The sequence below is a fragment of the Thamnophis elegans genome, chromosome 4 (genome assembly GCF_009769535.1).
Source record: "Thamnophis elegans isolate rThaEle1 chromosome 4, rThaEle1.pri, whole genome shotgun sequence".
In the NCBI taxonomy this organism is placed as follows: Eukaryota; Metazoa; Chordata; class Lepidosauria; order Squamata; family Colubridae; genus Thamnophis; species Thamnophis elegans.
In genome coordinates this window covers 20,340,850-20,605,966 of record NC_045544.1, presented here as the reverse complement: position 1 = coordinate 20,605,966, position 265,117 = coordinate 20,340,850, and the positions used below count along the sequence as shown (strand labels likewise).

Here is a 265,117-nt window from a genome sequence, read left to right as displayed (position 1 = left end):
TTGTGTTACATTGGGGTTCCAAATTCTTTAAACCAGCCCTGGCAATAGTTTAACAGATGTCTTAATTGTCAGCATTGTTTTATCATAGGCATGAACATTTATTTCTATTTAAAACTGCACACCCTGCAAAGATGAAGCTACCAGGGGTGTAGAAATGCCAATAGTCTGCTGGCTGAAAATCAGGGTCAGAAAATAGTCATCATCTCGAGAAAATTCACCTCTAAGAATGGACAAATTACCCCAGAATGTTTGGATTGTCCCATGCTATGGAAAAACATGTTCTGGGACAGATGGCCTTGTCTAGTGCTTAGCTTATTTTCTCATTTGTGCTTTCATAGCATCACCCAATCAGTGATCCTGTATCAGTGTTTCTTAACCTTGGCAACTTAAAGACATTTGGACTTCAACTCCCAGGATTCTCCAGCCAGCCAAGTTGGCAGAGGAATTCTGGGAGTTAAAGCCATCAGGTCTTAAAGTTGCCAAGGTTGAGAAACACTGCAATCATTACTACAGAATGGTTTTATACTGACTCTGATGGTTAGAGTATAAGTATATCAATGTATAAACGGTGTCTGGACTCAGGAAGCAGAGATTTTTCTATATTTTAGGTCCCTAATCTTCTGAGTTCATAAGCCTCCATTGGTCAATGCCTCTTCAGAATCATTGCGAGACTGCTTCCTTCCCAAGGCTGGATCTCTGTCCATATGGCCAGTGACTCATTTCAGCCATTGACACAAATACATTTAAGCCAGGGGTGGATCCTTCAGCTATGCCTCTAAAGTTTTCTTCTGTACAGTCATTCTGCACAGATGCCTGAATGGCTGTTTGCCTCTTAGCACTGTTTATAAAGGTTGGGGAGGAGGCAAATTAAAAGGCAGCAAAAGGAATGGGGTAGATGAAAGTAGTTTGGAATATGGAGGCAAAGAGTCTTACCTGTCTCAACTAACCTTTTCTTTCTTATTTATAATCTTACTTTCTTACTGGTGCAGAACATTCCTTCAACCTGCATTGTGCGAGCTGCATTTCAAAAGAGGATTTGCATGTAATTGGACTTTATTGGAACCGCATACTGGCACTGAATAGCTTGCCTTTTGTCCTTAAGACCACTTTCATACTAAGATTTAATGAGATTTTGTATCAGCTGTAAGGCAGGATATACGTAAAATGTGTTTTTCCTCCTCTTCATCTTCTGAGATATGGATAAGCTTGCAAGTCCTGAATCCTCTCTTGAAAACAGCAAGCACATCCAAAAGCTTTCACTTAATCATAATTTGCCCTTTTCAGTCAAAACTTTGAGCTAGCTTTAGTGCAAACCATGATATTAAACTATGGTTTAAGATTGCTTGAATATCTCACTCCCCCATGCTGTGAAACATGTTTTCCAAACTGGATGAAACTGGAAATTATAGTTAATTGTAGGTTCCTTATTAAGCCAAGATCTTAGAGCAACATATCATTGACCTTCTGTTAGGAAAGATTAGTCTGATTAATACCTGGAATGGAAGCCACTAAGGTATTTTTTGGTGATAGACTAGATTAGGAAAGTAGGGAAAAATCCAAGAAGGCAATGGCAAAACATTTTTATTTTGTTGCCCAGAGAAACTCATGAATGTAACAGTACTTTTATGTTTTATTTTCATCAGGTGGAAATCATTGTCCCAGCAAGCACTCATAAATTACATAACATAAATTTTATCTTCAACTGGCATTCTAAAATACCTAAAAATGTGGGGTCCTTGGTGCTGTCTGAGCTTGGCTGTTTTCTTGCAAATGTTTCATTACCCAAACTAGCTAACAGCTTCAGTGCTAGCAAGGAGTGGCTTTTGCTCTCGTTTTATATTCAAACAAGCTAATAATGAACAGCCCAACCGAACATCTTCCAAAACCACTCCCACCAACACCGACAAGGCAAATCACTAGAGTATGAAATGAGAGCAAACCTCACTCCCACTAACACTGATCACGTTATCTAGTTCGGGTAATAAAATGTCTGGAAGGAAACAACCAAGCTGAGAGAGTAACAAGGACCCCTCGTTTCAACCCTAAGCTACAAATATTTTTTATTGGGTATAACATGTATTCCCCAATGTATGCAGATTCAGACATTTAGCATAACCAACATAATTTTTAGCCTTCATCTTCTAGCAGAGCTTCTCAAATTCCTAGTCAGAATCAGAGCTATTTTCAATTGGCTAATTTTGTTATGGGAAAACTGCAAGAGAGCCTGTTGAAAAAGTGAGTTAAGAGCTTGACACAAGCTGCTGAAAGAAGAACTTGAGGACCGAAGTGTTTCCTTGTTCCCTACGTGCAGGCTGACCAAGATTGCCAAAGAGAGGGAATTGAGGGATGGGGTGGGATACTGAGGGGTGTGTGGGAGGGGAAGAACAGAATTTCCTACTGCCACAAAGCAGATACACTTCTTTCCTCTGCTATCATGGGAATCCTACTATGACCCAGATTTCATCTATTTATATCTCTCTCATTTTATTATCTGTTTTCATCCTCCCCTTCACATCCAGCTGTCATTTCTACTAAACTACTATTGTCTAAGCCCTTTGGTTTTCATACAATGAGCTCAATAATCTATCATAAGCAATGGAAAATGAATATCGATGATCTTTTCCTTCTTGCTGCCTTGTTATTCTCTTCCTCCCCCCAAACATCCTTGCCATTTTGCATCTACTGATTCCTTTCCTCTTGAAATGGCTCTTCTCATGGGATATAGAGAATGAAGTGTTTTAGGTCCTTACCCTTTGAAGGATGTGTTGAAGGCCACCCTCCAAACAGGGAATCAAAATGAATGGTGATGGCACTAAAATAAAACATTATTTGCTGTTTTAAAACCAATGCAATGGGTTTGATGTGATAAACCAAATGAAAGGTGGGATATTCAATCCAGTGATGAGGAAGATTTGGATTTGTATCTTCTTTTCCATGATCGAGCAGAGGAGTATGAAAAGGAGATCCAATTTTCACTAAATTTCCGCCTCTCTGCAGCTGGCATTTTTTTGCAATCTTAAGATTCTCTCAATTCCCCACATAGATTTTTAGAGGATCCAAGAAGGTGATCCTCAAAAGTCACCTCCATCTTCTACTAGCAAGAGTAGAATCTTTGCTATATAGCTGAGCCACCTAATCCAGATTAATAGTGAACCATCAATGGAAAACTAGGAAAGTTCCAAGTACAATATGGGAATTGATATCACAAATGAAATCGATGGATGGATGGATGGATGGATGGATAGACAAACAGAGATATATAGATTTTAAAATTTTATCTTGTACAAACATGTACAAAATAACAGCATAAGTATAAACATGGACACGAAAAAGGGAAATGAGTACAAATAAATGGGGATAGTAGGACAGGGAGGGAGGGCACACAATGGTGTACTGATGCATGCCCCCTTTATGGACCTCGTAAGAATTCGGTGAGGTCCACGGTAGACAGTTTAATGTTGAAGCTGTGGGGTTAGAGAATGTAACAATGGAATCAGGTAGAGTATTCCAGGCATTGACTACCCTGTTGCTGAAGTCATATTTTCTGCAATCTGGTTTAGAGCAGTTTACCTTGAATTTGTATCTATTATTTGCCCAAGTATTATTAAGGGTGAAGTAGTCGTTGACCGGTAGGACGTTGTATCAGACAATTTTGTGTACTATGCTTAGGCCAGACTGTAGGCAGCATAGTTCCAGGTTGTCCAAGCCCAAAATTTCAAGCCTGGTGGCATAAGGAATTCTATTGCGAGCAGAGGAGTGCAGTACTCTTCTTGTGAAATACTTCTGGACCCACTCAATTGTATTAATGTCCGGTATACAGTGTGGAGCTGTATTCGAGAATTGCTCTGGCAAAGGTTTTGTATGCCCTAGTTAGCAGTACAATGTTATTGGAGAAGAAGCATCACGCAATTAGGTTAACAACTCTTAATGCCTTTTTGGCAATGCTGTTACAGTGAGTTCTGGGGCTTAGATCATTTGAGATGTGTACTCCTAGGTCCTTGACAGAGTGAGGTTTGTCTACGAGGTCATATCCGCCCAGCTTGTATTTGGGGCTTTGATTTTTGTTGTCAATGTGTAGGATAGAGCATTTGTTAGATGAGATTTGGAGTTGCCAATTGTGCGACCTTTCTGACACATAGTCAAAGTCGTTTTTTTGGGTAGTAGCATTATCAGTGGTGTTAAATACAGATAGATGATAAATAGATAGATAGATAGATAGATAGATAGATAGATAGATAGATAGATAGATAGATAGATAGATAGATAGACAGACAGACAGACAAAGAAGACAGACTCAAGAATTCAGCATCAGTGTTAACTATCTCTCAAAGTGGCCTGCAAAACTTGTAAACAAGTTAATAGCCATAGTATAATGAAACTTAGAACATGACTTTTATTGTGGGAGAGATGGGGATAAGCAGAGTTATGCAGAGTATCATTATTATTACTCTGCAAAACACATATTGGGTCTGAGTGGTGGGAAGGATTCAGATGTTCACCTCTGAGTTCATGTCCTGTACTGTCTAAAAATACGTATGCTTTCTACCTTTTAGGTAATTGGTGAGCAGCAACAGGAAAGATCTAGATTTAGATCAAGGCCATCCCGACGTAGGCTTTCAGGTCCATATAGCAAGAGGAACAATCTGGTAGTCAATTATAAAGTTTTTCTAGAGTTCCCCAGAGTGACCAGATTGTGTTTTCTTTGTCAGTCATGCTATTGACATAGCGTTTGCAAGTTATGAATTATGGTTGAGTACAGGAGTTCATAAATGGACTCAGTTATCCTTTCCCCAATCTTGAATAATGTCATTTTCATTAGGAAAAAAAAATCAAGATTTGATTGTTTTGCACATGCATCTCAGCAGCAGCAGTCCCAAATTGGATCCTTGATTCACAAACAAAATATTACAAATGCTCCTTTATACCTAGGATATGCCCAAATAACCACCTTGGGGAATTAATTATCTCCAGCTTATGAGGCTTGGTATGTTGTACACACTTAGTGCTGCCATGTCTGTCCTTGCTTGGGCTTCAATTACACTGGGGTTGATTCATAAACTCTGCTTTGGCTCTTGACTTGACATGTTGATTAAGTTTAAAGCATACATTCAGTTTTATGAAAGTTTCTAAAAATTGTGTTGCTGTTGTTGTTGTTCCTTTTGGTTTTATAGCCAGCCACAAAGACAGAGAAGAGAAACACATGGAGCAACACACAAGCAAGGCAGGTATGCAACTAAAATTGTGATAAACTGAAAATTGAAATTCTTATAGGTTCTTTCCTTTCTTATCCCCACATATAAAAAAGAAACTAGTAGAATGGTTTTGCTATTTTAAATTCTGGATTGGACAGTTTGATTGGAGGGAATGAGATGGGGTTTTTTAGGTGGCAATACTACGTGTGTTGTTTTATTAATTTCAAAACTTAGTAAATAATATTCCTGCAGCATCTGATGCGAGAGTTCCATTTCATTCTTCCTCTAAGACCTGGTCGGCCATTCTCAAACAAGAGAATGGGTCTGTGTCCTTCCAGATGTTGTTCTCCAACTCACATTAGTTGTTAATATTTGGAGGTTCCCAGTTTTCTAACCCCTTCATGGGATAATTTTGTTAGAATAAAAAAAATATGGATTGATTTCACAACTGTGCTAATTCAGGAGATGGAGAACTAACATATTGGGAAGCTCCTAGGCCCGTGATGGCAAACCTATGGCACACATGCGTGCACTGGCCAGCTGACTTCGGCCTTCTTTTGAGGCCATTTATCGTAAGGTGACCAGATTTTCAGATTGGAAAAGAGGGACACCCTTGACCGGGGGGGGGGGTGGGCTTGATTAAAAAAATTTTTTTTGTCAAAAGGTCACCCCAGGACACTGAAACCAGCATAAATACGAATCTGTTGCCAAACAAAATTTTGATCACGTGACCATGAGGATGCTGCAACGGTCGCTAAGTGTGAAAAATGGTCGCAATGGTCGCTAAGTGTGAAAAATGGTCGCAACGGTCGCTAAGTGTGAAAAATGGTCATCAGTCACTTTTTTCAATGCCATTGTAACTTTGGTCACTAAATGTTTTCCCCCTCCTCGAGACTCCTCACTTCTTCCTTCATTCCTCTTGCTGATCTACCTTCACCTTATCTGTCTTCTGCTCTTTCCCTCTCTTCCTTCCTTCCTCCCTCCTTCCATCCTCTTCTTTCCTCACTCACTCCCTTCCTCCTTTTTTCTCTTCCTTCCTCCTTCCATTCTTTATACGATATAAAATTCAATGAGGGTGAAACACACCAAATCTGGCAAAGCTGCCTTGCACCAACCTGGCCTGCCCATAGAATAGCAGCCACTTTGAGACACATAAACCTGGTCTGAACATATTGCATCACAAAGATTTGCAAAGACCACATTTGCAAAAAGGAACATTTCTTGTAGTAAATACATTTTATAAACAATTTAAAAGTAAAAATCCCCCCAAAATAATAAAAAAGGTATTCTATAAATAAAAGAAATCCTTAAAAACCATTGTTAAGTATTACACCAGCAATAATTTATACTGTCACCATTTCAAACTATCATCAGAAATACGAATCTGTTGCCAAACATCAACATTTTGATCGCGTAACCATGAGGATGCCACAACGGTCGCTAAGTGTGAAAATGGTCGCTAAGTGTGAAAAATGGTCATCAGTCACTTTTTTCAATGCCATTGTAATTTTGGTCACTAAACAGCCATGTTCCTGACTTAACAACCACCATGGTTCACTTAACGTGGCAATAAAAGGTCGCAAAATGAGGCAAAAATCATTTAACAAACGTCTCCCTTAGCAACAGAAATTGGGGGATCAATCCTGGTCGTAAGTCGAGGATTACCGGTAGCCAATTGCAAAAGGCAACTTTACTTGGAACAGGTGAGATTGTGCCCGGATCCCTTTCATGCCAACATCCCATCCTGTCCATGGGGAGAACTCCACAGGCGGACAAAAGCCCCAATCCCCTCTCAACCTCCAGCTGACTCTGCCATCCGCCATAACCACACATGCCCCTCAAAGGCAAAACTCAGGGGGCTGAATTCTACAGGGGGAGGAGTAAAGGGGGGATTTGAGGGGCAGCCCAAAGCACCATCTGTCTAAATTTGCATCAGGCAGGCAGTAACATTTTCATAGACCATGATCAGAGGAGCAGCTGATCCTATGGAGAGACTCCTCCTGCATTCAGTCCCAGGCCTACAAGTGGAAGTACCCTTCCTTCCTTCCTCCTTTCACCTTCCTTCCCTCCCTCCCTCCCTCCCTCCCTCCCTCCCTCCCTCCCTCCCTCCCTCCCTCCCTCTTTCTTCCTTCTAGCCTTCCTTCCTTTCCATTCTTTCTCCTTCCTTCCTTCCTCTTGCCTATCTGCCTTCTGTCTTTCTGCTCTTTAGATCTCTCTTCCTCCTTCCTTCCTCTTTCCATCCTTTCACCAAAAATCAGGATGTTTTATTAGCATCAGCATCATTCTGCTGAAAATGCCAGATTCTGTGGTACTTCTGGATGAGATTTAGAAAATTACAGAGACATGAGGAACCATTATATAATTTCACTTGGCAAAACTCTGATTAAAATAATAGCAACAAAATGTAAGGTTTTTTAATTTTAAAACTCTAGCAAAACATAGATTTATTTCCAGTTTAGTTAATTAATGCCATTATAAACAGGAATGCAATTGATTAAATAAAAATGACTTTTTCTTTTATTAAGAATACTTATTCTACACTAAACTAGAAAATATTTCATAGGCCCTTCAACAAGTTTGTTACAAATTTTCAGGATTGCATGCATTCTTGAAACTGATACCATGTAATGTTAAAAAGCAGATAGCTAACTAAGTACACTAAAAACCATGTTTAATTATTTGCTACTTGAAGCCAATAGCAATGATGAAGAAATTTCTGTCATCCTCAGTGACAATATTTTTAGGGCCAAAAAATAAAACTCTGTATATTGGATCTGTTGAATGGAGAAAGGCCTGCCCCCCCTCCCCCAAATGAGACACCTTCCATGATAATAGGAGAGGAGAGCCTGGAGACAGCAATCACAAGGCAGAACGTAGCTAAGAGAACGGAAACTTGCCTCTTGGAAGGAATGACCCGGTTTGGCTCCCACTTTCAACAATCGAACAGAGAAGCGAAGAGGCAGGACAGACGAAGCGGGAGCCAAGCCGGGCTAGAGTGTTGGGCTGAAGGAAGGAGGGATACACACACTCGTGTTCTCCCCCTTCCTCTCTCTCTCTCTCTCTCAAATGGCAAATCCGAGCCCGGTCCCATGCCTTCTCCCAACCCCCGCCCTGTTCTCTTAGCTCTCCTCTCCTATTATCGTGGAAGGCGTCTCATTGGGGAGGGGGAAGCAAGCCTTTTTCCATTTCAAGGAGCTGCCGCTCCTCCCCCCCACCTCTTAGAAGTCCAGCCAGCTGCCCGCCAAGCTCTCCGCGGAGACTCACCCAGAGTTTTCACCGCGATTTGCCTGGTGAGGGGAGGCGGCAGGTTGATGCAGACCAAATCCACAGTATAATAAATACAAGTATAATAAATACTTGTATTTATTATACTTGTATTTACTTCCTCCTCCTTCTCCTCGCTGCGATCTGGTTGCTTCCCTTCACATCTTTGGAACGGCTTGGCTCCTTTTTTTTTTTTTTTAGGGCGCCCCTCCGTTGGGAGGAGGTGGAGGATAGGCTCCAACTCTGCCCAGAGAAGGAGTCTGAGCGCTCCGGGGAAACGCGGCAAGCAAGCCAGCACTTCAAAGTCATGTTTCGCTGAATGACGGGCAAGTTCTAAACTGCCGGCATGACTTTGAAAGGGCTGGATTGCCTTCCGCGCGGGCCGAAGTGGAAGGCAAGCGGCAAGCCAGCCCTTCAAACTCATGCTGGCACTTTAGCGTGCCCCTCAGCTGCCATTCAGCGAAACATCTTTCGCTGAATTGCGGGCGAGTTCTAAACTGCCGGCATGACTTTGAAAGGGCTGGATTGCCTTCCGCGCGGGCCGAAGTGGAAGGCAAGCGGCAAGCCAGCCCTTCAAACTCATGCTGGCACTTTAGCGTGCCCCTCAGCTGCCATTCAGCGAAACATCTTTCGCTGAATTGCGGGCGAGTTCTAAACTGCCGGCATGACTTTGAAAGGGCTGGATTGCCTTCCGCGCGGGCCGAAGTGGAAGGCAAGCGGCAAGCCAGCCCTTCAAACTCATGCTGGCACTTTAGCGTGCCCCTCAGCCGCCATTCAGCGAAACATCCCTATCACGAACGGACGCCGCCCGCAGATAACTTTCCATAACTTTCCGGGCGGCGGGACCCCCGCACGACGTTCTGTGCGGGCGGCAGCCGCTGCGCCCATGCTCTCGGAGGCGGCGATCCCATTCACGAAGAGGCAGCTCCTCGTGGGCGCAGCGCCTGCCGCCCGCACAGAGTGAATTTAATTGGGATCGCCTGCGGCCGCGAGGACCCCTGCACAAATGGACTCCTCGCGGCCGCAGGCGATCCCAATTCACTCAGCCAGGGCGGGCAATTTCTGCACGAACGGACTACTCCTCGCGGCCGCAGGAGGACAGGGAGGAGGAGGGGGCAGCCGAGCCGCCCGCACAGAGTGAATTCAATTGGGATCGCCTGCGGCCGCGAGGACTCCTACACGAACAGAGTATTCCTCGCGGCCGCAGGCGATCCCAATTCACTCAGCCAGGGCGGGCAATTTCTGCACGAATTGCCCGCCCCGGCTGAGTGAATTGGGATCGCCTGCGGCCACGAGGAATACTCCGTTCGTGCAGAAATTGCCCACCCTGGCTGAGTGAATTCAATTGGGATCGCCTGCGGCCGCGAGAACTCCTCACGGCCGCAGGCGATCCCAATTCACTCAGCCGGGGCGGGCAATCAATTTCTGCACGAATGGACTACTCCTCGCGGCCGCAGGAGGACAGGGAGGAGGAGGGGGCAGCCGCCCGCACGCGGTTCAGGGGCTTCTGCCGGGCGGCAGGAGCCCCTGAACCGGCTGCGGGAGGCTGCAGCTGCCCCCACCCTCTCCTCCTGCCGCGGCGAGCGGAAAATTCGATTAGAATTAGATTACTCACCAGTCAGCGCAGCTGCAACCTCTTTCGTCTTTTGTAGAAAGGAAATGGAAACTCGCGCAAGCGTGCTGAAAATTTCCCATCCCAGCCAGCTCACTGATTGGCTGGAGTCCAGGCCAATCCAATCAGTGAGCGGGAGGCTGGGCTGGCTTAAATTTGTAGGTAGTAGGTAAAAGGCTAAAAGCACGCTTTTTTTGGCGCTCGCAGCTCCCGCCCATCAGCTGCTAGCTTGCTGGGCTGGCTCATCTGATAGAGAACAGAACGATGAGCCAGCCCAGCAAGCTAGCAGCTGATGGGCGGGAGTTGCCAGCGCCAAAAAAAGCGTGCCTTTTAAAAAGGCGGGCGGGACGTGGGAAAGTGCGTTGGAAAGCGGGTGTGTCCCGCCAAAAGCGGGACGTCTGGTCACCTTAATTTATCGCCCTATGGGCAAACAGGAAATTCAGGAACAGACTTCCGGTTTGCTTGTAGGGCTGGTTTTAGCCTTCCGGAGCCTTCAGGTATCACACACTGGCCACGCGCATGCCCAGTTTAGTAAAGGAAGGGGAGTTATCACATGATGCTGCCATGACAACACAAGTTTGATACCCCTGTTCTAAGTACTTGGAGTGCCCTCAGATACTTAGCTTTTGTAGTACTTGGCTACTATACTCCCAGTTCTGTTGAGTTCATAAAACATTCAAATCTTTTTTTTTTTTTTACTACAGTTGGATTTTATATTATGCAATAGTTCTTTAATAGTTTCCCATAATCAAATTGTTGCAAAATTACCTTAAAAAGTATTTACAAGTGCCACTGTAATGTTATTTGTTCCTGTCTCTCGAGTGCTATTGTTTGGTATCTCGTTTACCATGTTTTCATTTTTATCACTTACCCACATGTGGCTCCCACGTATTCAAGAATTATCTGATACACACAGTCTTTTCAGTGAACTCGGGGACTCTATCATAGAATCTGTAGAAAATCCTCATTTCTGAATATTTATGGATATTGTTCATCAGCATAAAAATGAAAAACGTATTCCTACCCTTCTGATATGTGCTGATTCCTTGGGGGCCCAACTCCTACACTAAGGAATAATTTGTTGTATTTGTTGTCTCCCTGCCATATAGCCCTATACTTAAACGAAGTCCCGATATCACCAAATCACCACTGATAAAGTCAGAACAACTTCTCAAAATAGATGACCATGACTTCAGCATGCGGCCAGGCTTTGGAGGTATGATGGAGGAGGTTCTCCAGATATTACATTTTTTCCTCCATTGCTTCTTGAAAAAACATTGCATTGGTTTTGCACAAAAATGAATAGGAAGAATCACTGTATTCTGTGAAATGTACAGTAAAGGTTTGTTTAAATAGGGGACAGCTTTTTCCTGATGTATTTTTTCAGATTGTAGGTGTTTTTCCAATCAATTTTGGAAGAGATTATTGTATCTTGAATGCATCCTTTTCCAACCTGGTGTCTTTGATATAAGTTTAAATTGCAGTCTTTAAGGGTGCAATGATTGCTATTAGTTGCAGGACAGACAGAAATGTTGTATTAGTTGTTTTGCTCACTGTACTGAGAAATTTACTAATGGAATTTCTGCCTGTTGTTAAGCTGCAAAAACTGGGTGGTATGAATATGAAGGTGGTATGGCAGGGATTTTGGGGAAATGTTTAACATCTACCTGAAGACATTGGGTGAGGCAATTTCCCAGCATGGTGTTAAAAATGATTAGTACACTACTAATAATTTTCAGGTTAGGACCAGTGGTGGGTTTCAAAAATTGTTTGAACCTATTCTGTGGGTGTGGCCTCCTTTATGGGAGTGGCTTGCCGCCCATATGACCGGATGGGAGTGGCTTGCCACCCATGTGACCGGATATGAAGATGCCGACGACACTTGTCAGAACCACCTTAAATTACCTCACACACAGCACTGGCATGCATAAGAATATGATGTAAACTTGTTTTTTAAAAGGCATCTTTGGTTTGCGTTAAAACAACTTCAACCCACGCAGTGTTCTGATTGCACCACAAATGCAGTAGTCATCCTTACCTTTCACAGAGATACTGAGTTTTATAAATATGAGCATGATAGTGTAGAATAATCATATGCAAGGACCAGTGGTGGGTTTCAAAAATTTTTGGAACCTCTTCTGTAGGTGTGGCCTGCTTTCCGGGTCCACTGGTGGAGCCTCTTCTAACCGGTTCAGTAGATTTGATGAACCGTTTCTACCGAATAGGTGCGAACTGGTAGGAACCCACCTCTGGTTAGGACCATTCATTCAGTGACTATTCAAAGTTATGACAGCACTGAATGAGAAGGACTTACGACCAGTCCTTAGAGTGCTGATCATTGAAATGTTCTGAGGTCATGGGTTCATGATCTAGGTGCTTGGTGCCCAGCTAATGATTACAACATCACAGTGAGCTGTCATGATTGCAATTTCTGACATTTCTTGCTGGTCCTTGCAAGCAAAATCAATGGGAAAGCAAGCAGTAAGTTTGAAGTTTTGGTCACATGAGGTCCTCATTTAAATTCACATGGAGTCCTCACTGAATAACAGCAACTGGGACTATTAGACCTGCCATCAACAAGCAACATGGTCATGTGACACTGTTATTTATGACATTGATTATCAACCTCAATTCCAGCCCTAATTGCTATTATTGAATGCTGATGATATTAAATTGTACTGAGGACATGCACGCACTCCTTAGCCAGACCTCTCAGGGAAAAAAGCTGCAGTAGTGTGAGTGATTTACAGGAACATCTTGTGATTTTTCCTTGCCAGCTTCCCCACTGACTTTGTGAAATCAGCAAGGAAGATCACAAATGGCCATTACCTGACTACGAAATACTGCAGCTGTCATAAGTGTCTTCCAGTAGCCAAGTATCTAGATTGTGATCTGTGGGCTGCTAGGAGACTGTGAGTTCTAGCCTCGCCTAAGACATGAAAGCCAGTTGAGTCATTTTGGGCCAGTCACTCTCTTTCAGCCCAATCTGTCTCACAGATCTATTGTTGTGGAGAAAATAGAAACAAAAGTATTATTTAATTATTATTTAAATAATAATAATTATTATTATTTATCTAAAGTACAAACAGTGGAATAAAATCTGGGATGAAATCAACTTACCTTTGCTATTGGTTCACAAATGTGACCATGTGCCTTCCACACATGCGTAGAGCGTAAAAAATGGAATGTGATGATGTCCGGGTGGGTGGGCGGAGTCTCCCACCACACCGCTACCAGTTCACCCGAACCGGATAGAACCTGCTGAATTTCACCACTGGATAAAATCCAATAAATAAAAGAATTTCAGAAATAATTGCTGAACAAGTGGTAGTTAATTAACAACTACCTGTCCTGTGGTATCTATTTTTGATGTTATTGCTTTTGGTTCCTAATTACGTTTTCCATCAAGAGTCTCAAACTGTGAGTGGAAGACCTTCAAAATTCTGTTAAAAAAAAAAAGGTGCTGCTTTTTTTTTCTTTTTGAATATCTATCCTAATGGTTGACATAAATATCCTCCATTGTTTATCCAGGCCCTTCAATTCCTGTTGGAGTTGATGTACAAGTTGAAAGTCTTGACAGCATTTCAGAGGTTGATATGGTAAGTATCCATTTTATGATTCAAAATGTAAATGGATAGTTAGAATATTATTCATTTTATTGTTTATGAATATATCCTGAGATTCCCTGGATTCTTAAGACATTTATAGAGATCAGCATTGTCTAGAGTACTCAAGGAGTTATTTTTGCACATTCATATGTACATTTACAAAAGTATTTCAGATAGGGTCTCCTGTATCATAAATTTATCCCAGTCCCATAAATGCTCATGAAATTCAATATAAAGTTAGCAATATTGGACCCAGAAGTATGCTCTTAGATGTTCCAGTATCACCCTAAAGCTTTATGCAATTCCCTAAAGTTTCATGCAATTGTAATTATTAATAGCAAAGAAGAGGTTAATTATTATAAACATGGCTGGATAATAGTTGTATCAACAATATTTAATTTTCAATAAATATAAATAGAATGGAATCCAACAGGTGTTGTTTGAACCTAATGCTTTTTGCAATGCCATTCAAATGCCTCTCATAAACATTGGCTGAACATGAACGTAATAGAAAATATTCATAAGTATTATACTCCTTTGAGCACATTTATAAACAGGGGAACTCCCACCAGAGCTTCCTAGGAGCTGCTAAGTGTCACTTAGGAGCGCTAATTCTGCTTCCATGCAGGGGATGTATTTATTGTAGGGTTAATGTAAGATAATGCAGATGTTGAAACTTGCATTATCAAAGTGGCTTCTGTTTTAGTTTTACTCATTTAATGATTTTTATGTTTTTTTTAAAATTACAAATAATTACCATTCAATCAAATATTTTAAGAGAATTTTTCTCATTTTAAGGTAGATGAGAATATTTAAAACTTTTTTTCTGTTTACTCCATTAATTGCTTAAACAGGTTTTTAGTATTTTTTAGTATTTGCCACATGTGATTAAATAATATTTAGGGGGGAAAAGGTAAGATTGGAAGTGAATATGTCTTTTTTCCATTTTTAAAAAAATCTTAATTAGGATTTCACCATGACGCTTTACCTGAGACACTACTGGAAAGATGAAAGATTGTCATTTCCAAGTACCAATAACCAAAGTATGACCTTTGATGGCAGACTTGTGAAAAAGATCTGGGTGCCTGACATGTTCTTTGTCCATTCAAAGCGTTCCTTTATCCATGACACAACAACAGATAATGTCATGCTTCGAGTACAACCAGATGGGCAAGTACTTTACAGCTTGAGGTAAGATGTGGTCATAATAATAATTGGTCAAAGAAGCAGAAGAAACAGTAGATCATATACTCAGCTCATGCAAGAAGATTAAACACATTGATAATAAACAATGACATAGTAGCAGTTGCCAAAATGATTCAGTGGAACATCTGTTAAAATTATCATCTGTCAGTAAAGAAAATTGGTGGGAACATTGTAGTTGAAAAGGTAAAAAATGAGCTAGTTAAAATAATGTAGGATTGCTGAATTCAAACTGATAAAATCTTGGTACATAACACACCAGATTTAACTATGGTTGAAAGGAAGAAAATGTAGATAATTGATGTATCAAGACCAGAAATAATAGAATAGAAGTCAAAGAACTGAGAAGATCATAAACTATCAAGATCTGAAAAGTGAAGCTCAACATTTATGGCATAAACCAGTAGTGGTGGTCCCAATGGTTACTGGCACATTGGATGCCATATCAAAATATCTTGGATATCATTTAGAAAATACGCTCATTGACAAAATTTCCATCCAATGATTACAAAAGGCCACATCTCTTGAATCGGCACATTTACTGCACTGATACATTACAACATCCTAGACTCTTGGGAAGAACTCAATGTATACAAAGACCAACATCAATTAAAGAAATGACGTGTGATTTCACATTCTTGTGTATATAATCATAATTTACACTTGTATGCTAACTGACTCTCAGTTACTGTTGATAGATTACAACAATCAAAAAATTATAATCAAATTAATTTATTAAAAATTATCATTCAAATTGCTGCTGTTATAAATTTAAAAATATTGATAAAATGGGATTTTATGCTGAAGGGGGTAAGAAGCAATTAACAATTATAATTAAAGGAAAACACTTAAATGTGGCTTGCTAACACAGCATGGAGCAAAATGCTTTAACATTTGACATATTGAAAGGTATTTGTGAACAATGGACTCAGAAGTTAATTTTAAGAATATCTACCATCATAGATAGAGTATGTGTAAATAAAGTTATGGAAAAGGATCGAGTTCTACTGGACAAGACTGAAATTTGAATTGGATTTAAAAAAGACTGGCTACAAAAATGTTCCAGAAAAAGACGATATACTGTACTAGCTGTATGAATGAAACTGGCTGATGTTTTAATACTTAAAAGGGACACACAAATAACAAACCAGAGGAGTGACTTGGATAATTTTCCTATATTGGATTTAGAAAGCAGGTCTGTTGAAGCATTGGAAGACTTTGTAAAAAGGAACAAAGGAAAAAGGAAATCAAATCAACTTATGGGACATTATTTGAAGGAACTAAGGATCAAGGTTGTTAAATATAAAGGGAAGGAATATAAAAGTGGTTTATTTGATCATAGTTAAAATTGATATTGTTATTTATGGCAACCATTAATGGACTTTTGCTGTCCAGGACTGGATGACAAGGTTTTAAGGATATGTTTATAGGTAAGAGATGAAATATTGGATGAGGAGTATTATGCCTTATGGGAAGATGATAAATTGTTAAATTATTTCTATTTGTTGTGATGAAGGGGAAGTTCTTTAAGTATTTCTTTTCTCCTTATATTCTCCCCCCCCCCATTTTTAATTCTTTTTTTCTTTTTTCTGCACTCTATCTTTTATTTTTATTCTTTGAATTTTTTGTAGTTTCTACTAGTTTTTATTTATATAATTATAATTCTTAATAAAAATTTTTTTAAAGAAAGTGCTATAGATGAGATCGCCTGACGGCATAGGGTGAGGTAGAGCTCTAGATCCCTCAGGCCAATCAAATGATGCTGTGTATGTTCTTTCTCAAGATGTGGTGGCTGTGGATTTCAAGGGCCCATGTTTTTCCATCCTTGGTTATGAACGATGTTGCAGTCTTATGAAGAGAATTGGATATGCAGTCCAGGGATCCTCCTGGACTCGTGACTCCTTTTTAAAGATTAATTAGTAGTTGTGGCTGGAAAGGCTTTTGCATTTTCTCTTTGTGAGCCAGTTGCTTCCTCTATTGGCCTTGTTCATGGTCACTCATACCTTAGCATGAATGTAATAATCTGAAGCAGATTATTACCATGTGTTCTAAATGTGGCTGCCTTTGAAGATCATCTGGTTCAAATGTGGTGCCACTGTGCATATTGGCACACCTCATCCATGTTACACCTCTGCCCTGTAAGCTGCATATCTTTACTCAGGAGCAAGTTCCATTACTTAATTTGAGTTTATTCAGTATTTATACTACTACTGTGGATATTGCAGTTCTGGGTGTACATCTTATTGAAAATAATGGAAATTACTATAACCAAGCATGAACAGAATGGCACTTATTATGCAGCACCCCATTAAAACTTGTTAAAAATGGAATGTGAATCTAACCTGTGTTACTCCTCTTTTCTTCTCCCATTTCTCATTTCAACACATTAAATATACTTACTGTGTTCTTAGGGTCACTGTAACAGCAATGTGTAACATGGATTTCAGTCGTTTTCCCCTTGACACGCAGACATGTTCTCTGGAAATTGAAAGCTGTAAGTAAACAAGTACTTAAAAACTACATATTGATTTCTTAAAACTGACTTCTAAGTAGGCTTGCATGCTATTTTCCCAAAGATGTTCTAATACTGTAATTGATGTTGTTTGCAGATTCAGTCTCCTTCTTCTTAGTCCCTAAGGATCTGTGTCTAGACTGAGTTAGCTATTTCACATAAAATTGACCAACTGTGGTAGCTTTCCAATGGTAGCTGTTCAATTTCAGTGGTAGCTGTGCAATTTCACATTTAGAAAATGTGTCCAGCTTTTTGTTATGCCGCTGTCAATGATATTGAAGGGGTATAACTTGTCCCTCATGATTAAGAGTGTTGACTGGACTACAATTGCATTGGGAAGAACTGCTAGCATATTCATAATAACAAAAACTAAATTATGATGTATATAAAACAGATTGAAAGTTGAAATATAAGACATTACTCTATGGGTACCAGGCTGCTGAGGACTGGATCAAGCTCTGTGCTGTATGTTACCTGGATTCATTGCCATAAATATTTCCTTCTTCTGTAGATGCTTATACTGAAGATGATCTCATGCTATACTGGAAGAATGGGAACGAATCCTTGAAAACAGATGATAGAATATCATTATCTCAGTTCCTTATACAAGAGTTCCACACCACCACCAAACTTGCTTTTTATAGCAGCACAGGTAGGTTTGCTTGGATCTCAGAGCATATTTCTTCATACTTTTACAATGGGAATTAATTTGTTTTCTTTCCTATGAAAGCTCAGCAGATAAATCCCAAACACAGGCTTGAATTGCACATCTCTATCTGCAGCGTTATAACCTGGTGTTCGTTGGATTCGTAACAGGGGGAGGAAGAAGTCCTGTCTGTCTGTTACGAATACATACACCACCTGACCTCTCTTTGGGATCTTCACCCTCTGGAGGTGTTCCCCTACCACCCCCCAGAAAGAGTGCCACCAGAGGTGGGTTCCTACTGGTTCAGACCGGTTCAGCCAAATAGGTAGTAACTTGGCGGTCTGGGTCACTGGAAACGATAGCAACCCAGGTCTGCCATGCCCCCGAACCAGTTCTCCTATGGCACCGCCATCTTGATTTTCGGTTCTGCAGAACAATATTCATTGGAGAAATGTATTTTTCCCTTTTTTTATCTTTTATGCATGCTCAGACATTTTTTGATGCAAATGCGCATGCGTGCCACATTTTTTCTGCGCTGAACCCCTCCCCCAAGTGCCATCTCTACTTAAACAGGCAGGTGTATGTTTGACACAACATTATACATATTTTAAAATTCATCAGGTATTAAATTTCAACCATAGATTATTTCATAAAAAATCTCTTTCAAGTTATAATTCAATGTAAATTTCAATCTTTACTCCACATATGCTTGCATTGATCAAGCATTATGTTATATCCAAAGTTTTTTTTTCATTTAATCATACATTCTTTGACGTAATAATCTTCTATATTCATTTTCGATAATACATCTTAGCAATAACATGGCCAGGGTTAGTATATAAATCCACTTCAACTTCAGATTATTCATTCATAAAATTCTTTTTTATCCAGTTTAAATCTGTCAACTGAGCATAAGCAAACTATTGTTAAATATAACCATCATTTTCCAGTTCTTTTCTGGAAAGATTTAATTTAGTATAGGTTCTATTTCAGAATAAGTCAATAAATCAGAATAGGTCAACTAAGTTTGTGTAACTATCACTTCTCTTCTAAGAAAGGTTTCTTGGGGTGATGTACATAGAGGAATTTTTGGAGTCAGTCTTATTTTATACCTAAAACGAGCCCTCAATATGGGGCATCTAGCAAAATTATCTTTAAAATCTATATTAACCTCAACTTTATCATACCATAAATAGCTGTACCACCCAAATTTCAAATCATGTTCTTCTAACTCCAGTAAACTCTTATTCCTCAGTCACCCAATACCAAACAACAAACAGCAAAATACAAATTCAAATCAGGTAATCCCACTTTATTTAGTGTCTTTGATTCTTGTTTTTAAATATATTTGACACTTGTTTTTTTTGCACGGCTGTGCAAAGTCCATACTTCCCAAAACTTTAAACATAAGTGTCCAATTCAAATTGTCAAAAGCTTTCTCTATATCTGCAAAAATCGAGGCCACTTGCTTCTCATTTTGCTGTAGAAAATGCTGTATTACATCCAATACATTTCTCATGTGATTTCTTAATTATCTTTTGGATAAAAATCTATATTGATCAGCATGAATGAAATCCTGTAAAAAAATTAGTTTATCAGCCAATATTATTGCGAATATTTAATAACCGTTATTCAGCAACTACATCAGTCTATAATTCTTCGTTGCGGTGAGACATTATCCTTCCTTTGGCAATATCAGTTCTTTCCAGGATTCTGGCATAGCAGATTCTTGCAAAATGGAATTCATCACACCATCACAGAGGTATAAAAGTTGATCATCAAAGCATTTATAATATGAGTTCACAAATTATCCAGACCTGGTGCTTTCTCACTTTTAATCTTTTTTTAATAGCTTTTGATGTTTCAAACTTTGTTCATAATTTGGTATTGGAGTCGTGAAAGTTTTGGTAGACTCTGTTTTTTCAATGAATATTCACATTATCTGTTAGTACTGTGATGGCGAACCTATGGCACACGTGCCACAGGTGACACCCAGAGCCCTCTCTGTGGGCAGATGAGCCGTTGCCGAGCTCAGCTCCACTGTGCATGCACTCGTGCCTCTCGGCAACAACTGATTTTCGGGTCCCTGCCATGCATGCACAGGGGATGGGGCACATGTGGGAGAATCACACACACATGAGTGGGGGGTCACGTGCACATGTGTAGGGGGAGGAGGGAATGTGGGGCGAGTATGTGGTGTTGCACTCCCATGGCCCATTTTTCCTCTCAGGAGGCTGCAGGGAGGTCTACTAGGCCCAAAACAGTGGGGGGGGGAATGCAGCACCCCCCAACCCACGACCCAATTTTGCTCCCAGGAGATTGCAGGGGGGGGGGCTACTAGGTCCAAAATGGGGTGGGGTGTGGGGTCACGGATGCATGCTCAGGGGTGTGTGGGGGGTGCGGGGGTCATGTTCACATGCACAGGGGGCGGGGTATGCGGGTGTGGTTGTGTGCACAACAACAAAATTTTAGCCATCACTGTTTTAGTACAATCTTGCCTTTCTGGATCTTTAATATTGTTTTCTTTTCTCTCTCCTTTCTCAATTCATATGCCAACCATTTCCCTGGTTTATCTGCAAATTCAAAGTTCTTCTATTTCATATAGTTTAGTTAGGACTCTATTTCTCTTAGAATTATTACAGATAATTGTGGAAGTAAGAATTTAATTTGATATAAATTAACAGAGTCTATTTGTACTTTCTGTAAATCCTCCTGTTTTTTAAAAAAATTCTTTTGTTTCTAGGGATTTCTTTGTTTAGTTTATGACTATATTGAATGAAATAATTTCTCATTACAGCTTCACTGGCATTCAAGACAATCATTACATCCAAATTATAATTTAAAAAATAATTTAACTTCTTTTTACAGTTTTCACAATTCTTTTCTTTTTTTGTAATAGTACTTCATTTAATCTCCATCTAAAATTTATAAATTTTTCTCTTGAATGTTAAGATTACTGGATTATGATCAGAAAAGCTTCTAGGAAAAATATCTACCATAACTATCTAATTAGCCAATTTTTTGAAACTCATATGATTTCAATTCTTGAAAAAGTTCTAGGCTTTTCTGAAAAAAAAAAAGGTATTATCTAGAGTTTCCATTCTTTTACTTTCAAGAATCTGTTTTTGCCAAATTGCCCATCAGGCCAAAAAAGGACTTTTGTAACATTATTTTACAGGTTTTACTAAGAAAGAATATTTAAGGTATATAATCTAAGAAGATTATGTGACTTAAATATTCACAAATAAAAGATTTCCTTGGCAAGATTAATGTTGCATTCAAGAATCGCTTTATAATTGTTCATCAGTTCATAAAAGTGGTGTGCTGAAAGATATAATAACTTGGTAAAATGACAACCCAGATTTTTGGGGGCAATATGCTGACTCTGTAAACCACTTAGAGTGCGCTGTAAAGCACTGTGAAGCGGTATATAATTCTGGGTGCTATTGCTGTTGTCTGAAGAAATGTTTCAGTCTTATGAATTCTAAAAATGTTCACAAAGAAAGGCTAGAGAGAAGAAGGAACAGAAGTCATTCTTGTACAAATAGAACTGTTAATGGAACTTAGTAGGAGTAGGGCATTTCTATTTGTCAAAATGTCACCTTCCACCTGTTCCAGTGTGAGTGAGGGTATTTTGACAGCAGGAAGTGTCAAACCAATCGCAACATTTGCTTCACAGAAATAGAGAATGTGGAGACTTTTTGTGTCTCTTTCATCATGATGGGAGAAATTAGGAAAGAAAAAACCCAGATCTATTTACAGCAGACTATTTGATTTCATTAAACTTGGGTAAACCTGTCTGTTTTGCTCAATTTTTAAAAAAATATCTAAACTGAATTCACAGGAATTCTAAATATTATTTGCATGTTTGCATTATTAAAGTGAAAAGTGCCCCTTTTTGGTGCTAATTCTAAAGCACAGTATTATGAAAATAAATACTGTAAGAGTTCCATGTTGTTTATGTAGTTATTAGCATTGGTTGTCTTCATTGTGATCTGGTTCTCCCTCTTCCTCTTGCAGGTTGGTACAACCGTCTCTTCATCAACTTCACATTAAGACGACATATCTTCTTCTTCTTGCTTCAGACCTATTTCCCTGCCACTCTGATGGTCATGTTGTCTTGGGTTTCTTTCTGGATAGACCGCCGTGCTGTGCCTGCAAGAGTTCCCTTAGGTAAGTCATGGAATCTATCTCTGCTTTATTTACAACAGCTACAATCTAGGACAGCGTGTATTGACAAGTAAACTCAGTTGTAATGTTTTTATTTCCTCTTCTTCCCCATAGGAACTCTTAGCTAGCTTATAGATAAAAAGCAGATGGGAGCTGATGACAGATAAATAGATGATAATGATGATAGATAGATAGATAGATAGATAGATAGATAGATAGATAGATAGATAGATAGATAGATAGATAGATAGATGTGTGTGTGTGTGTGTGTGTGTGTGAGAGAGAGAGAGAGAGAGAGAGAGAGAGAGAGAGAGAGAGAGAGAGAGAGACGGATACACAGTTGGACAGATAATCACAGGGACTAAAATTATGTAGAGGGAATTATAAATTAATTGTTATTTGAAAACAATACTAAGTCCAATGAGCTTTATCAGAGTTAAGTATGCTTTAGACTGCAAATGTGAGATTCCATTTCAACAATTATTTACTAAAAAATAAGTCTTGCTGTTTTCAACAATGTTACTTTCTCTACCAAAGTGTGTCTAGGATGGCAATCCTAGCCTGGTTCTGTGCCCCAAAAGAAGGATTAACTATCTTCAAGGGATCTATTCATCAGTCTGAAGGTGTATACAAACAGACTTTTAGTTTACCCTAAAAAGGGACAGAAACACAAATAAAGATGCCAGGTCATCAGTATAAATAAGACTAACTTATTTAAATCAAAATGTGCTTTCCTTTTTTAAAAAGCTTGCTCTTTCGTAAGTAAATGCATTATTTAAAAATGAGTATCTTCAATTGGAAATTGTAATGTCCTTAGGTATCACGACAGTACTGACCATGTCTACCATCATCACTGGTGTCAATGCCTCCATGCCTCGAGTTTCCTACATCAAAGCTGTGGACATTTACCTCTGGGTCAGTTTTGTGTTTGTCTTCCTCTCAGTATTAGAGTATGCTGCAGTGAATTACCTGACCACAGTGCAAGAAAGAAAAGAAAGGAAGCAATGCGAGAAGGTAAATGTTACTGTCGTAAGGAACTAGGGGGGAACAACTGAGACATTCATGTGAATCCTTGTTGCTCTCTGACCTTGGTTATTTCTTTGCAGACATTTCATTATCCAACTAGATAACATCATCAGTGCTAGAAGGGAGTGGAACTCTAGCACTGACGATATATCCTAGTCGGGTAATAAAACATCTGCAAGAAAACAACAATGCTCAGAGAGCACCAAAGACCCCACAATTCAACCCTAACCTTCAAATATTCTGTTACTTTGGTAAGATATTACTATAGAAGCATAAAATATTTTTAAATAATCTAAATATTTAAATTTAAAACAAAGAAATATATAATTATGGCAGGAACTGACCTTAACCAATAGATGTAGTTATGTCGATTTGAATGTCATTCCTTCTCTTTCCTCTGCAGTTTTCTGGTGCTTCTGCAATCCCACAGCCAAAGCAAATGACAGGGATGGAAGGCAGCTACAGTGATGGAGAAGTAAATGAATTAGGGCAATATGTGTCTGAAAATGGAGGCAAAGAAGACAGAATGATGGTCCAGTTGGGTCTTGGATCAGAAGGAAATTCAAATAGGAGGAAAATCCAGAGATATAGCAGCATGAGAATTGACACTCATGCCATTGACAAGTATTCCAGAATAATATTTCCAGGATCATACATTTTATTTAATTTGATATACTGGTCCATTTTTTCATAGTTATTTTTTCTGTAGCTATTTTTTATGTGCTTGCAACAATATCATGCATCAATTATCAAGTAAATTTGAAAGTGGAAACTGAATGTTCTTCGTTCTTCCTGATAAAGTTTGGTACTTAATATGAATATCACTTAAATAGCTCTCCTGTTCATTTTCTTGTGATTTCAATGGGAAATAGCAAAGAGAAGAGAAAAGCCTACCTTTTGCAAAGGGGATTCTTTGAACAGGGTTTGCATTTTAAAAGACTTGTACTAAATTACTAAAGGACAAAAGAAGGCAAGAAGATACTTTAAAGTTCTCCTCTGAAACTTCTGATTATGGAATTTTTATTTCAGCTACAGAAATGGACTATATTGTAATTTTTTTTTCAGTTGTAAATATATTATGTGCCATTAAGTCATTATTGATTCTTAACCACCATATAGGTACCAGGACGATCTATCTCCAATCTGGCCCATCAGATCTTCAAATAATGTACCCATTGCCAGTTTGAGTCTATTCACTTTGCTGCTGATTGTCCTCTTTTTCTCTGTCTTCTTACATTTCCCAAAATTATTAACCTTAAAATGTGAGCTTGGTGATTTTTTGTTTTCAATAGGAAGTTTGCACTGATTTGTTCTATGATCAATTTGTTTTCTGGCTACTCACCGTATTCTCAGAAGTCGTCTCCAACACCAAAGTTCAAAAGCATCGATATTATTATTTTTTAAATCATAAATTAAAAAACTCTTTGTAGATAAATTACAAATGTAGATACTCTACAGCTACTCTACAAGATTTAATAATCTTAAAAGAAGTGTAGATGTTAAGCTTGTATTTATTTTGCCTAGAATTTTCTGCCTTAGTAAAGAAAATATTTTTTGATACCTAAAAGTATTATGGCATGTTAGAAAAACATTTTATGAAGGCCATTTAATGAATTACCAATACTGCTGGTGCCTAAATTGAATGAGGTTTTTTTTTTGTTTAAATCAACGAATCTGACATTTTAAAGGAGACAGAGATATATATAAAAAAATGGCATCAGCTTTGTGGATTACTCTGATGCATCTTATGGGATTATTGTAAGCAGTATCACAGATGACATGTTCTACTTAATTGAATCCTTTTTTTTTACTACAATGCCCTATGGCAAGGGTGATGAACCTGTGACCATATAAATGCTGAACTACATTTCCCAACTTCCTCGAGGACTGGGATTGTTGGGATCCACTGGCACATGGAATGTCATAATTCCCTATTTCTGATTCCCAGAAATTTGTCAGCTTAACTATAGGTCATGAATATTTAAAACTCTGTAATAGAGTTATATATTCTGATTCCAGCAGAAGGGTTCCTTCTATGAATATGAGGTTTTTGAACAACAATGGAGGAAACAGCGATAGGGTGGCAGAGATCATTGTTGCACCGAACAACATTTTTCCAACTAAAGAAGCAGCTGTTTAATCTCCAAGCTTTCCATTGGATATATCACATGACCTTAAATATAAAGAAATATTGTTTACATGTTAATTAAAAATTAAGGTGATGAATTGAATTTTATGTAAGCATTAAAACAGAAGCTAGTATTTTCTTCTAACCAACTTTCAAATAAATAAAGGTTTTTATTCAGATATCACAATCCTTATGTTTCAAATCCAGGTGGGTTTTGAAACATTAAAAAACACTTTTGTTTTTGGTGTTTTTTTTTCTTTTTTGCTGGAAGACCTGTTAAAAGTTTAAGAAAGAGCAATAAGGTAATTAACACTTTGGAAGCGCTAGAGCCAAGCAGGTGAATGGCTCCCAATTTAGACTTAAATTTCACCTGTAGAAATGGCAGAAACATCATAAGGACATGAACATACGCAAAATGTCTATACATGTCTGCATAGACATTTAATAAAATAGATCCAGAAGATTTAACTTTCCGTTCAAGCTTTTAAGATTTCTATATTAGATGCAATCCTGTAAGAATCTTCAACCCTTCAGTGATAAGTAACGAATAATGAAACCTAGCAGATTTATGCAAAATTATTAATTGAAAATATAATGTTGTTGGCATAGAATTTTAATTATCTAAATGCAAAATTTCTATTTGTTTAATTTCCATAACACTGACTTGTACACATGGACCTGGCAGGTAAGTTTTAAAAAAACCAAAAATATTTGTATAAAGATCAGAATTTACTCTCTCACATTTCTTTTTCTACTAAGAGCTTTGCTTGTCTGAAACTTAGTTCCTATAAGCTTGGTACAAAAATTATATTTATTGCAGTCATTGCCATAATGTTTTAGTTGTCTCCAAAGGATATCTATATACTTCTGACACTGAAGATAAATCAAAATATAAACTAAATATACCAACAGAAGAGAATATTTTAGCTCAGGGTTGAATTGTGGAATCTGTATTACCATTTTCTTGCAGATGTTTCATTACCCAATGAAGAGTGAAAATGTATAGTTTTGCACTTTAATGTCTTTCATTAGCCTTTCAGACAAACAGAAATATGATGCTCAAATGAAACTGAATTAACACGACTTATCAGCAGGCTGAATGAATGTATGGTTCAAAGCAACTGAACCAATATTAAATAGGAATTAATTTCAGGAATACCATAGAAAACATTCCCCAAATCAGTGGAACTGCTTTATTTTAAAAACAAAGCAAATGGATTCAAATTGCCTGGGCTGTTTAAACCCATGGGAAACAAAGTCCAACATCTGGAATAAGAAACATTATTTTCCTGATTTAGTAGCAAGACCTGTTTATATTAACGTCAATGAAATTGTATTTTTCTGAGCAATAGATTTATTGGATGTTACCTGAAGTCATTGACACCTATACATTGTAGGAAAAAAAACAATTCAAGTCTTTAATAAAGAAATAATTTTTTAAAAAGCATCTCAAGGGATTGTAAAAAAAATTCCTAGTACACATGCTTTCTTATCTCCAGCAAATAAGTGAATTATGAGTCATCAAGTAATTTTTAATTCCTAGAAACCATATAGATTTTTATGCATAATTTTTATTGAAAAAAATTATACAGATAAAAGATATACATGAAAATATATATATAAAAGTTAAAAAGTGGAAAAAAAACAATAAAGAAAAAAAACTAAAGAGGCAACTTCTGAGTAGCAGTTACAAATAAAGTTATTATCCCTCTTCTATTTTTTTGGTCATCTTCTTCTCTTTCCCCCCACTTTTTTAGCATTAGAGTCTTCTCCACAGAGTTAGGTCTTCACGTAATAGGAACCAAGTATACCAATTTGAGCTTGAATCATAGAAAAAGTATTTTATTTCAGCACAAAAATGTTTTGTTTAGAGCATTCCAAAGAATTCAGAATTGCCCTGCCAATGGCAGACTAATAAGTCAGAGGGAATGATGCTTGTCCATCTTCATATATTTGTGAATTTTCTCTTTCTCTTACACACATATAGAATAACCATAAGAGGAATAACTGCTATAAATGTTTCCCAGGTTTGGGGATGTGGTGAAAAATGGTGGGCTTAGGTGCCTTTATATGCAAAATTCATTTCCAGATATTGCCTATCTCATCTCTTATATTTAACATACGGAGCAGCTTGTCCTCAGACACAGAGAGACATTTCATTTTCTGTGTTCAGAATTCTTTCTTACCTTGGCGAAAGAGAACAGACTACACTATATGGCCTATGTCTGGTTATCTGGCATAATAAATTACACTATTGAACATGTTTGCTTTCTTTATTGAAAGAATGAGTAGGATTCCCATGATTTTCACACTTTAACAATCAAAAGTCTGTCTTACCAATGAAGCAGCATATACAGCTTTGTTAGGAAACTCCATACTAATGCTCTCTATTTTCAAAGCTTTTTTTTCTGAAGCACATTGTAAAAATCTGGATAGCTGCTGTAGAACTCTACTTAAAAAATTACAATAGAACCACACACAGTGATAAAATGTCTCAGAATCAAAACGTACATTCTAAATTAAACTAGAATTAAAGAGTTTTGCAAATCATTTTTAATCAGATTTTTTTTATTGAGACAGATCCCTTTGGTCACACAACTAGACGACCATGATTAAGATTAATTTATCTGACCAAAATACTCAATTTCCAAGTACCACAAAGGAACCTTTCTGAAGCTACAAAAATATGTAACCCGAATAGTGGATTAATCATGTCTAGAGTAGAAAGACCTGTGTAGTGTTGTGGTTAAGATGCTGGATTAAGAGCAAAAGGTCCAAGGTTATTTAGCTTATCATTCTTTCTCAGCCAACCTCCCTCTAAGAATGTTCTGGGCGGAAATAGGACAGAGCATTACATACACTGACTTCAGCTCTCGGATAAAAAGAGGATATAATCAAATAAAGACTATACAAGCAATGAATGATACTAATTACCTCTCTCAGTAAGCCAAATTTGTTTACCTTTCTGCCTTACTATTATAAATGAAATACCATTAATTTAGTACTAGTGTCAGCAAAAAGACTGGATTATTATAATAATATCGCAAAGTCTTTCAGATAACCAAAGACATATTCTTTGAAGTCTGTGGATATAGTTGTAGCCTTAAATTAGCCAAGCTTTTTTTTTTTTTTACAAAGCAGTGAATATATTCAGTGGTGAAATTCAAAAAATTTACTACCAGTTCTATGGGCGTGGCTTGGTAGGTGTGGCAGGGGAAGGATATTGCAAAATCTCCATTCCCATCCCACTCTGGGACCAGAGGTGGTATTTGCCGGTTCTCCAAACTACTCAAAATTTCTACTACCAGTTCTCCAGAACCTGCTGAATTTCACCCCTGCATATATTGTAACAGGAGTTTCAATCAGGGGTGGGTTCCTGCCAGTTCTAACCTCTTCTATGGAAGAGGTTCCACAAATCTACTGTGCCGTTTAGAACCGGTTCCAGCCTCCTCTCCCCCCCCGCCCATCCGTCCATCATCAAATTAAGAGTGAGAGGAGGAATTTTGGGAGTTGAAGTCCACAAGTCTTAAAGCTGTCAAGTTTGAACACCCTTGGGTTTTTTTCTAAAGGGTTAGGGGTGCAAGGGTCTTGTAACTTGACAGCTTTAATTTTAACTGACAGCTTTAACTTGACATTTGCATGCTTCAAATGCCAGAGTTTCTGAGCCAACATTTTGGTTGCTAAGCAAGAGCATTGTTAAGTGAGTTTCACCACATTTTACAAGTTGGCCACGCCCACCCACTCACATGACTGCCAAGCCACTCCCACACAGTCACATGGCTGGCAAGCCACTCCCACAAAGCAGGCCACACCCACAGAAGAGGTTCTAAAATTTTTTGAAACCCACCACTGGTTTCAATTCAAAATCACAATTAATATTCAGCCTTGAGCAGCATTTATAGTATCCCCCACCTAACCAAGTAGTTAACTAAGAGTTAAGATGTCATTGTAGAATGATCTTATCAGTCCTCTAGGATAGGGTTAGGGTTATGACCAAAGCTATTGGTCATAAAAAAGCAGAGGCTATAACTTTAAAAATATTTTGTCTTTAAAGATAAATATATGCCTACATATTATTTGATATTCAGAAATTTTGGAAAATTCATATTATATCCTTTACAAAATATAGCTGGATTTTAAACAATTGGTATTAATTTTTTCATTAGGACAAACATGTTTTCCACACTAAACTTTTAAAATACCTTTCACACTTTAATTTTTTTTAAACTTTTGTTATATTTACTTATTCCTGATTTTATTGTTTGATTCTATAAAGAGCCATAGAATCCATTTGGATAATGTCTTTCTTCGTAAACAAACAACAGTTTAGTTTCTTTATCTGTGAACTGCTATCGCACTACATGCTCTTGAAATGAAAAATCCATAAACATAATTGTCAAAAGTTCCAGTTTCAATCAGTACTATTTTGCCTGGTCTACCTTCTTCTGCTGGAGCATCTAGAAGGCCGACCTAGCAAGAGAGTTGTGGGTCTTTTAGTTGTGGTTATTGTCAACCTTTTGATGAAAAACTAGCACAAGGATTTAAGAAATTAGTAAGAGGATCTTAAAAGCCTTGCAAGTTTCTTCTCCCTGTTTCATTTTATATTAAACAAAATTAAGACAGGATTATTTTGACTTTCTTTCTCTCCCTATATCTGGACTGTTGAATGTCTTATCCATATCCCTCCTGAATGGCTTGCTCCTTTCTTTCCCCCTTAACTTTCCCCCTCTTATATCAGCTCTAAATTCCTTTACAGGTATAGAGGTTCAGAACACACACACACACATACTGTGTATACCTCAATCAATCAATCAGTCAATCAATCAACCACATCATTGCAACCTTCCATCTTTAAAACTGATTGGGGATACAGTAAGAGCACAGATTAAACTTCAGGATGAGACCAGAAGCATTCCTGAGACCTTTAATTTATTCCAGTGGGGTAAAATAGTTATAAATATGTTTCAAAAAGAAAAAAAACATCCTATTGATTGCCCAAGGATTAGCTATAAAGTAAAACACTTGGTTTCAACTTGTTTTTTCCCTAAGTAGCCAATATCACCATCACCATCCATCAGGGAAATTTAACACATAAAATGGGTGGATGACTACAGATAGTCCTTGATTTACAACCATTCATTTAGTGACTGTTCCAAGTCCCAACGGCACTGAAAAAAGTGGCTTATGACCGTTGCACCATCACCGGGGTCACATGATCAACATTTGGATATTTATGTTATATATGCAATCTTCTGGGGTCATGTAATCACTTTTTGCAACCTTCTGACAAGCAATGTCATTCGGGAAGTCAGATTCATTTAACAACTTAATTGTTACTAACTTAATAACTGCAGCGATTCACTTAATAACTGTGGCGAGAAAGATTGTAAAATGGGGCAAAACTCACTTAAGCTGTCTCTGCAGCAGAAATTTTGGCCTCGATTATAGTTGTAAATCTAGGACTTATGTATACTTTTTGTTGAGCACCATTCTGCTTCTTTCTTCCATTTGGGTTACTTTAGAGACAATGAGTGCTGCTTGGTGAACGGACCCCCCCCCCAAAAAAAAGGGGGGGCAGTGGTGTATTAACCATTAAGCAGACTAAGCACGTGCTTAGGACACGGGGGGGGGGGCGGACCACAAAGTTGAGAAACAAACAAACAAAAAACAATGAGGATTTGTACAATATGTAGAAAGGAGGAGGGCAACAAGATTTGTCAGTGCTTAGGGCACCAGTGAGCCTTAATCCACCACTGGGGGAGAGTAAAGTGTGTGTGTGTGGTGCCATCAGTTCGTTATCTTATCCTTTTTTCACTTTTAGACAGAAGCACCTGTCCTTTAGGCTTAGTGTACAATAACTGAAGTGGCCGCCTGCTTAAACTGCAAGGCACGTCTGAATACTACAGGTGGCAGACAAAGCCTTCTTTTAGCACTGTAAGTGGTTAAAAAGCCAATGCTGTCCTATCCTACTGGATTTCAAGTCGGATATTCCAAGATACGTACCAACTAGGACTATTTGGGGCAGCGTCATGAAAGGAAAAAGGCGAACTCCAGGGCACAATCCGGGACGCCCGCAGAAGGCTCTCCGGGGCGCCCTTTCAAGCGCGGCGCCACAGCGCGCGTTCACTTCGGCGATCAGGTTGTAGCCGCAGGAATGCCCGATGGCAGGCAAAGCGTTTTACATACACCTGCTTCGTTTCGGCCGGGAGAGCAGGACACCCCGTCCCGCTTCCACTCCGCCCGGAAGGCCGTTTCTAATTTGTAGCTGCGCTACACCGACCGGGTGCCCGAAGAGGACAACGCGGGTAGGGCGGCGAAGAAGCCCATCAGGGAGGCTCGGAGCGCCTCGTAAGCCAGCTCCGAAGCTCCCTGCTTAGCTCTCAGGAGTCGATGTACTCGGTCACCCACCGCTTCCATTCGCCCAAATGCATCTCTATTCCTATTGTCTTCTCCCTTCACCTCAGACTCCCGCAGCTGCCATTTAAACAGTACAAGACAGCCATCTGTCAGAAACGGTGTAAGGTCTCCTGCTTGGGCGGGGTGGGTGGGACTAGATAATTTAACAAGGTCCCTTCCAACCCTGTTTATTCCATTCTACTCTAATTTTATTCTTGTCATACTTCTTATAGACTTATATACTGTAGGAGTCTGATTCGCTGTGTCCTTCCCGCCCTTCGCGAGATTCGCTGTGTCCTTCCCGCCCTACGCTCCTCACCTTACACTTCTTGGGAAACGTAATTTTTCTTAATGTTTATGGTGATACTTAATCATCCAGGTCAAGATTGTCCCAAATTTGCTTTTCTAAAAGGCAACTAGATTTTCTTGGGGGTTTTCCCCCTTGAAAACATTTCGCTTTTCATCCAGGAAGTTTCTTCAGTTCTGACAGCTATAGTGAGAACTGAAGAAGCTTTGTGGATAAAAAGTAAGAAAGTCAAGTTGCCTTTTGAAAAAGCGCCTTTGGGGTAATCTTTCTTTCTCTGCTACACTGCAGTTAATGCCTCACCCTGGAATGTAAAATGTCTTCTCTTCCCCTCCCTTTATATTTTTTCTACTCAGTTTATTTGTTCAATTCTCGCACACAGCTACCCTAAGTGCTTTCTCGCTGTAGGAAATATTTTTCAGGTAGGAGCAAATGTGTGTAGTATGGGAAGGTTCTATAGCACCTTGCAAGAATTTACTACATGGTTTAGTGAGGAGTGTCTCAAGATTTAATTTCAAATCATAATGTGTAGAAAGGATAGAAAATCTGGAAAATTTCACAGGGTAAAAGGTCATTTTCAGCAGAATCAAAATATAGGTTAAATGTAATGAGAGGGGAAGGAAAAATATGTGTAGATGTATACAAACATTTGAATATATATATATATATATATATATATATATATATATATATATATATATATATATATGTGTGTGTGTGTGTGTGTTTTTTATTTGTGCTGATAAATAAATAAAGGGAGACTAGTATAGATCTATTTCAAGCTATTTAGCTCTCATCAGCTAGCCATACCCTTACTGGGATTTGAACCTGGGCTATATGGTATACTAGGCACACTAGGCGGAGATCTTAGCCATTAGGCCACAGGCTCTTATCCGTTTATCAGCGAAGCCAGGGTGAAAGGTATCTATTAGATTTTTACAACCCCTGGTAAGCCCCAATTATGGGAGGAAGCTAACTGCTTCCATCATCTGTCCTTCGGCTCGTCACAAGAGTCCATCACGACAGAAACCCAATATTTTTACTGTTGCCTTTGTTATATTTGTGTTTTTTATTTGTGCTGATAAATAAATAAAGGGAGACTAGTATAGATCTATTTCAAGCTATTTAGCTCTCATCAGCTAGCCATACCCTTAGGGTATGAAGTATGAATAAAGTCTCCCTTTATTTATATAATGTATCCCTTTAGAAGTTTAAAAACTAAATTATGCTATATTAGAAACAGACTTTAGTAAGTCAAATATTCTTCCTATTTTATATTATTACTAATAGATGCTTTTACTACGTATTCAGATAGTTATGAGGTGCACAAGAAAAATTATGCAATTGATTAACTACTGCTCAACAAAATATGAATTGTGGGGTAGCATTTACAGAGCATTCTCTCATGTCTAATTCTTTTCAGGTGACAAGTTAATTCTCACTAACCGTCTTATCATTAGTCTAGGAAAAAATGTCCCTAGTGTGCAGTACTACTATTTTTTTTCCTGAAAAAGCAAAGTTGTTTCAAATGGTGGGTTAATCAAATCAAATGCTAGATATAACATGATAAAATTATTTTTTGTGCATGATAGAACTGACCAACTTGGACAAAGCAATGAAGTGTAACTTTAATACATTTATATACACTACTACAATATCACAGTTGTACAAATAATTTATGATTTCTCTTCCAAGAACAACTGTAGAAGATAAAAAGAAATTCCAGCATGTCAGATATAATAGAAAAATTCAAAAAGGCAACTCATTTTAAAGAATATCCTAATCTTGTCTGACAACAAACATTAGATTGTTTAGGTGTAAAATCTTCTAACATGCAATTTATAGTTTAACATGCAAAACTCTCAAATAGTTTTAGAGTTTTTAGCTACTATCTCTTCCTCCATTGCATATGAATATGTACATCTAAGAAAGTAGGCATATTGCTTCAATCATAAATCCACATAAATTACAGTTGATGAACTTGCTACAATATTTAGAATGTTAATTCAAAAGAGTGATATTTATTTTAAGTTGCGAAAATGTTAAAAACAAATTTACTGGATCAGTTGAAAAGTGAGTAAGCACTTGGTATTTATAGAAAAATTGCTTAGATAAGTAGGTGCAATGTGAAAGTGTTTGTATACTATATATGCATATAGATATTTAGATATAGATAGATGATAGAATGACAGACGATAGATATAATATCTATGAATAGGATTTCCTTCTGAGCAGGTATTCACAGAATTCTATTGTAAGGCTTGATTTAACACTATTATAGTTTTCCCTCCTTCTATTCAATCATGTCTTAATTTTTGGTGACTGGACAAATCCCTACAGTTTTCCTGACAAGGTTGTTTAGAAATAGTTTGTCATTTCATCTTTCCTAGGGCTAAGAAAAAGTGACTAAAGTCACCCAGCTGGCTTTATACCCAAGTTGGAAATAAAACTCTCAGTTTTTAACCTGATGCTTTAACCACTGCGCTAAACTGTTTCTTATTACAAATATTACAGAATACCAAATACAAAGGCTGACTGACAGTATCAATACAAAACAAACAGACCATGTGACTACTTACCAACTGGTGTTTCTAATCTAATTAATGGAATGGTTTTACAATATAGTAGTCTAGATTATCCTCAACAATTTAGATGGTGTTAGTATAATATGGGAATAATTAACCAATTTGTAAAATGGAAGAAAATTACTAATCAAATATCTAAAAATGTTGCCAATAAGCACAATATTTTGTATTACCTTGCATTCAGAAATAACTATCCCTTTAGAATAAAGAATCAATGCTTGATACTTAAAAAAAACAGAATTTTATAAGTGATCTTTTACAATAAATATTAATTTATTATAATTTAATGGAAAAACATGTATTTAAAAAAAGTTTTAATCATTTGTAGTACTCTTTCATAGGATATCCCCATGCAAGTGGAAACAGCAACATTTTCTTTTTTCTTGGTTACTCACTTTTCACCTGTTTATTTGCTTCTCACCATCAATACAAAAAATCATAGCATTATTCCAAATACTTTATCCATACCATTAGTGACTTGGTGAATGATTATTTCAAGATGGTAGCGACTATATTTCAGATTATCACTTTGCTCTCAAGCCAACATACTTCGAGGACTGATTATGATCTTCTGAAGGAGAGGAACTGTTTGATGCCCATATAAAATGATTTTGCTCAAAGTGTTCTGTAGCAGAAAAAGAAGCCTAAATCTTTAAACTGGAATAATCCCAAACTCTGTTTCTTTCCATGAAGAAGGAAGTGCTATTTTCCACACAAAGGAGCAGAGTCCCTAAATCAATTCTGCAATCTACTAATTTACTTTATACTGCACCCATAACATAAATTTTGGAATACAATTTTTTCCAGTGCTTAAATGAACAACTAAGGAAATGCAACAGAGGAAACTTTGTTTTTTTTCCCTTTTGAATATTTTGTAAAGCAAGGTAAACAAAAACCAAAAATACTGCTTTATATTGTGCTTTTATCTATAATATAGAGAGAATCACCCATTCTTGTTTAATTAGATACGTTCAAAAGATTTTTTTCCCCCTTGGATTCAAATTTAATTACTATGCCTGGTTACTTCTGCACTATACTGTGTAGTTCTTTGCGTATGATTTCAAAAAGGCACTTTTTGAACATGCAAATGTGCAAATGTACCACCTGCACACAACTCCTTAAAATGATAACATCATTTCCTAGGTCCACACAACTGACCCTCTGAGGCTACTTTCACACTACTCTTCACTCTAAAATATCATAATAGAATTGAATCTGAAGCATTTCAGAGTCCTATTATTTGAATAAATATTATACATTCTACTAAGACACTTGATTCAAATTGTGCAGAACAGGAGTATAGGAATGTATTTCAGGTATGAAATATCTAGTGATTAAAAATAGCCTTCCAGGAAAGTTGAGAGATTATGAAAACTAAGGTCAATTTATGAGAATGTGTTTAAGAGAACAGAAGTTATTTCTAATATTAAAAACACAAGCACATCCTTCGAACAATGCCTAACCTTTGGTATCCCCCTTTGCAAAAGTCATAATTCAATTACACATAACTTAATAAAGTATATTAATTTTCTTGATATGTTTATTTGTTAAGATTTTTACCTTGCCTTAATTTTTTTGGAAGTAACTCAAGGCAGAGAACATACCATATATTACTTCCTCCTCTTATTTTCCCCACAACAACAACCCTGTGAGGTGGGTTGGGCTGAGAGAAAGTGATTGTCCCAAGTCACCCAGTCAGTTTTCATGCTTAAGGTGAGACTAGAATTCACAATGTATTGCTTTCTAGACCAGCACCTTAACTACTATTCCAAGCTGGCTCTCCATATAAACAGCATGGCTCCCTGTGTTCCTTGACATTAAAACAATGGCTACAGAAATAACCGTATTCGGGTCTTTTCCCGTGTAAAATTGAGAGTATCTTGGCAACGTTTCGACAAGGGCCCACTCGCCAACTTCAGGCTGGTGCCTTCGGCTTCGTACTTGTGCAAGCAAAGCGTGATCAGAGCTGCCGTCTTTCTATAAATATTGGTGTGTGTGTGTGGAATGCTGGCTTTGTTGCTGTAAGTGGATTGGTTGGCTGTGTTGTAACATCTTGATTAGTTGATGGAGTTGATGTTTGGACGTTAGTCGGCTGTTTCGTAACATCCTGTGTGGCTGAGGTATTGGCTGTGTGCCTATTGTTCTTTTATGTTGTAACAACCTGGGTAATGGGCTGTGTGATGACATCCTGAACTCTATTGTAGTGATCTCCTGAGTCCTGTGCTGCAACCTCCTGGGGAGTTGGCTGCGTTGCAACATCCTGAGCCTTTGTGTTGTAACCTCCTCAGTTCTGTGATGTAATGTCCTGAGCAGATGGCTGAGGTGTAACATCCCGGGCTTTGGTTTGGCTCCGAGTTTGTGGTCTGGCCATGTGTTCTGTTCATAGCGTGTGTCATTTTACTTTGTGTGGGGGTCAGAGGGGAGTGCAGCAGTTGGTGATGCCGCCGTGGTTTGGCTTCTGGATGGTGGTTGCGTTTGGTCTATGGGATGGCTTTGGGTTTGAGTCGGGTGAGGGTGATTGGTGGTTGCGTCCTATGTTGTTCTGGGTCTGGTGTCAGTTTTCGTGGCTGGGACTTGTTTGTTGACTAGGGCGAGTTTCCAGATGTCTGGTAGGCGGGAGGTATCATCACGTTTATTCATGTTGTGGGGTGTTTCTCTATTTCGATGGCTTCCATAATTGTTCTCTGTTTGAAGTGTTCAGTTTTGGAGATTAATTTGGTTCTTTCAAAATCAATTTCATGTCCTGTTGCTTTAAGGTGCTGGAAGAGGGGGGAAGTTTTTTCTTCTTTTCTAACTGTGTTCTTGTGTTCTTCGATGCGTGCATTTATAGAAAGACGGCAGCTCCGATCATGCTTTGCTGGCACAAGCACGAAGCCGAAGGCACCAGCCTGAAGATGGCAAGTGGGACCTTGTCAAAATGTCGCCAAGATACTCTCAATCTTACATGGGAAAAGACCCGAATACGGCAAAACCTGCATACCTGTACCCGTGAAAATCTACGAAAACAAACTATATATATATATATATATATAAATCATGCTAGCACTTGCAACAGTTCAAAAGTCAAATGTACATTTTACGTTCAATCAGAATTACACCATGTAATTTTGTCTGAAATTAAGACAAATGACATAATTTTAGACAAAAAATACTATTTGAAAAAATACCTGGAGGTTTCAATATCTGTCCAATTATTAAAAATAATCCCTAGAAATAGATCAGTCCTGGACTTTCCATATAGTTTTTTTTTTACATGTTGTAATATGCGACATTACTTCAATGTGATGCACATTCTGCTCCATTACTATTATCTGGTCCTTTTGCATTCCCAGGAACATTCAGATGACCTTCTTCTTTCAGTTTTGTTAATCTGAAATCTTCTCTAATTTTTTCCAACACATCTGGCTTGAAAATAACATCCAAAGCAGTCATGGCTAACGCTTTAGCTGTTCTCAAAACATAGAACTGAGCTTCTTCCGATCCTAGGATAATCAGATCCACAAAAGATAGAAATTTCATTTCAGTACAGGAACTATGTAGTGTCATTTCAAATCTGAAGACATGTCTAAAAACACTTTCTTTTTTAAAAGATTGCAAGCTCAATTCTACTGGAAACAGAGTCTAGAGAACAGTCTTCTCTTACAGATGCAGATGTATCTACCAATGTAAAATCCACATTTTTCAACTAAAAATGTATTTATTAATACATTTGCATTGAGTTGTATCCAGTATTTGTGAAAGGAACTCCACTCACAGGATGCTCTGGCTTGCATGAATGGCCAGGAGATTTGGGACAAATGTACGCATCTACTTGAACCCTTTAGTTGGCAAAAACCATCTTTCTCAGGTTCTACCTTTGCTCCTCAACTTAGAAACCAAAATGTAACAAAGAGAATTGGCGTGGAAGTTTACCAATTCCACATACTCATTTTATGTAGTTTAGAACCAGCTCTTGTGAAGCCAACAGTGCTTTTGCCAAGAGACTGAGAAGAAAATTAATCATTGTTATGCATAGAATATAACTATCAGTGCTTATGCCAATGTAGTCTGGATATAGGAACTTAGCATCAAAATTAGGCATTTATCTCTATCCCTTCCTTTAACATCCTGAAATACTGGCCTCATTGGAGAAGAAGGCTGCAGAGGTTAGTAAAGAGGCCATGCTTTTTTTTGGTCTAGGAAGCCAATCATAGCTGGTTAGCTTCCTAGACCAAAAAATTGGTTTTTTTCCCCATGTTTTCTTGTAGAGATGTGCATCCTTGTTTGCTTTAGATCCAAATACTGCATACCTCTGGTACTTACCACCCATCTTGTTCTACCCCTCTCAAAAGGCACTAGCTGCTACAACAGAATAATGTGATCACTCAAACTTGACTCCATGTACATTTCCCCACATTATTATGAAAGAGGGTTTTTTTTTAATGTGAAAGATATACCCACTTTTAATTACTAACCTGCAGCTGTTGTATACTGCTCAGTATGGTTCAATGCATCAGAACCAATGTAAAAATAGGAGTGAATCCCAGGAACCACGTAACTAACATTTCCAAAGTCAGTAGAACCTAAACAGATAAAACATTTTTAGGTTTTGGAATATACCAAACAGTCTGTAAGGTGGAATGTTATTGTATGGGTTAGCAAATAAAGGATTATTAAAGGGTACATCAAATAAAAATCTTCAGTTCCCTTATAGATTCTCTTCCACACATTAAGTACTACGGTGGATTTTGTTATACGTGGAATGTTAGGATTACCAAGGTTTTGTCCCTCCATTTTAAGAACTTGAGAAACAGAAACAACAATATTGTCCTTATTAAAAATTGGCACTTCCAATCCCTCATTACTGAACGTATGGCCAGCCTATCATACAGTATAAGCAAACAGTGAAATTAAGTTTGATCATCTTGTCAATCAACATTAGGTAACACCTCCTTTGATAGAAAAAAACAGCTTCCAAATGTTTAGGATAACCAGTTATTTCTGCTTTTTATCTATTCGTTTCCCCCCCCCCCCCATTTTTGTTGGCTTTTTCTAGTTTAGGAATATCCTTGTCAGATCTCATTACAATCAGTGCATGTTTAAAAGGTCCCCACAGATTTTTGATAATACTGATGTCTTAGGACTATGTTTCTTGTAAAAATTTCATGGGAGGTTTCAGTGTATGTTTCAGTATTTCTGAAATATGCAACTACTTTCCAGCTTCTTTGCTAACTGTGGGATATTAGCTTTTAAGATATATACATATTTAGTTAAACCCATACTGCACAGTATTTTCTGGGTCACCAGCTACCATACATCCTCTAAGCAGAATAAAGCCGCACCCATGTTTAACAGATGCCAAAATGTTTCAAACTTATTGAGATTCTCTTTGGCATAATTTAGGAGATGACAAATGTGATGAGGCCAGAAAAATGGTATCTTTTGACAATTCTCCCATGCAGTTAATTGTTGTATAAATAATATACTTCAATGAATGAGGCAACTAGCCATGAGCTAACTAAACTTTGCAGCAGAAAGTTTGCTGTGATCTGTGGATTTTCTTTGGCAGATCTGACTAGTTCGAGAAACCAAGATTATTTTTGTATTTCAGACTTCAAGGTTCCATGTAACTTTATTTTTCACAGTTTAAATTGCCAGCTAAAAGAGTTTAAAGGGTTTTTGTCTTGTTTTTTTTAAGCCTTCTTTGCTTCATTAAAGTAAACTATCTTCATTTTCAAATACTCAAACAGCTGCTGAGGGACCTATAGTTGCTGAAAATAGAACAATAATCACCTGAGAGGTTAAATCAGTGATGGCGAACCTTTTTTGGCTCGCATGCCAAAAAAGGCAGGGGGAACGCAGGGGGGTCATGCGCAGGCGTGTTAGATCCATAATGCTTTGTGCACGACCCCAGTGCGCATGCAGGCACAACCAGCACTCCCCCCCCCGTTTTTGGCATGCTTTATTCACCCTCCCCAGGCTCCAGAGCCTTTATAGGAGCCTGGGGAGGGTGAAAACAGCCTCCCTTCCCTGAAGGCCCTCAAGAGGCTTCAGGAGCTTCCCTGAAGCCTCCGGTGCGCGAAAAACTGGCCCTATGGACAAACTGGAAGTTTGGGAACGGACTTCCACTTTGCTCGTAAGGCTGGTTTTAGCCCTCCGGAGCCTTCAGGGAACCCTCCTTGAAGGCGAAAAATGGCCTCAAAAGCTGACAGGGCAATGCCTCATGTGCCCTGACAAATGGCTCTGCATGCCACCTGTGGCATGTGTGCCATAAGGTTCGCCATCACGGGGTTAGATGGTCAATGTCCATTTTGAGCTTTAAAATTTATAATAAAAAAATATAAAATTAAATGGATGGATGCCAAAACTTTTATACTTGTCATGTTCACTTTTAAAAGATTTTGAATCTGAAAACAACTGCACATACCATATTTTTCGGAGTATAAGATGCACTGGAGTATAAGACGCACCAAGGTTTTGAAGAGGTAAATTTAAAAAAGTTTTTGTACTCTGCAGACCTCCCCAAAACACCTGTTTTTTGCAAAAACGGACTCTTTTTTTTGTCAAAAAAAGGGCATGCATAGCCTTTAGGATGGCTTATAGAGTGCTCCTGGGGGCTGGGATGGGGCAAAATTGAGCAAAAATGGCCTGTTTTTCACTCATTTCTTCCCTTCTCAGCCCCTAAAGGGTATGTACAGCCATTTTGGTGAAGGGGGTGGGGTTTCAGGAGGCAAAAAATGCTGTATTCAGTGTATAATATGCACCCAGATTTTCAGCCTCTTTTTTTAGGGAAAAGGTGCATCTTTTACTCCAAAAAATACGGTATATAGAAAGCAGAATCCAAATTTGCAAAAAGATATTGATGCTATTTACCCTACAGAGGTTTATATCTACTTCTGTTCACTTATGTATTCATAGTATAGTTCTATTTGACCAAAGGGCCATGTCTAAAGAAGTTATCTTCTTGAAGAATTGTTGGTGAAAGTGAAACAGGTGGCAAAATTAATTTATTTATTGGAGAAAAATCAACAATTATATTTACTAATAACTGGATGCTCCTTATGGACTTTTTGCTGAAATAAAAAAGAAAAATGAACTTGTGCTTTATGGCTTTGAATATTAGAAAAGATATTTTATGAAAAGAAAAAAAGTATGACGCAACTGTAGAGCCTAAAATATAAATGCATTTATAACCGCTGTGAGAAAGCTCAGGACTCATTTATATAAGGTTTTCCTTTCTTCTGATTTATTTCTTTTTCTATGTCCTTTCTTATTCACTATTCTTATTTTGTTTCTTTTCTAATATTTGTATTGTTTCAAAATTTGTTTAAAATTATTCAATAAAAATTATATTTAAAAAAGGGTTTTGAGGAGGAGCTGACGTCACGACGTGCAATCTTGGAGCTCCAAGATCGCAGTCGATACTTTTGCCGCTGTACAGTCCTTTGGGACCTAAACCGTCCCGAAGAGACGGTAACAGGGAAAGTACGTCTTGCTGATCTCAGGGACACCGCAAAATCCCTGATTGATCCAGGAGAATCTCTTTTTGCGGCGACAGAAGCGCAGCCATTGAAGCTGCTGAAACTGGGACAGCTCTGGAATGGGAGGAAAACGGAAAGAGAAAGTGTGTCCATCTGGTGAGGAAATTGTACTATTATAAGAGACTACCTCCAAAAAAATTAAAGCTAAATTAAATTTGAAAACAGAAGAGAACAAGCGGCGAAATTAAGCTACATTAGACAGTGTGTTATCCTTTTTTAAAAATTTTCTTTTACGGATGGAACTTTTGCAAATGTTTCCTATTCTTTAAATTGAATGGATTAGTTTTTCTTCTTCTACTTTTTATATTCTATTTTTTTTTATACCTATGGATTAAAATCTTTTGCCTTATTTTTATAATGCTGGATTGGATGGGGTTTTTTTTGCTCCATTTAAGAATTTTCTTTTCTTTAAGCCTGGAATATAAAGAAGATATAAAAGGAATATAAAGAAGGCTGTAATAACAGAGGGAAAGGAAGTAACACTGCCACTTGGAGGCTGCAGGCTTGGAAATATTGTTTTTTTTCTCTCTTTGATCATTTAACTTTGCATTTCAAGGTTCTTCAGCTTGTTTACAGAGAGTGATAGTGAATAGAGCATGGGTTGTTTATACAGGTGCTCTTCAGGAGCTTTATTGGCAGCTGGAGTGAAGTGAAAACAAAGCCTTGACTTATTTTTTATTTTATTTATTTTATTTTAATTTATTTGTATGCCGCCCTTTTCCCTAAAGGGACTCAGGGCAGCTCACAACTCAAAGGGAGGGAGAAACAAACAAAGTTACAAAAAACATAAAACCATACATAGTTAAAAAAGCACAACAATCATACCATTCGAAGTGGGGCAGTGAGTCTTTAGCCCCAGGCCTGTCGGAACAGCCAAGTTTTAAGGGCTGTGCAGAAGGCCTGGAGGGTGGTGAGGGTACGAATCGTCACGGGGAGTTCGTTCCAGAGGGTCGGAGCAGCCACAGAGAAGGCCCTCCTCCGGGTAGTCGCCAGTCGACACTGGCCGGCTGATGGAATTCCGAGGAGGCCTAGTCTGTGGGATCTAATTGGTCTAGTGGAGGTAATTGGCAGTAGGCGGTCTCTCAAGTACCCAGGTCCAATACCATGAAGGGCTTTGTAGGTGACAACTAGCACCTTGAAGCGTACCCGGAGATCAACAGGCAGCCAGTGCAGCTCGCGGAGGATAGGTGTTACGTGGGTGAACCAAGGCGCACCCACGATCGCTCGCGCGGCTGCATTCCGGACAAGCTGAAGTCGCCGAATACTCTTCAAGGGCAGCCCCATGTAGAGCACGTTGCAGTATTCCAGTCTAGAGGTCACAAGGGCACGAGTGACTGTTGTGAGAGCCTCCCGGTTCAGGTAGGGACGCAACTGGTGCACCAGGCGAACCTGGGCAAATGCCCCCCTGGTCACAGCTGACAAATGGTGTTCAGAAGGCAGCTGTGGGTCCAGGAGGACTCCCAAGTTGCGGACCCTATCTGAGGGGTGTACTGTTTGACCCCCCAGCCTGAGAGGTGGAACACTTGGCCAATTAGTAGGAGGGAAGCACAGCAGCCACTCGGTCTTATCTGGATTGAGTACAAGCTTGTTAACCCCCATCCAGTCCCTAACAGCCTCGAGGCCCTGGCACATCACGTCCATCGCTTCATTGAGTTGGCACGGGGCAGACAGATACAGCTGTGTATCGTCCGCATACTGGTGGTATTTTATCCCGTGCCGTCGAATGATCTCACCCAGCGGTTATAAATGAACTTGCTTTAAATTTAATAAAAAGTTTTGAATGCTAGAGTGGCAGTGTTTACAAGTTGAAAGAATGGCGCAACCTGAAAAAGAAACCTTAACATTGCAAAAGATTATGTTTGAAATTCAAAAATTGTTAGAAGTAACAGAGAAAATTGAGAAGAGATTGGAGTACATAGATCGTAGAACAGTAAATTTGATGGAAAAATTGAGGATGTTCATCAAATGAAGAAAGTGGAGGTCAGAATTCTACAAACTGAAGGAAAAAGTAAACAAAGAGACAAGAAAATTGTTGATACTGACAGTGAACTGAGCGTGATTGGAAATGGAAAGAGTGGAATATGGAAAGGATAGATGGACTGGAACTCTATCCCAGATTTCAAAGTATAGAATTTAGAATTTAGAATTTATTTGTTATTTATAGGCCGCCCTTTTCCCTGAGGGGACTCAGGGCGGCTTACAGTTCATGGGAAGGGGGGTGCAAGATAAAACATAAGACAGTGCGTAAATAAAAAAATAAAACAATAAAACACAACTTTCATTCAGCATTCGGGTGGGGCGGATTAGAATCTTATCCCCAGGCCTGACGGGATAGCCAGTTCTTAAGGGCTGTGCGGAAGGTCTGGACGGTGGTGAGGGTGCGAATCTCCATGGGGAGATCGTTCCAAAGGGTCGGAGCTGCTACTGAGAAGGCTCTCCTCCGCGTAGTCGCCAGTCGGCACTGACTGGCGGATGGAACTCGGAGGAGGCCTAATCTGTGCGATCTGATCGGTCGAAGGGAGGTAATCGGCAGGAGGCGGTCTCTCAAGTACTCAGATCCACTACCATGGAGAGATTTATGGATGGTAAGTAGCACCTTGAAGCGCACCCGGAGATCAACAGGTAGCCAGCGCAGCGAACCGCGGTGCACCCACAATCACTCGCGCGGCCGCATTGTGGACTAGCTGAAGTCGCCGGATGCTCTTCAAGGGCAGCCCCATGTAGAGCACATTGCAGTATTCCAGCCTAGAGATCACAAGGGCTCGAGTGACTGTTGTGAGGGCCTCCCGGTTCAGGTAGGGTCGCAACTGGCGCACCAGGCGAACCTGGGCAAACGCCCCCCTGGTCACAGCCGACAAATGATGGTCAAGAGTCAGCTGTGGGTGCAGGAGGACTCCCAAGTTGCGAACCCTATCTGAGGGGTGTAAAATTTGACCCCCCAGCCTGAGCGATGGAACACTGGCCAAATTATTGGGAGGGAAACACAACAGCCACTTGGTCTTGTCCGGGTTGAGTACCAGTTTGTTAGCTCTCATCCAGTTCTTAACGGCCTCAAGACCCCGGTTCATCACGTCCACCGCTTCATTGAGTTGGCACGGGGCGGACAGATACAACTGAGTGTCGTCCGTGTATTGGTGGTATTTTATCCCGTGCCTCCGAATGATCTCGCCCAGTGGTTTCATGTAGATGTTAAATAGTAGGGGGGATAAGACCGAACCCTGCGGCACCCCATATGTTAGGGGCCTCGGGGACGATCTTTGCCCCCCTACCAACACCGACTGCGACCTGTCCGAGAGGTAGGAGGAGAACCACTGCAAAACAGTGCCTCCCACCCCCACCTCCCGCAGTCGTCGCAGAAGGATACCATGGTCGATGGTATCGAAAGCCGCAGAGAGGTCGAGGAGAACCAGGATGGACGCATAGCCTCCATCCCTGGCTCTCCAGAGATCATCGGTCAATGCGACCAAAGCGGTTTCTGTGCTGTAACCAGGTCTGAAGCCGGACTGGAAGGTAACTAGCTTCCTCCAAGGACTGTTGGAGCTGGAAGGCCACCACCTTCTCAACAACCTTCCCAACAAAGGGGAGGTTGGAGACTGGACGGTAATTGTTGAAAACGGCTGGATCCAAGGATGGTTTCTTCAGGAGGGGTCTCACCACCGCCGCTTTAAGTGTGGCGGGGAAGTGCCCCTCCCGAAGGGAGGCAGTAACGACCGCCTGGATCCAGCCTCGTGTCACCACTGCTGTTGGCAACCAGCCAGGAGGGACACGGGTCCAGAATACAGGTGGAGGCACTCACAGCTCGTATGGCCTTGTCCACATCCCCAGAGGCAACATCCTGAAACTCAACCCAGAGATGGTCTGCCAAGTTATCCCCCTGTGTCTCGGCTGGATCTGCAAAGGTGGAGTCCAAGTCCGACCGAAACCGAGCAACTTTGTCCGCTAAGAACTGGACATAATCCTCAGCCTTACCCTGTAGGGGGTCCCCCATATCCCTCCTATTTAGGAGGGAGCAGGTTATCCTAAACAGGGCGGCTGGGCGGGACTCAGCGGACGCAACCAAGGTGGCAATATATGTTCTTTTTGCTGTCCTCAATGCCCTGATATATTCCTTGGTGCATGTTGTCAAAAGTGCTCGGTTCGATTCGGACTTATCGGACCTCCACAGGTGCTCTAGGCGTCTCCTCCGGCGCTTCTTCTCCCGGAGCTCCTCGGTGAACCAAGGATGCCTCCGGGATCTGCCGACCCGGAGGGGCCGTAGTGGCGCAATCCGGTCAAGGGAGTCCGATGCCGCTGAGTGCCAGGCGGCAACCAGAGTCTCCGCCGAACTGTGGGCGAGAGTATCAGGAATAACCCCAAGCTCCGTCTGGAACCTCAGAGGGTCCATAAGTCGCCTGGGGCGGAACCACCTGGTCGGTTCCTCCTCCCTACAGTGGGGGTTTGGCCTCCGGAAGTCAAGCCTCAGTAGGCAGTGGTCTGACCACGACAGGGGTATGATCTCATTACCCCTCAGACCAAGATCACAAATCCACTGGAATACGAAGAAGAAAAGAGAGAAGAATTGATGGAACTAAGGAAATTTTGTCAGAAGCACTAGTGATAACTACAGATAAGCTGATCGAAGAAGCAGATGGAGGGTTTCAAGCTTATACAAGATATGCAATAAGCAATAAGTTGCGAAGAGAAGTCCATACAAAACCTACTAAGGAGATAACCAGAATACTAATGCCACAAATGGCAAGAGACATAAGACTGCACTATTACTGGAAAGACACAGGTTGATGTAATGAAAGCTTATTATAAAAAAATTAAGTAAAATTTAGTTAAATTTAGAGCATTATGTATAAAATGAAGTGATAATGGATATAGTTAAATAACTGATTGATAATGATAATAATGGATATATGTATTGGTTTGATAAGAGGAAATTTGATATAAATTGCAAATGGTGACTACGAAAGGAGGTTTAGAAACTCTGTTATTAAATATAACCAATTTTTATTTAGAACATGTTATAAAGATGTAATGTTACTTGATGATATTGGGAAGAACTAATGGAATGCCATTATGTGGCTTTGCTTTAAATCTGGAATATTTTATATAAAAGGATGTAAAAACAATTATAGTCAAATGAAGGTTGAGGTATGATGATAGTAATATATATAAATATATTTGATTTAAAATATATTATATGATATGAATTGTAGGTGATGACTGTGGAAGGGATGCATAGAGGTTTTTGTAACAATCAACACACTTTCTACAACTTGTAATGGAAGATGGTTTTGTGTTTTTGTGTGTGTGTGTGTTTTGTCTGTTTGTGTTTATTCAAAAATAAAAAAAATATTTATATATTAAAAAATAAAAAGGGGTTATATACTTACCTGTTAACTCATTTAAATTGTCATCAGAAATGAAGTCTATGCCAAGCTTCTTGCCATTTTCTTTGTAAATTTTTTGTAGTGTCTTATTAGGAAGCACATTGTAGAAATCGGTTTCACTATCTTGTAATTCCACCTAGACATGAAAAAAAATATTTGGAAATATCAGGCCATAGGAAATAAAGAGCTTATTATTCAATCCTAGGCACATTTAACTCAGAAAACAACCCTAACATACTCAACAATAAAATTTAAATCTATACTTGAAATTAAACCATAGTTAATATAGTTGGATTGATACTATAATAAACATATAAAAACTTACTGCATTGTTTGTAATTGATTAGGACTAATCCACCCTTTTTATACTTATAGGGATAAAAATTCTCATTGTGAGAATTGTGGTTCCTTCCAAAATAGCACCGGCTCTGGAATGGCATAAAGCAGCCTCTGCTGCTCACAAAATGGCACCCACTCTGGGATGCAATGATGTGGTCTCTGTATAGGAAACCATGTGTCAAATTAGCTGTTTTTCTTTCCAAAAGTGATCTTCAGAGATTGCAGAAAGAAAATCAGCCAATTAGCCGCATGGTGCCATCACAGGAGGAGATACCATTTCGGAAGCAGCAGCAATTCTCAGATCACAAGAACTGCAGTCAAATTCAAAATTCTGCTTCCAGAATGGCACCATGTGGCTTCTGTATAGGAAGGACATGCACCATATTGGTTGGTTCTCCTTGGAAAAGGGGATCTTTAAGTGGAACAAGTGTGATGGGGAGAGGAGACCCAGTGATGTGGGACCCTGCCAGGTTGGAAGTAGGCCCTAGGGACCCAGTGGGGCAGGAAGGGGAGCAACATAGGTGGATGGGGCAGGGGCAGCATCCCTGCGGCCAGTCATAAGGATTGCCAAGTGCCTGAATTTTATTCATGTGATGATGGAAGCAATGCAGTGGCCATAATATGGGGTACAGGTTGTCAATCACATCATTCAGTGTCATCATAATTTTGAATGATCACTGAACAAATGTTCTAAGTCAAGTACTATCTGAATGTAGAATAATGGAAATTGTGGATATCAGTTAAATATCTGAGTTTGAGTTAATAATTTATGATTTTGCCAAAACAGATACAATTAATTATAGTAGTAGTTACAAAGCACTTTTTAGCCACCTCTTCCCTACATAGTACGGTAGTTTTGATCAGTATGTGAACTATTCACAAATACCATTATACAAAAGGCAAATTTTACATTGCACTGCTATTCTTTCAACTCAAATAATCCATGTTTTTAAAAAAACAGTTTATATTATTCTTCAGAAAAGTTATCCAGCAGTCTTACTTCACACCCAGTTGCTAGACCTGCAGCTTTAAAACAATTCTTTGCTTTCTCCTTTAAGGTAGAGAGTTCCCTTAAGGAAGGAGCACGCAAGTAAAATTCTAATTCAGTGTAAGAAGGGATGATATTAGGCTTCACGCCTCCATTCTTTATTATTCCTGCAATGAAGAAGAAATAGTTTGAAATTAGTTTGGCACTTAAGTTTTCTGAGGCTTATTGCAAAACTGCTAAACAGAAAAGTCCTAACTTGATCCAAGGCTCTCTGCTTTGCCAGTAGATTAATGACAACTTACACTGAAGACACTCTGGCACTAAAGAAAAGCAATGGAAATCTGAAAATCAAAATCAGGAGTTTCCACTTTCTGCTGTGTTCCTCTGTTGATTATTTGTTGCTCTTAAAATTGAAAAAAACACCGCTCATCCTATACCAAGCAGAGCCAAATAAGAAATCTCAAGCAAAATATATTTAGAGTATGTTAGGAAGAAATTAAGATAAAACCATTCTTTCGTATTTTAATCCTTAGGGCCTCAACTTTTGATTAAAACTGAGCAATTTAAAATGCCATATTTAGTTCAGCATTCATATCAATGCATTTTCAAATACATTTCTTTTTTTTCTGTTCAATATATATAATTATGCTATAAAGAAGAACAGTGCTAACATATTTTTGTATTGTACATTGTATTATCAGCCAAAACCTCTGAAGAACATCCATATTACACATCTACTGTAACCCCTGACTCTTTTCCAGTCCTAATCAGGTATGTACCATTGTGAAATGTGGTTTGTGTGTGTGTGTGTGTGTGTGTGTATGTGTATATATAGATTTGTTTTTATTTGCTTAATTCTAACATACAGTATATCACAGAATTGAGTACACTCCCTCACGTTTTGTAAATATTTAAGTATATCTTTTCATGTGACAACACTGAAGTAATGACACTTGGCTACAATGTAAAGTATATATGTAAATGTACTATCCCCTCAAAATAACAGGACACAGCCATTAATGTCACCACTGCTCCCCCCCCCGCCCCCAGCGCTTCTTAATTTCAAGGGCTAGGGCTTCTGCCCAACTGGGTATTGCATGAGAGAGTCCGAGCGAGTGTTGGGCCACACAAACATTTGCAGAGCACCAGAGTCAAGGAATGTAAGGTATGATGGTGGTGGCAGCCACGAGTCCTTTCTCTGCTCAGAAAGAGCTGGGGTGGAAACTCCACAGCCACTATGGAGAGATTTTAGAGGATCTGGATGGAGCATTGCAGCAATGTTCCCTCCAAAGCTATAAGGGTGATTTCATAGTGTTTCTGGTCATGTGCAGAGTAAGTTTCTCTAGGAGGACAGAAGGGATAATAATAGGATGAGGAGGTCTTCCTGAGCCCACATTTCTTGACTGGAGTGTCACCAATGGCATTTTCTCCCCAGGCTCAGCACCCCTTTGCACCTGCACTCTGTTCTGGATCCACCTGCCACCTGCATGGATGAGACCAGGTTGGCAGTCTCTAGTCACGCTCCACAGGACCAAATCACCTGCTCTGCTAAGAAGGCAAAGAAAGAAGCTAAAAGGTGGTTTAGCCACTGAATCAAATCAGCCCTCCCCAGATGTGCTACAAGAGGCAACCCTCCTCACCCACTCCTGGCCAACACATCTGGCAGGCTGGAAGGAAGAGACCCCAATCCTTTCTGTGTATTTTCCCATCTTGTATCCCCAAGAAAGTGAATCAGACAAGTGGGGGGAAAACCCACACAAGGCATTTTATTATCACAACAGGGTCTGTTAGTTAATTATTACAGTATTGTAAGTAATTAAATGATTGTCAGCACATTTGGTGTTGCTGACACAGGAGCTTATTTTCCTGATCTGCATCCCAATTGCCAATTGTTCTTTGCCTTGTGCATATTTCATTGGAGGAAAGAAATAAAGAATAACCCTGAAGGGGGCTTTCCACTGTCATATCCCCTGCTGCCACTGCCATTGCTTCCATGTCAATCTCCAGGCCATTGGGAGTTCAGATCATTTGGCCGGGGTGATGGTGGGTGAGAGGGAGGGAGCAAGTAGCAGCCAGGAGCTTCAGATTTACCTTTCAGAGTTATTCTTTACTTCTTTTCTCCAACAAAATATGGTCACCGTACCCACCGGGCACCAAAGAGAACGGAGCAAAGGACAATTGGCAACTTGGATGCAGCTCAGACAAATAAGCTGCTGTGTCAGCAAAAAACAAAATGAGTGGACAAAATAATTGGAGGAGGTTGGCTGGAATAATCTTTTATTAATTGTAATAGCAATTAACATTTGCAAAGCTTTCTTGGGCATACAAAATGGGAAAACACACAGAAAGGATTGGGACCTTGTTTCCTTCCAGCCTCCCAGATGCGTTGACTAGAGGTGCATGAGGAGGGTTGCCTCTCGCAGCACATCTGGGGATGGCTGATTTGATCAGGATTGGGCGGCCTATAAATCTTATTAATAAATAATAAATAAATAAATTTAGTGGCTCAACCACCCTTTGGCTTCTTCTTTTGCCTTCTTGGCAGAGCAGGTGGTCCTGTGGAGCTTAGAGACTGCCAACCTGGTCTCATCCTGGATAATTTAGTTTCATATATATAAAAATAAATATAAATAAATATATAAATACACACACACACACATATAAAAAGATCCCATGGTACAGATATTCATAGGATAGTTAAACTCAAGCTATCAGAAATATCTGAAAAGACCAAGTATGTATTTTTGAGTCCTTGGGTAAGCAGTACCTGCTTCCCAATGTTTGAGATTATAATTCCATAATCATAGATTATCCATCATATTAAGGTTTACATGATATAAAAGCATAAAGATTACTTTGAGCCACACGTTCCTGAAATTAATATACAAAAGCATCTTGCTTTGTCAGCAGCCCATTAAATGATGAAATATTTAGAACTGCTTTTGCCAGGATTATGAAATTTCCCCAGCAATATGAAAATAAAAGAATGGAACAGTCCCATACCCAAACTGTTCCATACTTAAGATAGTTATATAGTAACAAATACTGCTGTAGAAATATCCTGGGAAATTGCTCATTTGAAGAGAATGTAAAAACTAGAACAGTGAACAGTTAGTAGGCAATGCTGTGGACCAATTTCCATCACTATACCAATTTAAATTCCATTTAGATAATGCTTGCTGAGGAGATGTGTGCCGACTTCCTGAACATGTCCCTGCAGTTTTCTTGGCAACATTTTCAAAAGTGGTTTGCTACTATCTACTTCTTTAAGCTGTGAGAATGACTGGCCAAAGTAATCCAGCTAGTTTCCTGCATAAGGCAGCACTAAAACTCCTAGTTTTCTGATTTCTAGCCTAGTGCCTCTAATTACTACAACAGATTGAGTCTCTATATGTTGCTTAACATTTATATAATCATTCTCAATGCCATAACATGTTCATTTTAAAGACAGAAAGCTCCTTGAACTACAAACTGGCATACAGATGCCTTGTCTAGTTGAATGCTTTTCTTTTGATTTGTTTCAATGGTCAGAAGAAGCTAAATGCTTACTAGAAAGTTAATGTAATAAATACAACTTAAGCTTGGCTTCCTTTATTTTAAAATTATAGGAAAAATAATCTTCTATAGTCAGCCTAATAGCAACAATTCACCTCAACAACTCTATTATGATCAAGTTAACATAGTTCCAAAATGGACAGAAGAGGGGGGAAAAACCAGTATCAGCACAGATTTGCACCTGGAAAAAGAAAGTTTCATAGCAATATTTACAGATTTCCTCGAAGTCCCCTATCAACTTCCATGTAATTTTGAGGAGGTGGATCACCTGGGGGATAAAACACACCATCACTTACTCTCTCCTGTAGTGTTAGTGAACTGTACAAATTACTGTTTGAAGGGAGCAATATATACATTGAGGTAAATTTAAAGTAATGATTTCTGCCTAAGACTTCAAAAGCTATGTCATTGCAACTTAAGAGAGTATGAAATGAAACCTTCACAAAGCAGAAACTGGGTGGATGAAATACAGCAAAGAAACAATTATCCAGAAAAGGAGATACTTTGCCTCCCCCAATAAGTCACTAAATAAATGTTTTCTCTGGATCAAAATAGATGTCAAGACCCCTATGGAACACTTTTTAATCTACTATTTAAGATTTATTAATTCTCTTATTATATATGTTGCATTATTTTGAAAGGAAACCCCAACAACTGGAACTAAAATCCAAATATTTTATTAAACAGGATCGAATGGCATGGATATATGGTGATTAAAATAACCTAAGGACAATAATGGGAAAAACAAATTATTTATTTCTTTTACCAAGAATCTTTTGCTTTTTAGATAATTAGAGGTTTTTATATATATATTGTATTTAAGGAAACCATATGGATTTTGTTTAACTCAATTTTTCATTATTATTATTAAAAATGATACCAGCTTTAGGTATGCCATATATTGCACATAACAACTTTATTTTTAATGCAGCCACAATAATTATCTTTGGGATGCAAGATAATTCAGTTTCTTTCAAGAAATGTCCTTAAATTAAGCAGTTATAATAAAATTAATAATTTCACCATGATTATTTCTAAATGCATACATATGTATTTCCTTTATATGTCTAGAGAATGAATGCAAGTTCTTCCTTGGTCAAAGGTCATATTTAGTTTTGTAATATAACCAACTTCAGAATATAGGATTAAAGCTACTTTTTTATTTTATTTACATTTAATTAAAATTAAGTATACTAATTTTATACTCTGAAAATGTGGATTTAATGATTACGTAAAAGCTAATTTGATAGCATTAGCTGCTTCATATTTTCATATGAAAAGCAGTTCTTACCATTATGCATTTAATACCACATTGGAATAATTAAGACTAATAAACATAAGCAGCCGTTCATTTTGTATAACATTAACATGCCAGATAGAACACATTTGCTTAATCAGGGTCTGATATAACTTGCTGGACGTAAGAGTGAAGGAAGGTCTCACCATGTACTCTCCATGTCGGTTTCATTTGCTGTCTTAAAAGGGACAGATTGTTGTATGCAAGCACTGCAGCATCTAATGCATTTAGTCCTTCCCAAGGGTAAGCAGCAGCATGAGAAGTTTTTCCATAGTATTTCACAGTCACACTAGGAAATAAAAGCCATCACTTGTTTTTAAAAAGTTTTGAAGGAAAGAAAATCCCTTTGGGTTCATTTCACGAACATAATTTTAAGGAGACAAGTGCATGCTACATTGTATAGCATTACTTCAAAGCTCTACAAAGATCTGAAACAGCAAATCAACACAAGGTTATGAACGGAAGGTGATACAGAGTTTCCATAGTCAATGCTAATCTGTGGCACTGCAAAACATTATTAGATCTATAGTACATATATATTATTAGAGAACTTACATAGCACATAAAATTAAGCCTGGAGGAAATTAGTGAATTAGTACCCAAAACCTTTAGCAACACTTTGTAAAAAGAACATGTTAAACATGTATGAAGATAAAAACTTCCTGGAGTTTTATTAAAGGTTTATCTTCTCTACTTGCTTCTTTCTACAGTAGTTTTGCTTGTACCAAGGCAGGATTTGTTTAATCCGTGGTTTATTGTCCAGAGCCTATCTAAAAAATGAGCATAACAAATATGCCTTCTTTGGTCATTCCACTGTTCTTGGCAAATCCAGTACAAAGCAAACCCAAATAAAACTCATTTGCTCTTCCTAGGTCAAGAAAATGAACAAATCTCATTATATGCTAACCTAGAAATAATTTCTAGACAGGAAAAAATGTTTTACAGAACACAAACACATGCATTAGAAGTATAGTTATACAGATTAATTTATCTCAGTCATTGAAATAAAGAAATCTATCTGTCATAGAAGAGCTCCATAGAAGACCAAGTCATCTAAACCAATTACTAAGGCAAAATAAAGGGATAAGACAGCAGATGTTTCTTTTATGAAATGTACATGACTGGCAAATATATATTTTACTTCCTTTCCAAAGATAAAGTTGTATTTGACTTGAGCTTGACTATGGTTATGTCCCTGTAGTTCTTCTGGCAATGAAATGAAGGCTGTTTGCCACTGCTTTCCTACAGAATGTATTTTTCACCTCCCTCACTTGCAGCCATTCTTCTTCTTGGTGGTCTCTCATTTGAGCACTGAGTCAAATTCTAATCAGATTTTGTGAGATCAACCAATTGTCCAAATGTGGTCACCCATCTGTTTATTTTCAGATAAACATGTATCTGTTAAGGCTAGAAAAGTAATATACTAAAATGACAGCACCAACAATGAAAAATATGATAAAATTTAACATTTGACTAACAGGAACCGAATTACAAATGCAATCTTAAAAATAATGAGTGAAAAAATAGTATTTATAAAGAATTATGAAAAATTGTACCAAGAAACAGAATTCAGGAATGTTTGCAACCCTATTTTGCTAATTTAGAATTTATTGGCAAATATTTAAAACTTCTTAGAAACAGAAATCTTTCAGTAGCTGCACCTTCATTGTAGAATAATCTTCACTAAGACATTAGGTAGGTCTCAACTGTTACAGTCTCCAGATATTCTTGATGAATTATTCTGAGGGCTCTATGGTGAGTGATAAAATGCCCATATGGACTGGTTTATTTAAATTTTATATATTTAAGTTCCAATTGTGAAGGTTTTATATCAAATCTTTGTATTACTCCTTATTACAGTAAGCCAGTGTCTCATAATTACAGTGGGGGAAATATAATAAACAGCTGGTAATTATTGCTAATTTTACTTTATCACAAACTTTCTAAAAATCATAGCATGAATACATGAAGCTAACTATAATTGTAGTTTGTTTTTACTTTACATTCATGTTCTTTTCATCTTGTCTTCTGAATTTAGGAAAAATTACATTTAAAACAATGCTATTTTACTTATATATTTATAATTTAAAGTACTTAGCATGCTAGGGAATTCTGGTTCTACAAAGAATCATAAGCAAATGAATGTGCACTTCTTTCAAAACAGAGGAATTTTGGATTATATTTTTATTGACAACATTGAATATTATGCTTCACTTAATGCTAGATGCCTGCATTTATATTTTATTTGCAACTTGCACTCATATTTTATTTGCATACAAGTAACAACCAAGCACAACATATTTCTTAGCACAAATGCAAAATATGTGTGCATAGTTCATTGATGATATAATATGTGTGTCAGGGAGGATATGCCAGATCATTGAATGCTGGGAAAGATGAAAGGTAAGAGAAAAAAAAGGATGATCAGCAGCAAGGTGGATGAACTCAGTTACAGCAATGATGGGTACACTGAAGACCTGAAGACTTAAAGGTTCAGGTAAAGGACAAACCATGTAATGGGCCTTCATAAAAATGATGAGCACCAAAGCTCAAAGAGAAAAAAGCAGAATGTTTAAGATTATCAAAGATCTGTACATTTCGTAACTGTGCTACACATTAATTTTAAATTTAGAACTTTCAGTGTAAATTTTTTAAAATGATTTTCCCAAAATCATTTCCTAAATAAACTTTACAAACACAGCAGAAAACTTTTCCAGGACACAAAACAATTGTGTAGGTTTGTGCTGCATTGTCATCTTCTTAAATTTTCAGCATTGCCTCAATCAACCTTGCGAAAGACACTCCAGAACTTAATTTATTTAGATCATGCCTGGGTTTAATCTATTAGCATCAAAAAGAATGAAATGGGGCATTACGAACCAAAGATTCCATTTCTAGAACAAGTATTTGTTGATAAATTCAGCCTTTCAGTATCCATGAATCCTTATGCCTATTTATGCCTACAGATATATTTTTAATTAGAGTGAGCATGAAATGAAACACAGAAAACACGGGGAAAACACGGTAGTACTTTTGGTACTTTTTGCAATGTATTTTCTTGCCTACACACTACAACAATTAGTATTTAATAACTATAAAATGTTGATCAACTGTTACATTTTGAGAAAAAAATCTTCAACTTCTATGTTAACCACAGGAAATCATCACTGCAAGACTAAGTTATATCTAACAAAAGCATTGCTATTTGCTTCGTTTACGAAGTCCAAGAGAATATTAGACTATGAAAAACCACCAGTTTACATAAAAACACATCTATGTTATTACACAATTTTTTCTTCTTCTATTCAATAAAGTTCAATTCTTGGAAGTCTCCTAGACAAGTCCCTGCAGTTTTCTTTGCAAAGCTTTTCAAAAGTGGGTTGCCATTGCCTCCCTTTCAGGATTGAGAGAAAGTGACTAGCCCAAGAATAGCTGACTTTGTACCTAAAGCAGATTAAAACTCACTGTCTCCACATTTCTAGTCTGATGCTTTAACCACTGCACTAAATTATATCTCATTACACTATTATAGACATATGAAAACCTTGTGACTTTCAGAGCCATATAAAATAAGCCATGTTCATTTTAAAGAATAAAACTGAAGTGTGCATTGTTTTCACTGCACACGTTAATTGTTGTTTTAACCATTCACTTGTGTCCAACTATTAGCAATTTTATAGGGGAGGGTCAGACACAGCTTCTTTTAGTTGTTGGATGTTCATCTTTGTATCAGTTTTGGTATTATCAAGCCAACTTGTTCTTTGCTTGCCCCTTCTTCTTGTTCCACTAACCATTCCTAATATCATTGATTTCTCAATGATTCATGTCATTAATACCAGAGGTATTAGCAGAGGGCTAATTATTGTTTGAAGACTTTCAGAAGCATGTTGAAATATTAAAAGAAGAAAGCTCCACTATATCCAAGCTAAAACAATCCCAAAACTGATTTGGGGGTATAAGGAGAGGCATAAAGAAAAATAAAAATAAAAATAAATGTAAAATTAACATTGTTCCATATAAATTTGAGTTATGAGATATTGAATTCTGTATTATAGGTAAACATCAGATCCAATTTCCTGAACGGTTCTGTAATAAACGTCATAGCCCCATTAGAAACAAATTCTTTAGAGAATCATGTGAAGAGGTATTATGAAATAAGAACTGCATTAAATAATTCAAGTTTTTTAAATACACTCAGCCTTATCTACAGAACCAATTATAGTACAGCTACATGTCACAATACAGAAGGTAGTCATCTGAAAATACTGAAAAATACTGAAAACAATAACATGATAAAAGAGGAGAAAGATGTACTTGTTGCAACATCTATAACGATAAAGTTACATGAACTTTTAAAAAATGGTTGCTTAGTTTTTGACTACTGATAGCTACACATTCATAAAAAATTACAATGCAAAAATATTCAGATTAAATGACTGCATATTTCAGTTATATTTGATAACTGAATTCTCCTAATTTCCTACTATTTTACTTTAATTTTACATGTAATTTATTACCAAAGAAGTTACTGAAATGTCACAAAACAGAATGCCATTTGTGATAATATTTTCCTTACTTTTATCTCAATAGTGCCAAGTACGGTATATTACCAAGCAAATTTGAACCAATAAGCAACTATGGAGCATTGTAAATAAGCAGATAAGAAGGAAATTTCATAACACTGCTCTGGAATAACAAGAATGTGGGAGCCTTTAGTGTTTGCCAGATGTTTAGGTAATATATAGCTGTGGAGTTTATAGAAAATCAGCGGAAGTATCACCAGAAATGCCTGCAAGGTTGCATATATGTGTATTTATTTATTTGTACCAATTTATTTGTACCTATTTCCTGTGTCCTTATTCATGTTTATTCTTATTCCTGTTATCTTGTACATGAGTGACAAACTAACTAAATAAAATAAGATAAGTATGTGTCAAAAAAGTCAATATTGCAGGCATGCCCTTACAATTAAAGCCCTACCTCTTTGTACAACTGGTGGAACATACGAAGAGGTGAGGGATTCAACTGTGCAGTTATATCCATTATTTTATTTTAGTTTTTACCTCTCCACAACTACAGAAGCCCCTGTAACAAGGTAATGGCTGCTCCATTTTCTAGTTGTTTACATTGGCCAATACTACTGGGCCTACCCCCCAGTTACACTGCTTAAAAATGAGAAAACAAGAAAAAAATCAAAAACAATACAGGCAAGTTATTACAGGTATCCTCAATTTATGACAATTGGGATTGGAACTTGCTTTATCAAGCAATGCATTTGTTAAGTGAGTTGCCTCCAATTTTATGACGTTTTTGGCACACTTCTTAAGTGAATCCTAGTTCCCCCACTGATTTCGGTTGTTGGAAGTCCACTGGGAAGGTTGCAAATAGTGATCACTTGACCATGGGACCTGTAGCTGTTGTAAACACATGCCATTTGCCAAGTATCAAATTTTGATCATGTGACCACGTGGACTTTGACAGTTGTATGTGTGACGACTGGTTGTAAGTCATTTTTTTCACAGCTGTATTTTGGAACAGGCATTAAATGAGTAGTAATAAGTCAAGGAATACCTGGAATAACCATTTCTTGTAGAAGCAGTTTCTGAAAATGCTTAGTCCTGCATTTACTAAAACAACACAGAACCCTGGGTAAGGTATGGTTACAAGAAATTGTTGCTTTTGCTAATCATAGATGTTGTTCCTTTCTCTTTGGAGGATTAAAAAGTTTGGGCATTCTGCCTCCTTCAAATACTAAGAGAGCAACACTGAATACTGAAGTGAGTTATTGAAAATGGAGGCAACTGTTATTTCTGACCAATGCTGCTTCCCTAATATTGTAATGAGTACTAAGCAAAAGTAAGACCAAGGGCCATTTGAGTAGGACTCCTCAAATGTAGGACTACTGTAGGAGCAAGAATTCAGGAAAAGATGCTGTTGTTATAATTGTCAGTCAAAGGAACAAAAAATGTATTACCATTATCCTATCCATGCATTCATGTTAAAAATGGAAGTGGCTCTAAACCAATAAGAACTGAAACATTTTCCTCCCAAAGAGACCCTTTGGGATTTTATAAACCGAGGATAGAACCTCAACTTTTGCATAACACAGGCAAAATGAAGCAGAAGCTTATTGCTGAACTCCATAAATGTGTTGTAGTGTGTTGTTCACGAACTGACACAAAGGATGAAAAAGGATTCCAAGCAGCCTTCAGAATCTAAAAGGGGATCAAAAGGCACAGGACCCTTTTTCAGGCACTCTCAGCAAAGCTTCCCCATTCCTCCATACTCACTCATGTTCTGCAATATCAGGTAAATAAGGTGCATCTTCTTGAGAGGGATGAGCCATAAAAACAACATCTAGACCATCAAAAGCCCCAGCTTTAATTAAGTCTATTTTGCCTCCTCCGTCTTCTTCAGCAGGGGTACCCAGCACTGTGACCTAAAACGAGAAGGTGACAAGACATCAGGGTCTGGAAAAACAACAACAGAACATCGTGCCAGGGGAATCCTAGACAGAGAAAGCCTGTTTACAGGGATGCGTGTGCTCCTCTCTTCAACATAGCACTCAGACTGAAAATGTATAGCTTTCTACATAAAGATAAAGAAATTTACAAAACAACAACAGAGGGAAGGGAGATATGCTCAAAATTTAAAGTTAGCATTTTATAATCCCATGTGCTCCCTAGCATTAAAACCAAGGAGGGCTGCTAAGAGCACCAAGATGCCAACTCACTTAGACTGTGTTGTTTCACTGTGTCATATATGGGGATATATGCTTGCTTGCTTATTTATTTAATCAGTCAGTCACAGTGAGTCAGTCATGTTTATGTAGCGTATATTGAAGGCGGTAAACGAAATTGCATTTTAACGTCTGTCGATTAGATCATTTAAAGTGACAATAAAGTCATTCTGGGCTTCTCACCTTCACCGAGGGCGCCTGGCGAGGGAGGCCGGCGGGGCTCTGGCGAAGGCTTTCCAGAGCGCCCTTCAGGCCCAGCGCGGCGGCGGCTCCCACTTCGGCGATGAGGTTGTGTCCGCAGGCGTGCCCGATGGAGGGCAGGGCGTCGTACTCGCACAGGAAGCCCAGCCGAAGCGGCGGTGGCTGCGGGAGAGCCTGGCTGGCTTCGGCGGGAGAGCAGGACGCCCCGTCCCACTTCCAGTCTGCCCGGAAGGCCGTTTCTAACTTGTAACTGCGCTGCACCGACCAGGCGCCCGAAGAGGAGGAGACGGGCAGGCCGGCGAAGAAGCGCGTCAGGGCGGCGTGAGCCTGGTGCTCCTCGTAAGCCAGCTCCGGGTGGCTCCAGATCTCCCGGCTCAGCTCGCCCAGCCGCTGCGAAGACCCGTCGATGCATTCGGCCGCCCACCGCTTCCATTCGTCCAAGCGCATCTCCGAGGCGGACGACGCCTCCCCTGCTTCGTTGGGTCTCATTGCAATGGTCGGACAAAAGGAAGGAAGGAGCGGAGAAAATAAAGGAGCAGCAAAGGGACTGTTCTCAGCTTTCCGAGGAGACGAATAATAACAATAACAATAACGGTGCAGTTAATTAAAAAAATACGCCTGAAGAAGAACCAGCGCCCGCGAAACTCACCGAGCAGTCTGAAGTTCACGTTGCCCGAGAGGCATCTTATATATCCTCGTTTATTTCGCAACTCTTTCCCTGGAGCCTGCTGGGAATAGTAGTTTTTTAAAAAAAATTAATACTGTACAAGTATTTCTGAACTGGACCTCTGCCAGAATTGCGCCACCGGGTTGCTGAAGTATTGAAACCGTAAACAGTGTCAAAGAAAACATGATGTAACATTCTAAATGTGATGGATTGCAGCGTCATGCCTTTCAATCTATCTGTAGGGTTGCATTCTGACCGCTAGACTTGACACTGTCTTTCTATATATTTTTTCAAACGCAAAGGTGTAATTTAAAAACAAATTTCTGAGCTACAGCTTGTTCCATTGTAGCTTTACTAGTATTGTCAGAAATTTAAGCTACTTCTAGTTTTATAGAAGTAATTTAAGGACACGGCAAACGAAAAAAAAAATTCATATTCACGTTTTCCTGAAACGGATCAGATTTATCCGACAAATATTGAGGATATTTTTGCGCCCGCATATTGCGCCAGACAATTTGCATCTGTATTCTTGTACCGTGGGTGTGTAAAATTCTGTAACTTTCAATTGATTTACAAAAATACCACCTGTTAGGGTCACATAAGGATCCATTATATCATGTTTAATGCAGCTTAACAACATACGAATTGCTGAGAAGACTCCGCGGGAGCACACAACCCACCGCCTTTTTTTCAGTTTGGGCCGGGGCTGGGGCTTTCACGTCGTTTTCCCGACAGAACTACAAGTTCCATCATCCTTTGGGGGATTGGGTGGGGGGGCTCGTGACGTTTCGTCCGTTGCTAACCTGCGCTAACGGTTCCCTTCTTGCCACAAAATTGAATACATTTTGCTTCTGACTTGTGTGCTCGCTGGATTGATGTCCCACCCAGCCCCCCCCCCAACCGTTTGACTTTGGCACCGGGGAGTGTGGGGAGGATGAGCAGTCCAAGAAGGGCAGCGTTGGGGTAGGGTGGAGGGAGTCGTGGCGACGCGGAGTTCAACGCCAAACCGGATAGGGCAAAAGTCGCGGTTTAACTTGAAAAGGAGGCAGGGAGAAGCTGGCGGAGCAACGTTTAGTCGCAGATGAGACGGAATCTCGATTCGGGGCGGAGGGGGGGGGGGGGAAGCTTCCCGCGCGCAGCCGCAATTGGTTTCCTATCCTTTGCAAATAGCGTTTTAGCTGAGCGTCTGGTGCAGATGCTGATCTCGTCCAGTCTTTTAGAGCTTTAGTCTCATCACTCCCGCAGAGAGCTTGTGTCTTAGCGAGACTGAAACGAAAAAAAAAAAAAAAAAAACAAGTGCTTCTGAGCAGGAGGCCTGTTTCTAGGTATTTTGGTATTGCCATCACTAAAAAAAAATCAGCTTTGCTTGATGCCCACCTAATTTTGTCTTGACCAACAGCGCCTCTGATTATAACGAATTTCGTTTTGTTTACCTTCGTATAATCCTTTATCAGACCAAGCAATTTACAGAATTGGAAGTTTTTTTTAAAGATTTTTTTTATTTTTGAATAAACACAGACAAAACACACAAAAAAACTCAAAACACAGAACCTTCTTCCATTACAAATTGTAGAAAGTGTGTTGATTGGTTACAAAAACTTCTGAGCATCCCTTTCACAGTCATCACCTACAATTCATATCATATATATATTATATATATATATATATATATATATATATATATATATATTTTAGTGTCACAACCCCTGGTAAGCCCCAATTATGGGAGGAAGCTAACTGCTTCCAACATCTGTCAATCGGCTCGTCACAAGAGTCCATCACGACAGAAACCCAATATTTTTACTGTGACGAGCCGATGGACAGAGAATGGAAGTAGTGAACTTCCTCCCATATTTGGGCATACTGGGGGTTGTAACTCTAAATAGATACCTATCACCCTGGCTTAGCTGATAAGGAGTCGAACTCTGTGGCTTAATGGTTAACACATCTGCCTAAGATGCAATACAGCACAGGTTTGAATCCCAGTAAGGGTATGGCTAGCTGATGAGAGCTAAAGAGCTTGAAATAGATCTATACTAGTCTCCCTTTATTTATTTATCAGCACAAAACACACACACACACACACACACACAAACAAACATATATATGCATTATTATCATTATCAATGAGTTATTAACTACATCCATTATCACTTCATTTTATACATAATGCTCTAAATTTAACTAAATTTGAGTTAATTTTTTATTATAAGCTTTCATTACATCAACCTGTGTCGTTCTAGTAATAGTGCAGTCGTATGTCTTGCCATTTGTGGCATTAGTATTTTGGTTATTTCCTTAGTAAGTTTTGTATGGACTTCTCTTCGCAACTTATTGCTTATTGCATATCTTGTATAAGCTTGAAACCCTCCATCTGCTTCTTCAATCAGCTTATCTTTAGTTATCACTAGTGCTTCTGACAAAATTTCTCTCCTTAGTTCCATCAATTCTTCTCTCTCTTCTTCTTCTATACTTTGAAATCTGGGGTAGAGTTCCAGTCCATCTATCTCCCCTTTCCATATTTCACTCTTTCCATTTCCAACCACGCTCAGTTCACTGTATCAACAATTTTCTTGTCTCTTTGTTTATTTTTTCCTTCAGTTTTTAGAACTCTGACCTCCACTTTCTTCATTTGATGAACATCCTCAATTTACAAAAACTATATATGTATGTATGTATGTATGTATGTATGTATGTATGTATGTATGTATGTTTTCATAGATTTTCACGGGTACAGGTATGCAGGTTTTGGCGTATTTGGGTCTTTTCCCATGTAAGATTGAGACTATCTTGGCGACGTTTTGACCAGGTCCCGCTCACCATCTTCAGGCTGGTGCTTTCGTCTTCGTGCTTGTGTGAGCCAAGCATAATCGGAGCTGGCATCTTTCTATAAATATTGGTGGGGCTGTGTGGAATGCTGGCTTTGTTGCTGTAAGCGGGTTGGTTGGTTGTGTTGTTACATCTTGATTAGTTGATGGAATTGATGTATGCAGATTAGTCGGCTGTTTCGTAACATCCTGTGTGGCTGAGGTACTGGCTGTGTGCCTATTGTTCTTTTGTGTTTGTGTAATTATTCTTTTGTTGAAGTGTTCAGTTTTGGAGATTAATTTGGTTCTTTCAAAATTAATTTCATGTCCTGTTGCTTTAAGGTGCTGGAAGGGGGAGGAAGCTTTTTCTTCTTTTCTTACTGCGTTCTTGTGTTCTGTGATGCGTGCATTTATTCTCCTATTAGTTTGTCCAATGTATGTGGCTGGGTAGATTAAAGAAACCTTGATAGCTATCCAAAACAATGGATGCCCATTAGTCTTTTGTGTTGTAACAATCTGTCTAATGGGCTGTGTGATGACATCCTGAGCTCTAGTGTAGTGATATCCTGAGTCCTGTGCTGCAACCTCCTGAAGGGTTGGCTCCATTGTAACACCTGAGCCTTTGCGTTGTAACCTCCTGAGTTTTCTGATGTAATGTCCTGAGCAGATGGCTGTGATGTAACATCCCGGGCTTTGGTTTGGCTCTGAGTTTGCGCTCTGGCCATGTGTTCATGGCATGTGTCAGTTTGCTTTGTGTGGGGGTCCGAGGGGAGTGCAGCAGTTGGTGATGCCGCCGTGGTTTGGCTTCTGGATGGTGGTTGCATTTGGTCTATGGGGTGAGTTTGGGTTTGAGTCTGGTGAGGGTGATTGGTGGTTGCATCCTGTGTTGTTCTGGGTCCGGTGTCAGTTATCGTGGCTGGAACTCGTTTGTTGACTAGGGCTAGTTTCCAGATGTCTGATAGGCGGGAGGTATCGTCACGTTTATTCATGTTGTGGGGGTGTTTCTCTATTTTGATGGCTTCCATAATTATTCTTTTGTTGAAGTGTTCAGTTTTGGAGATTAATTTGGTTCCTTCAAAATCAATTTCATGTCTTGTTGCTTTAAGGTGCTGGAAAAGGGAGGACGCTTTTTCTTCTTTTCTGACTGCGTTCTTGTGTTCTGTGATGCATGCATTTATTCTCCTATTAGTTTGTCCAATGTATGTGGCTGGGCAGATTTTGCATGGTATTTCATAATCATATTTCAACAAAGCCAGCACTCCACACACCCACACCAATATTTATAGAAAGACGGCAGCTCCGATCACGCTTTGCTCGCATAAGCACGAAGCCAAAGGCACCAGCCTGAAGATGGCGGGTAGGACCTCATCGAAACATCGCCAAGATACTCTCAATCTTACACAGGAAAAGACCCGAATACGCCAAGACCTGCATGCATGTATGTATATATCACTGCAGTATTATACATAAGGAACCGGGGAACGAAATACATTACGTTTTAATCAAAGAAACTGCACTGTGGAGTGTTTTGTGCTCTCTAAGCTTGGTTGTTTTCTTGCAACATCATCAGTACATGTTTATAGCAACTTTTCTTTCTTGCACTCTCTTTCCCAGGCTGTGAATAAGTTAGCAAAAATTATAAGTCATAAGAATCCAATTGAGCCAATCACTGATACAGATGTTGGAAGAAAATAAAAGAATAGGAAATTGCATAGTGAGTCAAAAACTGAACATGAAAAAGGCACTGATAACTAAATATGAGGAAAAGATTAATAAAATTAAGCTGTAAGTATCTTATGTGATGGTACTCATCGTGGAAAAAGAGGCTGTCTATATGAATGTTTCATGTATTCACAAACTTGGTTGACATTACAATTCTTCAGCTTAATTTATCTTGTATTCTTGAAAACCATTAAAGATCTCTCCCCAATCTAATATCCCTTCAGTAGCAGAACACCAGTGTCCATGAGGCAAGGAATGATGAGAAGTTTAGTGTTCACACATCTGAGGAGGCACTGTCTAACACCTTTCTAGTTTCCTATTTTTACTATATTACCCAAGTGAACTAAAATAGAAGATACTTAATTATCTTTATTTTTTCAATTCCCATGGTACTTAGTTTTTGGTGGTTTGAATTAAGAGATTACTATAGAACAACCACCATAAGCAAGATTTTATAACACATTAAAAATTAATTTTGATTGTGCTTTTACAGAAAATAGCAGAAGATAGAATCAAATCAAACTACAAATGATTTTGGAGAGTGGTTTGGTAGAGCTTTGCTCCCAGAGCCAATCAATACCTGTTTAGTGAAACAAAAATGAATGAAGATTTCCCTGTTAGGATTTGTCCTTCTGTTTTTGGGAGAGAAATAGACATGTTTCAATTGCTGACTTTTTACTTTAGGAAGTTACAATTGGGAATGTTATCTCTTCATCCTTCTGCCACTAGAATTTTAATCCTTTAGCAGCAAGCTATCTTTGAATACATCAAAAATAGATTATAATTCGTATACAACTCCAGTTCTTTTGTATTATTCTATTACAAAATAAACAGCTGTAAAGATAGGTTAATACAGTTTTAATAAAATGTCACTTTCTTAATGTGATATAGCATTAAAACAATGAAATATCTCTCTAATACTGTTTAAAAATATTTAACAGCTTTACTAAAAACAACTCGGAAAAGAAATTTGATTGTGTAAAAAAGTAAATAATATAGTTGTCAAGACACCACTTTGTGGTGGTGTACAGCAAGAAATACCACTAGATGCTATTCAAAAACAAAAGAAGCAATTCATTGTTTTGCTATTGTGCTGCATTTGGGAGATGATGGCTCTGGCTATTACTAAGAGCCCCTTTATGAAGGAGATGGGTGGTTAAGAAGTTTGATAAATAAGGTAATAGCAAAAGAAGCTCAATGAGATATACCTACACAGTCATAGAAAGATGCTCTTGTGTAAATTTTCTATGGAGAGTGTTAGGTGTTTTCAAAAGCTGTGCAGCAAAAAAGAGTGCATAGCAGCCCTCTCTATCCAGATGTTTTGGATTTTAATATGTCCCAGCGAAGAGGTCACTGTTAAGGTAATATGCCAATTGCCCAAAAGATCTGCAAGTACCAAATTGTTTATTCTCCTCTCATTTTTTCTTCTATTTGTATAATGTACCATATTATTATATAATAAGAATTGTGGCCTTTGAACTATGGTGCTGGAAAAGACAAGGCAATCAAACCAGTTAGTCCTAGAGGAGATCAATCTTGACTGCTCTTTAGAAGGCCAGATCCTGAAGGTGAAACTCAAATTCTTTGGCCACCTAATGAAAAGGAAGATCTCACTGGAGAAGAGCCTAATGCTGTGAATGATTGAGGGCAAAAGAAGAAGGGGGAGACAGAGAATGATATGGCTGGATGGAGTCACTGAAGCAGTCGGTGTGAGCTTAAAAATGGACTCAGGGGGATGGCAGAGGACAGGAAGGCCTGGAGGAATATTGTCCATGGGGTTGCAATGGGTCGGACATGACTTCATGACTAACAACAACAATCACCACACTATGTTTTCGCTTTCTGTACTGGGTATGTTTCATATAGTATTTTTTTTCTATAGAAGGTATTGATCGTTGCTTTTTTAGAGTGGCACAGAAATATGTTTAATGAACAAGTAGGGACAAACATATTTTGTTTGAACTGGTTAAGGTGAAATATCTTTTGGAGGAGGAGAAGCCATAGTCACATGTTTTGACTATGTATCCAGCAGGAAGCTACTTGGACCTTATTAAAATAACACTTTTATACTTTTATTCTGTAAAAAAGGTATAGAAAATTTGGTAATACATATCAAATCAATTTTGAACGCAACCTAAACTGACATTTGTATTGTTTAACAATATATACGGTAGGTATCAGAAGCTAGAAGATACCATTTTATTGAAATGAACAAAATAAGGAACAATTCCACTCATATATGGTACTGGAAACAGATAATGTATTTTGATATATTTTTGTTTCATTCTGAATATGGTCAATTTTTGTGATTTTGAACACTGTAAACAAACTTCATCCTTTAATAAATTTGTTTGAATGTTAAGTTGATAAACAATAATGCATAAAGTAAAAATACTGTATATTTGCTCTTTATTCAAGATTTCCAGTAATCTTGGCATGTTTTTTATAAGACAAAATGTATAATATTTGCTGTGTTAAAACAATTAGTCTAAAATTGTGTATTCATCCCACATTCTGCAATCATTTCTAAAGTAGCAATTTACGTAGTCATCTAGCCATCACTGGGGCAATTGATCTCCTCTAAGGACAGACTGTTGGAAGGAGTTGGTGATGCTATAAAATATAAATGACCACCTTTCTGACTGTTGCATAACTCTTAAAGAGATAAAAGGTGTAAGAAAGGGTATTTTACAAAACAACCATTCTGCTTCTTTTCCTTTACAATTGCCAAATAAAGTTTTTGGCTTCTGAAAAATCAAAAGAATGAACACTTCTAGTTAATTGCCCATTAGGTAATTTTTGTTGCAGAGACTGAATCCTTCCAATATGAAAAGTGACATGTTTTATAGTCCTTTACTGCCACCTTATGTGATTTCTTGCCACTGCACATCAAACCAAAGGTTACAATATCACAATTTCCCCATCTTAATGAATAGCTTGAGGATAGATGGTTGCGGTGACAGAGAAAAGTACAGTATATATCATGTAGAAGATGGAACTACCATACGCCTTTTCTCAACCCTACGGCAAAATGCCATTGTATCTGTTCCTCTCTTCTCCATGTCTGTTAAAAATGCAGGAACATTGCCCGCTTTCATATAATATCCTAGGTCTAGGACATAGTTTTACAATAAAAATTGTTTAAGCACCACATCCACCACCCAGCATCAGGGCTGTCAGAGAATGCTCCATAGTCCTAGGAAATGGTGCAAGGGCTAGATTTTTCCTTTCCTGAATAATTATTTAAAATAAACTCTGAACACAGAGACCTAATGTTCCATATTGGGGATCTTCTGGTAACTCTAGCCTGTAAGTAGAGCGGAGAATGCTGTTCTAGGCCCCCAGTTGCTCCTGGTAAAAATCATTGTGGAACTGAGACTATGATGTGTTGGGGTGTGTGGGGGGGGGGGAATGGATAAACTGGCTGACACGGACTAGGGATTGCTGGATTCTGAAGCAGAAGCAATGTAAAGAGCCAGATTACCTAGCTGTTTGGTATGTTTGTCCTTTTGATATTGTATGGGGTTCTTTCTTACAGAATAAGAATTAGAGTTGATAAAGATATGAAGAAGATCAGAGGGAATTGATTTGTTGGGTGGCGTTGGGGGAGAAAATGATGTCATGGTAATGGGGTGGTGAGAATCTGGTGGGAGATAAGGGGCAGGTCACTCTAGCAGAAGATATGAACTTCTATGAGCTTATGGACTTCTAAATTCCATTTATTTATTAAATTTATATAGCCACATAGCTCACACATACCTATGAAGGTATGAACTTCTATGAAGTGACTTTTTATACCAATTCTGTACTGCAACCCTTTGGACTGTATCTCATTATCTAGTCATTGGTAACTTTGTTACTCTGGCCTCCAACTACTACCTGAAATAAGGTGCCTCTTCTCCAAAACCTTATTCTGGATGGGAGAATTGCTGCACAACTCAGCTGAGGTTGGAAGGAAAAACTGAAGATGGCTTGGATTGGATGGCGTCTGGATAATTGTTTTTGTTTCTAAGTTTTATGAGGTACGTCACCCAGAGTCATTGATGAAAAGGGCAGCTATAAAAATCAAATAAATAATTGTCATCCCTTCTGTAACAAGATCAATGCCACAAAGAAAAGGTTAGAGAGTCACTGATCATACTTGTGGATGATCTCTGACAAAGCTTGGGAAAGGATGATGTATTATTCTTAATTTTCCATTATTTCTCAGCATCAACCATAGTATCCTTCTAGACTGGCAAAAGAGGCTAGGAATGGGATGCATGGTATTGTAATTGTTCTAATGGTTCTAATCCCTCTGGGATTAGTTTCAGTCAATATTGGTGTAGGGGACTGGTCGAATTTAGGTTTGTGTAGTCCTACAGGACTTTACTATCTCCTTTCTCCTATTTAACATCTACATGAGGCTGCTGTGTAAGATATTCCAATCTATGGGATCAGATTTCCTCATAAGCTGACCACCGTATATTCAGCTGTGTGTATCTCCAACCCTGGGTGACCAAGTGATGCCATTCAGGATTTTTCTTAGTGTCTGGGGGACATGGGTACCTAACTGGAAAGAAATAAGCTTAATCTCAGCCCTGATGGTTATAAATTTGAAAGCCTATCAGATCTAGCAATACCCATTATTGATTATGGATGAAGTTGTATTATTGCAAATGGAAGTGGTGATTAAACGTATGCGTCCTCCTAGACTTGCAGCCTCTGCTCGAAGAGTAGATGGCAGCCATGGCTAGCATGGCCTTCCTTTGCAGTAATATATCTTATATGTCAACTACACTCATTTTGAATTGCAAGCTCCTAATTACTTCACTCATCATGTTTTAGTCACTTTTCACCTGGATTATTGCAACATGAACTATACATAGCAGCCCTTAAAAATCGCTCAGAAACTACATCTGGTTCAGAATGCAGTAGTGGGGTAGCTTTGTATGTATCTCAGTATGCTCAAGTAACTACTATTTGAGCTTCATTGGTAGGTTTCTGGAAGTAATTCAAGATGCTGGTTGTCATTTTCAAAGTCATTTATGGCACTGGGATGGGTTGTTAGATATCTTGTCTTCAGTTATTTATGTCCATCCACAAGATCTGGGCATGCTCTGGATCCTTTCAATTAAATGGTGCCAACTAATGGGATCTAGGAAGCATGCCTTTTGTGTTGTTGTTGTTGTTGTTGTCCCTCTTTAGGCTTCTTTCTATTCAGCCTCTAATATCAATGCTGTCAATATATTAATTTGTGCTTAAATTGGTCCTTGAGATTTATATAAACCTTACTTCAATGGCTTGAGGGCCACTAGAGTAAGGTTTATATAAATTGGAGTAAGGCCCAATTTAAGGTATTTAAAACATGGCCTCTTCTCCAGGCACTGTGCCATGAAATTAAATAAATCTGTTTTTAGGGGGTTATTGATGTAGATATTCTGGCATTCAAAGTCCACACTTCTTCAGATTGTCAAGGTTAAGAAATGTTTACTGTTATTTTAGCCCTTCCTTAACTGGGAAGTCTTGGTGACAATGACTTGGATCTTTATTATCATTTTAGACTATTGTGTGATAAGTGGAGCTGCCTTTAATGGATAATTTGGCATCTACAATTGGCAGAAAAAGGAGCAGCCAGACTTCTGAAAGGGGAAAGCCACTACTACTATAATACATTACTTTGGCTGCTTTAGTAGCTATCAAATAGGCTTCTATTTGCAGTAGCTTTAACTAAAAAGCCCTACACAGTTCAGTTTCATTCAAAGCTATCTGCTTCAGATGGATTCTGCCCATCCTATAGCATCACCTATAAAAGGGGTACTTTGAGTTTTTAATGCCTCGAGATGAAGGGGGATGTAGACTGAAAAGCAGTTTTCTCATACAGGAGGACTTAGTCTGGTACACCTTGCCACCAAGAATGCATTTGACCCTTTGCAAGGCAGGAAAGACCATTTCGTTTTGAAACTTATGATGGTGATGGCGGACTACCTTTAGTTGGGATTTTATCTTATGGGTTGGAGATAGTGCATAGTTTGAGGTTATGTCATTTATTGGACTTCTTAGTTTTAAAAAAAATGCTTGTAAACAGTTTAGGAATCTTGGGGAAGGGAGGTGTAATGCTAAATAAATAATAAACTTGCTCTTCTTGCATCCCTGCGGTTCTCTTTATTTCAACTGACGGATTGTTCTTCATTTCTATAACCTTCAACGTTGGAGAGTTCCTATTTATGATGCTGAATAAAATAAATTGAAGAGTTGAAGAGGAAGGAGGGAAAGGGATGTCTCTGGCTGCTACTAAAGATGCCAGAACTCGACTGAGAATTCAGCCTGATAGGTTTCCCAGCTGCATGAGACTCCGCGGTGGTTTCGAAGCCTTCGGCCCCCCGTTGGAAATCCAGTCGTTCTTCTCCCCCCAGTATCCCCACCCCAGTTCCCGGGACACAGCTCCGCGGTGTCTAGCGAGGCCGCGACCTGTAGGAGGAGACTTGCGCGGCCCTTTCTCTCTCCACCTCCGGCTCTCGCCATTGTTCCCGCCCCCTCGCCGACTCTTTCGGGCCTCTCTTCGCTGTGGCAGCCGCGGCGCAGCTCGCCGTCTCAGCCCCGGCCTTTCTGCCGCAGCCGAAGCCTCCTCCTCATCTTCCTCCATCTCCCCCGTCTCCAGCTCGCCTTGCTCGGCTCGCCGCTGGTCTGTTCCCGAAGGGGAGATCTCAGGCCTCCGACCGCCATGTCCCGCTATACGCGGCCTCCCAACACCTCGCTCTTCGTCAGGAACGTGGCGGACGCCACTAGGTGAGAGGAGATGGTGGAGGGAGGCGGGCCGGACTTATAAGGGAGCGGTGGGCCTTTTCGGAAGAACGGGGCAGCCATGTGGGCTCGGCCGGAGCGTGACGAGCAGCCCGGGTTAGGCATGCGGCGGGAAGAAAGCGTCACCATTTTCGAGGAGGTGGTGTTCATTTGTTTTAATTCCCCACCGACGTCTGTGCATTTAATACCTGCACCGAATATTAACCTACTGGGCGAAGCTTTGCTTCTCAAGGCCTCTGGGGCCTATCCCAAGGAGAACGTTGTTCATTTCCTTGCTATTTTTCCCCCAAAATGTTATTTATTGGGTGTTAAAAAAAATCGTAGAGTGCACAATGGAAAAAGCACGAGGGGAAAAAAAAGCCTCTCCATAGGATTAAGAAGTAAGAGGAGGATTTCTTCTCTTCCCTCCCTTCCAATGTCACGTCTCCCCCACGATTTGCTTTAAGGGGACGACGAATTGATTCCTATGAGGAAAACTTAACTTGCTTTTGTTATCACCATCGCAGTATATTTCTCTGGGGAAATCTAGCTGCATGCCCCAACACGTTGGTCCCAAGATTTGGGGAGATCTCCACAGATTTTTTGATACCTTTCCAGTATGCTTTCAGTGAAATGTAAGATTAGAATCAGGCCAAGGATATAATTCTGTGGATTCAATCTCACCTTCCTTTTCTTTTGATATTATTACCTCCAAGCCTGAGGTTTAATTGAAAGTCATATAACTTAATGATGCAAATGGGAATTAGGCTTCTGTAATTTTTTAAAATACAAGGTAGGTACTGTTAATTTTGAGATGGGCAGATTGTAATTTGGAAGTGGATTGTATTTGCTGCAATTCTCTCCTGTCTATGAAGAGGCAAAAACTTTGCATCCAGTTGTTTGTATAAGTTTCAGTTCTTGGTATGTTTTGAAAATAGCTTGCGGTCTTAGCTTCAATTAGATATAAAATGTTTACTGTGTTTCATCAGTATCCTATAGATTAATTTTCATTTTTAATTGATTTAAGTATGGTTCCCTGATTAAATTAACATTTAATCATTTCTAATATACATGGTAAAGATGCCCCCAAATTAAGTTTGGCTCCTGGTAATTGCATCCATGCAATTTTTTCAGCGGTATTATCAAAATTATTTGTAACTGCCTTCTGTTCGTGCCTGTGTGTGTGTATGTGTGTGTGAGAGAGAGTCATTCCCCATTCTAATCACCAACCCCCATATTTTCGAATTCTTTTTCACCCAAATATAATCAGGACTGTTTACCTCCTTAGATTTCTCATTTTAAAAATGAATATTGAAACATTTTTTCTTTCACATAAGAGACCTTTATCTAAAAGTTTTTATACCGTATTTATCGGCGTATAACACGCAGTTTTAAAACTAAAATTCCAAGCTTAAACCCTGCCTGCGTGTTATACGCCGATACTCCGGGTGGCAGAAGCCCGGGACCCAGTCAAATTCGCTGCGCAAGGTGAAACGGCCGGCAGCAGCCCTGCTCTCCTGCTGCGGCTTCTGTTTCAATAGGGAAGAAAACTTCCTTTCGCTTCCCGGGCTTCTGCCGCCCGGCAGAAGCCCCGGGACCCAGTCAAATTCGGGAAGCGAAAGGAAGTTTTCTTCCCTACTGAAACAGAAGCCGCAGCAGGAGAGCGAGGCCAGCGTCCGTTTCAGTCGCTTCCCTTCTCCGTCTTGATTGCTGGAAGCAGTAACAAACGGCGCGTCCGCTCCGCATCGCCCTGACAACCACCCCAGCCGGCGGCTGCCAGGCCTCGCTGGAGTCAATTGCAAAGCTGCGTTCAGCGCTTTGAGGACCTGAGGCATCTTGGGAAATGTAGTTCCCTATCAGAAAGAATGGAGTAGCTGCGAATTTGTAACAACATAATATAACTTGGTGCTTCGCAGGTTACGAAAATCTCGTTTGATTTGCACACTGTTTTTTAAAAGTTAGATAAAGAAATTATGCTGTGAAAGCGACTAGATAGCCCCCCTCCCCTTCCTGTGTGTGAGAAAGGGAAGGAGAGGAAGGAAGGAGGGAGGGGGGAGGAAAAGAAGAAGGGAGGGGGGGAGAAGATGGAAGGAGAAAAGATGGATGGAAGGAGAAAGAATGGAAGGAGAAGGAGGAAGATGGAAGAAGAAAGGAAGAAAAAGAAGAAGGGAGGGAGAAGGAAGGAGGTAGGAAGAAAAGGGGAAGAGAGGGAAAGAGCAGAAAGACAAAGAGGATGAAGTTGATAGGCAAGAGGAAGGGGGAAGGAAGGGAAAAAAGAGGGAGAGAGTGAAGATGAGGAAGAGGTTTTTGGTTTTCCAAAAAGCAGTGATTCTGATTATTAAGTTTTTTTGCTCAAAGAGGTGTTTTTTCATTTCATATTTGCCTTTTAAGAGGAGTTAATGTTATAATTCATGTTCTAATGTTATAAATTTTAATCCAACATTAAGTTCCGAGCTTCCAAGTCATTTATTTTTAATGAAAAAAATTTTTACTCAAATTTTTGTGTTAAAATGGGGGGTGCGTGTTATACGCCGGTGCGTGTTATACGCCGATAAATACGGTAGTTATCCTGTCTTCCTGGGACCTAAAAAGAGAACAGAATAAATAGATTGTACAACATTTGAATCCAAATTAGTCAGTCACCAGCCCCTTTAGAAGATGCAAACTTTTTCCTGGGCTTATTGGTAGATAAACTTAGGACAATAAGGGTTTCAAATTGAGAGATGGCTGTTTTCATTATTATTAAGCATATGATGAGAACATGACAGAAGAGAAGTAAACATACATATACACACAGTCCATGAAATTATATATAAAACTTCAATGCAGTATGGCAGTGGCTTCATAACTGGATGTCCAAATCAGCTATCCAGATTATTCCCTTTGGATTGGCTTCATGCAGGTCTTCTAGGAAATCAGAGAACACAGGTCTTGGGCAATCTTGCATAATATGTTTATAGATGGTGACAGGGCAGCCTATGTTACTGCTGTTTTTGAAAGCCTCTTGAATTCATATGTCTGTGATGGTGAACCATGCGTGCCACACGTGGGCAGGGAGGATTGAGTGGGCATGTATGCATACGTGCAATTTTGGTGTGCCATAAGAAAAAGGTTCACCATCACTGTCATATGTTATTTTCCTGCTGCTATGGCTTTTTTCAGGAGCTATCAAGAAATACTCCTAATTTGAAATTCAGATATCCTTATTCAAATTTAAATACTGCACACATCTGAGTATAAAACAATAAAACATAATATTATAAACAATATTATATGAATGGGACTAGAATGTGTTTGTATAGTTCTTTCCCCTATTGAACTACTACCCTCTTATCTTTCATTAACAGAAAACTGCATCCCTATAAAATCTGCTGTTACCATTGCTAAACCATATCTTGTATTTATAACCTCTGTTTCAACTCCTTATAGTTCCCAGACTTATCTCCAAGGTAATGAGTGATAAAACTGCCCATGATGATATCAGAGCAGGAGGAAAACATTCCTTTAGAGTTATAGCCAAGAGCAGTTTAAGTTTATCTTAACTCATGGATGAGATTACCCATCAGATCTGATAAAATAAAGATGCTTCCAGGCCATGTTTGTGTTATAGTTTAGGTACCAGTAGGGAAATAACCTTTGTTATTTATCTGGGAGTAGGAAACTTATCTGACAATTTTACTGACTTTGTTTTCATTGTAATGGATCTATAAATTATAGGTTGCCTACATACAAACAAAATGATGCTGTGGAAACTCCCACTGAGGGAAAAAGCAAGGATGTTGTTAGTGAGTTATTTTCCCTGCTGTTGATCTAGCACAGGGGTGTCAAACTCAATTTAGTTAAGGACTGCATCAGGGTTCTGTTTGACCTTGGGGTGGGCACAGTGGACGTGGCTAGTTCGATGCCACTTGTGTCAGGGGTGCTGAGGGATGGCCTGAGCGCTCTGCTAGCAAAAATGGGCTCTCGAGCTTCATTTTCGGTTGTGATGGGCTGCCCTCCCGAGATCCATTTTGACTGGCAGAGACACCACAGGCCGGTCCTTTGCTGTTTCCAGGGTGGCCCTGCGGACCAGATCTAAGCACCTTGTGGGCCAAATCCAGCCTTCGAGCATTGACACTCCTGATCTAGCAGGTTTCTTTCTGCAGCAAGAAAAGTGTGGAATGAAAAACAACAAGTACAGTGGATATGATCACTTTCATCACGGTATTATATCCCCTTTCTATCAGAATATTCCCCGAGGAGAGATACTCTCACAGTAATTTGGGATACAAGGCATCATATTCTGCATGTATAGGGCGGGGTTCTGCAATTTATCTTTCAAAAAAGGGTCAAATTCCTCATTTAATGGGAATTTCAGAATTAAACTATCTCTTTAAAGTGGAAAGAAGCAATTAATGATTGTCTTCTTCATCAAAAATATAGGGAGAATTCAATTTAGCTGACAGCTGTACAGGGGGAAATACTATTACTGTTTTACATCACAATACAATTGTAATGTAAATTGGCCCTTTTGCACCAGCAAAGGTACATAATCAAGAAATGCTCTATTGAAACAAACAGATTAATTTTGAATAAGGCAAATTGATTAGGATCATGGCTGTTAAACATTTAAAATTTGCTTGCTAAGATTCTAATATGGATCTGTACGACCATTCTTTTCACACATACCTCCTGTGTAGCTTGCTAATTATGTTTTTAAATATGTACTTTAATGCTAAGATACTCCATCTTTATTTATTGATTCTTATATTTAACACGCAATGCATCAAACAAACAACTGTTTATGCACTAACTGACCTATGCACACACTACTGTATTTTTTGGATTATAAGACGCACCCCCCCCCCCAAAAAAAGTGGGTGTAAATATCTGTGCATCTTATAGAGGGAATGTTGCCGAATCCCTACCCACTCCCTTTAGCATCTGTCTCCCAGCAATTTGCCTCCTTGTAGAAAACAGCTTGGTCAGCTTCAGCACAACCTGATTTATCATGAGCAGCTGATTGGAGTTTGGATCTGCCTCCTGGAGTACGACTGATCAGCTATTCCAGGCTGTGGGATCATCGCTGCCACCTATTGCTGCCTCCGTGCGGCCCATTTTTGGCCTCCACACATCCTGTTTTTGGCCCGTTCCAGGCAGCGGGGATTGCTGCCGCTGCCTGGAATGGGCCAAAAACAGGGGGTGCAGAGGCCAATAAGGGAATGTGGAGATGGCGATAGGTGGCGGTGGAGATGGGCAGAGGCGATCCTTGCGGCTTGGAACAGCTGATCAGCGATATTCCAGGAGGCAGATCCAACCGCCAATCAGCTATGTGTGCTAAATCAGGCTGTGCTAAAGCTGACCAGGCTTTGCTGCAAGGAGACAAATTCCTGGGAGGCAGATTTTATTCTTTTTAACGTTTTCTCCCCAAATGTTAGTGCATCTTATAGTCTGGAGCGTTTTATAGTCCGAAAAATACAGTGTGTGTGTGTGTGTGTGTGTGTGTATCAGAATGAGACTCATGTAAATTGGGATCAGTTTGTTTAACTCCAGGCTTGTAGGGATTTCCTTCAGTGTGTAGAGATAGCATTTACGATTTTTTTTTTAATGCAAAGGCTTTGTTCCAACCAGAGTGGAATTTCTTTTAATTTTTTTCTAGAGAAGTGAGACAATCCCCTTGTTTATAATAGGATTTTTGTTTATTTGCAATAACTAGCTGATTCATTATCTATGACAAGTATCCAAATAAGTTTTCTTTTAGCTAATGAATAAATGATTATATTGTCCAACCTAGAAATTTGTATACATTAGTTATTTAGTTGTATAATCAGAAATCATAGAAGCAAAAACAAAGAACCCAATTCCAGCAGTTAGCCCATGACTCCATTTGTACAACACAGATTTTGTGGATATGGAATTAATCATTTTCTGAGTTCATACCAAATGTTTATTAGACTTAATCAATTAGGTTAGATCAGCTCTGACCCCTCCCACACCAAGACTCAAAAAATAACAACTAAAGATCACACATTGTGCAAAATATTTCGATTTGTGTTATATCTTGTCCTTTAGGATCTCAACATAGCACATAATACATACAACATTTTCTGTACAGTATTCTCTCTTTCAATTTTGGGATGTGGGTTAGATTGAGCTGGATAACTAGTTTCTGAGGTGAGATTCTAAGATGAAGGTGAAAGTTTAACCTGGTTTTCCCTGTGCTAATCTAATACCTTAATATTTGTCTGGTACTGTACCTGTTATGTTTGTAACTAACCTAGTTAAGGTTACATTTATGCATAGTATAATGTATTGTAGAAATGCAATTTTAATTATTAATTAGTAATTAGCATAGGTCCTTCAATAAATGTGATATTTCTCTGATCCCTATTTATTCAGTTCTCTGTAGTGCATGATTATTTTTATGAGTTCTTGTAACCCTTTTCAAACTCATCACTACATCACATTTTTTACGTTGTAAAGAAGTTTTCATTTTCTCTTTCCTGAATCAGTTTAATTATAGACTTCATGTTCAGCTATAACTATATTTGTGAGAGAAAAAGGTGTGCTTTCACCTTCATAAGTCCTGGTATCTTCCAGGATAAATTATACTCTTTAGAGTTGAAAAGAGTACAGTTTATAATACCACTTTCAGGAAGGGAAACAAACTTTGCGATTTTCTTGTTTGTGGCCTTTTTGTCATGCATTTAGCTGCCTAAATTGTTTCACTATTCAAATAAAAAACACAAATATATTTTTTCCATTACTAGAAAAATAAATAAGAGAGGTCTTAAAGGTTCGTGTCTGTTTTTGCTTAACGTAATAGTCATATATTTGAAAGTACTCAATATTTGCCAGTTTTGATTTCCCCAAGTAGCCAAAGTAGCAGTTAAAGTTTACTACAAGAAATTTTAGGATTATTCAAAATATTTCTTCAATATTTTTAAATATAGAAAACATTTCATGGGTACCAGGTGCCATTATATAGATACACTCATGTTTTTTTGCCTTATTTCTAAAACACTTCAGGCCTGAGGATTTGCGCCGTGAATTTGGTCGATATGGCCCTGTAGTAGACGTATACATTCCGCTTGACTTCTACACAAGACGCCCACGAGGATTTGCTTATATACAATATCCTTTATTTCACTGTATTGTTATTGCGGTGCATTGTTGTTATTGCATCCTAACTTAATGTATTTATTTCTTTGTCTCAGAAAATGTAAAGCAGTCCACAGTGGCTGGCAAGCACCCCAAAGTTTGAATGAACCCGGTTAGATAGAGTCCAAGCAGGCAAGCCAAAAGACACCTTAAAGTTCAAGCTTCAAGGAATAAAGAGGGAGGGTGGAAAAAGATAAAAAGAAAACTGGAAGAGGGAAAGTCCTTTTTCAAGGAAAAAGACAAAGCCACAACACCAAGTTAAGGCTTCGGCTTTCCGACATTTGCACGAGTTCCAAAGTCAAAGCCAAGTCTGATTTGGTTGGTTCTACTGCCCTTGTCAAGTCCATCTAGCAAGCCCAAAAGAGTAACGGTCAAGATCAAGTGACATGGAGGTAACTGACAAAGTTTCCTTTTGTATCTTATCGCTCAAACTCTTAAATTTCAAGTCAAGAATTTGTTTGTTATAACTGTTCTAGTTTTAAATACTGTTTTCTTAATACAAAATAATTGTATACGAATATTTGTTGGTTTTTCTATTAATTTATTCCCTAACAAAATAGATATAAGTGCAATAGTGCTTGTTTTGATTATCTAGCACAATTTCTATATCATCAAAATTTATTTGTTGTAAAAGAATTTAAAAAACAGCAAAATGAAAAAGTCAGATGATTATGAAAATAAGTGGCAGAATAATATTGAACTATATTTTCAAATTTTAAACTGAGTTATCCATTAGATGCTAATGAAGACACTTATTGCAAGGTGCATAAAATAACTATATTTGCACCTATTCAAAGATGCACTAGAGATATAAGGGCTCAGTTATACAGAGAATTCCTTCATATCAGGACTTTTGGAATTCATATAAAAGAAGCAGATTTGTTACACAAAGATATGCCATTGAAATGAAATTAAGTTAGCTTGTGCAGGAATTTTGTATTTGCTTCAGTGGTCAAAGAATTTCAGATTTATTCAGTCTTGTCTTATTTTGTTTGTGACATTGAGATGCTTCATATTTTGAAGTACACCAGATACGCTTGTCTTCCATTGCTGCTTTTAACTAGTTTCAGAGGTTGATTTATTGCATTTGTTTACTTTTGGCCAATGTTATGTAAATCCACCTAGTACAGTCACTAAGCGCACCATGATTAAAACAATTATGTCTATGATGTGTGAGTATAGACAAAGTGTGAAGGGAGATTTACATTTCCAAACACAGTTGATCAGGATTTTGAAGTCCCACATAAAATATCCACCAACCTTTTAATAGATAATCTTTGCAAATAAAATCTATGTACTAACTTTTGCATGCCTGTGCAAAATTGGAATGATTATATGATAAGGTAATGATATCTTCTGCCTATTCTGGGACTCTGGTAGATGCTTGAACTTGATTATGCGCAAAGCCAGTAGTGTTTTAAAGCATTTAGTGAATACCTGAAAGTGAATTGTGGTCATTGGTCCTTTTTCCTGAATGGGGATGTGATCTTCCTTTCACACTTTACATATTTCTTAGCATATGCCTTGATGAAATGTTGTTATAATTAAGAGACCACATAGAATATGCAACAGTTAAGTTTTATGTAGAATATAAAAATAAGTTAATTTATTCTAAAAACATTTGAGTGTGTGGTCTATGCTATATGATACATTTTTTTGCTTTGTGCATGTTTAAAGTGTCCTTAACAGACAGTCATGTTTGAAGATGTTCGTGATGCAGAAGATGCTCTTTATAACCTCAATAGAAAGTGGGTATGTGGCCGGCAAATTGAAATACAGTTTGCACAAGGGGATCGCAAAAGTAAGTGAAAATAAACACATCACTTACTTATTCTGCAAATATTTATTTAAGAAAGTAGATTTTCATATTGCTTAGAATTACACAAGCCCAAAAATCATGACACTCACAATGTAGAGGGACGGTTTATTAAAATGTAAAAGTAATAGCATGCTAACAATGTGAGATAATCCTGTTTCTTTGCATTCGTTCAGTTTTTGTTTTAATTTCTAGCCCCAGGTCAGATGAAGTCAAAAGAACGTCGCCAGTGTTCTCCAATGGATTACAGAAGATCAAGAAGCCGTAGCCGAAGGAGGACACGTAGCCGAAGTTCATCATGGGGCTGGAGTAGAAGACACTCTGACAGCTTTAAAGAGTAAGTTAGTTTAAATATCAATTAGTATAAAAACAAATGCTACTTCATAAAGTGGGGCATGATTCAAAGATGGTAACCAATGACGGAAAGGAAATGCTGTTCAAAGTTATTTTGAAGTAGAATGGCATAGGAAAACAATAAACAAATGAATAATGATATCTGTTATATGTATAGGTTCAGTAAATCTGACTCCTTAAAAGTAATTTGAACACTAGGACTAGAAATTAGAGTTGATCCACAATGTAGAATTATCTACAAATGCTTATATTTTATAACTTGGAAGCACTGGTTTATCTTTGCTTTGCATGCTGTCTCTTAGTGGTTGTATTCTTGTTGCTGTTGCAAGGTACAAAATGTACACACAATATGTACAAAATACAATTCGGAATGTCTTTGGTTTCATTAGAAGGCTAAACAATGTAGGGATATTGTCTAAGGAAGATCCATTCACACTCACTTTCTGGGATTGTTTTAAATCCTTTTTAAAATGTCCTCAGTAGTTTCCTTAGTTTCAAAAAATAGCTGGGGACTTTGGGTATAAAGTCTGCCTAGAACTCACAATAAAGGAAACTTAGACAAATAAACTACAGTAATTCTTTGGATTAAGCACAGATCTAATACTGTGGATGATTTGCATGTCAAGACATAGACGGCATTCTTATAGTCAATCTAAGTCTCGCTCAAAATCTCTTCCAAGGCATTCTAGCTCACCAAGACGATCAATCACACCTCAAAGAAATTCTACCTCTCGAGGAAGATCACGGTCAAAATCAATGCAGAGATGTTCAAAATATGCTGAGAAATCGCCATCCAGCTCCCACCGAAGACGTTCTACTTCAAGGACAAAATCACGCTCACACCCAAAGCGCTCAGGTTCAGTTACCAGATCGCTGTCTAAATCTCCACGGAAACATGCCAATTCCAGTTCTCGCTCTAGAAGTTTCTATCAGAGAAATAGTAACCAGTCAGTATCTGAAGAAGATTAATGTGTTTTTCTAAGTTTTTTATGAGCACAAATTAAGAAAAAAATTTGTCCAAATGTACCTGAAATGTAAGATAATTGATTAATAAGAGGTCTTGCTATGTTCTCTTGGTCCATAATTTAATAAGCAGAACTCTTTAAAATTTGCTAGCATTACGTAAACATTTATTTAGCCGAAATTAGTTTCTTTTAACAATACAATTTGAACCTAGGCTGACTATTGGAATAAGCTAGCATTAAGCTCTGCTCTTAGATAAAATTTTCTTTTTGGGACAGAATTGTCTTTGGGCCTTTCTTCCAAACCTTTGGAACAGCAAGAAATTTATGCTACTGTAATTTTGTACTGGCTTAAGGGTGCACACAGGTCTGCCTGGTGCTTTGTAGTGGAGTTGGAAGGGAAAGTCTTTCTCTACCCATTTCTACTTACTTTAGTAGGTATTGCAGTACAGTTGTGTCAGTCTGCCAGAAATATGGAGATGCTGATGGATCAGATTTTCCATTCCACCTATGCAACTCATTCCCCTCCCCCTGAAATTTCCAAGCAAGATTTAAGAGGAGATGAGCATGCAGAAGTGAGTAAAAATCAAAGTAAAATTACGTGTAATTCAGTGCTTAAATGACAGATCTGTCCTTGGGATAAGATTAAGTGTTCCAATAATTTGGTTTTTTACATTGTTTATATTAATAATTTTGCTGCTGTTGCCCTTATTTTAATTGGCACTATTTGGTGTCTTTTTGGTGATACCAAAATTTTATTTGAGGACAACCATTCATGTATATTCTTATGACAAGTATGTTTTAAGAAACAAAAATTGATAGGCAGGCACTGCAACTCAAGTTGTAAAGCTTCTTTCAATTAAACCTTGTCTATGTTTCTCTAAAGCATGTTAACAGTGTAAATGGGGATACTTGTATAACATATGGAGATACATGTATGATATAAGGTAGTAGAAGTCTAACATTTGTCATTCTTAAGTTCATATTTAAAACTGATTAGATCTGGCAATTTTACTTTAGACTTATTTTAAAAGAAAGCAATACTCTGGAATTTTCTGGAATTAAAATTATGAATTTACATGAATGCGTTGTAACATTGCATTACATTAGATCTCACTTCTGTTATCAAATGGAGGTGAATTTCAGGAAATCATTATTTTCCCTTAAATGATAAAATATGGTTGAACATTGGCTTTCTAGATTGAATGTGGCATGTGAAAGGGTGTACAAGGACACCAGTGCAAATAAAGTGCTAGATCTTTGATCAATAATAAAATAATTTGCCTGCAAATAGAAAAAAGCTTGATAGTGAAATGCCAAGTCTAGATTTTTTATTCCTGGATGGGCTGCCTCTGCTGCAAAAGTTTAAAACAAAACATAAATTTCATAATGTGATTTACATTTGCAGACTGAACTCGTGCAGTTCATTTTCTCATTACATACTGCTATTTTGTAGAAACAGCTTTTGCTCTTATGCAGCAATCTTTTGCTCTGCAACATGAATAATGATCACATGATTAATTTGATTGAAATTAGTGCTTATGGAAAACAGGTTTTTTAAAAGGAAATAATTAGAAATATAAGATAATTTGAGGTTATTGTAATATAAGTTGTTAAGCACATGATTTCCATGTGTGGTTAAATGTTTTTGTGAAACTCTTAACGTTTGTTGTGTAAAATTTATCACATCTATATTTTCAAAATATCATTGTAGTAGGTGATCAGTATAGATGACACCAAGAAGCATTTTAAATTCTAAGCCTATAATATGATTTAACAGTTAAGTGACTCAGTATAAAGTCATTATTAGCGTGTTTAACTCAAGTAACAGAGGGTATTCTAATTTTTTTTATGTATTTTACAATATATGACACTTTGCATTGTGTAGTAATGTTTGGAAATTTACTATTTGTTTTTTAAATGTATGGTAACTGTGATGTCTGTTACATGGTACAAGCACTGCATTGTATTAAAATAATTGTAGCGGCAGTAAAACTACATTTCATGAGCAAGTGTTGAGAGTATCATTGTTATTTCATAACTTAAGATATTTCAATAAAATACATGCAGTTTTCATCTTTCTTTAAAAATGTGTTTGCTTTCAGAACCTTGTAAATTGCTTGGACTGACTTTTCTTTTGTATTGCAGGAACCATAACCAACACAGTTCTTATGGTCTCAGGTTGATTGAAAAGACTGGTGCCATATAGGGGAAATTCTGCAATGTTCTTCCTGTTGTGAGTGTTAGCTTTTGAAGATTAATGCTGTCATGAAGAGCAATTACACTAGAGACATTCCCCCAAGCTTTTTTGCATTGTCAGGAATGTTACAACCATTTCCTTTCTACATCTGCCTCTCTCCAACATGATGCATGGATGGAATGGAAATAACTCATTTTATTTCAGAACTCAACAGTCTGATACAGCAGACATGCACTTAGAATTAATTGAGTTCACAATCCTTATACAGTGGGGCAAAAAAGTATTTAGTCAGCCACCAATTGTGTAAGTTCTCCCACTTAAAAAGATGAGAGAGGCCTGTAATTGACATCATAGGTAGATCTCAACTATGAGAGACAAAATGAGAAAACAAATCCAGACAATCACATTGTCTGATTTGGAAAGAATTTATTTGCAAATTATGGTGGAAAATAAGTATTTGGTCACCTACAAACAAACAAGATTTCTGGCTCTCACAGACCTGTAACTTCTTCTTTAAGAGGCTCCTCTGTCCTCCACTCATTACCTGTATTAATGGCACCTGTTTGAACTTATTAGCAGTATAAAAGACACCTGTCCACAACCTCAAACAGTCACACTCCAAACTCCACTATGGTGAAGTCCAAAGAGCTATTGAAGGACACCAGAAACAAAATTGTAGACCTGCACCAGGCTGGGAAGACTGGACCTGCAATAGGCAAGCAGCTTGGTGTAAAGAAATCAACTGTGGGAGCAATAATTAGAAAATGGAAGTCATACAAGACCACTGATAATCTCCCTCGATCTGGGGCTCCACGCAAGATCTCACCCCGTGGGGCCAAAATGATCACAAGAACGGTGAGCAAAAATCCCAGAACCACAGGGGGACCTAGTGAATGACCTGCAGAGAGCTGGGACCAATGTAACAAAGGCTACCATCAGTAACACATGCCGCCATGGACTCAGATCCTGCAGTGCCAGACATGTCCCCCTGCTTAAGCCAGTACATGTCCGGGCCCGTCTGAAGTTTGCTAGAGAGCATTTGGATGATCCAGAAGAGGATTGGGAGAATGTCATATGGTCAGATGAAACCAAAGTAGAACTGTTTGGTAGAAACACAACTAGTTGTGTTTGGAGAAGAGTGCTGAGTTGCATCCAAAGAACACCATACCTACTGTGAAGCACGGGGATGGAAACATCATGCTTTGAGGCTGTTTCTCTGCAAAGGGAGTAGGACGACTGATCCGTGTACAGGAAAGAATGAATGGGGACATGTATCGTGAGATGTTGAGTGCAAACCTCATTCCATCAGCAAGGGCATTGAAGATGAAACGTGGCTGGGTCTTTCAACAGGACAATGATCCCAAACTCACTGCCCGGGCAACAAAGGAGTGGCTTCGTAAGAAGCATTTCAAGGTCCTGGAATGGCCTAGCCAGTCTCCAGACCTCAACCCCAAAGAAAACCTTTGGAGGGAGTTGAAAGTCCGTGTTGCCCAGCGACAGCCCCAAAACATCACTGCTCTAGAGGAGATCTGCATGGAGGAATGGGCCAACATACCAGCAACAGTGTGTTCCAACCTTGTGAAGACTTACAGACAACGTTTGACCTCTGTCATTGCCAACAAAGGATATATAACAAAGTATTGAGATGAACTTTTGATATTGACCAAATACTTATTTTCCACCATAATTTGCAAATAAATTCTTTCCAAATCAGACAATGTGATTGTCTGGATTTGTTTTCTCCTTTTGTCTCTCATAGTTGAGGTCTACCTATGATGTCAATTACAGGCCTCTCTCATCTTTTTAAGTGGGAGAACCTGCACAATTGGCTGACTAAATACTTTTTTGCCCCACTGTATGTGACCATAACCTCTGATTATCAGAGTTGTTTTATTTCAGCAGCATAATTTGGATTGGGAGTTATTTTGTTGCTGCTTGTTAAACAGGTGTAACTTTAAAAGTATGATCTACTAATTGTCAAACCAGAAGTCTGATAGCTTACTTGCTTCATCTATTATTGGTCAACTTTGGTCACTGAGATAGCACAAACTTGTACGTGCCTATTCTGAAGTAATCCCCAGTAATGTTATTGAGGGTTATGATCATTTATCACTAAATCAGAATGACATGCTGCTAAATCCAATTAAACCACTGTATGATTTGGTATGTACATATATATATACTACCCTCTCAGCTTTGTAAGATAGGAAGCATTCCCAGATAAACTAATTCTACTTTATTACATAATATTCCAAGCTTGAAAGTATGTTTTTCTTGGTTGCTTTTACAGCCCAGGAAATTAGGGAGAGGATACCTTCTGAGAGGTTTGCAGCATCCACACTCCTGTGGGCTAAGCTGCTTCTTATCTGACGGCTCATCTGGGTATGGCTCTTCCCCGTTTCCCAAGGTCATTCCCACTGATTAGACATTTAGAAAATTTTCAGAAATGTTTGTATTTCTGTTCATATAGTTTAAAATGAAATAGCATCAGCAAGAAATATGGCAATTCAGCACAATCTCCCAAGTTCATGGAAAGATGATTCTCTTGAGTTAAACAGATATTTCTCACTTTCGGTCTCATTTTGTAGCTATGTGCTTTTTTATGGGAAAGGGCAGGTCTTTGGAGAAGCCTCAAATTTCCTTAAGCCCTCTTAAAAAGGAAGCAAAAAGAAGTCCTCCCATATTTCTCCCTGCCCACTGTCTCTGGGACTCTAAATAGGGTGCTGGAAATAAGGTGACACCTGTGGATTACTCATCAACCAGCAAGACTATGGTTTATTTGTTAATTATGAATATATAAGTGTTCTGTAAACACAATTGTGTATGAAATCTGAGGCAACCAGTGGATATAGCTCCTGCATTCACCTGTATTTACTTTTAAACGTGACAATCTTTCTTTCCCTCATCATTGAAACAAATTGCAAAACAGGATTGCCAGATAAGTGGTATTTTATAACCCTGAGGACAGAGAAACAGCAGAAAGTCTGCATTATGCACTGTTTTTTTTAAAAAGCACTTCATCAGACAATGTTACAAAACTTTAATTTTTGCAATTACCTTACTATGTGTGTATACTAATTATTATAGGCAGGCCTGGGCAAAATTTTGATGATTTTTTAAAAAAAAGGAAGTCTATGATCCTAAGCAGAAATCCATGAACTTAAGCAGGTATTATCTTGATTCACACCAGCTCTTGAATTGAGAAAATCCTCAAAGCAAAGTTACGTGAGGGTAAGCTATAAAACAACATAAGCAATTTGCAGCTTGTGGGCAATTTGCAACCCTCAACCCTTTTCCTTTTTGAAACTTCTGGAGCACTTCTGATTACATACAAGATTATCTGTGACAGAATTGCCAAAAATAGCAGCATGGTTTTCCACTGTCATGAGATAAGCCTACAAAAATGGCCACGTATGCCTTGAAATAAGCTTGACACAATCAAAAACGCAAAGAAACTTGCAAAGTGTCTCCTGAAAGGCAAGGCTAGAGATAATAGGACAGCTGTAGCCAGGATTTTGTCCACCTCTTTTCCCATAGGTATCAGACTTCATTCCTAGACAGCAACCCTAATATGTGTAGATCTTTCTTCTAGGATTATGGATAACAACATTATCCTTCAAATCAGGCATGACTCAAATCATGCAGTCCATGCAATCTTCTAGGCAAATTTTCAGAAGTCAGTTGCCATTGCTTTCTTCTTAAGGATAAGGGAGACTGACTGGCTCACAATTGATATTTTTGCTTTTGTTTTTTCTATAAGTTTTTTATTTTTACTATATAAAGAAAGAGCAACAGTTTTAATGACTATATAAACTGTGTGTTGTCTGGTTACAGTTTGAGCAATCATCATAATGTTCATTAGTAGTGATCATATGACTGTTTTCTCGTAATATTAATAATTAATAATTTATAGTAATTCATATTAATAATAAACATATCATTATAAGTCAACATTAGTCCTTCTCTTACAATTTTAAATGCTCTAACTTCTTTTTTGTTAGTTAGCCATTGATAAAACGAATCCCATATTTCAAAATATTCTGTGTCCTCTTTAATTTCAAGTGTTAGTCTATCTATTTCTTTACATTCTAGTATTTTTTAAATTATCTTCTCACTTTTCCAATGTGGTGCAAATACAATTCTAGCCACTGTTAACACATGTAGCATTAGAGTATTAGATATGTAGTCCCTTTATTATATTTTTCTGGCATGATACCCAACAGAAATATTTCTGCTATTAGATCTGGTCCAATTCTCTTGATTCTTTATAAAAACCACATTTTAGCATCTTTCTCATATCTTGATTTTATTTGTACCTTCTAAATCCCTTGATTATTCAGTTCAGGTTTGCTTTTCAATTCTCCTTTCTCAATCAGAATATCTTATGATTTTTTCCATTTCAACTACATTTGGATGTATCAGTGTGTCCATTGTGGAGAGCCAGACTGGTATTTTCAAATAGTGTTTTTCCTTAATTTTTGCCCATCCTAAAAACAGAGCATTTCTAATATAGTGTCCTTGGAAATAAGGCATTTATGTATTTTGTTTTTCCTATACCATAGAAAGGCGTGCCATCCCACTTGCAAATCATGTCTCTCCAAAGCTAATAATCATCTGTTTCAAAGCTATCCATTCTTTTAGCCACATAAGTGCAGATGCCTGGTAATGTAACTCCCAATCTAGCAACCCAAAGCCTCTATTATTAGAGTCTTGTAACAGTTTCAGACTTATTCTTGCTTTTTTACCTTGCCAGATAATTTTTGATATTAATCTGTTTAATTCATCGAAGTATTTCTTTTCCAGCTTTATTGGAATTGTTTGGAACAGATGTAGTAATCTTGGAAAGTATTGATTTTAATGGTGACTATTCTTCCTGTCAGTGATAGCTGCAGATTTTTCCACTTTTCCAAGTCAAGGTTAATTTGCTGTATCAATTCAGCATAATTATCTTCTTTTATACTTGCACATCTTGTTGCTAAATGAATTCCCAGATATTTTACTTTCTTCCCTATCTGAATATCTGTCTTCTCCATTAACTGTTTTTTCTGTTTATCTGTGTGATTTTTGACTATAATATTTGTTTTCTCTTTGTTTACTTTTAATCCTGCAACTTCCCCATAGTCATTTATTTTCTTAATCAATTTGGGTCCAGTTTCTTGCGGTTCCTCTATGATAAATACCAGGTCATCTGCAAATGCCTGTAGTTTATATTTTTCTTTTTTTTTTAATCTCCATCCCTTTTTTTTCCTGTGTCTTGTCGAATATTTCTAATTAGCACTTCCAATGTTAAAATAAATAGTAAAGGGGACAATGGACATCCCTGTCTTCTGCCCTTTTTGATGTTAACATTCTCTGTTATGTTCCCGTTTACAATCACTTTTGCAGTCTGTTTAGTATATATTGCCTTAATCATATTAGTAATTTTTCACCAAATTCCATGTATTTTAATTGGAATATCATAAATTGCCAATTTACATTATCAAATACTTTCTGCACACCTAAAAAAGATCAAAACCGATTGTTTTTCAGGATGTGCTTCATAATATTCCAATGTATTCAAAATTATTCTTACGTTGTTTTTAATTTGTCTCTTAGGCGAAAATCCATTTTGATCTGGGTATATAAATTTGTTCAAAAATCTCCTTTCAGCTATTATTGATGCATAAATTTTATAATCCACAGTTAGAAGTGACATTGGTCTGTAATTTCTAATCTGCAATAAATCTGCATCTTCTTTTGGTATAAGAGTAATATTTGCTTCCATCCAGGATTTTGGTATCTTATCTTCTAGCAAGACTTCATTATAGACTTCCAGCATTGACGGTCCTAGGGTGTCTTGTAGTTGTTTGTAAAATTCTGCCAGTAGGTCATCTGATCTTGGTGTTTTATTGCTCTTCTGTCTCTTAATTGCCTCTGTTAGTTCAAACGTTGTTATCTTTTCATTTAACATAGTTCTTACTACTTCAAGTACTTTAGGCAGCCTGGCTTCTGTTAAATGTTGTTTTATCTTGTCCTCTGATAGTTCCTCTTGATCGTACAGATTTTCATAATAGTTCTGGATTATTTTCTTTTTGTTGTCATTTTGGTGCTAAAGCATCCCCTTCTCATCTACCAAACTTTGTATCTGTTTCTTTTCTTTCTCTTTTTTTAATTTATATGCCAGTCACCTCCCTGGTTTGTTAGCATTTTCAAAGAAATTTTGTTTTAGACTTTTAATTTTTTGTGTCAATTCCTCTTTTTCAATTAAACTCAATTTAATTTTTATTATTTCCATTTTATTTTTAAGGTTCTTTTTTTGTGATTCTGCAATTTCATAAGAATTCTTGGGATAATTTAGCCCATTTTTATTAATCGATAGTAAATCTATTTCTTCTTCCATTGTTTCACTTATAAATAGGTTTTTCCATTCTAGTTGCTCTTGTTTCTCTCTGCTCTTTAGCTCTTGCTCCTTCTTGTTCTACTAGTCTTTTTTTGTTTAGCTTCACTTTCTTGGTTTACTTGCGGTTTCTCCTGCCATTAATTCCTCTTGTCCTCTCTTCTATTTCCTCTCTTCTTTCTTGTTCCTCGTACAGGTTGAAATGTTAGCCAAGAATTCATATGCTTTATCTAGAGAATCCAATCTCTGTCTTTTGTCATTCCACATAACCAAAATTCCTTCAGGTATTGTCCATCGAAAATTTATCAACTGTCCTTTCAGAAATTGGTATTGCTTCCATGCTTCCATAAGGTCTCTTACTCTTCTGGGCACCTGTTTTAAAACCATGATCTCTCTTCCTTTATATTTCAATGGTTCATCTCTTACTTTTTAAATAATTTATGTTTTATTGGTTTTTTTTGATGAATCTCATATGCATCTCCCCTGGGAGTTTCTTCTTTCTTGCATAACTAGTTTATATTTAAACACTTCATCGAACTCAGCCAGAGAAACATTTATGACCTATTATGCCAATGTGAGGAATTGCCAGCTAAACTTAATATTCATTTAACTCTAATGAGTGAAATAGGAGGGAACAATTGTTATACATACAGGGCCTAAGCAGAAATTGCACTTTTCAGGCAGGACGATCGTTTACTTTTTATAAGCTGCTTAAGATCTGATTGTTCACCCAAGACTTCAGCTAGAATGGGCATCTTTAGTTGGCTATTGACTGCTTGACTTTTGGAGTTTGGTCCTGGTTGGCTGTCTCTCCCCCTCTTTTATCTGTAAACCACTCAGAGTTGCTATGGAGCAGGGGTGTCAAGCTTGATGCCATTCACTGCACGTGGCTGACTGGGTGGCCATGGCACTCCCAAAACTGCTGGCATGTTTCATTGTGGCACTGGGTAGACTGGGCTAAAGCCATGTTGGTCCAATGTTTCCTCTTTGCATTGGGTAGATCGGGCTAAAGCAATGTGGGCTGGCTACTTACATTTTCCAGGATGGCCCTGTGGGCCAGATCCAACCACATCGCAGGCCGGATTCGACTCCTGAGCCTTGTGTTTGACACCCCTGCTATAGAGCCTCAAAATTGAAACAGTTAAAATCCTCCTGAAGACATCTTCTGCATAGTGTACCATCCATATTCCCCTCACTCAGATATGGCAGATCATACTGGGGCAGCCCAAGGGAACAGATCAACTGACATTAGAGATAGTTACCGTACTCATACCATATGGTTTCATACTGGCTTGTCTACACCACACTGCTCTTTCAGTTTTGATGACGGGACATTTGCACTAGTAGTGAGCAGTATGGTCGTGATATTTTTACATTGTGGGCAGTGCTAGTACCTACTTGGGGAATTAAGAGATTCTTTCACTGAGTTCACAAAGGAGCTGTGCGGACAGGACTCAGCAGTGTGAGCCATATGGTGTGAGGCAGTTCCCTACATCACCAAAAGAGCAAGATGCTACAAGGGTCTGTCATTAGCAAGTTATGTCAGCCTTGCAATCCGGCTGACATAACTAGATTTGCTACAAGTAATTAAAAGGAGAAGCAAATCCAGCTTCATTGAACATGCTTGCCCTTGAAAGTATCTTTTGGACATGTGCCCGCCATTTTGCATGTACAAAAAGTTAATACCATCACCACAAAGGCCAAAACTACAGACCACAAAAACTCATACATAGAATTGATGTCATCGTGAAGGCAACATATATGAAATCTGATAGGCCTATAAGCAATATAAATATAATTTATGCTGTATGCCAAGGCCAAAATCACCCTGTTACAAACTATATATAGTCCAAACAGATACATGCCACATTCAGCAAGAATACAGAGCAGTTGCTCTATTAGAGTTTATAGGGGCAGTACAATTCTCTCTTAATTGTGGAAGTATTTTGACCCTTTAGTGTGTTGTAATGAACTATTGTAAGAACTATGTGTCCTGTACATTGTTGGCCTGCGTGAAAACATGCAGCTTTGAAATGCTATCCCATCTGTTATTTTTAAAGCCTTTTGAAGTTTCTACAGAACTTGTTGCTTTGGAAAGCATGGCCAGAACTGGATTTATCCAAACCATTTTCTTCTTCCCCCTGAAAATATCTGGAATGTGAAGGATGATTTCTACCCAAATGGGCTAAACTGTAATTCTATTTAACAAAGATCTTTGTTACATATTTAGCAAAATATAATTTTCATTGAGCCTAAATATAGCCACTAGATGCATGCAATGCTATTCAATCCAAAGGGTAAGGTACTTGTGTGGAGACATCAAGTAGCAGCTGTTGGCGGTTCCTGAAATGAAATGCATTTATTTCTGGGATTTTACAGCAGCCTGAGGCAGTCTTGGAAAAATAAAGGTTCTAAGGAATTTTGCCAGCTGCCACACAACTGTGTACCACAAAGCACTTTTCCTCTTCAAAGCATGGAACAATTCTAATAACTACAATGTTTATCTTGTATACTTTTGCAAAAAACATTAAAAGCAGTGCTAACTGTATTTCAGGGATGGAGTTAATGTGCTTTGTCTTTATTGTAGACAAAGTATGTAACCATACTTTGTAATATGACTTGGAAAGAATTATGTTTTGTATATTGTGCAATTATAGCGTGCAACTCATTGTTACAGAAACAGAACCCCTCATGTTTTGTCACATTCCCTTTCATCTGTTCTGTAAGTTTTACTTCTGGAAAATATAAACTGCTCCCAGAATGACACATTCTAGGTAAACGTGTTGTTTCTGAACCAGTTTGATAAGGAACAAGTAATGTATATACAGGCTGCAACTAATGTTGGAAATAATGCTGAAAAAAATACTTAATGAAGATCTGCTTGCTTGTTGAAAAGGATATGGTGGTTGTTCATGTTTCTTATGTCAAGGAACTAGCTTTTACTTCAAGAGTCTCCTATTAATTATACAGAAGAGTACTGTACATCCTTCCATATCCAAATTCAGCAAAATTAAATTTGCCGGAATAAATGTAAGTGCATATCTGCATATCTGAGTTATATATGCTTTGTATGGGCCTTGGCAATTATATCGTATGTGTGTGTACACACGCACACACATTCACATTGCAATATGCAGTTGCATTCAGTTGTGATTTTAATGACCAATTTTCTAGGTCATTATGACTATCACTGTTAAGGCTGTGGATATTGCATCAGTGTCCTATATGCAATCTTCATATAATGCAGTGAACTAATCATAAAAAGAAATACTGTATTGTAAAATACATTAGGTTTCTAATAATTGTAGCATTTAGAAAATGTAACCTGTATCACTGACAACACAAAAATGCTTAGCATTTGAAATTGCTTTCCAAGATTCAGCTAGACAGAAAACACATTAAAAACAACCACCAGGTAAGGGGGAGGCCAAATTATTTTATTTATTTATTTTTAAAACTAGCCAATCATTTCTGGCAGATAGCACTATTACCTAAGTTAGATAATTAAGTGCTAGATTTCAGGTGTTAATTAAATCCCAAAGTTTGTATGGAAGCTTGTATGGTGTAATCGAATTTAACTTCATATATTGTTTTCAAACAAATTCACATCTTTCTGAGAGCTTATTTTTCAATAAAACATTGTGTGCCACGGACTGTAAAATTTTTCAGTAGTGCAACAGTAATGTTTTCACATTTCGATTTGAAAATTAAGATTTTTTCCTTTGAAAAATCTCAATACCTTGTGCAAATGTTGACAGATCTTTCCATGTGTCAAACACACTTTAAAAAGATGTCCATTATTATGTACAAAAGCCATCTACCGCATGGGCAGTGTAAAATACATCCTTTCATAACAAAACTAAAATGTACCTCAAAATATCAATATACACATTACATGATATACATTATTTACATATCCATAAAAAATTAGAGTACAAGTTTCTTTTTTAAGACTAGTCAGTCCTTTGAACATCAAAATGTAACAAGGCTGGATTCAGATTGCTGGCATGTTCTTTGTCGGTATCCAGAAGCTATGCTTGAACTTTTAAGAGTGTCTTTAAATGGACTGCCATCATCTTCCTGTTTTTGTCAGAAAATTCAACAGTGCTCCCAACCCAGTGACTGGGAGGCTTTGGAAGGACACTGGGAGAAGGAGGATCACTAAATTTTGCCCCAGCATAATTTTCTTTTTGGTTAGCTTCTGTCACAAAAATAGATTTCTTTGCTTTAAAATTTTCTGTATTTTTCAAAGGCTTTTTCTCCTGCCTTTTAATGAGTTCAGATGATAACGATTCTTGCCAAAATGTATTTTCACACTTTTTTGTAGATGGGAATTTATTTAGTGGTATGTTACATTTACTTCTCTGTCTGTTACTCTTTGATTGGTCAGATAGATGCATATTGTGAATAGGCTGATTGTAAGGCAGCGGAATCTTCTCAGATTTTCCCATCCTGTTTTTGAATAACTGCAAAGATAGAAGATAATCTCATAAATATCTCTGACAATAATTTCTAATGTCTTAATATTAAATACACATCAGTTAATCCTTTATTCTATTACGTTATCTTATAGTTCCATATAAAAATAAAAGTTAGGCTCACCTAGCTATAAATTGCCTGTTTGCACTTCACAATTGTTGTCAAATTGTTTTATCCTTTTCCTTCATTTCCTGGCTTGCCTTCAGTTTGTAAACTAGATGTCAGGACCTGTCTCACTTTAGAGACAATAGTTTTGAGATAGCACTTGTCTAAAAATCATAATTAAAAATTAAAATGGAAATAAGCAGAATTCTAGCGATCGTAACACTAATCCTATACAGGTTATGCTTCAATCCAACTAATTTAAAGAGTTTGTTTTTAAGGCCAAAAAATAGAGGTTACCGTCTAAATGGCTGAGGAATGATGATGTATGAGAATCTTTATAGCCAATCAGACCACGGTTGTATCTTGTATATTCAATTAAGTTACTTTAAAACTGTAGATTAACAGAATAATGTAATTTTCCTCTAACTAGTCAAAGGTTCCCATTGAAATGACCGATTACAGTTCTGAGGATCTGACTAGGGATCTGAGGATTTCATATCTATAATACTGTTTCCTACTAAAATGTGTAATTCATAGAATACATTTTAAAAGAAATAATGTCCCTAAGTAAGAAACAGTGCCAGTTAAAACTAAGGTGCAAGTAGTCCTCAACTTACAACAGTTCATTTAGTGACAATTCAAAGTTACAACAGCACTGAAGGGACACAACCATTTTTCATTAGACTACTGCAGCACTCCCATGGTCACATGATCAAAATTCAGTCTCTTGGCAATTGACTCATATTTATGACGGTTGCGGTGTCACAGAGTTATCTGATCCCCTTTGGCGACCTTCTGACAACAGTCACTGAGAAAGCCAGATTCACATAATGGTGTTACTAATTTAACAGCTGCAATGGTTCACTGAAGAAGGGCTACAAGAAAAGTCATAAAACTCACTTAACAAATGTCTTGCTTAGGAACATACATTTTGGGCTCAATTGTCATAAATTGAGGACCACCTCTATCAACCATCCGATTATACTACATTGCATACGGCAAAGATTTCGGGAGAGGAAAAAATACGAAAATGAGTGGATTTTCCATAGGCAGTCCCTAAGGTCTGGGAGATACTGGGGGCGGGGTTGGGGGGGGGAAAGGGTCGAGCTTAAAAACATTTGAAGACAAGTTGCCTGCCAGGATGAAGCATAAGCCACAAGGACCCTTCTCTAACTACGTCTTCCAAGTCAAAGTCACTTCACCGGCAGGTTTGCTGGTTTATTCCTCTCGGAAGCATCACAATTAAAATAAGGCATACTCGTACGACATCCGATTTAAAATATATAATACAAGATTTAAGAGACGCTCAAATCGAACAGATCAAATTGGCAGGTAACAGCAATCCCCCCTCCCCCCGTTATCCTTTTCGGTAAACAAGCAGAGGGAGCGGCCATCCGCTCCCCGCCCCCACGGCGGGCACTGCGAAGCGAAACCAAATCAGCCTTTTCTCCGCCACGGAGGCGGCCCGCCTTCCCCCGTCGCCCATTGGGCAACGGTCTTGGCCGCCGCGTCGCCTCAGATCTGAGTCTGTTGCTGGGCGCAGGCTCGAAGCCGATTGGCGCGCGGCTTTCTACCTATCCGCGCCCGTGGAATATCCCTGCGGCGGCTGCCTTCACGCGCAGGCCATGTAACGGAAACTCGGCCCCGCCCGCCCAGCCCGGAGCGGACTCCGTGCGGCTCCTCCCTCCCTCCCTCCCTCCCTCTTAGAGAAAGAAGCTGCTTTTCGGCCCTGTGGTTCGCCTCACCTCTTTCCTGAAGGGCTTGTTTGTAACGACCGGGGTGGTTCTCGGCGAAGGCGCCGGAGCTTCCTCGCTGGAACGTCCCGTTTCTAATCCAGAGTCTGACGAAGCGGCGGGGACTTGGCAGCGGTTGCGCGTCCCTGGCGCGGCGTTCCTTCGTCCCAAGCCGGCGCGGTGTTGTTGAAGTTGCTGGTAGCAGCGGCAGTGTAAGAAGCCGCAGGGAGCACAACGGATCTTCCCTCTTCGTCGCCTGACTCTCTTCAGCGACGGTCTTGCGCTACCGTTTGGTCCTAGTCCCGGACAGCAGCCGGGTTGGGGGCTTTCGCTGTTGTAGTCTGCCCGCAGGAGTCGTTGAAAAAGGGACGTAGGAGATGAACGACGGTCCTCGGTACCGGTTGACACCCGGGCTAGAAAGGGCGAAGGCGCTGTGGTAGTCACCATAGTGAAAGCTTAGAATATATGCGCAGCAGCGCAGGAGCAGAGAGGAACAAGGGGGGTGGGCAAAAAAACCGGGGATGGAGGGATGGGACTGCTCAGCCTCGGTCGGAGCCGAGGCTGCGCTGGTCGAAGCGAGCAGATCCTCTCTCAGGAGAACATGGCGGGGGAGTGAAGCGAGAAACCCTAACGCCCTACTGTTGTTACTTCAAGAAGGACCGCCCTCTTCCGGTTGGCCGCCAATCAGAACAGAGCCGTAGCGGGAGCTTCTGCCTCCCGTCCCTATTGCCCAATCAGCAGAGAACTCACTCCTTTACGGCATCCGCGCCACCAATCCGGGCAGGCGTAAAGCTTGCAGGGAGGTGGGGCGCTGGAGGCTCCCCCCCCCCCCTTCTAAGAGTCATTTAAAGTTTTCTGTGGGCCGTAGGGGCTCGTCGCGGTGGGCGGGGAGTGTCCTTTGTCTAGCGACAGACCCTCCCTCTCAATTCGGTAGAGTTCTGAGTAAAGAAGCCTAGGATTGCGCCTGTTGGGCGGCGGCGTCCAATCAGGAGGACCGAACGGCGCTTAGCCCGCCTCTCTTATTTGTGTGACAGTAAATCCGGAAGGAGGAGGGGGAGGAGAGTGAGAAGTGGTCGCCTGCAGAGCGGGAGGTCCGAACGAACTCCGGCGGCCGGCAATGGCAGAGGAGGCGGCGGCTGCAGTAATGTTGGTGCCGCGAGGCCCGGAGGCTGCGGGGCTGCTAGAGGAACGCGATGGTGCCGTGCATCAGGAGGAGAGTCCTCCCCGCTTCGTGGCCACCGGCTTAGATAATCAGCAGGTCTGGCTGAGCCCTTGGAGGGGTCCCGCCTGCCAAATCCCAACTATCGATCCCAAGGCGCTGCAGGACTTGGCAAGTCTGGCCGTCCGGGTGGCGACGCAAGTAGAGGACCTGCTGCGAAACGTGCAAGGCGCCCTGCAGGCTCTGACGACTCTCAGCGTGGGCTGCATCCAGACCTACCGAGATGGAGTGGAGAATTTGGGAGACGCTGTAGACACAAGCATCCGCTCCATGTACACGCTCATGGCCCGCTGTGAGGAGCTGGATGTGGAGCTGCAGCCGGTACCGGCCCTGGCCAAATCCATCCGGGACATGAAGAGTGCGCTGGACAGATTGGAAGGCCTCTGCAAATAAATCTACTGGGCTGCTTTTCCTGCTGGCCTCTCGGACCTTGAGACTTGTCTCCAGCCAAGAATGCCTGTCTCTTAATAGATATTTCTTCAGAACCCGCTACTCGGTAAATCTCAGGATCCTTGCAAAGCTAACGGTTAACCAGCTCTGAGAAACTGGATGAAACTGGTTTGTCCGTTTAATAAACAACCAGTTCTTCCTCAGACTCTGCTCCCCCCTCTTGCAACAATGCCAGTAAAGACGAACCCATAGTCCCTTGCACATAAAGGTTTCTGTAAAAACCTCCTAAACATTTAATCTTGATAATAAATTTTATGTAATCTGCTCCATATATTTTTATTCAGAAATAATTGTTTGTGAAAATAAGAGATCATGCAAGATTTTAGGCTTGAATTGCCACACAATAGAATTTAATTCCTGAATAAATGTAAGTCGAACTGCAAACTGAATAAAACATGCTTCTTATTTGCAACTGTTTATGTAAGCATACATGACTTTCTTAACTAGATAATTTATAGACTCATTAAGGTAAATGTAACACAATGGACAATGTTAATATCTAAACTGTTTCACGAAGAATTGTTTATATGAGCAATATTAGCATTTATTTTAAACTAAAGATTAGTATTCATCTAAATTTCCACATAATTTTATATTGTTTTATAGGCTTATATTGGTTTAAATTTGAAAATACTGGAAATACTAAGGTGAAGCAACATCTAGTTTCAATATTCACAAATAGCCAAGCCACATTACTTAGACTAAAATTCCTGGAGGGCAATGATGTAATATTGAGAATGCAAAGTAAAACTGATCTGGGAATTTCCAGGGCTACAATCTGCCCTCATTTATGAACTGACTGAATGACGTTGCAGAAAGTCACTATATACAAATCCCAAGATAAGGCATAAAACATGATTTGTGTATATGCTGAAACTAAGCAGGCTGATGGCTAGTCAGTGTTTGAATATGTTGTATGCAGCATGTTGGTGAGCATTGGTTGGCTTTTGAGATCTACTTAGTTTTTCAGTAGAATCACAAAGCCCACCAGGCAGGAGAGTTAAGGAGGAAGTGCTTCTTAATATATATTTAGTTTGGGAATTTAATTTTATAACTAGAGATGGAATGAAATTATAAATCTTGTCATGAAATTCGAGCATAAATCTTGTCATGTATATAGTAATATTATTCTTCAGGTTTTCTTGATTTAGTCACTTTAAAATGGGAAAATACTTTAAAAAGCAATAAAGATTTATTAAGAACCTGCAAGTCATTGCTCATCATGTTAAAATGTATTACAGATTCTTTTCTAATTTCTGTACAGACCTGATATAAAGTGCCTTGATTTCTATAGGAAGATGAAATGTAAAGGTTAAATATTACTTTTTTGATTCTGCCTATAATTACTTTGATAATGTTGTGAATGTTAGAAGTGGCTTCATCTCTCTAGTAATCTCTTCTGATCTAGCATTTGCTCTCAGGTACCAGTAATGTATGAAGTATTAATTATTGACCTGTAAAACTATTAACAAAATAAATAATCTATATTGCTGATGTTTACCATTTAAAACATTAACAAAATGTGTTCTTGGGTTTTATTGCTGAAATCAAAAATCTATTCCATAGTATTCCCATTTAAAAAGAGTAATATTAATAAAAAGTCTCTCCTATCTGAATATAATATGTATAACTGCACTGTAGTCATTAGATTCAGAAGTTCAGCTCTTCTGTTTGAGAATGTCATTAATTTTCTAGTTGAAATCTATGATACTAAAGAAATGCATTTATGTAGCAATCTTCTATGTTAGTATATATCCCATTGATTTTTAAAAAAATACCATAGGATGAATGTGCAAAGGAACTAATTTTTTAATAATCAAGATACTACTATTCTCTAAAAATGTCAGAGGTTTGTGGCATCTTATGGATCAAATCTCCATTGTACAAGCTTTTGTACGGTCAGTTACATGGTAAATTATAGTAAATTTTGTTACTTTTCAAATCTTAAGCTTAAATGCTATAAAACAGAAGCATGGTACTGTAAGTTTACTGCAGAAATTCAATATACAGTAGTTGCTAATTTGGAAACAGCTGTTTTACTATTCTATTAGGGCTGTGATGGCGAACCTATGGCACGCCTGCTGGAAGTGGCACTCAGAACCATCTCTCTGGGCACCTGAGCCGTCACCCATTTCTCTTCCTGGTTCTGGCCAGCTGGTCTTCATGCACCGGAAGAGCAGCAGCCCAGTGTACATGCACGGCAGACACAGCTCTTCCACTTTCTGGTGCACATTTACATGCGAAGACCAGGTGGCCGGTGTACATGCGCGAGGCAGAAACAGAAAGATCATCTTCCTGGTACTTGCATGTGCACTGGGCGGCTGCTCCTCCAGTTTCTGGCCCATATATGCCCTGTCCACCTGGTCTTCGCACGCACTTGTGTACCAGAAACCGGTAGATCGGGTGGCCGGTGTGCATACGTGTGCCAGAACCTGGCAGACCATCTTCACGGTGTGCGCATGCACACTGGGTGGCTGCTCTTCCAGTTTCCAATGTGTGCATGTGTGTTGGCCAACTGGTCACACACGCATGCGTGCCAGAAACTGGAAGACCAGCTGGCCGATGTCCATGTGTGCCATAACCTGGAAGAACATCTTCCCAGTGCGTGCATGCGCACTGGGCGGCTGCTCTTCTGGTTTCCAGCATGCAGATGCATGCGATCCCATTTCAGCACTTTGTCCCGAAAAGATTCGCTAACACTTTATTAGGGCTTTATTGTACATAGTTGAAAGTTGAAAACATTATTAATAGGGTTTAGAATAAAACCTTTCATAATCATGCTTTTTTAATCTGTTTGGTATGTTTTTCAGATATCATTAATTATCTCTAACTTGGCCATTATCCTAATCCTATAGTTAGAAAGTACTTTGATTCTTTGTAGTTGTGTTTACCAAAGATACTAATCTCTTAAACAAAATTTCTGGAATCACTCAACATACCTAGTAAACTAGTATAAACTAATCATATGACCTTAGTTTGCACAACAGACTAAAATACAATATGGTTGGCTAGTTTGTGGTTCAATGTGTGTACTGTTTTTGAGTTATGCTCTGGCAATGGAGAGCATTTGAACAGGTGTCATAACATGCAGAAACATTTTTAAACAATAATCAAAGCAGTTTACGCTGTTGCAAAGCTGATGTGGAATGAAAATGGTTTCTAGGTATCCCCGCAGGCTATGCGTGCAACTGCTTTGCTTTTATGACTGCCAGGTGCAGCTTACAAAGCGGCCATCTGCATCTTGCAAAAACACTGCTGCTCTAATAATTCAAAAAGAGGTGCTTTGCTGATCATGCATGTGAAATACACAGCACTAGTTTATAGCTTTACCATCAGGGCTTTAGCTTGTCCAGCTTGATGAATAAAGTCCAAACCACCGCACAACCAAGAGCCATGTGTGCTAAGAGTGCTGAGAAATTCAAAACATCTGGAAAATGTAAAGTTCGTGAAGAATGGATCAAGATATATATTTTTTCATCCAAATAAATTAATGATTTATTTTTTAAAAACTATGCAATCGCTGTTGGGATTTTTGTTTTATAATATTTTATTAATAAAAATAAAAAGTAATCCCCCCCCCGAAATGTATGTATATGGGGTTTTTTTGCTTCAATTTTTTTAAATAGAAAAGATATGTTAAAAACTTCAAGTGTTTTAGGTTACATCCTTTCAGCAAAAATTAATATTTCTAAAAATGTTCTCATTGCATTATTGCAGATACAGTGAAATTGATGCTTTATTTTAAACATATTTGTTCCATTTTGGTAAGGAGCAATTGCATGTATTTTCAGTATTTAATATTTTCAGATGTTTATTTTCTTTTGAAATTTAACTCATGTGAGTTGGAGAAAGAAAATGGGCTTATAGTCAAAGGGCTTGCTATTCAATGTAAGAAAAACAAACATACAGCTCCAACAATTCAGTACTTTGCAGAATTGATTAATATAGTTCAGCTAGTGGTGACTAATGATAGATCAGCTAGTGGTGATTATACCATATATGTATAATCTGTAAATATCTGTCTTGTATGTTTTTCTTTTTTCAGCTATTTCTCTTTTGTAATTTTATAATTTTGCGTAGTTCTTTTCGTAAATAGTTAATTGAAAAGCCCCAAAAGATAAATAAAAAGTATGACTATATTTGATAAATTAGGAAATTTAATTTTAGTATAAATTATCTGTAGATGGAAACATTCTTTTTCTAACAAAATTGCTAGAATGACACAGAACAAACATAGTTTCCCCAACACATCAATCTCATTTTATTTTCCTTGCCCAAAGCACTTAAGCTTCAGTTCTGAAATAAATATGTTCTTTTGTGTTTATGGCAAAATCCTTGTTTACCTCTATTTCATGGTAGAAATAATGCAGCTCACGCAGTTATTTCTGCCTTAGGGTATAAAAATAATGCTGTTCTTTACGTTCTTCTATTGTAGTGGTGCGTGTAGAGGGAGGGGGATGGCAGATCATCCAGTGAAGGTTTTGGGTTTTGCTTTGCCAGAAAAATACCTTGGAAAGAAGAAATCAGGAAAAAGCTCACGGTTAAACAATCGTGTCCTTAAATGTATACAACTTTGTGTTTTTGGGAGCATATAATGAACTACTATGATAATTTTTTCATTTTTTTCCATCTTGGTTTGTTCCACAATCATCCCTTGTTTGACTCATTGCCAGATACAGTGCTTTCTCTCAACTGGAATCATTTGTATTGCCAACCTTTCTCCTTTTCCATTGGAAGTGCTGTGACCTATTTTCAAGACACCACTGCTCCTATGCTCAACAGCTCGCAATTATTCTCTTCCAGGCCAGAAAAGCCACTTATAAAAAAGCTGACATAGCTATTTCAGTGGTTTTGAATATTTAACTTGCCAGGGGCAAATTTGTGGTGGACAAAATGGCAACAGACTTTCTCTGCATTTTATGCAGTACTGAACATTGCAACTGAACCAGAAACAGGATGGAATGGCCCATTTCAGCCTTAAAGCTCACTGGGGGATTTTTAGAGCTAGTTGCTGTTGTCCAGTCTACTGTGCATTATGTAACAACTGTGAGATTGAAAATGTGAAATGTTATCCTGAGATTCATGAAACAATAATAGCATAATAAATTATTATTCAGGTGTTTCCTCAAGAGCAGGGCTGGCTAACTCCTGGCCCATGGGCTGGGTGCGTCATAATTGACCACGTCCATGCTTGGTTTAGTAAAGGGGGAAAAAAGTCCCGATACATCATGTGACACTGCTGTGACATGAATTTGACATTCCTGCTCTAGAACAGGTGTCAAACTAAAGGCCGGTGGGCTGGATCTGGCCAACAGAGTGCTTAGATCTGGCCCGCAGGGCTGCCCTGGAAACAGTGAAGGACCAGCCCGCAGTGCCTCTGTCAGCAAAAACGGAGCTTGTGAGGGGCGCGTGCGGCCTTCCTGAGCTCCATTTTTGCTGGCAGAGGGTTGCAGAAGGCTATCACAGCTGAACACGCAGCTCGCGAAGGCTACACACAGCCCTTCTGACCTCCGTTTTTGCTGACAGAGCGCTCGGGCCACCACAGGCGTCCCCAACATGAGTAAACACATGTCTGTCTGTCTCTGTGTAGCCTACTGCTAATTTTTGCAGCCACAAGCTTTAATCCGAAGCTGGGACTGAAGCAATACGAACTCAAATCTTTGGTATGGCTATAATGCTGCTGGTAGAAAGAAATTCCTCAAAAATCTAGAATTGTTTTTTATGAGCGAACGAGAGGGTAGGCTTTGTTGGCATTTTGAGGCTGTTTTTAACTATTTGACAAGCAAAAACATGTAGCAAACCTCAATTATGTAGCAAAAGCAGTTGGAAAAAAAATAACTGATCAAGGGTTTGTCTGCTACAAATTAAAGGCTGTTATAAGAGAACATTAAGCAGCTGCTGCCTAGACTTGCTCTTGAAAATTGTAAGCAGGGACGTGGATGACTCAGTCTCATGTGATGTGCAGAGAGAGGTGATGTAATGAGTGTGAAATACACATGATTCCCAGGAGAGCAACACACACGGACAGACAGACACAGGCACACACACACAGGGGCGCACGCTCACACATGGTGTGGCTAATGTTCCTTTTATTCATTGTGGACAAAAGGACAATAATGGCAACACTATGCCTACACCTTTCTTTGTTGTTAATCAATTCAAATTCTAACTTCCTATATTCACATAGCAAAAGGGAGATAATACAAATTTATAATGAAAATTATTGGTTCAAAGTGGAATAGAAAGATGTGATTTCCACCACTCCCTCTTCAATGTTGCTTTGTCCCATACTCTTCAACAGTAGCTATCTTTGAAACAACAATCAAAGTCTTTCCATTTTTAATATTGATGAATCGCACGAATGCTCTAGTTATTTTGTGGGAGGGAACTAAATGTTCTTTGGATTTAAGGATAGATTTTTCTGGACAAATGTACATGAAATATTGATGGGCTCTGACATAAATTAGATCTATGTAAAGCACTTAGGGATGAAAAAAATAGTACACATTTTCTTTCGGAGACCACAAAGTGGTACCACTTAATACATTCTGTTCAGTAACTGAGATTTGAGAATTAAGTATTGGATTGAGAAGCATCAGTTACTTCTGGATCTCTACATGTTTCTTTTGACCCATTTTCTGATAAGAAAATTTCACAGTAAAAGGTTCAAAATCTGTTCACTAAGGAGGATAGAATGGACACACCAATAAATGACATTTCTCATACCCTCTTGAAATTTCTGAAAGTCTGCTTTTTATTGTGGTCTTTGTGAATCAGCTCTTCGATGGCTGACTACGTGAAAACCACTTTTGGGAGGGGGGTAGATTATAAATTATCATATATCGTATATGATTTAGCTTAAGATTTATACCCTGACTTTACCCCAGTACTCAAGGTAGCTTACAAATAATTGCTACCTCAAATCAGGCTGAGAAATAGTGACTGGCTAGAGTCATTCAATGTGTTTCCATGACTGTTGTCCTAGTCCAATATCTCAATCAATGCGCATATATATCAATGCCCATGTACACCTTCCTTCCTTCCTTCCTTCCTCCCTCCCTCCCTCCCTCCCCTCCCCTCCCTTCCTATTATTCTATTTTTGATGATCTTCTGACAAATAGTTTTACAAGTTTTGCCTTGTTTCAAAAACTTACCAAAACTTTTGTTTTAACCAGAATAAATAACTTAGGCAGCATTATCTCTCAGCCTTTGTCTTGTATTTACCTTTTAATCTTACTTTCTCACCCAGAATTCATCTTTCTTAATGAAAATAGCTATATAACTATTCTGTTATTCTCAATATATTCATATTGAATGCTATGGTTTCCTATACATATATAAATAAATGTTTAGGATGCTATATCAAGAACATAGCAAGGTTATAAAAGTCTAAGAAATCCACTATTAGTAAGGTCAAATACAGTGGCATTTTATTTGTACAGGGTTTTTTTTAACGTTGAAGTTTTCGCTGAACAAGCGAGTGGGAAGTATTTGAAGCAATTGTACATTAACAGCCTGGAGTTTCCTGTTTGCGTTAGCATAAATGAGAAGTGACACTGCATTGCATGTGGATGATTACTGGCATTTACGTAGTACTGGGAGTTGGTTACAACATTCATGTGTCAGCAAAAGAGGGAGGAATTTTCTCTTGGCTTTACAGAAAATATGTGATAAGGCTTCAGAATACTGTTGAAACTTGAAACTAGCTTTGCTTAGAGCATATCCAGCCACAATTTATTTTAAAAAAAAGAAGAAGAAATAGGCAGGAAGATCCTGGATCAAAGTGACCTAGTTTCTGTCTCCAGTCAAAACACTATGAAACTTCTATATGACATGTTTTCTTTCACTAGGAGGAAATTCAAATGTTATTGTCCCTGTTTTTTTTCCCCTTCCCCATATTGGCACCATTCCACTGTTTTGTTGTTACACTGAGTAACAACAAAATGTGGCAATCAGAATTTGATTCCCCATTATGTGAATGGTCTTTTTTAAAAAAAATAACTGATCAAATTAATGGAGTGAATGTTGTTGGATTGCATTGAGACACTTTTTTTGCCACAGTTTATATGCACTCATATTTATTCTATTCTTTTACCTGAAATCAACAATTTTCTTCCCATAACTGCATCTTGTGTGTATTCTTTTGTAAATAGTTTTAAATTATTTTATTGGTGTGCAAGTTAAAGAGCACATCTCAAGCACCGTAACTCTGTGAACAATATTGTTTGTTCTGATATCTTCCCATAAAATTATTTTCCCTTTATGATCAGTAACGGATGGTGTCAGACTTGCATTAATTGGCTGTTTAATCTCTGCTCCTTGGTCAGACCCATATGTCACTACTCTGCTATTGTTTCTCGAAAGAGCTGAATTTGCTGGTAGTTTTCTATGAATTTTATAACAACACTGGACAGATCAGCTGGAAGTATCCTATGGCAGAGGTCATACTGATCCCCAGTCTGTGGATCAACATCGATCCACAGCATACCAGCAACCAGTCCGCACGAAAAAGGGAAGCCCCATCCATGGGGTACAGGCAGCACACAAAACCATGCCCCCCTCCAGTCTGTGGAAAAACTTTTCACCACAAAACCGGTCTCTGGTGCCCAAAAGGTTGGGCACTCTATGGGTTTTAACTTCATATCTGAAATAAGTAGAATGACACAGCCAACAATTCCTCTGTTGCTACCCCAGAGAAAATAGGGAATCTAGAAATGTGGGAAAAAAAATAGAGAAACCTAAACAAAACTGATGCTTGTGACCCCACTGCCTTTATGATTCCAAGCTGGGCTTTAGAAAACTCAGGTTATGACAGTATAGGTAGAAGGAGAAATCTCTTAATGACAGACTGTATGCAGTTAGAGGTTACTATATTGCTTAAATTGGTTTTTTTTTAAAAAACAACAACCAGCTGATGATGTGCTGAATAGGAGGGGCAGGAGAACCAGAGGAATCTACCAATTACATGGTTTATTAGGCCCTGCATAACAAAACCAAGCAAGCATTATTCAGTAGTGTGTCAGAGCAGATGCACTGTTGATAGGCTTTAGAGTTGGAACAGGAAATTCATGGTGATACAGTTTTCTACAGATTGAAAGATGGGTGGCTAACACTTCTACTCAGTAGGAAGGAAAAACCAAAATATAGGAAGGGGGAAACATGTGCTATTGGAGGAGGGTACTTAAACAAAATAATTGCCTAAACATTTCCATGAAATTTTGCTTAACAAACAAGCAGGCAATGTTCAGATGTCCACGAGAGACGGTCAAGTGGCCATCATGGTTGGAAGGCCCTGCTGACAGTCACAATAACTCATCACCTAGTCACCTTTAGCTTGAACTACTACAATTATTTTATGTGAAACTGCCTCTGAAGAGTACCTGGAAGCTTTAGCTGGTACAGAATGTAGCGGCATAGGCAGTTATGTGCACTCCTAGAAAAGAGCATGCTACAATTTTGCAAACTGCATTGGTTGCCAGTTTGCTTCTGATTCCAACTTGAAGTGCTAGTTTTGTTCTATAAAGCCCTTCATGGAATGGGACTAGATATCTGAAAGACTGTCTCTCCCTGGTTACATTATCCTGTCCCATTAGATGTCACAGAGAAGGCATGATGTTGATACCATCAGCTAGGGACTTACCGTATTTTCAGAGTATAAGACACACTGGAATATAAGATGCACAAAGACTTTTGAAGAAGCAATTTTAAAAAAAAAGTTTTTGCACTCTGCAGACCTCCCGAAAATGACCCCCCCCAAAGGGCATGAATAGCCTTTAGGACGCTTGTAGAGTGCTCCCCAGGCTGCAGGGGGAGGGGCAAAAATGAGCAAAAAACAATCCATTTTTACAAAAATGGGCCTTTTTATCAAAAAAGGGCACACACAGCCTTTAGGAGGCTTATAGAGTGTGCCTGGGGGCAAAACGAGCAATCATTTTTGCCCTCCCTAGCCCCCAGGAGTACTCGGGAAGCCTCCTAAAGGCTATACATGGCCATTTTTGCTAAGGGGGGAGGGGTTTCAGGAGGCAAGAAATACTGTATTCAATGTAGAAGACACACCCAGATTTTCACCCTATTTTTTGAGGGGAAAAGGTGTGTCTTATACTCCGAAAAATACGGTATATTTGGTGGGGCCTAGAAGATGTGCCTTCCCTCCTCTGGTGTTTGCCTTATAGAACATTCTCCTCCAGCCGTGAAGTGATATTAGCTTCATCCTTTTTGACCTTCTGGAAGGCCCTCAAGACCTGTTATGTTATCAGGCCCGAGGTTCCCAGGGCCACTGGAAGTTGAAGACCTGTTTGGGTCTCCACCTGGCATCTCCCCTTGATGCGGCTGTTGTGTAAGCTGGACCACTGGTTCCTAAGCCTGATTCCGGTGGAAGCTGTTGTCAGCTCAGTGGCCTACCAATTGCCTTTCCTGGCCTGGCTTCATGTCCACCTGGTTTTCCATCACTCCTTGTTGATAATTGGGGTGCCGGCCAGTACCCACTGGAAGTTGGTACTGCCACCTGTACCAACTGCTATGCTGGTGCAGCTGGAGTATGAGATATAGACTGACCGTATTATGGATTCCCATATCTGCTGGGGACATCTGCAATATATAGTAGACTGGAAGGGCTATGGCCCCGAGGACATATGTGGGAGGTCGCCAAGACCGTACCTGCTCCCTGGATAGTCTGCTGGTTCCACTGGCGGTACCTGAAAAAAACTGGTTCGTGGGGTCCCGGAGGGGACAGACTCTGCCAGGGGGAGGGAGATGGTCAGCTCTTAAATATGATAAGTAAACAAATAAATAGTGAGTGTTCTATTCTCATGATATGCTAAACTGCATCGTTATTAGTCATGGTTAATGGCCATAGGGATGAAGCATCCAGCAGAAAATATTTAGCAAACATTGTCACTCCACTATCTTGTGTTGCTTTTTAGCACTGGAGAAGGTTCAGCATGTCCTTTCTCCCTTTTTCAATTCACCAACTGAATGGCCCAAAGTGGTGGGATAGGGAGAGAAACACCCCACCTCTTTCTACTGTTTTGGGCTGTGATAGGTGGACACAACCTGCTGCAATGCATGAATGCTGCCCCCTCCACCATCGTGACCCGTCAAAACCGCGTTCCACAAAAGTGCGGTCGACGAAATTGCGTATGTGACGTCATCACAGCGCGACGAAAAAGATCGAAAAGTTGAAATAAAAATTAAATTACAGCAAGCCGATTCACATAAAGGTAAGCGTTAGGTTAAGGGTTAGGGTTAGGTTAAGGGTTAGGGTTAGGTTTAGAGTGTTAGCGTTACGTTTAGCGTTAGGTTAAGGGTTAGCGTTAGGTTTTTCGTTAGGTTAAGGGTTAGGTTAAGGGTTAGGTTTAGGGTTAGGTTTAGGGTTAGGTTAAGGGTTAGGTTTAGGGTTAGGTTTAGGGTTAGGTTTGGGGGGGTTAGGGTAAGGTTTTCACTTTATTTTTACATTTTTCGATCTTTTTCGTCGCGCTGTGATGACGTCACATACGCGCTTTCGTCGACCGCGATTTTGTCGTACGCGGTTTTGTGGTGGAACCCTCCACCATATACCTGCTTCCATGACAAACAATCCATTTGTTTACATCATTGGCTGCTGCACAAAAGGATACAAGCCCCTCTGCACAAATAAAACACCTGAAGGGGGGAAAAAGTAACTTTGAAACAGGCAGCCTCTCAGTCCATAAGAATTGACTATGGATTGGAAAAGGGCCTTTGAATTGAGAAGGCAAATGGCAGAAACAAATATTAGCATGTCAAGCCATGGGGTTGATCCCATGGACATTGTCATGCAGCACATAGCACATCTATTGCCTGCATGGAGTCAAGAGGTAATTGAGATAGTCTGTTATGTCTTATGTGCCAGAGCACATTATATCAGTTCTATCACGTGTAGGCTAATCACCTTCTCAATCTGCTTCTTTGGCAATTCTTTTTAATGGAAATTGTTGAAAAAGGGGTGGGACTCAAGACTGAGGCAGAAACGGCATTGGTTGCCTCTGGTGGGTGACAGTCTCAAGACCTGCTTGGAAAGTGCACCCTTCTTGGTTCTTTTATATTTCTAGAGCCCTTCAGTATTATTAAACAAAATATCCTGGAACTATTACAAGGGTTGGAAGTTGAGAGCTTCTGCTACTTCCTGAGTGGATAGTCCAGTTGATCGAAATAAGGGAGGAGAAGTCATCCAGTGGCTGCTCCAGTGATGGGTCGCCAATTTTTTTACTATTGGTTTGGGCGCATTCCCGCATGTGCTCCTGTGCGCGACCCGTCCAAACAGGTGGGTGGAGCGTCCCACTGCCACTGCTCCTGGTTTGGGCGATCTGGGCCGATTCCGGAGCAACCCACCTCTGGGCTGCTCACTTGAGTACATGAAGCTGCTGAGGGGAGGTAATCCATCAGTTTGGGATGCAGTATCACCAATGCACTGATGATCATCAATTACATATCCTTTTGACAGGACACAGAATGATTTTTAATTATGTTTCATAGTTTTAAAGTGACAACAGTCCAGGAGGATGCACTGTCTGTTTAAATAACTGCTTTATTGCATAATACAATATATTATAAAAAAATAAATAATAAGGTATTAGAGCAGTCGATGTCTGATTCTTAATATCTCACTCTTTCAGTTTTGCAATGTTTTTGGTGTGTAAATAGATGGAATTATATTGCCACCTAGTGAAATGTAGTGCAGTTGTAGATACACGCAAAAAAAAATTCACCAAAAATCTTTAGCATTCATCCTGTTCTTGCTGATAAAAAATAGAGGCCTACTGAAATCTTAAAATGCTGCTAATAAAATGTATATATTTTGAAATGAAATATTTTGGGGAATATTAGAAAGCATGATATAATATTTCCCCTAAAGGAGAAATGGGAAAAAAAATCTTAAGGGGGGCAGAAACCAGCCCCAGTCTCCCTGCACCAACCAGGAACTGAGGAGGCCAGCTTTCCCATTCAGAAAGACTGGGTCATACAGAAACTTCAGATAAGCAACAAGCCAAAGGTTGACAAGATTAGCTCAAACTCCTAGGATTTGCATTTCCCCATTTGTCTTTAGAGCCAGCCAGGACCTCTAGATGGCCCAACAGAAATAAAAAAGGTATAAAAACCCACCCTCTACTCTCAGCTCCATTTTGTCAGCTGCTCCAGAACCACAAACCCTGATGGGTTTGTTCATCAATAAAGGGAACCTTCCTTTCCAATCAGCGTCCATTTTATTCCTGGCTTGGAACGGAACTAGATGGATTTTTCTTCCAACAATTTTAAAAACCAAAATACTAACCTGTTACTTTTATGCTCTGGGCGGGGTGGGGAAACTATATAAACCTGAGTTGTTTGCTTACCAAACTACTATATTTTGCTGGCTTCCTTATTTATATTGTTTTATTATAAAACACAAGTATACATTATATTATTGGATACAGTGATATTTATGGAGTGCCATCTACAAATTATTAACCCTGATGATTTAGATAGCTTACACCTTTAAAAATAAATGAAAATTTAGAAATTATTAACTGTGATTTCTAAAATGTTAATGTTCAGCATTAAGGTTGTTTAAATTTTACATTTAAAGCTGAGTGTGGCATTAATAAACTGCAAAATACATTAAATTGTTCACATCCTTGGCTTAATTCTTAACACTAAGATTTCCAAGGAACTGTTTTTTTATTGTTTATACATGTCAGAAAAAAGACAATAAAAACAAACACCTTTCTAATTTTCCCTGTCTTGTGTTTCTATCAGTTTACTGTGTTTATAAGCATTTGTTTATTGCTCATCTGTGTGCAGAACTTATTATTTTAGTACAATTGAATTGTAACACAACCATTTTAGAGGATGATCAGGAAATTTTTACTAAAGGCATTTTTGCATGGGCAAAAATGAAGTCATAACAAACATTCCCAGCAAAGAAACAGTAAGAAAGAGAAGTAGGATCAGTCAGCAAACGTAATGGAGCCAAGGTGGCGCAGTGGTTAGAGTGCAGTACTGCAGGCTACTTCAGCTGACTGCTAGCAGCAGTTCGGCAATTTAAAATCTCACTGGCTCAAGGTTGACTCAGCCTTCCAACCTTTCGAGGTGGGTAAAATGAGGACCCAGATTGTTACGGGAAATATGCTGACTCTGTAAACCTCTTAGAGAGGGCTATAAAGCACTGTGAAGCGGTATATAAATCTAAGCGTGACCCGACAAAAGCGCGAATGTCAAAAGCGCGCCAACAAAACCGCGGTGCTAAAACCGCGATGTCAAAAGCGTGCCGACAACAGCGCGCCGACAGAAGCGCGATTTAAGTTAAGGTAAGGTTTAGGGTTAGGTTTAGGGTTAGGTTTAGGGTTAGGTTTAGGGTTAGGTTACAGCTCGCTTCTGTCGGCGCGCTGTTGTTGGCGCGCTTCAGCGCTCATTTGTCGGCACGGTTTTGTCGGTGCGGTTTTTTCACCGTGTTTTAGTCAGGCGCGCTTTTGTCGTTCGCGCATTTGTGGTGGAACCAAATCTAAGTGCTATTGCTATTGCTATAATGGTTACAACAGCCATGGGTAGCCAAGGAGGTGAAATAAACCGAACAGCCTGTGGATAGAAACAACAGCTGTATGAGATTGAGAGTGAGCAGAGCTAAGCTGATTATCCTTGAGGCCAGCAATGGCATTCAAAACTCTGATCTGTCTCCTGCCCGAGAAATGACATTTGAGTAGGGCTTCTGCAACTGATTGTTTAAAACCGATATGCCCACAAAAACATTTTAAGTTTTTGTCTCTCTTCCTGGCCTTTTTGCTGCTCAGATTCGGTGTGGGCATCAACAAGGACATTTATTTTATTTATTTATTTTGTCAAGCATGTATTAGATAACATATATAAGTATAAATGTGATTTTGGATACATGAAATGGATACGAATAAAAAGGAACATTAGCACGGTAGGCACATTGGTGTGCTTATGCACGTCCCCTACAGACCTCTTAGGAATGGGGTGAGGTTGACAGTAGTCAGTCTAAGGTTAAAGTTTTGGGGGTTTGGGGCAGTGGTGGGTTACTAGCCGGTTTACTACCGGTTCGCTCATGCTCGCACGCACAACACTTCTGTGCATGCACTGAGAGGCTGGGCAGAGCCTCCTGGTTCAGCCAAACCGTACTGAACCGGGGCAACCACTTCTGGTTTGGGGAAGAAAACCACTGAATCAGATAGTGAATTCCAGGCATTGACCACTCTGTTGCTGAAATCGTATTTTCTGCAATCGAGTTTGGAACAGTTTATCTTAGCTTTATATCTATTGTGTGCTCATGTATTGTTGTGGTTGAAGCTGAAGTAGTCATTGATAGGTAGGACATTGTAGCGGATAATTTTATGTACTACGCTTAGGTCAGACCGAAGGTGGCGTAGTTTTAAGTTGTCTAAATCCAAAATTTCAAGTCTGATGGCATAAGGTGTTGTTATTGTTATCATTAATAAAACTGAGTTGTACTAAGATGCTCGGCTTTTATGAGTATTTTTTTTAGAAGGAAATCCTTGATCACACTCACTTCCGAACAAGCGCGATCACCATAAGAAATGCATTTTAAATATATAATCTCCTTTCATCGCCTTCCTCAATCACCTGCCCTGCCAAAAGCCTCGTTAACGTGCCTTTATTCCTGTGTAAAAGGTATGATGAGATTTAGAGACTCAGGATCAAGCTTCGTTTTCGCGCTTTTTACAGCAATGTTAAAAAATTTAAAATTTATATCTGTACACCGCCCAGAATCCCTCTATAAGGGAGATGGGAAGTGGCTAAATACTATGGATAAATCAAATAAAAATAAGAAAAAAAATGAACGCAGATTCCTGCGCAAGGCTGATTTAAAGCGCGTGATTACTGCTACAATGGAAATTCTTAAGTCAACCCAGAAGTAAAAACGCACCTACTGCTCTTCTTTCTATCTCTATAGAGGCGGGGGGGGGGGGAGCCCTACCATAGAGACTCACCGCCCCGCCCTTCTTAAGTGGGCAGAACGGCAGCGACATAAAGGATCCCGGAACCGGTTACAATCGGCCGCGGGGCATTGTGGGTTGTCGGCGTTATTTGCAGGCGAGGAAGTGGGCGAAGCGACTGTTGTCGGGGTTCTCCCCCCGCCTCCCCCGAGTCCCGTTCCCCTCTAACGGCGAGCGCTCCCGATAGCGGCGGTTGCCGCATTCGGCCCGGCCATGTCCTTCAACAAAATCCCACCGCGGTGGCTGAACTGCCCCAGGCGTGGACAGCCCGTGGCAGGTAAGCTGGGGCGGGAGGACGGGGTGCCCGGCTTTGATAAGAGAGCCTGTTGCGTATCCCGCCATATGGTGCTTCAGCCACTTTTGCGCATGTGGAAGCTGAGCAGCCTTTGGCCCAGGTCCTATGGAGGGTCCTGGCTCTGTTGGACCAGTGGGCTTATTAATACAGGTAGTCGTCGACTTACAACCACAATGGAGCTCAAGCTTTTGTTAAGCGAGATGCTTGTTAAATGAATGTTGCCCCATTTTACGACTGTTCTTGCCACAGTGGTAAAGTGAATCTCTGCAGTTGATAAGTTGGAAATCCGGTTGTTAAGTGAATCTGGCTTCCCCATTGACTTTAAGCAAAGTCAAAAGAGGACCTCGGGACTTGTGACACAGCAATGGTCATAAGTATGAACCAGTTGCCGAGCATCTAAAGTTTGATCACATAAACATGGGGATGCTACAAAGGTTGCAATTGTGAACAATGGTCATAAGTCACTTTTTTCAGTGCTGGTGTAACTTTGAATGGTCACTGAATGAACCATTGTAAGTTGAGGACTACTTGTACAGGAAAATCATTAATCAGGTGCTGAGACTGATTTTAGAAGTAGGGGGCAGAGAGAAGTTTCCTCTTCAGCCATTTGGATAGTATTTCTATGAAAAGGAAGAGAAAATGCAGACCTTTCTCTTAACATTCTCACTCCAAAAGAAAGAAAAGAACCCTTTTTGTAATGTAGGAATACATTTAACTACTAATTCACTGAACCCACTATAAGTAACAGAAACATAAATAACCCCTAAGCAGCCTGATAGCAAACCAGTGGATTACCAGTTTTGGACTAGGTATACCTGCCCAATTAAAGGCCTAGTTTAATTATCCTCCTAAATCAAAAGCTTGAGCCATGCTGCCCAAATATCAGGAACAGCTTCTTGCTGTTCTTAGGAAAAAAGGAGTGGAGTTTGGGAGAGATTATTGTGCTAGTTAATATAATCCTTTAAAGTAGAACATGACCGTGAAGAAGCCCAACAGAGCTTAAGTTAAGTAAGGAAAACTAACGCTAGGCCAGTTCCTTGGCAATTGAAAAAGCAAATATTTGCAGCCATAGTTTGTCTGAGAGAAATTGTTTCAGCCCAGGCACCTCTTGTTTTCTAAATTTATCACAGTTTATTGATCGTTGTTGTTATATATGAGGGTTGCTGACTAAAGGGTTTTTTTTAGAATGAGTCAGATTCCCCTAGGGAGAGATCAGAAGAACTTCTTAAGCCTTGCAGTGAGGACATATTCTAGATTTGTCATGAGTTGGAATCTGGCTGAGGTAAGATATTTGTTATCGGGGAAAAAATTGAGCCTGTGAATCTCAAGGAAGTGAGCAGGATTCTAACAGTTGTCAGTTCAGTAATCATTGGGGCAGACCCATGGTCTTGGATGATTAAGATTGTGGTTCAGCCCAGTGCTTTTTTGCATGAGGGGACAGTACCTCCTGCCTTGAAGAAGACAATGATGCCTCCCTTCCTCAAGAAGCTATCACTGGATCCAATAGTATTGGATAATTTCTAAATAATCTTTAACCTTAGCTTTGGAGTATGTTTGTGGGGAAGTGATGGGGTGCAGCTCTAAAGGGCTTTGGAGGAAAGCACATTATGTAATCGTCTTTCAGGCAAGGGTTAGACATGGTTATAGCATGGAAACAACATTGAGAGTGTATACTCTGTTGAAACAGGGATAGCAGTGGGGCAACTCCTGACTACTGTATTCTTGAGCTTTCAGTGGCTTTCAATACCATTATTTATGGTATTTAAAGAATACCATATTAGGCATTAGAGGCTAGGGAATGGAGATATTACATTGCAATGTTTTTCTTCCTTTCTCAATCTAAAACCAGTTCCAGTTGAGGTTGGTGGAGAGAGATTGAAATTGAGGTTCTTGCTTTGTGTGGTTATTTGGGTCTCAGTTTTCTTTTCACTCATGTTTAAACATCTATGTGAGGCTGGTGGGTGAGGTTATCCAATGACATGGGTCGGTATCAATATTGCAGGTATGATAGTTCTGTATCTCAATCCCAGAGTGAGCAAGTGGTACTGTTGAGGTTCTGCCTTATGGCCTGTAAGATGTTAGTCTACTTGGGGAGAAAGAAGCTTAAACTGAATTGTAGGAAGACCAAGTGGCAGTGAATTCAAAAATCTATTATTTCTGGTGGTTTTCTAGCTCTAGATAGGGCATTTCCCTAGACCAGGGGTCAGCAAATTTTAACAAACAAAAAACCATATAGGTCCTAATCAGAAGCCCCCTGTTCAATTCTGGAGCCAACCAGAAGTCCAGTTCTCCCACCATAGTCTCCTCCTAACGTAGCACCCTTTTTCCTCTACCTGTCTTAAATGAAAGGCCCATCAATTGTGGAGGTGACTGGAAAACCCACGTCTTGCCATAGAATCTCCTCCTGGTGTGCTGTGCTTCCCCCCACCAATTGGAAGCTTTTTTTAAAAATTGTGGTGCCGACTGGCGACGGAGCCACAGCAGAGGGATGAAAGAGCCACATGCGGATCCAGAGCCGCAGGTTGCTGACCCCTGCCCTAGACAAAATCAATACAGAATTTGAGGTCCTTGTGGATTCTCAGTTGATCAAAGAATAAATTGTAACCATAGCTGAGAGAACCGTTGCATAGATTTGCTTGTGCATCAGTTGCAGCCTTTTTTGGAGTGAAAAGCTCTTCTTATTGTCACTTATGTTTTTTCACTTCTTCTTTGAATTAGGATAATGGACTTTATATGGGGTACCCTTGAAGACCACTTGAAAACTACAGCTCATCCAGATTGTGCTGGCATGAATAGTTTTCAGTGTATCTTAGTTCACACATATGATACCCCTTCTTTGTGAGCTGCACTAGCTTGATAACAATTGGCTTCCAATTGCAATTCAAGGTGCATCTGTAAAGTCTTTTCAGGCTTGTGGACCAGACAACTACAGACCTATCAGCCTGACCTCAATACCAGGCAAGATTGTGGAAAAGCAACGAATCAGCGAACACTTAGAAACAAACAAAGTAATAACCAGAAGCCAACACGAGGTTCGTCAAAAACAGATCATGCCAGACAAATTTTGTTGCATTATTTGACAAAGTGACAAATTAGTGAGCCAGAGGAATGCTCTTAATATAATTTATTTGGACTTCAGTAAGGCATTTGATAAAGTAGAAGTAGACCATAACCTACTACTTGATAAAGTAGAAGAATGTGGGTTGTACAGCATCACCACCAGATGGATTCGTAACTAGCTGACCAATCACACTCAGTGTGTAGTCCTCAATGAAACCGCATCTACATGGAGGGAAATATGCAGTGCCCCAAGGCTCTGTTTTAGGCCCAGTACTGTTTAACATCTTCATCAATGATTTGGATGAGGGGATAGATGGGGAACTCATCAAATTTGCAGATGACACCAAGCTGGCAGGAATAGCCAACACTCCAGAAGATAGGCTTAAGAAGATAGAGAAGGCTATCGACAGACTTGAACATTGGGCTCTATGTAAAAAAAAAAAATGAAATTCAATGGTGAAAAAAGTAAGGTTCTACATTTAGGCAAGGAAAAGGAAATGCACAGGTACAGTATATGTGGTACCTTGCTCAATAGTAGGAACTGTGAGAGGGATCTTGGAGTCCTAGTGGACAACCATTTAAATATGAGCCAACAGTGTGCAGCACCTGCCAAAAAAGTCAACACAGTTCTAGGCTACATAAACAGAGGGATAGAATCAAGATCACGTGAAGTGTTAGTGCCACTTTATAATGTCTTGGTAAGGCCACACTTGGAATACTGCATTCAGTTCTGGTCGCCACGATGTAGAAAAGATGTGGACACTAGAAAGAGTGCAGAGAAGAGCAACAAAGATGATTAGGGGACCGGAGGCTAAAACATATAAAGAATGGCTGGTGGAATTGGATATGTCTAGTTTGATGAAAAGAAGGGCTAGGGGGGTGACATGATAGCAGTGTTCCAATATCTCAGGGGCTGCCACAAAGAAGAGAGGGTCAAGCTATTCTCCAAAGCACTTGAGGGCAGGACAAGAAGCAATGGGTGGAAACTAATCAAGGAGAGAAGCAAGGAGAAATTTCCTGACAGTGAGGACAATTAATTAGTGGAACGATTTGCCTCCAGAAGTTGTGAATGCTCCAACACTGGAAGTTTTTAAGAAGAGATTGGATAACGATTTGTCTGAAATGTTATAGGGTTTCCTGCCCAAGCAGGGGGTTTGACTAGAAGACCCCCAAGGTCCCTTCCAATTCCTTTATTGTTATTCTGTTACCATTTTGATGCTGTTATTCTATTCTAGGAACACTTGTTTCCAATAATTTCTACCAAACCTATAAAATCTGGATCCCTGGAGCTCAGTCAGAGTGGTGGTCTTGGTGGTCATCTTTCTAACAAAGGCCCTTCTCCCTCAATTGCTCAATTTGACTGGGGGATCAGCTTTTGGAAGAGAACTGGTTGTGCCAAATGTCTTCCATTTGAGGATTATGGAGACCACTGCACTCTTAGGAACCTTCAGTGCAGCAGAAATTTTATTGTAGCCACCCCCAGATTTGTGCCTTGCAATAATGCTGTCTCTGAGCTATGCAGGCAGTTCCTTTGACCTTATGGCAGTGGTATCAAACTCAGATGTGCCACGTGCTGACCACACCTACTCCCATTTTAGTGAAAAAAATCAATACGTCACGTGGTGACAATGTGATGTTGTCAATTTGACACTCCTGCCTTATGGCTTTTGCCTCTACTACAGTACCCATTGCCAGCTGTGAGGCCTTCTATAGAGAAATGTGTGCCTTTCTAAATCATGTCCAATCAATTTAATTTACCACAGGTGGACTCCAATCAAGGGGTAGAAACATGGCAGCAATGATCAAGAGAAATGGGAGGCACCTGAGTTAAATTTCAAGTGTTCTTGCAAAGGGTCTGAATACTTACACCAATGTGATATTTTAGTTTTTTTCTTTTTAATAAACTTACAGGCATTTCTAAAATTCCGTTTTCACTTTGTCATTTTGAGGTACTGAGTGTAAATAATTGAGGGGAAAAAATGAACTTCAACAACTGTAGAATCAGCCTGCAGCAAAATTGACAAAAGTGAAGGGGGTCTGAATATTTTCTGGCATGCACTGTATGTTGAATACTAGAGTAACTTTGATTATAATGAAGTAACACATCAAAACCCCAAAGCTATTGGTTAAAAACTAGTATTTAAAATGTATGCAGTTGGAGTGAACTGCAGCAGTAGAACAGTTGCAGAGTTGTTATAACGATGTGGTTTGAGTGTGGAAAGTCATAGTTTGGACTAACTAAAGCTAAATTTGTTTTCAGAGACACATGTTGAATGCTGTGTTGTAATCAAGTTGAGACATTATGCTACCTTGTTGACAATGAAGCACTTTATTTTCCATGGCTATCATCTGATAATTCAGTAGCTAGGCCAGATCCAAGAGTTTCTTTGTATTCTTTTATCTCAGAAGCAGCTAATATTATTTGCATGTTTTTTTTTGTCCCTGAGCAACTCCATGTTATCTGGATTGAATTTTGGTCTATTCATCCTCATATAATTTATTTTAAATATATATGAGTTTAGGTATTAATACGATATGGCTAATAGGTTTAATTAAACAACGCAGTTTCTCTAGAAATGCTTTCAGAGTATTCTAAATGAATGGGAAATTATTTAATAAAGCTTTTCAAGTACTGGATTTTACAGTTCAGCATTTAATTTTGTTATAAACGATATTAACTTCTGTCATAAACTGCTATAGTTCTTTGTCCTAATGAAGAATGTTAATCATGATTCAAACAAAAAAACCCACAAAGACATTTGTATGAGGTTTCATGTTATTACATGCATTTTTAAAAAAATTATTGCCAAACAGGAATATTTTTACCTCTGAAGACAATGCTAGGACCAAAATATGATGATAAAGTTGCTGAAGAGTTTCGTTTCCATCCCTCTATGTTATCCAACTATTTAAAGAGTCTCAAGGTAAAGAATATAATTGAATTTTTCTTTGCTATCTAAATAATAGAGTTTTTTTTACTACTTTATTAATATATTATTTTCTTGAGTATACTAGCTTTAGAAATATCTTACCAATATATTTATTTTGGTTGGAATACATGTCTGTATCTATGCATGTCTTTGTCATCTATCTATCTATTATCTATCTATCATCTATCTATCTATCTATCTATCTATCTATCTATCTATCTATCTATCTATCTATCTATCATCTATCTATCTATCTATCTATCTATCTATCTATCTATCTATCTATCTATCTATCTATCATCTAATTAATTTATATGCTGTGCTGCCCATCTCACTATCAAGTGATTCTGAGTGGCTCACAATGTTATATATAATAAAAGGAAACAACTTAATACATCAAAAGATTAAAACATTGGACAATAAAGTTAAAATGTTTAAGTGAACAACAAAGTGAATAAATACAATGCTTAATTTCCGCGGACAGAACTGTATCTAGGAGAATTCAGAGAACATAATTTTTCTGTCCTACTACTAATTTTTGTATACCTCTCCTCAAAATTGGTTTCAGAGAATTTTAACACTGAAGCAGGAGGGGAAACCAGACCTTTTGTTTTGGCAATGGGAGTGAAGCATTGGGCACTCCATCCTTTCTCTTGTTAATTCTGCATTTGAGGCTTTCAATGATCGGATATACAGTTGGGGTATACACAGCCATGTTATTTCCATGGTGTATGTATAACATCAAAAAAGTTACTTCGGAATATTGACTATTAAGAGTTACGCATGTTTATCGTAAACTGGTTATCACATTTAAAGCAGTTTATGGCACAGGGGCAGCTTATTTGCAGGACCTCTTTTCCCTAACGATATCTACTCATCCTCCCAAATCAGATAAGGTAGGTATGCTCCTAGTCCCTTAACGAGGGCTAGTGTTGACCAGGAATATAGTATTTTTATTGACAGTTCTGAGGAAGCATATGTGACAATGTCCTTAAAGTCCATGGAAGGTTCCTCGGGGAAACACTCAATGTCCCTAGGAGAACATCCAATGTCCTTGGAAGACTTCCAAGGGTGGCAGATGACTATTTCCGTGTCAACTTGTCTGGATGGAGTGTCCCAGTGCTTCTTGGTGGAGAAGTGGACAATGTTACAAGCATGTAAATATGAATGTCAAAATGCATTCAAGGTTCCCTCTTGCTAGGGGCCCCTGTTTTTATTCAGCTGAATAAACATGTAAAAAGCTTATCAAGGTAAACACCTGGACTCTCTTTCTTTATACCAAGCCACACCTGAAACCAGCAAAACACTAAGAAGTATGTCTTTTCTAGGGCAACCCCTGCCCTATGGAACCCTCTGCCCCATGAAGCTTCTACTCTCCTAGCCTTCCAAAAACTGTCAAAGACCTTGCTTTTCTCCCAGGCACTGGGATAAGATTGGACAATTTCACATTAGGAATTGACTTAGCTCCAGGTCTTTGTTGTTTTTAATGTTTTTATCTGTTTAATCTTATAGTGTTAATATGATTTTATATGATGTTCTAACTTTTACTTGAGAGCTGCTGAGAGTTGGTTAGAAGATGAACAAGCTAGACACATCTAAAGTTAAGTTCACCATGTGTGTAACTTCACATATCTGTATTAAACTCTAATTTTATTACTTTCAGGTTAAAATGGGTCTGTTAATAGACTTGACAAACACCAGTAGGTTCTATGATAGAAGTGAAGTAGAAAAAGATGGCATTACATATGTAAAGCTTCAATGTAAAGGGTAAGCTAATGAGACTCCTGAATATTGTTTTATGGAGGAAAATTCTTGCCTTTACTTGATTCTTCTCGTCTTGGTAGGCATGGAGAATGTCCCACGCCTGAAAACACAGAAACATTCATTCGTATATGTGAACAGTTTCGTAATAAGAATCCAACAGAACTTATAGGTATGTATATTAACCTGCTGTGTGACTATTTTCCATCTGTCTTGGTTGTTTTAACACTCCATTTGCCACATTCCATTATAGTTGCACATAAACATTTAACGACTTAATAATCCAGCCAGCATCGAATCATGACAGCAAGCAATAGAACAAAAAACAAACAAACCCCCAAATAGGATGAAATACCAGAATGTTGTAAATATAAATTCCTGAGAGTGTTTGTAAAAAGGGGCAAGCCTAAATGACTGTCATGAACTGTATTTAGTTTTCCATTAATCTAGATAAATCATACAGTATATTGCTATCGCCCAGGTCTTGCTGAATAGGGAAGCATCAAGATGAAATCAAAGTTGAAATCCAAATAATTGAATCAGAAAGTTAAGTCATAGAGGTGATCATGTTGTCTAGAAGCAGTTAGGACAACAGGTATAGAGGAACCATGTGTGAAGGTGGTGGTGATGGAGGGAAGTATTAGAAAGAGGCACTGTCTCCACCCTGACCCTTGGAAGAAGAAGCGGGAGGGAAGGGAAAATTCAAGTAAACTTGCTAGATTCTGTTACTGTAACCTATCTTAATAAAGTGTAGTTCTAGTTGTCCTATAGAATCAGTTTCTTCATCTGTCTGTCTCCTAGGGCTGACACACACACACACACACACACACCACACATCAACTTTGTTGCAGATCTTTTTTATCACTTGATTATACTGGACATGTACAAGAACTAAAGTTAACAGATGTGTAATGGTTTAGAATAAATGTTATGGAAATGCCTCTTTGGATTGCACACTCTTTTCTAATATTAATTTCCTTCTTTAACTTACAATGATAATTACAGTGCAATGCCTAATGCTGATTGACATTGCTAAGCAGTGTGGTCCCATGGTTTTTTCTACTTACAACCACGTTACTTAACAGAGGTTCCGGTCCCAATTAGCATTGTTAAGAACTGTATGCCTTTTTAGTTATGTATCACACAATTTCTTTACATGGTTATGTACAAGTGACTAGCTTGAAGAGAGGCCAAAATGATTGTATCAGTTGCCTATTAAATTCTTAATATAATTACCCATACACAATAAATATTCTTAATATTTGAACATGCTATTTAATGCACTTTAATCTGCATTCCAATTTCGAATGTAAAGTCTTGACTGGACATGTTAACTATTTTAAGGAAACTGTTTTTTAATACATATCAACAATGGTATGTATGTATATCTCACCTTTATTTTTTATAAGTAACTCAAGGCAGTGAACATAACAAGTACTGCTTCCTTCTCCTATTCTCCCTGCAATAACAATCCTGTGAGGTAGGGCTGTAAAAGCATGACTGGCCCACAGCTACCCAGTTGGCTTTCATGTCTAAGGTGGGATTAGAATTCACTGTCTCCCATTTTTTAGCTTGGTACCTTAACCACTAGACCAGGCTCTCTACAAATATATCATATTATATATTTGCTTGTGTGTAAATTAAGATTCAAAATAAATATATGTATATGAGTACAAAATCATTCATTTTTACTTTTTTTATACAGCTTTATTAGTCCCTATTATTAGCTGAAACACAAGCAGCAGAAATAAAGGATTTTTTTAAATCTGTGAAAGCAGCAAGGTTAAGGGAAAGTGCTACTCAGTTACCCTTTTGATTGCCTTCATTTGAATTGTTAAATGTATTTGTCAGATTCCAAACTGACTACATTTGAATATAAATAAACTATTTTCTTTCAATTGAAAAGAAAATGTACTCTTTCTATTTTATCAGGCAAAATCTAGGTTAAACTTTATATTGATTTTTTAATTTAGTCTTCTGTGTGTATTGCTTTATAGTTAGCGGTTCTGACACCCCCTCCGGCCTGTGAGTAACACAGACACAGGCTTGGCTATTTGCCACTCTTTAATCACAGGAATTACAACTCCGTTGGCTGAAAGCCCAAACAACACTCTCATGCAAGAAGGTTGGCAGCAACCCAAACCAAACAGAATGGAAATACAAAACAGACCAGACAAGAGTTCCTCAAGACTGTTACAAATGGTTGTGTCGTGCAAAAGGAACTCTCCCAAGTTCTCACTTATATATTCTCTTGGGAGGGGCCAAGCCACAACCACCTGGGCTTGATTATCTCTTATGAGTCTGCCTCTGCAGCTGCTGTTTCCGTTTCTCTGCCCTTCTCTGTCTGGCGTCAGGGACAAACTGCCTTTGATCTTCCCCACTGTTCCATGCCTCAGATGCCTCCTGGTGGCCAACCAGCCTCTCTGGTCCCTGCTCTGAGTCTGAACCCTGCCCAGAGTCCTCCACATCTTCCATAGCAGACTCATAGGATTCGTCGCTATCCGACTCCATCAGCAGCTCAAACGGATCCTGCTGGGCCACAACACTTAGCATATGCATTGTATTAAAATAACTAATGAATACCAATAAAAATTGACAAAGTAGCCTCAATTATCTGTGAATGATTCAAGCTCTTGTAATGGTAGTCAAGGGAAGAAGAAAAATACCACTATAATTAAATGTAAAGAAGACTAAGCTAATGAAAAGTCCAGCAACCAGTGCTAGAATATAAGATACTGAAATGATGGATAGTTTCTGATTTTTAGGATTGACTAGCAATGTGAAGGAACAAGAAATCAAGAAGTACGCTTTTGACTAGCATTTAGTGTGGGGTAGCACTGAAAGCCTTGGAAAATGTATATGGATACTCTCTATACTAACAAAGATTGGCATCAGGCAAACAACAGTTCTCATTGTGGAAATAAAAGATGAAGAAACCAGATACCATGAGATCCTTTGAACTTTATTGTTAGTGAAGACTCTCGAAAATAGCATTCATAATCTAAGAAACAAGTGGAACAGATCTCAGGACAGTTCAGAGCTCTCACCCAAAGGACGAAAAAGTGGACCTATTATGCGAAGGCCTAGTTCTCTGGGAAAGGGGGAAAGAAAGAAGACAACCAACAGCAAGGCAGATGGATTCAATTACTGGGTGCACATTGAAAGACCTGCAGGGCCAGATTGGGAACAAATCATCCTGAAGCAGACCTATCTAGTTGCTAAAACTGAACCCCAACTTCAAGACACATAATCAAATTGAATTGAGCTAATTTACACAGATATAGGAGATTCATAATTGATGAAAAGTCTTAAATTATTCCAATATTGAAACATAATGAAATCCATGAAAGGCGGCGCTCCTGAACAGTCTTATTTGCTGTAATGAGTTTCTGTCCATAATAATTGCAACAGATATTTAATGACTTTCACTCCAACAGCCTCATTTGAATTTTAAAACACGTTAATGGGATACTTCTATGTAATTTTTAAGAATTGCTTTTTTTTTCTTGGCCACTAGATGGAGACATTATCACAGAAATAAGGCAGAGGTGGTTTTGGATCTTTTTTTTTTTTTAGTGCTCTTGGTTCATTGTTTTAATTGAATGCAGCCTTTAGAATTTTCTTATAACAGTTGCTGATTGCTGATGCGTAGATCCTCATGAGAAAGAAAATGGCAGTGGTGGCGGTGGATGAGAACCAGAAAGTACAGGATAGATTAGAAAGGACAGTTTAGCAGGGTGTGGAAAGGTTTTGGACTCACGCTCTGATGATGTTCAAAGAAATACCTCGATATGTATTTGATTTTACATGAGTGCATTTTCCACCTTTTCTGGTTTTGGTTGCTAAATTTGTTCAGCGTGTCCATGTTCAATCAGACATTTAAAGCCATTGATAATAGTTATTTACATGCAGGGTTTTGGGATGAATGGAATATTATGTGACTTTGTCAGAAATTTGTTTAGAGAAGTATACATTCATTCAAAGAAATATGACAACTCATTAAGTGTACTATATTGTATTGAAAAAGCTGACTATCGTCCTGGCTTTCCCTCTTAAATGTGTATTATGCAAAATATGCTGAAGATCCCCCCCCCCCAATTCTGATAGGAACATTCTTAAGATGTATCCAGAAACCTCCAGAATATTTTTTTTTCTTCATGTGTCAGTAGCTATTGATATTTGCTGACACTTTAGATCTAAAGAATGATGTTTAAGAAATGGTTGGAAAAATGCCTTCCATGTTCATAGGTTGCTCTCATGCCCTCAATCCCTACTTTTGTTTTGAATGTGCAAAGCAAAGAACTGAAGTGTTTGCTTATTCAAGGAACCGTTTATGTGGTCGCCCCTGTCCATGCTCCAATTTCCTCTTGCGGAGAAGAATTAAATGGTATGAGAAGAGAATGAATTATCACATGGTAGCTGAGGACTAATTCCCTTGTAAGAGGAGTGATTATGACAAGGAAATGTTCCTGATGCTTTTACATGAGCTTGGTAATTGCAATTATATTTTTTTTCTTCAATTTTGTCTTCTAGGTGTTCATTGTACGCATGGTTTCAACCGTACTGGATTTCTTATCTGTGCCTTTCTGGTTGGAAAGTTGGATTGGAGGTAATTTTTTATAAAAAAGATAACACTTTTTGGTGATATTATAACAACAATAACAAAGTTACATTATTGTACATGTCATCAACATAATTAATTATGGATAATTTTTGCTACCTCTTGCTAGTGGGGTATACAAATTAAAGTGGCTATAAAACATAATAAAAGTAAGGAGACCCCTGTGGATTTTACTCTGCTAGTCATTGCTGACTATAGGGGGCATTCAAGGAAAAAATGTAATAGAATCATTTTGCTTTGTTCTCATAATTTGAATTTTGGCCCAATCTAACATATCCTGCAGATTTTAGAAAATAATCTTTTGTAACCGCTCTCTCCCCACCCTCCCCGGGGGAGGCGAAATCCAGCAGGTTCTGACAGGTTCTGGAGAACCGGTAGCAGAAATTTTGAGTACTTTGGAGAACCGGCAAATATCACCTCTGGCTGGCCCCAGAGTGGGGTGGGAATGGAGATTTTGCAATATTCTCCCCCTGCCACGCTCACCAAGCCACACCACATCCACCAAGCCACATCCACAGAACCGGTAGTAAAAAAAAATGAATTTCACCACTGCCCCTCCACCCCCAGCATAAGGTTAAAAGAAAGTAAAACAAAGAAGAACACATTTAAACAATCCTCAGCCTACAACGATATAGGTATGATTTTAAGAGAAATGTAAACATTTTACATAGCTATGAAAAGTATTCAAGAGCCAGTTGGATGTAGTGGTGAATGCATCAGGCTAGGAATTGGGAGATCTAGAGTTCTAGTCCTGCCCCAGGAACAAAGCCAGCTGCCTGAACTTCCTTTTGAAAGGAGTGCATTGCAATGTGTGGGGTGAGTAAGAAGTACTTTTTCTTTGAATCATTAAATCAGCCAGATCTTTTTCTGGGCTTGTGCAGCTGCTGCTTGTGGCATATTAAATATTAATGTGTTTTATTTTGGCATAATGGACTGGAGGATATTCCATCAGAAATCTGAAGTATAATGCTAAATTGGCAGGCATATAATAGGAGGGGAAGGAAGGGTGAAAATTGACATTACATGAGAAAGAAGGGGGACTGTTTTTAACAGTGGCTGCATGACAGCTTGTAGAAAAAAGCAAGGCCAGTTATGCATGTGCATATGCTTTCATAACTGCATCATTAGCATGATAAAAGATGTGGCTGCTTTAAAGATGCAAAGAGAGATGCTTATTATGCCCTCATGCTTGAAAATAACATCTTCTAAAGAATAGCTGACATTAACAGCCCCTCTGCTGAGCAAATTGGTTATTCCAGGGTGACCAGTTTTTTGTAAAAAGGGTGATCTTATACATTACCCTGGGATAAATCTATTTCATTCAAGTGCCAAACATAATCTGTGCTCTATATGTGATATATCGAAAGGTGAAATATTTAAAAATACTGCATTTGCATCTTTAAAAAAATAGTCTTGAGATGGTGGTATGTGGTATTAGCAGTGTGGCTTGGGTACACAGTTGTATATGCTTAAATAGTTTCAATTGTTGTCCTGGATACGATGTAAAATTTCAAGATTGTTGAGATATGTTTTTACATTTTATTCAGATAATTTGAAGATTATATGCTGGAAAAGTTAGGATTTTAGGAATACTGTTTCTTTGTCATGCTGAGATGAATTGGAAGGTTCTTGAAGAACCTATATTGCTTCTCTCCAATAATTAAATGTTGAATGCTGTATGCCAGCAGCAACTATATTTTATGTTCTTAAATTTTTCACACTTCAGTGGTGTGTCTAGACACATATTAATAACATTTTACAGTAGCTCTGTAATAGTTGCACTTTGTATTTAATTACATTCTCTCTCTTTTTTTGGCATTCTCAAGGCATGCCATTTGTCAAAAAAAAAAAAAGAGTCATTGCTTAGTGCTGAAGATGCTCATCATCTTTACTTTGGAATCACAGTTAAGGGAGAGGTATCCTGTCTTTAGCAGAAAATGAGGAAGTGACATCCTGCCCCACTGTTTTATGAAGCTCTTCAGTAGGCATAATTTTTGTGTGTTGGGGGTTCAATGCAGATCACCAGGTTTCATTTTTTTTTGTATGTATTTGAGTATTTTTTGAGTATTTCATTAAATTTATATGCCGCCCTTTTCCCTGGGGGGACTCAGGGCGGCTCACAACTCAAGAGGGGAGGGGGGAAAAACAAACTTTAGACATATAGAATGATACAAATTTAAAAAACACAACATTCATACCATTCGGGCGGGTTACAATCTTAGTCCCAGGCCTGACGGGATAGCCAGGTTTTGAGGGCTATGCGGAAGGTCTGGAGGGTGGTGAGGGTACGAATCTCCATGGGGAGATCGTTCCATAGGGTCGGAGCTGCCACCGAGAAGGCTCTCCTCCGCGTGGTTGCCAGTCGGCATTGACCGGCAGATGGAACTCGGATGAGGCCTAATCGGTGAGATCTAATATAGATGTATATCTTTTATGGTACTAAATCCTCCCTGCCCAATATTCTGTTATGATTTCAAGTGTTTAAATGTGTCCTGTGGCTTTGCTTTGGTATATTTGGAATATTTCAATGGATTTTATGCTTACTATATCTAGAATTAAAGTTTTCTAGTTTTATCATTTAGCTATCAATGTGCCTTTTATCCCACTAAGGGGAGGAGATTCTCCTGATCAGAAAACTGTTTTATTGTGCTGTTGTTAATACATTTTACTTGCATTATTTATACACTGCCAGATATTAATTTTATGTTCATAAAGCTCTCCAGAATATAACCTGAAAACACCAAATACAATTATTTTGTATCTACTGTAGATACAGTATATTGGTTGGAACCATTTTGAATTAGCATACAAGATACAGTAACTAAATGAATAAATTATTGTAAAATAATTGTAAAATATTGTAAACTTTTATTGTAGTTCTTATTTTTTTCTGCTCACCCTTGCAAGGCAGCAGTGCTGACAATCTAGCAGATTTAAAGTATTTTCTAAAAATGGTGGAAAGGATGGAATTTAGAGGAGAATTTCTGAATTTGTGAATGTAGAAGAAATACAGATGCAACATACTAATATGGATTTTATAGCTTTTTAAAGAAAACGTGCATCGTACTAATAATTGTTTGGGGAGCTTTGTTGTATTTTCATTTTTAGCAACTACTTGGCTTTTTTTCCAAAGCAATTGTATTCCATGAAAATGCAAGGCTGTTTCTTTTGTAATTAAAACGTAGTATATATTGGCAATTACTTTTATAATTTTGGTCCCTTATTTCCACCAAAAGTATACTATATTAAAAAAACCTACTTAAGTATGTTAAGACTGAAACCCATGCAAATTTCCTAATATATTTTGGTTTCTCTTGACAATTTCATATTTTCTTGACACATTACAAAAGATCCATTACTGTTTCAGGATATGTTGAGAACCCAAGATTTAGTAATTAGTAGTTAGGAATTATGCTTATTTATTTTAAAATATTTAGAATTTTAAAAATATTTCCCCTGTTTTTAGGCAAGTATGCTAACAAAGTGACTTGCCTAGATAGTCTTATACTTGGCTTTATCTAGATAAAAAATAGGGAAAAAGAGTTGTGAAGGAGTATAGAAAAAAAGAAGCTTGTGTTTACCATTAAGAGTAAACTCCTGGTAAACTCCTGGAGTTTTCTTGAGCAGTAGTACAGAAGTGGTTTGCATACCCTTCTTCCCAGATTTTTCTTTTTGCGTTTACTTTCCAGTTTAGTCAACAAGCCTACGGATTTCTTGGTTCCTATCTGAACACAAGCCTGGTTTATTTGTGCTTAGTTTTTCGTGATCAGCCAAGGTTAGCCACCTACATGGTTCTTTAAATGTTATGGTCATCTGTTTTTTTTCCTGCTGATGAACCTTCAAGGGAGGGTCAAAGCGAGCTACTTCTTGACAGAAGAAACAATCATTTTGTTTCTGTTGTTCTGCATGGCCAGTGATAATTCATGATCTCTGCTTATCATTGAATTCGTAGGTGATCTCAGTGAAATTCTTGTATGCCTTAACTTTCTGTGGTTTGGGAGAAGTTTTGAAATACAGTTTTTTTGTATTATTGTACGGACGTACTGTAAGTTCTTTGTGCACAAACCTCTTTGAGTTTCTGGTGAAATGTATGGACCCTTTCTCAATAAAATGTATTTAAACGCATAAAATTAAATGCATGGATATATATTGTACTGCAGGTAATCCTTGGGTTATATGACCATTCATTTACTGATTGTTTGAAGTTACAACAGCACTATAGAATGGTACTTATCACCGGTTCTTGGAGTTCCAGCTGTTGCAGTATTCTTGTAGTCACATGGTTATGATCTGGTTGTTTGATGCCAGCTCATGATTACAACATTAAGAAGCTGCAGTCATGTGATCACAATTTCCATTGTTTCTTGCTGGCTTCCCACAAGCAAAGTCAGTGGGGGGACTGGCAGGAGGTCAGAAGTTGTGATCAGATGTGGTCTTCACTTAATATCCCCTGCAGTCCTTAATTATGATGACAACCAAAATTGCTGGTAGTAAGTTATATGGTCACAGGATGTTGCATTTTAGGATCATACTGCTCAGTGACAGAAATTCTGGTCCCAATTTTTTATCATCACCCAAAGACTACCTATATAAAAGAAATGAGCTGTAATTATGGTTTATCATGCTGTCAACCAGATGTTTAGACTGGATTTGGCATTTTCATCCACACTGAATCCTTCCCAAAAACCTGGGATAGGCAGATTTTAATTTGATGGCATTAAAGGTTTCATTATAGATGTAAGCTGTTCCAAGTAAAGCTGCCTTTTGCAATTATTATTATTATACAATTGTATCACAGCGGCCAGTTGTTTCGCCGGATTTGGCATTGGTTACTAGTCGGGTCCCACCCAGGGGCCTAGGACGTCGTAACGTATTTTCGTAATATGCGTGCAGAGCCAAGCAGTGCGGCTTTTTGCATTTGACTGATGGTGATTTTGTCAATTTTTAATTGTTTTAAATGTAATTCCAGTGCTTTTGGAATAGCACCCAGTGTGCCAATTACCACTGGAATTACCACTACTGATTTGTGCCATAGTCGTTGAATTTCGATTTTTAAGTCCTGGTATTTTGCGATTTTTTCATGTTCTTTCTCAGCGACCCTGCTATCACCTGGTATTGCGATGTCTATGATTGTGACTTTATTTTTCTCAACCAGTGTGATGTCTGGTGTATTATGCGCCAGTATTTTGTTGGTTTGTATACGGAAATCCCACAAGATCTTGACCATCTGATTTTCGGTGACTTTTTCAGGCTGATGTTCCCACCAGTTTGTTGCTGTTTTAATATTATAATTTTTGCACAAATTCCAATGGATCATTTGTGCTACTGAATTGTGCCGCAATTTATAATCAGTCTGCGCGATTTTTTTTACAGCAGCTGAGTATGTGATCAACAGTTTCATCAGCTTCTTTGCAAAGTCTGCATTTGGCATCATCAGAGGATTTTTCGATTTTGGCCTTAATGGCATTTGTGCGGATAGCTTGTTCTTGCGCAGCCAGGATTAGTGACTCTGTTTCTTTCTTTAATGTACCTGTTGTTAACCATAACCAAGTTTGTTCACTGTCCACTTTATCTTTTATTTTTTTCCAGAAATTTTCCATGCAGTGCTTTGTTCTGCCAACTCTCCATTCTTGATTTTATCACATGTTTTCTGTATTCTTGTTTCGTCTGCTGGGCCTTCAGTAGATTTTTGTTCTTTACTTCGATTAATAGATGTTCTTGACTTTCTTTTAAATAATCAGCCAGTGCATGTTTTTCTTCTTCAACTGTTTGCTTCACTTGTAATAATCCTCTGCCACCTGATTTTCAGGGCAGATATAGTCTATCAGTATCACCACGTGGATGTAAACTGTAGTGCATTGTCATTAGTTTCCTGGTTTTTCGGTCCAAAAGGTCCAAATCAGCTTGTGTCCAGTTAACTATACCAGCTGTGTATCTTATAACTGGTATTATAAACAATCATTTTAGACACCTACACTTTATTGAAGTTAAGAAACATTTTTGGAAGTCTGCAGCCCATAAATTGGTTTGTTGTCTGTATATATTATTGAATGAAAAGCTAAGTTTTAATTAAAGGTTAGTCAAAATACAATAGTATTTTTTTGTTATCCAGGTTCATGGATCCGATGACACCTATTCATGGCCCTCAGAGAAACCTCAGTTAAGAACCCTCTCAATATAGCCTTGGCACTGTAATAAGAACTGCTGTGAGATTTTATGGGAGCTAGTTGGGAATATTTTATGTTGACTCTTGGATCTGCTACTGCTCTGTCCTCTTGCCTTTCGGGAGCTGTTTCTGAATTTTTCTTTTCACGCCTACATTCTCTTACACAATGTCACTTTTTTTGCAGCATTGAAGCTTCTGTGGCTACGTTTGCTCAAGCCAGACCACCTGGTATCTATAAAGGTGACTATTTGAAAGAACTCTTCCGCCGTTATGGTGATGTGGCTGATGCGCCAGCACCACCTTCTTTACCAGAATGGTGCTTTGAGGAAGATGAGGAAGATGGGGAGGAAGATAACTGCAAACTGGGAACTCCAGAATCAGAAGCTTGCTCATCAACTTCCTTTTCTGGCAGAAGGAAAAAAGAACACTTAAAGCTGGTAATGGTGAACTAGAGCATAATATGGCATGTTCTTGTTTTGTGACTCATTTTAAATATGTTATTGCAATTACTTTTTTAATATATGTGCCTTCAAGTCAGTATTGATTCTTGGCAACTGCCTGGACTAGTCCCTACGGTTTTCTCGGTATAATTGTTAAGGCACCAGGTTGGAAACCAAAACACTGAATTCTAGTACTGCTTTAGACATTAAGTCATCTGTATAATCTTGAGCCAGTCACTCTTTCTTGACCTTAGAAAGCCAGTTATGAAAATGTTGTCAATGTTAATAGAGCATTCTAAATGTAAGCTATTTAGAACCTGATAAATTACCCACACTTTCATAACCTTAGGATTCTGATTTCCCCATTGTACGTTCGGTACTGAAACCATAGAGTTGCTGCTGAAATATAGAGTTAAAAGAAGTAGTACCTCTTCTTTACAGAGTGCTGGTAGAATACAGATAATGCAATTAACATACAAGATTGTTATGTTGTTTAAGGTACCAAATTTGTATTAACTGCACATTCTCTTAATCTAGCATTCATTTCATGCTTGGTAGACCCAATACGGGAGATAGATGGAATCTCATTTTGATGGAAGAAAAAAAAGTTAAAAGTTTTGAGCCCTTTGGTTTTCAGCTCTAATAGTTTTAGAGTGGAGTATTTTTCTGATACTGTTAGATAAGAAATCCCTGATCGGTAAGACACTTGAAGCTGCATACTGAATTTGGGGTCCAGGATTGGAAGGCATCTAGTGAAATATTAATTTAGTTAATAAAATATACTGCCAAACTCCAAACAACTCTGGGTAGCTTCCAGTAAAGTACCATAATATGAAAAGAAAACGATCAGACACATCCAGAAGAAAAAAAACACAATATACCAAAGAAAAAGGACTTAACAAGTCTACCCCCAGGTCTGGAAAAGGAGCCAAATTCTCAGAGAAATATAACAATATTTCAAAACTTAGGATGTTATAAATCATTGTTTTGATTGTTTATTGTCCTTCGCTTCCCATATTCAATGTGGTTTTTTTTCCTTTTCACTTTCTTTATCAGCCATAAATACTTCTATACTGAAAGTTATAATAGATAAATAAAAGGCTTGCACCCATGTTAAATTAATACAAATTTTGATTACATTTACAATTCTGCTGCTACTGTTATTTAATATTGCACAATTAAAAACCAATGGTTTTAGTTAGACATAATGCTTTTGCATTTTGTTAAAAAGAAGGAATACAGCAACTGATAAAGACTTCTGAATGATAATGGAAAAATGTTTTTTTTAAAAAATGAAGAATTAATTTTTCTTAAAAGAATTAAGAATAACGTAATAATATTAAGTCATAATTGGCATTCTAATGGCTTTTATGTGACTTATTTTTGAAAGAGTTTTGAGCTTTTAGTTAATGAGTAGGACGTTTTAGCTAGCGAAGATATTAAAAGTCTGTGTTTATTAAATTAGTATACAAACCTCATATAATTTTGTATGTTTTATGTGATTTGTCAAGCAATAATATGAGTATTAATAAATATTTTTTCTTATTTTCTGCTAGACCTAAAAGATAGAATCTAAGGTCCCATCACTAACCAGATAAAGAAGAGTAAGGCTTTAGATAATTCTGTAATCCTGATGTTTTGGAGAATACCTTAGCTATTTGTACTGTGGCGATAGTAAAAGTGGGGTACAGTTATGTTGAGGACTGTAAGGACATTGCATTCCGCCAGTTCTACCAACAAAGCCTTTTTATTAACAAAGCACAGTAATTTAATCTTACCTGGGGAGAAGAGAGGGCTCTCGCTCTGCCTCTGTCTACCTCCATGTCTCTGTCTCTGTCTTTGTCTATCTACATACACACACTTGATGACTCCATGACACATTGAGCTGATTCCTCAGTGCCTGACACATTCTTACCAGATTCCTCAATGCCTTCAACAGTAACAGAGCTTCTAATGTGTTGCCTTCACTGCAAAAGTTTTTAAAAGTCCAGGTACATATTTAGAGATGTATCTCATATTTAGAGATGTATCTGCCTTGAAAATGGCCCTTGTTGAACTGTATAGCATAGCCAAACAGCAAGAGTTGACCACAAGAAATATTTTATGACAGTTTGTACTATGCCACAAAATATTTTATAGAATGGGCCAGATTTCAATGTCACAAAAGTCATGGGTTCCAGATTTTGGACACATTCTGTGGGTTAGCCTGTTTGAGGTATTTTGATTAAAAAACTGTTGTCCTATGATGTGCTGTTTTGCCCAGTTAAAGGTTTTGCACACGGACAAACTGAAAAGTGTTAGTAGTATATTGATGGGTAATTGTGCCGGGAAATGTAATAAAAGATGCTATTTAGTAACAAATATGACTGACTTTCAGTGATAGGTAGTTCTGCTTCATAGGTTCTAAATATTTAACACTGGTGGATGTTTAGTTCTTATAATAGCTACCATGGCAGTAGAAAACTGCAGTGTTACATAACTATTTGGTTTGAGTGACTTGACCATGAGAGGTTTTTTTTAACACGCCCCCCCCCTCGGTATTAGTATTTTGGTGCTGTGATTTTGATTCATTATCTTTGTGTCCAACCTCAGAAAAGAAGTCAAAAAAGACCCAAGTGGACAGAAAATACTGGATTGTCCATTAAAAAGAAGGCTAATGGTCAAATAAGCATATTAATAATTTTAATTCAAAGGTGAAAAGATTTGAAAAAAAAAATAGTTTGGCAGATTCATTTAACTTAGTTTTCCAGCTTTTCCAGCACTCTATGTCCTGGGGAAGGGATAGAAAAAGCACTATTCATTTTCATAGCTAGAAATATGAATTAAAACTTGATGTGATTTCAGTTTAGATCAATTTTAGGCTTAAATTATAGCCTGTAGTTATTTTACTTAGTATGATTCCATTGTAATTTATACAGGAAGTATATAACAAGAAAGATGGATACATTTCCCAGATTCTTAAGCACTATTTCTGTTCAATATACATTATATTTTATTTTTTTACAGAAGGATGTATAATCATTATGATGTGAATTTTTAATATGAAACCAGTCAGATAGTATTTCCCACTATAGTCCTTCTTTCTATATTTACAATGTGTCATGACAGTTTCCTTGAACTTTTGCATACAATATCCTATATTGATAATGTAATGTAATAAAGCTTTCTCAATCTTCCCTATTATCTTGGGATGATGAGGGTGATCATTCATTGACTATTTAGGGCTCTGGACAGGAAAAACCTAATTAAAAGAAGTGGTATGCAAAATAGTTCAAATTCCAAAACTTTCAAGGAAGAAATTCTGTTTTGGGTTAAAAATGTCCTTTATTAAAATCAATACATTTATAAGCTAAGGAGAATAGGCAAGAAAATCCTGCTGATGATGTTAACTAAGTTTAGTAACAAAATGTTCAGAAACTAAATTGAAATAAGCTTGGAGAGCAAACGACTGCCAAAATCTAAAACCCAAGCTACAAGTATTTTTTATTATTTTAAAATGTCCTCTGTTGAATTCAGAAGAGATGTTCAGAAGAGTTTTGATATTGATATGACTGTACTAGAAGCATCCTGAGTCTGAAACAACTCCATTTTGAGCTTGAATCAATCTCATTTCAGTCTCAAAAGTTGGTTTGAATATGAATGTATTACTCCAGAAGCATTTTGATCAGTTTCATACACAAATCAAGTGGGGAAAACGAAAACCTCTCATTCTTCCAATTTCATTTAGAAAAGGCCCTGTAAATGTTTAAAATATTTAACTGCTTTATGCATTTCTGGAAAGGAGCATTCTGGAAATTAAGGTAGCCTAATGGTGAAAAAGCATATTGCATCTATGTCTTTATTTGTAATTAGTGATCAACAAAATTATACAGAGACAATAATACAAGGCTTTGTCATGTATACATAATCTGTTGCCTCATTTTCAAGATGGCTACTCAATATTTGACTGTCATATGGGTAATGGAATGTTTTGTATTTGTTAAGATGAATGTTGACATAAAACTCTTGCGTTTCGCCAGGATATTGGCATAGGAGGGGCAAAATATAACTTTTACAGAGATCCTAGAAAGCATAGTATAATAGAATATGCGGTATTGTTTCAATTTCCCCAGATTCACATGGGCAAGTGTGCTTAGCTAATGGAGTTTTACAGTATCTACCTTGCAAAAGTGCAGAAGGCAGAACATTGTACCTAGCCTTAAAAATTCTTTTCTCAATCTGGGGAAGGTAAGTGTACTTAGGTCCCAAGTTCCCAAGTAGCTTTTGCAGCCCACCATTACTTACTCTGAGATCCTGTTTAACTTTGTTTTGGTGTTCCGTATCGCTTAGTTTTTGACGAAAAATCTTTATATCTTTTCATAACCAATGGATAACAAATAATTCTACCACAAATCTGCAAGGCATTAATGTTGATTCAGTTGCTGTTTTTGACTCATGGAGTGGTCATCAGCTAGAGCTAAGGATAATAAATATGTGAGGAAAAATGGCTCTTAAACTGATCATTTGCTTCCAAATTCTCATTTTGATGTGAGACATTCCAGTCGCAAGTCAACAGTGGTACATTAGGTATGTGGGGTGGGGTGGGGACCTGACAAATTTTGTTAGCATGTTTTGTTTTGTTTGTATAAATTGTCACTTGGGTGGATGCTGCGCTAATTTTGGACCTCAAAATGTTTTGAACCAGCTATGATTTATTCTCTACCCTTTAATAAAAAAAACTTGTAATGGCCATCAATGTTTTAATACCATTTGGATAGCACATTTTAAGCATGCTTTCCAGAATTAAATATTGATCTAAAAATATTTAAAAGTATCATCCAGTGCTTTTCTACTGTCTTCAATAAGCCTTCCTTGTAGTTTTCCTTTTTTTGGCCTATACCCAAATTTTTGGAAATCAATGACCAAACATTGTACTCCTCTTTTTAGTCCAGTGGAAACAGGAGAGATGAAGGCTGCACCATCCTTGTACAAGAATGCAGCAACTTGATTTCTAGATTATTTAAAGTGTTTGCCATGGAACTAATAAGGAATTAAATAGGGCAGAGGCTTCACTCCTTTCTCTATCATTTTTAGAGCAGCTGTTGTGGGTAGCATCTCATTCTTAAAGATCTGTTAAACTTCTAAATCAGGAAAAAAAGTAATCATATAAATTGATGCATTTTTAAGGTTTTCCAATAAATAAGATGGTGCGGGATTCAAATTCAGTGGCAAATTTGAAATCAAGAAAAGCCAGATATAGAAGATAGAATTCTTTATTGGCCAAGTGTCATAGGACACATACAAGGAATTGGTCTCTGATGCATAAGCTCTCTGTACATACAAGCAACAAGGGATAATCATAAAATACAATATGATGTCCTGTTCTAAATCTTGTTTGTTCATTTCTAGTTATACAACTAAGGTCTATCCAGTATTGAAAATTTTAGTTTATGTGTTTAACGTATAATTTTATATATTTTTTACTATATTTAAAAGCCTCACAGGTCTATAATTACCTAAACTCTCTTGTTATCTTTTGGTGTATTGTTACTAATATTGACTAAATCCCCCCTCCTTCCCAAAATAAATACAAATCTTTGGTGATGTTTCTTGTTTCGTCAGTGAAAGTGAATGAGATCAGACTTGATTTGTCCCAAAGAAATATGAAAAACAATATAAGGTATATTTTGAATGTCGCTGGTAATGTTAATCAGCCAAATAAGAAAGCTGGTATGTTTGTTCTTGATGCAAAGATAACGTTTGACAATTTGGAAAGGTCTTTAATCTTTAATAAAATGAAAATGATGTTTTCTGAGACATTCTCTTAATAATGGTTAGAAATATCCTATTTGTTCCATTATCTTCAAACAAATAGAATAGTTTGAAAGGAATGACAGAAACAGGGTGGACTCTTAAAGAGACATAATAAAATTTGAAAAGTTTGTAATAAAAATTCAAAATACCCGCTGGGCTTATTGTTTGTTTGTTTTGTTACTGGAATATGATTCAAAACTAAATAAATACCATTAAATAGATACAGAATTTAAACAGAACAATTGATAATGAAACCATGTGAATAACAATGGAAAATAATTATTAAATGTATGCTGGTATTACACTCAGAATTTGTGCCAGATGATTTTTTGTTGCTATATTACACTATTGTTGATTGTCAAACTTAATAATTCAGATTCAGAATCTGCTAGAAATACAATAATAGGGATGGATAATTTTTTTAAAGACTTGGTGGCAATGTCATAAAGCTCCACAATCCTGTAAGATGATTCATCCTAGAATGAATCAAATTTTAAACAGCTATTTTTCTGTGTTACTAAGCATTGATTTTCCTACAAAGCATATGCAGTTGCTGTTGTGTATGATAACAGCTGCTTTGATACTTTATCCTTCTTACTATAAATTACACCTAATTCCTTTTTTTAGAACAGTAGCAAACTAGCTGTGGGAATATGCATTATTGTCAAAAAAATAACTTTGTAGTTAAAAATACTGAATTTAATTTAATCTGGAAACCATTTATAGAGTGCATGAAGTTACACCACATCCGAAGTTTGTGTATTTCTTAATGTTAAATTTTAAAAAGTCATATTTTGTGTGATTCATTACAATTATGAGATGCTTTCTCTGATTAATAATAAATTAAGATCACCTTTATATGCAGTACTATTCTAATGCCACATGGAAAAATTCTTGTTTAATTTTTTATAGCTTGTAAAGTTTTCTCTCTTTTGGTTTCAAATATCTGTTAAATAAAAAGTTTTTTAAAAGGTTAACAAAGAAATGAACAATGGAGCCCATCAATTTGGCTCATTTTCATTATTTCAGGTAGGACAAATTTACTGTCTGCTTCCTTCTACATGGTTAAAGACTCTTACCAGTTTAACCACTTCTAACAAGGAGACTGAGAGCTACTGGACAGTTATTTATAACTGGATAATTCCTATTCATTTCATGTCAGGATTTTCCTGCAGGTTTTTGAAATGTTCCTCCCATGCTTGTCTAATATGCCTAGGATTTTTATTGGCTGAGCTCTCTGGGGACTTAAGATAATTTGCAGTGATTTGGCAGAAGAAGAAAAAATAATTCATTTCCTTGATTGACAATAAAAAAATCCTGGCTTTCTGGGTGGTCTTGCTTAATTTTTTTCTTCACAAAATAAATTGTTTTTAATTTTTTAATTTTTTAAAGATTTAACAGCTCTTGAAATAAGGTCTTTGGGGAAATTTGTTTGTGAGTTACAGATGCAGTGCTGAATTTCATTTGGAGCCATGTACTGTTTTGATCAACCATTATGACCACAAGTAAGTAGTGAAGAGTATCAGCACAGACGCCAACTTTTCTCCTGTTCATCTCAATGGTTGACCAGGTCTAATCTAGAGTGTAAATCATAACCAGAACTTTGAAACTAGCTCAGTAGCCAATTGACAGCCATTGCAGTTTCTTCACTGTGTCGCTGCATTTTGCATGGACTACAACCTTTACACCCTATTCAAGGGTTACCTACTAAAGTTCATTACAATAATGCAGTTAGTAGTGCATGAAGAATAATAGCCAGCTCTGTTTTATCTAGCAGAAAGGGAGGTTTCTATACTAGATGAAACTGCTTTCAGCATTTAATGACCGTGATTCAGGGAAACCCCATCCCAAAGAAGCCTAACTTTAGCCTGTCCCCCCCCCTTTAAGATAGTGCAGTCCCATTTGAAATAAGCCACACCCTTGCTATACTTAACATAGCAAGTAGAGACAGCTGTCTGTCTATAAGGCTTGTATCCTGACAAGATCCAGCCTCAGTTTATTTTTTAACTCTTATTACCATATCTAGATGCTGGTTCAGAATACATGTATACTTTTCAGATTCAGATGTTACAGAGAACTAGATTGATGACTGCCCCCAGCAATTTCATATAGTTGTTAAATAGTATTGGGAATAGGAAGAATACCTTGTATCCTATAGCAAAATTGCCAAGGAGGCTGCATAGTCATTTAATGCTGTTTTCTGAGACCTTCCCTGCAAGTAGCAAAAAACTGCTAAGCGAACCAATAGATCAAATAGGCTCAACAGAGTCATCCTATATGTCTTTTTGGCAGAAGCCATCAAAGCTACCGTGGCTGATTCTTGAAACAAGAACTCAGTCTTAAAAGGGTCAAGATGATTTGGTATCTTCTGAAACGTCTGCAAGTGTCTAGTCACCATTCTCTTAAGTTCTTTTTTCCAAAAAGAAATAACTTGTGAGTAGACATGTAATTGCTGACATCCTAGATCCAAGGAGGGCTTTGGCAGCTGTCTTACTTTTATGGATGCTGTTCCATTTGTGCAGCTTTAGCCTGGAGATAAAAAATTGTTATGATAACCAGTTCCAGGTTTTTCTAGCTCTAGGCTTCTTGGGTGGAAATGCCATGAGATAAGAATTATAGACAGAACTATAGCTAGGAGTGATTTTATATGTTTTAATAACTCTGTTTCTGGAGAAAGTTGCCCATTATACTTACATAAGTTGACTTTACTTATATTAGCCAAACATATGGCTAGGTTCATAATATGGAGGTACTGTTTGATTTTGTAATGGAGCAGGAATCGTGGGAGTGCAATAATCCTGGTTCTTCTTGATCTTTTAGTAGCTTTTAATACTATTGATTATGGTACACTTCTGGACTGACTGCATGGAGTGATGGATCTCCTTTCTCCATGACCAGTCCAACTGATGTTGGTTGGAAGAGAGAGGTTGAGTCCGTTGGATGTAAATTGTGTGGAGTTTCAAGCCTTAATGAACAGTTAAAGTTCCTGTTTAACATTTCCATGAGGTCTCTGAATCAGGTCATTTGGTATATCAGAAATGTGCCAGTACCTCTTAAGATATTTAATCTTGACACTTTGTTGTTAGTTGCGAAGTCATGCCCGACACTTTGCGACTTTGGGATGATGTTCCTCCAGGCCTTCCTGTCCTCTACCATCTTCTGGAGTCCATTTAAGCTCACACCTACTGGTTCAGTGACTCCATCCAGCCACCTCATTCTCTGTCATCCTCTTCTTTTGCCCTCAATCTTTCCTAGCATTAGGCTCTTCTCCAGTGAGTCCTTCCTTCTCATTAGGTGACCAAAGTATTTGAGTTTCATCTTCAGGATCAGGCCTTCTAAACAGCAGTTTATCTTGACTCTAGGCCAGTGGTTCTCAACCTTCCTAATGCCGCAACCCTTTAATACAGTTCCTCATATTGTGGTGACCCCCAACCATAAAATTTCTTCTTCTTCCCCCCTCTTTCCTCTCTCTTACTCTCTCTCCTACTCTTAATTCCCCCCCTTACTTCCTCTGCTTTTACCCTTTCTTCCTTTCCTTCTTCCTCCTTCCTCCCTTCTTCTTCCCCTATCTTTCCTCCCTTCCTCTTCTCTTCCCTTCCTTCTTACCCTCTCTCCTACTCTTACTTCCCCTCCTTTGTTTCCTCTGCTTTACCCTTTCTTCCTTTCCCTCCTCCTCCTTCCTCCTCCTTCTTCCCTTCTTCCTCTCTCTTTCCTCCCCTCCTCTCTTCTCCCTCTTACCCTTTCTCCTACTCTTGATTCCCCTCCTTTACTCCCTCTGCTTTACACCCTTTCTTCCTTTCCCTCCTCATCTTTCCTCCTTTTTGTTGTTGCCCTTGTTTATTTACTTTCTCTGATGGGTTCTCGGGGTGGCATTTCAGGAAACCCAACTTTATATTTTCATACATATCATTTTCTCTGTTACATTTTATTTCTAACAATAATTCTACTTGTATCATTTTTAAATTGTTTACTTGCATTGCATTTTTTTTGCTCTTTTCCTTTGTGCATGGTTTATGGTACTTTTAGCAAGCAGGTTTTCATTGTGTGAATGGGGCCAATTTGGGCTCCTGAGCTTGGCTCTTGATAACAGGTCTGGTTGTGGATTTAGATATAGTTAAAAGTACCTGGCAGTGGCGTGGAAAACATAGCCGTGTGCACGCCCCGCACAATTACAGCCTGGAGCAGGACCTAAGCCTCTTTCTCCCTCGCAGAAACACTTTCCCTCCATTGTGAAGTCTCCGAGGCTAATTGTACAGGGTGTGCGCATGCACCTATGTTTTTTTACGGCATGGAGCCACAGCGACACGCTGCGCGGCCACTCTGGAGCCCATCCTTGGGGATTTCAAGGAACGCGAGGTGGAGTCTAAACTTTAGAGTTGCACTGGTCTCAGCAACCCCTGTGAAATAGTCATTCGACCCCAAAAGGGGTCGCGACCCACAGGTTGAGAACCGCTGTTCTAGGCTAACCCAAATGATAACGTTAAAGCCATATGCAGTGCCTGGAAGAAGTTTAATGTTTGAATGGGAAAGAAGCAGCTTAACCTTAATCTAACAAGCTTGAATAGCTGTGGGTCCTTAGGTCGCCTGGTGCTCCAGATCTTTGTAGCTGCTCCGGCCCTATGGAACGATCTCCCTGTGGAGATCCGGACCCTTACTACTCTCCCGGCCTTCCGCAAAGCGATTAAGACCTGGCTCTTCCAGCAGGCCTGGGGCTGTTGATTTATCCAGCCCCATTTTATGTTATGAATGTTGTGCGATTTTAATGTTTGTACTTTTTAATTTTTATATGTTCCCCCTCCCTATTTTATCTGTAAGCCGCCTGAGTCTCTCGAGAGTGGGCAGCATACAAGTCCTAATAAACATAAACGTAAATGTAAACTTTTATCTTTGACCCAGAAAGGAGTCATACTACTTCATTTGGGTCTGCTGCACAATCTAGGATATTTTTGGACTCACAGCTCTTGTTTGAAAGACAGCATGGCAGAATGCCTTTCAACAGATGATTTTGTGTACCAGTTGGACCCTTTCCTGGACCCGGAAGTCCTTCTTATAATCACTCATGACGTTTGTCATCTCACGGAAGGATTATTGCAATATGCTTTATGTGGGGCTGCTCTTGTAAAGTGTTGAAAAAAGCTATAGCTGGTTTAGAAAGCAGCAGCATGAGCAGTAATATACATGCCCTTTTATCCCCCGTGTTTTGTGCAATGCATTGGTTGCCAGTTGACTTCTGGGTGCAATTAAATGTGCTGCTTGTCCTACTGATTAACAATACCATCTAGCACAGTGGTTCTCAACCTATGGGTCGGGACCCCTTTGGTGGTCGGTGGTCGAACGACCCTTTCACAGGGATCGCCTAAGACCATCGGAAAACACATATTTTCAAAAAAATATGGAAAACATAAAATTTATGGTTGGGGGTCACCACAACACGAGGAACTGTATTAAAGAGTCGCGGCATTAGGAAGGTTGAGAACTACTGATCTAGCAGGACTCAGGAAATAGGAGCTTCTCTATTATTATGCCTGTCCTCTGAAACAGCATCCTCTGGAAATTTGTGTGACCGTTAGTTTACCAGACTATAAAAAAGAATTGAAATCATGCCTCTTTCCCAGAAGAATGTGGATTAGTATGGTTGTATATGTTACATACATATCCAGTTTAGTCTTATGATTAGTTATACTCATGGCCTGTTGTCCTGTACATCTCATAGTGCTCTCCTGCTCGCTACCTAGGTTTAGAGTATATGAAACAACATAACTCTGATTATCAGCCAGGAAATATTTAGGGACATATTCAAATAAACTGAACAGTGGGGTACATAGTGTTCTGATGGAATACATGGAGATTTGATTAATTCAAAATTTCAGCTAAGCTTCACTGGATTATCCTCCTGTCTCTCATACATTTGATCATTTGGTAACCAATGCATTTCTCAACTAGGCTGTCCATATACTGGCTAGATAGATGGAAACCACAAAGTTTGCATCCAGGACAACTACAACAAGGACGAGTTTGAGGAGACCTTTTATCCTTTAGAGTTCTTTGTTAATTCATGAGTCTGGTAGCCGTTGATGGGATTAGGAGTTTTTTCTGTGCACCCAGTGCCAACCTCGCAGGCTCCCCTTAACAAGTTGATTCTTACCTATCTCTTGAAAGGTGTTTTGGTTTTTATTCTGTCTGCACCCATGCCACTGCTAGTTTTTAGAAGATGGCAACTTCAGGTTAGTTTCACATTTTCACACAATTCAATCTCAGGTTCTCGCTTGTGGGACTTTTCTGGTGGGAGATTGTTAGTTGTTCTTTCTGGGTGATACTACATTAGGTTTTATTGTTGTTAGGTTTATAGTTCTTGTACATGTCCGGCTGCCCGGAGCTGTTATGTAGCATAAATATTTTATTAATAAATAAATGATAAGTGAATTTTCAAGCATTCTAGCCAGCCCTGTAATTAGTGGTTGCTTTTGTGATTGGTGGCTAAATGTTGAAACTAGACGATAAATTGCCCAATTTTGGCTCCTCCTGCCAGTTTTGTTTCCAAAGCACTACTCTTCCACCAAACCTGATGCATCACTGTTGGGTCATCTACTGCTGCTATCCAGCCTGTTGTGAATGTCTATCTTCCCATATCAACACCTCTCCCCTCTCCCCCATCCTGACTCAGCACTCCATAGGCACATCTCCACAGGACTAAAATTCAGATCCTGAGGATAACACACACCAACCTCTGCCTCCCTGGAGGGCTGCTCTTGGAAATGCTTAGCCCACACCTCCATAGCACTCCCTTTCTACCTAATGTGCAATTTTAGTAGTGGCATGTCACTTTAAACCCTGAGCAACCTCGGTTGGAAGATGCATAACTAGGGCAGAGCAGTTTTCATTAACAGGTCCATCTGTTGCTTCTGGAGAGCTGGCTGCATAATGAGCCATGTTTGCCTCCATTCCGCATAGCTACACAGCACAGCCAACAGAACATAACTAGCCCCCATATCACTTTAGTACGAAAATCCTCTCCCTCCTATGGAGCTGCCCTTATGCTGACATGGCAGCCTATCCCTAATCCCAGCTTGAGTGCTACGTGCCCAGACTCATGGGCCAGAGATAGCCTTGCTGCTCACTTGATTTGTTGTTAGTTCTTTTTTTTTTTAAAACTTAAGGTTGGGTTTTTCCTTTATTCTGTTTCTGTTATTTTTCTATTAAGGTTCTTTCACGATATTGACTTTTCATCCCCAGTGATATATGCTGAAAAGACCATTAACCGAAACAAGAATTTCTAGCTAGAAATGCTGATTTCAATTACGTAACCTTTTTGCATCCTGTTCTGTATCAAGGCTTACTAGTCATTCCATACCACAGCTGTCAATCAATCCACAGTTGTCATCAAGTGCTTATTCAACAGAAATCTGCAATAAGTGACATCTGTTTGCCTTAATTGTGTTTTATGAAGGAGGCTGAGTTGTGACTTTCTTGTTAGAATTAACTGAACTAGACTAAACTAAAATAATTTGGTTTTAGTTTAGCAAAATGTGTAAACTCAGTCAGTGTTTTCTGTTTTCTGTTCATGTCTTTATCTGAATTCTGGCTTTTATTGAGGATCAGAATTAAAGAGTCATTAAATCCACTTATTATTTATTATTAACTAGGCCAACATAAACTGTTTTTTCATCATTTGGTCCTGCAAGAATCTATAGAATTACTTTTTGGTAGAATTGGTGAAATATTATTCTTATATTAGATAATGAAAAGTGATTGGGTATAGTTGAGGAGAAGTTGAATGAACACTCTTGCTGGTTGCTAAGACCTGGACACTTAATTATAATATAGTGCTCTGCTTTTGTATGGTTTATTTAGTTTTCACTTAGCATATTGGGTTTTGTAAGCCATGGTTTGTTACTTACGGTTACTTAGTTGTGATTCAACAGAAAATTTGTTGAACCCAGCCTGTTCGCCGCCACCCGGCTCCTGCGGGCATCGTGAGGCTGGGAGGCGCACGAGTGAAAGCGGAACAGCCGCTCGCACAACCCCCCTCTCCAGCTGTGCAAAGCACCATTCACTGGCATTTCGAAGGCGCCAAGCCATGGGAGCTGGGTGGTGGCGAACAAGCGCTCACGCGGCTTGGCAATACCCCTAGGTCAGTGAATGGCGCTGTGCCTGGCTGGAAAGGGGGTTTGCAGGGTGGCTGCTTGTGACCATGGTCGCTTCATGGCTCTTGTGTTGCGCTGCTGCGACAGCGCAACACAGCCATTCACCCATGAGGCTGTGCCCGGCTCTTTGGGAGCCTCCTTGCAAGAGAGTAACCGTCCAGCAACCCCCCCTCTTCAGCTGGGCACAGAGCTGCTCACAAACTTAGCAGTATCCCGAAGGCGCCAAGCAACGCGATCACCTTTGCCTCCCCCCCCAGTTCCCGTGGCTTGGCACCTTTGGGATACCACTAGGTTGGTAAGCGGTGCTCTGCCTGGCCAGAGGTAGGGGGGTTGTCCAGGGGGCTTATTTTCAGGGGAGGGCTTATATTTTTGCCCACCAGAAAAATGTGGCATGGCCTTATTATCAGGACATGTCATAATTTTGGGGAAATATGGTAGTGCTTACAGTAATTTCTAAATTTAATTACAATGTTTATCTCCTTTAAACAAAAGACATCATAGTATCAGATTAAATTGAGGGGTTTCATTTTTTCAGGCTAGCAAGAGAAACTCTGCTCTAAATAACTTGCTCGAGCACTTAAGTATGCTGAATGGTAAATGGGGAGAGAACTTGTCATGACACATTCTGCTCAGATTATAAAATGGCTTCCTTCCCTTATGTCTTTTAAATATTTTGACAAATTTACGGTTTGGCTGCATCTTAAATCATAGTTCCTTATTTCGCCTGGGCTTGTTGATTAAATGCCATGCTTAGTGGCTTCATTTTTAAATGTCTGATTTAATGTGTGACAGTTTCATCTCAATGAGGCCCACTTCAACAAGATTCATACAAGGTGGAAAGTAAAATGGCTGAATAAATAGAAGCTAAGATAACTTTTCCCATTATAGTTATTGAATGAATGAATGAATGAATGAATGAATGAATGAATGAATGAATAAGCCGGTCAGCTTGAACATAGTTGCTCTGATAGTGTATAACAAGTCAAAATCCAAGAAAAATAAATATAATTAAAATCCATATACCATATAAAAACCTTGTACAGTAGTTTTATATACTTGTAACATGTTCAAGGCTTAAATACATCATTTATTAAGATTTATACTAAATGCAACTTTTGAATTTCTAGGTGAATGCTATTTGAATTATAACATTGCTCATGGTAGATAATTCAAACCATGTGAATACAGGTAGTTCTTGAATTATAATCAGTTGTTTAGAGATTATTTAAGGTTACTTCAAAACTCCTCAAATGGACTTAACCCGGTTTTGAAGTTCAAGCGTTGAACCCTTTTCCTGTGTAATTATGTGACCATATTTTGGGCAATCAGCCCACAATTATGTAGTTATGTGCCCTTAATTTATGATGTTCTATGGCAAACTTGTGGTTACTTTTGTGGCAAACTAGTGGTTACTTTTAATTTTTGGCAAAGAAACCATCCATAGCGAATGATGAGTTTGTTTAAACAATCACACAATTACCCTAAGAAAAGGTTGTAAAAATGGGTCCAGTCACACACTATGACCGTCTCATCTTAAGACCATAATTGCCAGGCTCAATTACAGTTGCAAATAAAGGACGACCTATAATTTAACTAATTCTTATTTTTTTTAATTATTGTCTGAAGGTGGTAAGGTTGGTAATCAATCCATTTCTAGATGGAAATGGAACTGAGCATTTCTATCAATGAAGCTCAGGCTGACAGAATCTCATGGTTGATTTAATTTTGAGATTAAGATGATGCCTGTTGTCTTCTAATTAGTTACACATTGTTTCTCTAATTCCCATTTAATTATTTCCATTATTCCAGTTCTTTTTAATTCTTCATATTTGGATCTTTTTTTTTCTCTTTTTCATTTAGAAAACTTCTGAGAAAGAAATTTTCTATTTGAGCAAGCAACTTTTCCTGTGACTTCAGATTGTTGCTTCTGATCCTAGACATACAGTTTGAGCTATAACAATTAGTAGCTATTACAGTCTATGATTATGTTTAGTGACCATGCTATGATAATGACTTCTATAGATTATGCATTGTAACTCGGTAGCAGATTTTGATTAAATCATTAGTCTGCAGAGTCAAGGTGGCGCAGTGGTTAGGGGGCAGTACTGAAGGCCCACTACAGCTGACTGTTATCTGCAGTTCAGCGGTTCTAATCTCACCGGCTCAAGGTTAACTCAGCCTTCCATCCTTCCGAGGTAGGTGAAATGAGGACCCAGACTGTGGGGGCGATATGCTGACTCTGTAAACTGCTTAGAGAGGGCTGAAAGCCCTATGAAGCGGTATATAAGTCTAACTGCTATTGCTATTGCTATTGCATTACAAGTCAAGGGATGGCAGGCATTTATTATATTTTTTAATTTTTTTCTCTTATTCTAACTTTGCAAGCTGAGCAGCCTGATGGCCCAGAAGTGGAATTCTTTTGCCTCACAATCATGAGGCTGTGAGTTCGATCCTAAGTAGGAGCAGATATTTCTCTGAGTGCAAAGAGAAAATATCTGTTGTGAACTCAGTGTAGGCATCAGGAAGGGCATCTGGCCAGTAAATACTCAGCTCCATTCGGTCTCCCCGATTCCATTCCATTACAGAGTTGTTTAAAAAAAAATTCTAAATTTGTAAGCTGAATAGGTTCAGTTAAAGTGGTGATGGATGCACCATTCGTAGATCTGGAGATTAGGTTAGGGCAGATCCTCATGAAGAAAATCTATATGGTTGCTAAGAATTGACACTGATTTGATGGCACATGATCTGATAAATCGATTCTAAGTTTAAAATTAAATTCACTGAAAGTTGAAATTTAATAAAATTTGAAACATTCTGAGTGTTGCTGATAGTATTCTAAAATTGTTATGTTTTCTTCTACTTTTTAGGGTGCTGTGTTTTTGGAAGGAATATCAGTTAAACGAGTAAATCAAGTCACAACTCAACCAAGGTTAGGAGAAATCCAACTTAAATGCCAACAATTTTGTGGCTGGAAAGGGTACGTGAATATAATTTTTAAAATGTAGTTTGAATATTCTGTAGCACATTTTCTCCATCAGGGCACCAAGATGGATGTTTACTTGGTTAGCCTTCTTTTGTTTGAGGATGTTGTGAATGGTGCCAGTTGCTTGGCCAGCAGGAGGAACAGAATGAGTGGCAGCAGCAACAACAATGGTGCAGGTAGCTAGCAAGATAACAGTGGATTGAGTAGTTTGAGGCTGGTGTGCTTTTCTGGACAGTGACCAAGTGGAACTGTGTTGGGCAATGGTCTTTCCATTTCAGTGGTTGTGGTGCTTAGTAGTGCAGTAAATCAGTTGCCTATCTTCAGCTGACAAGGACCTCAGAATAAACTCCATAGAACTTGGCTCTTGCCCATCTTATTGGGAAGAAAGATTTTAAAGATAGACTTGGCTGGGCTGATGAGGAAGTGGCAGTGGCTGCGAGATCTTGACTTTTGGAGTCCCCACTAGAGCTAATGGCCTAGGCACCAGGCAGTTTGTGGCAACAGGAGCAGGAGAAGGCAGAAGAGCTGTGGGGAAGCTGCTGTGTATCTTGTGACTGCTGTTCCAGTGACTACATGATAAAGCAACCATTTTGCTGGATTCCCTTGCAGACCAGGAAAGACTTGGGATGGAGGCCACTGGCACTTAGATTTCAGATTTTATATGAGCCAGGGTTTTTTGCTTGGTTTTGATTTGCGTGCCTGTTTGGTGTGGCTGGATCCTTTTTGGTCCCCTTGTGTGAGAGATGGTAGGAGGCGCCTTGGCCCATTCCTTTTGGGTGTTGTACATGACTTTTCCACTCCCAGGTGACAGCAAAAAAAATGGGGTGGGTAGATGGGGTATAAGAAGAAATGTTGGGTTTTGGATGATGGAAGAGTTGGATGAAGGAATGGTGTTAGATGGAGGTCCGCTTGGGTAGAATCTTTACCCTGGGCCAGGTAAGTGATGTGTTATGGTGTTGTCCGAGAGTCTGGAGGCTAGAAGAGTCTGGATGGGGATGAACTGGCTCATCTCTGATAATAAAGAGTAGCTTTCAATTTTTATTTCTCCAAGATCTAGTGATTTGATTCTGGGTGGAAGTTCACTTCCCTGGACTGAGCTGGAACTTAATTTCCAGGACTCATGGCTCCTATTTGATTGTACAGATTTGTCTTGTGTGCTAATTGTGCCTTTCCTGGACCAGGAGACCTTGCTTAGAGTCACTCATGCCTTTGTTACCTCCCAGCTGAAGTATTGCAATGTTTATATTGGATTGCCCTTGAAGAACCCTTGGAAGTTGCAACAGCTTTAGAATATAGCAGCATGCACAATATTGGATACCACTAGGTTTGTCCATGTTTCACCCTTATTGTGCAAGCTTCACTGTCTTCCAGTTTTCTGGATGCAATCCAAGGTCCTGGTTCACGGGCGAAGCCCCATGAAGCAAACCGGTTGTTCAGCTGGTAGGAACCAACCCCTGCTTTGAATCTCTGAAATATATAGCAGCCTGACCCTATCTAGAATGCAATAAAACAAAACAAACAAAACCCCAAAAAACATTTGGCTTTTAGCTATAAGTAAAGCATAAATGCCAGAATCTCTATTTCAAATATGTCATTGTTTCTAAAATATGTATTTCTTCCATTAAAAAATCTGAAAGCAAGTCATTCATTTGAAAAACAGAGGAAAGGCTCAGGCTTTTTAAAGAAGCTGGCAGTTCGTTTTTCTACATTGGTGGTGTGACAGCTATCTAACAATCTTGAATATCGTTTTCAACTAATTCTTGTCAATCTTTGATCCTCAACTATCAACTCCTGCATTTTAATATTATAATTGCAATATTAAACTGATGAGAAAAGGGTATGGGGTTAAATAGGGTGCAGTGTTCTAAATAATCTTCATAACAAAAGCTACTTTAAATTAGAAATTGTATGAAGAGCCAGCAATAGATTAAATGGAGTGGAAAGGAGATTGTTTAGTCCACCTTATTAAAAATATTCCTACCTTCAAACTCATACTAAAATTGATATTCATGAAAGACTGATTAGAAATGGTTGGTACTGGGTACTATTTAAGATACTTTTTCACCTCCTCTCATTAGGACTGGATTCCCTGGGGCGCAACCTATTTCCATGGATGAACAAAATATTAAATTGTTAGAGCAAAAGCCATATAAAGTAAGTTGGAAAGCAGATGGAACTCGGTAAGTTGAAGTTCTTTGTGAATCAAAGGAGTCATTTCAGTAATTCTGATACATTAGTGTTTTTGTTCTTTTAAATCTACTGATAAAATTTTATGTAGCCTTACAATTTAATAAATTAGTTTATATTATGGTGTAAAATCTTCAGTCTTGAATATTTTTAGCTTGCTTCTTATGTACTTTTCTTTTAATTTGCATTTTTCGCCTTACCACGAAGGATTTTTATTGTATACATGCTATGGTGCTTACTAAAGGTCTGTCTCCAAATAAAAATGGGATCATTTTGCTTTTAAGATATACCAATGAATTATTTATATACTAACATGGGATATTAAATTCTGCAACACCCAATTAGCCTTATTTACTAGTGTGATAGGGAAAGAACAACGTAAGATCAGTTGGGTGCTGGTTGCTTTGGTCAGTGTGCAGGTGGGCACTTATCTAATGCCTTCGATTAACCAAAATTAAGAGTAGAAGTACATGAAAGCTGACCTGTTAAGAAAATAAGCAGCTGTAGTCAGGATGATTTAAAGAAGATTACATCCAACTGTGAATAACATAATATATACTGACAAAGGCTGAATATTTCATTTGTACATTTTCCCCAACAGACAGGGTACAACAAAAGTCAGGTCCCGTAGGCCGATCACAATATGTTTTATTCATTTTATTAATAATTTTTTTTAGAGAAAATGTTCAAAGGCACAATGAACGAGTAAGGAAATGCTTAGAAAAAGATGGCAATGAATTTAAACATTTAATGTAATTTATATAATAAATTACCTATGAGGGCCTTACTTTTATATAATAATAATCTTTAAGCAGATGTCTTGTATTCTGTATTAAAATCTGTTATTTTGATGAAACTGTAGAGTAAGTAATGCTGCTTTATGTATGCAGCTTGCCTTAATCTGCTTTTCTGAGCAGTAGGCTTGCCATTTGATAAATGTGCTAAGCTCCTTTCCATATTTTCCCTCTAATTCTGAGATTGTTAAGATTCAGATATTTTGAATTGATTGTTGGAAATTTTTGATACGTTTTTTTCTTTTTCTTTTTACATTTAATAACTTGGTACAAAGATAATTATTGGGGCTATCCGAGAAACACTAAAAAAAGTTCCTTTTATCTTGTCTGTTGGTATTAGTATTTTTTTTATATCATATTGATCAGTGTAAATGTTTTAAAAATAGACACATTGCTAATTTTCCAAGTTAGCATAATTGGAATGCATCTTGTACAAATTAGAGATAGTCAATTAAAAAACGAAACTCTGTTGTTAGAGGAGGAACAGAAATTGTTGTATGCTACATCCTCCAAGATGACCATGGAGAAGGAGAACCTGAAGGTGAACCGATGTTAGGGATTGTCCCCTGGGAGCCAGGAGATATACCTTCTCCGTTGTGATACCTCCAGAGCTTCATTTTGATGCTATCTTGATGATATTGTACAAGTTGTTAAAAGCCTGTCTAAGCCCTAGGATAGAATATTTGGGCAACCCTGAGTGATTGGTTGATAGTTTTTGCAGACACTTACATTAATTCTTTCTTTCTTTTTCCTATTTAAATATAAGCTGCCCAGAGTCATTTTGGAGTCAGGTGGCTTCTAAATTTAATAGTTCAGGGAGCTATAGTTTTACAAACATAATAACTTTGGAAGAAGTAGGTTATCAAAATTGAAATTATACAAAAAAGGTAATTATCACAGGAAGGAGAGGTTTGTTCTCTATATGTGGTGCTCTTGGCTTTTATAATAAAATGTATAATTAGCCCAGGTGGTTAGTGGCTTTCTCCAGTCCCTAGATACATACCTCATTAATAATGTTTGTAGCAGATGTTTTTTCTAATGAGTAGAGTTGAACGTTCAGGCCTGAATGGCATCGCAAAGGTAATGAGACACTCATCTTTAGCTGAATAAAGCTACGGATAATTTTAAAAAAGATGTTGGTAGTCTGTGAAATAAATGGCAGTTATGAGAAGGCAATCCTACTTTTTATGTCTAGAAATTTGCAAACTGACCAAAACCAATTGTGTGAAATCCAATTGTTAGGAAATGTAATCATTTTGCTTTTGAGGCTTATTTGTAATTTCCAGAAATTATTAAAAGAAACACATAGAGGCAATGTTCCTTTAGCTTGAGGAAATTGTTTTTGTTTTGGAAAATAATTGTTGCATTTTAATAACATGTGCATAGCTGTTAGCTGTAACAAGCCAAATGTGAACATGCTAGCTCAGTCTGCTTTCCTGTGCAACATCTGTTGTTACATTTGAACCTGATTAACTTCTAACTTGCATAAATAACATTTTGATGATTGGGGGTTTCTATTGGTTTAAGTAATTCGGCATAAAATCACAGTGGTTGCATTTCGCAAATGCACAGAGATGCTTATAGGGAAAACCAGTAAATAAAGGTCAAAAGTACTGCTGGAATGTAGTAGGTAAAATGAAATGTTTCTTTGAAGCGATGTTAATGAAATCGGTTCCTGATCGTTTATAAAATTACTACATTTCATTTTTTCCCTCTTTTCAGTGCAACATTTTAATTCAAGAATAGAAAGAATTTAGATTTATGAGATCTAATTTATACTAGAACTTAAAATAGTGCATGGAGGCAGGGGTGATTCTGAACAGGTGTTCAATACCAAAATGGAAAATATTCTTCTTCAACAAAATTCTGTCTTTGCAGCTAGCTTTGTTTGATCATAATTTAGAATTGATTCCTCGATTTCATTGAACAAACTCTGTATTTTAAGGGGAAAGGGGATTTCTTGTTGTTAAAAACATTAAATGTATGGTAATTAGATCATCCAGTAAATTACTAGTACTTTCTGATCTAATTCCTGCTCCATCTTTTATCTTATTTACTTGATTTATATTGTACTTTCCTACTTAAATGACAGGATAGATGGTGAAAATTAAAGAGGAATTCAGAACTCAAGCTGTTAAAGTGTAAATTAAAATAATGTTAGGATCAATTTAAAAAATGAAAATAAAGAATTTGATGGAAGAATTTTTTTTATTTACAAATATCGTAAATGTAGAGAGAACAAGACTGCATTGGAACACATTCTGATCTTTAAAAGGAAAAGCAGCCTGAAAGCAAGTTGAACCTTAGTCTCAGAGCCTGGATTTTTATTATTCCAGAATACCCAAATTTTGACTAGAGTTATTTTGGATTGCTCATTATTAAACTCACACAATGTTCCAGGGTACCAATTACTTTCTAGAGCTGGATGGTAAAAGGCAGTGTACCTGTACTCACAAAATGTGGCTCTCCATATGATTTCTCCTAGCAATGTGGTGATGTTGAACAGAGTGGGAACAAGAGGGAAACCTGTAGCAGAGGTCTCCAACCCTTGGTCTGTGGAATGGCACGGGGGCATGACGTGCCAGAAATCGGACTGCACAAAAGCAAAGGCCCATCTGTGGGATGCAGGCAGAACGTAAAACCATGCCCCCTCTGGTCTGTGGAAGAATCTCTCTCTATGGAACTAGTCTCTGGTGCCCAAAAGGTTGGGGGCCGCTGACCTATAGGACAGAATAAGTCATAAGTCTAGGGAATCAATCAATAAATCCCTCAGTATTGTTGAACTAAAGCAAAACAGTTCCTCCAAGATGCAACTCAGGGTACCGCGGTTGTTTTTATTTATTTCATTTATTTGTTTTTATCCAACTCCACCCTGACTCACAGAATTCTACAACACTGAAACTGTGCAAAGAATAGCCAGCAAGAAAAATGAACACACATTTTGGCAAACTATCCCACAATCCATGCTACTCATTCGAGCTTAGGCCCTGAGGGAATTTAAGTGCACAATTAAAAAGAGTCAGGGTGAAAGTGTCATATGACTTTTGGTGCAGATGTTGTTCTATGTAGGATAGAAATGCTGCTATATTCTGCAGAGCTCTTAGGTGGCTTTCAGGAGCCGCCCAATGTAAAGCAGAATGCAATAATCCACAGGCAAGGAGACCCAAGGATGGAGGGAACAAGCGCATCTGGCTTTTCAGGCAGATTGGTGGCCTTTAATATCATTAACCAAATGGTATTTTTCTGTGCTACCCACAAGGATCAGAGATTCATGGTGTTGGAATACTATCATCTAGCTATTGAATTGAATTGAATTGAATTTATTTAGCTTGTATGCCGCCCTACTCTCGGAAGACTCAGGGCGGCTAACAAATAAGAAGGGAAGGGGGGATACAAGAAATAAAAAACAACAATTTAAAAAATTCACAGCAGTCATAACTTAGGATGGGGCTGGATAATTCAACAGCCCCAGGCCTGCCGGAACAGCCAGGTCTTGGTCGCTTTGCGGAAGGCTGGAAGGGTAGTAAGGGTCCGGATCTCAACGGGGAGATCGTTCCATAGGGCCGGAGCAGCTACAGAGAAGGCCCTCCCCTGGGGGGTCGCCAGCCGACATTGGCCGGCAGATGGAATCCAGAGGAGGCCTAGACTGTGCGATCTAATAGGTCTTTGGGAGGTGACTGACAGGAGACGGTCTCTCAGGTAACCAGGTCCGATACCATGTAGGGCTTTAGATACCATGTAGGGCTTTAATGTCATGTCCTGCTTTACCACTTCAGTTATACTAACATTCTATCAGAGCATATTTAAATTGATTGCATTTAACATGTAGTAATATTACATGGACTGATTTCTCACATATAAGTACTGCTTTTAAAATCTTCATCTCTTTAAAGGAATTCAATTTATTATAAACCTGTGTGGTGAATTAAAATGAATAGTAGCTTGATGTTGGCTTCCTGTTGGGTTTCAAATAATTGGAAGTCTTGATTCCAAGACTTTACTATTCCTTTTCAATGACACGCATATTAGAAATTTGTGTCTTTCATGCTTTATGATTTTTCTTGTACACTTGGATTTATATCTTTAATTTAAATGTGCAATTTTTAATTATTTAACTTAGAATCTTTTATTAAAATCATGTGTTTTGTGAGACTATGTTTACTTTTGTAAATTTGCAGAATTGCTAATTCCCAATTTATGTAGAAAACAAGGAAAGAGAATTCTGCAGTTATAAGCTAATTGTACTATATATAATTCCTGTAGATAAATAAATAAAAGAAATATTGTTCTAGAAACCCAAAGAGAGAAAAATCATATTATTTAAATAAAAAGATGAAACTTCAATTTAGTTAATTCTGAAAATGGCTGTTGATTTATAATACAAATACATCCAGGTAAATATATATGTATAGCATGGTATCTAATAAGTAGCAAGAATAGAAAAATGTAAAGCCTCATAACCACTGGAAGGTTGGCAATTGCATTATAATTTCATGTTAGATAGAAAAAATCCACTGAAAACAGCTCTAAATACTCGTCCAAATATGATAGTCCTAAGATTGTCCTTGTTTGTCCATGTAATATGGAGCAGAGGTTATGGTAAGAAAAAGGTTTTTAGCATTTTTAGTCATATAAAAGTTTTTCTTTATAAAAAAAAAAGATAGCATTTAGCATATTATGAGTTCAGTACTACATACAAATTAATATATAAAGTATTACAGTTTTTTATGCTTGAGCAACATGGTAGTTTTGTGGTAAAGATATTTATCTCCCACTTGGAAGGTTGCGAATTCAATCCTAGGTATAGGCAGATTTTTCTCTCCTAGGGCACAAACAAAAAATATCTCCTATGAATTCTGCATGATTTCAGGAAGGGCATCCAGTCAATAAATGCTACGGTCCATCCAGTTGCCTAGACTGTACCCCAAATTAATGGATTACAGGGTTGTAAAAAGGGAGGTTTTTTAATGGCAAGTTGAATTTCTGAAATGCCTAAATTTCAGGTAAATAGAGTTTTAGGTTTTTTCAGTTGCAATTTGGAAATCACTGAACCTATAAACATATATACTGTAGATTAATTTAGTAATGATTAAGGATGCTTAAATTACCTGGCTATAAAAGCAGTAAAATAATGTTATAGTAAACTATATTAAGTAAAATATTTGTAATATTGAATGAATTCTGGAGTTTTCTACAGGTAGTTTTTAAAAGAGCTTCATAAACTTTCATTATATAATTAAGTTATATTCCATTGTTCATCAAGTTACAAATGGGATATTTGGGTGTACTGTATGTCAAGATGATTTGCTATTGAATTTCTTGGCAATCATTTATCTCTGAAGTTCAAGTTGTCTGCTATTCCTTTGGTTCAAAATAATTCATGCATACACGCAAGTAACGGGACACATTTGCTTTTCTGCATTAAAGAGATTTCTTCCAATGATGTTATATATTAAGCATACATGATTTTTTTTAAAAAAAATTCATTTTGTTCCAGCTTTGACAAATGCAATTTTTAGCACTCTGTAGGCAAGTCTGAGCATGAAGATTTATGCTCTAGCATTCATTGTGTTCTTGCATGCTTAAAGAGTGTGCAATGTATAATTTTCAATTATGTATGTTTGAAAAAAAAGTTTAAAGTTTAAGAGATATAAGATTCAATAACGCTAAACATTATAAAAGAAATATGACTTTAATTGATATTACATTCTTTTCCCCCTTAGGTATATGATGTTAATTGATGGTAAGAATGAAGTTTATATGATTGACAGAGATAATTCTGTGTTTCATGTGTCTAATTTGGAGTTTCCATTTCGTAAAGATCCACGTGTGCATTTAGAAAATACTCTTTTGGATGGGGTAAGAGGTTTTCTTTGCAGAATCATGCTTTCCTTAAATTCAATATTGGATTTTGTAGTGATTATTCTAATGATAAAATGCAGATACTACCTTAGTAGGCAAGACTCCTAGGATTCACAAAATAAATTGCTATTTACCAAATAGGTGTCCTTGGAATTGGTTTTTTTATACCACACTATAATAATATTTTAATTTTATTGCTTTTATTCCCAAGTTTCAGAGTTGGACCTTATCAGAGAACCATTAAAAGTGAGAAATTTTAATAGAAATAGGTCCTTGTTTTTGCTGGTACCATCATTCCACAGATGAACAAATATAACCTTCTTTTAACCTAAGATTGCAGTGATCTTTGGTGAAATAGCAAGTAAATGCATCAATCAACATTTGTTTTGTTTTGAAGAAAAGTTATTAAAAGTTTTACAAAAAACATGAATGCACGAACTAATAAGGAGTTAAAGGAGAAAAGAAAGAAAAAAACGCAGAAAGAGCAGAAAAAAGAAGCTTCCAGTTTCTTCTGCAGCAATAGTACTTAGCACTTAGGCTTATATACTGTCCCATAGCATTTTACAGCACTCTCTGAGTGGGTTGTAAAGTCAGCACGTTGCTCCCAACAATTTGGGGCCTCGTTTCACTGATCTCAGAAGGATGGAAGGCTGAGTCAACCTGAAGCTGGTCAGGATTGAACTCCTGGCAGTCAGCAGAGTTAGCATGCAATGCTGAGTTCTAATCACTGTGCCACCATGGCCTCTGGCAAATAGAAATACCTTACCTTTACAAAATTAATTATTGCTGTGTGGTTACAAAGAAAAGAAAAAGTGCTCTTTTTCTATTGTACAGGTTTTTTTTTCTAATCATCAAAACTACAAACAATAAGTGAAATCCCCCCCCCCCAAATTTAAATGAGAAAAATCTGCAAGGGGTTACCAGTCAGCTATCAATGTAGATTTTTTTTCTCCAATCAAAGAAGTTAATTTAGCCAACTTGGCATGGCATGTTCCATGCGGAATCGGATTTCAGTTGTATTTTAACCTTTAGAATCTTCTGAATTAGTGTATGCATTTGTATCCAAAATTTTTTTTTTTTTACATTTGCACCAAACATGATAAAATGTCCCTTCCTGCTCACATTTCCAGTCTATTTGAAGTAACTTTATAGAGTCTAGAAAATTGGTTTAGTGACAAGTATCAGCAGTACATCATTTTATAAAAATCTCATTACAAAGCCAGTTTTCTTTATGCTACAAGTTGTGATAGATCATTAGTAGTGAAATGTATCTCTGTCATGTTAGTCACCAGTTGAAAGATTGAAATTTGTCCTTAGCCAGAGATCCTACTATATTTATTTTACCATGGAACTTTACCAAAATGCCCTGCTGTTAGAGCAACATGTATATACAGATCATTTCTTGAGCGGATTGAATTCTTGAGTATTTTAAGCATGTTTGTTCACTTGGCCTATATTCTGCCTTTTGTCCAGGAATTCAGGGCAATTTACATAGACATTTTCCTTCATTTTGTTCCTACAGTAACCACAACGATGTTCATGGTGGCTGGTAGAGAAATAAATGAATCATGATATATCTTTTAAAATCTTTAAGCACCATCACTTTATAAGGTTTCACACTTTATTTGAACTGACAGTCAGTAATGAGATCCCTTACCCAACCCACAACTTTCAATCCAACGTTGCGCAATATCTTTTTCAGATTTGCTACCCTATCTTTTCCCAGGGCCAATGACTTCAATGCAGTGTGAGAGGTTTTTCTTTCAGAAGTAAAGTGTTTCTTCATATAAACCTAGAAGATAAAAATATATATAACAAATTAACAGACATTTAAGAATAAATCAGGGGGCATATTAACTATTGCAGCACAAGTCTCAACAGGAGTCATAGGCTCCTTAGGTTTAATATTGGCCTGAATAAAAACTGTTTTTATTTAGTGCATTGAAAACCATATTCAAGTTCAGGAATAGTTCTAATAAAATATAAAGTGGTTGTTAAAGATAATCACTTTGCAACTAAATCTATTAATTCTTCAGAATTCTTTATTGGCAGTTCAGTGCCTCACCTGACTATCCCATAGTTATTTTTTGTTTCCTTAGCAACACGACGAGGATAATAGAAATTTTCATAGAGATTACTGTTGTTCTCACCTATTGTTTTCTTTCAAAGTTACAGGCACACACAAATATAGTACTCAGAAATTGTTTACTGTAGTTGAAGTAAATAACAAGAGGCTGAAATGTAATTCAAATGCCCACCAGAGAGTGCTTGCCTGAAAAGTGTAATTGGAGTCCAAAAAAGCAATAGCCTAGTCCAAATACTTTCCAGGAGTCACAGAAAGCCAAATCAGGTAGTCAGCTGGTCAAGGGAACACAAACAAGAAGCAGGAATAAGAGTCATGAGCTGGGAAGCCAAATGGTTTGTCTCAAACAAAGACTGCAAAAGAGCTATCTAAATCTGTCTCACCTTTTGCTTAGTGAGTTGCGTCATCAAAAATCGTTGCTCTGCTTGACTCAGTATGCATCTAACCTAGGACTTGGGTATGTTTGTGTGTGTGCATACTAGTCACCTGTCTGCTCTAGTGGAAAGGGACATCTCTGTGGCTGTTCAACCTCAGTTGAATTCTGGCTTACTGATTGCTGGGGTTGACAATCTTGAAGCATAGACAGGAGCAACATCATCAGATTCAAAGTCAGAGTTAGATTTTGCATCATAATAGTTATTGCCTTCAGCAGAATAATGTTGCAATTCTTGGATTTGATTGATTTCATGTTAATGAAAGGTAGGATGTGCTATTCAGATGGATGTACGGCTGTAGCTTTGCTTCAGAATGACAATATCTTGGTATAATCTTTATGGATTCCCAGTTTCAGTTATTTTCTGTTAGAGGTTATGAGCAGGAGTTATAAAAGAATTTGCTTTTCAAAAATTATTCCTAAAATGTTGATATTGTAAATTGTATCCTTGAAGATAAAATGAAATGATAAAATTCTAAGAAAGCTGCTACATCATTCCATTTTATTCCCATTCATCTCTTTCAGTTGCCTTATTGATTCTGACAAAAGGCAAAAATAAATCAAATCAACCTTGTTGAAAACAGAGTCCCGTATAAAAGAATGTTTTAGCTAAAATCAGTTGTGGAAATCTGCATCAAATAATTTCTAATTACAATCAATTGTTGAACTGCTACCAAAGTTGTTGAGTGAATATTAAAATACTGTTTTGCTTTTCTTTTTTAAGGAAATGATAGTTGACAAGGTAAATGGTCAAGTTGTTCCTCGGTACTTGATATATGACATAATAAAATTCAATGTAAGTATGTTATATTTTGATTAGCCCAATTGTCTGTGTAACTTGTAGGTATTAGAAGGGAGGAATGTTTTTAATAAATATAGATAAATCAAAGGTGCCTTTGGAAAGACCAGAATAATGCACTCAATTAAATCAATCAAATGTTATAAAACATATAATAGATTGTCATATTTGTGATAATATAGAATGCACTTTCAAATATGTTTACAGTGGTTTGAATGATAGAACTAATCTGACTTCTAAAGTTAGTCCAAGTTTTTCTAAAATTTCTTGAAGAATTATGTTAAGACAAACTCTGATATTTTTTTTTTAAAAAAAGGAGTGGGGAGATGTAGGAAACTGATGAAGAAGAACTGCAGGCGTACTTCATTTTTTAGGTAGATAGACTATTTAGAGTTGCCTAGAGTGATTTGCTAAGTGGCTATAGAAATCAAATAAGTAAGTAAATACATACATTTATTTAGAGAACTTGTGAAGTACAATTACCCTTTGCCTTATTTAATAGAGGGAACAGTAGATTTTTCTGAATTAACTTCCAGTTATAGATTTAGCATGCCCAGAATAGAAGGAAAGGCAAAACTTGTGTTATGTACCTAAAGTTTGCTCTTTGTTCTATTTGCTCTTTTATTTTTTATTTTGAGTCCATTGTTCTCTCTGCCTCTCATTACTATTTCATCAACACAGTATTCTGTTTTTAATTCCGTAAACTAATTTTTATAACTTGTTTGCTTCATCGCTGAAACTTAGTTTTTCTTATTATCAGAAAAGAGTCGTCTTATCAGAAAAGAGTCTATTTGTTCTTATTCAATAAAGCTATTATTAGTCTAGAAGTTGCTGGACTGAAGATGCAAAAGATTGTTTGATTCAGTAAGCAAGAAAGGAAGGTCTGTGGTGCAGGACACATTTTATTAGTAAGCAAAATGTATTACGTATGGTTGCAAACAGTAATGTTTGAGTCAAAATATTTTAGCTTACATTGAATTCAGTGGGAACCTCTAATGGGACTTTAGTAGGCAGCATTGCGCTTCCAGCTGAAGTACAAGTTCAGCCTATATGTTATCAGCAGAAGCAGAAGCAGGACTTTATTGGAAAAGGGCCATTAACAGCAGCTAAGCTGTAAAGATTTGTTAAAGTCAATAAACTGTCTTTATGCTAGATATAAAGGTTTAATTGCAAAAATAAAAGGTTAATAATATTTGATTTGGCAAGAAGTAACATAGACAGAAGGCCAGTTTGTTCTAGAGATTTGAGGCACCAAACTAGAAACCGTGAGGCTGAGTTGTAGCCATGCCTTGGAGACAAAACCAGCGGTGTGACTTTGAACCAGTCATTCGCTCTCAGCCCTAGGAAGCTGGCATGGGCAACCCACTTCCGAAAACGCTGCCAAGAAAACTGCAGGGACTTTTCCAGGCAGTCAACCAGGAATCAAAAATGACTTGATGGTGTGCATGCATATATGTGTACACGCACATGTTACATCCTTAAGTAATGGCTATTAGCTATTAGTCCTGGTTTTTTTTTCTTTGACATTTATACAAGGTGGAGTTTTAAAGTATAAGTTTTTCTCATTATGTCTAAGCTTGGGACAACTCTGGTTCATGTGCTTTATTTAGGAGGTCAGGTTAGTCGATTTACAGTGACTTGAAAAATGAACCATTAGCTCAAGTGGAATTGCACCTAAATGACATGGATCTTCCCTCTTTATTTAAAGGCTAAAAGATTTAAGATGTTAGGAAAGCAATAAGATAGGAAATGTTTAATGCAAAAAAAAAAAGTGTTGACAATACCAGAAATAAAATTGAGTCCAGGCTAATTATTATCCTGCTGTGCTATACTTGCAAAGAGGGAAATGCTAACAGTCTCTTCTTGATAATAGGCAAGAGTGTTTGCTACCCTCACAAGGCAGCTTATATGAATGGACTAAGCTGTCCTCTCTCTTGCTCTTCCTAGAAGATAAAAAGTTGCTGATGACCTTTGGGTCTCTAACTGTCAATAGAAAGCAGCTTTCTCTTCCTAATAATGGAAAAATGAGATTAAAAGCTAGTCAAAACAACCGGTCCAAAGATTTTGGTGGTTGAGGAGTCAACTACTTTAGTAGTTCCTTAATGTTCGGAGAGGAGAAATAAAATGTACTGTTCAAACGAGGACAGTTATTTTTCTTAGACAGGTCTGTCTAAATGCAAATTGAATTCTTCGATGTTAAATAATGGGAAGAGATATAATTTTCTTTACAGGAGGTCAGACAAATTAATAGAGGGCCATTCTGGCCTTACAATCAAAGTCTGAGCTGATAATTTAGTCAGTATATGATGAATTAATTTACCCATTTCCTATTCATATCATTTCTACAATAGGTGTCAGAGAATTCAATTGGTTCCTTCAGCTTAAAAACGCTTCAAAAATTTGAAACCCAAATTTGTTAATGAAGACACAGTTGAGTAACGGCTTGTGAGGAAAAGAATTAGGATTTGATTATTTTTCAAGTCATATTTTGAATCACACTGGGATAGTACACCAGCAATATTTATGCAGTTGCTGTAACATTTAAGAGTACTTTTATCTAGAGTTGTATATCCAAGTCACTTAAGACAGATATATCACCATTCCATTATGTATTTACAAGCAAGGTCCTTAAAGTCAGCTTTAGGATATTGGTTTAAGCATTGTTAAGCTGCAGACTTGAGACTCACAATTTACATTATCTGAAATGAGTTCCTTGTCAAGTACAGTGACATTAACTACCCCTTCCTCTGGTTGTGTGTGTGTGTGTGTGTGTGTGTGTGTGTGTGTGTGTGTGTGACTGTGTGTGTGTGTGTATTTATTTTCAGGAAATAGCCAAGAATTTTTGCTTTTCTGGGTTGTATTCATTCTTTAACTCTTTCGCTCTTCTTTATTTTTCTGTACACATTAATAGTTCAGACTGTTTATTTTGGCATTAATGCATATAGCAAATAAAATTATCATGAATATTTAGAAGGATTTTTAAAGTGTGTTCTTGGAATCTATAAAATTTTGATTTCTTTTTTTGTATCCTGTAATATTTTGGGCCAAGGGCTGTTTATGTGTAGCAGTTCAGAGCCACCTTGTGGTCTCTTTAGTATCTCATGTTGTTTTTCTTTCTTTCTTTTTTTCTTTCTTTCTTTCCCTCCCTTCCTCCCTTCCTCCCTTCCTTCTGCCCATGTTTGGTATTCGAATGTTAAAAATACCAACTTAAAAATGGTCAGGTATTAGAAATTTGGAATACTTAGACGAAAAGGTTTCCTGGAAACATTACCCTATTTAAGATTAGGCTTTCTTTTCCTGGATCGATGAGGGGCTGCTAAGAATAGCAAAAGCTGTAGAAAATAAAAGAAATGGGCAGGAGTTGCAGATAATTGCAAGCTATACAAAAAAGTGTGAATGCTTTTGAGAATGAGTTTATTTGGGAGGGGAGATTTACCCATTGACTTTTAGCTATGTTTCTAACATTTAAATAGGACACCTCTCATTTTCCTTTTCTTTCATTCCTTTCATCCTTGCTCCAGTTACCTTTCCCCTTTCCCTACTTCCATCCAGTTTTGTTCCTTTGTGTTTCTACCCCTTTCAGCTATCGCTCCTGTTGTCCATCTTCATTCAGTATTTTTCCTAGTTGAGGCTTGAAAGAAGAGGGTGGGGAATGTGTGCATGTATGTATTTGAATTTTTCTGTGTTTGATAGAGAATGATGGGTTTCTTTAGAGGGGTTTCAATTTATTTTCTTAGTTTTATTTATTTTATTTGCAGATATTAATCATATTTGAGAGGCCCACAATATAAATTAATAGTAATTAATTCAGTTTATTTTTATCCCAACGATGGAGCTTTTTGAAGCTTTTTTGGCAGAGGTAGGCTATACTTACACACATGCAGACACACAAATATGCCGTGTGCATGTGTTCGTTGGTGAGAGGAAGGACTGATTTTAGTTAAAAGTTGGCAATCCAGTAGGAAAGCTAAGTTTTTATAGGACTTTTGTTATACTGTGTTTCCTGGCCACATGTTTTGAGGGAAGGGCAGAGCTCATAAAATTGGGTTTGCCTTTGTTCTGGGGAAATACAGTAGATATCATTATTTCCTAAAAAGACAGGTTTCTGTGCTGATGATTGACCAATGGTTCTGGCAGCTCTTCTCAACCACAATTGCAACTTGGTCTGATGGTGGTATACTTGAGTTGCCTTTCTGCCTTGCTTATATGGCTCCTATCTGGTCTTTACACGTATCTGGTCTACTCCATACAGTGTCCAGTTTGTGTTCTTATAACTACTGAGACACTCCCACTCTTCAAAATATTTTATTTCTTATGCTTCAGTATTATTTTGTTGCTGGTAAAGTATTATTAATTATTTCAAAAGAACTGTGAAATTGAGCAAGTGTTTAAAGTTTTTGCGCCTCACATTTAAATTGTAAGCTAAAATCTAATATGCTGCAAAAAATAATACACTGTGAAACTTCAATTTAGTGGATTCCCCCCAGCACACTTTAGATGCAGTGTATCAAATTTCCATTTACATGAGGCGGATGAGGTAAATTAATTTTTCTGTAATCTTATAACATCTGTGGTGATTGATTATGGCATGATGTAAATGACCATGACAGTGTACTAGCATGTTGAATAGATAACTTGAGAATAATGGATAGTCTCTTCATACATATGGTCCATTATTAGGAAATAGGTTACCATTACTTTGTTCTCTTAGACAAAACCTACCTTGATAGTTTGTAAATAATGATATAGAATTGAGTGTGATCTGAATTTTTTATTTCATTTTCAATAAATGTAAAATTGAGCAAGTGTTTAAAGTTTTTGCGCCTCACATTTAAATTGTAAGCTCATTTATTTCATTTTGATTTACAGATAATTTAGGCATTTAGCATTGGCGCAAAATTTTCTATTTTTTCAGTGAGGGATATTGACTTTCCCATATATACAATATAATGTCATATGAGTGTTGAGGTTTGGGTCAAGGAATTACTTTCTGTTCCTAAATCAGTTTGACCATAAAGTGATTGATCCTCTTGATGAACAAACAATGACCTCTGGGCCATATGTCAAACATGCAGTAGTTGGAAATTGTCAGGAAATGTATAAAACATGCACTGTAAACTTTAAGTAGATTTCAAAAGAAGAAGGAATCTCTAGCCCCTTTCCAACAAAGCCAAGAAAATAATGGCTGCTCCCACATAAATTCTGTGGCTTGTTTGGTCTGTATCATTATCTTACTGGTAAACCAAGGAAACACTAAATGTGACTCTCAATTGCAAACAGGTGGCTTATTTTATCTTGAATTATTTGTTCAAATTTTCAGTGAAAGATTTTATCAGAATGATGTTGGAAGCTCCATTGTTAATTAATTAAATTTATATGCTGCCCATCCTCCTGTTGCAGCAACTCTAGGCGGCTTACAGGATGATAAAAATAAAAGACAACACAATTAAAATTAAGAAGGATTATCTAAAGATTAAAAACCAAAGGACTGGTGACTTGGGGGTGGGGATCTTCTCTCTAATCTATCTGCTATCTCCAGCATAGGACATCATTATTGGGGGCCCAGGCCAGCTGACAGAACCAGGTTTTAAGGTTCTTTCATTAAGGCAGGAGTGTGGAGGCCAATCTCACCTCTGGAGAGAGAATATTCCAGAGAGAGAGAGAGACCATAGAAGGAAAGGTTCTTCTCTTGGACCCCACCAGCTGAAAGTCATTGGCAGAAGGATCCAAAGTAGGCCTCTTCCACTGGAGTGAGTGGAATGAGCCATTTCTAATGGGCAAGATAGCTTATCAGATTATGCCATTTGTGTTGAATCATTGCTGTTCATGTTTTTCTTTATACTCTGAAATTACACAGAAAAATTGTTGAGGTTTATACCTTTCCAAAATTTGTAGAGATTCCTCTTCAACAAGAGTTGTGCATGTAAAGGCTTAATAAATACATTTTTACCATTCCATGGATCCTCCTAGACTTCTTTAAAACTCTAAAATAAAAATTGTGCTGCTTCCAGTCTTTGGTAAAAGTTAAATATTTTGATTAGCCATTTTTACTTTTGAATTATTAAAATATTCTCAAGTTGAGTCTATCTGATGATTTAACTTTCTCATATATGGATGTGTGTGTATGTATAGCCAATTTCTAAATGAACATGAAAACACACCCACACCGACAGACAGACAGACAGACAGACAGACAGACACACACACACACACACACACACACACACACACACACAGAGGCGCACACATACACAAACCCCTTCTTATATACATTATCTTATAATATTTGTAGCCCTCAATTTAATTAGCTGTGCTATTTGTAGAACTCCAACTTCATTATTTAAAGGTCAGCATTAAGAAATTAAAGTGAAATCTGATGATAAATACATTTTAATGTGTTGAATCATTAATATGTCATACATTGGCATAAGAAATATATTTATATCACTTGCTTTGGACAGTAAGTTTATGTAATTTTATTAAGTGTTATTTTTATGACCATGTATTTAAGATAGTTGGAAGTAAAAATGTACATATCAGTCTTAATAAAGGAACTTCTATACTGAGACCTAAAACATTTTAGTGTTGTTTTAGGTAGGAATGGATGCCTTCCACTGATTTGAAAGGAAGCGATTTAGGGAAATGCAGGAGGACAGTGGGAGTGGCACTTCTAATGAGTGGTCTTAAAAAGGATTTAAGTAATAAGGAAATTATGACCTACTTTAGGGAAAAATGATGCATTTTTTGAAGGAAAAGGTATGCATTGTCAAATTATCTATTTGATCAGAGTGACTGCTTACATTTTCTGTTGAACTCCATGCTTCTTGTAGTAGACTATCCTTGTAAACCATAAGGAGAATCACAGCCTTTTCTCTCTATACATTTTGCTGCTTTCTGAATTCTTACTTATAGTTTTATTGACATCATCTAAGGTTTGTTGAGATCAGTAAATGCATTTGTGTGTAAATGAAAGGGAGGAATAGAGAATGCTTATATTGTTAGTCTCCAATGCATCTCTGATTCAATTGATATTAGGGTTTTTTGATCCACTGTAATAAACAGACCATAATGCATTATCCACTAGCGCGTTACACTTTCCTGGGAGAGTGAACATCTTTTTTTAATTCTTAGTGTTCATGCAGTAAAAGGAATATTATTGGGTGATGGGAAAAAAACGAAGTGGAGAATTTGACAACAAGCTTATATAATGAAAGTGGAGGGAATGTGGAATACTATTGATAGAGGCAAGAGAGGCTCGAAAGCAAGAGAGGGATTAACATGGACTGAACGTACATACCTGAGAAGTCGAGTAATATAAATGGAATAAAGAGAAATATGAAGGGAAAAAGTTAGATAATTGAAATCTTGCTATGCAGACATAGGAATATGTACTGAGCACAAAAAAGAAAGGAGACTTAATAAAATGTTACATTTGTCCATAGTTTCCTCTTAAATCAATAAATCTCCTCTTAAATCAATAAATAAAAAAATGTTTTCAAAATGATTTGAACGCCAAAAGAAAAGGATGTCCAGTTTTCCTTCCAGTCATTATTTTTGTTTCTAATCTTAGAGCAAAATTATGACAATGTTAGAAAATCATTGTTGAGTTAAATACACCTAAGTGAAAATTTTCTTGCATATTATCTAAGTTTTATAAATTGTGTATTCATGGACTTCTGATATTTTAATTTGGCAGGCACAACCAGTTGGAGAATGTGATTTTAATATTCGTCTGTCATGTATAGAAAAAGAGATTATACTCCCACGGCATGATAAAATGAAGAATGGTCAAATTGACAAAGCACAAGAACCTTTTAGTGTGCGTAACAAACCATTTTTTGACATCAACATTGCAAAAAAGGTAAAAATATTCTTGATATATGCTGAATAGTAATTTTCTTAGCACGTAATGCTTCAAGCCTTACAAGATTTTCCTATATTTAAACATATTCAAAGTGTGTGTGTGTGTGTGTGTGTGTATGTATGTACATGTATATAGAATAGCTTTCCAATGGATTCCAGCTTCTAATTATGTTTTTTTAGAAAAGTGAAGGACAAAATCAGGCATGCAACTGACTCAAGATTTGATCTCTTAATGAATAACATTGTTAGTTATTTTCTGAGAAAATGTTTCTTTGCTCAAGTTCTCAAGGAAAAAGCAAGGGGCCAAGAATAAAGTCACACACAGCAGAGCGTGAAGGAGGACTTCTAAAATGTCCTTTAGTGAGTACTTAACTGTCAGCAGCTTTGCAAAACACTTGTCTAGGTTGGAAAACAGCAAAAATAAATATTATTTCATAAATATGAATAAGTCTCCTTAGTAAAGCTTGATTATAGGGCAAGAATCAGGAAAGATTGAACACAGGCTTCTTATGTGTTACAGATATGGTCTCTGCTAACCTAGTGACTCTGTTAATCAAGAGGCATGCCATATCAATGTACTGCTTCACTTGCTTTTCATCTTTGTTTATATAAAAAAAAATCCATAGTAGTATGTGCTGATTTGCATTTGTTCTTATTTATCTGTTTCCATTGTAATATACTTTAAAAAATGAATTACTGTTCTATTGATACTTGTAAGTTCATCTATAAAACATAACTTCTTATTATATCATTCACTAAATGTCAGTCTGGAAAACTCATCAACACAGGCACACAGCTCTGCTTTATCATTTCAACTGGTAAAATGCTTGAATGAATAAGAGGGCTTTTCAGCCTGGAACTAAACTCATTAGACAAGCAATAAACTTTTCAGTTAATGGAATCAAGAAGTCTTAATACACAAAATTTGAATGTTTTGTGATCTGTAACAAGTATTTTGTTTTTCAATTTTTCCACCTTCTGTATTAGTGACAACTATGTACCTATGCCAAAGCGTCCTTTATAGTCTATATGATAAGACATTTTCGGTGGTTATTAGATTTCCAGATGTTTCTGAAAAAATGTAGTCCTGTCCTATAATAGCATATGTTAAACTTAATTCATATATGAGAAACTTCAATAGCTAATGATTTTTTACACTAAATACTTTCAGTTGGGCCTGCTCTAAGTTTATTAAGTATATTGCCATGGCGAATAGTTAAGTCATGCAAAGTGCTTTTGTTACATTTTATTTAGTCAGACATACATTATGGAGAATTTTATCCTTTATGCAATTTTTATTAGGGAGTTCTGAAGGGTCTTCCTCCTTTTTTCCCCTCAGTATTTTGGGCCTCTGCGAACTTTGAATTTTGCTGATGCCAACTGCTGATGCAGATGTGTTGTTTAGCTAAATAAGCTTGTGTTTTCTTCTGAACTTCAGAAAGAGATAACAACTTCAGAGTAAGCAACAATGATCAGTGGCATTTTAATATGGAATTTTTTGGTAGAGTCTGTTTAATCAAAGTGCATTGTACAATTGATCTTTCTGTCTTTCTCATGGAAATAATGCCTGATCATGAGCCGCATAATTAGTAGAGAGAAAATTGAGTTTTTGCTCAGATTTAGAGATTGCCATTATATAATTATTCTTTAGCAAGCATTAGTCACCTTCTTATTATTTATTAGAGAGAAGCAACTTAGAACTGAGAAGAAATTTCCTGACAGTTAGAACAATTAATCAGTGGAACAGCTTGCCTCCAGAAGTTGTGAATATCCCAACACTGCAAGTCTTTAAGAAGATGTTGGATAGCCATTTGTCTGGAACAGTATAGGGTTTCCTGCCTAGGCAGGGGGTTGGACTAGAAGACCTCCAAGGTCCCTTCCAACTCTGCTATTGTATTGTATTGTATTACTGCAACTGCAGATTTCCATCTTGCTGCACATTTATAAATCCAATCTAGGAAGAATATATTAGGTTAGCTTATAAGGCTAACAGAAGAAATAGGATAAGGGACATAGGACTTGAGGCGGCGGCAATGGTTTGCCTTTCAAGCAAATTGGATCTGCCTTCTGTTCCCACAATATTTTATGAAGTTCTGCTCATCTCTAGAAAGTGATCACATTTAATATTGCACTGTTTTCCATCCTCTTAACGGAGTCGGGAGAGTTTTGAAATAATGATATTTCAGACTTGAATTTAATAATAATTGGTAGAGGATGGATTAGTACTTTGCCATCGTAAAATGAAAATGTGCTAGGCATTGAAGAGAACAAAAATACATTAGAAGAGATAAGAATAAATATGTGTCTATTGAACTTATTGCCTTCTATAGCTATAGAGAGGAACTGTTGACACCATCTGGAGCTAGTACTTTGCCAAAATCATGACCGCTCCACTCCTTCTTTGTTTTATTTTCAAGTCCATCAGTAAGTCTGAATCACCTATATCAGCCCTGTATTTGTGCCAGAATTGACATTTTCTCTGCCTTTTCCCAGCTCCATCTGTTCATTCTTATTTTCTCCCTATTTGTCTTCTATCTTCTCATTGTTCGTCTTTCATCCCTATACCATTTCTGCCATCTCCACTTTCTTGGGGGGAAAAATGCCTACTAATATTCATTTGTTTTGGTTTTTATAAATATGATCACTGTTCTCTTTGCCTTGCTATTTCACTATTTTGTTTTTTTCTGTGCAGTGTAAGAACTTGTTTCTTAATTTCAATTCATGCTATGAAACACGATCCTGATTGAATCACGATTAACACCCATCAAGAGTGACGCATCCAGTTCCAAATCAAAATAATATACACTAGAACTGAGAGGTTTCCAAGCTGATGAACTGCACATAGATTTTTTTTCTTTTGGGTATTACTGGGATCTGCCCCCACTGCTGTTTCTTCCTAGTTGCCCTCCAGCTGCTTCTGTTTCTCTCTCACACTGTTCCTTCATTTCCTTTCTTAACAGCTGTCCATACTACTCCTCCATTTGCGACTTGAACAATAAACTACACAGTCACAATTTACTGACTGCTGGGATTTGCTTTTTTGGAATACTGCAGATAAGGTTGCTATATCTGTTAATTCTTTCAGCTGAAAATAAGCACTCAGAGTTGCTTATAAGGTTTCACTGATGAGTATCTGAAGCCAAACAGACACCATTATACCCCATTTCTTTCATTTTTGAGATAACCATTTTAAGAAAATAAAAGCATTTAAATCTGTTCGTGTGATATCCTAGTAATTCAGTTTAGGCAACAGGGCAGCATTACTTATTCAATAGGTCAATAGTGATCTCAAAATCAATTGGGATATTTAAAATTTTAAGCCAGTGTAACAATCAACCTATAAGGCAGCTTTTTGATTTGTTTACAATATTCAAATAAGCATTTGGCTTATGTTTTGAATGAGTGACTGAACTAGTTTAATTTGCAGATCAAATCCATGAAGCGCCCCTTGCAAAAATGTTTCTTTTAGTATTTAACGATCAACTAATAGAAGAATTGGCACAAATTATGGCAAAACCCGGTATTGCATACCTTCATTTTCCAAGTCTATTTTGGTTCCATTTTTCCTCGTTTCCATAGCTTACTATTGTGCTAATTTACCACTTATGGCAGTACTGACACAAGCTTGAGTGACAATTAAATTTGTTATTAACAGCTTGTGTACAACGTGGTAATGAAATTTATCTCGGAAGGGAAAGGGACTTAACATGGAGTGTCAGTTTAAGAGGACGCTTGAGCTTCAGTGTTGTAGATGATGATTTGCAAGTTGGCTTAATTGTTTTACTCTGCTTTAAAGTTCTCACTGAACACCATGCCTATCTCCCAGCCTTTAACATGTATATTAGGGCGTATTACTTACAACATATATGGAGACCAAATCATTTTCATGTAAGGTACATTTCCAAAGGAGACAAAATGTCATTTTCATGCTCAGGTGCTATTTCACAATGTGCTCTCAATCTTAACCTGTACCAGTTGATGCTATTGTGCAGATTAGCATATTAAATGGCTTTTATCTTAAAATTTTAGGATATGATATCTCACTCTCATTTTTCTCATTAATGAAAAGTGGAAAATGTTAAGCATTGCTTGATCTGTCTCTTTGGAAGGTAGAAAATGTAATTTGGGGTGTGAGGGAGGGAGGGAGGGGGGGATAATTATCCCCTGAAAGGGTAATTAGTCTACATATAACAGAAGAAAGGAATATGTGGTGCAGTAATTAATTACTTGAACTGAACTATTGGGAAAAAAAGGGCTAAATAAAATGCTACTTTTCATATGCTCTAATAACAAAAGAAGATGAGTCAGAACAAAGCCCATCTAGTTTACTAATTTGGTTTGAAAATCTCACAATTTTTTTCAGTGCTTGCTGTGGCTTGGATTAGGCTGTCCTTCCCTTTGTCAGTAATTCCTGGCTCTTTTTCCCCTTCGAATGCACCCTGAGTAACTGTTGACTATTTGGCTGCACTAGTCAGCAGTGGGAAAGGGGAACTTGCTGTTTATTGTGTGGGCTTTAAAGAGCAGCAGCAGCACAAGTAACAACAATGAAAAACAATACACCTTTCAAAGAGTATTTCTAAAATATGCGCTACCTTTCTCCTAAGTGTACTGAGGTACCTGTACATACTGAATGTACTAATGTGTATGTATCGTTGAATTAAGCATTTAAATATTTTAGTATAGCTTCGAGGTTATTATTTTGAGTGCATTAAATATGACGAAGCTGCTTTGCAGTTTTGGTCTGGGTTCAAATGTGACTTGTGAATTCAATCCTTATTGTCAAGATTGAAGCTGAAGCTATGTAATTTAAACAATGTCACAAAAAATCCAGAGCTACTTGTTACTTTAAATTGCATCCTGTATGTACTGGCTGGAACTAAGACTCATTGAAATTATTGGGGTTTTATTTTTAAATAGACACTCAAGGGTTTTGAAAATATTACAGAAAAAAAAATCATTATTTGGAAAAAAATAAAAGTCTCTATAATGTTAAATCCACATTAACAGGTAAATCCCATTAACAGGTAATTTTTGTTTAACAAACTATTCATTCAGTGACTATACAAAGTTACAACGGCGCTGAACAAATGGTAGTTATGGCCAGTCTTCAAAGTTGTGACTGTTGCACTGTTCCCCCATGGTCACAGGATCAAATATCCATCCTTCCTTCCTTCCTTCCTTCCTTCCTTCCTTCCTTCCTTCCTTCCTTCCTTCCTTCTCCTCTCATCTTTTGCCCTTTGTCCACTTTGCACTCTGCTGCCTACTCCTTGCCCTCTGTCTTTTTCTTCCTGCTGCGGATGAGCTGTTGCCTTTTGGGAGGCCCTTATGTGACTACTCCAAGATTACTTTGGAGAGGCCACGCTGCAGAGATCCTCCATGGATGGTGAGGACAGTTAGGGTAGGCGAAGGAGTGCAGGGAGGACAAAAGAGCAGAGAGAGGCTCTTTTGAGAGGCGTTGAGGCAGAGACTAGCACAATAGGGCATAAGAAGCATGAGGGGCCTCACTTAATGACTGCAACGGAGACTACCGGAACTGCTGTCGCTAAGCAGTGTGGTCCTGTAGTATTTTACTTAACAACAGCATAGCTTAGCAATGGCGATTCCAATCCTAATTAGGTTTCTTAAGTAACTACGGTATATAATAGGTTTTTGAGATGTAAACACAGAGGCTCAAGTATCCATAGGCATGAATTGGCATAGAGTATTTTACCTTGGGTTCAAAATTAATGAGCCATGGGCATTACTGCTCTGCTTCCAATTTTGTGACTTGAATTTAGGATTAATTGCCAATTGTAAAGTGTAACACATTATAATTGCCTGGCAGTTATAAGATATGGATGATTAGTAATATTGTTTTAAGGCCATGTTATATGAGTATTACTACAAATGAAATAAAGTACATGGTGATATGAGTAGCCTTTAAAGTTAGCAATTACTACCAAATACTATTAGCCTAATTGCTCTGGACAGCTTTGAAAACATACCATAGTGACCTACAGCAACTCAGAGTTAGCAGTGCTCTGACTTTTATTCCCTTATGTAACAGAAAGACTGTCAAGCTGTGGGCTAGCAAAACATTAGTAATAAACCTTGTCATATGTTAAACTTGACCTGACATTAATCAGGCTTGGAATGCTACAAATGAATCATGGATAGTAATTAGTGAGCTGATTCTATTAGCAAGCAGCAGTATCATATTGTTTTTTTTTCTTTTCCTTAAAAAAAAAACAATTAACATTGTTAATTTATAGTTGGTAATAATAATATCTTTAGAGTTTTGCACAGTGAATCTAACCAGATAAAGAAATGGTTTTGGAATGATGTGCAATCTATACAGGTGGTTACTTTGGCTAGAAAGGCCTTCGCATAGTTTCATCTAATATGTCAATTGCCCATTTTTCTAGCTTGGAAAGTACTTCAGACAGCCACTAATGTCCAAGTCCCTTCATTGTGTTGTAATTCACTTTACATATGGCTGTCCTTGAAGCCCACTCAGAAGCTTCAATTGGTCCAGAATTTAATGTTGTGGACAATAACAGACATGTCTTTATATACCTAAGTGACACCGATACACTTCTCAGAGAAGGTGCTGGTTATGACCTGTAAAACCCTATATGGCATTGGGCCTAGTTACATGAGGGAAAATCTCCCGTGGAATCATCCTGGCTCGTTCAGTCTGACAGAGCTGGTCACTCCAGGTCTTTTCAATGAAATAATGTCATATTTGAGCTTCAGAAGCAAACATACTCATCCCTTCTCTGTCAGAGTGCTTGTCCTCTGAAATAAGATTCTCCAATGTGGCTTCCACTCTGTAGGCTTTCTGGAAAGCCTTAAAGACATTGGGTTAGGGCACTTGGGGCTCCTGCCAGATTGCTTGTGAGTGTGATTATTTAGATCTTCCATCAGTTCTTATTTATTTCATTTATTCCTTCATTTTCATAATTATTATAGTTTGTTTTTATTCTGTTGGTTTTATTACGTATTATCCAGAATTGAGTGATTTACCCCTATACAATTAATTATAATCTTGTTTATTTTCCTCCAGGCAAATATGTACATGCATCACTATGAGACTGAAGATTACTTTTATATGTATTAAAAAAATTGGCTATCCAAGCATTACATAGGTTTCTGTGCTTTATGTTTAGTGATAGCTGAATCTAAAATTAGCCATTTAAAAAATATTCCTGTTGAAAGTGATGAGAATTTATTCACAGCTGTATTAATTTCAAAGGATTTGCCTAAAGTATGAATAAGATTGAATTCAACTCTTAGATTGTGCTAGACATATTTTCACTGTTCCAAACAATTTTTTTCTCTTGGGTTTTAATATCTATCAATGTCGGAACTCCTATATATTTCCATCTGCTCTTATATCTCAGGAAGAGGTCTTGCTTTGCACCCTCTTTCTCCACATACTAATACTAACTACTATGACCCAAAATTAAAAAACTATTTTATTTAAAAATCCTTAGCTCTGGAATAGTAAATTGCATTTGGTTATATGCACCAGCAAATGAAAAGTAAAAATAAAACCTGTGAAATTAGCAACATATATACTGCTGTCTTCAACTGTTTTAATATATTTTGCTATGTAATATTATGTGTATTTTGCATTTGCTGATTATATTATTATCTGTCTCCCACATATATGATTTACTTGGCTATCCTTTTTTGCAATTATAAGTAATTCATGTTGCATTATCCAAATTGTACAAAAAATCTATTAGTATAACAGCATTCTCATTCTTGTGTCTGCCATTCATTTAATTAAAACTTCCATTATAGTTAACATTTAATATATTTTAATCAGAAGATACTGATTTAATGTTTACTCTAATAGTATGGTCTGAAGAAGAATGGATATTTGAATTTATGTTTATTCTTTTTAAGCAGTGTGCTGCCTTTCATACTAATATTTAGGCAGAATAAACACAGTAGAACAGTAGTTTTAACAAAAAAGAGATTTTATTTAGTTTAAATTTAGAGGAGCTGCTTTATACTAAGTATATACTAGTAGATTTTATCTTCTAACACTCCCAAGACTTCCTCATTCATATGTGATAACCCAACTAATAGAAGGAGCCGATGTTTATCTTAAAAAATGTTAAGGGACTTATAACAACTTCAGATATAAATTAATTGGCTTTCATAAGGTAATGGAAAAAGTTAAGAAAAAAAAATAACTGGGGAAAAAGTGGCTCTATAAAGACTATCCAAAAAAAGAAACAAGCCTGCAAAAGGGAGATCTTATTGGCATAATGATGAACACTGTTATATTAATGTATACCAAAGATGTCTTGCATACCTCAGTGAGAGTCAATTAGGTCCAGTGGTTAAGGCTCCAGGCTAGAAACCAGAAGCCCAAGTTTTAGTCTACCTTACTCATTAAAGCTTGCTCTCTCTCATTTGCTGTTTCTCACACCACAATTGCCAACTTAAGCAACAGGTCTGTCAGTCAATTCCTGTTGCAACTAAATGGATCAGTACTGGGTTGATCTGATAAAAGTGGACTCTATACTAGAAAAACTAGGAACAACAACAACAACAATAACAATAACAAAAACAACAAATCTTTATTGTAAAATGCTTATTTCCCCTCTGGCTTCTTTCACTTTTGACTAGAGTTTAGTTCCATATCTTAACCTGAATAAACTGTGTCTAATCTAATGTCATGGTCATGTTTGAGGAATGGGTGGGTCAAGCTTCAGACCCTTAACTCAGTTGGATTTTTTCCCCCCATGCAGTTGAGCTGCTCTTAATTCAGATAGAATGAGTAAAACGTAACATGGCCACATGTAAAATGACTTCCATACTTATACTTGGAAGCATTTAAAACAATGCTGACTAGTAATGCTTAGATCCACTGTTGGTATGAATTAGAAATTAGTGTGGGAGAAGCAAGGATAAAAAATGGCACCATAAAGGTAAGGACTATTACATCTCAACTGGTCTCATGTCTTCTGCAATGCAGATTTTAATTCATGAACATTAAAACACGTATTTACTGTTTTATTGCAGTGTTTGTCTCCTAATACCATCTGCTTTTTAAATGATTAATTAATAGACATTAGAAGCTAATTCTTTCCAATAAATGCTGTGTATAATCTCGAGGGGTGTTATATAATATATAAATACCATAACTAAATAAACTTAGATGTTTAGATATTTTTCTTCTATATGCCAGGATTGTTTTACTTCTTAATTGTAATTGCCAATAATCATTTGGTGCTTCTTGCAGCTTCTTGAGGGAAATTTTGCAAGAGAAGTCTCTCATGAAGTGGATGGACTAATTTTTCAGCCTGTAGGAGTAAGTTGCATGAATTTGATTGTTACTATATTAAAATAATGTGATAAAATTTAAAAGTAATCAATTTATGCTACAAAAGAATGCTTAAATTGCTATCAAAAACATTCTACTTAAAATAGAATATTTCTGATAGTAACTTTTTCCTTGTTTCTGCAAAATTAGTATGCCCTATTAACATGAAATATTTAAGGCTATGTATTTCTATTCCTTTCAGTTTATAAACATAAATATATTACCTATTCTTATATGTTTGGAAGATTCAGTTGTTTCAGAATAAATATCTTAGAATACTATGAAACTCCACAAACTGTCTTGTGGCACTTTAAAGATTAATCCATTTGCTTTAGTTGATAACAACTAAAGATATCAAGATATCATCTATCACAATTCATTTCACTAGATCAGTGGTTCCCAAACTTGGCAACTTTAAGACTTGTGGACTTCAACTCCCAGAATTCTCTGCCTGGAGAATTCTGGGAGTTGAAGTCCACAAGTCTTAAAGTTGCCAAGTTTGGGAACCACTGCACTAGATGCATGAAATACAACTCTGAAAATGGGGTGGGGAAAAAAGAGCAAGTTCTATGTGTTTGTGTATGCATGCATGCATGCGCGTGTACACACACACACAGACAACTATTCACTAAGACATTCTTCAATTTTGAGAACAAATGGTAAGGCATTCTTCTATAGTGCTTCACTTACAGTATATGCTATAGTAAGAACAATCCATTTCTTTTAATTTTTCAGAAATGGTACTGACAACTGTTGCACAAGTCAATGCCCTTTGTAATGTTCTATTATATTAATCTTGAGATCAGGAATGACTGGTGGGTGGGATACCTCACTAAACAACTGCCTTGGACAGCAACCATTCAAAGTTACTTTGCAACCAATGCCCATATTTACAAACTGGGAAATAACTTTGCAACCAATGCTCATTTGCGTCCTTTTGCAGTATCCCTGTTTCAGTCATGTGTTTGCCTCCCTCAGTCTTGTGTTTGTCATTAAAGTCAATTAGTACCCATTGTTCTGTGCCTGATCCGTTTTTCTCTGGTCCCACCACAGCAGAAAGATTACTTAACCAAACAATCTCTTCCTGAGTTGCTTTTCTCCTCATCAGTGCAGTGCTTCTCCTAAAGGTTCTAAGCCAGTGGTTCCCAACATTTTTTTGGCCATCCCCTACCTAAGCATCTCTAAAATCCTGATGCCCCCCCCCCTTGTGACATATAATTCTTACTTTACTCAAAAAATAAACTCTACTCACCGGAGGAAGCCTAAAAGGCCATTAACTTGATTTAAACAAGGTTCAAATCACCCCCATTAAAAATCAAATTGCCCCCCTGTGGGACGTGGGCCTCACGTTGGGAACCACTCTTCTAAGTTCTATCTACATTAACAAGCTCAATTGCATGACTTTAATTAGCCCCCATGCATCTCTTTCACTCCTTTGGATTTTGTTTGCCTCCTAAGGAGCTCCTGCAAGAAGCATATTGACAACCAGCATATTGCTTTTGATGTGTATTCACCACTATGTGCCTACTTCCTCTCTTGTAATCCTTTCCTCTCCAATCAATGTAAATATAAACATTAATTCACTTCTTGCTAATTATTCCAGCACCATGGTGAACATTAAACGAGCAGGGAGTGAAAAAAAAAGGAAAACTGAAGTCAAATTGTAACCAGATTTATAGTCTTTGTATTTTCCACTTAGTGATCATGTTGCTTAGTGACTTAAGTTGCTGGTCCCAATTATGGTTGCTAAATGAGAACTACTTGTTCTGCATTGAATGATTATATGTAAATATTGGTTAATGCATTATTTTCGATTTGTGAAAATCCTACTGTAAGTAGAGATAGTATTTTATTAACAAGAAACAAACATTTGTTAACAAGAAACATGACATACCTATTAACTTTTTCAGTTTTTCCCCCCCAAATATTCAGAAAGTAATTTCTATAGAACAAAAAGAAAAAAGTAATATGATCTTCCTTGCTTCAAATTACAAAATTTTCAGAAAGTTTGTTACTTTCTAAATAATTCATTACTCATATAGGTATATGGTTTTTTTTCTTAAATTATACACTCAATCATAAAATTAATTACAATTCAACAAGTTAATGTCAATTTATTACTCAAAAGATTTGTCACAGTGCTAATTTAGTAATCCAAAAGAAACATCCTAAGGCTCTAGGGCCGGGATGGCGAACCTATGGCATGCATACCACAGGTGGCAGGCGGAGCCATTTGACAGGGCACACAAAGTGACTTCCGGTTTGTTCGTAGGGTCGTTTTTTGTCCTCCAGAGCCTTTAGGGAAGTCTCCTGAAGGTCCTTGAAGGCTCCGGAGGACTAAAAACGGCCCTATGGACAAACCAAAAATGACTTTTGGTTTGCTTGTAGGGTCGTTTTTTGCCCTCCTGAGCCTTCAGGGAAGCCTCTGGAAGGCCCCTGAAGGCTCCGGAGCCCTAAAACCAGCCATACAAGCAAACCGGAAGTCAATTCCTGAACTTCCAGTTTGCCCATAAGGCCAGTTTCTTGCACTCCGGAGTCTTCAGGGAAGTTCTTGAAGCCTCCGGAGGGCCTCCGGTGGGGGGGAGGATGTTTTCACCCTACCCAGACTCCTATAAAGCCTCTGAAGCCTGGGGAGGGCAAAAAAAGGATACAAAAAATGAGAGGGAGGCGCTGGTCATGTGTGCATGCATGCTGGGGTCATGCATTGCATTATGGGTGTGACATGCCTGTGCACGACCCCTCTGTGTTCCCCTTGCTTTTGGCACGCGAGCCAAAAAAGGTTCGCCATCACTGCTCTTTTAGTTGGTGTCTCTCCACTTATAAAATACTATTTTATTGATAGATTGGTTACAGATATGATTTCTGTTGATCTCTCCTTGCATGTCTGGCAATTTTATTCTGTTCCAAAAAGATGGTAACACCTGAAAACTACGTATGATAGCAAATTGCCCATCTTCTGGGAGAAGAAATGGTGAACTGAAGAAGGTTCTGCTAAAATTGGAGCGGATTACCATAGTGGAGTGAAGACCTAGAGCAGAGGTTCCCAAACTTGGCAACTTTAAGACTTGTGGACTTCAACTCCCAGAATTCTCCAGCCAGCTAGCTGGAGAATTCTTGGAGTTGAAGTCCACAAGTCTTAAAGTTGCCAAGTTTGGGAACCACTGACCTAGAGAATAATTTGTTTTGTACTTCTTCTCCAGACAAGGAGAGAACTTGAGATTGCCCACAAGTTCTTCAGATAGTTGCTCTTCATGAGGAGACAGCAAGATAGGAGTCTCCAGTAGATTTATGGCTCTGGGAGATAAAGGAAAGCCGTTTTCATTCAAATTGCAGTCAGTGCCCTTCAAAAGGACACTGGGCTCACATATTTCCTTTTCTAATCAATTTCCAAAATAATACCTATAATCATGAAGGGGTCTTATAAACAGAGTGATACTAATAAAATATAATCTTTAGAGTCTTAGATTTTTCTTTGGAGCAAAATAAAGTACTATTGTCAAACTAATTTTCTTCAAACCTTAGAGAACTTTTAAATATAGTTGTAATTTTTTAAAATAAAATAAACAACAAAAGAGCAATTAGAATGTTGGTTTTGGAAAGTTACAAATTGATTAAGGATCCAGATGAATGTGAAGTAAGATTTTGACGTTAATTATAAGAATCCTTCCTAAGAGAAAATGCTGCTGTTTTGAACTGTTAGAACAACTATAATAGACTTTTGAAGGCTACACACTGAGGGGAACCAGAAGGGACTAAAGATTACAAGTAAAGAAGAACACTTAAAAATTTGACCTACTCATACAGAATGGAGCAAAAAAAATATTTTCTTATTTACTTACTTATTTATTTATTTTAGATAATTTATATAGCCACCTACTTGCTCACAGTGACTCTAGGTGTCTTACAGACAATAAAAAGTAGAAAAAAAAATAATACAAGAAAAAGTAATACAATAATAATAACATTAAACCACCCCCCTACCCCTTGGTGACAACACACATTCCAAACAACCATTTAATGGGCTACATTCCACCCTGGATTCCCTAGGCCTGGTGACAAAACCATGTCTTTGGGGCCTTGAGAAAGAGTGTCAGAATGGGGGCCTAATTTCTGGAGGTATAATGTTCCAGAGGGAGGGAACCACTACAGAGAAGGCCCTTCTGGGTTCTATTGGATGTATCTCCTTAGAGCAGTGATGGTAAACCATTTTGGCACCGAGTGCCCAAATCAGAGAGTGTGTGTGTGTGTGCGCACATGCCTATGTGCCAGAGCGCCAGAAACTGAAAGAACAGCTGGTCGGTGTGCATCTGTGCACGGACCACCTGGTTTTCGTGTTTCTGGCGTGCACATTTGCAGCAGTCAGCTGGTCTTTGGGACTTCAGCACTCCGGCGCGTGTGAAGATCAGCACGTGTGTATTGGAAACCAGAAGAGCAGCTGGCAATGGTGCTGTGTTCAAAGAGAGGGCTCTGCGTGCACCTCTAGCATGCGTGCCCTAGGTTCACCATCATGGCCTTAGGGGATGGGATCCGCAATATTCCTTGCCCCCCCCACTCTAGTGGGTTGGGTGGATGTGTCCAGCAAGAGACAGACGCTCAGAAAATCTAGTTGGAAGCCATGAAGAGCTTTAAAGGTGACAACCAGCACCTTGAATTGCACGTGGAAGCGAATCGGCAACCAATGCAGCTCTCGCAGGAGAGATGACACTTGCACACCATGGTCTGCACAAAACCACGTGGGCCACTTCATTTTGGATGAGCTGGAGTTTTCGGTTGCTTTTCAAGGACAGCCCCATGTAGAGCACATTGCAATAGTCAAGGTTTATATTTTAATTTTGAAGATACTGAAATATACATTGGAACAATGGATCCAGAAGACCAATTTTAAGAGTACCTACCTCTTAAAGACTATGTTTAACAAATGGTAAACATCTGTTTATGAATAAGTTTTTCTGGACAAGACAGATTGATGTGAAAGTGGATTTAAACATGACAAAATTCAGGATTGATTTGGAAAAAGATTCTATATGTCACACAAGAAAAACCAACTGATATGTTAATAATTAAAAGTATGTGCAAATAATTAACCAAAAATGTGACCTGGATGATTCTTTTAAATTGCATTCACCAAAGGGACTTTGAAGAATATTGCAAGGACAGAGAAAAAAAATGAAAAGAAATAAATTTTTAGAGCATGAATTGAAGGGACTAAGGAACTATATTGTTAAAAGTAAAAGGAAGGGTTGGTTTATTTGATTAAGATTAAAATAAATATGTTGTTACCTCTGATAACCTTCAATGGACTTTTCCTGACAACAGGCAGGACTGAAATGATGATCCTTTATGGATTTGTTTATAAATAAGAGGTGGGATATGGAAAGAAGAGATTATTCGTTGTAATTCAAGAGCAGGTGACAAGTTATAAAAATTATTTATACTTGTGATTTAGGAGGAAATCATTTCTTTCTACAGTATATTCCTTTTCATTTTCTTTACTATATTCTTATTTCCTTTCTTTTCTATTCTTTATATTTTTTCTTTTCTGCTGTATTTTTTATTCTTTTTTGTATGTTTCAATTCATATTAATGATTTATAATCCAGTGACTGGTTTTGCTCATTGTTTCAAAAATCTCACTGAGAGACTCAGTAGGATGGAGAGAGAATTATTATATCTACTGAGGATAATATATAAAATATATACTATATTTTATGTGTATGGGTTCAAAATGTAAATGTTTAATAGGGATACATAATTAATTCTTTATAAATCTTGGAGAAATATACTGAGTTAATATTAGATTTTTAGACTTAAAGAAACACTATTCTTAAGGTTTTGGATAAACATTCTCATCAAATGTGGGAGTGAGCTTTTTAGTTTTTTTTAATCAAATGGATATTCACAAAATATTATCGACTTTTTAAATTGTATTAGTATGGTCAAATGATAATGTAAAATGTTTAGGGGAAAATAATTCAATTAATTCCTTGACAATTTGTTGGAAAATAGATTTTTAGCATACTATGGCCATTTGATCTTTCAACATAAGCTGTAAGCAGTCTCAGTGAATTTGATTTATCCCTGGCATAGACATGAGTGTGGCTTTCTCCAAATTATTTCTTGGGTACATATAGGGCTAGATTAAAATTAACTAAATTCTGTTGAGCATCCAAGACAGTGTTTATCAATAACATTCTCATATAGTTTAATTTTTAACTTTGATCATTTCATATTAGTGACAAAAGATTTTTTCTTGAAAAGTATAAATTAACTAATGCTATACAAAACAAACAGTTTAGTTTTTTAATGCATCTTCTTCTACGTCATGGATGAAACTAGAAAATTGCAGTCAAATTGTAAAATAAAATTCTGAACATAAAATTATTCATTCCCAGAGGACATAAAATTACTGTCAGGTAAAGACATAAAATTATGTATCTGCTACAGATATTTTATAATATCTTTTGCTCTCTGTGCACTGGAATTTATAATGATTTATTATTTTTATATGCCATTCTAGTTGGAATAGGTGACATTACTCACTATGTAACATTGTAGAAATACACTTCAGATCATGCTGGTTAATAATCTATTAAATAGTATCAAATACTATATTTTGTATTGTACCATAGAAGCAATTTTCTCTAAACCACCTTGTAGGGTATAATTGCTGAACAATATTTCTTGGTGCTTTATGATTTTTAAGAAAAACTATTATGTGAACCTGCACAATAATTTTCAATAAAGCTAATTGAAACTCTGCATGCAAGCTAAGTCTTAGCTCTGCTCACCATAATTAGAAATAGATTTCTTAGTATCAGAATAATTTAATATAGATATCATGGTAATACTGCCTGCCTGCAATAAGTAGCACTGGTGCTCTTTTTCCAACAAATATGTCTATGAAAATCTTGAGGAAAAAAAAGAGAAGGTAATCAAATGCCTATAATGCAAATGAGACAGTTGAAGTTCTTGCATTGTAAGCAGAAGTGGACTATCATAAATATCCTCATGGATTTATAAATTTACTACTAATTAGATTGGATACGCAATTCTAGCACATAAATAAATGAATACACAAAATCCTATCTTTGCTATTAGTTAAATAATTGTTAATTACAAGTAAAACATGAATGATTGCGTTCATCAAAAAGTTCTACTTTAAAAAAAAAGAATAGTACCTATAAAATTTATATTACTACTTCCCAGCCTATCTTGAATCATGACATTGTGATATAGTTTTTCAGTTATTGTTTGATGTATTTATAACCTGCTTAAATATTTTATTTTTTATCTAAAAACTCAAAGGTGTTTAATTAGCAGTGTGTGTTGTGGAACAGAACATCTACAAATGTCATTTGTTTCCCCCAACAATGCTACTTTGTGCTTAAAAACTACTGCTAATTAAGTAATACATTTTTACTTTTTTTTTTTTTTTTTTGCTTTATAACTGTCTCAGTAAATGGAGCACTCAACCATTAATGGCTCTTTTTCTTATGGGCTTGAAAATCTTATTCTTTTTCTAGAAAAGTTTGAGCTGTAGTGGGGAGTTCCAGGGGGGGAAAATGATGAACTGAAGATGGTTCTGCTAAAAGCATAGTTAATGACTATGGCAGAAAGAAGGGCTGAAGAGCAGACTGGCTGTTTGTAATTCCGACAAAAAGAGGATTTGAGTTCCCTCACAAGTGCTCTAGAAAGTTGCTCCTCATGAGGAGACTACAGAACAGGGGTCTCTGGTCAATTTAGAGTTTGGGTTGACAAGGGCATAGTGATCTTGCTCAAACTGTGTTAGCGACTTGAAAAGAACACTGGGTTCATGTACTTCCTTTCCGAAACACTTTTGAAAATTGATTGTTGACTGCCTTTCAGCTTTTATAAATCTTTGAATCAACAAGTTTCAGGAAGCCCCTGATGAGTTTTCCCCCCAATTCTTAAGATGTTTAAAATATAATTGTAATTTTTAATGAAATAAACAAATAATGGTAATTAGAATGTTAATTTTCAAATGAATGGTACATTTGAAATAAAATTTTGACATTAATTGTAAGAAAAACCATAATAGATGTAGATGCTTGTACCCTAGAGGGAACCAGAAGGGACTAAAGATTACAAGTAAAGAAGAACACTTAAAAATTTGACTTGCTCATACAGAATGAAGCAAAATACTTTTAATTTTGGAGATACTGAAGGATATAGTTGGAAAATGGACCCAGAAGTCAGTTTTAAGAGTGCCTGCCTCTATAAAAAGACTTTATTTAAAAGATGTTATGGAACAGAAACAAGTTTTTTTGGACAAAACATATTGATGTGAACATGGAGTTAAAAATGACAGAATACAAGAATAATTTGGAAAAAGCTTCTATACAACACACAAGAGAAACCAATTGATGTCTTAATAATTAAAAGGATGTGCAAATAATAAACCAAGAGAGTGACCCGGATAGCTTTTTTATATTGGATTTACAAAAGGGACTTTGAAGAATTTTTGAGAAAGGACAAAGAAAAAAATGAAAAGAAATGAATTTTTAGAACATGATTTGGAGGGACTAAGGAACTATATTGTTAACAATAAAAGGAAGGGTTGGTTTATTTGATCAAGATTAAATAAATATGTTGTTATCTCTGATAATCTCTTGCTGACACCAGGCAGGACTGAAATGATGATTCCTCGTGGATTTGTTTATAGATAAGAGATAGGATATGGAAAGAAGAGATCATTTGTTGTAATTTAAGAGCAGGTGACAAGCTACTAAAATTATTTATTGTTATGAAAGGTGAATAATTTCTTTATACATTTCTTTCATTTTTATTCATTATTACTTTTCTATTTTTCTATTTTTCTATTTCTTCTTCTTTTACATTTTAGTTTGTATTCATTTTTATCTTTTTAATTGTATTTTTTTTTAGTAAAATTACTATTAAAAGAGTTTGACCTGTAGCCACAGTATATGAAATCAAATTCACCATCTTTACTTGATATGTAGCAAAACTGAAATGCTAATGCAGCACAGTAGACCAATTGGCTCCTGCTCCTTTCTACATATATGAATGCCTACCTTAATCTTTTATCTTTATTTCACAATTGTGATATGTACATGTAAGTTTTAGAAACTCTAAATATTGCTTGAAGTAGATGCAATGCAATGCCAATGCAAGCATTACTATAGAGAGCGCTGCAGAAAATGCTTTCAGCAAATATATACACACACACACACACACACACACATACACATATACACGTATACGTATACGTATACATATACATATACATATACATATACATATACATATACATATACATATACATATACATATATATATATATATATATATATATATATATATATATATATAGTCACAACCTCTGGTAAGCCCCAATTATGGGAGGAAGCTAACTGCTTCCATCATCTGTCAATCGGCTCGTCACAAGAGTCCATCACGACAGAAACCCAATATTTTTTACTGTTGCCTTCCCCTCCTCCTACTCAATACTTGGTATCAGAATCACAGAAGAATGTCACTAATTGTCAAATTCGGTATTTTTAAGTTGTCTATTTCTATGTGCCCAAATTTTAAAAAGTTTGAGATACTTCTTGGAAGTGATTAATAGTGTTCTTCCCTGCAATTCTCTCTTTGGGTTAAGCATTCTTCCACAATTGTGTATGTCTTTGCTCTCAAGGAGCATCTTATCATCATAAATGAGACAAGTGCCAGAATAACAACATTAGACAGAGAATAATATTCTCTCTCAGCTGAGACTGCTTTGATTAATAGGCAGCTGGTTTATCATCTGTAGTATCTAAAGTCATTGTAACCTTTTTTTAACATGTTATCAATGTACTTCTTGTGTGGGCGGGAAACACTATTTCAATAAATGAGAACAAAGCAAAGGTGTAGCTTGGCCCATTGCCATGGAAATCTGAACATATCATAACAGGCATTTGGCATTTAAATAAAAACAGAGGAGGCAAGCAACAATGATAGATAACTACTTTCCCAATTTGAGACCAAAACTAAATCTCAGGGGATCAGTTCTCATGAGATTTGCAGCCATAAAATAACGGTCAGTTGCATTTAAAGTGGAGAGATATTCAGATTAAAGATTATTTAAGTTATAATATGTGGCTTTTCTTTTTCTTGCTCAGAATTGTTGGTTATCAAGTGATTGTTTTAGTCTATTTTCACACTTAGGGTCCCTGAGCAGAAACATTGTAGTAGGATTATCCCTCCCCCACCGTTTCTTCAGCAGCTAAATTTATAATCTGGAAAGAACTAATAGTTTTCGAGGCATCTTAATTGTGATTGAGAATATGCAAACAATATTTTAACATTTGGAGGAAGGGCATTCTATTTCATTGTGGAGAGTAAGAAGAAGAGTCATTTTTCTGGGGGTTTACTCTGCCCATATTCTAGCTTGGTCAAAAGAGAACCAAAGATTATTTTCTATTTTTGCTGACAACTTAATCAGAATATTAGTACAATATAGAATACAGACAATAATACATATTAAAAGGCTCCATGTGTCAGTCAGCAACATAGGGCAGTAGTTTGAAGCAGATGCTAAAAAAGCAAATGAATATTTTGGACTGCATTAACATAACATATCATAGGGAATGTCCCAGTGTTCTTTACCATGATCATATTCCATTTGAAGTACTATGTCCAGTTTGAAAAAAAAGGGACATTGGAACAAATTCAAAGAAGATCTACTATGATGGCGAGAGATCTGGAAACCAAGGCCTATGAGGATGGGATAAAAGAACCATATATGTTTAACCTACAGAGGAGATAAGAGATAATCAAGGGAGTTATAAGAGAAAGAATCTCCAAATTTCTGAAGAGCATCATACTGAAGATAAAGTAGAGTTACTCTCTGTTGCTCAGGGAGAAAGAACAGAATCAGTGGTTAAAAACAACACAGAAGTAAGTTACGTTTTGATGTTTGGAGGACCTTCTTGACTATGCATTGTTTGCCAGAAAAACTGGTGGCTGCATGAAATGGCGAGCTCTTTTTTACAAGAGATCATCGAGCAGAAGCTGAGCAGTCATATGCCAGAGATGTTGGATCCTTGTTCAAAACGGGTGTGTGTGGGGATTAGATGACTTCTAATTTCCTTACAACTCTATGATTCCATGATTACAAAGACTGTTAAAATTAACACTCAGATTTGCCCTAAATTCAGGAAAACCAAACAACCTATCAGCTGGACTTTTTTTTCTAAGAGATATTTCTGTATTCATGGATAGCACCACTAAAATGGGGGCCATGGTGGTTCATGTGGTAAGACGCTGGGCCTGCACACCGCTGAGGTCAGTGACTCGATTCCTGTGAGCATAGGGACAAGAAATGCGCCTCCCCCAATTGTCTACTGGCATTCAGACATCCTGTGGGTAAAGATAATACCGCCCGAAAAAATCCTTTCATAGAGGCAGCCAGCCACCTCGATGATTCCTGGCTAACACATGCCATACGGTTTAAAAAAAAACCCAACCCACTGAAATATTTTTAGAGAATGAGAAGCTTTGGCTCAGAGCAAGCAGTTATCTCTTATGAGAGGAAGAAATGGAATGTTGCAAGAGATTGGTGACTATTTTGCTATGGTGTAACATTTTAAAAAACTCTTGATGAGATTATTTTCTGAATACTTGCCTCATTTTTAAATGGGCAAGATGCTTCTTAGAAATAAATTATTTTTTATAGCAGGATGGCATGTAGGATAGAAAGAAAGAAAAAGAAAAAAATTATTTAATTCTTTCGTCTTATATAATCAGAAGCAAATATTTTTAACTTCATTGGTAGTCATGTCTCTCTGTGCCTGTTTCCTTCCTCTAAAAATTAAATTAATTACTTGTGAAATTGGCTACTTGTCATGCCAAGGTAGCTGACTGTCCTTTTGTAAGGAACATGGTGTATGTTTTCTACAACAGTTCTGACCCTTGCAGCTGCATTTTCTGGCCATGAATAGAGATACCCATTTTAAAGTATTAAAAATACTTTCCATAGCAAATTTTCCCAGAAATGTTATTCTAAATCACTTTTGTGTTATCTTAACAACAGTACCCATTTTCTTGTTGGATAGACCGGAATTGCACTTTTTAAAGTTAGACATTCTTGGCGAGCAATCACACAGACAAACAAAAAACTTGCCCAATATTGTCAGGAATTGTACGCTTTCATAGTCTGAAGTGAGGGGAGGGGAAATACCTTCAAAATTCAAAAAACAAAACAAGTCTGCAAGTGATTTCTTTGCTGACAGAGAGTGACATGCTGACTCTGCTCACTCCTTCCTAATATTAGCCATCCATATATATCAGCAATCCACATACAGCAATATGGAAATACAGCTTTTGTCATTGTAGTCATTTTAAAAACTGGTGACAAGCAAGCAAAGTAAAATATTATATACTTATATAGCTCCCGTAGACTTTTAAAGGGCACTCTGACACCCGCCACAGTGAAAATTAATGTGGCACACACAATATTCCAGAAAACAAGAGGTTTTGGCATGTATGGGTTCAAATTGCCTAATATATTCTCCAGAAACCACAAACAATTGCCATTATTTGAATATTCCATATAGGTGGGAATGGTATCTCTGGGTAAATAGCATAACTTGAGAGAGTCAACATTTGATCCAAAAAGTATTGCTATTTACTTGTTTATTGTTTGAAGGTCAAACCCTGGTTGGAACATTTTTGGGAAAAAGGCCGAGAAGAATTCCTGTAGCTCAAAGATTGCAGACCTTTAACTGACACTTATATGATCTTTTTGTCTTTTTACAGCCTGGTGTAGGTAGGAAGTAAGTTACCTATCATCTAGCAATTTTGTTCTAAAATACCACAAATTCTTAAATGGTAATCCCAAACATATGTGGGCACTTGACAAAGATCACCAGACAGATTTTTAATAGCACAATAAAACCTATCCATATCAGTTCCTGCTTCCCAACTGTATATATGTTACGGCAACACTAATAAGGAACAGTTTCTGTACTCTTGCTAGAGGGTGCAACCCTGCCAACATGCAAACATTTGGAGACACTTCCAAGGTCATGTGTGAAAAGTAGGGATATGGGAGATGCTCCTATTAGCTATTAATAAAATAGTAAATAAATTAAAACTTGTTGAATGTGTTAAGAATGGTGGAGAGAAAATACTGTGCTGCTTATAGAAACAATTTAATATAAATGAATTTTTGTAGACTCCCTATTTCTTTGTACATATGCATTGTTATACTTTTATAATGCCTGTTTATTGAATGCCTGAGGCATGGGAGAAATTAACATGTGAATAATAATGGACAGACCTTGCATCAGGCTCTGTAACAGACATTTTAAGTTATATTGCCTAGTGAAATTTTGAAGTCAAAATCCATGAACAAAATTTGGTGGTATTATGCTTGATTTGGAGGGGGCATGTATTACAGGAATTGAATTTGTTGAAGTATTAATGTTTTTATACCTGTGCATTTGGAAAAATGAATGACATGAATCTGATGCATCCTATTTCTCCTATTTATACTGCACATGGGATTAAGACATACCTACTTATGCCATTTATTATACATTTTGAGAATACTGTGTAAAATATCCTCATTGAGTATTGTAGTTTTTTATTCCACCCTTTTTTAGGTTTAAGTTATAGAAAATTAAGAGTTACTTGCAATTAAATCTGTAACATCCTATGAGATCTTAACTTTTAAATTACATGTTATTAAAATGAATTGTGGTTTCAGTAATTAAATGACTGACAGAACTGAGAGCCAATTTATTATGTATAGCTTGGACTAAAATAAACCAACTTTTATCTCTGGGAAACTGTACTTTAATTGTATGTTAGTTTTACCATATCTTTAAATAATATAATCTTCAAACTTTATAGCATTTAAAATATAGTCTCAGTTGGAATGAATCTGTCTATCATGCCTACAAGCATTTAATTACAGTACAGGATTATTTCATCATAGAAACTACAACAAATTTGGATTCTTACTTGCTGTAATTTTATATTAAAATATTTAAATTACATTTGAACAATTATTTGAGGAATTCTTACTCAAGATGTAAAAATTCTATAAACAAAATTAGACCAGCTTTGTTACATGGGTCATATTATTGTATTTTTTGCACTATAAGACACACCTCCTCCCCCAAAAAGTGGGTGGAAATGTCTGTGTGTCTTATAGAACAAATATTGTGGTGGGGGGAGGGATGGTGGTGACCACTGCTGCTGTTCACTGCTGCAAGGGAACACTGGAGCCTTTGCTGCTGAGCAGCTGATTGGCGGTTGGATTGGCCTCCCGGAATACTGCCGATCAACTGTTCTTGTCGGCAGGAATCGCTGTTGCTGTTCGCTGCCGCCAATTGCTGCCAATTGCCACCACTGACTGGTGATGAATGGCAATGGCTGTGAACTGTGGCAGTGGTGGTGAGTATCAGCGATCCCCACTGCCTAGAACAGCTGATTGGTGGTATTCTGGGAGGCCGATCCAACTGCTAATTAGCTGCTTGGCAGCAAAGGCTCCAGTGTTCCCCGGCGGTGGCAGTAGCTCAGCTAGTTGACCAGTGGTGACCACAATGGAGCGGAGCCCTGACGAGCCACATGCTGGGGCTGTGATAACGTGCTAAACTGACCAGGCTGTTTGCTGCAAGGATACTAACCAAATGAATACTGGATGGATGCTGGGAGGCAGATTTTTTTTTCTTGTTTTCCTCCTCTAAAGCTAATGTGCATCTTATAGTCCGGTGCATCTTATGGTGTGAAAAACGCAGTAATTGTCAAATTCTCCATACTGTAGTAAAACATGTATAATGCATTCCTTTTGCTAGCTGCCTTTCGAGATTTTTATTCCTTGGGGGGGGGGCGGAAGCCATATGTTTATCAAACATGGCTTCAGAAACCGGAAAAGCCTATTTGAACCAGTGGATGAAGTTATAAAAAAAAAATCAAATAGCTTCATTTCTCAAGGTGTTGAAAATTCTTTTAAAATAGCAAAAGCTATCTGTATTCAGCATTATTTTTTTAAAATAAATTTATGTGTCAGCCAATCCAAATATTACACCAAAAAGCTGAAGTGCTGTGTAAATCCATCCATCCATCCATCCATCCATCCATCCATCCATCCATCCATCCACCCATCCATCCATCCACCCATCCATCCCATGATTGAAATAATGTATCTGTCATTTTAAATGCTCAAGTGAGATACGATTGGATTCTGTTGCTTTAATCAGCTATAAGAGGGAGTAGGAACTACTACTGTTTTGTTCCTGGTTGTTCCTGTATGTTCTCCATGCTTGTTATTGGAGTTGAATACTGTATATTGGATGGTGGCTACTCTGTATGTTAGTTGCCTGTCTACATGGTGAATCATGAGTTGAGCATCCCTAAACCAACGTGTTGTATCATAGACTGTGTATATAATTCAAGACTACTTATTGCTTGTTTTGGAGAATGTTTATCCTACTTTATTTTTTTTAACGCAAGTAAAGTTATCCTTGTTTTAACTTCAGCGGCTATGATTGATAGTCTGACTATTCAGCGGCACATTCCTTGCTACCTTCTGCTACTCAACACTAGTCTCCTAAAGGAAATATACTTAACAGATTTGACTGAAGATTGCATTTGAAGTTACTGATTATATCTTGCAGGTTTTAGATACATTGAATATTATAAAATAATACTAATACTACACTCCAAGATGAGGTTACAGTTGCTCAGTATTGTTGTGGCTAGGTGATGTTACCATGGAGAGAGCTTTGGTTTCCATGACATTTGCTTACAAATATTAGTAGGCCTTGAACCCCAGGAAAAGTTTTATTCTCTATTATACATTTTGGGTGTTAAAATATATCTTGTCATGATATGTTTATTTAGGTGCTTATAAATCAACACAGTTCCATTCATTCTAATCCCCCCCCCCAATCTTTTCAATGTGGTTTCTATTTTGCACTCTGATGCAATTAATATATTAAGAGCTGTTGAAGCATAAAAAATAACAGTTTGATGTGGTATAACCAACGTATATAAATGTACTAGTCATTTCAGACCTAATTACTGAACAGTAATTATGATTAACGGAATAGCAATCTGCTGGCAATTTTTGTAATTCTTCTGCAGAAATTATTCTAATTGCCATTTCTGATGTGTTCCTTAATTCTTTATACCTCACATTACAAATAATCCTACTTTACCGAGTTGCTTTCCTTTCCATGATTTTTTTTTTTAAATTCACCACTCCAGCACAGTTGCACTTGAGTTGCTTCTTTTAAACTTTGTTTTTCAGAATGAATTCATATAACCTGGGATAATCCAAATCACACAATTGTCCCTGTGGTTGAAGTCATAGTACATTTTCAGATTCAACCACTATTTCATTTTAGCCAATCCATTCCTCTTAGATATTAATATCTAATAATTAATTTTAAATGAACCATGCAGATTTTCCATCAAACTTCAGTGGTTCTATTTATAAATATTATTGGTGAAAGCTATTATTGTTTGAAATATCAGACACATTTGTCCATCCATACATCCATCCATTTCTCAAAATGCTGGTATTACAGCCTATGTTCCAGATGAAACCCTGTTCATTTTCTTCTCAAAATCTGTTCTGGAGTGCCTCTACTGACTGCTAATACTCTATCCTTTCGTTTTCCCCTAGCTAGACAGGAATTCTAGATATAGTTTTCCATATATACTTTTATTTTTTTCCTGTATTATGCCAAAAGTAAACAGCACTGAATGTTCGGAGGTGCTATATTTTGTTTATATCCCACCTTTTTATTTATATGAACAACTCACGATAGCAAACATATTTAATATTTCTTCCTCCTCACTTGTCCAGTGATTTTTTTTTTAAACGAGCAAAATATAAATTTTATTCTGAAAAACAAATTTATATCCTGGGTTATATTAAAAAAAAATTCTAAGAGACGCTATGCTTTGTTCTGTGTACTGAGCAAATATCTTATGTCTCCATTTGTTTCCCTGAGTCATGTGATGAGGAGGGAATAGGGCTCAGATTGGGGCAGTCAGCACTCCATACTCCCCCCCCCCCAAAGTGCCTCTCCCTATTGTATAAAGTGGAGGCTGGTTTTTGTCTTGTTTTTTTTAGAATACTTTTCTCTGCAGTCTCCAGCAAGATCTTCCCAGTTTCTCTTTTGCTGGCTTCTCCCAGTACATCAACGTTAGTCTAATTTTGTTCCATTTTGGAAGAACTATCCTGCTGACAAAAGATTTGAATTATTTACATAATTTCAGCATTTTAATGTGTTGGAAAGGATAAAGACTTTTTATGTTGGATGTACTCCAAATTTAAAGCAGAATTTTATCACCTTAAATGAACCAATGTTTCATTATTGCTGGCTACTTGGTAGTCCACATTTTCTGACTTTAAAGTTTGAGAACTATATATTTCTGGCTTTGTAAAGTTCATATAGGACTGTTTTTCTGGGATAGCATATTCAGATGCAGAATATTCTCAAGATTACAGCCCTTTCCTTTCTATGGCATACTGAAACTATTTTATCCTCAGAGCAAGGCAGCATTAAACAAACTAACAATTAAACCTTATATATTAGTTTAGAAGTAATGATATTCTGCAAATCCAAAATTAAAATTTCAACACGTTTCAATATATGTATCACTTAGCTTTCTAAATCTTTCAGAATTTGATCTTGACATAAAAAATGAAAATCATATCCTTTCCTCCAATTAACTATTGAAATGTATTCTTGCAGAATTAAGCACAGTTAAATTTAGCAGTAGCAATTTTAATCTAGATATATTATGAGGATATGTACTTAATGTAATTAAAACTCATCAAATACATTAGGGTATAAATTTTGAAAGAAAAATTATGTATGTTGCATTATGATGTTCTTTGAATCCAAATAATAAAATACTTTATTCATTTGAATGAAGCTATCCTGTGAAAAGGTCTAGATATTTTGGATCTTATTTAATTAAATTCTGTACATCCTCAATGGAATGGCATCTACATGTTTTAGGCTCAGTACTCTTCAACATCTTCATCAATGATTTGGATGAGGGAATAAATGGGGAACTCATCAAATTTGTAGATGATGACACCAAGCTGGCAGGAATAGCCAACACTCCAGAAGATAGGCTCAAAATACAGAAGAATCTTGACAAACTTGAACATTGGGCACTATCTAAAGAAATGAAATTCAATGGTGAAAAGAGTAAGGTTCTACATTTAGGCAAGAAAAACGAAATGCACAGGTACAGTATAGGTGGTACCTTGCTCAATAGTAGTAACTGTGAGAGGGATCTTGGAGTCCTAGTGGACAACCATTTAAATATGAGCCTGCAGTGTGCAGCAGCTGCCAAAAAAGCCAACACAGTTCTAGGCTGCATAAACAGAGGGATAGAATCAAGATCACGTGAAGTGTTAATACCACTTTATAATGCCTTGGTAAGGCTGCACTTGGAATACTGCATTCAGTTCTGGTCGCCATGATGTAGAAAAGATGTGGAGACTCTAGAAAGAGTGCAGAGAAGAGCAACAAAGATGATTAGGGGACTGGAGACTAAAACATATGAAGAACGGTTGCAGGATCTGTGTATGTCTAGTTTAAAAGAAAGAAGGACTACGGGAGACATGATAGCAGTGTTCTAATATCTCAGGGGATGCCACAAAGAAGAGGGAGTCAAACTATTCTCCAAGGCACCTGAGGGTAGAACAAGAAGTAATGTGTGGAAACTAATCAAGGAGAAAAGCAACTTAGAACTGAGGAGAAATTTCCTGACAGTTAGAACAATTAATCAGTGGAACAGCTTGCCTCCAGAAGTTGTGAATGCCCCAACACTGCAAGTCTTTAAGAAGATGTTGGATAGCCATCTGTCTAAAACGGTATAGGGTTTCCTGCTTAGGCGGGGAGTTGGACTAGAAGACCTCCAAGGTCCCTTCCAACTCTGCTATTGTATTATTGTATTGCAGTGTTTTGAGCATTTCATTCGAGAGATTGCTGTTTCTAGATGTGTATATATTCAGGGCAGAGTAAAGAAGCAATCACTTTATAAATATTCTCAGTGAAAGGAATACAATAAGACCAACTGTCATTATCATGATCATCATCTCAAAGACAGTGCAAATCTGATGCTATAGGATCATGGTTGGCAATTGCCATATTCACTTATTTGTAAGTGGTCATAGACCATAGATAAAGAAAACATAATAATTAATAGTAATTCTTGAGTAATAATTATAGAATATGAATACATTTCTAACAGAAAGGTCAACATAATGAATGCATCAAACTTGGTAAGAAATAAAGTATTACAAAATATATTGATGTTCTGTTACAGAGATTAGTGAGGGAATCTTGTTCTTTGTCAAGGTTGCAGGCGCACACATGGAGTTTCTAAGGAACTGAAGTATTCAGTACAAGTTTAGGCATATAACTGCAGACAGGATCATAGTTAAAATATCTAGCGGAGAGAGCTTGCCTGAAGAGTGCTGATTACAGTCCAAGAAGCAAGAGATAGTCCTAATATATTCCAACAATCAGAGAATGCCAAATCAAATTGTCAGCCAGTCCAAGAATCAAAAATCAGGAGCAAGTATCACAACTTGGCATACCGAACAGTTGTTTCCAACAAAAACTAAAAGCATAGCAGCTCTTTAAATCAGTCTGCATACTCATGCCTTACTCTTTGCCTAGCGAGGAGCCAGCTTCATTGAGGAGCATTGCTCTGTTTACCGTCTAGATTTGGGGCCTCAGCTCACTGCTGTAGCAGTACAGGAGATATCTGTGGGTGATCAGCCGCAAATCAATCGTGGCTCAATAATTCTGGAGGCTGCCAATTTGACGATCCACAGATTCAACTGGAGCAACATCGTCAAGGTCAGAGTCACATTCTGAATCGTGGCTCACAACAGACTTAGAACAGTTCTAGAAGAGAGAAATGAAAAAAAACCCCTGGGTTTAGTTGTGGAACAAACCTGTTGATTTGTTATGGACATAGTTGCAGCTAGGGACTCTTGTGACCTTCTTAGATGTTTTGATGCATTGATCTTGCAGCAGTTGATCTATTATCACTGATTGTGACAGGCAAGAAATCTTGCTAGTAAAGTAGTTTAAGAAAATCACAGTATGATGAAAAAAATTTTTAACGTGTTGTGAACTCAATCTTGATTCCTTATGGTCATGCAAAGATAATCCTGATCACTGAGGACAAGCTTGGTATCAAAATATAGCAAAGTAAATGCCCTTCTATGTAGGAAGGCATGGAATATATGATAAATGTATCTAGTTGTGTAAACTGGAGCATACATGAACTTGTGGTAATAGAAGATTTTTAAAAATCTTTTAATATAGATAGCCCGCTTGAATTTGCTCAAAGTTTGATCAAGTCCTACAGAGTATTTGGTTGATGGGAAGGAGTATAGCCCACAAATAGGAGTAACTAACCAGGAATGTCATGTTTGAGAGAACCAGTGCAAACTACTGTGGTAGTTTTCTTGGCTCCGCTAATAATAATGTTCTTCAGATATAGCTAGCAAAACTGGTGACTGCAACAATTGGGATGTTATAACTTGTAAACTGCTTATCTTGGTTTGTTCTTTACCAGCTTTGTTGTTTCAGTGTCCCTGAATTCTACTTTGAAATGCCAAAGTGTGTTTTTTCCTCCCACTCTGGCATCTCAATTTTAGTGATCTCTATCAGCGCATATAAAGCTCATGATTTGTCCAGCAATCTTAATTGCTGCCATAAGCCTTGGGATTATGGACAGTGCCCTTTTGAAAATTGCATGGTTATGGCAATTAAAAAATCAGTATTTCTTCATTTATCTTCAGCTCAAATTTACATCTTGCTGTGCTTCATTATGGTGTCATTTGGCATATATTAAATAAGGGTAGGCAACCTATGACCTGCCTTGATCTGGTTTTATGTTCCCATATCATATTGCCAAAATTCACTAGCAAAATTGCTCATTTTTGTGGTGCGGTGTTTGTACTCAGAAGCAGAAAGAAGTAATATTTAGCAGATATAAAGTTGATAACCTGTGTAGCTACTTCCCTCTACATCTGAAAATTTTTAGTGTGGTCTGAAATATCAAAGAAATAATGGTTTTAATTATAAATATCTAAATCTGTGGATAAAATGTGGTCATGTTTCTTCTTTGCTCAGTAGAATAGAATATCATGAAAAGGATTAGCCGCTTTTTGAAATAAGATGCTTAATGAGGCTTGAAGTCTGAGTAATAAATGCTGGTGCATGAGAAATAGACATTTATACTCTGTAATTACAAATACAATATATAACAAAACATGTTGATCTGACAGTTTTTTTTAAAAGACTGAAGAACTATTGAAATATTTCAAGTATTTTTGCAACCAAGTTATAATTCAGGTGTATCTCCTTGTGTAGTGAAAGTGGTAGTACCCGTTCAAAAGAGGAGGGTGATGTGAGTGGATGAAGAGGAAGAGTGCAGGTCAGCCAATCCAGAATTTTATTGGCAATTCAGATGAAGCATAGCCATTTGTAACTTACAAGGTACATGAATTAGATGGGCCAAGGTGGCAAAATGGATTAGGCTTGAAGTCAATTTTTAATCCAGATATTGAAAACCCATTGCACTATTTTAAAAAATCCTAGATTAGTGCAACTGAATCCATTTGTCTGATTTTTTTGCTAAAGCAAATTTATATCCTGAAATTACAGAGAAACGTACGGAAGAAACAATGATTCATTCATTCATTCATCTCAATGCTCCATTGCATTAACATATACTATAATCTGTTGACATTAGAAGCAAAAACAATTAACAAAATAAAGATTCCCTATAACAAAGTTTATAGCATATGAAATTGTAATTTATGAAATTATTGGTATCCATGGCAATAAAAAGTACCATTGTTTAAATTATGACTTTTTCATATCTGAATTCTTATCCCCGACCTAAAATAGATTTCCTAGGAAGGTAGGTTATGACCTAAGGCCATCTGAAAAACCTGTGAACAGCCACCTGAAACTTTCAGCAGTTGTTACCTAATTGTAATTTCGTTGTGACAAAATAAGAAATTTATAAATGCATGACTGGACAGTAAAGTTCCCCCCCTCAACTTTTTAACTGTAGCTATTTAGTTCAACTGCTCAATTTCCAAATTCGAATATGATACTCCAGTTATGGAATTTTGTTTCCTCTCTAAGGAAATATTTCAGGGGTATAAAGCTTTAATATGCTTTATCATAGATGGAGATTTATGAGAAACGCATTCCAGAAGTCAGAGAGTTTTGTCATCACTGGAGGTAAGTGGCTGCCCACTAAATCAGTACTTCTGTAGGCCTACACTTGAAACTCATAATAATAATAATAATATTTCAATCCATTTTTATTGATCGTCTTATGCCAGATTTTTGGACCCCAGCTTCAGATTTACCCTAATGCGAAAGAGAAAACTTTGTGAGAAAGTTCCCCCCCCCCCCAAAAGCAAGATAGATGTTTGTTGTTGACATGACATGTGACTTTTAGGATATTTTGTAAGAAATACCAGTGAATCTTGATGTTTTAGGGTAAACATAATAGAAAATGTTTATGTAATATCTGTAGATTTTTCACTGTTCATTATGGGCAGGTTTTTCCTATGTTTGCACAGGCATTGTTTGAACATTCTAGAATTGAGCTCTTTTTTTTGGAGGGGTGGTTCTAGAGAGCATCCTCCACATTTTCTCTCAGCCATGTTACAATAATGTCTTTGGGAACGTATTCTTTTTTCCTTCATGAGTTAACATTTCCATTGAACATTTTGGTATATAGTGCCACCACTACTAAAGCTTCATACTATTCAAGCAAGGACATTAAGATATATTATCTGGGCCTAGAACTCTATCATGACAACAGGCTCCTCGGTCTCAGGTAGTTCCATTTTCAAACTATTCTTATGGTTACATTTTTTTTTCCTAACCTTCAGCGAGAACTTGTTTTCCTGTATCTGAAGTCCCATTATTTTTTCTTCTGCTCTTTAAGATGACAAGGACAAGGGTGAGCTTCTTTCATTGATGTCCTTTTGTTTACCTCTATTCAATCTTTTCAAGGTGAAGCACTCTCAATCCTTTCAATCTGTATAGATAAACTTAATTGCTGATCTTCCAATCATCTTATTTGTCCTTTTCTGAATCTTTACTTTGTTTGATGTAGTTGGGATTTGCACAGAAGAAAGGTCTAGTAAAAAAAATTCTCATCCCTCTAGGAGAGGCAGTTGGGTATTTACTAAGAATATTGTTGATTCCTTACTCTTTTCCTTGCCATGTGGCCAGAGCAGAAATATGATTAAGGAGATGGAAAGAATATAAGAAGCCTTGCTCAGTATGTTTCCCCTACCTTGTTAAATGTGCAGCCAAACCTACAATTCTAGAAATAGGTATATAGATTTAAGAGTGTTGATGCAGCATAGCAATCAAATGTTATTTTCAGTTAGTTGATGAATAAAATGGCTGATCAATAACATGAGCATATGTGAATTGCAAAGATTGCCCAAATATATTAATTTCTGCCTGTATGCACTTAACATAAGCATCACTATTACTTAATGTGTTAATTCTCATTGTGTTTTCAAGTTGTAAAGATACTGTCTTCAAGTTGGACATACTGTCTTGATAATGGTATTTGTGAAAAAGACCTTATATTAGTACTTGATTGTAAATTGACTAAGCCAGTAAGAGCTGGGTATGTTTAGACTTGAGAAAAGATGACTGAGGCAGAATATGGTAGCATTCTTCAAATACCTGAAAAGATGGCACATTGAAGAAAGGCACATTTTATTTTATTCTAAATTGCAGAACATGGAATAATGGATTTAAGTTACAGGCAGATTCCAATTAAATGTTAAAAAATTAGACCCAGTACAGACCCAAATACCCAATTAGGAACTAAGGACTATTTCTTGGAAAATGTTCAGGCAGAAGCCAGAAATTCATCGGAATGCTAGAGTTTGGATATCTATTCTGGGCAGTAGCTCAGTAGTTAAGATGCTGCGCTTGTTGGCTGGAAAGCCAGCAGCCCAGGTTCAAGACCTGAGCACCATGTGATTGGATGAGCTTCTGTCCTCATCCTAGCTCCTGCCAATGTAGCAATTCGAAAGTATGCAAATGCAAGTAGATAAATAGGTACCACTTCTGTGGGAAGATGACAATGCTCCATGACATCATACTGGTCACATGATTTTGGAAATGTCTTTGGACAATGCTGGGTCAATGGCCTTGATGAGCACCACCCCCTATAGTTGGCAATGGCTAGAGGAGTAAAGAAGAAGGGGGCAACAGAGAATGAGGTGGCTGGATGGAGTTACTGAAGCAGTTGGCGTGAGCTTAAATGGACTTAAGAGGATGGTAGAGGACAGGAAGGCCTGGAGGAATGTTGTCCATGGGGTCACGATGGGTTGGACACGACTTTGCAACTAACAACAACAGAGTAAAATCCATAGAGTCTCTTTTTTTATATACTGTGCATAGGGTTTAACTTAATGGCAGATATGGCCCTTTTAAACTCTCACTTTCTGTGATTTTATTCTAGAACATTTGAAAAAAAAAACCCATACAGTTTAAATCCACGGAAAAAGTAGTGTTATCCAAAAAATATCAAAAAGCACGTATATATTTATTACAACATATATTGTTTTCTCTACTCCCAACTAAAACAGCCATGGAAAAAATATGCTATTTTTCTTCAGCTAGATCAGGCTGGAGCATAAGACAATACATTAGTGATTTCAGGAAGAAAAGGAAATTCTGTTTTTGAGTTTATTTATTTCTATATGTTTTGAAGTTGTATTAGACAATGTGATGTTAAAGCAATGAAGATAAATTTTAGCATTGCTAAATTGACTCAGCTGAAATTGTAATCTTCTGTAATTAGTTTGTTGTATTTTTGTCCCACCTTTCTTTAGAGCTTGTACTCAGGCCAGCATATATGAAACTAAATTAACTTTTATTACAGGTATTAAGAGAGTAATTCAGTTGTCAATGAAGGTCCACTAGACCATCTGTTATAGCTGTCCTACATATATGGGTTAGAGCCCACCACAGGAGAAGATGAATGAAATATTTGAAGTACACCATTATGTATTTTACCTGTTAAAAACATAAAAGCATTGTAGGATCAGAGTAAAGAATCTGTTAATTCTGTATATTAATTCCCACTTTTATGCACCAGTTGCTCGTAAGAGAAATTTCAAAGCAAGATACAAACATAAGAGCAATCTCCTGTTTGTATTTCCCAGCAACTGGCATATTTTCTGTGACATGAAAAAAATATTAAGCAATAAATAAAAATGTATAAAAATGATCAGTGGTCAGTACTTTGATGTTGCAGTTAGGAAACTGCCACTAATTGTCTTCTAGCTGCTGATCTGGAATAAATCTTTTCAGGTACTAGAGTTATTACAGAAATGCATCCATGCCTTATAGAGATGAAGGCCTCTGATACTTAGTTATGATTATGTCAATTCAAATGGGTTTGCATTGATTGTGATCAGTTTAATAACTCATTACATGGACAGAAGCATTCAGCTGCCCATTCCTCTCCTCCAGGCTCATATTACATATTAATTAATTGCAAGCAGTTGTTTCCAATAACTGGAAATGAGTGTCAGTGTGGGGAAATTGTGCTTTTGGAAGAAACTGTGGCATGAAAGATTCTTATTTAACAACTGAAATGTCAACATGAGCTCTGATCTGTCTTATTAGTCATATATCTTTGGCAGTTTTGTTTTGTTTCCTTAAAAGCAAATGGTCTGTTAGATTAGCTAGTCTTCAGATTGAATTCTGGAAAAACCTGGTGTTCCTTGGAAGAATTTTAGGGGCCTGCAAAAGAGATTTTTTAAAGTTGATACTGAGGAATGCCAAATTAAATTTATTTCTAAGTATAACTGTTTTCTCCCCTGCAGTAAATAGTAGTCCAAAACTTATATGTACTTGGTAAACTGAGGAGATCTATTTTATTTTTATGATTATGCATTTTAGTGGAGCAACAAGCCATGCAGTGTTACAATAATGCTATTCAGGTGACTGATTTTAATTACTTGCTGTCATATAGTCTATAAAATCTTCTATCATTCATTAAGCAGGACACGGGACATGTGGCAAAATATTACACAGCATGTGAATTAATTTGGGAAGTTGATTCATATTCTATAGACTGCTGCATTCCAGAAAGCCTGTTCTATGGAGGGTTGTGTCTGCTGCTCATTCCCATGTCTTCCTGAAAATTGTTCAGCATCCGTTTCCAAATGTTCATAATTTGTTTTCTTTGCAATGGAAAACTAATCTTTAAAAGCAGGGCCGTTTGAAAAATTCAGACAACAGAAATACAATTGGTACGCTTGAAAATTATTGTGTAATCAAGTACATTTAAATTACACTCCTATATTTTAAGTCATGATTTTGAATATTTATGGCTGTCAATAAACAAGATGAAACTAAACACTCGGCCTTTGAAGGCTGAAACTTGGTTAAGACATAAAAGGAAAAAAAGGTACCTTTGCCACATAAAGTTTTTTGAGAGTTACCATTTATTATAGTTCAAGGAAGAACTTCACAAGTTTTAGCATGATTGAGGGTAGAGATAAAGCAATTCCAATTTCACCTCATCAAGGCTTCCATTTTTCTTTTTGAAATTCTTAATCCAGTTATTTTTTGAAAGAAACAATGCCTCTTCATCCTGCAACAAATAAGAAAAGACTTGTGAAAGAGGTGGATAAATGTGTGAGAAAGTAAAGGGTGGCTGTTTTGTATCTTGCTGTTACCAGAAACTGGAGAACAACAATAATAAAAATATAGAAGATGCAGTTTGTTCTTCACTGAACTCATTATGAAACATTTCATTTATGGTTTTGTTTTATTTTTTCTGTACTATAGCTAACAATAAATAATTTTTCTTCCTTCCTTCCTTCCTTCCTTCCTTCCTTCCCTCCCTCCCTCCCTCCCTCCCTCCCTCCCTCCCTCCCTCCCTTTCTGCTTTCTGACCATATTACAATAATGATTAAGTAACCGATACTATTAAAGTATGTATTTGACTAGCTGTTAAATGTAACAATGTGTTGAATTTTAATATTTCATTCCTGATGAACTAGACCAGCTTAATCCTTTAATATATATCCATATTATCAGTGCCTGTGATACCTCCCTGTATTGTATGCATTAAGTTATTTATTGTCTTTCTGCAAAGGGCTGGGCTACATTGTTAGTGCTTTATATGGCATTGTTGTGATCAATTAAAATCAGGTTGGAATCGGGGCCTGTGACAGGAAACACTGCCATGCAATGTATTGCATTGGACTTAGAAGGTAGTAAGTATTTTTTCTACATGCTGAGAAAATGGATGTTCATTAAAAATGTATGAAAAATCTGTAGCTATTTTAGCCCTCCTTGCAGGAATATGGTTACTAATCATTGTGATCTTGTCAAGTCAAAGATTTCTTCAATAAGTGTCTAGATAGAAGATTTTCATCTACTGGCATATTTCAGAATATATAACTATTGCTGTCACAACATTAACTCTTATAACTATTCAGTTATTAGAATTCCATCTAATAACTGGAGTCTCTGGTTGAAACTACTCCGTGTAAGGTTTTATTCAGTGTTAGGTCATCTGAAGTGTAGCCTTAAGAGATTGTGCTTTGAGAGAGAAGCCAATTATGTAGAGGCCTGCCTTACAAAAAGGTTGTTGATTGCCCAGAGAAATAATAATGCATGCAGATAAAACGATTGTCCTCAATCTATACCTTAAAAATTCTACTAGACAGCAATGTGCTTGCCATAATAGGAATAATCAAATACAGTATAATGGAACATACAAGGGCATCGTTTATTTCTTTTGAGACAGCCAGCTCCACTGAATTAAAAGTTTATACAAAAAATCTAATTAAAGATCATATCTGCACCTGGGTGGAGTGACAGAACACTAAAGACAAAAGTAAGGAAGAAGCTGTGGGCAACATATCACTATAAACTTGATGGCAGAACAGAAATAATAATAGACCAGATTTTTGTGACATCTGTTTGATACATTTATGAAGCCAGCTATGATCAAGGAATACAGACAACTTCATTTGCCCTCTGAAATATTATTCTGTCTAAGGAGAATTTGCTTGTGACTGAAAGAATGATAAACAGTAGATTTAAGAGACATCAAATGCAGGAGATGCAGACAATACAGAATTCTGGGGCAATAGATATAAGAAATAAAATATCTATGTTATAATATTACAGTTTAAGCATTTGTAAACACACATACTTAATTTAATTAACACTCTTAACAAGTATAAAAAATTGCTTCATCAAAGATAATTTTGTCTAGGGCAGTTAATCATGTTGATTTTTACCAGATAACCCTGGATTTTAGTATTGTGAGAAAGTCTATTCTTTTTTTACTATCTTTATCTATTTATTTAATAGTGCAGAAAAAAGGAAATTAGATACAATGAAAACCATATGATTCAAGCACCTACAATATTAAACAGCTTTTTATGTACAATTGAATCAATGGCTTAAACCCATTGACTTCAGTGACTTTCAATATGTCTAACGGTATTGTTGCCCAACATTATAATGATTGTGTTTACCTTCCTAAAACTATGTGGAATTTCTTCCAGGTCAATATTAGGTTTCTTCTCTTTAATTTGCTACTTTGGGATGTCTGCCACATAGACTTAAATATAGTACTAGCATTCTCATTCATGAATTATCAATCAACCTGACACTTGAAAAATCAAAGTCTGATTACTGTCTGGAATTGAAAGTCAGAATTGAATTGAAAAAGGTGGGGAATATTCTCACTTCACTATATCCAACCCACATGAATTCCCCAATAAATACCCTCAGAAGATTAAAATGAATAATATGAATAATGTATATTGAATTATACACATGGAAACAAGATTTTTAATAAACTCTTTAAGCAAAAATACCCTGCCTTTATTATTTTATAAATAACTCAAGCTGGTTATCTAATACTTCCTCCTTTTCCTATTTTCTCTACAATAACAACCATGTGAGGTGTTTTGGGCCGAGAGAAAGTGACTGGCTCGAGGTCACCCAGGCCAGCTTTCATGCTTAAAGCGGAACTACTGGTAAAAGTCATAGTCTCCTGGTTTCTAGCCAGTGCCTTAATCACTAAACCACTGAATCTTAATAAACTTATTTTGGTTACTACCTTATTTTTCGGAGTATAAGATGCACCGAAGTATAAGACACACCAAGATTTTGAAGAGGCAAATTTTTAAAAAAAGTTTTTGCACTCTGCAGACCTTTCAAATCAGCCTGTTTTTCACGAAAACGAGACTGTTTTTTGTCAAAAAAAAAAGGCATGCATAGCCTTTAGGAGGCTTGTAGAGTGCTCCTGGGGGCTGCAGGGGGATTGGGGGTTCAGGAAGACAAAAATGCTGTATTCGATGTGTAAGATGCACCCAGATTTTCACCTTATTTTTTGAGGGAAAAAGGTGCATCTTATACTCCGAAAAATACTGTAATTGCAATGCTTTCTATGTTATACATCTTCAGAAAGGATGATAATGACTTTATAACTATTCTTCCTCAAATATTTAACAGGTTGTTAATGCTGGCTTGTAAGCAAACAAATAAACTTTCTTTAATTTTTAATTTTTAAGAAATACAAGCCTGGACGGTGTGATGACATTTTGAAATGGAAGCCACCCAGTCTAAATTCAGTGGATTTTCGTCTGAAACTTGCAAGAGTTGTTGGAGAAGGGTATGTATGTCTTGCATGAGGAACTTTTTATCAGAAATGAGCTGCTGGTAAAAAGATAAAAGCTACAGGCAAAATTGATTAGCATAAGAAGAGATTTATCAGACAAAGTAATCATTCTGGATTCAGAAGCCCAGACCAACACAGGAACGATAGATGAAGGCAATTGTTTGAGAAGGAAGCTAAAGAGAAATAAAAAGGCTGGGCAGAGAGAGACTCGGAGAAATTCACATGGTATCTCAATTTTCCCTTTTTTTCATATAGGTACAATTTTTAAAACATTCTGTTGCTTGGTAGGAAACAGATGGATCAAATACTATGCATCCCATAAAAACTCCAATGTAAAGAGATGGAAAGTAATTAACTCAATTCCAGATACTGATGTAAAATAACCAAGTAACTTTTCATCAAATGCCCAGATCTTGGGGGGATGCTGTGACAGCCAGAACTTGGAACGCTGGTTGTAAGTCCATCTTGTTCAGCATCATTATAACTTCGAATGGTGGCTGAACGAGTGGTCATAACTTGAAGGCTACCTGCTTTCTCAAACTTCTTAAAAATACCTAAAATGCAGTATTGATAAATCATAATCCAACAAGCTCCCTTGCAATGCTTGTGTATAAATCTATAAACAATTATTTATTCTATTTTCTTCTTTTAGTTTTGGATGTTTTTCTATTGGACTTGTAAATTTGTTGAAGTTGTCCATAGATATTGCATAGAGGGCATAGCATTCAGTCACTAAATTGCATTTAGCATCAGTTTGATTTCCCTATCCCTTTTCAAATATGCTCTGGAGAATCCCATTGTATGAGCAGAAGTGTACAATTTGTATTACATGTATTTTGATCATGGCCAATCGTACTATTGAAAAATTGAAGGTTAAATTCATAAATTTAAATCTTTTTGATGCTACTTCTGTTTCTTATTGGGTTTTTAATTAGCATCATCACTGTGCTTTAAAGGCAGCTTTATGAACTTGGAATCAATCAAACTGATATGAATGACTGTAGCTCAGACTTTCACATTAAGAGGATTAGTTTCAACAATTTTGAAATTGATAGTAAGGAGAGGTATACTTGAAAAGCAGTGCAGTTCATTGCCATCTTATAATTCATGTACTTTCTTATAGGTGTATTTTCTCCTAAGAGCTTCAAATGGGACAGTTTGCATTGGCCAACTAACAAAAAAGTGTAGGTTTTAGCAGTTTCCCATTATTTATGCTTTAACAATACTATCCAGGTTTTTCCTGCTTGATGTTAAAGGTATGAAAGGCTATAAGAAGGCATTCAGTATTTTAATAGTTGTGCTATTCCTGTGTTATAAATGACACATTGTTGAGGAAACATTGTTACGTTGATTCTACGAGATTGTAGAACCATCTTTATAAATGATTTTTTTTAAACAATGAGAGAAGCATTTATGCTAAGAAGATTGTAGCTTAAAAGTAAGCATAAAGAACAAGGAAAGGAAGTGAAAGTACTGAAGACAAAGGCACAAATCTTCCTATCATTGTAAAAGTTTTGTGGAAGAGGACGTTCAAACTTCACAGAACTCTTCATTTGGAATACATTTTTTCTATAATGGTTTTAAAATAGAAACATGTCAAAAGACCGAAAAAGGTACAGAGAAATCTGTATCTTTTGATAACAGGAATGTCAAAGGATGAGAAAATGTTAGGAATTTTCTAGACAGACAGGCACAGACACCATATGCACAAACTTTACTCTAAATTGTTGTTGTTGTAGGTCACGAAGTCATGTTCAATCCATCGCAACCCCATGGACAACCTTCTTTCAGGCCTTCCTGTCCTCTACCATCCCCCGGAGTCTATTTAAGCTCACACCAACTGCTTTGGTGACTCCATCCAGCCACCTCATTCTCTGTCGTCCCCTTCTTCTTTTGTCCTCAGTCGTTCCTAGCATTAGGCTCTTCTCCAGTGAGTCCTTCCTTCTCATTAGGTGGCCAAAGGATTTGAGTTTCATCTTCAGGATCTGGCCTTCTAAAGAGCAGTCAGGGTTATTATGTAATTATGTGTTATACTGCTTTTCAAGTAAATAAACGGTGCTTATTCTCTCTAACCCCTTCCAGCCTGCCTTCCCCTTTGCTTAATAGATTGTACAAACATTTTCATAAAGACATTTCTTTACCGAGCATTTTAATATCTTAAGAATCTTATTCCTTTCTCTTTGATTCATGTTTTCTTAGCACAACTATGCTTACTCTGCTACAAAGCCTCATTATTTTCATTTCGTGGACTGCCATTAAGCCTAGAGAGGAGAATGGGAAAAGGGAAGACAACTCTTTTCTGAATTTTTTGGAATTGCAGTACCTTTGTCAAAGTCCTTGCTGACTTCTGATCTGTCCTTGCAAAACCCTGCTGTCCTTTTCTCCAGCCAGATTGCCCTGCCAATTGCTCTTTCTGATCATCTTGCTCTTGCTAGTCCTCAACTACAGATTCCTCCTCTGACTCACGCAGCACAAACACAACCTCCCCCCATTACCTAACAGTTCTGTCAATTTTATATATTTTCCCCCAAAGGCAGACATCCCTTCTGTCAGTTGTATTAATTAGGCAGGAAGCTTCTAGTGTCTGTGTGACACTTTGCATGGAACTGGCAAATAGGCAAAGACATAACCTTGAGACTAATTTACAACTCTGACCCAAGCAGGACATCTCATCCTGCTACAAAACAATCTGCTCTTCTGTTAACTGAACATTATTACATTATGCTTGATACTGCTTTGCAGTTGGTATTACTGTATTGCCAATTAAAGAAAGAAACCCAATAGAGGACTGGAATTTATATATTTTGGCTGAAGAATATATCCTTTCTATAATATATAGATCAAACTACACTCCAGTTATTTCTATTAGCAGGTATTAACTTCATCACAGATCTTACAAATAATTTTGGATTTGCAAAATTTTAGAAAAGATAGATTGCTCCAACTTATTAAAAGCACACAAGAGCCTTGTTAATGGCTTAGTCTTGAGAGTAGGTCAAATAAATAGGAAAAATAATAACCAGATGATTTTTTAAATATTTAATCTACGAAAATGTCACTTTTAAAATTAAAGCTACAGAATTTTAAAAGAAAAAAATATGCTACTCATGGGAATCTATTAATCCATGGAAAAGTATTCAATACAATACATACTTGATTTAATAGATTAATAGGGAATATTAGGTTGGGTAGGCTGTTCATTAATGCAGTTTATATTAACTACAAATTTTGATAACTATTTTTATTCATATATCCATTATGTCTTGTTCCAGTCAGGACTTTATTCTACTTCTGATGTTCTGCTTATTATTAATACCAGTTCAGACCTTAATATGGTATTATGTGATATGATATTTCATATTTGCAATTAATGACCTTTGTATACCAGGTTCTAATGAATTACAATGCACCCATCCAGTCATATGGACTATCCATACAACTGTTACCACACTACCTTATATTTTTCTTGTTCTATCTTCCTTCCCCCTCCTTTAAAAAAAATAGAAAAAAGGCACAAATTGCTATAGTGCTGTTTTTTGTTTTTGTTTGGCTTTGTTTAAAAATGAAGCTTTGATGTGTGTTATGATTTATCAGAAGATGAAACTATCACAGCTGAGTAATCTTTGCAGTGGGAAATATACCATTTCATGACATTGATAAATATTGGATGTTATCAACAGATTTGACATGGCTTAGTTTTATCAGAACTTTACAATATTTTATTATAAAGCTTACCAGTGTTACAAAATTGTATTACTGCAAATAAATCAGGAAGTGGATTTCACTAGAAAAGCTATTGGACACTGATTGATTAAATTGAATTTAAGAATCTTATCTATACATGCTTCAGTTTTCAAGACAGGACAATGAAACTGTGCCATTTGGGACATTTCCCCATTCTATTGAATCTTTGAGATCAATAAATAAATAAGTTGAATATTAAATGTAGAGCATCCTTGCCTCCTCCCCTTCCTTTTTCTAACCAATCCTTAGCTTACAAAGAAATGGGTTATTCTTCGTGGCTTTTGTCTTCCTTAATCTATGCGTTCTCTATTTTATTTTTCACATTACCTCCATTGTTTTCCTGTTTGCCGTTGCCTAGACTATTTCTTTTAATTAGAAGCTTCTATTCTGTTTTCCCCCTATTACTTTGCTTTAGAATAGTTTTTGACATTATATGTAATTATGTATTGTAGTTCCTCCATAATAACTCTTTCCTCTCAGCTGTAACATATAAATAAAATCCAGATTCTGCGTTGATTGCTGTGATTTTACATTTACCACAAAGTTGTTATTACCTGTGATACTAAGAATTATCTTCATGATTAAAAAAAGATGGTTTTGGTTTGTTTTTAAAATATACTTCCTCTAATAGACCAGTAGATACAATAAGAAGACATTGAATTTATATAGAAATGGACAAATATACTTCTACATAGTTTAAACTGTGAAAAACCTACGTTTCAATATATTTATTGAATTTTTAAGATTTAACTTTTTTATTAGTCTATCAAAGTATAAAATACAAAGAAAAAAGACACGTAAAAGTAAAAGAGGGGGGAGGGGGAGAAGGGATCTAGTATAATGGGACAAAAAGAAAAACGCTCCAACTTCCAACTCTCTTTAGCACAGTAGATGGTAACAATAATACAACCACAACTTTGAGGCATTCAGTATGTTTATTGAGTTGGAATACATTACAATATTGAATACCTTAAATGATTTTATAGTCCTTCTTCTTGGTGATGGAATGCATGAAGAGAGAACTAAACTGAATATAAAACTAAACACTAGAAAAATGTTTCCAGTCTTTCGGTGCAAGTTATGTTTTTATGATGAGACTTGAATATACAAGACAATTGTACTACATTTTAAAGAAGAATTATTTTAAGTTATATAAATGTCCTTAAATAAAGTTAGATCAATATGAGGCCAATTGAATAATCATTTATCAGGCACCAGCTTTTTGTGTCTATGCATACATTTTAAGAAGTTCAAGTATTTCATAGAATAGTGGAAGAAAGCATCAAGATAAATTTTGCTAATACCATGTCTATTTTGGCAAATATTTGTTAATTTAGAAGATTCAAGTCCTAGTTTTAAGCTTTATTCAAAAAGGCAAAAATTAGTTTTAAATCCCCATTAACCAAGAATTAAAAACAACCCATTTAACATGGGAAAGGGGAGGACATTTGTACAAGTTCTTATGGATAGTTGCTTGGAAACCAGGGTAGATTTGATTTAAAATGTTAGTAGGGAAGATTCAAATTTAATGATTTAAGTCATGATTTTAGTTACTGTTCTGGAAGATCCTATTACCGTTTCTAGTTAAAAGTGCATTTGTTTGATGACACCTTTGACAGTGAGATGTAAATTTCATTTCTAGAAGACACATTTGGCATATAGATTTAATAATATTGATTATTTTTAGATGAATTGCCATTAAAATTGAATTATATTTTAGTACTCATGCTCCTTTCAGAGCTTTACAGCTGGAGCAGCAGTTCTCACAATGATGCTTCATTTGGGTAAACAAATCTTATATTTTGTGGCACTATTGCATTTTCATGCTTTCTTCTCTTGTTCTCAAGTACAAGTTGTTGAATTTCATCAAAATATTTCCAGATGGGGTCTGTTTTACATAGTAGGGTTGTTTTATGTATGTTTATGCACACAATTGTTTTTTTTATATCTTGAGTTCTTTAATTTACAGCAGCTGAAGTGGATTTCTAGAATAAAGTCATGCTACATTTGATATATATTAGCTAGATAAATGTTACTTAAATATGGACTTCTAATCTGTAAATCTTGAAGCAAGATATTATACTTCAATGGTGTGCTCTAGCTGTCATTCTTTTGACTACACATATAACCCTTGACTTACAACCATTCGTTGAGCCACTGTTCAAAGTTATGATGGCACTAAACAAATGGCGGAAATGATTAGTCTTCAGAGTTTTGGTCATGCCAATAACCCTACAATCATGGTATCGTGACCACTTGGCAAATGGCTTGCAGTGCCCCTTGATAACATGATTGCCATTTACGAACTTCCCTGCTGGCTTCCCCAGAAAGTCGGTGGGGAAGCTGGCAGGAAAGATCAAAATTCACTGGGGTAAATTTCCCCTAATTGCGCACCTTTCCCCAGCTCTTCTGCGCTTGTACTGCATCAGCCATTTTCACATTCTCCCCAAGCTTTGCTGTGCCTCCTTCGCACTTCATGCCATCCTACACCTGGCAATTTACTTATCTGCCTGCTAGCCTGTTTACAAGCCACCTGAGACTTCAACTTCCTGCTGGCTTCCCTACTGACTTGATTGTTGCCTTAGAAATTGCCTAGCCTAACATGGGAGTCCATTAACATTTAGTTACAGAAATTCTGACCCCAGTTGCCATCGTAAGTTGAGAACTACCTGGGCTATTGTTGCTTATTGTTCATATGACCAATATTTAAATTTAATATTGCAGTGTTTGCATGCTGTGTAGCATCAGCAGGCATTTGGTCATGTGCCTAATTCATAATAAAATCTGATGATTAATGGAAGTCCTTTAGTCAAGCTAACTTGAATAAAGTTTTCCATCTTTGCAAATATCCCCAAATCATTTAAATTAACATTTGAACTAGTAGATTATTGAGGTTTACATCAACATTATATATATATATATTTAAAGTCACAACCCCTGGTATGCCCAAATATGGGAGGAAGGTCACACAGGTTCGATTCCCAACATAGGGTATGGCTAGCTGATGAGAGCTAAATAGCTTGAAATAGATCTATACTAGTCTCCCTTTATTTATTTATCAGCATAAATATAATATATATATATATATATATATATATATATATATATATATATATATATATATATATATATATATATATATATATATTGTGTGTGTGTGTGTGTGTGTGTCTGTATATATCATCTGTCTGTCTGTCTATCTATCTATCTTATCTATCTGTCTATCTATCTATCTATCTATCTAATCTATCTATCTATCATCTATCTATCTATCTATCTATCTATCTATCTATCTATCTATCTATCTATCTATCATCTATCTATCTATCTTGTGAAAGTGACATAGTTAATGCTTGTCCTTGCTAAAATGTGTAGACCAGTCAGGGTTTATAGATATTTTAATTGAAGGATTGGTCAACTTTGTATTTAAATGTTTACTTCAAGAATAATGTTTCTGCTCTAATGGGATTGAATTGGGCTTCTCTACTGGCATTTGTTATTGAGCTTTTTGTTTTCTAGTCTATCCTGTTTTTTCATTCCCTTATGTAAGAGTGGTGTTCCAAAATAACAAATGAACACTGGATAAAATGGACTGGAGCCCAGGGATACAGAAATAACATCCTGCAGCTAATTAGATTAACAACATGCTATCATTTATATGAGCTGCTGGTTGTATATCAACACTGCAATTCTTTAAAGTAGCAGTTTAACTTGTTCAAAAGATAAGGATGGAACAGTAGATGTTCCACTTATACACACAGAGGATAGCTTTACAGATTAAAAAGCTATATTTATCATTGCAATTTTACATCCAGTATTAGATAGTTTTTCCTTCCTTATTTTGATCTCTTCCTGCTCAGAAGGTAAGAGATCAGGATAAGAAAAAATCAACTACAATATTAATCAGATAAGTCTTCAGATAACAGAAGTATTGCTTAAAGAGAACAAGAGAAAATATACTTTTAAAATAGCCAGATGATGCAATTATTTAATAATAGAGATTATTTAATAGTTCCGTGCTTGTAGAAATACATTGCTGTCATCCTTCATTATTTTGCAGATTTCAGCAATCTGAAAAACATTTGCTTTAGTCTGTCAAACTTTTGACAGAATTAAAACAATTTATATGATTTGTGAATTAAAATCAGTATAAGAATTAAAAACTGCCAGACCAAGAAACATGAAAAAATTACTGTGGAGAAACTATGGATTATTCTCATATTTCCTGTACATATTTTGTTGAGGACAAAAGTTTCTTGCATGGGGATGAAATGGAAGGGAGAATTGAGACTTCACCAAAATGGAAAGATTCTAACAGTGGCTGTTAGATGAAATAATAATCTCCCTAAGGAATGAGAGAAGATCAATTCTTTGAATAATTTATAAATAGGATGGACAAAGTATTCAACACACTATAATGAAACTGTCAGGTGAAAGTAAAGGCATGTGGCGCTATTTATTATGCTGTTCTTTTTTTAAAAAAATATTATTTCCAAGGTTAAAATACACAATCAACAAAAAAAATACAATACAAAAAAAAGCTGTCTTTTTTCATTTGTATTACTCTTAATAATACTTATATTAATAATACTTATATACGAGAAAGAATATGACCTTTTAACTCTGACTTATACAAAGTTCTATGAAAATATACTTACTCCTTTATGGATTTTCTGAATGTTTGCATATCTTTCCCTTAAATATTATCAGTGAAACTTAATCTGAGTCCTAATGGTACATTAAGGAAATACGATATGAAAGCAAAGAACACTAGAGTTGGTGCTTGTTCCATTTATATCATATCATATTTTCCCAAAATATAATGTTCCAGTGTGAAAAAGCAATGACCCTCCTATACAGTTGATTCAATTCTCACTATAGCCGATTTATATTTCAAACAATGAGAACTGATTTGGGGCAGCATAGTCCTATATACAAATATTTGCTTCTCATCAAAGCAATGCCCTTCCTATGTTGAAATTAAGGGGATGACATATTCTGCTTGAAGCCTTGATATGTCTAAAGGATAGCTTTCTGAATATTAATTATAATTCATGTACAGTTTTCTCTTTGAATAGCAATGGTACTTAGATTTATAGTGCTTTATAGTACTACAAATTCCAATATATTGCTCCCAATAATTTGTGTCCTCATTTTGCCAATCTCAGAAGAATGGAAGGCTGAGGCAATCTTGAGCCGCTCAGGAATGAACTCCTGGTGGTGGGCAGAGTTAGTTGCAATACAGCATTCTAACCACTGCACCAGCACATCTCCATTAATGCATATGCCTTCATTTAAATAAGTAGCAACTTTCCTAGCAAGTTGTGATAATGATTTCATATTTATTATCCTAAAATGTTAGCACCTTTCACTTTTGATGCTCATCCCCAGAATCCTTAACTAAAAGAAAACCATAATTATAACTAACATTTTATTTTTCCAATTACATTTTAGCATTGTGTTTTGCATTGATAAGTAAAAAAAAGCTTTGTAAATGTTGCATAACAAAAATTTTGCCTTTCAGGAAATATGGCTCATGAAGTTGCAATTGATTTTGAAATCTTGAGAATTGCAGTTTTGTCTGCCAATTTCCTACTTTTCCATATTTACGTTTTGATTAATTTCAATTAAGAATCTTGAATTGGATTTATGAGTTTTGGTGCTCCATTAGTTAAAAACACATTTTTTTCTGGATTTCATGAGAGAAAATGATTTGGAAAAAACCTCTTTTATAACCTGTGTAAAACAATATTTAAAACAACCAAAACAAGAGAAAACTAATTAAAATGTTCTTGTATAATCTACAGAAGCCTATCTAATAGCAAAAGCAACTATCATGGACTATTTTATGTTTGTTTTCTTATGCTAAATAAGTGTGTTGCTCTTTTCATGGATTGGGGATACTATATTAGCCACAACAAGGATACAGATACATTAAACCAGGGTGGGCAATTGATTTTTCCAAGGAGCCACACAAGAAAACTGGGACTGTTGTGGAGGGTCAAACCAATAGGGCTGTAAAGGTGCATGGACATGCACACACAGACACAATTGGGGGAAAAAATAGCAGTTGCCTTCAAAATAAAAGCAATCCACAAAGGCCAGAGACGGAAGCTAAAGGGCTAGATGTCACCTGGGGGCCATAAAATGCCCAGGTCTGGAATAAACTCAGCAATCATTTTAATTTTCTATGGATGCTTAAAAGTCTAAATAAAAGTTTGAAATCTAAAGATCTGGATAATTTTTGTAGTTTACATAACATGCAATTTATGTGTTACCTGTTTCAGTAGCTGCCTTTCTTTGGAGGATTGGGATCTTTATGAGATAATATGGGATGCCTATGATAGTTTCTATATAGGCATGTTTCTAAGTAAGTCTCCAAGGAAAGTCTTTACAAAAGAACTTTGGCCATTTTCTTAAATTTGAATCTGTGTTGGATCTCTTCATGACCTCTTCCACAGATCTTTTAGAATCATGCATTGATCATTATCAGTCAGTCAGTGTAACAACTTGAAAGTTAAATCTCCATCTTTCGGTAAGGGAAAAATTATTCTAATACTAGGATACTAAATTATTCTAATACTAGCTAAAATGTGCCATATAAATTAGAAAATTGTACTCTTGTGAGAATTTTATCTTTATTCCAAACATGTAACCTTTTTTGGGGGGAGTGTTAAGTAGTCATTTTTATAGAAATAATGATGTGAGCTTTCTCCATTCCTAATCAGCTCATGCTTTGATAAGCATAATAATTACTTTTCTGGAGGTTGCCTTCTAACAAAAATACAAAGCATGAACTTCGATATATTACTAGATTTTATACTATTACTTCAGTTCTGGGTGTATTAACTAAAATATAAAGTATATATGGGCCAGGATAAATTACTTTATTTATCAAAACATGCACGATGATATTAAGACAGCTTTTAATTAGACATTTTCTTTTTTTAGGCTTCTCCCACGGAACGTCGGATTACTTTATGTTGGAAGTTTAGATAGACCTTTTGCAGAAATTAAGGTAATAACAATTAACTTTATAAGTTTTTGCCTCGGTAAAATTATGCTGCTGTCTGTATGTGTGTGTGTGTGTGTGTGTGTGTGTGTGTGTGTGTTTTGTATCATTCATATGCTCAGCATCTGCAACTTTGTAAGAAATAATCAACTTATTTTAAAACCTTTTGATAACGTATTTATACTTTATGTTCTTTACTTTCTTAAATCCATTCTTTTTCAGACATTTGGTAGAATTAGTGTATTCGAATCTGAGATACTGATCTTTTTCATGAGGATTAAATAATTCCAGATTAATCTCTATATTAGGAGCCCTGGTGGTACAGTGATGAGAATGCAATATTGCAGGCTAACTCTGCCAACAGTCTGGAGTTTGATCCTGACAGGGTTCAAGGTTGATTCAGCCTTCCATCCTTCTGAGGTTGGTAAAATAGGACCCAGATTGTTGGGAGCAATATGCAAATAATGCTTTAACATTGTAAGCTGCTCAGAGAGTGCTGTAAAACACCATGGGGTGGTATATAAGCCTAAACGGTATTACTATTGCTGTAATTATTGTAGAGAGAATAATAATTCTGTCACAAAGAGGAAGACAATAGCTGTTTTCACTGTTGCTTCCTAGCATCTTATATTTAAGACATGCTGCCTCAGTTCTAGGTGTACTAAAGAGTTATCAAGGTTGGTACCATTAATAGCCTAGTACTCTTATTTATTTATCCAATCCTCTTTCAAAACTGACTAAATTTCTGGTTATCCGTTGGTCTGATGTCAGTGAATCCCATAGTTTAGCTATGCATTGTATAAGCAATGTTTAACTTCTGGATGTCAATACATTTTATTTTAAGAAATGATCCTAAATTTTGAGAGGGAGAAAAACGACTCTAAATTTACAGATAGTGTGTTTTCCTCTGAGAAAGATTGAAATAGTATCATCCCCTATTATTATTAGCTGTTTTGTTATGTACATATTCCATTTTAAGCGATCAAATCTTTATACACATGCTCCAGGGATATGAGCATAATTAATCAGGTGGTTTTTGATACTCTTTTTCTCTCTCTTCATCATTCAGATTCTTTTAACAATGTTATGAAAATATTTAATTTTTCTGTAACAGTTTCCAAATCTTTATCATTTACTTCTTTAATAAAGCAATTAGAAGAGTATCTTTTAAGGGAAACTTTATCTGGAGTGCCAAATCTTATAAGATAAAATTTCCACACCAAACGAGAATCCTGTTGAAATGATACCAAGATCACCTGGCTATGATTAACTCAAAGACAAAGTTAATACAACATTTTAAAAATATAACACTAGCATGATCATTTAATTTATAGGAAAGTGACTGGAATCTTGTCCGAATGAAATTGCTTTCAGATCATTTCATGTTGAAATAACAGATCTGCAGGATTTAACTGTTGATTTCCATAATAACGTTTGAATGTGAGATAGTTAATAGAAGACATATTTCATAGTTGCCAACCTTGGCTACTGAAAACATGTCATAATTAGTCTTTGGAGATTATGTTTATTCTTTTGGTATACTGCAGCCAGATGAAAAGATATAAAACTGAGAGCATGTGATTAAATCTATCTCTTCTTATTGTAGAATGTTCCTATGCAGGCAAGTATTATACCATAGGGAAAGGAGAACTGTTATCGTGCCAATCTGGGTCTTTGTTAGGACCAGAAACCAGCTTATGCATACTATTACATATAATTATCATAAAATTATGGGCTAGAAATGGAAGAGTCATGCTGTTGCATTTTAGACAGCATATTCGTAATAAGCTGTAATAAAATAAGCGTTTTGAATTGGATATAAGAATAGGCCTTACTTGCAATTACAAATGTGTGTTCAATTGAAATATTTTTGAAGCTCAATTTAACAAAGCAAACACATTTTCTGGCAGTTTAGCATAATTGTTCCCAGGGTTGAAATCTCGTTTGATTTTTAAAAAAACAACACTTGAATAACTGCTGGGAAGCAAAGCACAGTTGAGAAAAACTATTTCAATTACCTGGTTTTTCAGTTTTATGTGAAACAGTAAATAACTAAGTTTCAAAGGATTCCTGTTTATTTTTTCCATACTTTAGATGTGATTTAAATGATTCGTTCATATGTAGAAATTGTCATTTTAATGAGACATTTTAATTCTATATGCTATATATAGGACATTTCACTTAATATACAGGGCAGACCGCCGTTAACATCAAGCGAATATACAGTGAGAGAATTGAAATCTATATTTGCTCCTTGATAAGCACACCAATTTTATATCTATGGATTTATAAGTCACTTTCATTGATTTTTAAGTATATATTTAAAATGACAAGCAATGCCTTGTCATTCTTTTTCAGGAACATTACAAATGGTAGACTCTAACATTGTGTTAGCAAGAGTTCTACTTTCTGTGGCCCTGCAAATTATTTATAATATATTTGGCAGGGGAGTGCAGGAAACAGGAGCATTTTCCCTTCCAGTTCTTTAGAAGAAAATGCTTCTGTTAGCACATACATAATCAATTCACCTCCCCATCAGCAGCAAACCACCAACATTCAGTGGAATGATGCACTACTGATTTTAGCATACAGTTAAGGAGAAGGAGTTGAAAGAAGCCTCCTATACTGTTAAAACATCTTTAAAAGCGTAATTACATTTCAGATATTTGGTCCCTGCCTTTCTAGTAGCATCATCACATTGCCCTTCTTCCCTGCAGCCATCAGCCAAGAAGTAAACAGAGTCCCAGGCACCAAAAGAAATGGATTCCCTGCTGTTTTAACAGAAACATGTATTGGATTTCCTCCATGCTATGCCAACTGAGAGGCTGTGTTTGACGAAGAGGGCCTACATTGTTTTATTATCTAAAAGGATTTAAAATGATGAAGGACAGCATCTTTTAAATTAAAGAATAGAATGAAAGAATGTATTATCTTATATCTCTGAATTGCTCAATTACTGCGGTAGTTCAGCTGTGCTTACATCGTGATTTGGGGGCAGTTTTGCAAAATATATCTGACAGTTATTTTTAAAATATATTTGGGCTATATTATTATGTAAACATTTACAGATAAAGAGTCCTTTTTTCTTTTTGGGGATTTTTTTATATATGATTATATAAAGAGAAAATAGAGTTGAGTAGTGTAGAATAGAACAGAATAGAATAGAATAGAATTCTTTATTGGCGAAATGTGAGTAGGCACACAAATAATTTGTCTCTGGTGCATAAGTTCTCTCTGTACATACAAGCAACAAGTGATAAATCATAATCATAAAATACAATCATCATAAATCATAGGATACAAACTCAATGATAGTCATAGGATACTAACTAAGCAAACAGCATAAATCATAATATGATACTAAATAAAGGCAATCAACATAAATCATGAGATACAAGCAACAAAGTTATAAGATGCTAAGGAAATAGGTAATAGGAAAGATGAGAAGGATAATAGATAATACAGTCCTACTATGTGGTTTGATATCCTAGGTAATAGACAGTGTTGTGGGAATCAGTTGTTTAGCATAGTGATGACATGAGGGGAAAACCGGTCCTTGTGTCTAGTTTTTACATGCAATTCCCTATAGCGTGATCTTGAGGGGAGGAGTTGAAACAGGATTTGAGGGATCTATAGATATTTTCACAGTCCTCTTTCTGGCTCGTACAGAATACAGGTCCTCAATGGAAAGCAAAGGCCCTGGAAAAAGTGACTTATGACTTTTTCCAGAGGAAAAAGGAGAAAAAGGTGATGGCCTTGTCTAGTAATGTAACAAGTGGCCCTTGAAGATTAATTTTTTTAAAAAAACAACCCACACAATGTAGTCTATTTCCAAAGATTGCTTGTTCCTGTTTTAATGGATAAAACAAGCAGAGAATTCTGGAGGATCTGCTTTACAAAACAAGAACAATTTTTTTACTGATGAATCTAAGCCATCCTAATTTTTACAACAATGTTACTTTCTGATATTACTCAGTTGTGATTTGTAGGTTGGACCAGTAATTATAGTAGATAGCGATCACATAAATTACATGGGGGGGGGGGGGAAGGAATGTTTTCTCTCCCTCCCCTCTTTCCAAGCATATTCAGGATAATTATAGTAACATGTCATTGTTTAAACTGATCAGCACTTTCTGTTAGGAAAATGCATTTAGGTCGTTGTTCTGGCAGATGTTATCATTTTCTGGAAAGAACTTCCAGATTGTTAATGAATGGCCAAGCAAGTACATAGATAGTTAGTTAATCCCACTTAATTGTCACAGTGAAATAGAGCAAGCACATAATTTTCTGCTATTTTAATTCTGTGAACACCATAAGAATGATAAATTGTGACACAGCCTTATAGAAATGCTGATTTGTGAAAGTCATTGACTACAATAAACTTTCTTCCCTTTCCTTTTCCTTCTCAAACAGGTGGTTCACTAACATCTTTTCCTCCTTCAATAAGGAAATGGATGGATGGGCTTAGCTAGCTAGAGATAAATTTTACCTGGCAGTTATTACCAGTTAATATGCATTTTCAAGTCATTACATAGCCTAACATTTTTTCTGTTGGCAATCATATTCCCACCCCACTCCAGGGGAAGGATATTGTAAAATCTCCATTCCCTCCCCACTTCAGGGGAAGGTTACTGCAAAATCCCCATTTCCTCCCGATCAGCTGGGACTCAGGAGGCAGAGAATTGATGGGGGCAGTGCCAGTCAGAGGTGGTATTTACTGGTTCTCCGAACCACTGAAAATTTCTGCTACCGGTTCTCCAGAACTGGTAAGAATCTGCTGAATACCACCTCTGGCTACGGTGGTGGTGATATGAATTACTGGTGCATGTACAGATAGCTGGGGTGGGTGGGGCGATAGGGTTAGAAGGAAGCACTTGTGATGATTAAATTGAAATAAATTTAAATTACTACAGAAATGATAATTTAAAATTAAAGAGGATGGGAACAAATTTGGAAGTTCATTTGAGAATTCGTAAAATTTCTTTAGAACAAAATAATACCTTGCTGCTTCAACACTAGTGTTACTAGTTACTAGAGATACTAGTTAAGCTGAAATACTTCTATAGGCATGAAGCAGGCATTGGAAACCCTGGCAATCTACTATACTGAGAAACAATTTATAATCAATTATGATAAATCCAAAGTTCTAGTTTTTTTCTAACAAAAGACAAACACACGTGAACAATTGGTTCCCATGAATTAGAGCAGGTCAGATGTTTTAGTATTTGGACATAGTATTTCAGGCCTCCAGGAAATTAACAACCCAGTTAAATTATGCCACTTCTACTGCTCAAAAGAGCACACAAACAATAATCAAATTTTATAGGCAACAGGGCATATTACATTCCAGGAGCAGTTAAATTGTTTACAGCTAAAACAGTTGCCCAACTATTCTATGGGATACAACTTGACCACACACAAAACCGAGCGTTTATGAAGCCATTGAAATTTCCTTAGTATTTCGTTCAGTAAACCTAGTGCAGTATTGAGGCTTGAAGCTACTGTACTAAGTATTAAGACAGGCCTAGGATTCTAATCTTAGTATTTAGAATCAAGTTTGATCTTACAAGGGACACGGTGGCTCAGTGGCTAAGACACTGAGCTTGTTGATCAGAAGGTTGGCAGTTCAGCAGTTCAAATCCCTAGCACTACATAACGGAGTGAGCTCACATTACTTGTCCCAGCATCTGCCAACCTAGCAGTTCGAAAGCACATAAACAAATAGAAAAATAGGGACCACTTTGGTGGGAAGGTAACAATGCTCCATGCGCCTTCGGCGTTTAGTCATGCCGGCCACCTGACCACAGAGACATCTTCGGACAGTGCTGGCTCTGTAGCTTAGAAATGGAGATGAGCACCATCCCTAGAGCCAGAAATGACTAGCATGCATGTGCGGGGGAACCTTTGCCTTTACCTTGATATCTCTGCTCTTGACAGACAGCTACCAATCTCATTGGCCCTGTATCTGTATAGCAGAACTTTGCAGTTGTGCTTATCCTGAATCTTTAGGCCAATTAACCCGGGAGAAGGCTGAGTTAATAGTGGAAGAGAGAATCAGGGACATTGGTCATCAAAATGATGTCACCAGTGAATGCCTTTGGAAGTCTATCACTGATTAGAAAGACCCAAGTCCTTTGCTGCAGGGTATCTATACAATCAGAAGCTACTTCCTTCTGTGTTGTTTTTTTTTTTCCATTTTGTAAATTTGGCTTTGTCTTTCTCTTTTTTCCTTTCTTTTCTTTACATTAATTCTTGTTAGGTTTTATCTGCTGTTTAGAATTCATAATAAAATATATATGAAAAAACAAAGAAATATTATAAAATATTGCCTTGGGACAAGATTAGACATTTTCACTCTAGTATAGAAACCATTTCTCATATCATGAAAATAAGAATAGCATGGGTTTTGTTTAGAAAAAATAAAACATGTTCAACAACAGAGGTTACCATAGCTACTCCAAAATTGTGCATGGCTAATAAGGTGCACAAGATAAAGTATTCAAAACAAATAAAATGTTTAATGGATGCAAGTAATTCTATGATTTAGTGTGAATCTAATGGTAAAATACAGCTAGAAAAATATCTTCTTATGGTTTAACTTTTTTTTTTTAATAAAACCAACCCTGGAAGCATTCAGATTATTTTATTATAAAGGCACTAGGACAAGTTTATGGCCTTTCTGATTCACAAATGTGTTAAATTATAATTCCCTGCAGCCCCAGTCAGGATATTAATGGAAATGAATATTGGAAGCTACAGTTATCAACATCTGGAGGCCATAGATTTCCCATTGGTTACTTAGTTTCACACAGATGGAAAGCGGTTTTGTAACTTACACCAGTGGGGAATTTTATCATTGTAAATGTGTACAAACTCATACTTTTTTCGTGATCATAATTATTGTTAGTTTGAGAAGAAATAGGATTACAGAAATGCTGGACAATTTTAAAAGTTGATTTTAGTGTAAGCTTACTGATTCAAATGACAAGTATAATTTATTTAAACATCTAAGTGGTTAGTTTTAGGAGCCTGTGTTCTATTTGATATTCTATTTCTGTAGATGTACTGTAATTACATCAAGAATAAAACATCTTGCGATTTCAACAGAAATCCTTTGCATTTCTGCATTCTAGGTTTTTCTCACTTAAAATAAAGTATATGCCCCATAGGGATTTTATGTATTCAAATTATATATATATATATATATATGCCTAATATGTAATACAGCCCAGGTTCGATTCCCAGTAAGGGTATGGCTAGCTGATGAGAGCTAAATAGCTTGAAATAGATCTATACTAGTCTCCCTTTATTTATTTATCAGCACAATTGCAACACGTATGTATGTATGTATGTATGCGTGTATGTATGTATGATGTGTGTGTGTATACTTATATACATACATACACACAAACTCATAAATTGAAATTTAACTTGACTGCTTTCTGCTTTTATCATGTCTCTTGTATCTTTGAAGTACATAACATTATGTTTGTAGCAAGTAATTTGGTACTGAATGATCCGAATGTAAGAAAAAAAATGACTTTCTCTTTTCATTTGCAACCCAAAAATCTTTAAAACAGGTAACAAAAGACTTGAAGCAATATGATAATAAAATAATAGAATGCAAGTTTGAAAACAACAGCTGGGTCTTTATGAGACAAAGGATAGACAAAAGTTTTCCCAATGCTTACAGTACAGCGATGGGTAAGTGCAACAAATTGGTTCTGTATCTGCATTTTTTTAATTAAACTTTAACCAGTAAAAATAACCTCTTTTTTTTTTTTGCAAAGACTCTTAAGATTCATAATTTGGTTCTCTTGGCTTCAATAAAAATTGGAGTTTTCAGAATCGCAGTTTGATTCATGCATATTTAAAAATGAAACGTGGACTGGCATGGAACATTCATATCGGTCTTCTCTTGTCTGGCACTTTCAATTGTATTCAAATTAAGACAGCCATTACTCAGTGAAAATTTCTACATCCTAAAGTAATGTGCAAAGCATGGGAAATAAAAAAGATAAACATTACAAAAAATGGTTGTTTATGTAGTACGTTCCAATTTCCTTACTACTATTAAAAATAATCTAATAAACAAAATAAGACAATAAGATTCTTCCCAAGGCTTAAAAATCATTACAAATTATTATTGTCGGTGTTGAAGAGATCGAGCCAAAACTTAACAAAAGTTACAACAAATATTTAAGTACCAAAAAATATTTAAGTACCATGTGATGCTACCTTTTATTAACAACTCACTGATATTTATGTATACAACCATAGTTACATGCCTTTCATGATTCAATATTTGTATAATTTAGGTGTCAATACTTTCCACAAAAACATGAAATTGCTTACAAATATGTACTTTTCTCCAAATGTTGCTTGTACATGCCTAAACAAAATGCAATCATTATAATTAATAGAAAATATTTAAATTTGTTTAAAAGGTTTTAATTGCTTCTTAACAGTAATGAGTTAACCTTTTTTTAACATTTAAAGTTTTTTATTTTTTCATTTTCATAACATATAATCACATGTATACTATTACATAGCCAACCTCGTATTGTATTATTAAATATTTACATCAATTTATCTTACCATCAACTCCCAAAAACTATTATTGGCTCTTCTGCTCTCCATACACCATACTTGTATCGTATCCATCATTTTCTTCTCCCTCTCTCTTCCCCCTTCCCTACCTCCTTTCTTCCCTTGGTCATCCTTCTCTACTTCCCCTTCCTCTTTCCTTCTCCTCTCTCCCCTTTCCACTCCTCCTTTCTCTCCTCCCCTCCCCTCCACCCTCTCTCCTATCCCTCTCTTCTTCCCTTACCTCTTTCCTCTGCTTCACACTCTCCATCTCATTTGCTTGGTGTATTTCAGCTTCTAAGCGAGCTCCATTTTATATTAATGGTATTTATAATTCCTTTTCAATATACATATTTAATTTTAACACATATCTTCCTCCTTTTTTTAAAGAAATAGGACAAAAAAAGTATACATATATAGTCATTGTGCCTTTAACCCCCCTTTCCCCCAGCCTATTTTTGGCCGAGATGTAGACCTGGTTACAATTCCCAGCAATTCTTATCATTATATTTATATAATTATACATCCTTATGCACCCCCAATTTGTGCTTCTGTTAACCTTTAGACCAATGTTTCCAAAAACACTATATCAAAATTTATTACATAGTTACAAGGCACACTCCAGGCTGTTCATTACAGGATTCAGTACAATATAGTGCAGATGATGCCAAGATGACAGGAATAGCCAATACCCCAGAAGACAAGCTCAAGATCTGAAAAGATTTGACAGACTTGAACAATGGGCTCTATCAAGGTTTCATATTTAGGCAGTTAAAACCAAAGGTACAAGTACAGATTAGGCAAAACCTACTCAAAAATAGTAACATTGAGAGGGATCTTGGAGTTCTAGTGGACAATCACTTAAACATGAGCTAGCAATGTTTGGGAACAGCCAAAAAATCTAATACAATCCTTGATTGTATAAACAGAGGCATAGAATCAAAATCACATGAAACATTAATACTGCTTTATAAAGCCTTAGTAAGGCCATACCTGGAATACTGCATCAGGTTTTGATCACCACATTACAAAAAAGATGTTGAGACTTTGGAAAAAGTTCAAACAGCAACTAATATGATTAAAGGCCTGGAGACAAAAACATGTGAAGAATAGTTGCAGGAATTGCGTATGGGCAGTTTAGAGAAAAGAAGGTCTAGGGGTGACATGATAGCAGTATTCCACTATTTGAGGGGCTGCCACAAAGAAGAGCGGGTTAACTTATTTCCCAAAGCACCAGCAGGACAGGCAAGAAACAATGGATGGAAACTAATCAAGAAGAGAAGCAACCTGGAATTAAGGAGAAACTTCTGCATAGACAATAAATGACTACGTAGAACAACTTGCCTTCAGAAGTTGTAGGTGCTTCATCACTGCAGGTTTTTAAGAAAAGACTGGGCAACCACCTGAAATAGTATCGGGTCTCCTGCTTGAGCAGGAGATTGGACTAGAAGACCTCCAAGGTTCCTTCCAGCTCTATTCTGCTTGCTTGTTTGATCTTAGTAGTAGAGCTCTCAGAGGCTGGAGAAAACACATCAAAATTTCTGTTTTTGAGGGTATGAGGAGCTTTCAGTGTAGAAATTGACCTTGACAGGAACATTGTGATGGGAAGCTTCTTCTTTTGAACTAGTTGAAAATGGCTGCATATGAATAAGACCTTCTTTGAGTTACATTGCATGGATTATGTTGTCATGATACTCATAACAGTTTTCAAGACAATTGGTTTGGATCCATTGGATTTTGAGTATATCCATTCTCTGTTAAGCGCAACTGTGAATAAATGTATTTTCTTGCTCTTCTCCATCTCACAATGTGTTGTTGCCTTCCAGCTGTATGCAACAGTATACAACATCCAGTGACAAAGGAATTCCTTTTTGAATTCATTGAAAAATGTATGACGGCAACTCCAGGACAGCCACGTAAACATCACCTAGATCCTGACACTGAACTCATGCCACCACCACCACCTAAAAGGCCTCGGCTGTCATTATAACGAATCTCTTCTAACCAAGAAAATAGTAGAATTGTTTAGAATTCTACAATATAATATGTTTGGTGTAAATATCCTGTAAATATTTAAGTGCATTTTTTTTGGAATGCCGCATTAGGAACTAAGATTTTGTTTTTTACTTGACAAGTTGAACATTGTTTCTAAGTTTGAAAAATGTTAAATCTAAAGAGTTAGATTAAAAAGATGTGGAATCAGTGGAAAGCTATTGATTGGTAGATAACTTTCAAATTTGATATTTTATACCAGCAATCTGGAACTGTGAAGCCATGATAAAAATGCCCCCCCCTTTTAAAAACAACAACAACAACAACAACAGTATTTCAGTGAGTGTGTGAAACTTATTGCCTTGTTTCATTTAGTTTAGTTCTTAGGGTCTTGTTTTAAGAATAACTGCAAATGGTATTGTAATGTTCTTCTTAAATAAAAGTTTACCAGGTTTCACTATTTTTTTAAATACAGCCTTTTATATTAAAGATATTACAAGGTCTTATATAAAAATGTATTGGATGTGCACTGGTTTTTTTTCCATCTTGAACTAAATATTTGCTGAATCTATTTTAAAACTGGATTCTGCATTAGTACCAACCATAAACAGTCCTTGATATAAAAAAACTATTTCCCATTTCTGTACAAATAAATACAAGTTATACCAAAAAAGTATATCAATTGAGTTTCATGAAGATAAGCAATTTTAACAATATAATGTTAGTTTCTAGATAGAGATGATAGAAGAAAAAAACAGAAAATATGTTGGTATATAAAAGTGGCATTTAGTCTCAATTTAAGGAAGAATTGCTAATATAAAAGGAAACATTTTCATGGAGGAAGTTAGAATGATAACATCAGTTCAGTTTTAGTTCAGATGTTCAGTTTTCAAAGCAAGAATCGGTTTAGCTGATTGCCAACATCTTTCACAATTTGATATTTTAATATTCTAGTTTAAAATAAATCATGATTAGTTGCAGGACAACTATGTTTTATTCTGCCCCTAAAGCATTTCATTGATATAGAGAACAAAGATGTGTTTAAAATAGAGAAATATTTGTAAGGGTAAACATTTTCACAAATTGACTGTAAAAGAAACCAGCTGGTATTTTAACAGTATTTATGTGTAGATCACAAATACTTAATCAACTTCTGATTTGAGTAAATTTGTCAGTAATATAGTGGTAGCCAAACAGAATATATTAGAAAGAGTGTTCATATTTTTAAAGTTCAATCATTTTCTTGAGTCTAGTACATGGAGATCGGTTTGTGCTTTGTTCAGTGCCCATTTTGGAGTCTACAAAAATATCTTTCAGGCACTGAAGGAAAATGTGGTTAATTATTTTATGCAATTAAAATGCTGAATGCATTGTTTTGGTGTGCATAATGAGCTGAGATTGGTGGAGGATACAAAAAAAAATCCCATCTGGCTTTATTCCAAATAAAAGGAAGAGAAAAGTTTCAGTATACTAAATGCTGAACGAAAACAACAGAATGCTAATATGTAGGAAAAACTGGAATTGCACAACTGCTATTTGGAACAATCTGTTTTGAGAAAATGAAATACGTTCCATCAGGCAATTTGAGCAAGAAGATGAAAGTTCCTAAAATTGCTTATTTAGTTTGAATTAGATTCAATGTCCAGATGACATAAATCCTAGTCCCCTTCCTGTTGTAAGGTACTAAAGGATGAGTTGATCAAACCTGCATGCTATCATCTGAAAAATCTTGGCCAAGTCTTTAAAATGTTGTGTACAGGGAAGTGCAGGCAAGCCAGTCTACCATCAATACCTGCATAAGCTCCAGGGCAGACCACAACTCTAAACACATTGAAAACCCTGCAGTGATTTTCAGTAGTCAGCCAGATATGGGAAAAGCAAAACTTAAGCGGTCAAATTTTACTTCATTTTTTGGATGGGGAAATGGATTTGAGGGCCCCTATAATTGACAATGAGCAAAATCGAGCAAAATCTGCAGGGACTCTCTTGGATGGGGTAACTTCATTAACAAGTCATAGCAGTGCTGCAGACAAACTGAAATGAGCTATCAGTTAAGTCCCTTGAGGCCTGTTCTGTCCCACTTTTTTGTATTAAATACTTAAATGAAGAAGTGGAAAGAATGCTTATCATTTTTATAAAAGACACAAAATTGGATAGGATGCCTAATACCTGAGAAGGCAAAAATTCAAAATGCTATTGATATGTTAGGAAAAAAATGGGCTGAAAGTAATAGAATGAATTATAACAGAAATAGCACTAGCAATAGCAGTTAGACTTATATACCGCTTTATAGGGCTTTCAGCCCTCTCTAAGCGGTTTACAGAGTCAGCATATTGCCCCCAACAACAATCCGGGTCCTCATTTTACCCACCTCGGAAGGATGGAAGGCTGAGTCAACCCTGAGCCGGTGAGATTTGAACAGCCGAACTGCAGTCAGCTGAAGTAGCCTGCAGTGCTGCATTTAACCGCTGCGCCACCTCGGCTCAATATATACATTTAGGAAACAACGGTCAAATTCATAGGTATAAAACAGGAAATAATAGTCTTGGCAATAGTATTTGGGAAGATCTTGGAATTGTAGTTGATTATGGTCCAAATCTGTGCAGTGGCTGCAGAAAAGGCAAAAGTAATCTTAAGACTGCTCAAATCATTGGAAATAATATTTTTACTTATCTTTGCAATGGTCAGATCCCGCCTTGTATATTTCATCTCCTCTTGTGCATATACAGGTAGTCCTTAACTTGCAACCACAATTGAGCCCAGAATTTATATTGTTAAGTGAAAAATTTGTTAAGTGACTTTGCTCCATTTTACAACTTTTCTCACCACATTTGTTAAGTAAATCAATGCAGTTCTTAAATTAGTAAAACAGTTGTTAAGTTTCCCCATTGACTTCGCTTGTCAGACGGATGGAAAAGGGACCACATGAGTCTGGGACACTGCAACCGTCATAAATGTGGGTGAGTTGTCAAGCAGCCGAATGTAAATCACGTGACCATGAGGATTCTGCAACGGTCGTAAGTGTGAAAAATGATCATAAGTCACTTTATTCAGTGCCATGGTAACTTTGAGCGGTCACTAAATGAACTGTTGTATGTTGAGGGCTACTTGTGCTTTCACAAAGATTCTGACAGGTTGGAACAGACTGAGAGAAGAGCCAGCAGGATGAACAAAAGAAGAGCCATCAGAGAACAAAAAACTAGAAGAGAGCTTGAAGAAATTGGGAATATTTTACTTCAAGAAGAAAAAACAGAGTGGAAATGTAATAACATTTTTCAAATACCTGAAAAATGTTACATGGGAAAAGATAAAAATCTGTCTTCTACTACCTCAGAATGCAGAATAGAAGGTAGTGGTTTTAAGTTACAAGAAAGTAAATTCCAGTGGAACCTAACAATAAAAAATGTTTGACAATAGAACTATAGGCCCCTCTTTCATAGGCAAAATCTAGAGAGCCAGCAGACTTTTTAGAATGGATTCTTTTAGTGAGCAAGGGATTGAATTTAGTGGCCAAATTGGCTGCTTTCAACTCTATTATTCAAACTCTCTAGAATAGAAGATCAAGGCCAAATTGCATGGCTTTTCTTCAGTGATCATTTAGTAGACATGAAAAGCTGACCATATACACTTAATATAAAGAAAGTATATCTTTGAGCTCCTGTCTTGTCAAGTCTATGGATATATCCAGGCAGTTCTCTTAGCAGCAGTACAGAATTAGTTGGATTCCCTAAAAGTCAAAGCTCTGGTGATTACAAAATTGGCTGTGCCTCCTCTCCTCCAGACAGAACTCTATCAAGTTCTTTCAGAACTATGTTCTAATGGGCAGAAATCCTCAAATTTAATACAAGTCGGAACTTCTCAAAAACAAGATGGTGCAAATGCACTTGAAACGGGTTAAAAAATGGGGGGCGGGGGGCTATTTAGAAAGCTCTTGTGGCTTTTGAATGAGTTAAAAGTTAAAATGACACAGATATAAGAGTTGAGAATGGTTATAATTATGAAGGAAAAGCATTTCATTTTATTAAGTATTATTTCTTTACTTTTCTGAGAGAATTCTGCAGGATTCTTTTCAAACAATTATGAGACCAAACAAAAACACCCGTAAGGAAATACAGCCTTCAGGTTATTTTTCATTCTGAATCTACTATTTGAGTCTTGAAACTAGGAAATGAAAGTCCACAAGTATATGTGTTACAAAACAGGCGTGGTCATCAAGAAGAAAATCAGCGCATAACTCATCTGAATGGCCAGGAATTGTCACTCAAAGGGGGAAAATAAGTTCTTGATATGTTATCAAATTCTGCCATCCAAAAGAACATGTATAATCAATTCACTCTTCTGTGTCACATGGACACACAAAAGCACACAGGACATTGCAACATGCTAGTAAAAAGCCCAGGTATAATTTTATGAAGGTGCAGTGTTTCAATTGTACCTTCAATTAAATATTGACTTTAATCTCCAATTAAACATTAGTTAATTTGGTGTCTTGAAAAAGTGGGCAATTGATTCAGATTGTGTAAATTTCTAGGAGCCGCAATATGACTTTTGGCTGGGACCAGCAAAGGCTACATAAAATAGTGAGGGACAGGCCACTTGAAATAATTTATTACTTTAGGGACTTCTGTTGGGTGGATTGAAAGGCAACATTTAAAACAAAGTGCATCAGCCCAATTGGAAGATAAATGAATGTCAGTCTATAATTAAATATTATCTTGCTCTTGTTTCTACTCTTAATTAGTCCAGAGTCTTGCCTGAGAGACCCATTAAAACACATATAGGAATGCCAATGACTGTATAGCACTAAGAAACCTTGATTACTCAGGTTAAAGCAGTCTAAAGTTAGAATATGCGTCAGAGGGTGCCTGAAGCACGTAACAGTTTTGAGGCCTTTGCCTGGAAGAGTTTTATGGCTACAGACAAACATCTAATGAATAATAAAATAATAAAATCGCTAAATTAATGTTTTGACCAAGTTGGGATTAATAAACAGTATGAATGCCTCTTCTTCCATATAATCCCGAGATATTTCAATATTTTAATTAGTTGTATCCTGTGACCATTAATGATTCATCTAAAGTTTTTAGGTTTGCTGGGAAAGAACGTCTTGTTTTGGGGAGTTATTAATAATCAGGTACTTCTCATGAAAGTATTGGATCAAGACAATGATTATTCTCTAGTCGTACATGTATTAAAGATAGAATGACAGTGACATCTGCATAGGGCAGTCTTGGGAAATGTCTATTCTTCAATTTGGAAGCAAAAAGCAAACAGATACATTAACCACTGTATTAGGAAATCAGTTGATGTTAGCAACTGTGGGGAATGAAATGCCTCACAAAATTGAGGCAGGCGGCAAAGCTTCAACAAGCTTTAATTCTCTAGATAGCAAAAAATGCATCTGTGTAGTAAATTTTGGAATACTAGGGAAAAATCTGTGGGAAGCCACAGTGAGCAGTACAATTAAGTTGTTTATCCAATAATTGAGGATTCACATTACAGATTGAAGGGCAATAAGTATGCTTCAGATACTGTGTTTCCTATTGAAATCTGAGATTATTCTGGAAATTTCTGTGACTTCCCCAATAGAATGTTCAATCAGATATTTCCATAGGTTACTCAAATAATCTGGATCAATAAAAGAGGTACTTGTGTCAAAATTTCAACCACATATTTATGGAAATCACTGCTTTAAAGGCTTGGGTAGAATTACATACTGTACTTCCCTACCAGATCTTCCAACTAGATCAGTGGTTCCCAAACTTGGCAACTTTAAGACTTGTGGACTTCAACTCCCAGAATTCTCCAACCAGCAGAGTCTTAAAGTTGCCAAGTTTGGGAACCACTGAACTAGATGAATCAAATCAATTGTTTTGGCTTGATCAAGAAGGAATGAATCCCCCTTGTCATTTGGGGCAGTGGTCCCCAACCCCCGGTCCGCGGACCGGTGCCGGGCCATGGAGTACCTGGCACCGGGCCGCGCAGCGGCCGGGGGCCATGATTGCTGCAGCGGCTGGGGGCCATGATCGCTGCAGCGGCCGGGGGACATGATCACTGCAGAGCAAAGGCTCCTGGGCCGTGCGCAAAAGCTCCTGGGCCGTGCGCAAAGGCTCCAGGGAAGAGAGCCCCGCGCAGGTACGCAATCAATGTGTCGTCGCGAAAAACGCCCCCCCCACCCCTGCGCGCGCTCAGCGGGCCACGGTAAAATTATCAAAGGCTGACTGGTCCGCGGCGATAAAAAGGTTGGGAACCACTGATTTAGGGCATATACATTACATCTGTTGGATTCTGTATTCACAATTTTTTGTCAATGAAGCAGTGAAGGTTGTGCTGTTTGAACTGTGTATCTTTGCTGGTTGATCTCTGAATGGTATATTTGTTTGAAATATATTGTTGTCTTCTTGGATTTGCATTGGGCTCTTCCATTATGTAGTTTTACAATACTTGCTGGGGTCTGAAACCTATCTGCAGGTTTGCTCCTTGATTTGTTATTTAATGTAATATATAACGTTCTGTTTTGGGGATTTTAGATTTTTAATTGGAATTATGCATTTTAGTGACTTTGTGGCAGATGCAGTTTATACCAGCAGGCTTTTGATTGCTTTCAATCTAATATTATTTCATTTTGCTCAATCTGAACGAGAATTTAAAATGACCAGATTAACTCCATCTCTATTAACTAATCTATTTTCTCTTTGATTGAATCTGCACCTCTCTCTTGTGTTTGATTAAACAATGTTTATTATCTTTAGGCCTAGGAAGGGGTTCAACTTTAAGCCTTGTCTGAGGCTGCTGACAAAAGCATACACCAGATTTTTCCTATTTGTTAATCTTCCACTGCAACCTTAGTCCAATTCCTGATTTCTAGGAAGGCGCAAATAGAATCCTTGAAAACCCAAATGGGAACAATTTGAAATTTCTTCAGGAAGCTTTTCAGGGTGGGATACCTGTTCTGACCCCCCTCGTCCCACACCAACACACACTCCAAGCCAAAGATAAGTTACAACATTTAATTAACAGACAGACAGGTCCTTGGCAGCAAACCGGCACAGACAAGCTTGGGCAGCAATAAACACAGATAAGGCTTGGCAGCAATCCAGCCTGCCAAACTCACAGTAATGTCCTCCAACATTCAATCCTGTGTTGACTTCTGCAAAGAGGGGCATGTGCACAAGGAGTCTTTTTATAGTCTGGAGAGGAGGCTAACGACCACCAGCTGAGTGCAATTACCTCTTGTAACTGCGCAACTGTTCCTGAGGCCTAGTAGCTCTTCGATGGCGTGCATCCAGGAAGAACTCACTACTGGCATCTGGCTCACTCTCCCTTGTCTCCTCCCCACTGGTCCAAGGCTCAGGTGCCTCCTGGTGGCCAACCAGCCTCTCTGTACCCTGCTCGGAGTCAGAACTCTGTCCAGGGTCCTCCACATCCTCCAGAGCCAACTCATCAGGCCCGTTGCTGTCGGAGTCTGCTCCTGCTCCTACAGATACCTGTAACACAGGCAGCCAAGTAGTAGTAAATTGTAGTCTGTACCTCTGGAACAGAGTTAGAGGGTGCAGGGTTGAAAATTTAGCATGGAATCTTCATATTTTTTTAACCAATTGCAGTATCGCTGTTCAGCTATGATGTGCTAATGCATGGATGTCAAACTAGCAGCGTTACATTGCCATCACATGATGTTTCATGATGTTTTTCCCCTTTGCGGAGCTGGGGTGTGGCATTTGGCCCACAGGCCACCAGTTTTACACCCCTGCGCTAGTGGCTGAGAGCTCTGTTTCTTCTGATGATAATCCAAGGGTTCTTTAAAAGAGTTTATTTCCTATTTTGTTTCTATTTGCCTTTCCTTCCCGACATTGTGGGTAATTGTATGATTACGGATCTATTTTCTTGCATCAAATGCTTGCCTGATCTTTGATCACATATAATTAAGTATGAGACGATAGCGATGATAATGCAATAAATTCAAAAGTTAGTGACCAGTATGAAAAAAAAGTTGGATTTTTTTTTTGAATTACAAGAGTGTCTTTGAGGCCACATACACCCAGTGTTTTCTACCCCTCCAATAATTTATTCCATTGATTTTTGAAACAGGTTGATTTGTGTCAGTGTTCAACATAGGCTGGGAAAACAGAATAGCAAGCAATACGGCAAAATCATTCTTTTCTCTGCAAGGATAGTGGTAAGAAACACAGCATTTAAAATAGCTGCAATCCATAGCCAGAGACTATATTTCAAATTGCATTGATAGAGCTCATTTTCAGAGAAGATTGGAGAAAAGAAACTAAAGACAACTGACAGATCCCAGCTAATAAAAATTGCTGCCCAGCAGACAAAATGGGAAATGAATTAAGCTGCCTGCTTAAAGGAAATGATTAAAAAGGGGTCATTCCTGCTAATGACCAGTCATGGTACCTTATACAGAGACAAAAAGGCAACCAAGCATTTCTATGTATATTTCAGACCACCTGACTAGTGAATTTAGAATTTTAGAATTTAGAATTTATTTGTTATTTATAGGCCGCCCTTTTCCCTGAGGGGACTCAGGGCGGCTTACAGTTCATGGGAAGGGGGGTGCAAGATAAAACATAAGACAGTGCGTAAATAAAAATAAAACAATAAAACACAACTTTCATTCAGCATTCGGGTGCGGCGGATTAGAATCTTATCCCCAGGCCTGACGGGATAGCCAGTTCTTAAGGGCTGTGCGGAAGGTCTGGACGGTGGTGAGGGTGCGAATCTCCACAGGGAGATCGTTCCAAAGGGTCGGAGCTGCTACTGAGAAGGCTCTCCTCCGCGTAATCGCCAGTCGGCACTGACTGGCGGATGGAACTCGGAGGAGGCCTAATCTGTGCGATCTGATCGGTCGAAGGGAGGTAATCGGCAGGAGGCGGTCTCTCAAGTACTCAGATCCACTACCATGGAGAGATTTATGTATGGTAAGTAGCACCTTGAAGCGCACCTTGAAGTAGCACCTTGAAGTGGCAATAAAAATAATAACATTAGCAATCTTTAGAAATTTTTATCAAAGGACCCACAGCTATCTCCACAAGCCCTTCAAAAGGAAACAAAAAAAGGAACAAGCAGTGGGGAATAGTTTCTAGGCTACGAATCTCCCTGCATATACATTAGTTGTACGTTTTAGAGAGTGAATCTTAGCCTTGCTACCTATGGGCTTTTTAACATGCCATTTTTCTCTTCTATACTGTGTTTGATGTACTTGCCTATTTGCAACAGCTACGCTAAGTATCAAGGCTCTGTTAATAATAGATGAATAAACAAGTTGGAAATGGGCAACTCTTTCTAAAGGTACTTCTGAGAATGAAATGCTTGTCACATAGTCAAGAATCTCTGGAAGAGCCAATTACATCTAAAAGCAGAATAATGGAAGGTCCCACAGAAGCAGATCACTCAGAAAGATGAAAACAACTTTTTCCAAATTTAACACAAGGTAGAAAATAAGCTTTATTTTTACCTATCGGACTAAAGTAGACTGCTAGTTAAGGGGAATAGATTAACTAGCAGTCTACTGTGTGTGTGTGTGTGTGTGTGTTGAACCAGGGGGGTGGGCTTCAAAATTTTTAGCAATGGGTCTCTGCCCAGTTGCTGGGTGGGTATGGCCATGGTGGGGGTGGCCTAGTCGGGGCCTTTTTGCCCTCCCCGGGCTCCGGAGGCTTTCCTTGAGCCTCTGGGAGACGAAAACAGCCTCCTCAGGCTCCAGAGGCCCTCTTGTTTCTGGCCTTCCCAAACTTCTGGTAGACCCGTTTTTCACACACACACACACACACACCCCGAGCCTCCGCATGTGCCCTGCACTTACCTGCATTCAAAACGAGCTGCTTGGGGACCCCTGGGAGGGGTGGGGTGGGCGGGGGGAGCCAGGAGTGGGATTTGGGGGTTCTCCAAACTGCACAGAATCTTAGCTAAAGGTTACCCCGAACCTCTGTGAACTTCCAGCAGCCCACCTCTGTGTTGAACTGAGGAAGATAATGGGTGCAGCTCAGTGGTGGGTTTTAAAAATTGTTCGAACCTACTCTGTGGGTGTGGCCTCCTTTGTGGGAGTGGCTTGCCACCCATGTGACTGGATACGAAGATGCCAACGACACTTGTCAGAACCACCTTAAATTACCTCACACACAGCACTGGCATGCATAAGAATATGATGTAAACTTGTTTTTAAAAGGCATCTTTGGTTTGTGTTAAAACAACTTCAATACACGCAATGTTCTGATTGCACCACAAACGCAGTAGTCATCCTTACCTTTCACAGAGGCACTGAGTTTTATAAATATGAGCATGATAGTGTAGAATAATCATATCCAAGGACCAGTGGTAGGTTTCAAAAATTTTGGAACCTCTTCTGTAGGTGTGGCCTGCTTTCCAGGTCCACTGGTGGAACCTCTTCTAACTGGTTCAGTAGATTTGACAAACCGGTTCTACCGTATAGGTGCGAACTGGTAGGAACCCACCTTTGGTGCAGCTGCACAATTGAAGCTCTGTCCCCTTTCAGTGTACTTCACACAAACATAAAAAAGGGCTGAACCTTTGTACAATTGTGCTTGACATCTTGACTTTTTTTTTTTTTTAAAAAAACCCACTTCCTGTAGACTAAGGTGACCAGATTTTCAGATTGGAAAAGAGGGACACCCTTGACCGGGGGGGGGGGGGGGCTTGATTAAAAAATTTTTTTTGTCAAAAGGTCACCCCAGGACACTGAAACCAGCATAAATACGAATCTGTTGCCAAACAAAATTTTGATCACGTGACCATGAGGATGCTGCAACGGTCGCTAAGTGTGAAAAATGGTCGCAACGGTCGCTAAGTGTGAAAAATGGTCATCAGTCACTTTTTTCAATGCCATTGTAACTTTGGTCACTAAATGTTTTCCCCCTCCTCGAGACTCCTCACTTCTTCCTTCATTCCTCTTGCTTATCTACCTTCACCTTATCTGTCTTCTGCTCTTTCCCTCTCTTCCTTCCTTCCTCCCTCCTTCCATCCTCTTCTTTCCTCACTCACTCCCTTCCTCCTTTTTTCTCTTCCTTCCTCCTTCCATTCTTTATACGATATAAAATTCAATGAGGGTGAAACACACCAAATCTGGCAAAGCTGCCTTGCACCAACCTGGCCTGCCCATAGAATAGCAGCCACTTTGAGACACATAAACCTGGTCTGAACATATTGCATCACAAAGATTTGCAAAGATCACATTTGCAAAAAGGAACATTTCTTGTAGTAAATACATTTTATAAACAATTTAAAAGTAAAAATCCCCCCAAAATAATAAAAAGGTATTCTATAAATAAAAGAAATCCTTAAAAACCATTGTTAAGTATTACACCAGCAATAATTTATACTGTCACCATTTCAAACTATCATCAGAAATATGAATCCGTTGCCAAACATCAACATTTTGATCGCGTAACCATGAGGATGCCACAACGGTCGCTAAGTGTGAAAATGGTCGCTAAGTGTGAAAAATGGTCATCAGTCCCTTTTTTCAATGCCATTGTATCTTCCTGATTATTAAAAGTGCAAATTCACTCAGTGTCAATCATGACTCCTGAGTCCATTTCAAAGTATTGTGCATAGAAATTTTAAAAATGGCTTGTTTCAATTTATTTTGGATAGAATCTTTTTTTAAATAGTCTAAGACAATTTAAAAAAAGAATCAACACAGAATACCACTATTTTAAAAAATCATATGCACAATAAATAAAATATTATTTTAAAATACATTGAGCCTATACTCCTTACAGTAAATGACTCATCTGGAAACAAGCCAATAGCATTTTTTGTGCTTTCAAATTTACAGATGTTCCAAAATCAGCTTAAAGTCCAAATATTTAAAGACCACCCCCCTCAAAGCTATCTTACCAGAGCTTTAAATATCTTCTGGGGAGGCCCTGTAATCCCATTCATGACAAAGGTAGGGCTTTCTCAGGAGGAAGGTTTCAGCTGGTGCCCATCCTTTGGAAACCTCCTCCAGAGCAGGGAGCCCTAACCTGCTGTCCATTCAGGAAGGCTGTACAAATTATTCTGTCTTCTAGAGCCATTGGGATTTAATATGGTTTTATCACTGGATTTTCTTTTTATTGTTTTTGTGGAATTGTTACAATGATTTTATAATAATATAATTTTATTTGGCATTTTTGTTGCTGTAAACTGCTGAAAGCCCCTGATAGAATACAAATTATTTAATAATAAATTTAAAAAGCTGGATGCAAGATATGAAAACATTGCAAACTATTGTTCAAGATAATTTGAGAAAAGGGAATCATTCACCAAGAGTGCTAATAACTACTGCTAAGTTATATAGCAAATCAGATACTAAGGCCTAATGCCACAGAGGGGAGAGAAATTCATAAGTTTTCAAGATTTCCTGCACTGCTTCAAACATATACACTTAATACCAATGAATCCACAGCTATTATTTGATACAAGAAGATGGGTATGGAGAACGGAAAGAAATTTAAATTAATAAAAAAGATGCCACTGAAATCATCTGTTTTAAATTATAATCCCTCTTCCTGACAGTGGATCAATAAAAAAAGATTATGCCCAATTCAAACTGGAAAAATACATTTAGCTCAAAAAAATAAGATCGTCATGGTGATGAAAGAACATGGCAAGTATCCCTAGGAATTATTTGTCTCCAGGCAAATAAGGAAATACCTGTTGCTCTGGTCTTTAATGCAATTCTTGCTTAAGGCAGAGCCCTCCCCCGAAAAAATGCTTCTGCCGGGCTGCGAGAGCCACGTGGAAATTGTCTGCACGGCTGAAAAACGGACTGTTTGCTGGGCTGGGAGGAGGAGACAGCCCCCTGCCTTCTCCCCCTTTGGCTTTGCGGAGTTCACAGCCAGCACGGGCGGCAAGTCTGGATGGAACCACGTGGAAGTTCTCTGCGCGACCGGCAGCCACTTTTTACTCCCGAGTAAAATTTTTACTCGGGAGTAAATTTTACTCCCGAGTAAAATTTTTACTCGGGAGTAAGTAAAATTTACTCCCGAGTAAATTTTTTTTACAAAACATGATTTATTTTACTCACCACCAGTAAGCGCAGCTGCAACCCCAACAAGAAAGACAAAATAAAATGGAGACTCGCACATGCGTCCTCAGCTAAGGAGTCCAGCCAATCAGTGAGCTGGTTGGCCAGCTCACTGATTGGCTGGAGTCCAGCCAATCAAATCAGTGAGCGGCAGGCTGGGCTGGCTTAAATTTGTAGGTAGCATAGAACAGAACGATGAGCCAGCCCAGCAGCTGATGGGCGGGAGCTGCAAGCGCCAAAAAAAGCGTGCCTTTTAAAAAAGCGGGCGGGACGCGGGAAAATGCATCAAAAATCGGGGGTGTCCCGCCAAAAGCAGGATGTCTGGTCACCTTACTGTAGACCCCCCTAGTCTTTAGAAGAGCTGCCTAGCCTCTCAGTTTCTCTCTTGATTATTTCATTTTAGTTGAACTCAATCATACAAATGGCTTGAAAGTCTGAAAGACATGAATGTTCGTTTGAAAGACATGAATACCTCGGGCAGTGAATTACTGCTTCCTTTTATGTCATAATGAAATAAACTAGCAACAGCTTGATTAGCTAACCTTAGCATTTACTAGTGAATACAAATCTTAGAATTAGAGATATTGAATATGGAAATGTCAAGAACAGTAGAAAAAAAAATAGGAATGTGAAGGATTTTCTAATCAATAGTATTCTGAGTGGCACCTAGAGTATTTTGAGTTTTGGGGCAGAGTTTCCTAGTCTTTCTGTGGCCCGGAATGGGGGCAGTGGGGAAAAGAGGGGATGGTTTTGTGGAGGGGCAGGTGAATGCATGCATTCATACGTGTGTGCGCACAAACATCCATTGTTCATATGAGCGGGGCTGCGAGTGTCAGTGACAATGTGAGTGGGACTGAGACACAGTGACACTCATGTTAGTGGGTCTGCGAGTCCCTACACCAGTGGGGTCGCGAGTGTTGGAGATTAGAGACGCCTGGCCTAGAGGAGGCTGAGTGGTTTTAATCACTCTTGCTGTTTTGCTCCTTAGCATTACCAGTGGGAAAAATAAAAAGGGCAGATGAAATGACATTGATTTGTAACAGCTCCATTAATTCCTGGCATTTCCTTCGCTGTGCAGAATGCCGGTTGCTTTGCCTTAGTCAATGCATTTGTGTGCTTTTACACACACATTCTTTCATACACACTTGCACAGGGTGTAGTTTTTGTTGCAAGGGGGGCATACTTATTTAAAGACAGCTCCACAATGTTTAAAAAAATCCAATGATTGAAAACCACGCCTTGTCTGAGATGAGACAGGAACTGCAAAGGGAACAGAGAGCAGGACAAGGTGATGGAGTTAGATTCTGGCATGGCTGTAATCAAATTGTTACATTCAAGTCTGTGACAAATCCTTGGCTAGATCAACCCAATGTCAAGGATCACAATGCAGTCCAGCAAAAGGGTGTCTTGTTTAAGTTATCCTGGTACCAGTCTTTGGCATGTGTTTCTTGCTTCCTAGTCAAATATAATATGCTCAATCCAGTTTCATAGTCCTTTTTTCCAGCTCTCTAGTTGCAATCTCATTGGTTAGCTTGATCTGAGAGAAAGTGACCAGCTAATGAACTTCCATGGTTGAGGGTGGACTTAAACCTGGATCTTCCCAGCATCAGTCCAGCATGCCTTCACCTTTATACCAGGCTGGCTATTATATCTATTTCCAATACGCGGATGATACACAGTTGTATCTGCCCGCCCCGTGCCAACTCAGTGAAGCGGTTGAAGTGATGTGTCAGTGCCTGGAGGCTGTCAGAGTCTGGATGGGTGTGAACAAGTTTGCACTCAATCCCGACAAGGCTTGTGTTTTTCCCTCCCAAAGATTGGCCCTGTATTCCATCTCTCAGGCTTGGGGGTGAAATTATACGCTCCTCAGACAGGGTTCGCAATTTGGGAGTCCTCCTGGACCCACAGCTGACTTTAGAACATCATCTGTCGGCTGTGACCAGGGGGACATTTGCCCAGGTTCGCCTGGTGCACCAATTGCGTCCCTACCTGAACCGGGAGGCTCTCAGAACAGTCACTCACACCCTTGTGACCTCAAGACTGGACTACTGTAATGCGCTGTACATAGGGCAGCCCTTGAAGAGCATTCGGAGACTTCAGCTTATCCAGAATGCAGCCGCGTGAGTGATTGTGGGTGCACCTTGGTACACCCACGTTACACCTATCCTCCGCGAGCTGCACTGGCTGCCTGTTGGACTCCGGACGCGCTTCAAGGTGCTAGTCGTTACTTTTAAAGCCCTACATGGTATCGGACCTGGGTACTTGAGAGACCGCCTCCTGCCAATTACCTCCCTACGACCAATTAGATCCCACAGATTAGGCCTCCGAATACCATCAGCTAGCCAATGTCGACTGTCGACCCCTTGGGGGAGGGCCTTCTCTGTGGCTGCTCCGGCCCTTTGGAACGATCTCCCCGTGGAGATTCGGACCCTCACCACCCTTCTGGCTTTCCGCAAAGCTGTCAAGACCTGGCTATTCTGGCAGGCCTGGGGTTGATGAGTTCCCAGCCCCACTTGAATTGCTGTGACTGTTGTGTTGTTTTTAATCTGTTTTGTGCATCTTGTTTTTGTCTTGTTTGTTTTTTGTATTTTCCCCTTCCCCACTTGTTTGTTAGCCGCCCTGAGTCCCTCGGGAATAGGGCGGCATACAAGTATAATAAAACTACAAAAAACTACAAAACTTTCATAATTGTTTTGCAACTGTTCTTCTCTAATCTGCAAATGTGATCAAGAATCTACAAATGAAACTGAGAACTTTGGTTGGCAGAATAATAATAGTGTAAAGTCCTTCTGAAGAGAATATTTATGCTCTGTTGATTTATAGAGCATTGACTTCTGGGAGAATGCAAATACAAGATAAACATTTAAATATAAATTACAGGCAAATAGATATGGAAAGGGGTATAGATATTAAAAGTCAGAAGCAATGACATAAATAATCTATTATATACATAAATACATATAAATGTATGTGTATTAAAGTTATTTTATTTTATTATTTTAAATTTGTAATATTTTCTGGCATTGTTTAAGATTTCAGGGTAAATATGCTAAAGGCCCGTGCCTGAGTAAGATAGATCTTGTTTAAAGATTATTGCATTGGTACAAAAAAAATCCATCTTTATAGAAAAGCAATTTAGAAATAGCAATTTTATTTACCCAAAAATATATTTCAGGCCTTGGAATGTGGGCTGCAATAAGATTAACTTTTAAATATAGCGGATGGAGAAAGGGAAGGTAATTATAGAAGACAGTAAGCTTGGAGTTTCTGTACTTCAGATTATATATTTCTCTGAGCAGGGAATAGAATTTTTATTATGCACTTATAACTAACTGCAGTGCAGACACACTATAAAACAATCCTTGCTATAATAGCATATTACAGTCAATTATGTGGTTCCAGATATAAGATTGGAGCTAATCCTGGGATTATGCTTGCAACCTTCTGAAGTTTGTTAAAAAAATGTTATTGTTCTATAGAATTGATTTCCTCAAAGTTGCTGTCTGCTCTTCCATAAATGATGGCCAGGGTGGAGGAGCTCCAAGAAGTCCCTTATGGCCCATCCAGTATGAAAAATGATCATCCCATCACTTATGACCTGCTTACACTTTTGCTTATATCATTAGCAAAAAAACATACAAGTATATGAACTGCTCACACACTGTGTTGCAGAATTGCCAGCTAGACTGGAAGGAGGAGTCAAGGAAGGGCCTAGCTTGGAGTTGTTGCACAGCCAAAAATGGTATAAGCATGACCCCCACCCCCCAAAAAAATCCTTGAAGTCTTAGCTGGTCAATTCTTATAACATTAGCTGACAAAAAGTAAAGTTAGTTTGAGACTATTCATGTGTGGTTCTGGTTGCTTGACCCTGGGACATTGGAGCAATAGGGACTTCCTATTAAACTATTCAATTAACAACTGAGTAAACAAGTACTTTCTTCCTCAGCCTTTCAGTAATCTCTGCCAATGTCTCCTGAAGCTGGCTGATGGTTGTAAGTCTTTAATTTGCTTTATTCCTCTCTTTGGTAGTATCTTTCTCCTCTTAAGTTAGAACTCCAAAGTGCTTCTCATCTTGTCCTCACAGGCAAACTTCCAACTCTTCACATTATATTGATTCTGCTGCTAGATCTAATTCTGGGATTCCTTGTACAAAATGTTATGTCTTCTATTCCTCTTGTTCATTAGTAATCTTTCTGCCAGTAGAGAAGGGCCTTTCTGCTTATTCCTGTGATGTTTTTTCTCTTGCCTTTTTCTCTTCCCCCTTTTCCATTCCAAAGTATGTTTCTCAGCATTCTCTTTGCCATCTCCCAAACTAGTTGTTTTTCTTTTATTCTGTTCCCTTTCTATTGCATGATTTTAGAACCACAGCTAAACTATAACTTACTGTTGGCATCCCTGTAGTAAAATTTGCCTATTTCTGTTTACCTATTACTCATCTTGTTTGCTGTGCCGTACAATCAACCATTGATTCACAAACCACCAGATTGCACTTATAATTTATATGAAATAAAGAGTTTCTAAACTAAAAGGTCGATGACATAAAATGATATTAATCTCCAGGGATTCCAAAAAATGATAAATATTTATTTGTTTACTTTTAAAGCCACTTTACAGAAGCCCATGATACTTTAGTACATTTTAGGAACATTTTAAATGTTCAGATTCCAAGCATAATTTTGGTGGGACTCTATTCCAAAGAACCCCTATATCGAGTATGATATTCCAATCCTATTAATTTGTACTCTTTGCACTAATTTCCAATGGTGTAACAAATGACAATAACTAGAGGATATTGCCAAAAAGCGTTAGGTCAGCTTTGTAGCACTTAGCGGAAGTGGATTGATTATCTTCTAGACTCTTTTCAGTTTGGTTTCAGGACTGGACATGGGACAGAGATGGCATTGATTGCACTTTTTGATGATTTTTTTTTGAGACTTACATGAAGATAGTGCACCTTTTGTCACTTTGGATCTCCCAACAGTTGTCAATGCTATCGATTCTTGGGTGAAACCTGACTACATGTAAGAGTTGGAGATTGGAAAAACTGTTCTGCTCCTTCCTTAATGGACAGTGTCAATCAGTTGGGAGAGGGGAGGGAGGAAAAGCACTTTTTATGGCTTTTGATGTGTGGAATTTCATAGCGGCTGGTTCTATCTTACCTGCTTTTAAACATTTATATGAAGCCATTAGTTAAGTTCATCTGATGATTTGTGTTTCAGGACCACCAATAAACTGATGCCTTTCAGAGTCATAGGGGAAATGCTGTGAATGTCCTTACAGCTTGTAGACTGTAAGGGTCTGGATGGAAGGGAACAGATGAAGCTGAACCCAAATAAGATGGAGTTACTTTTTGTACATTGAAGTTCTCTGTTGAGTCTGCTGTTGTCTCTGGATGGGCAGACCTAGGGGGTGGGATTCAACCGGTTTGGACCAGTTTGGGGGAACCAGTAATTGTGGTAAGCAGTTGGTCCCGTCCACCCACCCCTGCTCTTTCCTGTTCTAAATTTCCCTATTTTTTAGCTCAGCTGATTCAGGCGAAATAGTGGATTGCCACCTGTCAGCTATTTTGCTCACCGGCGCTGACATAGAAGATATGTTTTTAAGCTTAAAATGCATGGTTTTTGAACGCTGCACAAAGCACATGTTAGGCATGCGCGTGCACAAAGCGCATGTATGCATGCTTGCTGAACCAGTTGTTAAACCGGTTGCACCCCACCATTGGGCAGACCTTACCCATAAAAGAGGATGTTTGCAATTGGGGGGGGGGAGCTTTATAGACTCACATCTCTTGCTAAAACAGCAAGTGAATGCAAGGCTAGAGGGGACTTTACCTAGCTTTGCTGCTTGGCCAGTTGTGAACTTATTTGATGTAGAAGTATCTAGCTGTAATCATTTACACTTTGATCATCACTCAAGTAAACTGCCACAATGAACTTTATATGGGGTTACCCTTAAAGACTGTCAGAAATTGCAATTATTCAGAATGTGACTGTTATTGGTTCTAGGAGAGTACCAATCCTATGTTCATGCACTGGTTGGTAATTTATTTCCCGATAAAAAGTTTACAGTCTTGGTGTTGATGTATAGAATCTTCACAGTTTGGCACCTACTTATCTGAAGGACTGCCTTCTCCATTCCGAAGACAATATAGGCACATCCAAACTGAAAGTGAGGATATATGCATAATTTGGAATATAAAAATAAGTGGGCCCTGGAAGGGGAGTGTATGAAGAAACAGTGTTGGACTCAAAACTGAGAGCTAAGGAAATCATGAATTAAATGAGAATATAATATGAGATAGCCTGGAAAAATGATAGCATTACTATAATTACATTGTCATTGTCATAATTTTTTGAAGTTTTCCTTTCTTTCATAGCAGTGTACAGTTTGGGAATATTAAGTTTCTTTTCACAGTTAACCATATTGATACTGTCTCTTCTTATATTTTAATTGCTGATTGTTTCTGATCTTCATGTCATGATTTCCTACCATGCTGGCCTTGCCTTTCTTTTCCAGATAATGACATTTATTGTACAAATCTAGTTCTTTGGAAAATTGCTTGGTTGACAGTTAAATAGCAACATGTGCCACACACATTGTTAATATAATTTTCTGGTAATGTACCTTCTACGTTGATATGAGGAAAAATGGTATTCTCTTGTTGGTTTATACCTGTGTTTCCCCAAAAATAGGACTGGGTCTTACATTAATTTTTGCTCCAAAAGACACATTAGGGCTTATTTTCCAGTTAGGTCTTGCTTTCAGGGAAATATGATACTAAATGCAGCCATTTAGCTGATAGTCTTAACTGGAGCGTATTTTGGGGGTAGGGTTTATATTATGAGCATCCTGAAAAATCATGCTAGGATTTATTTTCCAGTTGGGTCTTATTTTCAGGGAAACAGCATGAGATCATACTATGTCTGGACCCAAGGAAGTTGCACATGTTACCTCCACATTCTAATTTCCTTTTCCCAGGAGAAGAAATCTTTCTTTGAAAAATATGATGAATGAGCCCATGGAGATGACAGTGGGTCCCCTCCTATCCTGTCATCTCCTGATATGCAGGGATCCTTGAACTGGGGCAACAAGACTAAGAACCCCAGTAAGAAAGATGTTCTGCACATTTACACATACACCCATCTCTACACGTTCTTCTGCATTCTCCAAGGAAATTTTTTTTTGATCTAGTGGAAGAAAGAGGAGAAATTGGTGGCAGAAGCAGATGCTTGAGATTATTATTTTTTCCAGTCCAAATCCTCAATTTTTGGATAAATGGGAAGAAAGCTGTCTTCCTTACTATTTCCATTGGCAGTGTAAAATTCTCTAGTGATGTACTTTTGTTGTGCATGATCATTATGCTCACATGACATTTACTGTTAGTACTGTAGAAGGATAGGTTGTATCTCTCATTGGAGTGGGTTAGGTGAGCTTCTGATGACACGTTTTGCAGAAAATGGGATTCTACCATCCACCTCCTTTTGGGATGGGTCTTTTTTTTTGCCTATGTTTTGGACAAGATCGATTAGAATAGAGGTGGGGAAATGATAACCTTCCAGATGTTACTGAGCTGGATCATTGACCAAACTGATCAGAAGTATGACTGTTGCTTTTATAATTCAGCAACAGCTCGAAGGCCATGTCTCCCCCAACCGGGACTATGTTTCTGGGCATGGAACGTGCTACTGAACCTCATTACCTCCAAGATGTGTGTCAGGAACTCTTGACTCTTCTCCTGCCAAACTCTGGTTCTATACATTTGGAGCTTTCTGCAAACTGGCCTGAACAGCTACAAATAACACCCAGGGTTAATTATATTATGCACCAGGTTGTCAGCAATTTTGGTTTCACTTTTAATTTTAATAAGGGTGAATTGTCAGGCATGTTGTAATGTTAATGTGTGACTTGGCATACATTTAAAATGATTACACAGTAGAAATGTCCCATCTTCACAGCAAGGGAGAGCTTTCTGTTTCTTTAATTACCCATACATAATACTTTACGCTATGCTGTAGACAACTATGTCAGCTGTTGTGAAGTATGGGTGCTTATTCACTGATGTATTATGAAATTGCATTAAAATGCTACCATTCCGTAATTGATTGTTGCAATCTGGTTTTGAAAATGCTGAACAATAGGAAGAAGACAATAACAAGACAAAGTGGTACATTATGCTCTCCAAATGTTATTTGAGCATTATTTGATCTATCAGAATGGGACTTCAATAAATTGGTGCAGTATATAAATTCTTTTTTGAATTTCTTATTCAAGAAAGGGTGGTGTAAAAAAAATACTTACACGCCAGCCTTTCTATTTCTGGTGGTCTCCAAAAATTTTGGAATACATTTCCACCTTCTCCATTTATGTTTCGGGAGGGTGGTGAGGCAGGGGAGGAAGAAGAGAATTCAAGCAGAGTACCCCTCCCCATTTTTCTTCTTTCTTTTCCTGTTGATATTTGCATGATAAAAGAGGTTGCATTAGCTCTATACGACCTGAAAAGAGGCTAGCAGTACTGTAATTAGTACTGTAATTGTGAATGCCCAATGAGGGGAAAGTTGATGGGGTTAAAATATGTAAAACTAGACAAGCTATTATTATAAAAATGACTAATGGCCTCGCTACCTGAGAAGAAAGAAGTTGATGTGAAATAACTTGGTATATGCTGGACTTTGCATCAGCTCAAAGAATGGGAAAATGGGTATATTAACTTGACTACTAGACCTTGCCAATCCTTCGCATTTTCAGTGTAAGGTCTTCACCTTAGCACAGATTATTCTTCTATCAGTTTTAAAACCATGCTCATTTTCTTCCAAACCAGCTTCCCTTAATATACGCTCAGCATATGAATTGAATAAATAAACAAAGGGAGAGTATACACCCTTGTTGCACTCCTTTGCCAACCTGGAGCGGGTCTGTTTCACCATATTTTGCCCATTCTGTAGCTTTCTAACCTGTATGGGAATGATGAGATATTCAGGAACTTTGTTTGTCAAAGACTCAAAGCACATCCCATAGTTTGATATGATGGACATAATCCAATGTCTTTGTATAAACAATGAAGCACACAGTGACTTATTTTTGGTATTCTTTGGCTTTCTCAATTCTCCAGTATCCACCAGCGATAGTATCTTGTGTTCCTTGGCCTTTTCTTTGAATATCTGGTATCTCTTTTTCCATCTGCATTGTGTCAGGCCTGGAAGCCATCTTTTGCATTGGGCCTTCAGGCCTGCCACATTCAATGCTGTGGGAAAAGGGAAGGGGGGATTATATGATGTATGGGAGATATATAGTCATAATAACATTCCTTTCTCAGAGAGTCAAGGACATCTTACCCTGTACCTGGAGGGGTATGACTGGGAAGCACCTCCAGTTGGGCCGGTTCCTGATTGGACCATGTAACAGACATGTGGGTGCTGGGCAGGGGCTTGGACTTTCATTTGGGTGCTTTCAGATTCGGGTTTTCCCAGAGGTACCAGATGTGCCATCTCTAATAAAATGGAACTTTGAGGAACTTTAAGCCTTGGAGTCTTCTTTCATTGGGGAGTGTTACTTAGAACCTAAAACATTGGATGGTCCTAAACATTTTTTTTCTAGTAATGTGAAATTAAGGATATTGTATAATAGTTTGCATTCTTTCTTAAGTCTCATTTTTGGCATTGGCATGTCGATTGAATCTTTCAGTCCGTTGGCCACTGTACCATTGCTCAAATTTGTTGACCTAGCTTAATTAGAATGTTTACTGATTCTTATGTTGCTTGCCATATTTCAGTGGTTATTCTATGTGTTCCTGTAGCCTTCTGACTTGGTAACTAGAGGGCTTCTTATATTGTCTAATAGCTCTCTGAAACCCTTTGTTAAGTTCCTTTCTGAGATTTTTGTCTCTCTTTTTTGCTTTGGCTCTTGTTTCTTCTTAGCAATTTCCATGGTTTGCTCTGACATCCAGTTTGCTTTCTTTTCTTACTTCATTTTTGGCAGTTCTTCCCCTACATTTATCTTTAATGGTTCCCTATCAATAGGGTTGAGGACATCAAAGCATTTCCTGATGTTCTCCTTGAAAATGGTGGGTATATGGCCAAGTTTGTATTGTAAGGTTGGCTTTCTACTTCTTTCCACTCACAAAATGAGCAGTTCCCCATCTGTTCCACAGTCAGCATCCAGCCATGTCTTTGATGCAATGATTGAGCTTCTTCATCTTTTTTAGTAATAATATAATCAGGTTGCTTTCTGTGCACTCCATTGGTTGATGTCCATATAAGAGAAGTCATATGGTTCAGGGGTGGATTCCAGCAACCGCTACTGCTGTTTCGCTCATGGTCGCGCTGCGTGCACTTGATGCACACTGCTTGCACATGCGAAGTACTATAAAAATGCTTCTGTGGATGTGCAAAAGCCAAAAACAAGATAGGGGCATTGATGGCACAGCCGGGAGAACCAGTTTGGGAGCGTGGCAGGCTGGGTCGCTGCTGGTTCCAGCGACCCAGGCCACCAAACTACTACTGGTTCGGCTGAACCAGTCTGAACCAGTAGGAACTCATCACTGGTATGGTTGTGTGAAAACAGTGTTAACTATAAAAAATTTACTAGAGAAATTAGTAAGTGAATTTCTTGCTTCATTTCAGTTTTCTAAGCCATACAGTTGAACTACATTTTCCAGCTTTGAGATTCTAGACTTCAATCCTAAGGTGTGCACAGGTGGTCCTTGACTTACAACCACAGTTGAGTCCACAATATATGTTGCCAAGTGAGAAATTTGTTAAGTGAGTTTTGCTCCTTTTTACAACTTGAGGTTGTTAAGTTAGTAACATGGTTGTTAAGTAAATCTGGCTTCCCATTGCAGTGTCCCCAGATACTGCAACCGTCACAGATATAAGCCAGTTGCCAAGCATCTGAATTTTGATCACATGACCATGGGGATGCTGCAATGGTGATAAATGTGAAAAATTGTCATAAGTCACCTTTTTCAGTGCTGCTGTAACTTCACTAAACATTCACTAACTGAACTGTTGTAAGTTGTGGATTATCTGTATTTTGTTTATACATTCTGTCAATTTCAAACTGAACTTGATCATAAAACTGATCAGAACTGTTAATTATGTTTTGTATCACTCATTTTTCTTGCAGTGAAATATACACACAGTAGCTAATTTTACTAGCTGTTTTGTTATTTAGGTCTCCATGCAATAGCCTCCTTTCCCCTTTCCTAACCTCATGGCTTCCAAAAGTATTGCAGCACATATTTCTATTCTTCACCAGCAGAAATTAGGAGAGTTGAAATCTAACATATCTGAACACCTGATAGGGAAAAAGGCTGCTCCATAAAGCATCTCTTGTAAGGTTCACATGCCCAATGACACAATCTTCTGAAAGTTGTTGAATGCCAATTCCTATCAATCTTAATTGGTATGGATGATGGGCATCGAATTCAACCTTATCTGAAAGACTACAAAAAGGTCACTTTTTAATTTCCAACTAAAAAACCCCATTGATGCTAGGACCATCAACTGTTACTGAAGAGTGGTTGCGGGAATGGGGTGTGGCTAGTCTAGTGAAAAGAAGGACTAGGGGTGACATGATAGTTGTGTTCCAATATTTAAGGGGCTGACACAAAGAAAATGGGTCAATTTATTTTCCAAAGCACCAGAAGGCAAGACAAGAAGCAATGGATGGAAACTAATTAAGGAGAAAACCAACCTAGAACTAAGGAGGAATTTCCTAATAGTTAGAACAATTAATCAGTGGAACAACTGCTTCTAGAAGTTGTGGGTGCTCGAACACTGTAGATTTTAAAGAAGAGATTGTATAATCATTTGTTTCTAATGGCATGGGGCCGTCATGGCAAACCTATGGCACATGGGCCACATGTGGCACGTGGAGCCATATCTGCCGGCACGCGAGCCATCAGCTCTAGCGTACATGCATGTGCTGGCCATCTGATTTGTGGCCTTCTGGAGGGCCAGGAGAGGCCATTTTCACCCTCTCCGGGCTTCAAGAAAGCCTCTGGAGTCTGGGGAGGGCAAAAAACGGGCTCAACAGTGTTGGGGATTCATAAAATCCTTCACTTACGACCAGGAGGCCAGCAACAGTCTAGGCTGTGCTCTGATTGGCTGAGGCACAGCATAGCCTGTTGCTAGCCAGCCGAGCCAACCTGATTGGCCAGGGTACTGCATCAGCAGTTGCTAGACGCTACCAGGCCTCCCATTGGTTCCCCTGTTTTAACTAGCAAGTATAAATACCTTGGCGCGGAATTGTTACATTTGAATCGCTGTCAGCTCCTGCTTCTGAATAAACTCCTGTTGTTATTGTTACGTCCTGGCTCTCGCGTTGTTCCTGCCTCGATCCTCTAAACTGGCGACGAGGATGGGATTACTGAAAGTTCAGAAACAATCCATTTCCGGCTTCCGGAAGGCCTCCAGGGGCCTGGGGGAGGCCATTTTCACCTCCCTAGGCTACAGGTGGTATCGACATTAGAGAACAACGAGAACTGAGATCAACTAGAGCTATAAATCCTAATTATAAAATATAGATATGGAAGAGAAAAAAATGATCTCAATGAACATAAATGGACTTAACTCAGCAATTAAAAGAAGAAGAATATTTCATAAATTAGAAAAATTAACATTGGATATAATCTGTTTACAAGAAGTACATATTCAAAAACAGCATGAACATTTATTGGTGGAACCAAAATTGGGGAAATATTTACAGCATTGGCAAGCTGTAAGAAAAGAGAAGTGATCTTTTATGTTAAAGATACAATTCCAGCAAAACAAATTTAAACAGACGATGAGGGAAGAATCTTGATGGTGGAAATTATGGACAACTCGAAGAAAATACTTTTAATTGCAATATATGCCCCCAACGACAAACAAGATGAATTTTACAGAAAAGTACATAGGAAAATAATTCAATTGAACTATGCTGATATTTGCATGATGGGAGATTTTAATGGAATTGTAGATCAAAATTTGGGCTATAAAACAGAGAAAATTACAAAGATAAATAGAAAACCACTACCTAAAGCCTTTTTTAAAATGACAGATAAATCTTAAAGATGTTTGGAGAGAAAGAAATCCTACAAAAAACAATACACTTTCTATTCAAATAGACATTTATCATACTCCAGAATTGACATGATGTGGGCTACAATGGAACTGATTTGTAATGTACAGGAACTTGAAATTGAAACAAGTACTTGGGCAGATCACAATCCAATCATAATTAAATGGAAAGGACAAAGAAAGAGATCCAGATGGACATTAAATAATATTATATTAAAAGAAAAGGATTTTGTACAGAAAATGGAAAAAGAACTGACTTTTTTCTTTAAAGAAAATAGAAAGGAAGATACATTGATGCAGAACCTCTGGGATACAATGAAGGCTTATACTAGAGGTTTGATAATAGATTATACAAAAAAGAAAAATATAAAGAAAAAACAACTTCTTAAAGGCTTAGAGAATGATTACAAGGCTCTTGAAAAAGAGTTACAGAAGTCTCCACAAAAAAGGATATTAAAATAAAAATGGATATAAATAAGTACAAAATGGATCTATTGGAAAAGGAGGAATTAGCACAAAAATTAGAGGTGCTAAACAGAATTATTTTGAAAATGCCAATAAACCAGGCAGATGGTTGGCGTACAAATGGAAAAAAGAGAGAGAATCAAAGAAAATATTGCAACTAAAAGATAATCAAGGGCAAATTTGTTATGGGATTGCAGAGAAGAAGAAAATTATACAAGATTACTATGGTAAGCTGTATATGTCAGATCCCTAAATGTGATACTGCCATTCAATTGGGAGGAAGGGAGCCTTGGAATTAAATCATTAGCTACATCTGAAACAACTGAGTTTTACAACTTTACAACTGGTTTCCTGTCAGCGGGAGACTGAAGGTCCCAATATCTCTGGAGGAATGTTTATGGTAGCCATGTGGGATATATAACTTTGATGTCTAAGTAGAGATAGCCATGAGAATGTGTGCTTTATTGACTCCCAGGGCAGAAGAGTTAAGGAAGCATCTTCACACTTGTGTATTGGTCAGAATCTGCATTTGGACAAAGGGAAGGGGTCATTATCAGCTAAATCCCATTTGCATGGCGTAAGGTTTTCAGATGCTGCTTTGCTTTTAATGGTTTCCATCCTGCTTGATTAAAGGTTCCTTTTGAAATAATCAGTTTCAAGAGTCTTTACTTTCTCAAGTTAGGAGAGGAGCCATTACAGTATGAACAATAGAACCTAGAAGAGGGAAGAGCTAAACAATACTTACAAGAAACCAACCTTCCTCAGATATCTAAAGAAATGGAGACAATATTAGAAAGTAGAATAACTATGATGGAATTAATCGAAGCACTTAAAAAACAAAATAATAATGGCAAGGCTCCAAGCCCAGATGAGCTGCTTGCAGAATTCTATAAAATGAAAATTTTGACAAAGAATATATTATTGAGACAAAAGGAAGAATTGGCAGAAGCATTGGAGATCCAAGTTACAAACAAGGTTAAATATTTGGGGATATATTTAACTGCAAGATGTAGCATGCTTAAAGAGAACAATTATCATAAACCTAAGCAACAGATCGCATCTGATTTAACGAAATGGGAAAATCTACAATTATCAATGACAGGGAGAATTTCTACAATCAAAATGAACATTTTACCTATAATTTTGTATCTGTTCCAGACAATTCCAATTAGACTAGGGAAAAATTACTTTGACGAATTAAATAAAATAGTATTGAAGTTCATTTGGCAGGGGGGAAAAGCAAGAATAAAATTGAAGTCGTTACAAGATGCTAGAATAAGAGGAGGCATGGGCCTACCCAATTGGGAATTATATCACCAGGCAACAAGTTTGGTGTGGGTTAAGGAGTGGATAACACTAAGGAATTCCAGACTATTGACTTTAGAAGGACATGACCTGTTGTTGGGATGGCATGCTTTTTTATGGTATATAAAGGAACCAAAACACAGGGTTATTTTAGAAGACACTACTTAAGGGAGGTTTTGTTATTGAATTGGGAGAAGATTAGAAAGCAATATTACCTAAAAATCCCAGTCTGGCTATCAACTATTGAAGCTTTTTCATATCCAATAATATACAAAAAGGAACAAACAGTTAGATATGGTGAAATATTGAATGCAGAGGGTAAACTCAAATCTATGCAAGAGCTGAAATGGGAAGGAATAGAAATGAATTGGTTTTCATATGTGCAAATACAATCTAAATATGACAAAGACTGCAAAATGGAAGGTTTCTTTGATAAAAAGACCGAGTTAGATAAAATCTTGACAGGTACTGATGAAAAAGTAATTTAAAAACTATATGGACATTTACTAGAGGTTAAGCTAAAAGAAGAACAAGTTAAAGAACCTATGATAGCTTGGGGAAAAAATTTTGGACATGGGATTGAACTAGAGAAATGGGAGAAATTGTGGTCTCAAAATTATAAAATGACAATGTCAACAGCTTATAAGGAAAATTTGTATAAGATGTTTTACAGGTGGCACCTACCCCCAACGAGAATAGCAAGAATGCCCAAGAATAAATCGGAAAAGTGTTGGAAATGTCATCAGACACCGGGATCATATTACCACATGTGGTGGACTTGCATAGAAGGTAAAAGTTATTGGACTAATATCTACATGTGGTTGGAGAAAATGACACAGAAACGCATAGACTTTAAACCAGAGACTTTTTTATTGGGTATTATACCAGATACATACAATAAAGACTTGAAATATTTTATCGTAAATATTTTAACGGCAGCTAGAATTGTATTTGCAAAAAATTGGAAAAATGAGAAAATACCAATGCAGGAGGAAGTTATTCGAAAAACGATGGAATGTGCTGAAATGAGTAAATTGACATTTGAAATTAGAGAAGAGGATTGTATCAATGGATACAATTATCACAATCTTGAATTGTAATAATAGAGTGTGATAGGAGATACCATAAAGACATATTACTATCATATAAGAGCTGAGGTGGCGCAGTGGTTAAATGCAGCACTGCAGGCTACTTCAGCTGACTGCAGTTCAGCAGTTCGGCTGTTCAAATCCCACTAGGCTCAAGGTTGACTCAGCCTTCCATCCTTCCGAGGTGGGTAAAATGAGGACCCGGATTGTTGTTGGGGGCGATATGCTGACTCTGTAAACCGCTTAGAGAGGACTGAAAGCCCTATGAAGCGGTATATAAGTCTAACTGCTATTGCTATTGCTATATAGATTATATAGATTTATAAGAATGTAATGGAATATTGATATATATATGAATTGAATATTTAGAATATCTTGTTTAAAATGAAGAAATAATAATTGTAGTGGAATATATGAGACATAATGATAAAGATGTATTTATATACATTTGATAGATATTTTATGATTTTACATAAAATTGAAAGTAATGATACACAAATATAAAATGTTGGTGAACCTTTTTTTTATATACTGAAAGAAATACCAGAATAAGATAGGTGATACTATGAAGATATGTTACTATTAAATAGATTTATAATGATGTAACAGATAGTTGGCATACATATGAATTTAATTCTTAGAATAAATGTCTAAAATGAAGGAATTATAAGAGTAAACTGAATATATGATTTACAATGATAACAATGTACTCATCAGTGACATGAGGTGAGATTTATGGCTGGTGAGGCATTGACACAGTGGTGGGTTTCAAATTTTTTAAGACTTGTGGACTTCAACTGCCATAATTCCACAGCCAGCCATGCTCAGTTCTGATTTAAAGTGACAGCATTTGTTTTTCTCCTTTGCAAAAGAAGTTTCCTACTTTCTTTTTCTTCTCCCTTCCCCTCCTTCGCCCCTCTCTCCCTCCCTCCCCCTCTCTCAAACACACACACACACACACACACACAAGTTGGATTGGACTAATTCTCCTACCCCCTTCCCTCTCTCACTCACTCTCTCTCTCTCTCTCTCAAACGCGCGCGCACACACACACACACACACACACACACACACACACACAGTTGGATTGGAGGGAGAGCACCAGCGAGGAGACCACAGGAGGAGGCAGGAAGCCAGTCAAAGAGCCATACTGGAGCACACACACTTTCCCCCAGCCCTTGAAGGATCCAGCCCAGCTTCACTGATTACAGGTTTGAAAAAGCAACGTGGCTCTGCCTGCAATCAAACTACACTTGGGGAGGGAGAGTACAAGAGAGCCAGGGTCCTTCCCTCCAGCCTTTGCCCAAAGCCCCGTACTAGGAGGATGAAGTTTGAATTCCTCCCCCTCCTTCTGACCCACACGTACCTTTTCCAGCTGCTTCAAAGAGGACTTAAACTCTGCTCTTGCCTCGGGTCCTCTGAAGAATCCCCACCCAAACGAGTGCCCTCTACTATGAGGCAGGAGAACGGTGTGCCTCACCTACGTCAGGAATTTTTAGGCTTTTTGGTGTGTATCAAGGACCTGTGGGTCGCCAGAAGAACTGAGGCGGAGACAGGAATAAAAGGCTAACAAGTTTATTCCCTTAAAGTACAGGCTAACGTTCAGAACCGGCTTAGATAGGAACGCGCGCTGCTCGTTTGGACAGCTCCCTATTTATACAGGAGCTGTCAAACGATCAGCCAATCAGCTGTCGAGCGCTTCCCGCTTAAACTCTCACTCAGCGCAAGCTCAGAACACAACACTCCTCCCCCCTAAGTTTGCGCAGGCGTAGTCTTGTAAGTATGCTGGACGCCGCCTGATCCGGCCGGACGCCCTAGGCCCTTCTGCACCGCTTGGAGGCTCTGATTGTTCGGCCGAGGACTCTGCATCGGAGGACTGAGATTGCCCTGGCCGGGGAAGAGCGAATAACGGAGCTGGCCCACCAAGTAAGTCGCCGCTTTGGTTTTGGGCTCCTGCTGCTTGTTATTCGTTGGCCTCCTCGTTTATGGCCCCTTCGTCGTCCGTCGGAGCTGTCAGAATGGGTAGGTCGGTTGACGGCTGCTGGCTTGTCTGTGGTTGGCGCCTGCCCCGCAACTGGTCGCAGTGTCGTTTCCAGACTCTGCCGTCGAGAAGCCTGACCCTGTAGGAGCAGGGCCCGGTCTGGTCAGTTATTACGCCCGGTAGCCACAAGGGATGTCCCCCATAATTCCGGGCGTACACTGCCTCCCCCTGAACGAAGGAGTGAGACCCACCCAGGGAATCCAGAGGTTTTGGGGTTGAATAGGCAGGGTGCAAACGGTCAAGGGTAGTTCGCAAACGGCGTCCCATTAGGAGCTCGGCGGGGCTCATACTGCAACGTGCTCTACATGGGGCTGCCCTTGAAGAGCATCCGGCGACTTCAGCTAGTACAGAATGCGGCCGCGCGAGTGATTGTGGGTGCACCTCGGTTCACCCGCATAACACCTATCCTCCGCGAGCTGCGCTGGCTACCTGTCGATCTCCGGATGCGCTTCAAGGTGCTATTAGTCACCCATAAAGCCCTACATGGCAGTGGATCTGGATACTTGAGAGACCGCCTTCTGCCAATTACATCCCTGCGACCAATAAGATCACATAGATTAGGCCTCCTCCGTATACCATCGGCCAGCCAGTGTCGGCTGGCAACTACAAGGAGGAGGGCCTTCTCAGTAGTAGCCCCGACCCTTTGGAACGAGCTCCCCGTAGAGATTCGCACCCTCGCCACCGTCCAGGCCTTCCGCACAGCCTTGAAGAACTGGCTCGCCCGTCAGGCCTGGGGACAAGGATAATTCCCCTCCCGAATGATGAATGTATGTTGTTTATTATTTTATTATATGTCTTATCTTAATGTCTGTATCTCCCCTTCCCCTATTTTATGTGAGCCGCCCTGAGTCCCCTCAGGGAAAAGGGCGGCCTACAAATATTAATAAATCTCTAATCTCTAATCTCATATTGGATTCCGGGGAAGGTGTGGAGTGATGGGCCAGCAAGAAGGCGTCAATGCGTTCTTGCCAGGGAAGGTGGTCCATTTTGGAAAGAGCTTCTTTAACTGACCGCACGGCGCGCTCCGCCAGGCCATTGCTAGAGGGGTGGAATGGGGAGGTGAGGGCATGTCGAATGCCTAGGGAAGCTAGGAAAGCCTCGAACTTTGCAGCTGTCAGCTGTGGCCCGTTATCCGAGACTACCATGTCGGGCAGGCCGTGGGTAGCAAACAGGTGGCGCAGGGTCGCGATGAGCGCGTCTGCCGTTGTGGAGGACATGTGGACGACCTCGACCCATTTCGAGAAGGCGTCCACGGCAATGAACAGCATCCGGCCCTGAATGGGGCCTGCGAAATCAACATGAACCCGGGACCAGGGAGTGGATGGGGGATCCCATGAGCGCGGCTCGGCTTTTGGCGGCAACGCTTGGGCGCTTTGGCATTTCGAGCACCCGGCGACATGGTCGGCTATGTCTTGGTCCAGCTTGGGCCACCAGACGTAGCTTCTCCCTAGGGCTTTCATCCGGACCATTCCGGGATGTGCGGAATGCAGTTGCCGCAAGACAGTAGTCCTCAGCGAGGGAGGTACGACTACTCTATGGCCCCATAGTAAGCAGCCACGCTGGACGGAGAGCTCCGCCAGGCGAGCTTTGAAAGGCAGGAATGTGGGGTCTACGGGGTCTTTCGGCCACCCTCGCCTGACCCAATCTAGCACCCGGGATATTACCTGATCCCTTGCGGACGACCGGGCGATGTCGGCGGCAGAGATTGGAAGGTTGAGGTCGTCGATAAGGAACACTGGGGCCACAGCAGCAGGATCTTCATCAGCTTCGGGCAGGGGGCAGCGGCTGAGTGCGTCGGCATGAGAGATCTGCTTCCCTGGGCGGTGGTGCAATTGATAGTCATAGGAAGCCAGGAACACAAACCAACGAGTCATTCGTGGAGATAGGACCTGCGGGGCAGGCCGATCTCCTGCCAGCAAACCCAGTAGGGGCTTATGATCAGTGACAATTTGGAAAGGCCAGCCATATAAATAGTGATGGAACTGGCGCACCCCGGCCACAATGGCTAGAGCCTCTTTGTCAATTTGCGCGTAGTTGCGTTCAGAGGCAGAGAGCGTGCGGGAAAAATAGGCGACTGGCACCTCTGCCCC

General features: G+C 37.7%; 5 protein-coding genes and 1 long non-coding RNA gene across 8 annotated transcripts; 3 read left to right on the top strand and 3 right to left on the bottom strand.

The window, feature by feature from the left end:
• The first annotated feature begins 11,250 nt into the window (after nt 1-11,250).
• Nucleotides 11,251-28,264, top strand: LOC116508392 (gamma-aminobutyric acid receptor subunit rho-1). Its single transcript, XM_032216987.1, has 8 exons — nt 11,251-11,284; nt 13,600-13,667; nt 14,644-14,867; nt 17,291-17,373; nt 17,903-18,043; nt 22,058-22,210; nt 23,025-23,221; nt 23,637-28,264. The coding sequence occupies exons 1-8, from the start codon at nt 11,266-11,268 to the stop codon at nt 23,925-23,927; spliced, it is 1,176 nt and encodes a 391-aa protein (XP_032072878.1). The 5' UTR covers nt 11,251-11,265; the 3' UTR covers nt 23,928-28,264.
• Nucleotides 21,512-23,728, bottom strand: LOC116508393. 2 transcript variants are annotated; one of them, XR_004255328.1, is made up of 3 exons: nt 23,578-23,728; nt 23,044-23,176; nt 21,512-22,192 (listed from the first exon to the last, which is right to left on the bottom strand). It is a non-coding gene; the product is annotated as an uncharacterized LOC116508393 (long non-coding RNA). The 2 variants fall into 2 exon arrangements; XR_004255329.1 differs by lacking the exon at nt 23,044-23,176.
• A 9,344-nt stretch (nt 28,265-37,608) lies between the features above and the next one.
• PM20D2 (peptidase M20 domain containing 2) lies at nt 37,609-61,343 on the bottom strand. The gene is made up of 7 exons (XM_032216237.1): nt 60,646-61,343; nt 60,014-60,162; nt 53,870-54,012; nt 48,884-49,038; nt 47,548-47,680; nt 39,101-39,208; nt 37,609-38,128 (listed from the first exon to the last, which is right to left on the bottom strand). Exons 1-7 carry the CDS (start codon nt 61,150-61,152, stop codon nt 37,923-37,925), a joined length of 1,401 nt encoding a protein of 466 aa, XP_032072128.1. The 5' UTR covers nt 61,153-61,343; the 3' UTR covers nt 37,609-37,922.
• An 11,012-nt stretch (nt 61,344-72,355) lies between these two features.
• SRSF12 (serine and arginine rich splicing factor 12) lies at nt 72,356-84,967 on the top strand. Its single transcript, XM_032215424.1, has 5 exons — nt 72,356-72,627; nt 79,630-79,734; nt 81,459-81,562; nt 81,773-81,914; nt 82,612-84,967. Exons 1-5 carry the CDS (start codon nt 72,563-72,565, stop codon nt 82,898-82,900), a joined length of 705 nt encoding a protein of 234 aa, XP_032071315.1. The 5' UTR covers nt 72,356-72,562; the 3' UTR covers nt 82,901-84,967.
• A 9,918-nt stretch (nt 84,968-94,885) lies between these two features.
• PNRC1 (proline rich nuclear receptor coactivator 1) lies at nt 94,886-98,431 on the bottom strand. The gene is made up of 2 exons (XM_032215986.1): nt 97,799-98,431; nt 94,886-95,935 (listed from the first exon to the last, which is right to left on the bottom strand). The coding sequence occupies exons 1-2, from the start codon at nt 98,231-98,233 to the stop codon at nt 95,501-95,503; spliced, it is 870 nt and encodes a 289-aa protein (XP_032071877.1). The 5' UTR covers nt 98,234-98,431; the 3' UTR covers nt 94,886-95,500.
• A 17,064-nt stretch (nt 98,432-115,495) lies between these two features.
• RNGTT (RNA guanylyltransferase and 5'-phosphatase) lies at nt 115,496-232,537 on the top strand. 2 transcript variants are annotated; one of them, XM_032216709.1, is made up of 16 exons: nt 115,598-115,700; nt 121,593-121,702; nt 123,372-123,475; nt 123,553-123,641; nt 128,003-128,078; nt 134,441-134,693; nt 151,501-151,610; nt 153,695-153,796; nt 160,321-160,456; nt 163,700-163,771; nt 171,471-171,635; nt 180,879-180,947; nt 210,591-210,691; nt 221,393-221,459; nt 229,034-229,157; nt 231,866-232,537. In XM_032216709.1, exons 1-16 carry the CDS (start codon nt 115,637-115,639, stop codon nt 232,027-232,029), a joined length of 1,806 nt encoding a protein of 601 aa, XP_032072600.1. In that variant the 5' UTR covers nt 115,598-115,636; the 3' UTR covers nt 232,030-232,537. The 2 variants fall into 2 exon arrangements, with proteins under 2 accessions (XP_032072599.1, XP_032072600.1); XM_032216708.1 differs by lacking the exon at nt 180,879-180,947 and having other exon boundaries at nt 115,496-115,700.
• Nucleotides 232,538-265,117: the final 32,580 nt, after the last annotated feature.

Excerpts from the sequence above, each read along its gene's own strand:
- LOC116508392 (XM_032216987.1), top strand. Across the intron at positions 14,868-17,290 it reads CAAGTACTTTACAGCTTGAG|GGTCACTGTAACAGCAATGT; the intron begins GTAAGATGTGGT and ends CTGTGTTCTTAG. Across the intron at positions 17,374-17,902 it reads TTCTCTGGAAATTGAAAGCT|ATGCTTATACTGAAGATGAT; the intron begins GTAAGTAAACAA and ends CTTCTTCTGTAG.
- PM20D2 (XM_032216237.1), bottom strand. The coding sequence starts at position 61,152 with ATGAGACCCAACGAAGCAGGGGAGGCGTCGTCCGCCTCGGAGATGCGC. Across the intron at positions 49,039-53,869 it reads ACCGACATGGAGAGTACATG|GAATAATAAAGAATGGAGGC; the intron begins GTGAGACCTTCC and ends TCTTCATTGCAG. Across the intron at positions 47,681-48,883 it reads GTCTAGCAACTGGGTGTGAA|GTGGAATTACAAGATAGTGA; the intron begins GTAAGACTGCTG and ends TTTCATGTCTAG.
- SRSF12 (XM_032215424.1), top strand. The coding sequence starts at position 72,563 with ATGTCCCGCTATACGCGGCCTCCCAACACCTCGCTCTTCGTCAGGAAC. Across the intron at positions 81,563-81,772 it reads TGCACAAGGGGATCGCAAAA|CCCCAGGTCAGATGAAGTCA; the intron begins GTAAGTGAAAAT and ends TTTAATTTCTAG. Across the intron at positions 81,915-82,611 it reads CACTCTGACAGCTTTAAAGA|GCATTCTAGCTCACCAAGAC; the intron begins GTAAGTTAGTTT and ends ATCTCTTCCAAG.
- PNRC1 (XM_032215986.1), bottom strand. The coding sequence starts at position 98,233 with ATGGTGACTACCACAGCGCCTTCGCCCTTTCTAGCCCGGGTGTCAACC. Across the intron at positions 95,936-97,798 it reads ACAAGCCCTTCAGGAAAGAG|TTATTCAAAAACAGGATGGG; the intron begins GTGAGGCGAACC and ends CTATCTTTGCAG.
- RNGTT (XM_032216709.1), top strand. The coding sequence starts at position 115,637 with ATGTCCTTCAACAAAATCCCACCGCGGTGGCTGAACTGCCCCAGGCGT. Across the intron at positions 123,642-128,002 it reads GAATCCAACAGAACTTATAG|GTGTTCATTGTACGCATGGT; the intron begins GTATGTATATTA and ends TTTGTCTTCTAG. Across the intron at positions 153,797-160,320 it reads TGGAAAGCAGATGGAACTCG|GTATATGATGTTAATTGATG; the intron begins GTAAGTTGAAGT and ends TTTCCCCCTTAG.